The sequence below is a fragment of the Cricetulus griseus genome, chromosome 5 (assembly GCF_003668045.3).
Source record: "Cricetulus griseus strain 17A/GY chromosome 5, alternate assembly CriGri-PICRH-1.0, whole genome shotgun sequence".
Classification (NCBI taxonomy): domain Eukaryota; kingdom Metazoa; phylum Chordata; class Mammalia; order Rodentia; family Cricetidae; genus Cricetulus; species Cricetulus griseus.
The window spans coordinates 32,589,510-32,877,867 of record NC_048598.1 but is presented as its reverse complement, the minus strand read 5'-3'; the positions used below and the strand labels follow the sequence as shown (position 1 = coordinate 32,877,867).

Genomic DNA, 288,358 nt, shown 5'->3' with positions numbered 1-288,358 from the left:
TTGAGAAGTCCTGGGTTAGATGCCCAGCACCTACACAGCAGCTTGCAGTCCTCTGTATTTCCGGTTCTAGGGACTCTGACAGTTCTCTACAAAAACCAAGAATGCTTGCATTGCACAGCTATACGTGCAGATGAAGCACCTGAGGACATAAAATAAAGATTTTTTTTTTAAAGGGAAGACACTTTTTTTTTTCTCGAGGCAAGATTTCTCTGTGTAGCAGTTTTAGCTCACTTTTGTAGACCAGGCTTACTGACCTCTAACTCACAGAGATCCTCATGACTCTGCTTCCTGAGTGCTGGGATTAAAGGCTTGTTCCATCCTGGCCTTGCTGTCAATTTAAAATTTTAGTCTGTACTCTAAAATCTTTTCACTGAAAAAAATCCCAGCCCACATGCTTTACAGATAGATTGTATGTTTTCTTGGACCACCAGCCCCCCAGATCATGATACAGACACTTACTATTAGTTATGAATGCTCAGCCTTATCTTATGGTTGTTCCTCTTTTAAATTAATTTAACCTGTTTTTCTTCATTAATGTTTTGCCTCAGTGCTTTCAATCTTTCTTTCATTTTGTATGTCCTACTTTCGTGCTTCCTCCATGTCTGGCTGGTTGGCTGGCCCTGGGCATCTCCCAGTCTTCCTCCCTCATTTTCTTCTCTTGAGCCTAGATTCTTTCTTCTACTTATTCTCTCTGCCTACCAGCCTCACTTATCCCTCTACTGCCTAGCTATTAGCCATTTAGCCTTTTATTAGACCAATCACATGCCTTAGGCAGGCAAGGTGAAACAAATGTAACACATCTTTTGCATAGTTAAAGCAATATTCCACAACAATAAATCCCATCAAACATTTAAGAAAAAGATAAGACTAATTTTATACAAACTCCTTCAGGAACACTAACTTTATACAGACGCCTCCAGGAAACAGAAAGATATTCTTATTTTATTGAATGAGGCCCAGTTTACCCTGATCCTGCATATAATAAAAACCTCTTTGAGAAGATAAATTATATACAAACGTCCATTGAGAGCACACATGCACAAACATTAATCAAATTGAATCTCACAAAATAAAAAGAGCATCACATGACCCCAAACACAAGGTTGACTTAGGGTTTGAAAAACAATCAACGTAACTGAACATGCTAACAAACTAACAGAAAAACTGTGTGTAATTTCAAGAGGCAGAAAAGGTCTCTGATGGAATTCAAAAACTGTTCTAGATAAAATGATCGATAAATGAGAAACAGAAGGAACTTCCTTCAAAATGAGAGTATGTATCCGAAAACCCAAGGCCACCATACTGCTCCAGAGTGAGAGAATGAAGGCATTCTCCCTTAAAATTAGGAAGGAAGCAAGTGTGTGGATTCACACTAACTGAACAAAAAAAGAAAAAGAAAAGAAAAGAAGAAAAAGAAATGAAAAGGAAAGGAAAGGAAAGGAAAGGAAAGGAAAGGAAAGGAAAGGAAAGGAAAGGAAAGGAAAGGAAAGGAAAGGAAAGGACATGGTGTAGTGGGGGAGAAAGTTTATTGTAGATGTGTGGGAGAGTATAGTCAGAGGCGAGGCCATCACAGAGAATCCAGAGTGGACATGAGCAGGCTGAGCTGGGCCATGTGGGGAGAGGGGAAAGGGAAGAAAGAAGGGAGACAGGGGAACCAGATGCAACATCCAGGAGGATAGGAGGCCAAAGGTGGGGGGTGGTGTAGTATAACCAAAAATGTCTGGGTTATATAGGAAGAGCCTCTGGGGGAAAGGCAGCTTAGTCCCTGGGCTGCAGAGTTCAGGGTAGAGGGCAGGGTATGCCGCCATCCATACCCTGTATCAGTAAGGTAGAAACTGAGGTTGCTGGGAGAACCTGGCTGCCAGGTCTGCTTTGATATGTTAAATAGGTACCTCAGCTCTTTGTCCAGGGTTTGAAACTTAACACTCACCGCTTAGTGCAACATTATATTAGAATTTCTGGACATTTCAATTAGACAAGAAAACAATAAAGCGTGTCCACATTAGAAAGGAAAAATGAAAAATGAATTTATTCCCCAATAATTATAATAAAATTCTAACTTTAAAAAATACATAGCAAAATAGATTCATGCAGTAGACTTGTAAAGCAAGTCGAAAAATGGAGAGATAAATCATAGTTTTCAGAATTAATTACATGGAAGAATGTTGTGGAATGGGGATATTCAGGACTTCTCTAAATATGTCTTATTTTATGGATTTAACTTTGGGATCATGCACATAGTTGCAAGAAATTTCAAAAGCTCATTTCCAAAAATGTTAAAAAGAAAATGAAATTAAAAACCTAAATATGTATCTAGCTAGTCACATAACCACACGGAGGGGAGGACCAAAGCAGCTTCAGAAATAGAATGCAAATCACACTGTTGGTGGAAAGGTTGGTGGAATGGTTCTGGCTGGCATGTCTGTGTTATGGGATAGAGCAAATGAGTAACTATGTGATAGCCAGTCATTCCTGGTTGCAATCTAAACACTCTCAGAAGTATTTAAAGAATTGAACTTCCTACAGCCACATAACTCGAGGGAATCCAATCATTGTCATTCAAATGTTAAAGAAATGCCAAGATTGGTTAGTCTGGAGAACTAGGGAACATTATGTTACATTTGGCTTCTAAGGAAATGTGAATTTAATATCTTTGGAGGTTTGTTTGTTTTTTGTTTTGTTTGGTTTTTTTTTTTGGAAATGGAATATTAGTTGAAATAAGAGATCACTTGTATACTCATTGAAAAGTTAAGTCCCATTTCTTTTGGCTGTATATAGCTTAACAATAGGAGACTAGCTGAAGTTAAAAATAGTGTGGTAGAGGGCCAGGAACACAAATCCTGTCCAAGCATTGGATCAGTTAAGTCTGACTGACCTGAGCACTACTGAATTGTGTAATCCCTAGGTTCTCTAGCAGTGTTCCAGCTCTGCCACAGTTCAAGTAAGGGTATAAGCTACCACCAATGAGCCACTCTTTTATTTCAGTGGTTTGATTAGTAAATAGACCAATGTATCTGCAAATTTCTGACTTCACTGGAAAGATGTATATAAGATAATACATATATTAATTAATTACATCCCTAAACTCTAGAACCAGACTACTACAGAACACTGGCACCAGTATGTTTATCTAGAAGAAAACATAATGGAGACTATATCATTAGAGAGAATAACTGCAATAAAAATCTCAGGCCTGGAATGCCTTAACAATACCAATTTACCACAAGAGTCCAACATTGAAGACCATGCTTGCCAGGCATAGAATTCCTGAAAGGATTATCTTTGACAATGAGCCGCAGTGGTGCTCAAAAGAATTTCCTCATTTTGCCAAAAACATGAAATGTTTGAATACTGCATAGTCAGTCCATGTTACCACAGAGCCAGACCCTAGCAAAGGAACAGTGGAGAGAAGCAGAAGAATGAAACTCTCAAACACATTGGACCAAACTGAGACTAATGATAAAGGCCCCTGCCTCAGCCTCAGACTATTTGGAGCAAGGAATGCTTTGTGGGCAGCTTTCAGTTCTCTCTCCCAGTTATTACAGCCTCAGCATCTCCCCCAGCACTATTGTCTATCCATGGAATGTAGAGGCTCACAGCAGGGAGTCTCCCCTCACACAAATACTGGAAAACTGAACAGAAACAGGAACAATAAGGAATGCACACAACCAGGCCCTGGCCTGGTCTGCATTGATTCTGTGCTTGACACCAAACATTGAACAGAAATCATTCCTGATGGTGTTCATTTATTTTTAAGGTAAATACCATCCATATTTTCTTAAGAATTCCCTAGAAAAAAATTTTAATTAGTTCAACCATAACTGAGACTCTAATATGAATCTAGATTTGTGTTGATGAGGCAACATCCTGCCTCAGTCAAGGCTTTTCCAGGGGCAAGAAACAGAAATCACCTGGATCTCTTAAAGAACAAAAATGATAATTTATTGCATATATTATAAGAGCATATCACGGAAGCTGGAGGCCAGCAATACATTTGACTCTCACAATTAGGTTCTGGAAAGATATCAAGTAATCAAGGCATATTGTTAACTCATCTCTAAGTTTCTGTAGACCCTATTCCTTCCCTCTACCTGACTCATAGTGTCCATGCTATGACTTGAACCACTGGAGACACTACACAGCAAGAAACAGATGGAGGCCTCCAAGCAACCACTGGTGAGGAACCGAAGTCCTCGGTTCAGAAGCCCATGAAGAACCGAATCTGTCAACAAGGGCAGTCAGCTTGAGAATGGATCATGCCTCAACCAAGCTTTCTGATGAGATGAGGCACTGGCCAAAAATGTGTTGGCAGGCTTGAGGGAGACCTTGAAACAGAGATAGCTAACTAAGCAACACTGAGATTCTGTACCCACAAAAATTATGGTAGTGTTTGTTATTAAAAAATCATTAAGTGCTGGGATAATTTTATGTGTAGATAACTAATACAGCTAACTATAATAAATACCTAGGACATGAGAATGGCTTTGGAACCGGGCAGTGAAAAGAGATCAAAAGAGTTCAGAAGACTATGAGAGAAAGCCTAAATTGTTCTAAGTATTTTTAAGGGAAATCTGGATTTGGATAAACCTCCTGGTGAAGACTTAAAAAAGGAAGTTAGGAACAGCGGGTTATCTTTAAAACCAATGTGTTTTCTTACTTGAGCTGAGGAAAGTGTGTTAGAAGAAAGGGCTGTTAAGCGTCAAGGTCTCTGTACCATAGAACTCTTTGATTTAACATTGGCAAGTCAATAGTACCTCATTCTCCTTGATAGTTTTCTGACTAGTAAACAGTACAACGAGAACAATGGCACTAGTGAGTGACATATGTAAAGGGAAATAGCAAGGTGATGGCAGACCATGCAGAGCTGTGGAAAAAAAAAAGAAGAAAAGAAAAGAGAAAAAAGGTGATAAAAACTGGAGATGTTTTAGAAGAAACTTTGTTCACAAAGAACTAGATAGGTCTGTTGAGATGGTTCAGTGGCCAACAGCATTTGTAGTGCAAACCTGAGGACTTACCTGATCTTGATTTCCAGAACTTACATAAAAAGCCAGATGCAGTGGTGGACAGCTGTAATCCCTGTCCCCCTGCAACAAGATGGGAGAACAGGACAGTAGGCCAGAAGCTTGCAGGTCAGACAGCCTGGAGCGAGCAACACAGAAACAAGTAAAACCCAGCCTCAACAAGATGGAAGGAGAGAAGCAACTCCCCCAAATTTTCTTGACCTCCACACATACAATGCCTTCATTAAAGCACAGTAAATAAATGAATAAGATAATCTGATTACTTGTAGCACTCATTTATACCTGGGTTTTTGAGAATGAGATTTAAAAACCAGAGAGACCTTCGAAGAATAGTGCTTACAGACAGTCACCAATGTAAGGTTCAGGCATTATGCTGGCCTGCCCCTGTTACCTGGTGGAATCCACTCAGGCAATACCCTGGTCAGCCCAAGGTTCCATGGGAACTAAGTCTGCACGCAGGTGCAGAGGACCCCTTTAAAAGATAGGCCCCTGCCCATTTACGCTCTCTGTTCACGTTCTCTGTCCCGCTCTCTGTCCCGCTCTCTGTGCTACTCTGTCCCCCACCTATGCTCTCGCTCTGTCTCTCTATGGCGACCGGCCGTGGCGGTCAGCCATTTACCCTGTTCCTCTTCTTAGTCTCCCCATTCTGCCGGGCCTTATAATAAACTTATAGTCTTATCAGTATTTCTCTTTTCTTCTTTTTAAACAAAAGAATAACAACCGATGCAAACTAAAAGTCTCCTGAGGCTATCCTGGTTTTGTGACACCACAGCAGACCAAAGCTGAATAGCTGTACATACTTCATATATTAGCTGCATAACCCTGTTCAACATTGAAACATGTCACTAAAGCATTTCTCACCCAATGCTTTGCTGTAGCCCTATTTTCTCACCCTCCTGGGTACCCCAAAGAAATAGTATAACCCTCTAGTAAAAGCAACACCAGCAATAGTTATTGCTTATTGTATGCTAGTGAAGGCCTGGTCAAGGCTCAAGGACTGAGATATGCACCATTGGTACATGACATCACTTAACTCTCACAATCATCATATAGCATGGATGCTATTAATCTCTTTAACTTGCAGATGAAGAAATTCATTTGAGTCTGAGAAATATTTACAAAGAAACACAGCTAGAAGATGAAAGCAATGTACTTTCAGCAAATTTCAAAGTCTATGGTCATATTATAAGAAAGACTTTGATGGAATTTCTTTTGCTAATAGCTGATACCACTATACAAATAGCTTTACTACATTATCTCATTAGATTGCCAGGACAGTCCTTAAGGTAGGTTCCACTTTGAAAAGGAAATCTGATTGAATGCAGTCATTGTTATGCCCAGATCACTACAGGAACCCCCTCAAAGACCCCCATGGAGACTGAATTCATATGCAAAAGCAAGGAGTCTTTATTCAAGCTTGGGCTCTCTGTCTGACACAGCAGTGAGAGCAGAGAGCATGGAACTTAGTTGGGGTAGGTTTTTTTTCAATCATAGCAGAGGTTGGGGGAGGGGATTTCCAAGATTCAGGAACCCTAAATTGCTGACATTTGGCTAGGGGTATCTTGGTAAAAGGCAATAGGTATGTGCTGGGCTAGGGGCATCTGGCAATCTTATCTAATCTTATCTAATGGTTGGAATGTTTGGAATGTCAGGTACTTTCCCTTAGATGCTGGCCTGTACCTGGGTAGTGTCAGCTTATGGCTTTGCCTGGAACCAGTTAATTGAAACTCAGGCCTATTCTCTTGGCTTGTTTTTATGAAGCCTTTCATGGCAACATTGTGACCAAGCTGTTCTGAGCCCCACATTCCCCCCTTTTACAAGTACCAATGACAGGACCTAGTCATGAACCCTGCATGCCTAGGGACTCAAGGGGATGGTATTGGGGCCTCAGTACTATTAGCTTTTAGGGCAGTAACATTTATGTCTACTGCCATTCTTAAGGCCCTGTAGTTCTGATGTTTGAGTACAACCAGATTATAATCCTGAATAATTTATATAGAAATAATAATTTATTAAGGCCATATAATATCTCTTTGATTCTGCATAAAAAAGGCCAAGTGTCTTATTGCAGAACTATTTTAGTTAATAAATACATTAATTCACAAAACTTAAGTCCAAATCGATCAAAGACCTCAACATAAATCCAGCCACACTGAACCTCTTAGAAGAGAAAGTGGGAGGTACCTTAGAATGAATTGGTACAGGAGACTGATTCCTGAACATAGCACCAGTAGCACAGACACTGAGATCAACAATTAATAAATGGGACCTCCTGAAACTGAGAAGCTTCTGTAAGGCAAAGGACACAGTCAACATGACAAAAAGGCAGCCCACAGAATGGGAATAGATCTTCACCAACCCCACATCTGACAGAGGGCTGATCTCCAAAATATACAATGAACTCAAGAAGCTAGTCTCCAAAACACCAAACAATCCAATTAAAAAATAGGGTACAGAACTAAATAGAGAATTCTTGTTAGACCCTCAAAAAGCTGAGGCTTCCAGGATCTTAGCCCAGAACCGCCACCACCCCAATCACAGAATGGAGGCGAAAGCTTGATGCAAATTCCATGAGGCTTTATTGTAATTTAACGAGCTAACCCCATGTTAGCTCGGGTCTTTCACCCACCCGCCATGGCGGATGGCTCGCAAAGACATCTCCTAGGGCCTCCCAAGAGATCTTATAGGGCAGCATAAGGGGAGTGTCTAGGGGTACGCACAGGCTCACTATTGGTGTGCCTCCAGACTTGGAGGGCTTGCCCTGTGTTGATTGGTCAACTGGTTGTTATGGCCCATAGGCCCTCTCAGGTGGTTGCTATGCTTTGTGCGTCATTGCTGTGAGCTTGTCCATAAAGCACACCCAGGGTCGTAAAGCATAGCACCACCAGCTAACTTCTGATTGGTTCCTTGTCACGAGGCAGGCATCTGACTTTCTAGTGACTAAATAACTTCTGATGGGTTCCTTGTCACAAGGCAGGCATCTGACCTCTAAGTGACCAAGACAAGTTTATGGCAAGCACATGTTCGGCTGTTATGGCTGCTGAAAGGGGAGCTGGTCCCTTCATTCTCAATAGAGGAATCTAAAATGGCTGAGAGACACTTAAGAAAGTGCTCAGCATCCTTAGCCAGCAGAGAAATGCAAATCAAAACAACTCTGAGATACCATCTTACATAGGCCAGAATGGATAAAATCAAAAACACCAATGACAGTCTATGCTGGAGAGGATGTGGAAAAAGGATCATTCCTCCGTTGCTGGTGGTGTAAGACCCCCGGAAGCTCAGGCCTCCAGGACTGAGGTCACCCCAATCACCAGGCAGATTCAAAAGCTTGACGAAAACTGCATGAGGCTTTATTGTTGTTTAACGAGCTAACCCCATGTTAGCTCGGGTCTTTCATCCATCCACCATGGCGGATGACTAGGAAAGACATTGCGAAGCATCTGCATAGAGATCTTATAGGGTGGCGTAAGGGGAGTGTCTATGGGTATGCACAGGCTCAGGATTGGTGTGCCTCCAGGCTTGGAGGGTTTGCCCTGTGTTGATTGGTCAACTGGTTGTTATGACCCATAGGCCCTCGCAGGGTGGTTGCTATGCTCTGCGAGTCATTGCTGTGCACTTGTCCATAAAGCACACCCAGAGCCGTAAAGCATAGCACCACCAGCTAACTTCTGATTGGTTCCTTGCCATGAGGCAGGCATCTGACCTCTTAGTGAGTAAGACAAGGTCAGACAAGCACTTGTTCGGCTGTTATGGCTGCCGAAATGGGGAGCTAGTCCCTTCATAGGGAGTGCAAACTTGTACAACCACTTTGGAAATCGGTATGGCAGTTTCTCAGGAAAATGAGAATCAGTCTACTTCAAGATCCAGCAATTTATACCCAAAGAATGCACATTCATACAGTAAGGACATATGTTCAATGGTGTTCATAGCAGAATTGTTTTTAATAGCCAGAACCTAGAAGCAACCTAGATGCCCCTCAACCAAACAATGGATGGAAAAAATGTGGTACATTTACACAATGGAGTATTACTAAGTGGGGAAGAAATTAAATCTTGAAATTCACAGACAAATGGATGGAACTGCAAGAAATCATCCTGAGCCAGGTAACCCAATCACAGAAAGACAAGCATGGTATGTACTCACTCATATATGGATATTAGACACAGAGCAAATGATTACCAGCATATAATCCACACCACTAGAGAAACTAGGAAACAAGGAGGACCCCAAAGGAAAAACACATGATCCTCTAAAGCAGGGGAAAGGGACAAGAATCCCTGAGCAAATTGTGAGGATGGGGGTGGGGAGAGGAGGGAGGTAGGAAAAAGAGAAGGGGAAAAGAGTTGGGGAGAGAACAAGAAGGATCAGGAAAACTGAGACAGGGTAGGAATAGAGGAGAGCAGGGTAGGAATAGGAGAGAGGGAGCCAGTATATGTTTAGAGAGAGGTCTGACACTAGGGAAATGTTTAGGGATCTACAGGGATGACCTCAACTAAGAATCTAGGTAGTAGTGGAAAGGCTACCTTTGATGCCCTTCCCCTATAATGAGATGGATGACTACCTTGGTTGCCATCCTAGAGCCTTCATCCAGTAGCTGATCGAAGCAGAAGCAGGTATCCACAGCTAAACACTGAACCATACTCCTGGAATCCATTTGTGAAGAGGGAGGAGGGATGAGCAAAGGAGCCAAGACCGTGCTAGAGAAACCCACAGAAACAGTTGACCTGACCTAGTGAGGGAAAGCTGGGGAACCAGCATTGAACCAAGCCCTCTGAATGTGGTGCTAGGTGGGAGGCCTGGGCAGTCTATAGGATCTCTAAAAGAGGAACCAGTGTTTATCCCTAGTGCACAAATGGACATTGGGAGCCCTATAGAGGGATACTCTTTCAGCCCATATACATGGAGGAGGGCCTAGGCCCTCCCCCAAATGATGTGACAGACTTTGATGATTCCCCCATGGAAGGCCTCATCCTTCCACGTGGGTGGAGGGTGGTGGTGGTGGGCAGCAGGGGAGTATGGGAGGGTGAGAGAATGGGGGGATTGATATGTAAAATAAGATTGTTTCTAACATAAAAAAATAGACGTAACAGAAAAAAATAAAAATAAATAAATCCATCAATTGACAACTCTGGGCCCTTTTGTTTGGTATGTCAACGGGCATTATAGGCAGCCATTTTTACCTATGCCAGGGAGTTTCCCTTTGACTCAGCATTTCAACCTATTACAGGCAGGGAGCACAAGACAACCTATTCTCTTCTGTAACTACTTCCATCTGACACTGGGGCATTGTTGTCAGAGTCCAAGAAGGTTGAAAGGTTGGCCAATGGGGAATTTGTCAGAAGGATGTGGTTATCTGACCCAGCTGTAGAGACGGAATAATCACATTGGCTGGACTGGTCCACATCAGCTTTGAGAAAGTCCAGAGCTGTTCGTTGTTTGGAACAGGTTGTAGTCAGCAACTGATGCTTGGATGTGTCTTTCAGTCAAATGGAAACCTGTTGAGACAAGCTTAACCTAGGAACAGAAGTTAAAATTTATGAACTTACGTGGAACTTTCAGGCCCATAGTCCTAGTAAATAGGAAGGGGAGGAGTCCCAAGACCAGGGAAAGGTATCCTCAGGAACTGACAGGTGGGGAAAACTTAGGCTGTGCTTATCTGTGGTCCTTTTGACCTGTGTGAAGTGAATCCAAGTTTTATGACTTTTTCAATCCTCTGAAGCTTATATGAATAAGCATTGTTGGGACACAGCATCACTTAATCCTCACAGTCACCATATAACATGCGCACTATTAATCTCTTTAGCCTGCAGAAGAGGAAATTCATTTGAGGCTGAGAAATATTTACAAAACTTGCCCAAGGAAGCATAGCTGGAAGATGAAAGCAATGGACTTTCAGCTAACTTCAAAGTCCATGACCACACTGTGAGAAAGACTTTGATGGGATTTCTTTTGTTAAGAACTGATACCACTACACTAATGGCTTTGTTTACATTATCTCATTAGATTGCCAGGACAGTCCCTAAGGTAGGTTTCTATTTTGTAAAGGAATTTGATTGAATGCAGTGATCACTAGGCTATTGTGTCCATTTACCCTGCAGCTGAAATCAAGCACTATTTAAGTCATCAACATGTGCAGAATGAATGCTTAATAAGAACAAGCTTTGTAGACAATGTGTCTTATGATGACCATAATTGGTAAACAATGTACAAATATCATACAGGGTATCCCTGTTTTTGCAAATACTGAACTGGTGGTAAGTTTGTTTCTTCCTCCTTCTCCTTCTTCTCCTATTCTTCCTCCTCCTCCTCCTCCTCCTCTTCATCCTCCTCCCTCTTCTCTCCATTCTCTTTGCACAGCCACTAGAGAAGTCAATATGTGATTCAGACAAGAACAGGGCAGAGATGTGGCTGCCTGGATATAGTAGAAGGTGGAAACTAGCATACAGACTATTGTGTTTATGTTTTTCTATGTTGACATCTGAGGTGATTATTCTTGTCTGTGTTTACATGTTCCATTCATCTGCTTCAACTAGACAGACTTTTATTAATATTATTGATGGTCGTCATAACAACAAGCATGTAAATACACTTTGACTATTAAATTATGACAACTATTTGGTTGATCACAGTCCGTAAATTGCATCAGTGGGATGATCCCCAGGAGTGAAAGGAAATGGAACAGGACATCACCAAGGGGTACTTGCTTTGATCTCATTAGGGAAATTTACATGGCAATTACTCCTGAAAAAGTTCCTTTCTCAGGGCTTCCTCTGGAATTTGGGAGCTGTTTGACATTTGGAGAAAAGCCAGGAACCAGAAGACTTCTCCTAAAGTATAATTAGCATTTTGAGCTCACATCTTATATCTCCATTGTGCTTTTCCTCCTGGCCTTGCTCTCTGTAACCCTCATGATGTTAATGAAACAAAGTTAAATACCACAAGCTAGGTAAACTTTCTCTACTGCTTCCAAACATGGCTTTTTAATTGACATTCTTTTGAATGGAAGATATATGTTAAACTTTATCCTGGATATTATAATGAAGAAAAGAAACAAGATGGTAAGTATGAAAGAGACATGGTGAAATCTTTGCCTGTGTTCCTGTTTAAAGTATATGGTGTCTGAAGGGACCCTCAAGAGCTGGGATTCTTAATTTGAAACCTAGGACAGCCCACGACAAACGACTTCATGATATGAATATGGGAAATCCACTTATCTAAATATACTTCATTTCTCCCAACTATAAAATAATTTATTAAGAGTCTTAACTCTCTTGCTTTAGTCCATAATCAATAGGATATGCAAAAGTCTTTTTTCAAAAACCACAGAGATGTCAATGGTGTCTGACCTTAGAACAGACTCTTGAGAGACAGGAAATGTAAGCCCCTTTGGCTAAACACCTGAACATTCATGACCTCAACTGCTTAGCTTCTGCCTAGAGGCCCCTGTTTCTTCAAGGCAAAGACATGCCATTTAACAAATTGGTTCCCTAAATGTGTCTAAGTGATTCCCAGGACATAGCTTACACACTGGAAATAGCTTCAATCCATACTGAACAAGCAATTTTACAACTCCCAGTAGACAGCTACATGTTTAGGACAAGACATGATCAGTAAAACACTTTTATTATGAGGATTGCAGTCTCAACACAGTGAAGACACCATCCAATGTATCAATTGAGAAGGGAGTGAGGAAAGTCAAGAAAGGACACCATAGTTATAATTATTCATGCAGTCATTCCTCTTCCAGTAACAGATGAGCAGTCACTGGGTTTTAAGTCATCCATTATTTATTCTCTCTCAAGAGAAAGAAATATATGTGGAGTGCTAGAAGAATTACAGATTAGTGCAGGGTGGAGAGAGGGGCTTTACTCAAACCCTTCCCCCACATTAAATAAAAATGGAAGAAAGAGGCAGCAATCATCTCCTCCTTCAAAGTAGCAAAGGCAGTACTTGTTACACAGTTCAGTTCAGCCCAGCTGCCAAAGCCAAAGACACTCCACCCAAGGTGCTGCTGGAGTATATGATCTTCATGCACAGGAGGCCAAGAGAACAGCTGCGAGGTGATGAGACTGTAGATAACCCATCACATTGTTTCCTGGGTTCAGGAAGGCATGTGACTCAAGTTGAATTGTGTCCCCAATAAAATATGTTATGTTTTAACCCCCAGGACCTGATGACCTCACTAGAAAATAGTACCTTCATAGATGTAACCAAATTAAGATGAAGACATTCTGGATTAACGTGGGCCCTGATCCAGTAACTGCTGTCCTTATAAGAAGAGGGAATTTAGACAGAGTCACGCAAGAACACTGTGTGATGACAAACACTGAGATTAGAATGATGCATCTGAAAGCCAAGGAATGCCAAGAATTACTGGCAACCAGAGGAGCTGGGAGACTGACTTGGAACACATACTCTTTCGAGAAGAACCAATCTGTCCAACACCTTGACTTCCAGCTTTTGGCCTCCAAACCTGTTAGGTTGTTAAAACCACTGGTTACAGCAATCTGTTCCAGCTACCCCAGGGACAGAGAGCAAAGGTCTGTCCTTGACAGAAAAATGAAGGGGTGCTGCTGGACTTCTGGAACCTCAATACTGTCTCCTTACTGCTCTCACCTCATTCTATATTGCTTACATACCTATCATTCTCCACACCTCGACCAAAGATTTAAGCTACAACTCTGGTGCCCCAATGGCTGTCCATAGTTTGTTCAAGCTGGAAGCAGACCTCTGAAGCATTGCCAGCTGTGGACACACACTGATCTTTACAACTTCCTCTCCTATAACACTCGCTGTACTTACTGCCTCTTAAAACTACTTTTTAAAAAAGTTCATTGGTGATTTCCCAAAACAATGTGATCGTGGTCAATGTAGAACCTCCACCTAAATACCCACATCCATAAGAAGCCTTCTTTCCCCTACATTATAAGGGAAATGTTGTCAGGTTTTGGACTTCTGACAAGAAAGCCTTTGTTATGCTAATGATAGGATTCATAGTTGGTCTCTACTTGATGAGGAAGGCCAGCAGAAAGGAGTTGGTGCTTTTAATCACTGGGATTTAAAGAGGGGAGCAGAACTGGGGCTCAAGGTTAGTCATATCACCAATGATTTCTTGAATAATGTCTACAAAATCTCATTAAAAAAAACCAACAAACTATTGGCTACTGATAGAATCTGAGAGATGGATAGTCATTGTCTTCAGTTGTGACCCAATCAAGCTCCAGCATAGATTCATGAAAATGCAAATAGTCATTGTTAAACTCAGTGAATCAAAAGCAAACAAAACAAAACAAAACAAAAAAAACGGACATGAATTTGAAGAAAAATTATAAGGAGGAGGGGGGACATAAGAGGAGTGAGAAGGAGATAAGGCGAGATGGGGATAAAAGAGGGTGAATGGTGAAAATAATTAGAGTGAATGGTATACAATAAAAGAATTGCCAAAGAGCAAATGAACTAAAACAAAACAACAACAACAAAAACACTGGACACAGATGTTCATAGAGCTCCTGGTTACTGCATACATTAAAGTACTATAGTTGTCTAATTGCTGAAACAAAGTATTTAACAAAAACAACTTAAGGAAGGAAAGCTTCATTTTGGCTCACAGTTCTAAAGGATAAAATCAATCCTGGTAGGAAAATTACCAGAGCAGGAGAAGGAGGCTCATAGTCACACTGTATCCATGGCCAAAAACCAGAGATCAGTCAATGCTTGTGCTCAGCTTGCTTTCTTCTTTTAATTCAGCCTGGGATCCTGCCCATGGAATGATGCTTCCCAAATTTAGGATAGGGTTTTCCTATCTCAATTAACCTAGCCTTGCTTATCCTGCAAAGACACTGCCAGAAATGTGCTCTAGAGTTATTCTAGATCTCTTCATGTTGGCAATCAAGATTACCATCACAATGTTCCAGAAGGGTAATATACACCAAGTCCACCAGAAACAGATATCAAAGCCCTGTACCCAATGTTCACCCCAAGCCACCCTTTATGTAGTTTTCTAAATAAAGTACTTTGATAAATTCTGCAAGTGGTTTCAGTAAAATCAAACTCAATGGATTGTAGAGACCCCAAAATTTATAGATAGTTGGATGGATGTACAGATGACCTGGGGACCCACAGAATACAGCTAAATCTGAGGAAAGAACAATTTCATAGGAGATTAATCTTTGCTGGAAAACTTCCAGGCCCAAGGGTAAACCTAGTACTCATTTTACTACGTGGACATAGTATCAAACTGCCCTCTAAATTCACATCTGACTACTAATAAATTGGTGCAGCTCTCAGACTTCATCCGAGGAGTTTCTTTGTGCAGTGGACGGCAGTTAACATAACTCTCATGACTAAATGACAGAGAATAAGTGCCAGTGGAGTGCTTATCCACAAATGGGACATCTATATAATACCCCTCCCCAAGACTTAGAGAAGAGACAACAACAACAACAAAACAAACAAAACAAAACAAAAAGTAAGAATCAAAAGTCTAAGAGGACTGGGGCAAAGCAGTGTCTTCTGGACATAACAGAAACACTTCACTCATGAACATACAGCAGCTCTAGTTACCTGCATAAGACCTGCACAAGATCCAGCCAGTCAACATTACAGTATGGAGTGGGAAAGGGTTCATGAGTCCCAACCCCTAATGCAGGCACTATTGACAGTTGATAGTTTCTGGTGAAGGGAGTCAGGTTTCTTTAAAGGAGTGCCTCCTGATAGTTGACTGTACTCTGACCATACTCCAGGAGATGGACTCACACCTAAATTATATGGACAGCACAAATTCATACTAGTGAGTTGTCTTTTTACAGGCATGAGGTTGGGAAGGGTAAGAGACGAGATATGGGGGTCTGTGAGGATCTGAGGGTCAATACAATCAAAATGCATTGCATGAAATTCTCTAAGAATGAATAAAATTATTTTTCCAAAGATTAATCATTTACTTTATGAGTCCCATCACTAGATGGACTTCAAAATAAAATAGCCCCTGGCTCCTGCTCTCTACCTCTCCTACAGCTGGTATAAAATTCTCTGTTATTTTTGCCACAAGCAACCTCCTCAACAATTAGCCAATGCTATGTAGGTGTAACTAACCTTTTCTTTCCCTCAACTACAAAGTTAGCATTTGACCCCCTCCTGGCCATCTCTAGTCTATCTCCTCTAGTAGCTTTAGGATTAGGCAAATGATTCCAGTCAATCCGATGAGACCAGTTGACAAAATGAACAAACAACACTTTTATATTAGGGTTGTTAAACTGACAAGGTAAAAATCACAGGAGCTTGATTTTGCCTTTCAACTATGTTAAAGATAGGCCATCAACACCAAGGAAGAAGAGCTGAAAAGTATCACTCCATTGAGAACCTTGTTGAAACTCTAAATACTGCTCTGCTTAAAAACCAGAAATGGAGCCGGGAGTTGGTGGTGCATGCCTTTAATCCCAGCACTCGGGAGGCAGAGGCAGGTGGATCTCTGTGAGTTCAAGGCCAATCTGGTCTCCAGAGTGAGTGCCAGGATAGGCTCCAAAGCACACAGAGAAACCCTGTCTCGAAAAACCAAACCAAACCAAACCAGACTTCTAAACTGAGTCATACTGATCAGTAAATCCTCCTCTCTTATAAGTGACATGGTTTGAGTTTGTTTGAAATCAAGGGAATCCTGACAGTAGTAAACCTTTCTCCTTAACTATTCCATGGCTCTCATTTCTACCATCACACTCTAATTGTTGATTTGTTGTTACAACCTCTAGACTGTGAGCTTAGAATATGTGTCATGAACATGCAATGTCTATCATGGGTGCATGTTGGTCCCCAGCTACTGGTGCTATTTTAGGAAGTGGAAATTTTTTTGATGTGGGGCCTAGTTAGAAGAAGTAGGTCATTTAGGGTTATGTCACTGAAACTGTATCTTGTTCTGGCTCTTTTGTGTATTTCTCTTTCTCCCCCTCCTCTGCTTCCTGTCCTTCATGAGTTGAGTGCCTTCCACCTCTCCGTAGACTCATTTCCATGATGTTCTTCCCAAACACATAAGGTCAAGCAACTAAACTTGTGAAGCTATGAACACAAATAAATCCTTTCTCCTTTAAGTTATGTGAATTTTAATGTCACTGTGCTGCCCAATCTTATGTAAACTTGATACACAAACCAGAGTTATTTGAAAGGAGGGAACCTCAACTGAGAAAACACCTCCATAAGATCGAGCCATAAGGCATTTTCTTAATTATTGATTGTTAGGGAGGACCCATCCTATTATGAGTGGTTCCATCCCTGGGCTGTGGCACTGGATTCTATAAGAAAGCAGGCTGAGAAAGTGAGAAGGAACAAGCCAGTAAGCAGCACTCCTCCATGGCCTCTGCATCAGTTCCTGCCTCCAGGTTCCTGCCCTGCTTGAGTTCTAGTTCTGACTTCCTTTGGTGGTGAACAGCAATATGGAAGTGTAAGCCAAATAAATCCTTTCCTCTCCAAGTTGCTTTGGTCATGGTGTTCACCACAGAAATAGAAACCCTAACTAAGACAGTCTCTAATATGATGATGACCACCTTTCTATATGTCTCCAGCTCTTTTTTCTCCTCCAGAAACTCTTTATTTTAGAACACTTTGATAATACTGTCTTAGTTTCTAAACACTGGTCAATATGAGCTAATTTAATCACAAGGTGAATGAGGTCCTGTCCTTTGTGGAAATAACTTTGGTAATAGAAGAAAGCCAGGAAAGAAGGCACAAAACAAGTGAGAGTGTGGTAATGAATGAACATGTTAAGCAAAAGAAAAGTTAGGCTAATAAATGTGAAAAAAAACAACCTATGATCTATCAAGGTGAAATATATATACACATATATGTCACACACACACACACACACACACACACACACACACACATCCAAGAATCATTTCTGGGCAACCCTTAAAGTTTATGAAAGACAGCTTTCATTAAAAATCACAGGAAATCCTTCTTCTACCTCCAAACTTCAGAGAGACCTTGTTTCTGAGCTGTTTGGACCTCTTTCTTTCTTCCTACATCCAGTATAAACTGAGATTATTTCAGATCTACCTCTCTGACGCAGCTATGTGGAGCTATGTCGTCACCGTGCTTTGCAGACGTTAGTCTAAGACAGCCCAGCTTTGCCAGTGCTGCCTTCCTGCCTCAGAGAAAAGAATCTCCGGAAAGACACCCTTCAGCTGCAACTTCACTGGGGGAAAAGGATTATCAGATTTCTCTTGAGGTGAGAGCACCCTCTGGTGGTAGATGTATGCACTGGGCTCTCACAGCTCCATCTCAAATTAGATTCCGTTCCCCAAGCCTCCCAGATGGAACCTTTTTCAGGATCTTTCTTGGTAGCAAAAGGATCACTGAACTCCAATTTATAAGGCCTGAGGTCAAAGCTTTGTTCTGCTATTAACTAATGAGTGAATTTGACCTAATTACCTTTCTGAACCATTTTTACTATTTAAAATAGGAAAACAAGGCCAAATTTGGGATCAAATGACTATCTGCTATTGAGTAAAGGAATATATATATATTAAAGGAAGATTTTCCATTGTGGTTTGCCAGTCACATATACATATCTCAGATCCAAGGACAAATTTCATATATATATATATTATATATTATATATAATATATATATATATATATTATACTGTGTTGATTATATTCCTGTCAGCCTGTTAATATTCACTTTAAAATCTATAACAAAAACTTTGGGGCAGATGTCTGCCTTTGAACCTCATATAGTCATCTATGACTCCATGTCCATGTTATCTACCACAGCTCTCTGCCTGTGATCTCTTTCCCAAAACCATCTTCCAGAGACTTTTGTTCACACAGCCTTTTCCCAGCTTTGAACTCAAGGACAACTTCTCATGACCTTGAGTGGGAATCTACAAAACCCAAAGGAGACATGAACAAGCATGTCTTCCACAGAATAGCCAGAGTCTACCTGGTTTCCTTCCATGTCTTTCATGCTGGTAAACTAGATGTACTTGGCTTTGTACATCATGTCATCTCCTTCATGTATGAAGTAATACTTGCGCAGAGATACAGCTCTTCATCATCTGGTCCTTGTCTATCTTTTCTACTTAATCCTATACTACATATCCAATATGTTGATTGCATTTGCACAAAGCAAACTTATGGCTCCTTCTTAGACTCAAATATATGGTCAGGATATTTCTTCCTATGAATCTATATGGCTGTGATTATCATAAAATTTATTGCATTATATTCTAAATGCTTTTTACTTGTATCTCTTCTTCCTTTGCTTAACGTAATACTTGGCATTTAATCAAAACTAAGTATAACTTGGTGAATAAATACTGACTTCCATCACCAAGGTCACCTTTTGGTCTAATCTTTCTTGATTTCTCAGTAGCACTAGTCAGCTTTTACCTTCTGTTCACCTGGTTTTCATAATACTACACGCATGTGACTTTTCTCTCAATTTGGTCTCCTCTGCCAGAATTCTATATACTTCAGTGCCCAGGGTGTCGAGTTTAAGCTCTCTTTAGTCTTGTGGATTTAAATGTCACCAATATGTTAATGATTCTCCTCTGTGTATCTCTAGTTCTTATTTTTCCCCATATCTTAGACTTACATAATAGACAGTTACATAACTGAAATATGGTTTTACATATTGTTATTGTCTAAATGTTACTGTCCAGCTAAAATTCATGTATTGGAACCTAATGCCCAAAGTGATAGTATGAAGAATTTGGTCTTCTGCAAAGTGATGAAGTCATAAGGGCTCTGCTCTCATGAAGGACATTAGTGCCCTTAAAAAAAAAGGAGGATCATAAATTCAAGGTCAGCCTGAGCTACACAGTGAGAACCAGTTGAAAAAACAGGTGGGGGGAGGGTAAAGAAAGATAGATATGATGGAGAATGGTAGAGAGAAAGAAGAAAAATAAGGAAGAGGGAGAGAGGAGGAAAAGGAAGAGAGGGTGAGGAGGAATGAAAAGGAGGAGGAGGAATGAGAAGGAAGAGAAGGAGGAAGAAAAAGAAAGGAAAGAGGAGAAAAGATAAAAAGACCCGAGCCAGAGTAAAAATGAAAAAGAACAAACTAAAAACAGCGATGGTAAGTCCAACCAGTGAGTAGCCCTGCCAGGTACCCTAGAAGACATAGAGTCAAGCAGACCTTGTCTTTGAAAGCAAAGACACACTTATATTCAGAGAAGTTAAAAATTCCTGGTAACATGGGGCCTTCTGTAGTAGATCAGACTTATCCCTAGCATAGGTATGGACTCTGGGAGCCCATTTCACATAGAGGGATACTCCCTGAGCCAAGATACATGGGGGTGGGCCTAGGCCCTATCCCAAAGGACATGACAGACTCTGAAGACCCCCTATGGAAGGCCTCACCCTCCTTGTGGAGCAGAAAGGGTATTCGATAGGTAGGGTTTTAGTTGGGGTGGGGTGGTGGCAGGGAAGGAGTGGAAGGAGAAGGAACTGGGATTGATATGTAAAACAATCTTGTTTCTAATTCAAATTAAAAAATGGAGAAAAAAATTCCTGGTAACAAAACCATAACCCATTAAAGATAACAAGAACTTAGTTATCAGACATGGCTGCTTTTATCCTCCTAGTGAGAGGAATGAGTGATCATTCTTGGTAGTTCTATAAATTATGTAAAGTCTAAAGGAACTACAGACAATTAGAAGGGTGTTTTTCTGATGACAGCTTATGCTGGGGAGGATATCAAGTAAGGGGAACACTCCTCCACTGCTGGTGGAAGTGAAAACTTGTACAGCCATTGTGGAAATCAGTATGGTGGTTTCTCAGAAAACTAGGGATCAATCTATCTCAAGACCCAGAAATACCACTCTTGGGCCTATGCCCAAAGGATTCACATTCAAATCACAAGAACATTTGCTTAACTGTATTCATAGCAACATTATTCATAACAGCCAGAATCTGGAAACAACCTAGCTGTCCCTCAACTGAGAAATCGATAAAAGAAAATGTGGTACATTTGCACAATGGAGCAGTGGTGAAAAACAGAAAACAATGACATCTTGAAATTTGCAGGCAAATGGATAAACTAGAAAAAAAAAAAATCCTGCGTGAGGGGGTTACCCAAACCCAGAAAGACAAACAAGTTATGTGGATATTAGATGTAAAGAAAAGGATAACCAGGCTACAATCCACAATCTGAGAAGCTAGGTAATAAAGAGGACCCTAAGAGAGACATGCATGGGTGTCCCTTGGAAGGGGAAATAGATAAGATCCTCTGAGTAAATTGAGAGTTGGGGTGGGTGAAGGAGTTCTAGAAGGGAGGAGAACATGAGGGAATGGGATGGTTGAGTTGGGGGAGGGACAGAGAGGCAGAGCAAGGAAAGAGAAATCTTGATAGAGGGATTCATTTTGGGGTTAGGGAGAATTCTGGTGCTAGGGAAACTGCCAGGAATCCACAAGGATGACCCCAGCTAAGATTCCCAGCAATAGTGGAGAGGGTGCCTGAACTGGCTTTTCCTATAATTAGATTGATGACCATCCTAAGATCATAGACCCTTCATCTAGTGACTGATGGAAGTAGATGCTGAGATCCACAGTTAAACACTGCTAAGCACTGGGCCAAGCTCCAGGAGTACAGTCAAAGAGAAGGAAGAGGAACTATATGAGCAAAGAGGTCAAGACCATGATGGGGAACCCACCTATACAGCTGACTGGGGGGAGTGGATCTCACTGACTCTGGACTGATAGCTGGGGAACCTAGATAGGACTGATCTAGACCCTCTGAATGTGGATAACAGTTCTGTGGCTTGGATAGACTGTGTGGCCACTGGCAGTGGGACCAGAATTTATCCCTAGTGCATCCCTGGAGCCCATTCCCTATGGGGGGATAACTTTCTCAGCCTCAATACAGAGGGGGAGGAGTTTGTCCTGCCACAACTTGACTTGCCAGACTTTGCTGACTCCCTATAGGAGGACTTACCCTTACTAAGGAGTGAATGGGGGATTGGGTGGGGAGAACTGTGGGGGAGGGTGAGAGGAGGGGAGGGAGGGATAACTCTGGTCAGCTGTATTGGTGGGTTCTCCATCATGGTCTTGTGTTATTAGTGGAAATACGGCATGCATGAAGCAAAGATAAAGTTCAGCCATTCTGCAACTTTGAGACCCTGGCATTCCAGAATCCTTGCAAACAGCTGGGGTACCCATGACTCCAATTTGAGGAACACTGCATCTATTGAAATTATTGTGTTAATCCAAAAGCTGCTATCCAACACACTTCAGAAAAGCTGGTCTTTGCTTTATTTTTGAACTGTCTGCATGATTTCCAAAGGACCTAGTGGAGAGTTCTGCAACACTGCACAGTACTAACAACTACGAACTAGTTCCTAAGTTTCAGGAGAAAGTTATGATCTATTGATACTCATTTGTGTCTATCTCTTTCTTCATTCAGATGTAGGGTTGCAGTATTGATGTAAAGCACTACCAGTTTCTAAAGTATAAATATTCCCACTATGATGAGTTTCAAGATATTATTATAAAGTGTCCAGAGTGTCAGTTTTTGTAAGTTGGTGCAAGCAATCTCCAGTCATGGCCACCCCACCATCTTTTATAAACTGATCATTGTTCTTGACCTTTTTGTGCAAAATATGCACTACAAAATTGCTAGTGTATGCTAAGAATCACAATCAAGTTTATTTCTGTTTGCTTTTAGACAGAAGATAGAGGGCATATAGCTCCTCTTCCTATTTTATAATTTGTCTCTATGTATAAAAAATCTTTGTATTGTATAATATAATCTTTGCTGATTAACAAAGATGGTCTCTTTCCCAGATGACAAAACTGCTTTTGCAAGGGTAGTTGGCATTCTACCCCCTTTACACTATGTGTATCATGTCCATTAATATCATATGCCAGATCCTTAAACATTCTTTTATGTCATGCTCTATAATTTTAGAAAACAGCATGTTTCATAGTTTTAGATGTGATAGATTAATAGGTAATTTAAGATTTCTCAAGAGTTGCTTTTAGCAATTATTCTTCTTAGAATTAGCACTTTAAAATTATGTATATGTGTGTGTATTATATTTATTTTACTTTATCGATGAAAAGGCCAGGCATTCATGTGCAATAAAAGCATCTGCATGTGTGCACATTCATATGTGTGTGTGTGTGTGTACATATATGCTAGAATGGTCTAAGTAAATTCCTAAAGAAAATGTTCTTAAACCTAGAATACAACAGAATCATAAGCAATCTAATATATGAGTATCCCTGACTTTTGTAATACTTTACAACTTCTAAAGATCTTTTAAATGTTTTTTGTCTTCTTGTAGTCTTTTGCCAGTATGTCTTTGAATTCTTAGGTGAAATGCCCTCTGCTTCCATAGTCCACAATCTTGGCAAAAAATCATCCAACACCAAGAAAATACTAAGAACTTAAAATGAATGGAAAAATGGAGGAAAAAATGACTCAGGTAACTATTCATTTTAAACATGACTTTAATGCCATGGGATCAATCATATTTAAGGAGGAGATCTTAAATGAATATTTAAATTTGTCTAAAATAACATGAAGTGCTTCATCATACACAAAACAATGACCTAACTGGGCGGTGCACATAGTTTGCTGTCATAGCAAAATGAAGACAACAATTTGGGAATATGACATAGACTCCTAGAATATGCTCATATTATGGTTGTGTTGGCATTATCAACTTGACCAAATCTAGAATCACCTGGGATATTGGCTTCTGGGCATCCATGTCAGGGATGGTCTTGATTACATTAATTGGAGTAACAATATTTGCCTACTATGGATGACAATGTTCCCTAGACAGACCATATAAGAGTGGGTAAAGTGAACTGTGTGTTCATTGGTCTCTTCTTACTATGTACGCAGCGGGATTAGATGTTTCAAGTTCCTGCCACTGTCATTTCCCTGTCATGATAGACTAACCTAGAACTGTGAGCTAAATAAACTTCTCCTTTAAGTTGCCTTTTTTTTTTTTGAGGAACTGCATGATTACAGAAATAGGAAAGTAACTAAGACAGTGGAATAAACAAGAGTACATGTCTAACTCGGAGGTACACCAATGCACACTAATCTCTAAGCTGTCTGGTGGCAGAAGTAGAGGGTCATGGACAAGGGAAACAGATAGATGTGACTCTACCTCAAACTACAGAGGCAAAAAAGCTGGTGTCTAGAATTCTCTGAGGTGGAGTCATGACTAGCAAAAACTGCAGCTAGTTTTTTAAAGCCAGGTTTACCACACAGCATTCTGACTAACCAATAGCACTTTAGCATCTGCCTCTTCGAAAGTTGCCTCAGATGAATGGTAGTTTTAAATCAAATGTTCTCAGAGAATCTGGTGCAGGTAAAATGATTCAGAGAGGCACACAAGCTTTCCTTGCTTTCCGTGATAATAAGGTACTGTTTCGAAGATAATTTCATTTTTAAAATAATGAGCCATAATAGGACCTAAATGGAGCTTCAGAAAAGGCAAGTCAGTTCTGACAGTGTTAAGAAGACAAAAGTAGATCTGAATCTTGAAGGAAAGCCAGCCTTAGCTGGACAGGATGTGGTGGGGTCAAGGACACAGAGGCAAATAAGGAGCAACTGAGTAAGGCAGAAGTAGAATTGGACAGCAGACACTTCAGGGAGCTTTAAGTCAACCACAGAGTAGGCAATAGAATTATTTTTTTCAACGAATGGTAAGAACATAGATAGCAGAAAAGTTGTTAAAGGGACACCACTTTTTCTGCCTTCTTCAGCATAAAATCTGTGGTCTTATCTTCATGGAAAAGAGAATAATGGCTAAAAATAAAAACAAACTATGGAAAAGATAAAAATGTGTCTAGCTATTTCTGATAAGCATTATAGAAAGGAGGAGAGAATATTGGAAACTGCATTCCATTTGACAGGCCAGTTAAGAAAAGAGAGCCCTGAGAGGAAAGAGAGGTCAAAGAGGAATGGTTATGACATCAACGGCAAGCATCTATCATGTCTACAATATTCCAGGAATTGTGTCTTATCTGCATTATTTCATTTTACCATAACAGAAACTTCAAGCTATTTATTATTTGACAGAACCATTGGTAACAAATACAACAAAACCAACTCAAAATAGCTTAGCAACAAAGAGAATTGTGTCACAAAACTGAAAGGCCCTGGAGTAGATATTCCTGGCTTCAGAAAAGGCTCAATCCATGGGAACAAATGATATTACCAGGATGCTGTCATTGTTTTCATTTCTCAGCTCTATTTTGCTCTAGCTGTTGGCTGCATTCAGACCGTCACTCTTGGCATAGGTAGGGAACTTGAACTACTGGAGGCTTCCCATGATAGTTCGAATGCAACATTCTCCACTGTTCTTTTGTCCCTGCTTGCTTTTCTTGTTCTTCCTCTTGACTTTTCCCAATTACAGAAGGGTTCTTAGTGGACCTACTATGTTCTAAACAGCCCAGTCAGGCAAGAGACTCTGAGGGCCAGGCATGAGTATTGATTCATTCCTTCTCACCATAGGTAGGTAGGTAGGGGACTGGCAGACTTGCAGGCAGCATAGGTGTTCTCAGTAGAGAGCAAGCTGCCAGGGAATATCTATTCCAGGGAAATATCAACATCATTCTTATTTAGCAGGGAGAAAATTAAAACCTGATAGGATAGATCTGAAAACAAATTTTGAAAGAGAATTGTCCTTTGTTAAGCTAATGTGCTACGTTGAGAGCTGAGAAAGATGTAGGCTTGAGCTTCACTGAAACAGTTCGGAATCTAGGGAACAAGGTGTGGGAAACATATTCTTAATATCCTTAGGTAATTCTTGCCAGTCTTTTGAAACCTTTTCCTTAAGGACCAGGATCCTGTTAATAACCTCAGATGACATAAAGTCTTGCCAGACTCTTACCCTCCAGGTCATAATGCTGAAGTGATCACTTCATTTGCATGCCTCCTTAACTCATCTTGTTGGCTGCAGTCCTCGGTGTATCACTTGACACAATAAACATCCAATGCATATTAGTTAAACTTAATTGGTATTTCTCTCTGGGTCTTTTAACACAGCCCTTGGGAGGATAAAAGGCTTATAGGGAAAAACAACGAAACTGTCTTCTTATAGTATTGTAGCAGAGACACTGCTATGGAGACAAGAGGAGGTTGGATAGCTCTCCACTGTTCACATTTTTAAATAATAATAATAATAATAATAATAATAATAATAATAATAATAATAATAATAATAACACAAAGAAATGGGGGAGGGGGCTCAGGAGGTAAGATTACCATGCAGCATAAATGACTTTTCCAATTAACATAACCCTTCAAGCCAGCTCTTCCGCTCCTATTCTGCCAAGTTCCTTAATTATGACATCCCTATTCCCCAATTAAAAGCTAATTAAGCTTGTCAGCATCTTTCCAGAATATTAACTATTTTATTCTTTAAGAAGTGAAGCTTTATTAAATCGAAGTCCTTTGTGAAAAAAGGAGTATATTTTAAGGACTTCTTGATCTCATTTCATTTCACTACATTACACAAAATAATACCTTTAATCTGAACAAAAGTTGTCTACCTTTATGTCACCCAAAGAACTGTGATTAAAAGCTTCCAGGAAGACTGCATCGACGTGGTAGCTATTGGTTCTGCATGCTTTAGGTAATTCCTGTTCTCTCCTACAAAATAGGTGATGTTCTCAGGCATTAATACCTCTCCTGACCCCACATGCTTCATCTCCATTTGAATATGGAGGTAGGTAAAGGGTAACTAAGTTTTCCCATTTAGGTGGCTCCTTCTCATAGAAAATGTCTATTTTCAGCTACCCTGGAATTCCCTTTACATTACACCTTTCCTGACACTAAACCCCATCCTGGCATGAGTCAGGCTTGTGAATGTTTATGAGCCAGCCAGCTACAGTTCACTGGCGCAAACCCAGAGCATCTGTTGTTTCTATGACCTCCTCCTGACATTCAGTGCCCACTCCATGCTGGACGTGGGCAAGGGTTTCCAGGCATTCTGAGTCTGAAAAATCACCTCATCTACAGTCTGCCAGGGAGTTTGTTTCCAGAAAAAACAGCTGGGCACTAAAGTGTGTTGCAGCAGCTCAGCTGGCCTGATAGACTAAGGAAACATTCACTAAAATGGTCCTTTCTGTGAACTCCAAAGGCCGTTTAGCACTTACATTCCTTTTTTTATATTATACATTTTTTCTTCCAGAGTTATTGTTCATTGATGTTTTCAGAAACCATTGAAGAAAATGCAAAAATCTAATTAGAATTTGGAAGCACCTTTCTCCTGACCCAGGAGGAAATTTTTCCCTAGAGAATGTGATGCTCAACTTCTTGAGGGGATGTGTTGACTTCCCCTCTCAGTACTGGGGCCCCATCTGGTGCAAACTCCGTATAGAACCTGTAAAGTTGCCACAGTCTCTGTGAGTTCATATGTGCATCAGTCACGCTATGTTTAAGAAGGTTTATTTCTTTTGTGTCCTCCATCCCCTCTGACTGTTACACTCTTCTGCAGAATTCCCTGAGACATACTGAGGTGGGGTGGGGATTTGATAGTGACGTCCCATTTAGGACTGAGTGATCCAAGGTCTTTCAATCTCTGCATGTTGTCTGTGGGTCTCTATATTTGTTACTGTCTGATGCAGGAGGAAATTTTTCTGGTGATGGCTGAGCAAGGCACTGATCTATGAGTATAACAGAATGCCATTGGAGTCATTTTATTCTGATGTTCCTTTAGCATTTGGGTTTCCCCTAAACCTCTGGCCTACCTCATTTAGGTTCTTGGCCACTCAGTGTTGGGTATGGCTTCATTTCATGGAGACCCTAGATAGGCACCAGCTTGACTTTTCTGTGTTCAATGAGTTATATAGGTATTGTTGTGAGCAATAGGGCCTTAACATCAGTTTGTGGAGAGCAAACAATAGCCTTGGAAATAGTGTAGGTTGTTTAGGAGTTCCCATTGGGACCCCTTTGATCACCAAGTTAATTAGATGTAACCCACTTCTGGTTCCAGAAGTTTCATGTGGCTAGTTGATTACTTTAACATAGTATATTGATTTTCAGAATCTTATGTATCATGATTTTATTCCTTCATTCATGTCATTTTAAGCATATGCACAAATGCACATATATATATATATATATATATATATATATATATGATTGTCCTCATTCGATAGGCTTATTAATTGATATGCTGTTATAATAAATAGTTTCTCTAGTGTTTTACAATTTTGCAGTGTGAGATTTCATCTTGATCTATGAGAATCTTTTATGTCGTGTGTAGAAGTTTTGCATTTTCTTCTTGAGTTGTAAGACTTTATATCACTTGCACACTATCTTCTCACTCTAATATTTCCCAACTATTATTTATTTTGATAACATTTGTGTCCTTTTCAAAGGATTGGCCTCTCTTTTCCACAATTAAACACTGTTCAACAAAGATGCTCTTTCCCTTTCAAAATCAGTCTATAAAAACTACACAGCAGCAACTGTTTCTTCTTGCAGACAACTGATAAATTCTATGGGAACATGAAGAATCAAAAGAAAATACAGTCAAAGGAAACAAATTAATTTCTATTAACCATACAAAAGGAAATAGAAATCTTTAAATTGTCTGAAAATAATCTGCCTTAATCATCACAAATGAAAGAAGTGGCATTACAATTGACACCATAAAAATACAAGAAATTTAAGAGGCTATTATAAATAATTGTACACCAACAAACTGAATAACATAAAGGGAATAGATAAATTCTAGATACCTATATCATATCAAGACTGAGTCATGAAGAAATAGAAATTATATACAGATCAATATAAAATGTCTTCCATCCAGGATCAGATGACTTCACTGTGGAATTCTAAAATGACTACTAATTAAAAATTAGAAAACTACTACTAATCCTTCTAAAACTCACCCAAGAAACTAAGGAAGAGAAAATACTTCTAAATTCACTTTACCAGGCCAGCATTACAAAAATGCTAAAGCCAGACACAGACACTTTAAAAATATTTTTAAGCACAGATATCATTCCTGTTGCATAGATGAAGAAGTCTTCAATAAAATACTAGCAAACCAGACTCAACAACACATTGAAAAGGTCAACTGAGATTTCTCCTAGGAAGGCAGGATGGCTCAATATAAACAAATCTAAAACTTTGATAAACCACATTAGCAGGATGAAGGACAGAGATTTGACCATCTCATAGCACATGGCAACATTCTACACATTCTTATGATAAAATTTCTAAACAAATTTATCATTGAAGGAATGCATCACAATACAATAAAAGCCCTATATGACACACCCACAGCTAACACTGTACTCAGTTATGAAAAGTTGAAAGCTTTTTTTCTGTAAGACCAAAACAAAAATGCCCACCCACCCCACTTTTATTAATCATAAGACTAGAAGAACAATTAGGTAAGAACATTAAAATTGAAAGCATCCAAATGGGATACAAGGTAAACTGTCCTGTTTGCAGACAATAGGGAAATCCTAACGCTCCATCACAAATTCTAGAATGAATAAATGAAATTAATAAAGGTCTAGGATACAAAAATCAAAATGAAAAGAAAGCAATATTTCTATACACTAACAAGCCTCCAAAAGGGAAACCATGAAGACAACCTACTTGCAAAACCTACAATAATTAAGTCTTAGAAATAAGAAAATTAACAAAAACAAAAAGAGGTGAAGGACCTATGTGCTAGAAACCATAAACACTGAGGAAATAAATTGAAAAGAACATAAATAAAGGGAAAAAATTCTAAAAATAACTACTACTACTAAAATTCCATGTTATTCACAATGATCTGCTTCAATTATCTCTCACTTGTTCCTGGGTTTCCCTTTGCTCTTACAAACATAATTTTGATTTGTCTCCCTCAAATTTCTTAGTGACTAAAAACAGATGCTAGAACTTTAGAAACATAGAATTAGATCTTAATGTTTTCACTTTGACAGCAAGAATACATTCAGTAACACATAGATGAAAAGCAAATAAAAGTGGCTTCAGTGTTAAGAGTATTTATTCTTTCCCACAGAAGTCCTGAGATAAATGACTAATTCAGTGAAGTCTTCCCCTCTGTCTATTCTCCCGTCGTTGGAGGGTCACCTCTGTTCATTGCTTGTCTCTTTCCCTTTTGCCTGGTGTCTTTCCCTGTTCCACACAGCACAGCTTCACAATACAACAGCCTGAAACAAGAGAAGAAAAAGTGTTGTCTTCAGACATTTCCCTAGTAACAGTAAGGAAGATGGTGGATTAGGAATCTCATGACTCCAAGAAAGAACACAGACAGGATAAAACTTTAATGAGCTCTTCTGCTGCTAGAGACAAGGAAAGGAAATTAGTAAACTCTGGGAATATCTACAAGAGAGCAGGCAGGAGAGCCCAGCATCCAAGCCCCAGCTGCAAGCCCTCTGGAATCAGCTCTACATGGCCAAACCAAGTTGTTCAGACTACAAAAAGAGTGCTGCTCCTCCCAGACACTGGGCCCCTGAGAAGGGGAAGGAGGGGTGGTGATGTATCATAAATACATCTGACATGAAAGTAAAGAGGAGAAGTACTGAGGATTGCAGGGTGAAGTGGCATGGGGTCTGGGGAAAAAGTGAGTAAAGCGCCAATTGACTAAAATTAAAGATACATGAAAAAGCTTTGTAGAAACCACTACTCTGTAAGCTAATGGAGGGAGGAGTCCTGCAAGTGAATTTTAAAACAAACAAACAAAAAACCAAAACAAGAATAAGCTTTCAAGCCAGGCCTGGCAATACTAGTCTTTAGTCTTTGCAACTCAAATGGCAGAGATAGAAAGATCACAAGTTCAAGGCCAACCTGGGCAACTTAGCAAGACCCTGTCTCAAAAAGTGCAAACAAATAGCCATTCTGTGTCTCAGGGCACACAACCAATTACTTGGCAAAAGCACAGATAGCACCAAGTTTTAATCAGTCAAACTAGAAGCCACCCCCTCTTACAGGAAGAAAACTTGATCCCCCAATAATAGAGAACTGTAGGGTCTTCTTGGGGGCAGAAAAGTTAACTGTTAGATTGTTGAACATTGTCTTATAGCTCCAGCTGTGAGAGCTCAAAGAGATGACTCTCTTTCAACAGTTTCTTTATCTAATACATACAGATAATTACAGTTGAGCCACATAGATTTGTGAGCATAAATAGGATCATTCCCTAACAACATTTGCCATAATAACATTTGCCATAATACGTTGCCCCCAAATTAGCAATTACCTTGCCATCTAATTTTCAACGAATATTATATACAGGTATACTTTCTGTATCTCCTCAAACTCACACATTCATACAGCTAAACCATCTTAGAACATCTTTGCATGATTGGGAGCTTTTTTTTTTTTTCTCAAGGGAATGAATTAGATGTTCCCTTATCTGCAGTTCTTTAGCCATTTAACCAACTTACTTGAGGAAATTTACAGAAATAAGCTCAATGCTATCTTAAGAGACTGACAAATACTAAAAAATAGTAGGAAAATTACTGTAATTTCGCTGGAAATTATCCTGCTCCATTTGAAATTGCAAACATAATATTTGTTTTTCCTATAATCTATTATAAACTCACATTTGGCAAGTTCACCATGGCCTTTACTTCTTGCTACTTCTAGCAAGCCATGCCTCTTCCAATTCTTTTTTCATCATTCCTTTATCTTCTGGTGGTTGGTCTGGAATAAATGTTTACATTGTACCCCATAGAAGTAAAAGATATCTTTCAAATACCCACCTAATGTGGCTCTGAGTAGTATGAACATCTTAATATAAATTTTAGCTACTTTGACTAATAATACTATCTTTGTGTTTATGTATCAGTCACAGAAATAACACAATAAGCACTACTAAATTATGTATGCATAATTTTACATCATTTAAGATGTTGCTTATATATCTTCAAACAATGTAAAACATATATGTCATTTAAGAATTTCAGAGGTTTATGTTCTTTTGGTATTTTGTAGCTATTTCTTTGAACAGTTGCTCAGGGAAATTCAATTACTGTCACCTGTGTAAACAGAGTTATGCTGGACATTGTAAAGAACCTAGTCTGAGAATCAAGTGATCAAAGTTCCAGCCTGCAAACTGCTGATGGACTGAGCTGCCTCAGGCAGTTCTTGTGTTGTATCTGAACCTCTGTGTTTTCATTTCCAAAGCAACCCTTGAAGCTCCAATATGCTAAGCATGGATGGCACTCCTGATCTCAACTGCATTCTGGGATTTTAAAGTACTGTCACTATGTCGTGCTTACATGGTCTCCAGTCCACTGAAGTACCTGCAGTGCTTCTTACACACACAGGCAAGCTCCTTCCTGGGACAGACACCTGGACAGGGCCCAGGTTGTGACCATGTTGAACTGTGATAGTGCGGTCTGCTCTTTATGTGTCAAAAGAACACTGTGGAAATGACAACAACACCTGTTTGGAAATAAATGTTGGAAGGTATAACAGCATTTCTAATCATCAAACAATACAGGATCTAAAGCCTCATTTAGAAATCCTCTCCACATACCCATCAGTTTTCGGGTTAGAAAACATTGCTACAGCAGGCTGAAGACAGATGAGATGGGGTCAGGTGTGAGACAAAAAAAAAAATTGTAAAAGCATGCTATACTATCCAAACATACCACAGTGTCAGCATCAGGGGTTCAACAGTCATATAAATGAAAATATAAAGTAACAACCATATGTCCACAAGTGCTAGGGTCTACAAACAATTTATATCCCTGTTATTTCTGAGCCTCACAACACAGAAACCTGACACTTGGAAGGACTAAGTGGCTTGCTCAGTGTCAGTGAGGTTGTAAAAGAGCCATCCCTAATCACCAGTTTCACTGACTTCTGGACTCAGTTCTGCCTCCCATTAAAGAGTCTAATTACCAAGAAATGAAGCAGAGAAGTGTGTCTTCTCACAGCATGTGATAATCAGTATGGAAAGGGTTAATCCAGTTGGCAATGTCCTCCCAGCTAACCACATAGCCACATGTTCTAATCTAATATTAACACAATAACTACGTTTATTTTTAGGAAATTCCTAAACAAGAAATCAGCCACCAAAATGATCTCTCTCTCTCTCTCTCTCTCTCTCTCTCTCTCTCTCTCTCTCTCTCTCTCTCTCTCTTTCTCTCTCCCTCCCACTCCTCTCCTTCTGAACCCCATTACACCTCCATTTTCTGCAGCCACAAAGGGATAACAAAGATTATAAAAATGCAAAAAGAAAGACATTTGCTTTGGCTAGAGGTGAAAGTCCAGAGGCTGGAAGTCTAAGCTTAAGTGGCCACTTGGATGGCAATTCAGAAGATGAGAGAAAGGGGCAAGGGCACATGGGCTCATGCAGAAGAGGCAAAACATAAGGTCCCTTAGGAACAAGAGGAACAAGAGGTCTCTGTCTCTCACTCTTTCTCTCTTCTCTCTCCCCTCACTCCCCTCCCTTCTCCCAATAAACTCCCTTCCTATGTTAAAAAAAAAGAAGAAGATGAATCCTTCATAAAGCCCCAACCAGCTCTTACAGTTCTGATTGCCTCTGGATACTGTTTCAGTGGGGACTAACATTCCAACATATGAATTCCTGGAGACATAAATACTTAACCATATCAACTACACATATAATATTAATACAAAGTTATATGAATGGGTGGTTCACACAGATACATCACTAGATGAGCCTTTTTTTTGGGGGGGGTTGGAGAAGTATCGGGGTCTTTCTATATAACTCTGGCTTGCTAGAACTTGCAGACCAAGCAGACCTCAAACTCACAGAGATCCTAGGGTTTTTTTGTTTGTTTGTTTTTTTGTCTAAGTGCTGGATTAAAACAATGCACCACTATACCCAGCCTATGAGCCATTTTTGATAAAACATTTTCAACCAAATAACACTATCTTCTTATACTGACAGTAAAGAATTGTAGTTTAGTGGCTAATGAACTAAGTTTGCTCAATGGTGGTATTACAAGTTCAAATCAGGTTCCATTTAATCGCTGTGTAACCACCACACATAGTCCTCATTTATATAATCTAGATAAAGTTGTATCACTATATGTCAAAAGGTTAGGAGAATTAGAGTTAAATGTTGTTATAATGATAAGGGGCTTAAAATTGTACCCAGCCTAGAGAAAGCGGACAGTACCAGTAGGAGTTACTAGTTGTACCATGAATATCACATTGCCGTCTTTTTACACATGAGAAACAGAGATTCCTGGAGGTCAGTGATTCTCCAGAAACCCAAAGGCTTTAAGCTTTATGTCTATTGAAATCAATTAAAGAGTACATGGTATCAGGCTGAGATTAAAAGCAAGAAGCAGGGACAGGAGGGAGTAAAGAAGGCTAGCTGGCTAGGAAGGACTTCTGAAGAGCATACAGCACTAGGTTGAATGCTGCAGCTTTACATGTTCACAGTATTTACTAAGGGAGCCCTCTGCTACAACCTGCTTACCTCCAGTGGCTTGGCTCTACCCTAAAGTGAACACAGAGAGGGATCAATTAAATGGAAAAACATACTTTAGGTACTTTATTAAGGCAGCTTAAGCTTAAGTCCTGTTATACCTTTATCTCTACCACTTGAAAGCATGACAATCATATGGACATGATTTTCCTGAGAGGCATGGTGGTCCATGCCTTTAATCCCAGCACTCAGGATGCAGAGGCAGGTGGATCTTGAAGGAGATCCTTTATTAAGAGATCCTTTATCAAAGGGGGAAGAAAAGTTAAAGTGGCTACTTTCTGACTCAGGCAGAAAGATAGTAGGAAATGACTTTGCAGGTATTGTTTTTAAGAAGAGAAAAATGTGAGGTCTTTGTTAGAATGGGGTAAGATGTGGTGGTATATTTTGATTGGGCATATCAATTAGGGAAACCAAAGGGGCTTTTGATTGCTGAACTTTAGTAGGCAGCCTCAGGAATGAGTTTAGCATAAGAAAGTGTCCAAATGTGGTGGCTATCTTTGGAGATGAAATCTGTGGTTTACAAGGGAAAGAGAAGGGGGAAGAGCAAGACCTGTCAGTGCCATATTTGCCAGGCCCAGGTCTGCTAGGGTCCCTCAGATCTCTGTGAGTTCAAGGCCAGCCTGGTGTACATAGCAAGCTCCAGGACAGCCAGAGTACATAGAGATACCATGTATCAAAAATCAAACAAACAAATAAATAAACAAAAAAGAAAAAGGAAAGATGGAAGGAAGGAAGGAAGGAAGAAAGGGAGGGAGAGAGAGAGAAAGAAGGAAGGAAGGAAAGAAAGAAAGAAAGAAAGAAAGAAAGAAAGAAAGAAAGAAAGAAAGAAAGGAAGGAAGGAAGGAAGGAAGGAAGGAAGGAAAGGAAAAGAAAATTACCCTAACTGGTCATAAGAAAACATTAAACTCACATATAATAAAGGAGCAGTTGATATTGTTGTCACTGCTATCTTCATTTCCAATCCATTCTGTAAAGAAAGGTTCCCTTATTCATTGATAGAAGTCACTAAACCCTCACTTAGGCTTTCTCATGTAAGTTGCTATGAGAGTGTCTATTTTTTTCTTTTTTATATATTTGAATTACAAACAAGATTGAATTACATGACAATCCCAGTTCCCTTCTCCCTCCCTTCCTCCTCTACCACCCGCCCCCAACTAAAATCCTTCCTGTCATATGTCCCTTTTTCTAATCTATACCTCATTCAAAATTTCTGCTTCCTCATGACTTCTGCATCCTTCCTTTTCTTCCCTTCTCACTCTCGTAGCTTCCTCCCCCCCTCTTCCCATGTTCTCAATTTGTTCAGGGGATGGTGACCCTTTCCCCTTCTCCAGGGGACAAAGTTTGTCTCTTTTAGGGTCTGCCTTGTTTACTAGTATCTCTGGCAGTGTGGATTGTAGTATGGTAATCCCTTACTCTATGTCTAAAATCCACATATGAGTGAGTACATATCATGTTTGTCTTTTTGTGATTGGGTTACCTCGCTCAGAATGGTTTCTTCGAGTTCCATCCATTTTCCTGCAAATTTCAAGATTCAATTGTTTTTTTCTGCTGAGTAGTACTCCATTGTGTAAATGTACCACATTTTCTCCATCCATTCTTCAGTTGAGGGGCATCAAGGCTGCTTCCAGTTTCTGGCTATTACAAATAATGCTGCTATGAACATGGTTGAACAGATGTCCTAGTTGTAGGAATGTGCTTCTTTTGGTATATACCTAGGAGTGGAATTGCTGGATCTTGTGGTAGACTCATTCCCATTTTCTTGAGGAGTCGCCATACTGATTTCCAAAGTGGCTGTACAAGTTGGCACTCCCACCAGCAGTGGAGAAGTGTTCCCCTTTCTCCACATCCTCTCCAGTATGAACTATCATTGGTGTTTTTGATTTTGGCCATTCTGACAGGAGTAAGATGGTATCTCAGAGTTGTTTTGATTTGCATTTCCCTGATGGCTAAGGATGTTGAACACTTTCTTATGTGTCTTTCAGCCATTTTAGATTCCTCTATTGAGAATTGTCTATTTAGTTCTGTACCCCACTTTTTAATTGGATTGTTTGGTGTTTTGGAGACTAGCTTCTTGAGTTCTTTGTATATTTTGGAGATTCAGCCCTCTGTCAGATGTGGGGTTAGTGAATATCTTTTCCCAGTCTGTGGGCTGTCGTTTTGTCTTGCTGAGTATGTCCTTTGCCTTACAGAAGCTTCTCAGTTTCAGGAGGTCCCATTTATTAATTATTGATCTCAGTGTCTGTGCTACTGGTGTTATGCTCAGGAAGCAGTCTCCTGTATCAATTAATTCAAGGGTATTTCCCACTTTGTCTTCTAATAGGTTCAGTGTGGCTGTGTTTATGTTGAGGTCTTTTATCCACTTTGACTTAAGTTTTGTGCAGGGCAAAGGCTTGGGTCTATCTGAAGTCTTCTACATGTTTGCATCCAGTTATGGCAGCACCATTTGTTGAAGATGTTCTCTTTGTTCCATCGTATATATTTGGATTGTTTGTCAAAAGTCCAGTGTTCTGATTCCCTTTTCTAATTGCTTCAACGCACTGTGGATGATTAGCACATACTTTCTTGAGTTTGTTTTTGTTTTAACAAGACTGGTATAAATACAGGCACATTAATTTACTTCACAGAATCCCAGATGCAGCTGTAAGATTAATATGAGGTCCAATTGGTTATCAAAGATCAAGACTATTTTTTATTGCTCCACTGTACCGTCTACAAGGTATCTGTTTCTATCCTTAGCTTGTAATCTCCTAGCCAGATGTCCCCTAACCCAGAAACCACTTCTTTATTAAGCATTATCCAAGGCAGGAGGAGGAGGGAGAAGGGACTTTTCCCTCTCATGGTTCTGTTTGCATTCAGTGAGGGCTGCATTGTCTTGAGCTTTGCCAGAGACCTCCAAATTCAATTATAGCCAGATCACGTGCTTGTCCTTGCACCAAAAACACAGAGCAGAACAGGATTGCTCTGGCTGCATGAATGAGGCCAAGAGCATGGCCACCTGGAAAAGCAAAGGCTTTCTCAAGGGAGGGTAAGTGCTGGTTATTGAATAAAAGAAGTGTTTACTACAAAAGTTCTGACCATATGACAAGAGGCTTAAGAAGTTTGTGCTCAGAAAGAATGTGGCATTCTTCCACGACAATAAAGATTACCCTCAAATTTTTGATATGATATATATTTCTTATCGACCAGAAATTTTTGGAATCCACATGCCACCAAAAGTCAAATGACTCATCCATTACTCCTTAGTATTTTTTTAACTTTATAAATCTTCTATAAAATGTGCTCTTCCCAGAGCATACCAATCAGCTGTCTGACACCAAATGGTCAGCCCTAAAAACACATACAAGTAACATTATACAGACTGAGCAGGTCATATTTAGGAACATAAATGTATATACCTGGACTTACATGTATGTGACAATTAATAAAAAAAGATGCCATGAATTTGAAAGAGAGCAAAGAGGGGTATATGGGAGAGTTTGGAGGGAGGAAAGGGAAGGGGATTGATGAAATTATATTATAATCTCAAAAACAAATGGATTTAAATATTGTAGCAAAGTTTTTAAAAATGAGACTTTCTTGTGAGTGTTTTATGGGGATTTAAAAAACTATATTTCTTTGTCCTTTAGGTATTTCATACATGCATATAATATATATTAATCATGATTATTGTGAGGATTTTTTGCAGCCAAAGCATTACAATTCAATTTGGGCAAGTAACAAACTTCAGACTTTATCTTATTGTTATTGCTAAATGGTCATGGGGACTGATTTGAGTTCTGTGCAGCACAGGACCACTGCTAGAAAACCATGAAGTTCTGAGAACTCAAAGATGCCTAGGAAAGACTCTGGGATTTGTTTCACATAAATATACAGCAAGGAAAGAATGAACTTGTAGAGCAAAATGTCATAGACTTTTCATGGAAGTTCTAAGAAAAGAATCAAAGCTACTTCAGAGCTCAGGAATTCCCAAAAGTAGTGGAAAGTCTCAAGCCCTCCAGTCTTGATCCCCAAATTCTCTTTGGGGGGACCATCTGAAGAAACTTTGATAAGCTCTCAAGGAATGTGATCTGTCACAGAGGTGATGCTGAGCTGTCTGCCTGCCAAAGAGCTATTCTAGGAAGCAAAAGACTAGAGTGACCCAGAAGACCTTCAAAGAACTGTTGACAGGAGCAACAGGGTGTTACTACAGCCATGAAAACACTGCAGTGAGTCATCACACACAAAAATATAGAGAAAATGCTTACCAGAAGCTGGGGTTACCAGTGTCCCCCATACCAAAACAAGTTGTTGTTCTTCTTCCTATTCCTCTTCTTTCTCCTCCTCATCTTCCCCCACCCCCACCTGTAAGCACTCTACCACTGGGCTTATATCCCAAGCCCTGATGCCAGAACTTCTAGAAGGCAGTGCCAAGAACTTCCTATGGAACTGATATTGGTTTACTATTCAATGCTTCAAATCCTATAGCTTCACTGGCTAAGTTCATTACTCAGAAGTATATCCTTCTTTATCATTAATTCAGAGCATCAAAACGCCAGTCACTGAAAATGACACTGTCAAGAACAGAACCACACGAGTTTGCAGTAGAGGACTTAGATTTTAGCTATGGATTTTAATGCTATGACTAGAGTGATGTTTTCAATTCTTTGGGATTTGGATGATTTAATGAGTTAACATGTGGAAAAATTTTATACCATATAAAACACTAGAGAAATTAAAAATGATGTCATCATGTCTTTCTAGCCATCCCTCCATAAATAGAAGTATTAATTAATTTTCACAAGGAAAACAGATGGGAATATAGTCCCCCAAAATCTGGATGTGAACACAAGCCAGTCTGGGAAATATTTAAAAGAAGAATTGATGGTGGACGTCCTTCTGTGTATGTTTATCTTATTGGTTGATGAATAAAGCACTATTTGGCCAATAGGGAAGCTAGTTAGGCAGGACTAGGAGTCAAGGAGGATTCTGGGAAATGTGGTAAAGAGATCCAGGCAGGAAGTGACATAGCAAGCAGACTCAGAATATAATAAGCAGAGACAAGAAGGAAATTATCCTCTTGCTCTTCCTCTTCCTCCTGCTCTCTGCTCTGGAGCCACCATGTGATTCCAGGGAGACAGGATACATTCCACTGGCATCCTCCATAAGATAAGTCTTATGATTATGGTTGATAATTAAGACTGAGCTAGGAGATAAGAAATCTTATTCTTTGGTCAATAGCCTTGTACCTAATATAAGTCTCTGTGTGTTATTTGGGGCCCTAATGCAACAGGAGGAACACCGGTGGCTTGGTGGAAAGTACCCACGTGGCCGTAGGGCTTGGGAGGCTTTGGCAGAAAGACTTACTGTTACAGAGAATAAATGCTTGGTTAACACACAGAATAACACTCAAACTTGAGATGGGAAACCCCAGGGCATCCACATAAATGTGAAGCTTCATCAGTGGGATATGCTGAAATCCCGTTTTGTTTCAGACAAACACCTGAAATGGATTTTCAGAGGAAAATCTAAGCATAAAATGCCTATGCTTTCTATCCGACAGACATATTTCCTTCTCAAATTCTTCCAGAAAATCAGAAGGCAGTAGGATTTCAGCAGCAGGGAGAGGACACATTACAAGATGAAGTCACAGCTGTGTTGAGTTGGGACACCCTTCTGATACACACAGATTGATGCTTGCCAGGCAGCCATGCCCCTCTGGCCATCACCACCAGTCTCCTGGATTTCCTGTACACAGCCCAGCCGAGGAAACATCTCTTTGCCTCCCTTGCCTTGGGCACTGTCTCCTGTTTTGGCTACTCACAGTGCTTCTGACAGGCTCCATATGACTCTCCACTTTAACTTGTCATTGCTCTGACATCTGGGATTCCCAATCAATCAGTGTACTGTCAACAGAGTCTTCCTTTAAAGAGAGGCAGCGAGTCAAAAAGTGAAAGAAACCAAATCCTATCTATAAGGAAATAGAGAAACGGGCTTGTTTTTTAAACAGAGCTCTCCATGCCCGTGTGTTGATGCTATAATTAGAACGTGTGCTGTAGAGAGGGCGTTACAATCACCCTCTAAGAATCTTGTTTTTGTAATTCTGAATATAACATATGATATTAATTTGGGGAAAGCAGAAAACAGGAAGGCAGCTACAGCACACAGAGCTCTGCAGTAGGGTGCTATGGGGCTTTAGAAGCAAGAAGAATAGCTTAAAAAAAAAGTCTGTGAATGTTTTCAAGCATGAAAGTGATGAAATTGTTTAGCTCAAGTGCACATTAACTCTTGCCTAGCCAATTGCAATGGACTGAATTGATTCTTCAGCTTCCCTGAGTTTCCCTCCTCTGAGCCAGTCTCCAGAACAACTGCTCACACTCATATGTAGTCTGATCATGCCTTTTCCCTGATCAAAACTCAGTCCTGCCCTTGATATCCAGAACTCATTCAATCAATTTTGCAGATGACACTTCCTCCCAGAAAGTGTGAGAAAATGTTGAAGGCCAGTTCTTAGTGATCCCTGTAACAAAGAGCAATTCTGGCTTTTAAAAGGCTGAAGTCAGGAAATGTATGGACCAAAATCCACCCACCCAAAGTATCAGTAGCCTTCCAATTGGGAAACAGCTTATATTTTCCACTTGGGTTTGTATTCCTTCTTCTCCCATGCAACACACCAGCTACTTTAGCTAGTCTCATTTCTAACCCCCAGCCTAAACTCTGAGCGAAAATGACTTTCCCAAATCACCAATCCCTTCTGCCCTCAATCTCTCAAAACAGAATAAAAATACCTGTCCTGTCAATATTAATTTCTCCCAACTCTGCATTCTCAAGTCACCTTTAGTCTTCATCTCTAATACTTACAACTTAATTATCCTATTATTCTTTACTATCTAACAATGTGGTATTTAAGCGTAGCTTTAGGTATCTGCGGTGGTTTGAATACAAATGGCCCCCATAGACTCATATTTGAATGTAAAGAAAGTGGCATTAGGAGGCATGGCCTTATTGCAGCAGGTGTGGCCTTGGAGGAAGCGTGCCACTCATTGTGGGTGGACTTTGAGGTTTCAGAAGCTAAAGTCAGGCCCACTGTCTCACTGTCTTCCTGCTGCCTGTTGCTCCAAATGTGGAAATCTCAGCTCCTTCTATAGCACCAAGTCTGCCTGCATGCCACCACGATTCCTGCCATGATCTGCCATGATGATAAAGGACTAAACCTCTGAGCTGTAAGCCAGTCCCAATGAAATGTTTTCCTTTATAAGCGCTGCTGCGGCCAGGATGTCTCTTTACAGCAATAGAAACCCTAAGGCAATATCTCAACATGTACCTCTCTTTTAATGCTTTGCATTCTATAGATTTGTAAATGATTTAATTATCCTTTTTGTTGTTCTATTGAGACAGAGGCTTGCCTCAAACTCCCCCTCCACCTGCTTCAGCTTATCAACTTCTAGGATTGGAGATGTGCACTATCGTGCCCAACCTAAACTCTTATCTGTAAAACGATTGTTTTTTCTGTTACACATAAGTCATGTATCCCAATTTTAAAGAAGACTTAGTGAATTCACATATAAAGGCATATATTTTGTGTTATTCATAGGCAAAATTTTGTGTGAATCAATGATTTTTAAAATCCTCGCAGGGCCAAACCTATTCAAGAGAAAGAGCCAAAAATGATTAGTTTTCCACAAGTCAAAAAAAGATGGGAAAATGTAATTTTTTGGTGTTACCTAGTGAGGTCTTTGTGTGTATGTAATTTCCCAAGTGACTAAACTTTACAAATGACACTTGAATTTAATTCAACTTTCAAAAAAAAAAACTCTTTTTAAGTCACCTTTGGACTGGGATGAAACATGGAAAATTTCAGCTCAAAGTAAGTTTTTTTTTTTTTTTTCTAGGAAGTTGAGAACAAATGAAAACAAGTATTGGCGGGAGCATTTTGCCACCTCTGCAGTAGGATGGGTCACTGCCAGCCATACTTGTTGATGAGATAGTTGGCAAGAAGCCTGTTTGTAGAAATACAGTCTGTGACTTTACTTTGCTGGAGATTTCATCTGTAAAGATTTTCTTTTCCAGTTACAAAGTTCTCCCAAGAGGGACATTGCTGCCTTTTGGAAACCTGTGAAATATTGGCAAGTCTTGCCCTGTTTACCATGGAAACTTGTGCTTGGATAGAATTACAGTGTATGACCGGGTACAAGCATAGATGGATGTTTGATGCCTGCTATTTTCTCTTCACATTGATTTGGAAATTATAAATCACAGGACCAGATGAAATAACATCGATCTTGCCAGTTCATTTGTTCATCGTGGCACAAGGTCACCTGCACAGACTTGAAAATACACTGGCAGATGACAGGACATATGCCGTGATTAAGATTTATGTATTCAGTTCTGATTAATCTACATAAGTTTCCTGGAAAAGGGAGAAGACTTACTTTCAGCATGGAGGACTGGGTGTCTGCTTAACTGTTGTTTTCTTGTTAAAGAGATCTAAAATATCACATGGCTTTGAGAGAGCATCAACAGGTTTGTTTGTGTTTTGTTTTTATAAAAGAAATCAAATAGCTCTGCCTCCATGCAGATATTAACTGCTCTCTTGGAAATAACTCATAGAGCATCTGGCTCAAGATTGTGTTTGAGATTTGCTTTTACGTCTTTGAGAAATAGTTAATAGTCCAGTTCACAACCTCGTCACTGCTTGCCCGGTTTACTGTAATAGTTTCTAACTATGCTGAGCCACAATTCTCACATCACATCCTCAGTACATTTACTACTTTCCTACTGGCACTGTCATTTAAAACAAGATGTGATCATGCCAATCCGCTGGCTAAATCCCCTCAAAAGTATTACAAGAGATATTAGGGAAAGGTGTCAAATTATAATGTTATTCTAAGTTAGTTCTCTTTTAGCCATACCTCTTGCCTCATACAACACTCACTCTTTCCCAGCTTCACTATAATGTGCATCCCTCTTCGAGATATTGACGGTCTGCCTTGAATTATCTGCTCCTGTGCATGCAGTGATCTTTAGAATTTTCTGTTTCAACTTAAGAACCTTCAGCTCCTGGGTTATTCTCTCCAGAAACAAATCTATCAGGCCACATCTAGGAAAGGTGATCTCTCTAAGTGTTCTAGAAACACAGCTAGTAGCCATCACATATAAACTTCTTTCTGCTGTCATAAGGGTTCCAAAAGACATCTTTTTAAAACTACTTTTCCTGTCCTGACAAAAAGAAAATAAGAAAGAAAGAGTTTATTTTGGCTGCAGTTTGAGGTGCATTCCATAGTGGCAGGGGAGTCAAGGAAGCAGGCGCTCACAGTAGTTGGTCACATTGCATCTGCAGTCAGAAACAAGAGTGATGACTACTTCTGCAGTTTTCTTCCTCGTTTTTATGTAGTCCAAGATTCTAGCCCAGAGAATGATGCCCTGCTGTGGAACAATCTTTTTCTATACTATGAATATGTATTATTCTCATTTGGTAATAAAAAGCTGATTAACCAATGGCTGGGCCAGACTAGGAGAATTATGGGAAGAGGAAGGGCCAAGTCAGAGAGTTGCCAGCAGACACTGAGAGAGAGAAAGATGGGCACACCATACTGAGAAAAGGTAACAAGCCACGTGGTAAAGCATAAATAGAAATATGGGTTAATTTTAATGTAAGAGTTAGCTAGTAACAAGCCTGAACTATCAATGGAGCATTTGTAAGTAATAGTAAGCCTGAATGATTATTTGAAAGCAGCTATGGGACAGGGAGAGACAGAGAAACCTCAGGTTACAGTGCCATCCACAGTGGGCAGATCCTCTCACTTCAGTTAACCTTATTAAGAAAATCTACCACAGACATGCCCAAAGGTCTGACAATTCTACATCAAATCAAATTAACAACTGAGATCCACCATCATGACTATTTTATCTAGAGCTGCTCTCTCTCTCTCTCTCTCTCTCTCTCTCTCTCTCTCTCTCTCTCTCTCTCTCTCTCTCTCTCTCTGTGTGTGTGTGTGTGTGTGTGTGTGTGTGTGTGTGTGTGTGTGTTGTGCATGTGTAGGCAAGAAGTCAACCTGGTTATCCTTCAAACACCATTCACCTTTGGATTTTGTTTGGTTGGTTAACTGATTGATTTGAGACAGACAGGATCTCACTATGTAACTTTGGCTGACCTGGAAATTGCTATATAGACCAGGCTGGCCTCAAATTCAGAGATCCATCTGCCTCTACCTGCCAAGTTCTGAGATTAAAGACATGTTTTAGCAAGTCATCAATTTGTGTATTTTTTTAAAGCTGGGTCTCTCACTGCCTTAAGGCATACCCATTTAGACTAAGCTGGTTGGCCAGAAAGCCCCAGAGATCCACCTGTGTCTCCCACAGTCCTGGAATAACAAACACACACCACCATGCCTTGGTTTATACATATGTTGTAAGGAATGAACTCAAGTCCTCATGCTTACACAGGCAACCACTTTATCAATGGATTGTTTCCCCAGCTCCCCTTTCTGGGGCTTAAAAATACCCTCTCAGTAGAAAATATTCAATAAAATTTGATTAAATGAAAGGATGCCAATGACTCAGAATCATTTTTTCCTTTCAATAATTTTTGGACAGAAAAGTGGATTTCAGAACCAAGTTGAATTCAAAGAAATCTTTAGACAAACTAGGCAGAATTGAAGAATGATGCAAACCATGTAGAACTTAGTATTAATTGACCCTGGAAGTCATTTTCAACTGGTTGTATAACCCTTTGCACTCTATACATTTACTTAATAACCCACAGCATCCAAAATAAAAATGCCAGCCTTAGCTTGCAGCTAATAAACCTGCCTCCAGTTGTCTCACAGACTGGTGATTTTGAGAGTAAAATAATTTTAACCCAATTTAACACAAAACAATTAACAAATTTGTTTTGTCAAATAGTTGCTAACTTGAATTAGGCATGGATTTGCATGCTCAGTTACAAAAGAAACTGAATACAGAGTTTGAAAATTGTCACTATGGGCAGATGTTGTGAAATATTAGTTAAAGATGTGCTGCATTTGTTTATGCTGTGAAATATTTGTTTAATGATGCAAAGTGTGTTGCATTATTTTATGTTGTATTTGTTTAACTCAGTGAAGCTCTGTTACTTTGCCTGTCTAAAAGATCTGATTGGTCTAATAAAGAGCTGAATGGCCAATACCAAGGTAGGAAAAGGAATAGGCCGGGCTGGTAGGCAGAGAGAATAAATAGGAGGAGAAATCTGGGAGGAGAGGATGAAGGAACAAGAAAAGAAGGAGGAAAGGAGGACATCAGGGGCCAGCCACACAGACACACAGCAAGCCACAGGGTAAGAAGTAAGAAAGGTATATAGAATAGAGAAAGAAAAAAGCCCAGAGCCAAAAGGTAGATGAGAGAATTTAAGAAAAGCTGGCTAGAAACAAACCAAGCTAAGGCCAAGCATTCATAAGTAAGAATAAGCCTCAGTGTGATTTATTCAGGAGCTGGGTGGTAGGCCCCCAAAGAGTAAAATAAGAGCAAAACATCAACCAAATACAGAGTTTAAGAGTCGTCACTGTTTCTTCTCTCCTTGCTTCTGCAATAGCACTTCAAAGACCCCATTCTTTCATTCTGATGGCAGAAACCCTGGCTTGGGTTTGATATTATCTGACATCTTCCACGTAAGCTTCAATAGATGGAGTCAGTGTTTGAAATCAGAATTCTGTGTAGAAACAAACTCAGTAAAGTATAATAGACTATACAGACACAGACTCCACCCCTCCTTATACCAGCATGTGTGTCCATGTCCAATCAGCATCAAACTGCCTTAACCAACAGGAGACACTAGAGAATAAGCAGGTGACACTGAAGAGGTTACCCACTGACAAAAATTCACACTGATAATGTACTTCTCTTTTTGTCAGGGTTAGTTTAATGTTCAATTGCAGTAAAATTTTTCTACTTTTTGCTTCAAAGAGAAACTGGATCCCCTTTTCTGCATTTTATGAGATTAAATTTCATTTCCTCTCAGCATTTATATTTAAGGTCTTAATTCCCAATGTGGTTGTACCAGAAGATATGGTACTCTAAGGATGAAATTAATGAGATAGTAAGGATGATGCTATAGATGCTGGCCCAATCATTATAAAGGATACAGTGAGATACAACAGAGTAACAAGCACACACACATACATACATGCATGCACATATGCACAACCCAAGGAAAGAAAACATGAGCCAAGATGTAGTCCTCTGTAATCCAGGAGGCGCTGAGAATTTGAGTTCCTGCCTTGATTTCCCTCAGTGATGGATTTTGATAGTGAAATATAAACAAAATGAATCCTTCCTTCCCTAAGTTACTTTTGCTCAAGACATTTTATTACAGCAACAAAAATCCTAAAACACCTTGGTCTGTGCTCCACTGTGCTTATCACTACCTGAACTTATATAATTGGCCTGTTTACCATTTGTCCTTTGCCTCTCAGAGTGTAGGTCCCATAAGAACAAACTTTTTTTTTCTTTTTATAATGTAGAGCTCCAGGATCTAGCACAGTGTTTGTCAAATACCAGGTGTTTCATAAATATTTATAAAATAAATGAACTCTTTCACATAAATTGCTGAGCTTTATTGCCTCTATGGGATGGTCTTTGAAGTTTCCCCTACTTAAAATACCTCCACTCTCTCCAACTACGCATCTTCATGGTCCAGCTACAATATTGCACCATTAAGGCCTTAGTTGAGTTATCAGTACAACACTTAGGTTCCCCTCATACACAGGAAGATCCTTAAGGACAGACTCACCAGTTAGTGTGTTGACATACATACATACATACATACATACATACATACAGACAGACAGACAGACAGACAGACACACACACACACACACACACACACACACACACACACACACCACTTAATGAATATCTATTACTTTCATAAATGAGACTGATGCACCATTCAAGTTCGATAAGCAATTTTATCCTATCTATAGGAGTCATTTAAATTTACAGAAACATGAAGTGGAAGGCACACAAATGGGGAAATCTTGCTAATCCAAGAGGTTGCTGCCAAAACAACCGGCAGGACCTGGCAGGTCCTGTGCTGTCCATCAGCACAGACTGCTTTAACCAGCTAAGAATGGTACCTGAACTGTTACTTGAAGAAGTCATTCCATGACCCCAACTTAGGAAGCCACCAGAAATAATCTAGAAAAAGTTATACATCATAGTAGACAGATCAAATTCCTAGAAGCCTAGTAAATACTGGGTTTCCTTCAGTTGTATTTAAGAGGCAGCTAAACATGCATTTCCCAGGGGAAAGGCAGTGGCAAGCAAGTAGGAAGATGTGAAACAAAAGGCATTGCAATTAGACATCACTGAACTAATGTTGCAGCAATTGCAGAAGTGCCAGAGGTGTTCTGAAGAAAGCCTTGTTCATTCAAAGCCATTCATCTCTTAAGAATAATGCCTATATTCATGGCCAGCATAAAACCCCTCAGACATTATAAGGTGCTATAATGAGTAAATAGCAGAGCGGATCTCTACCACTAAACCTTTTCTTCAGTAATTCTCCTTCTCACTGCAACCCTTCAATGCAGTTTTTCATGTTGTAGTGACTCCCAACCATAAATTATTTCATAACTACTTCATATCTGTAATTTTGCTACTGTTATGAATCATAATGTAAATATCTGATATGCAGGATATTTGATATGTGACTCCTGGGACAGCGTTATTAAATTCCCAAAGGGATCTCAACCCACAGGTTAAGAGCCACTGTTTTTCTTTCCTTTTTTATTGAGTTATTTCCTTTTTATTCATTTTTCCTTCCTTTTCCCCACTGTAGCAATGTATGTGATAATAATGGACAGTATATAAAACAGTGTTGTATTAGGCAGCCATGACCTAGATTAGTGAATCCCACCCTATGTTGCTATTCACTTAGGAGAATCAGCCAACATTATGGAGATTTCAAGGAGCCAATTCTAAGAGATTATGACTTGAAAACCAATGCTTTGAGCTTAAAAAGGCCACAAAAGTGAATATTATTAAGTAAATAAATTTCAGCTATTTCAGCAACAGAAAAGGTCACAGCTGTCACTATAATTTTCATTGAAAATAATTAATGACAAATACGAAGTAAAAAATGCTTATGTTAACAATCAAGATAATAAATGAAAGGAACTGCTGGCCTTATATAAATTTAACACTAAAATCAATGAGATAATCACATGAAATGCACATTTCTCATCTTTTCAGTTACTTGGGATTTCACATAAGTGATATATAGCCTTAATCCAAAGCCTTGTTTTTCATATTAGAACCATAATTTCATCAGGACTGATTTATTTTAGAAAAGGAAAAAGAATCCAGGATTAAAAACTGAATAAAGCCTGCAAATGAGCCCCAAAATATAAGCACACATTGAATCATCTTGAAGCAATATTAGGATGTTTTAATTGGCGATATGTAAAATATTTAACCACATCTTCAAATAACTCCATCAATGACACATGAATTATTAACAAAAATTACATTCAAGCCTTTTTTATTTTTTAACATTTGTAGCCTTAAAGCTTCACCAATAGTGCATTAGCACTATTATCATGCTTGCTCTGTATTATATAAACTAATACAATTATAAAAATAATCAAATAAAATAATGTACTATCATATATTTGTTTATGAAATTATTTTTAAGTGATAACAATGGTGAGTTATATGATGTTTCAAATAAGACAGCATATATATATCTGAAATTACTTGAATTAAATGTGTGATGGCATAAAATCTTTTGGAGAATACAAATATATTTCATTCACACAATCCTTTGTCCACTCAATAAACATTTATTATTTATAACTGCATCATCTGTTATGATGCCAACTTTTTTAATGTTTTAAAAGTGACTTTAAAATAAAAACACTCCAACTAAGTATGACAATGGCTTAGAACATTACAGAACTTGAGCTTACATTTTTTTGTTTTCTTTTTAGCAATTCTATATGATGCCAACTTTTAGCAAGTATTAGTATATTAGTTGTTTTTTAAACTTTATAAACATTATTATTAGAAAACTTGCAAATAAATAAAAACATCACACCACAAAATTACAAAATTAACCAGACCCAAAGTCTATACAACCCCATAAACTTCTTTACAGTTAGAACAGACATGATGGCTATTCTTGACTACATCTGGAATTAACTAAAATACAAAAACAGAGGGCCCACCTGTGAGGATTTTTGCGTAATTTGAAGTAGACCCACTTCTAATCTAGATATTTGAGGTAGGAAGACACAAGCTTTTAATTTGGGCCATAGCTTCTGCTGGACCCCTTATATTACGACATAGAAGAAGGAAGCCTTTGCTCTTTGCCTGCTTGTTCTTACCTTGTCAGCAAGTCCATTCCTTCACTGGCATTAGAGCCTCCTTTGGGATTCTTGTGTGTATTGTAGACCAGCTAAGATATCCAGCCTCGTGGACTGAGCAGCTAATGGATTTTTGGACTTTCTGTTCACAGCCAGCCATTGTTGGATTAGCTAGATTGCAGCCTTTAAGTCATTCTAATAAATTCCCTTTCTATATATGAGAGATTTATTCTCTAAATTATGTTACTCTAGAAACTCCTGACTAGTGTAACAGGCATTGACATTGTTTATCATAATCATGATAAACATAAACATGGTTAGCTTTCGTGTCTGTGTGTTAAATGAAAAAATACCATAGAGATTTCATTCAAAATATTGTCCTTGGAATTTATCTTTATTTACAGCATTGATTATCGAAGAGGAAGTGTGCTGCACTTGTACTTTTCCTTTAAGCATAACATTTCTGTTTTAAATGAGATTTGAAAATGGGACATAAAGGAGCCTGAAAATTGCATCCTTTGAGACTTTTGAAGAGTTCCACTAATGAATTTGGCCCAAGGCGCTTAAGCTTTCTTGCTTTGTCTTCTACATGATGCACCCTTTCCATCTCAGGACTTGCAGCTGCTGCTCTGTCCACAGGAGTGCCTTGCCCTGAATACGTGTCTAAATTTGCTCCTCTCTAACTTGAGGCTCTGTTCCGATATCATTTCCCCTGGCAGTGCAGCCCTCTATCACTCTCCAGTCTTCTCTGCTCCAGCAGACTATTGTGTGACTTTCCTTAAGGCCACCATGCTTGAAATAACAAATACATTCCTAGGCAATCAGTTCAGCATCAAGATGCCTCCATGACACAGATCCTGAAGGAAATTGTAGCATTACTCATCCTTGCACATCAATAAAGATTCTATTTCCAGACACAATGACATTTACTGGCTTAGAAACTATTTTCATCTTCATTTTAAAGAATATTATTTTCGTTAAAAATCTCTTGGAAATCTGATGACATTTGTCAATTCTGTTTGAAAGTCAAGTACGATGAGCTGTTGCTTCCTCTCAGCACAGTGTAAGTGGGATTTAAAGTCATACAGACCTGATTTCTGATTTCAGGTCTGTAACCAGCTAGCAGTTCAAGTAAGCTGAAGCCATTCTCATTAGATACACCAAACGCCTCTATACAATCTAATGGACACATGCTAGTTACGCTCCTTGACCACTCGGTCATTTGATGTTGATGACAAACTTCTATTTCCCCTATGCATTTTGTCTACAGACAAGAACATTGTGTTGAAAAGAGCAGGCAAAAGCACCTTGCCCTAAGTACTGTCATTTTTACTCCAGACTCCATTTTACCTATAGGGTGAAGCAAAGTTCAGGTTCCCAAGTCCTAGGGGAGCTGAGCACTTTCCAACAGCTGACCTAACCCCACCTTAGACAATAGAAAGCCTGTTACATCCCTCAGTTCTATAAGACATTATGGCTATTCCTAACAACAGAAAGAATAAATGAATCTGAAAGGCTTACATTGTGTCAATTGACAATGAAGGAACACACAAGGAAAAATCCCAATATTTGACTCCTGATTGGTGAAAAAGGTAACTGTAACTTGACAACAAATGTTTGTGATATTTGTGCTTAGAAACCCCACTTCTGCCCCTACTCAGGGCTGTCAGAATGAACAAAGCTCCTGAGTCCTTGTCCTGGAGCCCCCATCAATCAGTGATATACTTATGTGGTGATTTAATGAAAGTTTTGGAACCTATGAAGTGTTGTCTCTCTTCTTCCTTGTAGTGCACAATAAACTAGGTTTAACAGTACATGAATGTTTAGAAAACACAATTAATACTAGCCAATGAATGTGGAAATCATCTAAGTGTCCATAAATGGATAAAGAAAATGTGGTAAGGGCTGGAGAGAAGGCTCAGTGATTAAAAGGGCATATCACTCTTCCAGCAGGTCTGAGATCAGTTCTCAGCACCAATGTTGGGCAGCTTACAACCACTTGTAACCCCAGCTCCAGAGAGAACCAGCACCCCTAGATTCTGCAGGCCCCTGCAGTCACACAGACATACCCCTCACAACACACACACATACACACACATACACACATAATTAAAATAATTTTTTAAAAAATGTGATAAAGCTATATAATTGAATATTATGCAGCCATAAAATGGAATGAATTACTAATACATGCTATGATACATATTAAATTTGAAAATATGTTAAGTAAAGGAAATCAAGTACCAAATATCACACACCATATTATTTTATCCATAAACATGTACAAACTATATACAATAATAGAATGTATTAGAGAATAGACTTCATGTCTTCTTTTTTAAACCTATTGAGTCCATTCAAAGTTGCCAGTAAATGAATGGGTGTTAGGCCATCTGCTGGAGCACAGGCACCTGAAAAAAAATTGACTCTTCCCCAGCAGCCATCAATTGTTAATAGCTCCTCAACTAAGGGTGTGATCTCATGAGACCTCCCACATTAATACTGACATTTTGGCTATGCAGTCTTGTTCATTCAGTCACAACCACTGTGAGTTCATATGTGCAATAACCTTGTCATAGAGAAACACTGCTTCCCAGCAGTCCTCGATTGCCTCTGGCTCTTGAAATCACCCTCTTCTTCTGTGATGCTCCCTGATCCTTGGGAGAAAAGAAGTGATACAGATGTCCCATTAGACTGGAGCTAGACTCTTAATCTCTGCACTTGGGCTAGTTTATTAATTAGTGTCTACTGCAAAAAGAAGATTCTCTGATGATGGTTGAGAAATACACTTAGTTATGGGCCCAATAAAATTACATAGGGAGTAATGTAACACTATGTCTGTTTGGCCAAATAGTAGTGGTAGGTTCTCTCCTAAGACTTAGGACCTACCAAGCCATAGGTTCTTGGCCAAGTTAACAATATCAGGTGTGAGTTTCATCTTGTGGAGCAGGCCTTAAATTCAGTCAGAATGCAGTTAGTTACCCCTAATACATTCTTGCCTCCATCACACCTATGATTATATCATGTCAGGCAAGAAGTTATTTTATCTCAAAGAGTTCATAGCTTGATAAGACTTCTGATTATGTCTCTCTAAAAACAGTCATATACAGAAGCTTCCAGCACTATTAAAGCTAGCCATTAGGAAAGAAGAATGCAGATTAATATAAGCTTGATTTAGCAATTGTCTTATGACTCAAACATGTAGTGTCTTCAGGAGTATGATCTTATGGTCGAGTTCTAGGGGATAAGCAAGAGCAATGGTGTTAGCCTGTTTTTTTGGGGGGGCCCATTGGACTCCACTGCTCAATAACTCAAAGTAATGTAACCCATAGTTTGGTATGATTAATATTTCAAAAATGGCCACCCTATCAAAAGCAACCTACAGATGCACTGCAATTTCTGAAAATTCCAACACAAGTCTTCACAGAAATTGAAAAACAGAATCTTAAAATTCATATGGAAGCACAAAAGACCCAGGATAGCCAAAACAATACTAAACAATGAAAATATCACTGGATGAATCATCATCCCTTATGTCAAGTTATACTACTGAGCCACAGCATAGTTCTGGCACAAAGACAGACAGTGGTAAATTGAATAGAATTAAAGCTCCATATATAATCCTACAATCCTATAGCCACCTGGTTTTTGACAAAGAGGCCAAATATCTAAATTGGAGAAAAAGAAAGCATCTTCAACAAATGTTCTCTGAAAACTGGATATCTACATGTAAAGGAAACTAGATCCTTATCTCTCACTCCACACAAAATTCTACTCCAAATGAATTAATGTAACCCTGAATCTTCCTGAGAAGAAAGTAGGGAGTATACTTCAACTTATAGATACAGGTAAAGACATTTATCTTTCATTGAGAACATCATGTGTCAGAGACAGTGGTAAATGCCCAAGAAACATTATCATTATCATTATTGTCCACATTACCATTTGAAGTCAGTGTCCTCAGCCAAGGGCAGTTGAGCATCTTTCCCATGCTCACACCATCAGTTTACTTGCAGACCTGAGAATCAAATCCAGATCTTCCTAACTTTAAAACCCACATATGCAGTATATAAGAAGGAACATCTCTTTGTTCTTTGCTTTCAAACTCAATCAGTAAAATGTCACCAGACCCCAAGAGATTTTTAATAAAAGTAATATTTTTTAATATAAGGAGAAAATAGTTTCCAAACCAGTAAACATAATTATATCTGGAAATAGACTCTTTATTGATGTTTAAGGATGACTAATGCTACAATTTGTCTCAAGATCTGTGTCATGGAGTCATTTTAAAGCTGCATTTGTTACACATAGATTTCCTTTTCTGTAATTTCAAATGCAATCATCTGAAACAGATTCATGCCAAGTTAATTTTCTAAAAATGAAAAGTGAAACACCAAATGTATTTTTAAAATGTTTAAATCTATCCATTTATTATTTTAATAATATGTAACATCTCTGACTGATTCATTTTTAAGCCCTACTTTCTTACTAAACACAGATTCATTGAATCTCTTTAGCCCTTAGATTATAATTTTAAGCATAAGTTTTAAAGTTTCATTAATGTGGATGCCTTGGGATTATTCTTTTTAAGAGTTCAATGGCTAGATTCTTCAGCCCTGCTCGGGGGATACCTGATGCCAGGGGTCTGCTCACTGGATCCCAACTCGGTGGCGGGATCCAACACACCCAGACACTGCCAAGGCCCCGATAACAGTGCCACTTTCATCCACGAGAAGAGGACAGACATCAGAGTATTGGAACTGTTTGCATCTACCAGAAGGGTCCCCTACCCACCAGGAGAGGAAGAAGATAGAAGAAAGGATGAGAAGAGGACAATGTAAAAACACATTCAACAACAGAAAACACAATATGAAACCACCGGAGACTTAGGAACCACACACCAGCAAAACCTGAACATCACAATGCAGATGTAGAAGAAGAGAAAGACCTTAAAAACATCTTCATGAAAATGATAGAGGACCTCAAAGAGGACATGAGAAAATCCCTTTAAAAATGGAAGAAAACACAAACCAAAAAATATAAGATATCAACAAATCTCTCAAGGAAACAGTTCAAGACCTAAAAACTGAAATAGAGATGATAACAAAAGCACAATCTGAGGGAATGCTGGAAATAGAAAATCTGGATAAATGATCAGGAACTACAGATGTAAGCATAAGCAACAGAATACAAGAGATGGAAGAGAGAATCTCAGGAGTTGAAGATACAGTAGGAGAAATAGACTCATCAACCAAAGAAAATCTTAAGTCCAACAAATCCCTAACACAAAATATCCAGGAAATATGGGATACTGTGAAAAGACCAAACCTAAGAATAATAGGTATAGAAGAAGGTGAAGAAATCCAACTCAAAGGCACAGAAAACATATTCAACAAAATCATAGAAGAAAACTTTCCCAACCTAAAGAAAGACATGCCAATGAAAGTACAAGAAGCCTACAGAACACCAAATAGACTGAATCAAAAAAATTTCTCCTCACCACATAATAATCAAAACACCAAACATACAGAATAAAGAGAAAATATTAAGAGCAGCAAAGGAAAAAGGTCAAGTAACATATAAAGACAAACCTATCAGAATTACACCTGACTTTTCCATGGAAATTCTGAAAGCCAGAAGGTCCTGGATAGATATTCTACCTACACTAAGAGACTATGGATGCCAGCCCAGACTACTATACCCAGCAAAGCTTTCAATCAATATAGATGGAGAAAACAAGATATTCCATGATGAAACCAGATTCAAACAATACATATCCACCAATACAGTCCTACAGAAAGGTTTGGAAGGAAAACTGCAACCCAAGGAAGTTACCTACAACCAGGAAAATATAGGCAATAGATAATCCCACTTTACCAACAGCCAAAAGGAAAAAGGGATAGAATCCCTCACCTAATTTTGCCACCATCACCAAATCCAAAACAAACAAGAATGAACAATCAATGGTCATTAATATCCCTCAACATTAATGATCTTAACTAGCCTGTAAAAAGACAAAGATTAGCAGAATGGATAAGAAGACCGAATCCATCCTTCTGCTGCATACAAGAATCACACCACAACTTCAAAGACAGATAGTACCTGAGAATTAAAGGTTTGGAAAAGATTTTCCAATCAAATGGACCCAAGAAACAAGCAGAGGTAGCAATCCTAATACCCAACAAATTGGACTTTAAACTAAAACCAATCAAAAGAGATGAAGGAGGTCACTTCCTATTCATCATAGGAGAAATCCATCAGGATGAAGTCTCAATTCTGAACATTTATGCCCCAAATACAAAGGCATCCACGTTTGTAAAAGAAACATTACTAAAACACAAATCACATATAAAACCACACACACTTATAGTGGGAGACTTCAACAACCCACTCTCACCACTGGACAGGAACACCAGACAGAAACTTAACAAAGAAACAAAGGAACTAATAGAAGTTATGGCGCAATTGGACTTAACAGATATCTATAGAACATTCCATCCAAATACAAAACAATTTACCTTCTTCTCAGCACCACTTGGAACCCTCTCTAAAATCGACCACATAATTGGCAACCTAGCAAACCTCAACAGGTACAAAAAATTGAAAAAAAAAAAACCCTGTATCTTATCAGACCACCATGCTTTAAAGTTGGAATTCAACAACAACAAGAATTACAGAAAACCTACAAACTCATGGAAATTAAGTAACACCCAATTGCACAATTCCTAGGTCGAGGAAGAAATAAAAAAGGAAATTAGATTTCCTAGAATTCAATGAGAATTCGGACACAACATACCCAAACATATGGGACACTTTGAAAGCAGTGCTAAGAGGAAAGTTCACAGCACTAAATGCCCACATGAAGAAACAGGAGAATAATCACACTAAAGAATTAACAGCACAACTGAAAGCTTTAGAACACAAAGAAGCCAGTACACCCCGGAGGAGCAGATACCAGGAAATAATCAAATTGAGGGCTGAAATCAATAAATGGAAACTAGGAGAACAATACAAAGAATCAATATAATGAAGAGTTGGTTCTTCTAGAAAATCAGCAAGATAGACAAACCTTTATCCAAATTTACCAAACAGCAGAGAGTGAACATCAAATTAATAAAATCAGGAATGAAAAGGGGAACATAACAACAGACACACAGGAAATCCAGAGAATCATCAGGTCATACTTCGAAAACCTATAATCCTCAAAATTTGAAAATCTAAAGGAAATGGACAATTTTCCTGGACAGATTTCACTTACCAAAATTAAATCAAGAACAGATAAGCAACTTAAGTAGACCTATAACCCCTAATGAAATAGAAGCAGTCATCAGAAGTCACCCAACAACAACAACAACAAGAAATCCAGGGCCAGATGGCTTCACTGCAGAATTCTACCAGAAATTCAAGGAATACCAGTTCTCCACAAAGTATTCCACACAATAGAAGCAGAAGGGTCATTGGCAAACTCTCTTTATGAGGCTTCAATAACCTTGATAACCAAGCCACACAAAGACACAACTAAGAAAGAGAACTACAGACCAATATCCCTCTTGAACAGTGATGCAAACATTCTCAATAAAATACTGGCAAATCGAATCCAAGAACACATCTGAGAAATCATCCACCATGATCAAGTTGGCTTCATCCCAGGGATGCAAGGATGGCTCAACATATGAAAATCCATCAATGTAATCCGACATATAAACAGACTGAGGAAAAAAAAAAACCACATGTTCATCTCACTAGATTCCAAAAAAGCCTTTGACAAAATCCAACACCCCTTCATGATAAAGGTGTTGGAGAAATCAGGGATAACAGGAACATACCTCAACATAATAAAAGCAATATACAGCAAGCTGACAGGCAACATCAAATTAAATGGAGAGAAACTCAATGCAATTCCTCTAAATTTGGGGACAAGACAAGGCTGTCCACTCTCTCCATATCTCTTCAATATTATCCTTGAAGGTCTAGCTAGAGCAATAAGACAACAAAAGGAGATCAAGGGGATACAAATCAGAAAGGAAGAAGTCAAACTCTCATTATTTGCAGATGATATGACAGTCTACATAAGTGACCTGAAAAAAATCTACCAGGGAACTCCTACAGCTGATAAACACCTTCACTAAAGTGGCAAGATACAAGATTAACTCAAAAAAAATCTGTAGCCCTACCAATGACCCATTGTAGGAGAAAGAAATCAGAGGAACATCACTCTTTATATTTGCCACAAACAACATAAAATATCTTGGGGTAACACTAACCAAAAAAGTGAAAGACCTATACCATAGGTCTTTTGAGTCTCTAAAGAAAGAAATTAAAGAAGATACCAGAAAATGTAAAGATCTCCTATGCTCTTGGATAGGTAGGATCAACATACTAAAAATGGCAATCTTGCCAAAAGCAATCTACATATCCAATACAATCCCCATCAAAATCCCAACACAATTCTTCAAGAACTTGAAAGAACAATTCTCAACTTTATATTGAGAAACAAAAGGCCCAGGAGAGCCAAAACAACCCTGTACAATAGAGGAACTTCTGGAGGCATCACCGTCCCTCACTTCAAGCTCTATTACAGAGCTATAGTCCTGAAAACAGCTTGGTATTGGCACAAAAATAGACAGGTAGACCAATGGAATAGAGTTGAAAACCCTGATATTAACCCACACATCTATGAGCACCTGATTTTTGACAAACAATCCAAATTTATACGATGGAACAAAGCGAACACCTTCAACAAATGGTGCTGGCATAACTGGATTCGGACATGCAATAGATAGATCCAAGCCTATCGCCATGCACAAAACTTAAGTCAAAATGGATCAAAGACCTTAACATAAATCCAGCCACACTGATCCTATTAGAAGACAAAGTGGGAAATACCCTTGAATTAATTGGTACAGGAGACCACTTCCTGAACATTACACCAGTAGCACAGACACTGAGATCAACAATAAATAAATGAGACCTCCTGAAACTGAGAAGCTTTTGTAAGGCAAAGGACACAGTCAGCAAGACAAAACGGCAGCACACAGACTGGGAAAAGATATTCACCAACCCCACATCTGACAGAGGGCTGAATCTCCAAAATATACAAAGAACTCAAGAAGCTAGTCTCCAAAACACCAAATAATCCAATTAAAAAATGGGGTACAAAACTAAATAGAGGTACAAATTCTCAATAGAGGAATCTAAAATGGCTGAAAGACACATAAGAAAGTGTTCAACATCCTTAGCCATCAGGGAAATGCAAATCAAAACAACTCTGAGATAACATCTTACTCCTGTCAGAATGGGTAAAATCAAAAGCAAGAATGACAGTTTATGCTGGAGAAGATGTGGAGAAAGGGGAATACTCCTCCACTGCTAGTGGGAGTGCCAACTTGTACAGCCACTTTGGAAATCAGTATGGCGACCCCTCAAGAAAATGGGCATGAGTCTACCACAAGATCCAGCAATCCCACTCTTTGACATATACCCAAAGAACCACATTCAAACATCAAGGACATCTGTTTAATGATGTTCATAGCAGCACTATTTGTAATAGCCAGAAACTGGAAGCAGCCTAGATGCCCATCAACTGAAGAATGGATGGAGAAAATGTGGCACATTTACACAATGGAGTACTACTCAGCAGAAAAAAAACAATGGATTCTTGAAAATTTGCAGGAAAATGGTTGGAACTAGAAGAAACCATTCTGAGTGAGGTAACCCAATCACAAAAAGACAAACATGGTATGTACTCACTCATTTGTGGATTTTAGACATAGAGTAAAGGATTATCAGCCTACAATCCACACTGCCAGAGAAACTAGTAAACAAGGTGGACCCTAAGAGACATACATGATCCCCTGGAGATGGGGAAAGGGTCAAGATCCCCTGAGCAAATTGGGAGCACGGGAGGAGGGGGCAGCTTATTGTTTCCGCTAGCAGCCTTGGTTCATTCATTTCAGGAAGTGATAAATGTGTTAGGACTTTCTGGATGCTATAGCATGAAGAATGTTGGAAAGCACCAGTGTTTTGGAATATTAGTTTAAGATGTGTTACATTCATTTATGCTGTAGAACATTTGTTTGATGATGTGATGATGTGTTACATCTGCTTATCTCTGTAAAGCTGTGTTACTCTGCCTGCCTAAAATACCTGCTTGGTCTAATCAAGAGCTGAACAGCCAATAGCTAGGCAGGAGAGAGAAATAGGTGGAGTTGGTGGGCAGAGAGAATAAACAGGAGAAATCTAGGGAAGAGAGCAAGGAGCAAGAAAAATAGGAGAAGACAATGCCAAGGGCCAGCCGCCCAGCCACCCAGCCACATAGCCATCAATAGAGTAAGACGGAAAGAAAGATATATAGAATAAAGAAAGGTAAAAAGCCCTGAGGCAAAAAGTAGTTAAAGAGAAATGGAATAATTTAACTTAGAAAAAACTGTCTCAAAACAAGCCAGGATAAGGCCAGGCATTCGTAAGTAAGATTATTTATTTGGAAGCTGGGTGGCTGACCCTCAAAGAGAAAAGAACCAAGTACACCAGTATTTGTCCAAAGGTGTAGGATTAAGGCACCTCTAATCAAAAGGCTATCTGGATTCAAATCGAATGTGTAACCTGGTGAATTATCAACTCTATTTTCCTTTGTTTTCAAAGGAATTGAAGCATGCTGCTGTTACTAGTTTACTTAATGTTGCTTTCTCGTGGATAAATAGATCAAGTGGCCTTTTCAGCAGCTACAATGATATCTCCTGTTTCCAAACCTTTAGATTATTATTGATTAAACCAGTAGATTTCTTAATATTTAACCATTCGAACATTACTGATAGGTACTTTAGATTACTAATAGCTGCTGTTAACTAATCACTTAACAGCTTCACATTGAAACTCACAAGTCACACTTGCCAATGATTTTCACATTCCAAATTACATTTAATATGCTGTAGGAGAGTTGCTTTTTGGCAGCAGAGAGAGCATTTAAAAGCTTTTATTCACTGTGAACTCTTAACACTTGAGATAGCACTGGGATTCTTCTCTGGAGGGTTGAGTGGTGCCAGCTGTAAATACCCCTGAGCTTGGTATTTCTTGTTTCTTAATTGTGTGTAATGTGCTGTGTCTGCCCTGTGCTACGTATGTGTGTTGTATGTACTTGTTAGTCTGGGTGTGTGCACATGTGTGGATGGGAAAGCACTGTTGTGTAGCAGTTTCTTCCAAGATTAAAAAAAAAAAAAAAACCTTCTGTTTTGAAGAGAAACTTCTTAGGACATAGGATGTGCAAAGAGAGGCGAAACAACAGGATATTCTAAAAAGAGGTGAAAGACTCCACCCACAAGGAAAGCTTTTTAAGACAGGAAGGAAGCAATTCAAAATAGCTTCAGGAACTCCCTGAAAGTGACAAGAATCACTAGGCCTCTGCCTACAGAAGAGTGAACAGTAAAGACTGCTGAGAGTCACTCTCAGACAAGAGCACCTGCAAGAAGAAGCAGAGACCAGCCAAGCTGCCAAGAAAACTCTCAGATAAGCTCAGTTCCCTGGAAAAGGCACAGACCAACAGAATCACCTGGAAAGGTCACTGTCCAACCTATTGAGCTGCTTGTAGGCTGTGCTGTGTAGTCCAGGTTTTCAGCTTTTGTGATCTGTCATTCATGCTTTGAGACATTTCTGCTCCTGTGCATAAACCCTTACCCATATTTCTTCAAGAAACCCCAATAAAACTGATTAGTTGACCCTAGTAAGACTTGTTCTATTCATCAAGTTGGGATTTGGTGATATCCATACTTTGGTTCGTCATCAGTTCCTTATCTTAGGTGAGTAGATATTTATTCACATCTCCCCAGGAATAGTGTCACACAACAAGCATAGACTGTGTATGCATATGGAAACCTACCATCCATGCTGTGTATCTTTCCTCCATGGGCTTGACATTTGTTCTTTCTTTTAAAATGTGCTCCTCCTGTACATATGTCTGTGCAACACTTGCATGCCTGGTGTCTAAGGAGACACCAGGAGGGCAAGGGATCCCCTAGACCTAGAGTTTAAAATGGACATTTGAAAACCACCCTGTGGGTTCTGGGAATTGAACCCAGGTACTCTGGAAGAGGAACCAGTGCTTGTAACTGCTGATCCATCTCTTCAGCCCCCAGGCTTGATATTTCTTGCTAAATAATCTTTGGACAACTTTCTTATAATAAATAGTGTCTGTTTACATTTGACATGTTTTTGTCATCACTTTTGATCATTAATATTTTCCTACAGAGCCATCAATTTCATCTTTACTTTTGATTGGATCTCTTCAGAGTTGACTAGTCTATGATAATTATTTTAATTTCCTTTGTGGCCATGGTGATAGTTTTGTTCTTGTGGACAGTGAAGTTGCATGTGCAGTTATATAAATTTTAATCTAATATTAGAGTCTCCAAAAAATCTATTAGCACCTGTTGGTGGACAAAGACTCAACATTATTATTGAATGAAACCAACCAAGCAAAACTCCAGAAGTTTTCTCTGCATTCCCTTTTGTCTCCCATGATTTGTCAGTATTTTAGTCGACAAATATTTCTTGAATATTTAGAAAATAATGTTTTGAATGAAACAATATAGTGAAGGACAGATTTTGTTGTGCTTTGAATATGCAGAACATCCCAAATGATTGATATGTTAAAGCCTATTTTTTAAAGAAATTGTCAGTGATAGGGCATTTGGTAAATTGTTACATCAGAAGAGCAGTGATCTAGTTAATGAATGGATCCAACAATGAAATCATAATAAACTGGACTACTTATTGGTTTGTAGAATCTGTAAAAGGTTGATCTAACTGGAGAAAATTAGTGAGTAGGGTCATGCCTTTGAAAGTACATCTTTGCTCTGGACTCTTCTCTTTGTCTCTTTCCTGGCAACCATGAGATAAGAAGAATTCTCTATAAGCTGCCACTGCTGAGATGCTCTGCCTCACCACAGATCTACTGATATGAACTTGGACAGCCATGAACTGAGATCTCTAAAGCCAGGAGCCAAAATAAATCTTTCCTCCTTTAAAAATAGATTCCCAAGTATTTTACATCATGATGATGAATAACTAATATCTGAATATGAGAAACGTACCTAAAATAGTAAAAATCAGTCTCAGATATAAGCATAGATACAGACAAGATGTATATTTACTGTAGGATATTCATTGAAACAAGTTTACCGTAAGTCAAAAGAGACAGTCAGTTCTGGATGTAGCTTGAGGTTACACTGTGATATCCCTTTATATCCCAAAGATACACGACCTGAAAAACACCAAACTTACTAAGTCTAAATCACATCTCTTGATTTCTTCAGTCATTTTTCTCTACCTGGTATGTAAAATAAAAATGATATTTTCTTAAACAAGAACACATGTAATTTTGTGGAATTCTTCGGAATTTAGAGAATTTAATTCAAAAGACTAAACATAAATAACACACTATATAACTAGTTGATGAAAGACTACCCTTATATGTTCCATGGTCCTGAGCATCCCTTTACACTTTATTTTCTGTTCCATTTGTTGCCATGTTCAATAACACTAATAGTAAATACATTATGCTTAGCTCCTATTCCAGCTGTTAACTAATTGCCTTTACACACAAAATCCACCTCCATTGCATGTTCTGTGATAAAGAAGTCAAATCATATACATATAATTTTCTGTTGTCAACTGGCATAATGTCAATGGAGGGCACTAGAGAGACACTAAAAGAGAAAGGAATTTCTCTTTCTCTGCTGCTGTAGGTGGACTCCATCACACATGCAATTCTGCAGTGTCCTGACCCAGAAGTGCACATGGTTTCTACAGCACTAGGTTTCTGGTAACCAGAGTACAGACAGACTCCCTTGTACTAGAAACACATGGAATCTCCCCAAGTGATGCCTCCCTAGAGTGTTCTTGTGTAGCTCAGCATCTCCTCCTAGACAGCTTCATAGTCTTAACTAATTTTGCCTTCCAGTAAGCCACATTCATTCTTTCTAGAATGTCTGAATTATGGACACAAGGAGGGGTATGTGAGTCAGTTTTGCATCATTGTAATGAAATATTGGACATAGGCTACTTATGAAGTAAAAAAAGATTTTTATATTGGCTCATGGTTCTGAAGTGTCAAGTCCAAGATCAAGTCTATCTGTTGATTTGGGCTACTGTCCAGGCCACTTATTAGGCCAAATGACCTTGTCTGAAATCAGAAAGAAAAAAGACTGAGTCACTAAAGTCATGTAATTCCTTTCCAGGGCTAGGCGCCAATGACTTGAGTACCTCTCACTCAGTGCCTCTTCAGGATCTACCAAAAATCTAAATAGCACCACTGTGGGCATTAACTCTTCACTTACATGGGCTTTAAGGGAATTTTCTGCACCCAGACTATTGCAAAAGAGAAGGGGGGTTTCCCAAGGCTTGGGTAATCTGTGTCCTTTAGTCATCAACCTGATATCTAGTAGTGGTTATCTACCTAAACTACTATTTTTGTAATTTGAGTCCTTTTTATTCCTTACTAGCTATTAAGAGCTGAATTTTGTCCTCTCCAAAGTCACATTTTGAAGTCCCAACCCTAAGTATTTCAGAAGGTTACAATTTGGGGGAAGTGGGATGTTTGAAAATTTAAATAAAACATTAATGTGCTTCCTTGTTCTTAAAAGAATAAATTGGAATATAAACACAGATAAAAGGAAAATCATATGAAGACACAGAAGGAAAACAATACAGAAACACCAAAGGGAAGACAGGCAGGAGCCAAGGAGAAGGGCCTCAGAAGAATGTAGTACTGCCAACACCCTGGTCTTGACCTTATAGCTTCCAGAATTGTGAAAAAAATAATTTTATTTCATGCAAATACTCCAATTGTAGAACCTTATGATGTAGCACAACTAGAAAACTAGTATGTTGTAAAATCCTCGATAGATCTAATTAATTACTAAAGTCAAAAACCTTTAAATGTCCTTAGATCAAACTACTGTCTAGTTTATGTCTCATGATTGGACTCTGACCAACTCTGACCTGCCTTGTACACATATTGTTTTCTTTAACAATTTCTATCTCTGTTTTTCACTAACTTTAAAGTTATATCCTGTTATGCAATTTTCCCTCAAAGTTGTCTTCTATAGACCCCATTGTTTTTCCTGCTACTTACAGTCTTGAAACATTTTTTCTTTCCATTTCTTTTCTACATGTTTCCAGTTCACTTTTTACCTCTTTATATTTTCTTAAATTATTTTAAGCCTGGCATTTTTTCAGGTTTTCTTACTTTACTATGTGAAATTTTATAGACACCATGGCTGTGTTTATGTGAAATGCTAAACGATTGCTTAGTATAACTTCTGACGAGTACCCATTGGCAGTCTTAGTACTTGTTGTATTAAGCTATAGCCTTGGTCATTTCTAAATAAGTTTTTACAGGGCTTTAATTTACTGAAAAGGGTCTCAAAGTACATGGAAAAAACAAGCAATTTCCATGACCAAAGGTTTGTTATCTAAGAAAACACCCACCTGGGAACTCTACAAAGTATCTCTACGTTGTAGAGTGGTATGTTCCATGTAAATGCGATGCTATTCATATAGCCAAGCCATCTGTTAATTCAGCTCAATGACCAGCAATAAAAAGTGAAACGCCACTTGCTATCACTCCTTTACCAGGCCATAGTACACCCCCTTCTTCATGAAATGGTGGCTTTGTTTTCAAATCCTTTCTTTCACCTTGCCTCCTCTGCAATTTTATGAAAATAGGATAAAGTTTCATTTCCTTCATAAGTCTGTCTATTTTTCATAACTTTGTAATTTCAGTTAAGAATATTATTTGAGCTGGCCATAATTGTGAACACCGGTATTCCCCAATACTCAAGAAGCTGAAGCAGGAAGAGTGTAAATTCAAGGCCACCCTAGACTACATGGTAAGACCCCACGTCAAAAAAAAAAGTATGTTAAAGTCCTTCAAATATGAGCTGTGTAGTTTGAAAAACTTAAATTTTGTTCACTTTCTCGCTAACATTACACACACACACACACACACACACACACACACACACACACACACACACAATAGAGCAATTCTTAGAATATATTTTCTAGTATTTTAAGCTTTATGTTCAAATTGATTTCAGCCATGAGAAAGGGGTAAAATTACTTTTACCATCTTTAACCGAGTTGACTTGTCTCTGACACTTCACATGGTCTAGCTATAACTAAGCATGATAAGAATTCAAGTGTACTGTCTCCTCAATGCCATGGACTGCTTCTGATCAACTGTTCAGCACAGGAACTAGATTTAGTCTCAAAATCTTCTTCCCCCCAGTTTTTCAGACACCATTACCAATCAATCAAAGCTGAGCCATGGCAAGAAAATTATTTGCCATACTGTGTCTCCATCTATGATTCTTGCATAAATAAGTAATTTACTTGTGAGATCCCTCATAACTTCAAACAGAGTCACTCCGAAAGTTGATTTTAGGGAGCTCTTCCCAGTGACAATCATCTCTGCTAATGTTTATACTTTCCAAAGTGAAACTTGGTTGATAACCTGGATTTCCAACATGATCCATAGTGGGACAAATTTCAAAATTGTCACTGCTAAAGCACAGATATGACTCAGTGAAATTCAAGAGAGGAACACTACTGATGGTGGCCTCCAGGCACCAACTTTTGCAAATCCTTCATAGATATTTAAGGTTCTAGCTAGAATTTACAATCTGCAGATGATGGAAAAACTCTCAGGCTTCATATTTATTTGGTACTGCCTAAAATTAGCTAAACTCTGGCTTTGGATTTATAGCCTGGTTTTCTGAAAAAAAAATCCTATGTTTTGCAACACTACCAATGAAAACAATCAACAAATTTTGTATCTATTCTCTTTTCACAGATAATTTTAAAACAAGTGCAGTAGAAAATATATCTGGGGCCTGTTGAGAAGGCTCAGTGATTGAAAGCAATTCCTGTTCTTCTAGAGGTCCCTGATTCAGATCTCAGCATCCACATTGCAGTTTACAACCTAACCTAACCTCTAACTCCAGTTTCAGGGCATCCAGTGCTATCTTCTGGCCTCCTGAAGCACAGCACACACAAGGAACACATGAATATACCAAAGCTCACTCAATATATATATAAAGTAACATTAAAATCAATATTTAAAAAGGTTAAATCTGAGATTTATTTTTCCAACTTGTTTTATTTATGAGAGGTATTTTTGTTTGTTTTTATCTTCAACAGACACCCCAAAGTCTTAGAACATACCACAGAGGTTATAGGCACACATTGAAGCAAAGGGCTACATAGTTCTTCCATTCATTCTTACATACCTGTGGAGCGACTCCCGTGTGTCAGGCATTCTTCTAAAACCACATGTAATGTACACATGCATAGCATAACAGTAACCTCCACACACAAAAAAATCACTTTCTCTATTGCTGTTTTCTTTCTAATGGACAACTGAAGACACTGGGAACTCGGCTCTCCAGTCATTCCTAAGACATAGACAAAAATATACACTGAAGTGCAGGAGCTGCCATTTTTATTGAAGACTGTTCTAAGTTCATTCACTAACACATGATATGGGAGGGAAGCTTCCCTCTTACCTCAAGCAATTACAGAACTCTTGAAAGCTAGTGTGCATTCTCTGGGCTTTGTGAGGAATAGAGTTACTCCTCACTGAATAACAAAGCAAGGAAAGTGTAGCTTGATCTGCCTAGAGAACAAAAAGTGTTTATCAGAAGTAAATTTAACATGTGGAAAGCAAAGTCTCTCTTCCAGGGATCAGACACTAGGCCTGTGGAATGGTGAAGGGTGCTGAGTGAGTTGGTTCATTGGTCATTGGTTACACCAAAAGCCCCTGCCACAAATGAAGTCCTCTCAATCCCCAGAGGTTGGAGGCTATAGATAACCAAGTAGAGTAGAAGGGTGCCACCTGGAAGCAGCAGGCCTCAGTCAGAAACTGCAGGTCAAGTTCTCAGGGAGACAGTTTCTACACTGAAGAATTTTACACTGAGCCTTGGAGACCTCTATAGCCATGCAGCACCATCCTTGCTTTAAACAACAAAGTCCAGATAGGTTTACCTTTGGCTGTTTCCCTCTTGTGAGTTAATATTAAAGGGCCTGTGGCAGTAACTATTCAGTTGAAAATGAAATAAGCCAGAAAATTTCACATCTGCAGACATCCTCCGTACTTCACCTCCCAACTCTCCTGAGCCTAAGGGGAAAAATTTAAACTGAACAAAATGTTAGACTTTTGATTTATGTCTACACTGTCTTTTTAATTATTTAATAGGCCAAAAAAATCCTTGGAACATGGCTGAAGTCTCATCACAGGGGCTAGAAAGAACAAGAAATAAGTTGTGGCCTGTGGAGATAGCTCTGTGGTAGATTATTTCTTAGTATGCTTGAAGGTCTGGGTGCAATCCGCCTAACACACACACACACACACACACACACACACACACACACACACACACACACACACACACCACAAAAGTTACAGTGCTTCCTGCTTTTCCTAGATTCATTCAGTAAACCTCTTAAGTAAATCCAGCTTGTGAAAAAGGAGAAAGAAACACACAGGAAGGCTCCGAGTTAGAACAAAGTGTCAAAACTGAAATTTTTCAATATAAAATGTGAAATTATACTTCTTAGCCAATTTCTAAAGAATTCATGGAATAAAAGATTAGAAGTACATAGAAAAAAGTATATATTCACTCTTAGCAGGCCTTATTTCTAGGATTTTTAAATAGTTCTAGTTATGCCTACCATCTAGTCTCAGAATGAGAAGGCTGTAAGCAGAAAAGACAAAGATCTCAGATGAATAATTCTTTTCACTTTTTTTCTACAGCTGAGTTTGAAGAGGAAGCCCATATAAAGGTTCAACAGTGATCAAATGAGGTTTCTACCACCTGTGCACTCGGATTCCAAGTTCATGAAAATTAAGAGATAAGTGAACCACACATTAAATATAATTGGTGTTTTATATCAGTATGCCCCTACAGCACAGACTCAGATATTTAAGACAGGTCTTGCACTTATCATAGAGACAAACTTTCTGAACTCATGAAGGACAGCTATGACATGGACAGGCCCTACCTTTCAAAAGGAAAATGAAGGCATAACTTCAAAATGATAGCTGGGTCATCTTAACAAACATGTTCATAGTTTCATTAGCAGTCCAGTGCATGAAAAGTCAGTGGTGCTTTGTTTAGGATTAGTAGGTCAGACATGTGTAAGACATTCCATGACAGCCTGCCAGACATTCTTGATGCAAAGGGAAGAAACCAGACTTTAATCCTAGCCTTGAAGGACACACTCAGCTCATAAATAAAGCGGGCAAATATCTTCAAGTGTCACTGTGTGAATTCTCCACTTAGGAGAAAGCAAACAAAAGCATTTATTCTCCACTTCCTTTCCTGGAGGATGAGTCCTAAACATATGGAAACAGTAACAAAAGAAAAGGATGAGAAGGAGAAGGCATCTTCTATCGAACTGTTGAAAAATGGGAGGATACAATTCATTCTGCAAGTGAAGAAAGCATACTACAAATGGCTTTGTAAGTGGACTTAAATCAATAAAAAGCTTGGGGTGTGGCTCCAGGGAAAAATTAGAAAAGCTCAGAGGAATAAAAACAAAAGCAAACTAATTAGGCAAAAGTATAACTGGGTGGACAAAAATAGAATTCATGGGACACAAGTCATTTTTTCATACAAAGACAACAGATTTAATCCCTGTAGCTGGACTCACAAGAGAACAGGAATGGAGTACAGGATCCCAGTGACTCTAAAACTGTTTTGACCTGGGGACAAAGGGGAAGCACAGGAACCTAAGGGGTCTCAAGGGGATTACACAAGAGAGAGACAGGCTGTCTTATAGAGTTTCAAAACTTTCCACAAATGTTCTCCTAACTAAAACATGTCTTCACTGTGATAATACAACCATCCCATGATCCTCTCCACAACTGGAAGTCGGTCTTTTTCCTTAAGTAATTGGGCAATAGGAAGAGATGAAATTGTGAATGTTCTTTGTTCCAAATTTCCATCAATAACTCATGACAGCCTTTTACCACACTTATTGCCAATACTTAACTGGCCATGCTACTATTTCTGATGCCTGCAGCCCATGGACTAATCTTTCTATTGGCTTTAACTCCTAGCTAGTCACTCAACTGAATACTTGTGTGTAGAACCCCTCAATCCCAGTGACAATTACTATTTCATCTTACACATTAACACAGCTTCACAGCTGGGATTTATTATAGAACATTGTCTTACCTACAAATTAACTAAATCTGTGCATCTATACAACATTTTTTATTGCTGCACTGTACTGATTTATTTTTTAAACTTCTTTGTGATCTCTGATCATTGGATACTAAACAAGAACAAGTTTAAATACAAACTTAATATATGACCTTATATTAATTGTTCTACAAACCTTAGGAGTTTTATATGTGTGAATGTTTTGTCTGCATATATGTATGCACACCACATGCATGCCTGGTGGTTGTTGCAGAGGCCAGAAGAGAGTGTCTGATCCCTTAATTCTGGAGCTACAGGCAGTTGTTATGAGCTGCCATGTGGGTATTGGGAATCAAACCCAGATCCTTTGGAGGAGTAGCCAGTGCTCTTTACAACAGAGCTTACCCAACCCTCCAGCCCCAGGATGTTTTGAGGATGTTTGTATGACAACATAACAGCTTTGTCTGCTGTTACTCTTCACACTCAACTCTATTAAAACTCCACACCCACACAGAAACAAGAGAAAGACAAACACTTAAAACAATACTGTAAGCTACCAATGAGAACAAATTGCAAGTCAGAGGGGAACTCCAGCTTAGCTACAGTGTCAGTCAACATGGATGAGGAAACATTTTTGGACTATAAATCACATCTTTCACAATATGATTAAAACGCCATAAAAAAGCCCTGCCTCCAAAGGGGAGGAAAAGCCCTTGACATGTCCTCAATATGTGTCTCCAACTCTTGAGATAGGAACTACAATAATCAGTCAGTCAAGTGACTGTTTTCCAACTATATCAGCTGAAGCCAAAAACATAACCAGCAGTGTTTTGATTTTTTTACTTCGTTGTTCCTTTTCTACCTGTGTCTTGGGTCCTTGTGGTTCCCCCTTGACCCCAGATCAAGACAGTTTTAGAGTCAGTGCGATCCAGTACTCCCTTTCTGTCTCTTTTGAGTCTAGCTACAGAAATTAAATCACATTCTGTTGTATTCATATGAAGAAATTTACTTGGGTCCCATGAATTTTACTTTCTCCACCCTGTCCTAGGTTTATGAACCTAGAAAGCAGACATTATAATGAGAGACAGTGCATCCAGTCATTCATAGCTGCTTGAGGATGCCCAGGTGAAAAAAAAAACAGTGAGAAATAGAAAAGAGAAAAAGTACAGAGTTAGCACATAAGAGGGTACAAGTGTTCATATCACACCATACCAATACCAAAACCAAACCAAACCAAAAATATCCAGTGTTCTAGTTAATCAGCAACCCCCCCAAAAAAAAACTCACAACAATCCAGCAAACCAGCATACAATAAACATATTCCAATGAAATGGTAGCAGACTCTTTGTAATAAATAAAGCTCTCTTTTAGAAGAGTGAACTGACTACTTACATTCCAAGGCAAAGTAGATGATGGAGCCTCTATAAAGCAGATGAAATCACAAGGAGAAAGTGTAAGAAATTCCCAAATGCAAATCATTACTTATGATAGTGATTAAAAGGACAGAGACTAAAGAAAACTGAAATTTAATCTAAGAATATTTTTTTTTAAAAAAAAAGCCAGATGCAGTGGTACACACCTTTAATCCCATCACTTGGGAGGCAAAGGCAGGCAGATCTCTGTGAGTTTGAGGCCAACCTGGTCTACAAAGAGTGTTCCAGGACAGCCAGGACTATTACACAGAGAAACTCTGTCTTGAAAAACCAAAACCAACCAACAAACAAACAAAACATAAAATTTACCAACTCAATGGGGGGGTTCATCTTGAAAATTCAAAATTATTCCAATATTCAAATAATACTTTAATCATCCTATTAGTAGACAAAATAAGAAATAATGACCATCTCACTAGAAACACTAAAAACATTTAGTAAAGCCCAACATTTGGTGGCTGGCAAGATGGCTTAATGGGTAGCTGCCAAACTTGATGACCTAAGTTTCATCCATGGGATCCAAGTGGTAGAAAAAGGAAAGAACTAACTCTTGAAAGTTGACCTCTGACTTCCACACATATGTGCCATGACATGTATATATGTGAACATGTGCACATGTGCACACACACACACACACACACACACACACACACACACACGCACACGCACACGCACACGCACACGCACACGCACACTCAAAAAACAAACAAAATTAATTTAAAAACAAAACACTCTGAATCACTGGATAAAGTACTTGTCGTGTACCAGATCCAGAACTCAGGTCTCCAGAGTCCACATAAAATCCAGGTAATGGCAGCCACAAAAAATCCCAGAACTCAGGAGCCAGAGATGGCGGTGGGAGCAGGGTTGGGATAGTGTTCCAAGGGGAAACTGGCTAGGTAACCAGCCTGAATCAACAGGTTCTGAGTTCAGTGAGAGACCCTGTTTCAGTAAAGTGGAGAGTGATCCAGGAAGACACCAACATCAACTTCTAGCTTCCTCATGCATTTGCATGTATGTATATCCACAGCTACACACAAATACGAGCTCATACTGTGAGAACACATGTGTATACATATATGTACACACACACACACACACACACACACACACACACACAAATAATATTTATTCATGAAAAAACCTGTGGGAAAATAAAAAATAAATGTCAAAGTTTTTAACATAATAGAGTATTCCTGCTTAACTTTCTCCCTGACCCCTCCATCACTAACTACTCATAATAAAACTATACTGGATAATTTTATGATGGACTGAATGTTTACATGGAGAATGTTTTTGACTAGTGTAAGGTGGCAAAAGAAATTTAAGGTATACAAATTGAAAAGAAAGAAATACAACTATTTGCCCATAACATTTTTCATGTTTATTTATAGTGTGTGTGTACACACACATTTCTATGACCATGAGTCATGCCACATACATGCAGTTCTTAGGACAAATTTGCCAAAGTTGGCTCTGTCTTTCTACCATGTGATTCCCAGTGGCTGAATTCAGGTTATCAAGCTTGATGGTAAGCACCTTTACCCAGTAAGCTTTCACATGACATTCTGAAGTAAGCAGAATATCATAAATAATTGATAAAATATCTCTACATAAAGTTTTCAGGGATGCCAGATCCAATGTGAATATTCAAAAGTCAATCATATTCCTATATATTCACAATAGTATTTGATATTTGAAGTAAACCAAACAAATGCTAACTACCATATAACAAAAAGTCAGAATTGATGATGCACATCTATAATCCAGAATTTGAGAGGGGGATATAGACACCAAGGCCAGAAAGGCCTATGTAGTGAATTTGAAACAAAGTTGTGTGACTTTGCTTCAAATTAAAAACTAAATGCTTATCTTTAAAAATTAATGTAAGAAAATCTAACAAAATATGAACACATCTGTAGGCTGAAAACAATTCAACAATAAAAGAAATTAAAGAAGATTTAAATAAATAGGAAGGTATGCTACAGCTACAAAATAGAATACTTTGTTGTCAGAATATCAACTCCCAATTTCAACTAAGAGCACAACAGTCTCAGCAGATGTCCAAGCAAGATTTTTGTAGACCTACAAAAATTTATATGAAATGGTAATAGAACTGCCAAGAAAATTCTGAATACAAGGAAGTTTTAAAAACCTCCAGTTTATAATTGAAAACAAAAAATAAAAAAATAAAAATGAGAGGAAATGACCAATCCTAGGTATGGTTGAGGAGAAAGTTTATTATAGATAAAAGGGAGAGCATAGGTAGAGGCAGGGACATCTAGGAGAGTCCAGAGTGAGCTGAGCTATGTGGGAGGGGGGAGAGGGAGAGGGAGATGAGAAAGGAGAAGGGAGAGAGGACAGCCAGGTGCAGCTGCCAGGAGGGCAAAAGATTAAAAAAAAAAGTGGGGCAGGTAACTGAAATGCCTTATTATATAGGGAAGACCCTCTTGGGGGAGGGCAGCCAAGCCCCTGAGCTGGAGAATTTAGGGTAGGGTGGAGTATGCCAGCCATACCCTGTAACAGGTAGGGATGTAGGGATTGCTGGTAGAACCTGGAGATCAGATCTGTTTTGATATGTTAAATAGGCACCTCAGCATTTTGTCCCAGGTTTGAAACTTAACAGCAATAAGTCAGAAGACTTTGATATTAGCAAAAGGAGCATAGTTGCCATGTGAAGATCATAACACCTGAAGGATACTAGAATCAGAAAATCATCCTAGTTTCTACATAACCTCAGACACAGGAGCGAAGCCATTAGGACATTTTGCCTTCCCATCCATCCCACCACAGCCACAGATAAGCCCAGAAAAGGACAGCAGAGGCAGCAGGTAGAAAAGGCCAGCAACATCGCCCACCCACAGAACTCTGAAGAGTTGATATTGTTATTTTAGTAATTTACCCAACAATAGAGAATTGACTTAACAGTAAATTTTGAGCTCTCTCTCTGTCTCTCTCTCTGTCTCTCTCTCTTTCTCTCTCTCTCTCTCTCTCTCTCTCTCTCTCTCTCTCTCTCTAGGTTTTTATACAGTGACTCATAACTTAGGCTAGCTTCAAACTCCCTATGTCATCCAGGATAATCTTGGACTCCCGATCTTTTTGCCTTCACCATCACCCAGTGCTGTGATTATATGTGTGCAGGACCACATCTGGTAAAGCAGAATCTCTCTAGTGACCCAAATGTCCTTAAAATCACTCTGCTACTCAGCCTGGGCTCTAATTCATGGATTATTCTGCCTTAGCTGATAATATAGCTTGGATTATAGGAATACATCACTGTACCAGGTTAGTACTATTGTAATTCTAACATCAAATGAGAGCAGTGGAAATATACCAGGGAAGCCAGATTGAGATACTGGTGATCTTATCCAGTAGTGTTCAAATTGCTTACTCTTGCAAATTAAAAAAAAAAGTATGCTCATGAGAACACATTGTCCAGGGCCTTTGAAGGCATATGTAATAAGATGGAATCTGAAGTTTCAGTCAAGGTCTGTTAGACAAGTGTCTCTGTTAGACATCACAATTAATGTTGAAACACTAACAATTTACTATTTTTAAATCATATGAAATAAAAGAACTGCTACATTCATAGTAACATTGCTCTAAACATCTTGCTTAGCAGCTTAGTGATAATATTTTAATGCTTATTAGATATCATAAGGTACACTAAGTATTTCAAATAGTTATTTAATAAATTACATCATTAACCTATTTGCAGTCATCGAGACACAGAAAACATGTGATCACAGAATTTGCTAATGAAAGGGTAGGATTCAATTGTCTCCTGGGCAGTGAGAGAGACCTAAGGAAAATTTCTTCTCTTATGCAATATTTGCTCCAGGAAGTATTGTCCGAAGTGACCTAAAGCCAGAGACATGGCTCTATATGTTGACCCTCTAGAGCTGTCTGGCTTTGCCTTTAGTAACAGGTTCGCTGCTGGCCCTAAGCTAGACACCTGTATAGCAATTCCCCTTTTCTGCCCCAAATTATTTAGAGACCACAGCACAATGGCCCTGTGATGAACATGTGGAGCCTAGTGTCATCTTCCCTACTATGATACCTTCCTTTTGTGAGAAAAACAGAAAAACTTCAAGAAGTGGTGATAAAGAGTGCTGGGTACCATATGTGACATTCACTTCTTCATGTCCAGAAGTCTGGGACCCTAAAAGAAACTATTTATCTTCAAATACAGTGAGAAAGACATCTTAGAGAAAACCATTGCGGCATCCATGTATACATATGAGGTAGCACGAATAACTAAGGCAAAGAGTCCACAAAAATCCAACATCATGTTATCTTAGATCTCAGGGCAAGTAGATCTGGGAGACGCTATGTGGAGGATCTAGCTCCAGAAGTAAAGCCATGGCTACTTACTTTATATGAGGCTACAAGGGTGTGTGGTAGATAATTCTTCTATGCAGTCATTGTCTTCCAAGGAATCTCAATAACACAAATTCATCTATATCATCAAATTGAATCTAAATTTACCCTGCTGTCTAATACAGAAAATCAGGAGCCTTAGAAACACTAAGAATCAGGGTCAAACACTATTAGAATGGCCAATGTGTTTGCCAGTTCCCTACCAACCCTACAGATGAGGGTGATCAACCATAGGACTACCCCCAGCAGAGTCTGTGGCCTCTTCCTGTACCCACAGAATCATCAATAGAAGGACATCCTCAGATGAAGTCCACTGTCCCCAGGGTATGTCTGTAAAAGGAGTCTTTTCCACATCAGACAGCCCATGTGACTCCTGTCTATTTCTATAGCAAAATCTAGAGCTTGTAAGAACATACCAAGTGTCTAGTCAGATTTACCTCAGGACAACTTTGTGTCACACTAACCAGAAAAAAAATGGACACACAACTCAGAACATAGTGGAACTTATCAAACATCCTGTGTGGGGAGCAGACTCAAGAATACAAAACAAGAGTGTGGAAAGGTCAAGCCACACTCCATACATTTTACATGGAAGAAAAAGGTCCCGTACGCCATTTAGTCCTACAAATGAATGGTACAGAAGATGACATGTATGGAAGGTAACCTGGTGGAAGACACAACAACTTAGCTGGCACCTGAGCAGCAAGAATGTGCCACTGTGTATGTGTCACACACCCAGCCCAGAGAATACTATGTAGAGTGAGATGAAGTTTTGCAAACTGTTATGGTGCTCTCTGCATGGATTTCAATTCAAAGGATTATCCAGAACCTCCATGTCATAGAATAGCCTTATAGATAAAATAGCTGGTAGGCTTAGTATAACATATAGACTGAGGACATCTAGGGGAGCAGAGGTGAAACCAATAAGCCACAGCTGGAGACTCTACTCCCAGGTGTAAATGACAAAACATTAGAGTTTTTTGGGAGGGAGCTTTCTTCTGCCTGCCCTTTCTCTTTTCCCTCCATATTGGTAGGAAAGGGAGTGCTTTTTGGAAATCACTCATGTTTTTCCCCCATTTTGCTGTAAAATAGATGATAGAGACAGATATTCCATATTTTGATATTTTCCATCCTCTACAAATAGAATTAGGGCTGCACCTGCTTCAGTCTGAGAAATACGTAGTAATGTGATATTTGAAGTTAATCTGAGCTTCCACAGAGCATCCTAAGAAGTCTAAGAACAGCCATGCCCAAGGGCTTGCCTCATGCCTGCATTAATGGGCAAACATTGTAAAGTGGGTGAAAAGAGGTAGGGAAGAGTGTGCCAAACTCAAGGAAGGCCTGCATAAGCACGGCAGGCTGTGAGAGGCATTGCACATGCTGTTCTGTGAGAGAAATATCATACTCTGGCACAATATAGTATTGTATAGAAATAAAAGCCACATTTACAGTATGAATGTGACTGTCCTTGCTATGCTTTAGACCCCTCATGCAGTAGAAGGGTGGGGATGGCTAGGCTCCAGTAGACACCATAGAATATTTCTTGTTTTCTTACTTTTATGTGAAACCAGCTATTTTCCAGGTGGTCTGCCATTTTATATTCTTAACATTGGTGAAATGAGGGACCTGGTTTTTACACAGCCTCCACAACAGTGGGTTCTGTCACTATTTAATATTGTAGTTTTTCAGGCAGATACACAGGATAACTTTTGTATAGTTTGTAGATACTTGACGCAAACTAAAGTCATGGATGAGTAGGGAAACTTGATTAAGAAAATGCCTCCACAATATCAGGCTGTAGGCAAACCTATAAAGGCATTTTCTTAATTAGTGATCAATGGGAGAGTACCCAACCCATTGTGGATGGTGCCATCCCTGTGCTGATGGCCCTAGTTTCCATAAGAAAGCAAGGTGAGCAAGCAGGAAGGAGCAAGTCAGTAAGCAGCACTTACCTCTCCATGGCCTCTGCATCAGCTTTTGCCTCCAGGTTCCTTGCCTGTTTGAGTTCCTGTCCTGACTTCCTTCAATAATGAGCAGTGATGTGGAAGTGTTAGCCAAATAAACCATTTCTTTCACAAATTGCTTTGGTCATAGTGTTTCATCACAGCATTAATAAGCCTAACTAAGACACCTTTGTTAGTTAAATTAAATTAAATTCACCATCTTTGATAGCTAAAAGTTTTGAATGTGTTTTCATGGGGCTATGGGAGTAATTATGGCTATTCACATGCTTTGTTCATCTGAAGACACAGAATTTGCTTCACAGCCTCATTGTTTTTGTTTTTCTGGTTGCTTATTGAGTTCCTCTGTTTTAAATGCTACATTGCAAAAGAAGCATACAGCTTTCAGGAAGGGTGAATTCCATTGTAAACAGACATCATTGTCAGAAAATAATTAAATTCTGCAAAATTTCAAGGCAGTCTGTCTAAAAGTAAAAAAATAAAGCCACATTTTCATCAAAGGTGTCAAAGTTTACAACGGATAAAAAGGACAATCTCTTCAATGAGTAGTGCTGGGAAAAGTTGATGTCCACCTGTAGAAGAATAAAACTAGACCCATATCAGAGGGCCTAGGACTCTATCTTTAAAAAGAAGACAGAATGAAAGAAAAAGAAATCAGGGAATATTTAGGGAGAGGAAAATTAGGGGCATGAGGGATAGAGGAGGACTTATGAAACATATATATATATGAAAATACCATAACAAAATCCATTACTCTGTGTACTAACTTTAAAAAATAATTAATAATATACCTATTGATAAAGACAATGTGGCACACATGTTAGTACTTGAAGATGTTACCTTATGATGCTCAAGTCCAGGCATGAGAAACCATGCCTCAGTAGATGACAGTATATAATGTTTAAGGACCATAAAAATAGGGAGACAACTACATCATACATTAGTTCCCAACACTGATCATCGCAGAAGCAACCCAGCAGCTAGTCCTCAGCTAACAAGTGATTGGTCACTTTTCTCCTTGCTGTGACAAAATGCCTGACAAAAAAATTAATAAAAAATGTGTTTGTTCTGGTTCAAAGTTTGTAGACACATTGCATTATTATGGGGAAAATGAGACAGAAGGACTGTGAGGCATCATCAGGTCACACTGTGTCCATAGGAAGCAGAGAGAAACAATTCGATCCAAGACCCTAGTACCTGGAAAGGTGCTGTCCATATTTAGGGTTTGCCATTCTGCTTTATCTGACGCAATCCGCACATGCCCAGAGGTTAGTCTCATATAGGTGCTTCTAGATGGTGCCAAGCTGACAATCAAACATTAACCATTACACCAAGGGATAGGAACAGAAAAGGAAGAGAGGAAATAAACACTACACATTTATCCCAAGGAAACTGGATGGAGAAGTAGGTTTTTTTTTTTTTTTCTGGGATGACTAGTACCCTTAAAAATATGTCTTCAAGTTATTTTTACTAGTAGGAGGAAGTAAGGAATTTTAAGCTAGTTGAACTACATTATAGAAAGCTATATTTTCGTGCATGAGTCATGTATGAATTTCAAACCTTCTGAAAATGCAAATCATGTTATATCACTTCCTCACTGAAAGCCAGTGGTCTCCCACTCCTTTAACCTCAAAGTCCTTATGCAATTCAATTCAGGGGATCTGTTTTTTCTTATAAATTTAGTATTTGTATTTATTTTATTTTTATTAATATTTTTGTTAACGTACAAAGTGAGTGGTTTTACTATATTTTATACACACATAATTATAATTCATTCTGATTAACTGCTCTTACTACCCTCCTCGATCCCTCTTCCTGCCTCCTTTTATTCTCTCAAATTTCCTCTTGCAATTTTATGACATATACATTCTATGACCCTCCCTTGTTCTCTCCTCCCTTCTCTACTTAAACCCCTCTCTTCCCTTTCATAGTCTTCTTTCTATTTTGATATGATCTATCTATCTGTCTGTCTGTCTGTCTGTCTGTCTGTCTATCTATCTGTCTAGACTATGCATAAGAAAAACAGCATGATATTTGTCTTCCCAAGTCTGCTTTTTCATTGAACATAAATTTTCAGTTCCATCTGTTATTCTTCTTACAGTTGAATAAAATTTTATTTTTACATGTGTCACATTATTTTTATCAATAGGTATATTCTTAATATATTTTTTGAAGTTAGTACACAGAGTAATTGATTTCACCATGGTGTTTTCATATGTATATGTTACATATATCATTGCTCCCATGAGCACTGGTATATTACTATTAAATAAACTTGCAAACGATACTTGGATTTTCACTAGTTTCTCAACTAATATACTTTTTCTGTTCCAGAATGCAACCCAAGATACCACATTGCATTTGAGCTATCACATTCTAAAAATCACACACACACACACACACACACACACACACACACACACACACACACACACCTCTTTAGAATAAGAAGAATAAGGGCAGAAGATGGAGGCATGGCTCAGTAGTTAAGAACACTTGCTGCCTTTGCAGAAGACCTGAGCTCAATTCCCACCACCCACATAGTAGCTCAAAATTATCTATAACTAACATTAGTTCCACAAAATCTGCTGCCCTGTTCTAACCTCCACAGGCATCAGACCTGCACATGGTGTGTATACATGCATGCATGCAAATATTCATACAAGTAAAGATAAATCCTAAAAAGAGGAAGATGGGCAGTGGTCACTCACACTTTTAATCCCAGTACTTGGGAGGCAGTGTCAGGCAGATATCTGAGTTCCAGTCCAGCCTGGTTTACAGAGTGAGTTCTAGGACAGCCAAGGCTACATAGTGAAACCCTGTCTGGAAAAAACAAACAAAAAATATACAAGAGGGGAGAGGAGAAGGAACAGAAAGAGAAGAGAGAAGAAGGGGAGAAGGAAGAAAAAGAGGAGGAGACAGAGAGACTTTATAATGGTAAATGGATCTGTTTATAAAGAAGGCATAGTAATTGTAAAGTTTAGGAACCTAATACTGAGCTTTAAAACTGATAAAGAAAATTTTGTGTTAAAGAGATAAGTAGGCAAATCTACAATCAGAAGTAGATTCATTTTATTTTATTAAATTGACAAAAATCTGTAAGCATATAGACTATCTGAAAAAAATATCAAAAACCTTCACCTAATGGGTGTTTAAACAATTTGGAACTGTACTGTCCTAGTGATAAAAGCAAAAACAAAGTAAAACCTGCTGATTTCAAAAGAACACAAAGCCATAGCAAAGCTGTCCCTCAGAGCTGCAAGATAGATAAAGGCAGGTTCAAACAAATGCATAGGATGCATAACCACCAAACTTGTTCTACACGAAATATTGAGGAATATCCTTCAAATGGAAGGAGATATTTAAAAGGAAGACTGGGATGTATAATAATTATCAGAAAGACTATACAGGCAGGCATGGTACTGGAGAAGGGGCTGAGAGTTAATATATCTACATGAGAATTAATACATAGTACATTGAGTGGTCTGAGACACTGGACATAACTTAAGCATATATGAGACCTCAAAGCCTGCCTGCACAGTGACACTCTCCCTCCAACAAGGCCATACCTACACCAAAGCCGCAACTCCTAATAGTGCCACTCCCTATGAGTTTATGGTGGTCAATTATATTAAAACTATCACAATAACAAAGATAGAAAAGAAAATATTTGAAATGATACCACAGATTATAAAAAATCTGTATGCAAACAAATTTGACAGCCTTGAGGATATAGACAAGTCCTTGAACACATATAACTTTACCAATATTGAATCACAAAGAAATATAAAACTCAAGCACCTCACTAATAAGAAATTATACTGAATCAGAAAACAAAACAATCAACAAACAACCAAAGATAACCCAGTGCCTTCCATCAAAGAAAAGACAAGAACTCGGTGTAGTTGTTGCTGCCTTCTATCAAACATTTAGAATAAAATGAGCAGGGATGTTTCTCAAAAATATTAAGACAAGGGAATTATCCTAAGCTTGTTCTATGAGGTTACATAAATATCAAAACCAAGGATATTTAGGTACAAAAATGTGTGCACGTGCATGCTCTCTCTCTCTCTCTCTCTCTCTCTCTCTCTCTCTCTCTCTCTCACACACACACACACACACACACACACACACACAGAGAGAGAGAGAGAGAGAGAGAGGCTACAGACTAATATTTCTGATGAACAAAGGCACAAATTTTCTCAACAAAACATTGAAAATATATTATAAAAGCACCTTAAAATATTATCAACATGATTAAACAGGTTTCATTCAGGGATTCAAGAATGGTCCAACATGTACAAATATATGTTATTTACCTTATCATCAGAATTTAGGACAAAACAACATGAAGACCTCAGCAGATGCAGAAAATATATTCCATACAACTCGACATACTTTCTGTAGCAGGGCCCCAGACCTTAGTAGGCCCAGAGACCTTAGCACAACTGACTCCACAATGGCAGCACCATTCAGGCTGTAAAATTCAGCACATAGCACCACCTGCCAAAAGCTAAAACAAAGGACTAATCCATCAAAGTCCACAGTTCTAGGAAAGTCTCAAAGTTTACTAACTTAGCTTTTTAGCATCTGTAGTTCTGCTTCTGGCTAACTGTTCATATTAACTGAAGAATGTCAACCCAGGATATGGGCTTTTGTGCTTAAAAGCTCACACCCAGAAAGAATCAGCATTACTTTGGGATTTTGAATGCACACTATAGTCACTGGCTGGCTAATAAAGACTTTCTGTTGGCTAAAACCCATGTCTAAGTAGTCTTCTCTGGTGGATACCAGCACTGGCTGTTTTTGTGTGTCAAAGTGATATAAGCTAGAGTCATCAGAGAGGAAGGAGCCTCTATTGAGGAGATGCCTCAGTGAGATCCAACTGTAAGGCATTTTCTCATTTAGTGATCAATGGAGAAGGGCACAGCCCATGTTAGTGGTGCTATACCTGGGCTGCTGGCCAGGGTTCTATAAGAAAGAAGGTTAAGAAAGCCATGGGAAGGAAGCCAGTAAGCAGCTGCCCTCCTTGGCCTCTGCATCAGCTTCTGCCTCCAGGATCCTGCCCGATTTGAGTTCCTGTCCTGACTTCCTTCAGGGATGAACAGCAATGCTGAGGTAGAAGCCAAATAAACCCTTTCCTGTAGGCTGAAGTTTCTGTCCCACCAGCATCTCCCAAATAAACATAATAAGGCTTATATTAATCATAAATGCTTGGCCAATAGCTCAGGCTTGTTACTAGCTAATTCCTACATTTAAATTAACCCAATATTTCTTATCTATGCTATGTGGTGTGGCTTGGTACCTTTTCTCAGTACAGCATGCCCATCTTGCTTCTCTCTGCATCTGCTGGTAACTCACCAGCTCTGCCCTTCTTCTTCTTCCCGTCATTCTCAGTTTAGCTCTCCCACCTAACTTTATCCTGTTCAGCTATCGACCAGTCACCTTCTTTATTAAACCAATCACAGCAACATATGTTCACATAGTGTAAAGGAATATTCCATACTTTCCTCCCCAACTTGCTTTTTGTTCATGGTGTTTAGTCAAAGCAATAAAAATCCTAGCTAAGACAATACCCCAGAACAACTTCAATACAACTCTGCACAACATAACAAGTACCATCTCCTGTCAGCCCATGTCTAACATCAAACTAAAGAAAAAGCTGAAAGCTTTCTAAGTTCTGGAAAAGGGCAAGCATGCCCTCTTTCCCTTTCCCCCCACCCCTTTTTTAGATTTCTCTATGTAACAGCCCTGGCTGACCTGGAAGTCTCTTTGTAGAACAGTCTCGCCTGGAACTCACAGAGATTCACCTGCCTCTACCTCCCAAGTGCTGGGATTAAAGGTGTGCACCCCCATTACCACACAGTCTCACCACTTGTTTTCTTTTGTCAGTAGAGCATCAAAAATTGTAGCCAAAACAAGCATACAAAGAAAGAAGTAAAGGCAGTCTAAAAGAGAAAGAAGGATGTAAGTAGGACACATGTCAACATATAGAAACCCCAGAGAAACCTCTGAAGGACTCAGAAGTATTTCTGTACATTCATACCAGTTATCCAAAAAAGAAACCAGAAACCAAGTAAGTAACTGTACTTAAAATAATTATAAAAACAAAACATAACTCCAATGAGATGGTTCAGTAACTAAAGACACTGGCTGCATGAACCTGATGATTGGAGCTCTAACCACTTATTTTAAACAATTCCCAAGAGCCTAGACTGCTCTTTAAGAATTTAACTTGTTTTATGAAACTGTCTATGAGGTCAGTGTTTGATAACTTTGAGCTCTGGAAGACTTCTCTTCGGTGTTTTTAACCCCCTAGCTTTATTACAAGTCAACTAGATTATAATCCAGTCTATATTTTCATCAAATGCATGGCTCTCTTTCCTATTTTCCTTCTCCCTTATGTTCTTAGAGTTAGCGTTAGAAAGTCAGTTCCTTGGGATGAGATTAGGCATTGCCTGTTATGGAGGGCTCTTCTCCCCCAGGCAAAAATATCTGAACCAAGGGTTTGGAATGGGGTTGAGGACAGTGGCAAGATTGACTCCTGCTCTGAGAACTGTGAGCTTGATTAAGTGGGATGGGGCATCAGCCATCAGGTCTCTCTCAAGGGCTTTGGGGGTCAAGGTATCATCAGTGCATTGTGATCAAGGCCTCAATTGTGCTTAACTCACATTATTGTCCTCATTCCTATGGTAGTAGTCATTTAAGTCATTAGCACATCTTTGGCATAGCAGTACCACGGACACCCACATGTGTTCCTTTGGTATTATTAGAACATTTCAGTTCATTTTCTCCTCCACCTACTGCATCACGATGTCCACATTTATACATTATTCCTTTCTAGCAACCAAAAATTCCCCAGTTCCTGTCTGCAAATCAATGAAGCTGACGTTCCTGCTCTCTTTCCTCTGAAAACCATGAAATAATCTTCATGCTTCTTGATTAAATGAATATATAAAATATAGTTTATTCTGAACCAAATATGAACATCCATAGCCCAGCCACATGGATTTGGGTTGTCAAAAATAACACATTATCACGTTATATCATGGAAGAATTTTTATAATTGTAGAACAACAAAAAATGCCAGAAGTCCATGAATTTATTAAATATGGTTAGGACCTCAGGCAGGAAGGGTTGGTAGCCTTTGTATTGATAAAAGCTAAATTAATGTATCCTAAAAGTTTTACCAAAGAGCTACAAATGTGTTAGTTTGGTCAAATCTCAGAGATATTAATATATGCCTACTAAAGAGACTGAAGGGCCAGTGAGATGGCCTAGCAGGCCAAAGAATTGATTTTGATCCCTGGATCCCACATGTAGGAAATAGAGAATGGATTCCCACTTGTCCTCTGACCTATATACATGCACTGTGACATACATACACATAAGTAAAGGTAATAAACTTTTAAAAGAGGACTGAAGACGATCTAAGATAATTTTGGCTCTTCATCTCTAGCATTCCAGTTCTCTGTGATGGCCCACACTTAGAAGCCCTGTGCTTAAGAGGCAGAGGCAATAGGATTGGGCTACATAATGATGTCCTATTTCAAAATACAAACAAGAAAAACCTCCCTCTTAAAAAAAACTGGGAAAAACTATTAGTAGTAACAAAAAGCCAAAAGGGAATACAATATTTTTTCAAAGAAATAATATCTACCAAGAAGAAATCATAATAATGGAGCAGTGTATAAATCAAATCATATAGGCTTTGAGATAAGAAAAATCAGAATCAACAACAGAAAGAATTTAGGCAAAATTTAGATTCTAGAAGCTGATACTTCAAGCCTGTAAAATTTCAATAAGACTATGTAGAAGCATTAAAAATACAATGCTAACAACTTGCACAATATTACATTTAATGCAGAGAGCATTGAAGAAAATGGCTTTCAACTAGGATACAAAGGATATCTAATGATTCAAAAAAAATCGATGTACACAAGAAAAATTCTGTAATTGTTATGTAATAATTTGAAATTAAAAATAAGAAGATGGGGAAACAAAAGAGACCCACAACCAGACAAATTGCACAGAGTGAGAGACCTTGAAATACTCAATCCTAAATGAGATGACTCTATCAAATCCCTTCCCTCAGGACTCAAGGAAGCCTGAAGAAGAGGAAAGAGAAAGAGGGTAAGAGTCATAGGGATTGGAGGACAAGTAAACAAGGAAAAAGGAGAAGAAAATTCATGGACAGTAACCGCATAAATGGAAATTAGAAGAGGAAACAGCTGTTTAGAATACATAAATTATCATTAGTTACTGAATATATTTGTCAAAATAACCCACTGAGAAAAATTGAGTTTTAAAAAATTCTTTGGCAATACTTAGTTATTTTTGTATTACTATGAAGAGACACCATAACCAAGGCAACTTATAAAAGAATGTATTTAGTTGGGCATTGGTTATAGTTATAGAGGGTGAGTCCATGACCATCATGGTGGGATGTATGGCAGCAAGCAGACAGGCAGGCAGGTATGGTGCTGGAGCAGTAGCTGAGTATTTACACTGATCCAAAAGCAGGAGGCAGAGAGAAAAGAGACTGATCCTGCCTTGGGCTTTTGAAACCTCTAAGCCTACTCCTGGTGACACACCCCCTTCAAAAAAGTCACACCCCCTAATCCTTCTAAAATAGTCCACCAACTAGGAACCAAGCATTCAAATATATTAGCCTATGGGGACAATTCACATTTACACCACTATGTGGAGAAGAGTTTTATGGCCCCAAATTGCCTTTTATTAATTGCCCTGTTTGTTCTTTTAAATGAAATTCATTATTTTATCAATGTTATCAAACATTGTAGGTAAAATAACCATTATAGTATTAAAATATTTGTGAAAATCATTAAGTAGAGAATTAGTGGAGGTTTAAGAAAACATAAGCAATACCCCACCACACAACTCCAACATAAGCCCCTGCTCTACCAGAGGCTACACTGTTATCCAGAACCCTAGAGACCAAGCTGCTACACAGAACCACAGAACCCCCTGCTCTATCAGAGGTCATGCCAATACCAAGAACCACCGAAGCTATGCCAGCTCCAAGAACCCCAGAGCCCAGAGGCAACATTGGCTCCCAAAACCCCAGAGGCCAACAAAGCCCCCAAGAAGATACCCTGATGGACCTGAGGATTCAGAAGTCCCAGAACCATTGGACACTCAGGCCAGAAGACCAGAAAGGAAACAGAAACCAAGTTTAAAAAATCCATCTAACAAAGATAGACTCATAAATTGGCACCCAAACCTATAACTACCCAAAACCCAGATGCCTAGAGGCCAGCATAAGAACATAATCAACAACAGCCAGAGCAACATGGCACCACCAGAGGCCAGCTATCCTACTACGGCAAGCCCTGGATATTCTAACACAGCTGAAGCACAAGAAAATGACCTTAAAATGACCAATTTTATGAAGACTATAGGGACCCTTAAAGAGGAAATGACTAAATTTCTTTTTTAAAGCTAAGAAAAAACCAAGTGAAGTAAATAAAACTGTCCAGGACCTCAAAATGGAAATGGAAGCAATAAAAAAATATAAACCAAGAGAATCCTGGAGATGGAAAATCTAGGTAAGTGAATAGGAACTACAGATGCAAGCATCACCAACAGGAGATAGAAGAGAAAATTTTCGGCATAGAAGATATGATAAAATAAATGGATACTTCAGTCAGAGAAAGCACTAAATATAAAAATTCCTGACACAAAACATCCAGGAAATTTGGGCCACTATGAAAAGACCAAACCTAAGAATAACAGGAATAGAAGAATAATCCCAGCTCAAAGGCACAGAAAATATTTTTTAACAAAATCACAGAAGAAAATATCCCTTAAGAAGGCCATGCCTGTAGTACAAGAAACTTATATGACATGTAAAATATTAGACAAGCTCCCTGCCACATAATATGAAAACACTAAATATACAGACCAAAGAAAGAATATTAAAAGCTGCAAGGGGAAAAGTCCAAGTAATACATGAAGGCAGACCTATTAGAAATACCACAGACATCTCAATGGAGACAGTAAAAGCCAGAATTGCCTGGATAGATATTTTGCAGACTCTAGGAGACGACAAATGCAAGCCTACAAGTCTATTCCCAGCAAAACTTTCAATCACCATTGATGAAGAAAACAAAATATAGCATAACAAAGTTAAATTTAAATATATCTATGCATAATTCCAGTTCTACAGAAGGTACTAGAAGGAAAACTCCAAACCATGGAGGTTAACTACACCTAAGAAAACCCAGGAAATAAACAAGTTAACACCAGAAAAACCAAAAGAAGGGAAGCTTGTATGTCTGTACACACACACACACACACATACACACACACACACACACACACCACCACCACCACCACCACCACCACCTCCACCACCACCACCACCACCACCAACAACAACAACAAAATAACAGGAATTAACAATTATTGGTTGTTAATACCTCTCAGTATCAATGGACTCTGTCTCCCAATAAAAAGATACAGGCTAACAGAATGGATTCAAAAACAGGACCCATCCTTTTGCTACATTACAAGAAACACACCTCAATATCAAAGATAGGCATTACCACAGAGTAAAGGATTGGAAACAGATTTTCCAAGCAGCCAGTTTATGTAACCATTCTAATATCTAAAAAAATAGATTTCCAATAAAAATAATCAAAAGATATAGGGAATGACATTTCATATTCATCAATGAAAAAAATCTACCAAGGATGACTTTTCGTTTAAGAATATCTAGACCCCAAATGCCAGGGCACCCACATTTGTAAAGGAATCATTACTTTAGCTTAAATGATACATCAAACTCTACCCATTAATAGAAGGATAGTTAAATATCTAACTCTCATCAACAGACAGATCATCCAGACAAAAACTAAATAGAGCTAACAGACATTATGACTCAAACAAACCTAACATATCTACGAATCATTTCACCCAAAGTCAAACATTATAAACAACCCCAAAAATTCTACCAGGGAACTCCTCAGCTGATAAACCCCTTCATTGAAGTGGCTGGATACAAGATTAACTCAAAAAAAAATCAGTGGCCCTCCTATGTACAAACAACAAACAGGCTGAGAAAGAAATCAGGTTAACAACGCCCTTCACAATAGCCACAAATAATATAAAATACCTTGGAGTAACTCTAATCAAGGAAGTGAAGGACCTGAATGAAAAGAACTTCAAGTCTTTGAAGAAGATATCAGAAGATGGAAAGATCTCCCATCCTCATGGATGGGTAGGATTAACATAGCAAAAATGGCCATCTTACCAAAAGCAACCTACAGATTTAATGCAATCCCCATCAAAATTCCAACACAATTCTTTCTTTCCTTTTTTTTCTTTTTTCTTTTGTTTTTTCAAGACAGGGTTTCTCTGTGTAGCTTTGGAGCCTATCCTGCCACTCACTCTGGAGACCAGGCTGACTTCTAACTCACAGAGATCTGCCTGCCATTGCCTCCCAAGTGCTGAGATTAAAGGTGTGCACCACCAACACCCAGCGCAACACAATTCTTTATAGACCTTGAAAGAGCACTAACCAACTTTATATGAAAACAAACAAAAATGAAACAAAACAAAACAAGAAAATACAGAATCGCTAAAATAATCATGTGCAATAGAATAACTTCTGGAGTTATCACCATCTCTGATTTCAAGTTCTACTATAGAGCCATAGTAATAAAAACACATGGCATTGGTATTAAAACAGACAGGTTAACCAGTGGAATTGAATTGAAGATGGAGATGTAAATCCACAAGTCTATGGACATCTAATTTTTTATAAAGAAGTTGGAATCATACATTGGAAAAAAGAAGGCATATTCAACAAATGGTGCTGGTCTAACTGGATGTCGGCATGTAGATGACAAATAGATCCACATCTGTCACCCTGCACAAAACTCAAGTCTGAGTGGATCAAAGACCTCAATATAAAACTAGTTACACTGAACCTGATGGAAGAGAAAGTAGGAAATAGCCTTGAATGCATTGGCACAGGAGACAACTTCCTGTGCAGAATACCAATAGTGCAGGCACTAAGTTGACAATTAATAAATGGGACCTCATAAAACCAAAAAACTTCTATAAGGTAAACTGCAGCCTACAGAATGGGAAAAGACTTTTCACCAACTCCACATATGTTAAAGGGCTAATTTCCAAAATATATAAAGAACTCAAGAAACCAAATGAGCCAATTTCAAAATGGAGTACAGATCCAAACGAAATTCTCAACAGAGGAATTTCAGAGAGCTGAGAAGCACTTAAAGAAATATTCAACATCCTTAGCCATCAGGGAAATAACAAATCCAAACAACTCTGAGATTCCATCTTACACCTATCAGAATGGCTAAGATCAAAACCACAAGTGACAGCTGATGCTTGCTAGGATGTGGAGCATGGGGAATACTCTTGTATTGCTAGTGTGAGTGCAAACTTGTACAGCTACCCTGGGCATATACCCAAAGGATGCTCCATCCTACTACAAGGACACTTGCTCAACTATATTCACAGCAGCTTTATTTGAAACAGCCAGAAACTGGAAACAACCTACATGTTCCTCAGCCAAAGAATGGATAAAGAAAATGTGGTACATTTACGTAATGGAGTATTACTCAGCTGTTAAGAAAAATAACATCATGAAATTTGCAGACAAATGGATAGAACTAGAAAAAAAATCATCCTGAGTGATGACCCAGACCTAGAAAGACAAATATGGTATGTTATCACTTATAAGTAGATATTAGCTGTAAAGTAAAGGGTAATCATGTTACAATTTACAGACCCAGAGAGGCTAAGTAACAAGGAGATCTCAAAGGGTAGGGGCATGCACGAATCTCCCTGGGAAGGGGAAGTAGAATGGATATCTTAGGTGAAGTGGAGGCAAGTGGGGATGGGAACAGAAGGTCTCATGGGGGTGAGGGGAGGATAGAGGGAGAGAGTACTGGGAGAGATGACTGCAATCAGGGTCGGGGGCATTTTGGGGATGAGATAGAAACCCTAATGCACTGGAAACTCCCAGGAATCTATGAAGGTGACCCTAGTTAAGACTCCTAGTAATGGGGCACATGGAGCCCAAACTGGGCATCTCCTACAACCTGGCAAGACTTCCAATGAAGGGATTGGGACAACAACCCAGCCCAATTTCTCCTGCCTGTAAGATGTGCTGGGGGTAAAAATATTGCAGAAATTAAGGTAGTAGCCAACCAATGACTGGTCTAGCTTGAGACTCATGCCACAAGAGGGAAACTACCTCTGACACTGCCTGGAGGGCCTGGAATCAGAGGCTGGATATCCCTGAGACCTAAGATAGAGTCAAGCATGACCAGCAAAACAAATAGATAAATAAATAAATAAATAAATAAATAAATAAATAAATAAAGTCAATGGAATGATTCCTAAAGATACTCTGCTATCTTTGGAAACAGGAGCTTAGCATAATCATTATCACAGAGGCTTCATCCAACAAGTGATGGAAACAGATACAGAGACCCACAGCCAAATATTAGGCAGAGCTTCCACAATCCTGTGGAAGAGGGGAGGGACTAGGAGTGGAAGAGAAAGGGAAACCTGTGGTCAGGATGCAATATGTGAGAGAAGAATAAATAAAAATTTAAAAATTAAGAAATAACAACATAAGCAAATTCATGAAAACAAATAATAAAATTTAAAAATAGGCATAATCATTTTCAAGGTTCCAGAGACAAGTGTGGAAGAAAGGAGTTATTCAACTAATTTTACAAAGCTAATAAAAGCTAGATCTATAAACTGATCAGGAAAAGCACAAGAGTAGAAAACTATGACCCACTTCACTTGCAAATATAGGTACCAAAGTCATAAAATAAAAGAAATTGAGTTATTAGCATGCTTCAGATATTATAATGACCAGGAAGAATTTTTTATGTGGGAAAATGACATTACCAAATTATTATAAATGGCATATGATCAACTATATCCAGAAGAATCACTTGACACAGTGGAATTCCTATCTCCATAGACTCTTCAGCAGCTGGGAAATATGGGAAATCCTTAATTTATTAAAAAATTTATGCAAACAATAACAAAAAGCATGTGCAGTATAAGGAAAGAAACATCAGAAGTGCCTTCCCTGAAGTTAGTAGTGGCAATGTTATGGAGTGAAGTGATTTTCAATTCACATAGACCTGTTTCCCCCATACTTAAGGGAAAAGTATAATTACATACGTTTGGTTCTCTAATGAGAACGAACTCTTCATAAGGCTAGCAACTATCCTGATTACTTCTCTCCCCCAAGACGTAAGACATAACATACCAAAATTGTTTCTGTTCTAGCCAAGGTGACCACAGACCAGGTATCCACCAACCAATTAGCCCAGCTGCTGAGTGCAGGTACTTAAGAATGTCCAAAATTTGAAGGATCTCTAAGCTAAGCTCAGTAGAAACAGCCGGACTGAACAGTCTTGAACCAAATAAGATGCTGTTTAAGTCTGTAGACCCAACATAGTTTGTCAGATAGCAATAAACCAATGAGTCACAAGCTTAGACCATGAGTTATGGAGAGAATTGACAGATGAACAAGTAACATTAACCTGAAGAAGGCACGAAAGGCTTCCAAGGAGAAAGACAAATAAGGATCTATGGGAGGATTCCAAATCAGAGTGCTACTAGGTCTGGTCCGAGGTGATAGACAGGATGTGAACAGATAAGTGGAAAATATATCTTTTGGGTAGATTTTTGTGGAGGTGTTACAGAGTGTATTAAATGTCATCATCCACCAAAAATATAAGTCATGATATTTAGAGGATAATATGAGTTCTCTGAGTCATGTATTCACTTTATACGTACAGTATAATTGTGAAGTTGTAAAGATATAAATACACAGACAGTTGTTTAGTCTCTAAAACACTTAAATAGGAAAATTAACTTAGCATCCATTCAGGAAGCATATGTTGACAATATGAGTCAGGTACTTTACCAGATACTGGGAATAGAGCTGAAAAGACAGTCATTACATTCGTGAGTCTGACAGCCTAGTTGAAAAAATACTGGCAATTACAATGCTAAGTACAAGGATTGCAGTAAAGGCATTTACTACCTACATAACTATAGCTTTTAGGCTAATGCTGTTATCAGGCCTGGCTAACTTCAGAGCTAACATTATGTAGTCAGAATTTCATGTCCAGTCATTCCTTAACTGCTTTATCTACGCAGGCTTATTCTTAGGTTCGAATGGTAGCTGGATGATTGATACAATGGTGCTGGCAGCACCAGCTTCAGTCCCTATCTGATACTTCATGCTTCTGAGTCAGTGGCGAAACCAGACTTCCTTTCTTAGCTCTTCCAGCAGAAGCTTCCCTTTCTTGAGCCGTTTTCCCATCTTTGAACCATTTTTTGGCAGAAGTACTCAGAATGAAATACATTGAAGACTGGGTTGTAGATGAAACTTCCCAGGTGTCTTAGTTGGGGTTTCTATTGCTGACAAAATGCCATGACCATAGAGTAACTTGGGGATGGAAGGATTTTATTGGCTTATATTTCCTCAGCACTGTTACTTGAAGGAAGTCGGGACAAGAACTCAAACATAGCAGGAACCTGGAGGCAAGAACTAATGCAGAAGCCATGGAAGAAAACTGGTTTATCGGCTTGCTTCACATGATTTGCTCAGCCTGCTTTTTATACAACCCAGGACCACCAGCCCATGGATGGCACCACTCAAATGAGATGGCCCTTTTCCCATTGATCACTAATTGAGAAAATGCCTTACAGCAGGATCTTATGGAGCATTTCCTCAACTGAGGCTCCTTCTTCTCTTATGACTATAGTTTGTGTCAAGGTGACACAAATCCTTCCACTAAGCTTTTGAGAGTTTGGCTTAATCTAGTATAGCTGGACTGAAAAATAAAAAAGGCTTCAGTTCCTTAATATCACCAGAAGTAGAATGAATGGATGATAGGATTCAGGTCCCAGACTCCATGACTAAATAAGACTTTAGGTTTGTTCTTCTCCATCAGTCCAAAGTCTTATGCAGAGATGAAGCCTCTTTGCAATGGCCTTTGTGTTGTGGGGTATTTGTATACTGTGTGAAGGTGTATTGCTGTGATTGGTGTAATAACAAGCTGAATGGCCAAGAGCTAGGCAGGAAGTATAGGTGGGATTTCTGGGGATAGAAAGGAAGAGGAGGAGGAGTGTAGGCAAGCAGGAGAAGCCAGTAGACAGGGAGAGGGAACAGGAAGTGCAAGATGGAAGAGAGCTAATATCATGCGATAGAATGTAGATTAATATAAATGGGTTAACTTAAGTTATGAGAGATAGTTAGGAACAAGCCTAAGCTACAAGCTGAGCTTTCATAATTAATAAGAAGTCTCCATATCATTATTTGGGAGCTCCCGGAAAGGACAGAAGAAGACTCATTACACCTTGGTCTCTCATATGTGGGAGTTTTATTCTTATAGTTTTTCATGTTGCTTACTATGCCTTATTTTTCTTAATAATTATTTCAGGGCCTTCAGCTAAATTCCTCATAATCATCTCCATGCCATTGATTATTATTTCTCCTTTCATGGGGAAAAAACTGATTTGTTGTCCTCAGCAAACCCCACCAAGTTTTCTATCTTTATAAGAAAGAAACATTTTACATTAGTAATGCAAATGGAACACATGATTCCAGCTTCTGTGAATAAAGATCTCTGTTCAGTGGCTCCTGCTTATCTATATTAGTTGGCAAGGCTACCATAACAAAAACACAACTGCCTTCATGAACAAAAGACATTTTCTTAGTACCTGAAGCTAGTCAAAGATCGAAGTATTAACAGATTTACTTTTCCTTGTGGTTGCTCTTCTTAGCTTGCAGGTGACAGCTTTCCCTTTGTGACCACATGGTCATTTTGTGTTCATATACCCATGGTATTTTTTGTATGGCCAAATTCTTCCTTAACAGACATCAGTTTAAGTTGGTTAGGATCCACCTCAATAGTTTCATTATAATTTACTTATCATTTATACATCCTATATAAATTACTTCTTGTTTGTTGTGACCAACCCTTTCTCTTTAAGTTGCTTCTTGTAAGGTAGTTGGTAACAGCAAACAAAAAGTTGTCTTAGCACCTCAGGTTATAGGCATGCACCATCAGGCCTGGTTCTCAATTTATCACTTTAATCCTATGTCTTCTTCACAAGACCAATGCATGTCAATTATACCACATCATCGCAAGATATCATCTGGAAGCTATTGTTCCCTGAGAGACCTGATCAGACAGTCAGGTCCAGGGCAATCAGGCTCTGGATCTTTTAGGTGAGTCTGGCAGATGAAGCTTTGTGAAGAACTTCTGGATATAGAGGCTGTTTGCAAAGGACAGAGCCTGCAGCAGATTGAAACCAGCAATCTTGTCTCATTAAAATGGTGTATTTGGTATTTTATCTCAGGAACAGATCCAGAAAGTTCCAATCTCTTGTCAATCATTCCATTCTACCTTCGTTCCTTTTGCTAGATTTTGGATTTTGTCTTTACTATGTATTTTTTGTTTTTACACTTCATGGGCTAAATACATTTAACATTATGGTATTGTATTATTTGGGTTTAGTATGTTTAGTTTTTAAACTATTCGTTGTTTCTCCTGCGTTGTCTTGCTTCCTTGTGTTATGTGCATACACGCATTTGTGTGCACTATGCTTCCTCTTTTCTGCTTTCCTAACAGATCTTGCCAACAGAAGTTACTGTGCACTTCTACTTATTTATCTAGTATGAAGGGAAATTGCATCATATTTTGCTCAGCTTCCTTTTGTAACTTCGTATTTTACTGAAGATAGGTTTCAAGTTCTCTTGATTTGTGTCTAGGAGACATGCTGTATTGTATCACCCCTCCCCCTGGGAATATACCCCTGAAAGAGATTACTTCACTTTTCTTGCATTCCCTACATTATTAACCAGAGTTTTACATTTCTTTTTATTTTTTGTTTTGTTTTCAGATTCTCATCATGTAGCCCAAAGTTACTCTTAATGCACAATGTTAGTTACCTGCATTAGCTCACTTGGATATTGGGGAATGCATAGTTACAGGCTCTAAACCAGGCTTATAGAGTCAAAATATGATAGAATCCAGGAATCTATAGTTTTAAAATTAGCTTTATGGATGTTTCTTCTCTACACAAATGTTTGAGAATCATGGTCATAGCAAATGTTCTAACTATGGCTTTAGTATGGTTTGAATGATTTTACAAAACAGAGACTGGTCCCAGGTTGTGCTGGGGTGACAGAACCTTTAAGAGGGAGGCGATAGTGGAAGACATGCAGGTCACGAAGGTACTGGCTGGACAGGGATCAATGGTGGTCTTAGGGAGAACAGCCCATCCTCTCAAGAGCAGAGCAGATTGTTACAAAGCAAGCCCACCACATATTTGTTGGGCTCCTTTGCATCAGACTATTTCCCTCTAGGATTTTGGCCAGATTGTGACACAGCCACTAGAAGTGAGCCAGATATTGCTACCCAATCTTGGAATTTCAGTCTCTCAAACTATGAATAAATCTTTTTGACAAGCAACGCACATTGGATATTTGGTTATAACAATATAACATAAAAGTTTATCAAGCAATGGGTCTTTAGAACTACTTAGGATTGGTGTAGTATCCTCTTACTAATTTCCAAAGATTTCTCATTTGTTGATCTTCAGTCATTTCATGGTTATGCTTACTTGAATGTTTTCTTATCCTACACTCAACACAGTCCCCTCACACTAAGTTTGGGGCCAATAATGGAATCCTTGTATCCTGGTTCAGTTATTGAATGAGACATTCGGTTTCGGTTGTGCTTGAAAGAATGGCTGGACAACTGTATGAATAGCTTCGATGAGAGGCAAGTTTGACCCAGGAAGTTATCTGCTTTCTTGATTTTTGCTTCTACTGCTGTTTTGTCTCATCTCCCCAAAAGGTTAACTTCATTGATTAAAATTCTGTCATTAAAATTTTCTCAGGATTCTGCTGGCAGGTAACTCCTTCTGAATGCTGTTAAAAACGTCTCCCTGCCATGTGATAGTCCCTGGGACCTGGGCCAAGAGATTTTGGCCCTCCCAGGTGCCTGAGACCCATAGGTTGAGAATTGCCGACTTAGGGGTAGGGTGTCATCCTTTTCTAGTCTGTTTCTTTCTCTGCTTCAAATCTTTATAACTGGAGGACCCAGACCCACCTTTTTCTGATAAGCCTGTCCATGCCACCTGGAAAGATTGCCAGCAACTCCAACTCTTTTTACTTCCGATGAAAGGGAAGATATTAGGGCAGAGGCAAGGAAGGTCTTTTTGGCCTTGCTTTAGTGGCAGCTTTCTCCAAGCACCCTGACTGGGACCCCAATGTGTACACACATTTACAGGCCCTAAACATTTTTACCTGTACCTTAGTACTGGAATTTGGGGTGCAGCTCAAACTCACTAATTTGTGTAAGACCATGGACGTTTTTCAGGGTCCAAAAGCCCCGGGGCATTTTTTGAGAGATTACAAAAGAAAAAAGTTTCACAACTTACACCCTCTTTTGACCCAATGACTTTGGAAAAATGTTTGGGCATTAAATTTTATTTTGCTACTCAGCACTGTACATTCACAAAACTCTCCAAAACTTCAAAAGCTAGAGGGATTTGCAGGGCTGATGACCTCTCAACTCAACGAGGTGGCCCAAAGGTTTACAATAATCGCTACATTGAAAGGCAAAGACAATGTCTGTACCCATCTGGTGACTTATTTGTTGTAGGCCCATTTCTCCTAGAATTAGGGCTGTAGAACTCAAGACAGCAGTCCCTAATGTGAGGAAAAATGGGCTTACAACAAATAAGTCATCGGACAGATGCAACATTAAATACCGTGAGTTCTCCCTCCAATATGTCCATGTCCAGAAGGCGTCTCTGGCAGAAGTCCCCCCCCCCAAACCTGCAAGGCTTAGGCTTAGTTTGAAATCTCTAGGAAGGACTTAGTTCGAAACTAGGTTTGTGGCTTCTATGAAAACAAACCAGGAGTTATCAAAGAGACTTTACCAAATATCATTGAAAATTTAGGTAAGTGACAAGTCAAATAATTTCTGGTACCCTAAAATGTTTGAAACCCATGGCTCATAACCTTTTTCCACTGCCCTTACTGGCCCCCTATTTCTTGTTATAGGACTTCTGAAGCTAAACAAAAGCAGAAATACAAATTACTCCTTCCACACCACTGGGCAACAACTGGAAGCCTCAGGAGATACCGAGGAGCGATCTCACTAGTTCCCAGTCTGGATCCGCATGCGCGCCCGCGCGCACGCATGCGCAGACACCACTGCACCGCACCGCCCGCCTCAGGTTTAACAGAGCAATCCGCCAGCGTCCGCTCAGCTCAGGGGACGCGTAAGCCGCTGCTTTCCGAGAGTCTCTGGTCCTTCAGACCAAGCCGGCTACTTCTCCCTTCCCTTCACTCCCTTCCACCCTTTGACTCTACTAAGACGGCCATCCCTCTGCTGCGTCAGGAAGGGACTCAGCTTTCCACACGCTGAACCCGACGCCGGGCCTCTGGGCACAGCGCAGCTCCGGTCCCTGCGTGCGCAGCCGCCCCGGGTGCCCCGCCCCTTCCGCCGCTCGTGCGCAAGCACGGCCGCCTCGGCGCGCCCGGGTTGGCTACCCGGGCGGCTTCCTCGGCAGTCATGGCTTCTCTGATGTGATAGTTTCCCCCGCCCCCTCGCGTAGGACGCGGCGGCGGGGCGGCGGTGGAGAGCCCAACTTTATTGTTCCCCCGGCCCACCTCCCGGCGCGTCCTCAGGATGCTCGGGGGCTGAGCGCCGGGGGCGGCGGAGGGTCGCGGTGCGTCCGGGCCCTCGCCTCAGAGCGCAGGGCCGAGGGAGAGAGGCAGGGAGGGAGGGAGGGAGGCACGATGTCAGGTAGCCGCCAGGCCGGCTCGGGTTCCGCTGGGACGAGCCCCGGTTCCTCGGCGGCCTCTTCGGTGACTTCCGCCTCCTCGTCCTTATCCTCGTCTCCGTCGCCGCCGTCCGCGGCGGCCTCGGCGGCGACCCTGGTGTCTGGCGGGGCGGCTCCGGCCGCGGGCTCGGGCGGCCTCGGCGGCCCGGGGCGGCCTGTGCTAGTGGCGGCCGCGGTGTCCGCGGCAGCGGCAGCGCGAGCGGCGGCGGGGCGGTGTCCGCGGGCCTGTCCCGGCTGAGCTGCGCGGCCAGGCCCAGCGCCGGTGTTGGAGGGAGCAGCTCCAGCCTGGGCAGCAGCAGCAGCAGCAGTAGGAAGCGACCTCTGCTTGCCCCGCTCTGCAACGGGATCCACAACTCCTACGAGGACAAAAGCAACGACTTCGTCTGGTGGGTTCGCAGAGCTGTCCCTGGGCGCTCGACCACGAGTGTGCGATGCTGAAGCTGACAGGGTCCGGTGGGGAGCCCAGCTTGGTGGTGCTTGGGTTCGAGCCGGGTTGAGTGTGGTTGGGAGGTGGAGGTGGACTTGGATCCAGAGACAAAGTGACAAAATGGGGTTATACTGATGTGGGTGCTGGTGTCCGGGAACTGAAGGCATGTAAGGGACTGCCTAAGGATAGAGGTGGAGGTCCAGTAAGTGATTATGTAGAATAGGAAATATTTGGTCCAGGTCTTGAATGGTTTTTTTTGGTCATTTAGTGGATTAGGCATCAGTCTGGAGTAGTTCATGTGAATTAGATTTTCAGAGGGAGAAGACTACTGCCTGAGATTCTGAGGGATGGAATTGCTGGTCAGCTCTGTATTGTAAATACAGTAGATGGTGCTCGAAATATGGTTGGGGATGTTTTACAGAGTGATCTTTTTAAGTACCCATTGGGTGTGGGAATGTGAAATGTCTCCTCTTTGAATGAGTAGGACACTTGTAATTCTATTGTTGGTAATAATGCAGTCAAAATTTGTTCACCACCAATTCCACGTTTCAACTATCGTAATGAGGGAAACACATTATTAAATAGTGTTCAGTGTTGCACGACACTATTATAGTGCTGTGTATATATACTGGAACTTCTGAGTTTAAAAACGCTTGTATAGTCATTGCATCACATCTGGCATCTTGAATGACACAGTAGAATTCAGTTATTTGGCATCTAAAAGAGGGGCTTTAAGCAAAAGATGAATCTGATTGTCTTGAATTCTTTCGGTTTTAATTGGGTTTTAAATACTAGTTGTAGGATAAAGAGAGCTTAATTCACCTTTTCTGCTCAAAAACTAGTAGAATCCTGGCTGGGCCTTTCCTGTGAAGGGACTTGTTGATTGACTTAATATTTATGACATAGAAAACTGGCTTGAACACTATTCTTGGGGAAGTTGGTTCACTTTAGAGTTGGTCTTGTATGGTATTATTAAATATGATAGGGCTAGAGATTGTAACCATTGAGACAGATTGGATATGCTTTCTTGCTTCTTCAGAAATACAATTTGTATTTCTACTTTTGTTTAGATTCAAAGGTAACACTTGTTGAATGGTTGTGGGTATTTGTATACAATTTAAACAGTATATGGTTGGATCTAAGAGATGTTTGCATTCTTGTTTGCTTGTTTGTTTGTTTTTGAGACAGGGTTTTCTGTGTATCCCTGGCTGTTTTGGAACTAACTTTGTAGATCAAGCTGGCCTTGAACTCAGAGATCTGCTTGCCTGTGCCTCCCAAGTGATGGGATTAAAGCTGTGTGCTACCTATCACTCCCTGCCCGGCTGAGGTGTTTGCATTCTTGTCCAGTCAGTACTGTCACACGATAAGGTAGAAGCTAGTAAAACAAATAGGCAGCTTGTGGAATTTAATTTTTAGCCATTACTTGTGTTTCCATTTTCAAAAAGAAGAAAACAAATATACCAGCGTCCTTAGGTCATTTAAAAGGTGTAAAAAGTGAGAAGTCAATATTATTCAGTTATTAGCATATAATTTAGACATTGACTGTTGAACCCTTTTAGAATAATACATGCTATGGTATAGGGAACTGGAGGTGAATTGGAGCAGCTGGCACTTGCTTTTGTTATTAGGTGTGTCCTGGTTTCATTTTTGTTGCTGTGACAAATACCTTGACTACAAGCAGCTTAGTGAAGAAAAGGTTTATTTGGCTAATAGTTTCAGTTACAGTTCATTATTGTGGAGAGATCAATGCAGGAGCTTAAAAGAGTCTCATCCACAGTCAAGCAGAGAGAGAGGAATGTTCCATGCTGCTAGTTTTCTTGCCTATGACTCAGCTGGCTTTCTCCACTCCTTTACAGTTCAGGACTCCAAACCCTATGCTGCTGCCCACAGTGTGCTTGGGTCATCTTAACACTAGTTAAGAATGGAGAAAACCTCCTACAGGCATGCCTATGGTCAACCTGATCTAGTCAGGCAGTCCCTTGGTTGACACTTTCCATGGGGTTCTAGGTTGTGTTGACAGTTAAAACTAACCAGCTAAGGAGTGAGACTAAATGATTATTAATTCATCACTTGGCTGTATAAAAAGGTCATTAAGCCTAGGGGTTTGATCCAGGCGTTGGTGGTTCATGACTTTAATCCCAGCACTCAGGAGGCAGAGGCAGTCGGATCTCTTTGAGTTTGAGGCCAGCCTGGTCAATAGAGTGAGTTCCAGGACAGGCTTCAAAACAATACAGAGAAACCTGTTTGGAAAAACAACAACAACATTCCCCAAAAACCAAAACAAAAAGCCTAGGGGCTTGAGAGGAGACTTGTTCTCCCAGAAGGCTGGGGTCTGATTCCCAGTACCCACATGGCAATTCACAAATGTCTGTAACTCCATTTCCAAGGGATCTAATCCCTTCTCTAGGCCCCATAGGCACCAGGCATGTAGGTGGTACATAGACATACTTGTTGGCAAAGTACCCATACAAACCCATAGAATACATAAAAAGAATTCAGCCTACTCTCTGATCCTATATTGTATAGGTATTATATTTTATGTTCTAGAGAGAAAATATCCAATGGATATTTGTAGTTAAAATTGCTAATATTTCACTAAGAATCTCAATTCATTATTTTTCTTTCTGGTGAGATTGACTATTCAAAGAGTTAACCAGTGAGTCTATTTTGTACTTCTTAAACTATGTTTAGTTTTGATCAGACTCTTGGAATTGGTTGTGTATTAGGTAGTCTTAGCAACCCCTTTTATTCCTAATTGGTCTCTGGGTGTTTTTATCTTTTTCTATACTATGTCAGACTGTGAACCAATTCAAATTACTGTAATCTTTTATATCAAAATGAGGTTTAAGTCCAAATAATATTGTACTCATTGATAACACCCTTTTAAAGATATTTCACATCTCATTTTATCCTTAGAGTGGTTGAAAGGAGATATATTTTATTATAACACCAGTACAATGATTTTTACCTGCTGTTTAAGAGGGATAGCTAAGGGACAAAATGAGAAATTAGATCTGGAATCTCATGTCAGTACTTCCCTTTATGTGGTTAGAAAGCTTGAGCTCTAGCATACTATTCAGTGGTTCTTAAATGGGCTTGATTAGAGGTAAGAAGTTGTTTTCCTTCTTAACTACTTGTCCCCCTGCTGTGCCTGTTCTAAGACAAATCATAATGGGAGGCTGGGATGTGAGGCAGTAGATGAGGACATGCCCCCTCCACAAACATTTCTTGAGAACAGTTATTTAAAGTCACACACTCAATTTCAGGAACACTGTTAGCTTTATCATATTTGAAAATAAGTTTACATTTAATTGTAGGATTGATTGACATTTTAGATATTTATGGCTTGTAGCCTTATATATCTTACAAAAGATTGACAGTATTAAGTGGTGGGTAACTTTCACAGGCTAAAATGGCAGGGAAAATTAAGGTGACATGAGAAGTCCCATTAACCCTTAATCTAGTATGCCTTTCTTGCTGACTGAGAACCAAGAAACTTCAACAACTTATAGTGTCAAAAGTCCTAGAAAGATAGTGTGTTTTCCTACAGACATCTCATACAAGGATGTTAAACACTGTAAATGAACTGTTTTTTTCTTGCAGCCTAGGGTTTTACCATATCAACTCTAATCTATACCTAAATGATGATCTAATAAAACCAAAGTGGAATTCTTTAGAAGTGTATAAAGAAATATAAAGTAGTTCATGTTTTTCTTAATTTTTAAACTTAAAATTTAAGTCTTACCTAACCTTTAAAACTTATAAATAAATTACGTCCTTTGAAGAATGTAACTTAGAAAGCTATAGGATCACATACATAGCTGCTGTAATGGCATGCTGAAGCAGAATTCTCTGGAAAAGCCTGCACCCATGTTACAGGATTGTATAGTGTTCTTTTCCTCTATGACTCTCTAAGCAATTATTTAGTAAACTCATTAACCCTAGCTCTTCTTGAAGTTTTTGTAGCTGCAGAGCCAAGGATCAGCCTTTATCTAAGTGGAGGTCCTGAGGGTGGAATGTTGACTGCTAGTGGCAATATTGTGTTATGGTTCCCTGTAGTCATTGGCAGTTTTAGTAATACTTATTCAGACATTCCTTTGTAATCAATTTCTCTTCTTTATTGACTATTTTTCCTCCTGTTCATAGGTTATATTTTCATTTGAGTGCCTAGCATGCATATACGCGCGCTCGCGCGCGCGCGCGCACACACACACACACACACACACACACACACACACAGACACACACACACACTTTGGTGGCAGACATCGTTAACTTGAAGACCAGTTTGCTCTTTCTGATTTTTTTGTAATTAAAATTAAGCAGCACTTTGAAGGCAAGTTTCAAGAACTAATTCTTTACTAAAACCTGGTAGGCTGTACTCCTACTAACCCTTCTAGGATCTCTATTGAATGCCTAGGGTTTGAAAAATAGCTCCCTCATCATTTTATTCCTGATCTTGTGCAGTTGGACTGTGGGAAGTTAAATCAATAAAGTTAAATACTAAAACATAAGAATTTTAAGAGTCCCTGACTTGATTTTTAGGTATAACTCACATTCATGATGTAGGGCAAGATTTGTGTAAGTCTAGAGAGTCTATGGCTGGGGACATATCCAAAATTAGTGTGGATGGAATATAACAATTGAATATATATATGTTTTCCTTAGGGACCTTTCTAAAGGTAGGTGTGTGTGTGTGTGTGTGTGTGTGTGTGTGTGTGTGTGTGTGTGTGTTTTCACAAGTGCATGTATGAACAGGAGCACACCAGAGAACTGAATATCCTCTTTAGGATTGCTGTTCATCTTATTTGAAGCAGTCTTCTTGCTGGGACTTCACCAATTAGACTAAACCAGACATCCATTCTGTTTCTGCCTTCCTGGCTCTGAATTACAAATCACACACTTTTACATGGGTTTGAGAATGGAACTCAGGTCCTCTTGCTTGTAAAGCAAATGTTTTGCCAACTGAGCCACCCCAACACCCTTTATTTTTTATTTTAGTTGACGCATACTTATTTTGTATACTTAGAGTGCAGCTTTTCAGTACAAGTGTGTATGTAATGACAATTTGGTGTGTCTGTCACTTCCGGCATTTATCATTTCTTTGTGGTAGGAACATTGAAAATATTCTGTCCTAGCCAATTAAAAATGTTTAGTTTGTTAACTATACTTATCTTGTTAAATATAGACCATGCAAGTTACTTGTTTTACCTATAACCCTATATCCATTAATCATATTCTTTATGACCAATCTTAACTGCAAAGAATGCTGGGATTTTGAGTATTATTTTGATCCCTTATAGGAAGAGGAGAATAGGAATCAAAATTTAACTCACATCAGGACATCATATATGGGCTAGGTTAATATTTGAATAATATAAGTGTATTCATGGCACTTATTTTAGAATTTATTGCTCTCTGGGTCAGCTTGAATATTTTACTTTCACTAATAGTCCTGTAAATTTCTGATGAGAAATTAGACTACTTAACTCCTTGCCATATACTAAATTTGATTTGATTGACTTTGTCACTAGCCCTCTCCAATGTGTAGTACTTTGCCTTAACAAACATTTATTGGTGATTGGTTTTTCTCTTTTCTTTGTAGCCCCATCTGCTTTGATATGATTGAGGAGGCGTACATGACAAAATGTGGCCACAGCTTTTGGTAAGATGATCTTCATTCAATATAAGTGCAATTGACAACAAGTTATGTCCTTTAAACTAATTTCAGATTGTTTCTTCAACTGATAGCTCTTTACATTTTTGACAGTTCAAGATATAAAATTTGTTTAGTAGATGACATCTATGAAATATAGGCTTGAAAATATTGTGTTTATTATGCTAGCAGAAATGATGATATTTTAGAAAATCAATGTGGGTAATCAGTTATTAAACATGAGATACTAGTTACTCACTTGGGACTATGGTGGGGAAGCCCATAAAACAAGTGGACACAACAGGAAAAGAATGGAGTGGATTAAAAAGTCCTATGCCCTCTTTGTTAACACCTCACAGATTGTCTTTAGACTATATTATGCTACATTGATATATTTAAAATTTTAATTGTAAAATAACATAGAATTACAGTCTTACCCATCTTGATAATAAAGTTACGTTGTGCTATCTATGTTCATTGTTGTGTAGTCTCTAGGACTTGTTCTTTTGGCAAAACTGAAACTGCATACTCTTTAAAGTAATGCTTCACTTTCCGTCTCTGCAGTTCCCAAGAGCCACTATTCTACTTTCTGTTTGTGTGGGTTTGCCAGTTCTAGATACCCCATATACTTAGATCATGTTTCAGTTGGGGTTTTTATTGCTGTGAACAGACACCATGACCATGGCAACTCTTATATAGGAAAAACATTTAATTGGGGTGACCGGCTTACAGTTTTAGAAGTTCAATCAATTATCTTCAGGGTGGGAACATGGTAGACTGTAGCTGAGAGCCCTATGTCTTGCAGGCAACAGGAAGTCAACTGAGATACTAGGCTGTATCCTGAGCATAGGAAACTTCAAAGCCCATCACTACAGTGACACACTTCCTCTAACAAGGCTGTACCCACTCCAATAAGGCCACACCTCCTAATAGTGCCACTCCCTTTGGGGACCATTTTCTTTTAAATCACCACAAATCATATGTGTCTTTCTATGTGTGAATTACTTCACATAAAGTCCTTTGCATTCTTCTGTGTTCTATTGTGACACAATTACCTTTTTAAGTTTGAATAATATCCTGTTGTATGTACAGGTGACATTTTGTTTATCCATTCAGCCATCTATGAGGATTAGGTTGATTCAGCCTCCTGGTTCCTGGGAATAATGCTGCTATGATGTGTGTATTAATTACTTTTCTGTTGCTGTGATAAAACACCATGACCAGAAGCAGCTTATAGATGGAAAAGTCAAGAGTTTCCCAATCCAGAGGGATGGGAGTACATTGTATTGGGGAGGCATGACAGCAAGCAGCAGACATGGTGGCAGAATCAAGAAACTGAGAGCTCATATCTTCAAATGCAGATTCAAAGCAGAGAGAGGGAACAGCAAGTAGGGAGAGACTATGAACACTAAAAGCCTTCCACCAATCATACATTTCTCTTGCCAAAGATGGACCTTGCCCGAACAATGCCAAATATATGAACCTGAACCTATGAGAACTCTGATTCACATTGTTACAGTATGTGTATAAAAATACTTCTGCAGGATCTGCTTTCAATTCTTTTTAGTATTCATCTTTTTTGGTTGTTGTTTTACTTTCTGCTGATTTACTACAAAGGGTATCTTAAAGGCTAGAAATGAAGAACCAGGTCTAGATTGTCACAGACTAAGGTAGGTGGGGAAGGACATGGAGCTGCCTACTCTTTCCAGGCATGCCACTCTTCTAGAACCTCCACATGTTCAACAACATGCACATCTCTGCACCAGACATCATTTTGGTTTCTTACAGAGACTTAAGTTGCAGGAACTGATTCAATCAATGGTCATTGGGTACCAACTCACTCTTCATTTCCTCTCATCTGCCTGTTGATGAAGGTGGGCTTGAAGTTCCAAACTTTTACAAAGTAGTTAGCCCCCTGAGCAACCTGACATCAGACACCTTTTTGTTTGTTTGTTTGTTTGTTTGTTTTTTTCCATTAGAAGTAGCATATTCTACTTCGGATCAACCATCTTCATAAATTATTTGTGGATCCTGTTAGCATGTAAGATTAACCTTAATATTTCTTTAGTCCATATTGGAAGTTGTGCCTGTAATTTTATGTTGAAAATGAGTGGGCATGACATTTGGCAGGTAGATATCCTTGAGTTACTGATGGGTGAGGCCTTTGATCTGGAGGCTGATGTTTCAGGGTTAGTTGAGTTTAGATTAAACTAGCTTTCTTAATTTGTATTATTTATGTCCTCCACTAAAATGAAATTATAGCACTATATAGTCTTGACTTAGAATAGCAACTTTTATTATAGAATGATGTGCTATAGACTGTAAATATTGCTCTTAGTCGTTTTTTTCTTCATTGTTCTATGTTTTCAGTGTTAAGAAAAGGATTTTTTTTTCAGAATTCTTTGCCATGTTGTTTTTCTTTTTGTATTTATTCTTTCACAATTCATACATAAATAATGTACTTTAATCATAATACCCTCCTTATTATACACTCTTATCTCCTTCCTTCCCTCCAGATCTCTTCTACCAGAAAGTCCTCCTCCTACTTGCATGTCTTATTTTTCATTTTATGTTGATTAATTTGGTTATTTGAAAATTTTATATGTGTATATATTATGATTACACTCTCCTTTTACCTCCCTCCTGTCCTCAGCAACCCTCCTCTTCCCTACTAGTCCTTTTCTTAGCTCACATCTTTGTTTTGTGGCCCCACTGCATTTAATAAGGGGTGCCTGAATGAACATGGGCAGACAGTTATTAACTTAAGCAAGGGCAGCTTACTAGTGGTTACAACATTGATGAATATTATCTGTATGTACCTCCTATTCTGGTAACCATTAATCGCCTATAATTCCTGGAAAAAAGCTTAGCAAGTTTTGTGTCCCTCCCCCATCTGTGATGGTCTATTCATGGGCCCAGTCTTTTGGAGGTCTTGTGTAGGTAGCCACTGCTGTTGTAAGACCTTGGGTACAAAGTAGTGTCATTTCCAAAAGACAGCATTTCACAGTACTCTTTCTTTCCTGTCGCAGTCTCTTTCCATGTTCCTTAAGATTGGGGTGGGGAGGATTAAACGTGTCCTTTTTATGGCTGACCATTTAAAATTTACTTATTTTTAGCACTCTAACCAGTTACAAGTCTTTGGTTAACTGTAACCCACTACAAAGAGAAGCTTCTTTGACCAAAGCTGAGAGAAGCACTATTACATGGGCATAAACAATTATTCAGAAATCATTTTGACATCATGTCCATATAGCAGAACCACAATAGTAGGTTTCCTCCTAGGTCCAGTAACACCCCTAGGTATGGTCTTTTGACCAGATTTATAGTGCCCGGCATGAATTCATACTTACTGTGCAGCAGGCCTAAAACCCAACCAGAAAATAATTACCCCCATAGCAGATATGCTACTATTGGCACATGTGGGCACATCTTGCCTAGGAGGTTGTTATTGTAGCTTGAAAGGTTCACAGCTGGGTAAGAGAGTCTTGGTTACTTTTCTACCCCAGGAATCTGCATAATGCCTTCCACTACTATAAATGCTAGTTAGAAGGGAGAAAACTTCTATCACAATTCCAGCTTGATTTCTCTGTCCTTTGATTTAAGTAGGGTCTTATCTAGTCTGGTAGACAGTGAAGAGCAGTGGTGTCAGCCTGCATTGTCTTGTGCCTTTCGGACCTTTCTGACTAATTACTCACATAGAGGTGGCAGTCAGATTTTTGTTTAATAACTTATGGCTTCTGAGAGCAGCATTGTGTTACTTTATCTTAAGCACAGTGGCTGCTATTTCAGCAATTGCAGCTCTGCAGTTACTGGCCTGCTTCTCTGGCAGCATTGCCAGGCCTGGCAGAATTTTGTTCCTACACGCACTGGCTCTGTCCTTTCTACTAAAGGTAGCTTTAACTTATTCTATATATAAACAAGACTTGAGATTTAAAGGCTGGGGTGAAAACCTGCTAGCTTAGAGAGGTCAAGTAGCGACTAGCTAACCTTCTATCCTTGCTAGTGTCTCCCAGAAAGCACATTGTTCCACTCCTTCAAAACAGAAAAAGCTGCGCCACTCAAAATCCTTCCCTACTACTTCTGTGCCCCTCTCCAACTCTTCCAGATGCCCTCTGATGCTCTATGATTACTTTCTGTCAACTAGTTGCTAACTCAGCCTCCTGACCCAAGGTTAATTTTATTTAATTAATGCAAATGCTAACTTGGGGTTCACAGTGTGATCAAGTATCCCCCAACAGCATTATTCATTCATGTGGGCTGTTGGCTTCAGATTTTTAAAAATTAAAGTGTGATTTTTATTAGCTTGCATATTAGTAGATTTCCATATGACTTTTAATAGATGATGTTTTTATATTGCATGAAAAGCAGCGTAATGTATGTAACATTCTTTGTTACATCTGTTCCTTCATGCATGCTGTATTTATTGATTTCTAACTCAGGATATCATACTAGACTGTAAAGGAATTTGCCTTTAATGAATTAGAGAAAGAGGGTTGATCGTCACCTACAGTTAAGCTTTATATAGTTGTATGTAAGTTGCTGCACCTTAACTTTTTTAGTATAGATTGATAGTTTCAAGTCCAGTATGAGAAGTCAGTTGCACTTTTATTAGCAAGGACAATTCTTTTTGGCTCATCCCAGTGCTTTTTTTCTTTTTTCTTTTTTCTTTCTATCTTGAAGGGAAAGTATGGAAATCAGCTTATTTATATGGAATATAGTGGATGTTACAGAAATTGATGTTTTTAAGTAGATAATATAATATATTTGAATATATTGACAAGATTCTGATTTTACAACTTGTTCTGTTTCACTTATATTTTTATTTATTTTTGTGTTGTTGGAATTTGATCACCAGGGCCTTTTGAGTGTTACATAAACATTCTACTCTTGTTACACAAACATTCCACTATTAGCTATGTCATCAGCCTCTGGAGCATTGGTTTTCAACCTTCCTAATGCTGCAACCCTTTTAATACAGTACCTCGTGTTGTGACTGCCAACCATATAATGATTTCACTGCTACTTCATAATAAATCGTAAATCTCTGATTTGTGACCCTGGGGGTCATGGCCCCTAAGTTGATAACTACTGCTCTAGGCTTTTGTTGCATTATTGGTTCATTTTTCTTAACTGGAAGCTTATTGTTAACATCTAAAGTATTCTCATTTTCTCTGTCAATATCTCTCATCTTTATACTCTCCCCCAGGTTCCTCCTTCATAACTGGCTTTATTTAAATTTATTGATAAAAGCCTAACTTTTCTTACGTTTATTTCCTGATAACAATCATTCATTTCCTTTTTCCCTAAGACAACCTTTTCCACATTGAACTTTTTGTCTGTTGTATTTGTGTACCTCATCATATGTCTTTAATGAAAATAAAAACATTTAATTGTTATTTCTTTTATCTATATGTCCATATAGGAAGTGTCTATTTAGATTTGGAGCATATCTGGTGGTAATAAGCTAATCATAGCCTTGCTGTTGCTGCAAGATAGAGTTTTTAGAACAGTGTTCATATCATTTGTTTAGTACATACTAGAGTTTGTATTTATTATGGGTAGACAATTACTCTAACTTTAGGCCACTGCGCTGTGCCAAAGAGAGTTCCTGTTCTTGCTTGTTTTGAAAGTAACACATGTGAAATGAAGGTAGTAGAAAAGTAGAGCAGTGAAACATCATGAATGGAAGGTAGCTAGATAAAAAAATCAGCTTCATTTTAAAGGTGAAGTAAATATCTAGTAATCTGGACAGAAAAGGTGTGTTAGAAATGATTTTTAATTAAGTACCTTTCTAATTTCTTAGAAATTAATTCCTTTCTGATTGTCAAACTAATACACACTTACTATAGAAATTTGAGTTAACATCTACAAAGAAAGTATTTCTTACTTACAGACAGAAACACTGTTAACTAACATTGTAAATGTGTTTTTAGTTTATTTAAAGTTTTTAGTTTATTTAAAGTGTGTGTATATGATATATATATATGTATATATATATATATTCTCTCTATATATATATACATACACACACACACACACACACAGTGATGTTTGTCCCCATGTCAGTTTGATATTTTTTTGGTAAGGTTGAACAGTACTTAGAGTATTTATTTATTTTTGCAAGGTAATGCATAGTTACAAAAGGTCCATCATTTGAACAGCAAGATGGTTCAGTGTGCAAATTGTTTTTGTTATGTAAACTATCAATCTTACTTTGATCTTGAAAAGCCATGTAAAGGTGGAAGGAATGAATCTACTCCACATAGTTGTCCTCTGATCCATTGCATACGCCTCCCACTGTCACATACATAGAGTACTAATAAAATTAGCATTTTTTAAAAGTAGTGTACTACAAAAATATAAGAAAGAACATTTCCTATAGTATATATGAGTCAGTACATTTTATAATAACTTATTCATAAATAAAATATATATACACAGGTAAAATAAGATTTTCATTGCCAGTATACCATTGTACTGAATTGATAATTACAGATTTAGTCAATTTGTATGTGTAGTTTAGGTTGTTCCTCTTACAGTTTGCTCTTATGATGCTGTTAGATAACTCTGCATTGGGTAGCATATATTTTTCCCTATGATAAACTCCTATAAGTAAAATTTACCATATTAAAAGGAATATAAAGCCTTAAGATTTTTCTTGCATATACCTTTTAAGAAAGTTGTACTGGTTGCATTTCTGTCAGCTATTTACAATTATGTCTTCTGGAGCATAACAATATTTTATTTTTCCATTCCTGTTAGTAAAAATTAACACATAGTTTTTGAATCATTATAGTAAAGGTGATGATTTTCTCATTCTCTTTGACTTGATTTTTGTCTTTCCTTGACTAGAGTTTTTGTTTGTTTGAACTGTGTGTGTAATATAAGGATATTAGTACTCCCAAGATTAGTTAGACCATAGCCATTTGCTTCCCTAGGAAATAAAATAAATTCATAACCTAAAACTTACTTAGTCCTCATTTACATTTTATGCTACATGTACATGTAGAATTTTTTGAGTTTATTTTGAAATAGTTCATATATTGTTCACTCAATAAATGCTGAAATAGTTAAAATATTGTTCAGTCAATACATGCTGAAATAGTTTACATATTGTTCATTCATTAGGTACTTTGTATTTCATTTGTTATACAAAGATATAAGTGGGAATAAATTGGCTATATTAGTTATGTTGAAAGTGAGAACACTAATAGACAGTGTTTTGTGACCAGTTTGTTAATTTCTTCATTGTTTTAATTAAGTTTGTGTTTTTTTCCCCCCCATGCTAATAGCTACAAGTGTATTCATCAGAGTTTGGAGGACAATAATAATAGATGTCCCAAGTGTAATTATGTTGTGGACAATATTGACCATCTCTATCCTAATTTCTTGGGTGAGTCTTTGAAATTATTTTTATTATACTCTTTCCACAAAATATATGCTAACAATAGTTTATTCAGAAATCCCAACTCAGAAGTAAGCAAGTTTTTCTCTGTTACTCACCAGGGTGCTTTCATCTTCTTGGGCTATGGCATAGACTCTATACATGGTTAGTACCATTTCTTGTTATTTTTCAGTTTCATAAAAACAAAACCCAACATGCTCTTCAGAGTTTTTTGCACATGTTTAGACAGAATGTAAGGTTTCAAAAGGTTGTCTGAGGTCTAGAAGCCCTTTATGTTTTTGTATGTAGAATTTATTACATGTTTCTATGTTTCTTCTGACATGTTAGCAGTGAAAAGTAACAAAGGAAAGGTTTGATGGGGAGGGAAAACATATGCTTGGTCAGTGTTGACTGATTGGAGAAGAAAAAAATTGAATATGGGATTTCCTGGATAATGAGTGTATGAACTGGAAAGGTCTCCCAGTTGGAGGAAGAGGATATAAATACAGGATTTGATATGGAAATGTGAGAACTGTAGTAAAACTTTAGCTGTAAATGGTAAAATCTTGGAACTAATGTAATCAGGTGCTAATTGTGAATTTAAAGATGAATGGTTTTAGTTAGATATGTTCTATGCAACACTTGGGAGGCTAACACAGAAAGATCCTGTGTGATTCAGGCATCCCTGTCTTAAAATAAGTTATTATTAGTTTTACACATTGAATTTCTTAACATAAAATTAGAAATTAACGGAATAGGACTATTAGACATGATAGAAATAGTAAGACTAATCTTATCTGCCCAAAATATATATAAATTTCATGATGATGATTAGTTCCAAGTAGAATATTCTACTTCCTATGAAAAACAAGTAGTAAAACGGGTGTCTGATTGTCTGGGAGATTCCAGGTTGCTCAGGGGGCTAACTACTTTGTAGAAGTTTGGAACTTCAAGCCCACCTTCAACAGACAGATGAGAGGAACTGAAGGGTGAGTTGGTACCCAATGACCATTGATTGAATCAGTTCCTGCAACTTAATGAAGTCTCTGTAAGAAACCAAAATGATGTCTGGTGCAGAGATGTGCATGTTGCTGAACATGTGGAGGTTCTAGAAGAGTGGTATCCCTGGAAAGAGTAGGCAGCTCCATGTCCTTCCCCACCTACCTTAGTCTGTGACAATCTAGACCTGGTTCTTCATTTCTAGCCTTTAAGATACCCTTTGTAGTAAATCAGCACAAGTAAAACAACAGCCTAAAGAATAAGAAAAAGAGAACTCAAAAAACACAGATAATATACTCGTTAAGGTGGCTGCTAGTAAGGATTGCAAAGATATGGAAATGCTGTGTATAGTGTTTGTAGTGGAATATAGTATGGTGTTTTCTGAAAACAACAAAATTTTCATGATCCAACAATTTCCTATAAGTAGATACCAGGAAGAATTGGAAGCAGAGTTCTGCAGAAGTATTTGCATATGCACATTCATAGTATCAGATTCACAGGAGCCAGGAGATGGAACCATGGAAGGCTAAGTGGACAAAATACAAAGTAGAAATATTACTCAGACTTGAAAAGGAAGGAAATTCTAACAAAACCTAAAACACCCCCAGTACACCCAGAGTTCCTTTTTTTTCCCTCCCCTAAGTCATCAGGTACAATCTCCAGTTTCAGGGCTTAGTCTTTACTTTATCCCTATTTTCCACCCTGCCCACCTCACCCCATGTATGTGCATTTCTATGTTTATAAAGTTTATAATTTAACTTTTCTTAGTTTTGTTATGAATCTACCTCTTATTTGCAAACTTGAAATCTATCTTTAGACTTTTATGGTGCTGAACACCTGTAATCTCCCAGCATTTCAGAGGATGAAGTAGGGGGATTTTTAGTTTGGTTCTAAACTGCACAGGGAGACTCTGCAACTCTCTCTCTCTCTTTATCTTTCTCTCCTCTTCCTTCCTTCCCTCCCTCCCTGCTCCTCATTCTCTCCTTCCCTCTGTTCCTACCCCCTCCACCTCTTCCCATTTATCTATTGCATCTCTCCCATATATACATTCATACTTAGGCAGTCAGAATGCCTGTTAGGTACTCTATTATATACTTTATGGATATGGCTTAATTTAAAGAACCTGATCTGACCTAAGGTACTCAGTGTCATCATCTAAAGAATAATCGTAATACTGTAGCTCAAGAGTACCTTAGGTAAAGTAATACAGACTTTTTAAAGTGAAAACTAAATATTTTTTAAGAAATGCTATAAGAAGTAAAGTATACATAAGAAAAAAGGAAAAAAGATCAGTTCTTTTATTTCATAGCCAAACTGCTATTTATTTAAAGGTATAATTTAAAAGAGAATTTTTATTAATTCTTTGAAAATTTCATACACTGTATTTTGACCATATTCACCCTTTTCCCAGTTCATTTCAAATCTACCCCCCCCCCCAATTTCCCTGTCAACCTGGCCTTGTGTCCTCTTTCTTTTATACCTGTCTAGTCCAGTTTGTGCTGCCCATATATTTCTAGATGTATGGCCTTCTACTAGTTGACAATTAAGTTTAATACTGTGCCCATTTAGGAGAATAATAGTAAATTTTCCCCTAGGGCTTATGATCTGTCCAGTCACAGGTTTAGGCCTGACAGTGGTGCTAGATATGGTTTCCTTCTGTAGATTGGGCATTAAATCCAATCAGAAAGTGTCTGGTTTCACTGTTGTACCAGTGAGGTATGTCTTGCCAGACAGGCTGTTAATATACATCATATGGGTCACAGTGGTATAAGATTGATGGTTGCTTTTCTGCACCAGTATTGTGCATAGTACCCTCTTTACCCTATGAAGTATAAGGGTAAAATAATCAGTGTTTTCAGTATCTTTACAAAAATTCTGAGCTGATTGGATGGTTCAGTGTTTAAGAGCACTTGACTTCTCTTCCAAAGGTCCTAAGTTCAGTTCCTTCATGGTGGCTCAGAACCATCTATAATGGAATCTGATGCCTTCTTCTGGTGTGCAGGTATGCATGCAGAGTACTCATAAACAAAAATTCTGAGTCAGTGTTTAAAGATTATTTTGCCTAACTACATTATTTCCTTACCAAAAATGTTTGAGACACGGCTTCTCTGTACAGTTCAATTTGCCCTTGAACTTGTAATTTTACCATGCAATACACTCAAATGTTACTGTGTTTATAAACCTGTGCCACCGTGCCTGTTTTTCCTTTTTTTTCTTGAAATATAATTTTTCTATAATATTATATGCTATACTACTTCATACCAATTATTGTATTTTCATTTTCTATAACTATTTTGCAATTTTTAACCTTCAAAAATCTTGACATAATGGTGTTGGTAAGAATCAAAGATGTAATAGCATGCAATATTGTAACTGTCAAGTCAAAGTTCTTACTCAAATGCCAATATAACTGAAACATTATACTCTGGCTTATTCTTTTTAAAAGATTGACTTTTTATTGTATGCATATGACCTTTTTTGTTTGCATATGTTTATGTGTACCAAGTACATGCCGAGGAGGCCAGACAAAGGCGTAGGTGGTCCTAAGTTGCTACGTGAATGCTAGGGACTGAAGCTGGTCTTCTGTAAGGCAAAGTCTATTAATCACCAGTGCCTCCAGACCCACTCTAGTGTACTTTAATTTTCTTCATTCTTTATTGTGTTAGTTCAAATTCTCAATCTCTTTTGTAGATTGTAATAATTTTGTGAGGTTCTTGTCTACTTTTTAGAATCAGACTGATGTATTAATATTCTGCTTCTAATTCTTAACTCTGTTAACCTTCATAAAACCATACTCTGATGTTTCATGAATTGGTCACACACATACACAATACACACTTTTATCTGTATTTTTTAATTTATCTTTCTGTCTAGAGAGTCTGTGCTTATTTTGGCTCTGTTCTTATTTGAACTTCATATGGCCTGTGTACTTTGTAAGTCTATGTCAATGATAGTATTTATTGGTTATCCCATTTTATTATAACGACCACATCATATGTATATCTTTTCTAGTTTGAGTTATTTGAAGCTATGGATCATTTCATTCACTGTTGAAGCTTCAAACCTAAGGTGGATTTGGTATCTATTTTGATTTATTTGTGTAGTGGACTGTATTCAGCATTTCATCTTGGATACCAACTCTGTCATGTTCCATTTGTCACCCAAATAATTTCTAGCACCATTTCTCTGCTCTTTTGTTATCATTATTTTTGTAAGAGAGAGAAAAATAAAAAACACCTCCAAATATAAATTAAAAGTCCCAGTTGTTTAAATTGCATTTGTTTCCAGAGAATTTCCAGAGCTAATAATTCAGCACTTCATTGATAATGTCACTTTTTTTTTTTTTTTCTTTCATGAGGATATGACGTGCATAGCCACCACAGAACTTCAAATTGACTTTAAGAAGGTTCAGGTACCATGTCCTTCTGGAGACGGGGAGAGAATTTTTTTTTCTCCCATCTGAAAGAGAGCACATCTCTCATTGATCAGCCGTATGTGTGTCTCCAGGCTGTGGGTGGCATCTCTATAAACCTGGCTGAGGTAGGAGCGTCAGGAATCCCAGTCAGGCTTGATATATACTAAGATCTTTTTTCAAAATCCAAAAGCAGCCATACATTGGCGGCACATGCCTTTAGTCCCAGCAATTGGGAAATAGAGGCAGGCTCTGTGAGTTTGAGGCCAGTCTGGTCTACAGAGTGAGTTCCAAGACAGGCTCCAAAGCAATACAGAGAAACCCTGTCTCAAAAAAAAAAAAAAAAAGCCAAAATCAAACTGTGATTTGGCTAGTTTGGCTTAGAATAGTGACAGCATGGTTGAGAAGAGATTTGGCATCTCTGAAAGTTATATGGCAGTCTGAGATTTGGAAAAATAATCATGTTATAAGAAGGAGGAAATGATTTTAAATATGTAATTATCAGCATCTTCCAAGGTGTTCCAAAGTTACAACAAAGCAAAAATCTTGAATGTTTGTCTCATAGAATGCACTTAAGTGTTATAACACAGTGAAAAAATAATCTCTCTCCAGATACTAATAGTATTATTATTAAGAAACATAAAAATGGGGTATATAACATAATGAATTTCCTGTAGCAGTAGAATTACTTATAATGAATTTCCTAAAACAAGTACAGAAGAAAAATTCCTAATTCAAATTAGAATAGAAAGCTAACAAAGTTAGCTTCATATTTCTTTAAAATTGGGACTCTGCAAAGATAAAATCTACGTGAACAGAACAAGTCGAAGATACATATAACAAGAATACAAATTTTGTGTGCTTTTTTATTTTTGTTTTCAGTGAATGAGCTCATTCTCAAACAGAAGCAAAGATTTGAGGAAAAGAGGTTCAAATTGGACCACTCAGTGAGTAGCACCGTATGTTTCAGCTCTTATTACTATTTCTATTTTTGTTCGTTTGTTTTTTAATAGTGGTGATTGGGCCCAGGACTTTGTATGTAGTAGAAAAGTGCCCTATGAACTAGGCAATATTCTTACCCCCCCTTACTCCTATTTCTACTAAATTCATTTTATTTGATAGTAGATATTAATACCTAGTAAAGAATTGACTGTTCTTAAAGCAAGCTTGTTTAACAGTACCTTACTCAAATAAGTAAATAATAACTTTTGTAGCTGTATTGTCTGTGGTACTTTACTAGACTGGCCATTACTTGAAGGAACTGGTGATATCACTTTAGATAGGGTTTACTTGTATCTAACTTGTGATGGGTCATATATCAAGGTATTTTGAATAAGCTGCTCATTATTGAGACAGCTGTGCTGAAGCTAATATTTTACCAAGTGCAAGCCTGAAAATCCAGGTGTTTTGATATATTATACTTGGAGATATATATTAATATTTATATAAATTAATATTTATCTTTCATGTGCCTTCTATACTTGTTAGCTTTATTTATTCAAAGTAGAGATAGTACTTAAATTGTAGCTCCGCTAATTGTGGAGAAGTTAGTTAGAATGGAAGTGCAATCTACTTTTGATGTAACAAAACACTTGAGAAAGTACTTCTTAAATGTTTGTTTTAGAATCTAAAGCAGTGTTGTTAAGATGCCATGTTCTTTTTAATTTTAGAATGGGCATAGGTGGCAAATATTTCAAGATTTGCTAGGAACTGATCAGGATAACCTTGATTTGGCCAATGTCAACCTTATGTTGGAATTACTAGTGCAGAAGAAGAAACAACTGGAAGCAGTAAGTGCACCCTAAATTTAAAAGATACTAAAGATATACTGTGTTTTAAACCATGATCTATAATATAATGATAAATACCTAGAAACGTTTGGAAATAATAGGGCATTGTCAATAACTGATTTTGTTTTTCCGACTAAACACATGTGAAAAGTTATTTCTCCAGCCCCTGTTTTGTAAGTTCTAAAGCAGATGAATATTGGGCAATTGATTTTCAAATTTGACAAAAATGTTCACTGAACCAACAGTGATGTAAAGCTGAACTTACACTGTATGTATTGTGAGGCAGGGGCTCTGGGATTGGGAGTATCAGGTGTCAGGGTTAATATGGGCTGGGCATAAGATTAATATACTGTTTATGAAGCAGGTGGAGGATTGGCAAGATAGCTCAGAGAATAAAAGCCCATGCCTTGCAAACCCGATGACCTGAATTCTATCTCTGGATCCCATAGTGGAAGGAGAGAATTGACTGTAAAAAATTGTCCTTTGACCTCCACACATGCAAGCATACAATACACACCCACATGCACATGAACACACTAGTAATTATTAAGATAAAGAAGCAGGTGGAGTTAGTGATTCCTTCCTACTTAGCTCAGCTGGATCTTTCTTCTCTGCCTCAGGAAAAAATTAGGTCTCCCTCCTCCCTCCTGTAGCAGTATCTCAGTTTCATTATCTAGGTCTTTGTTTTTTCTTTCTTTGGTTTTGTTCTTTTTTAAAAATATATTTTCATAAGTTCCTACATACACGTGTGTGTGTGTGTGTGTGTGTGTGTGTGTGTGTGTGTGTGTGTGTGTGTGTGTGTGTAATGTACTTTGATCATTTTCTACCCCAATATCCTCTCTTATTTTCTTTCTCCTACCAAACCCCACCTTCCTAATAAATCCCCTCTTGCTTTGATGTCTTTTTGTGTGTGTGTTTGAAAGGGGTCCACAGCATTTAAATTGGAGTATAGGGGTGAGGGAATATTTCCTTGAGCAAGGGAATTTACCAGGGTCTACTCCACTGTGAAATATGAATCTCCCTCTAGCAACCTTTGTCTCACCAAGAAGGTGGTGCCCCATGAGTTCCACCCCTACCTATGATGATTGCTGATTGGCCCCCTCCTCAGGAGGTCTTGTCTGGTAGCCACCACTGCTGTGAGTTTATTGTGTAGCATCTGTGTTTTATCCTGAAGAGGATGGTGTTTTATGGTGAGCTCTCTTTTTCTCAGAAATTTTGTAAAAAGCAGTACCAGAATGTTTAGGTCTGATCAAGAGTCTTCAGATTTCCTGGCAGTGGTGGTGCACTCCTTTAATATAGGAATGAATACTTTGTATTGGTAAAGATTTTTATTTATTGATACAACTTTAAGGTCAATTTTGTGATATGTATATGTCTCCTCTTGTTTAGGTATTGTGTTTATACAGATCTTTTACCTATAATAGTCAGAACTTATAATTAGGTTAGTTAGGTTTTCTAGATATAGAGATGTATTTGAGATGGTTAGGTGTTCTTCAAACCTTTCAAAGACCTACAGAAATATGGCATTTAAATGGTTTAGGGTTTTTCTTGGCAGTGAGACACAACTGCTGCTGGCACACCAATTATGTCAGAAAGGAGGATGGGCATCGAAGAAACTCGTTATGGAGTTTGCTTTCAACATGGCAAGACTAGCCATTTGGGCAAGAAACTGCTCTTGCCTGGACTGTTTGTTGCTGTATAAATTGGACATGCAGGACCCACAAGAAAATGACTACTAAATTTACAAAACTAAAGGGTTCCTGTTAAAATGGAGGAGTGTGCTAGACATACTGTGGCCTATAGGCTAAAGATGGATGCCCCAACATTTACAGAGAAACTTTGGGTGACTGTCCAGGTAGCAAGATGTCCTGTCAATTCAAGAGTTTATATATTATCCTTCTGTGGTCTTTGATAGAGTTAAAGACAGATAGTTATGGTTATAGTTTTCTTCAGTTATTATAAAAAATAAGATACCCTTTTTATTTAGACAGAAAAGAGGAGATGATGGGGGAAATACTTCTGCGTATGTTTATAAATAAAGTACTTGCTTGGCCAATGAGACAGCAGGTTAGGCTGGACTAGGAGTCAAAGAGGATTCTGGAAAATGTAGTAGAGAAATGGTGTTCCAGACAGGAAGTGACATAGCAAGGAGACTCATATTTAAGAAGAGGAAAAAGGAAGTGTCGCTCTCTTTCCCCTCGGCTCCTGCTCCAGCGGCACGATGTGATCCACCAGCTAGGAGGGACGCCAATAAGGCGTCCGATAAGATAAGTCTTATAAAATATATAGATGTATGATAATTGATACTGAGCTAACAGATGAGAATCCTAGTCATTGGCCAAGCAGCATTGTAACTAATACAAGTCTCTCTGTGTATTCATTTGGGCCTAACTTGGGCAGGTGGCTGGCGTAAAGCTTACACGTGGCAGTGGGGCTCAGCGGCGTTTGGCAAAAAGATTTATTGTAACATTTATCGTAACAGGAGGCAGAGGCAGGCAAATCTCTATAGTTCAAGGCCAGCCTGGTCTACAAAGTGAGTTCCAGGACATGTTTCAAAGCTACAGAGAAACCCTGTCTCCAAAACAAACCAAAACAAAAGGTTCAAATAATTCTATTGATTAGTAAGATAAAGATTTTGTTAATCATTTTCCTATAAGAAAATGTTAGAATTGTATTTGTTTATAAACGATCTCTTAGTATTCTGTTTCTAGGTCTTAACATGTATTCTACTCAACTGGAACTCCTTAGTTCATTTTTGTGGATTTTAGAATACCCATCAAATGTCATGGTCATAATGATCATTTTTTCAATACAATTTTCATTTCATTTACTGGTTTGGGATACTTGCTATTGTCCTTTATATTTTTTTTATTTTTATGTGTGTGTGTGTGTGTGTGTGTGTGTGTGTGTGTGTGTGTTTCAAGGGTTTGATTTATCTTTTATGGAACTTTGCCAAACTATATTTATATTAATTCACATGTCTGTTTGAGTAGGTGCTGCATGACTTTTCCTGGCCAGCCCAAATAGAGGGCAGTTTCATATCAAAGAAAACAAGGGTTACTTAGAGGGATTCTCAAGGGCAGCCTCTCTACTGACAGAGCCTCTTCTTCATGACAGGACAGAGGCTTCATACCCCCCCCCCCCCCCCCCACACACACATACACCTGTGAATGGTAGTAAGCCTAATCCTTTTGATAGGCTATATTTCTGAAAGGTATAAATAGCTTCCTATTTATTATTGCTTATCATAGTAAATGAGATTATCAGGAGTCATTTTCATGTTTAGTAACTATATTAGGTCCATTGTTACTTTTGTCTTGATGCTTACTTTGAGGAAAAGAAGCCATTATGTACACATGATTTTTGTTTTTTTTAAAACATGCAGAGCACCAGTTTTTTTGTTATTTTTATTATGAAAAGTAGCTTGGTTTTTGAAATTGCAGTTAGATGGGAAAACTGATTGGATAGAAGTAGTAAGCTAGCTTAAGTAAATCTGTAATAATGGTTATACAGTTTGTTAATGAATACTGTGAACTTGTTATGGAAAATTAAAACTTTATATTCTAGGAATCACATGCAGCTCAGCTTCAGATCCTTATGGAATTCCTCAAGGTTGCAAGGAGAAATAAGAGAGAGGTATGCTATTTCATGTTTACTTTATGTTTGGTTTCTGTTATTCCTTGTTCCTGTTATAGAAGCATTTTAGGCTGAAACATGTTTAAATAATTTAAAAGTATGTAATTTGGGGGGAAGTTTTCTTTAGCTTTGTTATTTAAAAAAAAAAAAAAAACCTTACAATTTCTTTTTTTGTTGCTGTATTGTTTTGTTTTGTTTTGGCAAGGTCTCAGTATGCAGCCCTGGCAGGTCTGGAGTCTAGACCAGACTGGCCTTGGACCCATAGATATCTGCTTGCCTTAGTGTCCTGAGTGCTGGAATTAAAGGTGTATACCACCATGTCCAGCACAATTCAGTATTTTCTTCAAGACCCTTTTTGGAGGTATGCTACACAGATTTCAGTGGATCTTACTTTTATGGCTAGGAATATAGTTTAGTAGTACAGTTTTTGCCTGCTATACAAAATATAAGGTGAAACTCCAGCTTACAGCACTGCCAACTTACCATAATGATTCATCTCAAAGTTCTAAAAAGTAGAAAATAGAACCATTATGAATTTTCATCAGAAAACAGGGAATTTTAAATAAAACTTGAAAAGTTGTAGGTTTTTGCTGTGGAAAAAAAAAATCCATGTGGAAAAATAATTTAAACCTATTGGTAATGTCTTAAGTCATGAAGGATACCTAAAAGACAATTTTTTATTCACTGATTTATAACCAGAATATTCTATAATTTAGTGCACACATTTCCTCAGCCATTTCACAAACATAGATAATATGTAAATTCTGTGCTCTTGGCAGCATATATAAAATTAACTCACATGTTTGTTTTTCAAATTTCTAACACTTTTACATTTAAGAGCTGTCTTAAAAAGATACCTTTACTTATTGAAATATGTAATGTACTAAATACTATGTTCTAGGCTATTAACTTGAAAATAAAAATGATTAGTAATATTTTTATTGTGCTAAAACAATATAATTCCAGAACTTTATATTATCTTAGAAGTTTCTATTTTGGCTATTCATCTTGTTACTAACTCCTGGCATTGCTAAGATTTGGAATATGCTGGTTTGATAGCTAAATGCTCTTTATATAGTTTGTGACTATACTTTTTTTATCCTGACTTTTCTGGAATTTTGTATGGTATCAGAAACAGTATCTTTATTGCATGTTTAAGATTCACTTGTCTATTTGTGGGAGAGAAGGTAATGGTCAGTTATTCATTTGTTTAAATTATTTTATAGCACAGTGCTTCTTTACAGTTGAAGTTTTTGTTTTATTTGTGTTTGCCTGCATGTATGTGTATGTGAGTGTGCCACTAGTGTGCCTGGTGCCTGAGGAGGATGAGTCTTACTGAAACTAAATTCACAGATAGTTGTGAGCCACTTAGGTGCTAGAAACTGAACCCAGGTCTTCTGAAAGAGGAGCAAGTGCTCTTAACAGCCATCTCTGTAGCACCCTACTCAGTACTTAAGCTATTGAGTTCATGGAATCACCTTAGGAGCTTGTCAAAATGCAGTCTTTGTTTTTCTTTTTTAAACTAAAGATAGTCTTTGGAGCCTCACAATGCATTTCCAGCAAGTCCCAGATGATGTTGATGCCCCATCCTTGGATCACTACAAGTAACAAAACTGAAAGTGTTTACTATATGGATTTTTAAAATACAGTGTGTATACTGTGAGCCCCCATATCCCCTGTTCCTCTATAAAACTGATTAATTTTCATATTTTATACCTACCTTACTTATTAAACAGAATGCATGAAATTATGTTGCAGTCATTTTATATATTTTTGTCTTAGACTTACAACTTCTTGTAAGTGATATTTGGTTCATTGTAAAGTAGTTGATACTTGTAAAGTACTTGATGAATAAATTCATCAATACAGTGAATAACCCAGCCATTAGGATAAGAGTTAAATGAGATATATGATAATTTTCTATATATTGAAATATTTAAGGTTTTCATTCTTTAATTAAGTTCCTTTTTTTGTATAGTTTCAAGTATTAACAATTAAAGCTTTTATGACTGTAAAACTCAGAAAGGTCTAAGACTTTTACCCTCACTAGCAAATGAATAAGTTAGCACCACCACAGTTTAATAGATGCTGGCCAAAGACTTGAGACTAGTGGGTTGAGATGAAAGCCGTCATTACTATTACTTCATCTTTGAATGAGTCTGCTCTGACTCTCAGACCCCATAAGGGCTGTGTGAAGGTGGGCCCACTTAGAATGGTACATCTAATGGATTTGTGTTACAGCTAAGGGATCCTAAGCTCAGGAAATCTCAATCTATCTAGTCTTTGTTCTGTAGAGAGACATTGTTTTGATCATAATAGTCAGAAAATGTATCTGACCTTGTTCATGGAGCAGTTTTAGTTAGGTTGTTCACTGTATGAATATTCGTCTACAAAAAATTTTGAACAGAAACTGTCATAAGTGTAAAAATTGTGATGATGAGTGGAAAGGAGGATTGTTTCCCAACATTAACTCTTCTAATGAGTCTAATAGGTCTTATCTCTGGTAGCCTGTATTTTCTAGTAATAATATCTCTGATATTTCATTGAATCATGCAGCTTTGTACTGGTTTTCTATTTTTGGCATTAAACTTCTTGGGGAATTTTGCTGGGGCCCTTTTAGCTTGAGTATAATATCCTTGAGATTGATGTCCTCTTGTACTATATATTTTATAGGTAGGTTAGTTTAAAAAAATACTAATTTCAAGTACTTCTGGATATTGGAGCCTATAGTAAGCAATATGTATACAGTCATTAGTACATTTTTTAAGTGTATCTGTGATTGATTGATTTGGTTATTTTAGTTTTAGTTATTATAAATGATGGAAGAGCTAATTAAAGTCTAAAAAATTACTATATTTTTATTTATTTTGTGCAGCTGCATTAAGAAGGGTTGGCTTACACAGGTCAGAAGATAGCATGAGGGAATGTTTTGTGCTACTTTGTGTTCTAGATATCAAACTGAGATCATCAACTCTATGTCTGTACCTTTACCCCTTGAGCCATCCATCTCACAGGTCTGATACTTCATTTTTATATCACCAGAGGCAGAGGCAAGTGGATCTCTGTGAGTTCGAGGCCAGCCTGATCTGCAGAGCGAGTTCCGGGATAGGCTCCATAGCTACACAGAGAAACCCTGTCTAAACAAAACAAAACAACAAACACAAAAAAACATTGTTCTGTTCTAAAGTTAAGAGAGAATTCCCTATATAGATGTGAATATTGAGAGGCGAGAATCTTTAGCAGCCATTTTAGAGCCTGCCTATCATAGCATTTAATACCTGTATTTAGATGACTATGTTAGTCTTTTTCATAGTTAGAGCGGTAGAAGAATTTTGAGTTCCAGGTAAAGCAGGTGTAGCCATTCAAGTCTGTACCTGTATTTGAGTCATTGTTTAATATGTCACTTGATTTATTTTTGAGGTAGACTTTCTGGCAGTTTTTGGACCCTCTTTATTAAATAGTTTATTTCAGTTGGAATTTAAATTAATTGAATTTTAACCATATTATATGAAATGAAACATAGAAAACTGTATCAGTCAAGTTTTTGCTTTAGAATAGAATAGCATGTACACAACTCTCTTGATTACACAACGAAGCATAGAAGCATTGCTGGGATTTCAGAAGCTTCCTGCCTACCTTTTCAGATTGCTTTCTCGTTTTCCTGCTTGCTAACATCTTGATATTTATGGTAGTAACTTCTCTTGCCTTTCTTGAATGTTTTTGCTACTTAAGCATTTATAGGTCTCTATTTTTGAGCTTTATGTAAATGTGTTTGTACAGTATGGAATCTGCTCCTGCCTTCTATGGCTCAATGTTAAGATTCACCTATATGAATATAGATGGCTAGTTGACTGTCTGAATTAGTTTCTATTGCTCGTGATAAAAAAATACTGTGATCAAAAGCAACTAGTGTAGGAAAGTGTTTATTCAGTTAACAAGTCTCCAGTCACCTTCTATCATTAAGGGGTGTCAGGGCAGGAACTCATGACAGGAACTGAAGCAGAGGCTATGGAGGAGTGCTCTTACTGGCTTGTTCCCCATGGTTTTCTCAGCCTGCTCTTTTATATGACTCAGGACCACCTGCCCAGGGGTAGCACTGTGAGCTGGGCCCTGCCATAACCATCATTAATCAAGAAAATACCCCTATAGGCTAATCTGGTGGGGAAATTTTCACAATTGAGAGTCCCTCTTCCCAAATGATTGTAGCTTGTCTGGTTGACAACAAACTAACCAGGACATTAACTGATTTTATTTCATAGTGTTTTTTGAATAAGTATATAGTGTTTTCATAAAAATAAATGTTGGTGGACATTTGTGTCTTTTCACTTGAGACTGTTCATAAATAGTGCTAGTATTGTACATAGTGTTTATTAGAATACTTACTTGTATGAGATAAATGTATGAAAGAAATCAGTAAGTCATAGGGTATGTATATCTTCACATTAAAGAGACAATGCTAAAGTTTTCCAAGCGGTACTCCTTGGATTGCATATTCCTTTAATGGTGTTTATATTGTATGTTATTCTTGCCAGAAGTTGTCAATGACTTCCTAGTTTAGAAACTAAAACCTTGTCCTCTGGGTATGCATTCTATCTCCTTGGGATTTGAATTTGCATTTCCCTTGATGACTAACAGATTGAGCACATGGTATTATGTTTACTGGTTTTGTGGATTATTTTTTATATGTGTCTGAAGTATTGCTTACATAAGATTTGTTGTAACTTTTCCATTATTTTTGTGGCTTAATACTTATACATTGTTTTGATATAAAATCTTTGTCTTATTAATCTGTCTAATACAAAGCTCATGTTTCCTTCTATTTGGGATGCTTTTTTTCTGTTGTCTGTTGTTTTTCTCTTTTGTCTTTTTGAGGGACACACCACACAGCTCCCAAATAAACCACCCATGAAGGCTTATTATTACTTACTATTACTTACCCAGCCTTAGCTTGGCTTATTTCAGCCAGCTTTCCTTACCTATAATTATCCCGTCTACCTTTTGTCTCTGGTCTTTTTCCTTTTCTTATTTCTGTATATCTTACTTTCACTCTTATTCCTTGGGTGGCTGGATGCTGGGTGGCTGGCCCCGATGTCCTCCTTCCGTGTTCTCTCTTTGTTCCTCCTATTTATACTCTCTGCTGCCAGCCCTACCTATCCTTGCTCCTACATTGCTATTACCAGGTATTTTAGACAGGCAAAGAATCACAGCTTCACTGAGTTAAACAAAAGACAAACACCTTAAGATAATATCCTATCACAGTTGTCATATTTGTGCAGAGTACATCCTTTCCCCCATTACTTTTATGTTAGTCACCTTCATTTATTTTGTGTTCATATATACATATATATGCCTCTGGGCTCCCTTTTCTGCCCCATACTTGACTTGTCTGTGCTTTGGGAAATACCATAATATATACTAGAACCTTAAATGACTGCTTTTCTTCAAAAAACTCTTGTGTATTTATAGCTCTCCATTTCCTTACACATGTTTGAATCAGCTAATACATATCCATGTTAAGCCTGCTGAGATTTTTTTATGGGGATTACATTGATTTTATAGACAATTGGGAAGAATATATCTGTATAGCATTGTGCCTTTGAAACCATGAACGTGGTATTTCTACATACTTTAGGTTTTAAACCATTTTTAAAATTTTTGATATATTCAAAAGCTACCAGTCTTTCATTTCTTGCTTAGATTTTATGATTTCAGTGCAAATATAGATGTCTTTAATTTTATTTTCTTATTATTGCTGATACATAGAAAGTCAGCTGCCTTACATATTCTTAGTCCCCAGAAACCTTGTTAGACTTTCATTCATTAATTCTTATTCGTAGATTCTTTTATGTTTTCTGTGTACACACCATAATCTGAAATTAACAATTCAATGTCTTTCTCTATGATCCTTATGTCTTTATTTATTTTTCTTGTCTTACTCTGCTGGCTAGGACATCCGGTACAGTGATGAATAGAAGTGGTGATAGCTGAGCATCCTAGTCTTGATGCTGATCTCAAAGTGAAATCACTCGACGTGTCACCATTAGGTATGGAGTTTTCTGTAGGTTTTTTCCCCCCTTAGGGTTTTGCTTTGCTTTTAATCATCCAACGAAATAAATTTCTATTCCCCTGAGTAAGAGGATTTTCTTTTCTTCAGTTATGAATGGGATTGAGTATACTTTAGGAATTTTGTACATCTGAGATAATTTTAGGATTTATCTTTTTGCATTCTGTTAATCTGGATAAATAATAGGTTTAACATTGGAAAGTCAGTGAGCTATGTACCTGTAGTGACCAGCCATCAAGATTGTCTCAGTGTCATAAAGAATATTTTGCATTCTAGGATACTCCACCACTTAGTTTATCCCTTTACTTGAATTCAACTCTTTGTGTAAAGCAAACTGTATGCTTTTGTGTACTCTTATGTGTGGTTTGGATTGTTAGTGTTTTGTTTATAAAGTCTTAGTGGTCGTTGTTCATTGGTGAGATAGTAGTAACGTTTTGTTTTTGTTACACAGATCTTGTGCAGCTTTGCTGTAAAGATTGTTAACTTTAACAGATGACTTGTGAGGTATACACTCGTGTGGTTTTCTTTTGTTTTGAGGGGAGCAGAAGTAATGCAGTCTATGATGCATGTCTTTTTTTCCGTGTTTAGAATCTAGAAAAGTCATCTAGATCTGATTTGTTTTGAATAGTTTTAGATTATTGATTTGGTTAAACATTTACGTGCTGATCAGATGTTTGTTGGTTGCTTTTAATATGTTCTACTTTTCTGAGTTCTCTACCATGAACTTTCATGTAAGTTTGTTCTCAATTTTTTTAAAATCTTGTCAAAACTTAATGACCTTTCATTTCTGATATCACTCATAGCATTATTCTTCTTTTCTCCTTGATTGGTTGTTCCCAGGAATATATCAATTTTATTCTAAGAATTGACTTTTGACTTTGGTTATACTGTGTTCCGTTTTATTTCTATTCTTTATTATCACTTCCTTGCTGCTTGCCCATTTGTTTGTTATATATTCCTCTGTGTGTGCTAATTATATAGACTTTGTTTTCAGGAGCTTGTGGTTGTACTTTTTTCTTTTTTTTTACCTACATCAAATGTTATGTGTGGACTATTTTTAATACCTAGACATAAGCATTACTTGAATATGAAGATTTTCAGGTTTTTCTCCATTTGATGGTTTAATTTTACCAAAACAAAAACACTCTGACTTCTTAATGTTTAATTTTAATTCTTTCTTTTTTGAGAGAGGGTCTTGCTGTATAGCCCTGGCTGGCCTCAAGCTGGACTAGGTAGCTTGGGCTGGCCTTGAATTATCAATTTTTCTGCCTGAGTCTTTAGAATACTGGGATCTCAGGTTTATACTGTATACTGTGTTTGCATACACTAATTGCACAAAATAATAAGGTTTCTGTTTTTCTTGTCTTTTTTTTTTTTTTTTTCTTTTTTGTTTTTTGTTTTTCGAGACAGGGTTTCTGTTGTGTAACTTTGGAGCCTATCCTGACACCAGTCTGGCCTTGAACTCACAGCGATTTGACTGCCTCTGCCTCCCAAGTGCTGGGATTAAAGGCGTTCACCAGCAAAGATTTATTGTGACATCTTCAATATGCATGTAATATACTTTGATTGTGTTTATGTTCCATTACCCTTCTGTTTGGGATAGCTCCTTAACGGTCTTCAAAGATTTCTTTTTTGGTACTGAAGATTAAACATGGGGACTTAATGCATGCCTGGCAGGAAAGAGGTCTAATACTGATACTACTGAGAGCTAAGTATCCATGGCTGGCTAGCTTTCTTTCTTTCTTTCTTTTTCCCTTTTTCCTTTCCTTTTCTTTGTGAGAAGTTTTCACTAATTTACCAGGTTGCCTTAGAAGTCACTCTGTAGCCTTAGGCATGTCTTTAAATTGTGCAGTTTTTTAATTTGGTTCATTTTGGAACACTATTCCAAAAGTCCTTGTCTGTGCTAGTTCTTTATGCTTTTTTTACTTTTTCAGATTTTTTTTTTTTTCCTGGAAGGGGGGGTTATTGATAAAGGGTTTCTCTGTAGTTTTGGAGCCTGTCCTAGAACTCTCACAGTTGACCAGGCTGGCCTTGAACTCATAGAGATCAGTTTAATCTCTAACTCCTGAGTGCTGGGATTAAAGGTGTGTACCACTACCACCTGGCAATTTCAGGTCTTAAAGTAAGGTATTTGAATTGGGTTTTGTTTGTTTGTTTTGAAATAGTGGGCAAGTGGTGGAAAACTATTTTCATTCTTTTACTTGTGGGTGTCCAGTTTTCATGCCATCATTTTCCAGAGAGACTGTTTTTCCCAAGATGTGTTTTGTACCCATGGTTAAGGGTTCTGTGGATGTATTTACTTGAGAGTTTTTTGGATCCTCTATTCTAGTCTTGCCTTCTTTTGTGGTAGCCATTTTGTTTTCTTCATTGTTGCACTATTGTATAATTTGAAATTATGTATTACAGTATTTCTAACTTGTTTCTTTAGGTCAGGATTGTATTAGTTATTTGAGGTCTTTGTTTTTTTCTGAGTTTTAGGATTTCATTTTTCTATTTCTGTAAAAGTATCATTGGAAGTTTGTTGGAGATTACATTGAATCTGTAAATTTTGTTAATGATACTATCATGTTTACAATATTAATTTTGCTGATCCCTGAACATGGGAGAGATGCTTCTACCTTCCTTAGTGTCTTCTTTAGTTTCTTTCTTTCTTTCATAGCTTTTCTTACAGATGTTTTTACTTCCTTTTTTATGATTTAATTTCTTTGCATATAATATTTGTCATCTGATAGTAAGTTCTGACCTTATCAAATATAGTGCAGTGTAAACTTGTTAACTTTTTTACTGAATCTTTGTCATCCTGTCATTGATTCTAGAATCGTTATATTTGAAGTGGTTTTTATCTCTGACTGTATATAGCTGCAGTATGCTTTCATGTACATGCAGTACATGTTTGTACATGTGTCTGGAAGCCAGATGACAACCTCACTGACCTAGAACCTGCCAAATAGACTAAGCTAGCTGGCCAGGCTGCCTCAGCTTCCCCAGTGCTGGGATTATAATCATGAGCCACCACACCCAGCTTTTAAACATAAATTCTAGGGTTTAAACACAGGTCCTTGTGCTGTTACTAAAGTATACATTTGCCAACGAATCCCCAGTTTTAAAAATATACTTTGTCTTTCTCTATTGTATTTAGACCTAGTGTGGATCTATTTTAAACACCAATTAGCCTTATTACTTTTTTGTTTTGTGCTTATTCTTTCTAAAAATTTTTATTCTATTAAAAAAACAGTTCTTCCTATACAGTTTGTGTGTGTGTGTGTGTGTGTGTGTGTGTGTGTGTGTGTATGTGTGTGTGTATGTGTGTGTGTATGTGTGTGTGTACACACACAAGGATGTCACATGACTACTTTTGTGGGTGTGAAGGTCAGAGGACAACTTTCAGGAGTGTGTTCTCTCTTCTTCTACTTTGGGTTCCAGAGATTGAACTCAGCTCCTTTAATGAGTATTTTTTCCCACTGGACCATCTCATTGTCCTGTTAATATATTTTTCTCCACATGATTTTTCAAAATTTCTCTTTTGATTTGTCTGTTTTCTTTTGGGGGAAGTGAGGTTTTTTTTTTTTTTTTTTTTAAAGCTGTATGTGGTTTAGGCTGGCCTTCAACAAGCCAAGGATGACCTTAAACTCCTGATTCTCTAGCTTCTGTCTTCTAAGTGCTGGGATTATAGGCATGCACTCAACCATTTGAATGTTTGTTTGTTTTTAGTACATCTGTTTTTATAGATCTCCCTTACTCCTGTGGTTGCACTAATTTATAATAATTTATGTCTTTTGGAGTATGCAAATACAAACCAGTTTGTGGGTTGTTGACGTGTGTGTGCGTGTGCATGTGTGTGTGTGTTTTATTGTCAAGTGTTTTCCTGGGTTGTTTGCATTCTATGAGGTAGGATCTCTAAGGTAGGATCTCTAACGTGAAACTGAAGTCACTAATTCAGCTCATCTGTCTAGCCAGCTTGCTCGGGGCTTCCTCTGGATTTGTCTTCAACTCCTGGGATTATAGGCAACCTGCCATATCTGCCCTTCATTGTAGTAGGTTCTAGGATTCTGACCTCATGGCAAGCTATTACTTTACCTACTGAGCCACTTCTCCAGCCCCTAACAATTTCTATCTTACTGTTGTGTACTGGTGTTGCCATTCATTTACATTTTCTTTTAAATAAGCCATCTTGTTTCCCCTAGTTTGTTCATTTACTTATTATTTGTTTTGTTTGTTTCTTGGTTTTAAAAAAAAAAACTTGTGTGGGAGGGCAGAATGAAGTATTAATGTTAAGCCTGCTATTAGATATAAAGTATGTTTATTTATTATTATGGAACAATAGGGTTTTGGCTTTCTTTACACTTTGGTTAAATGTTTTGCTCTTGGCAGTTTCTCTTTTAGAATTAGTATACACTGAGCTTTGCTATTTTCTTTTGATTACCGTCCTTTTCTCTAATAGTATATTCTTTTGTTTTAGATTACTTATGTGTAATTTATTCTAAGTAATATTGCTATATAATTGAATTCACATAATGAGCTTAGTATTCACTTTATCAAACCAGTAGTGAAAGTTCAATGAAATGAGTACAAAAGATTCTTGTCTGTTCCAAAACTATTGTCAGTATTAGTCTTCAATTTCAAACTTTTTTTGTTTTGTTTTTGGAGACGGTTTCTCTGTGTAACAGTCCTAGCTGTCCTGAAACTCACTCTGTATACCAGGCTAGCCTCAAACTCACAGAGATCTGCCTGCCTCTACCTCCCAGTTGCTGGAACCAAAGGCGTGTGCCACCACTGCCCAGCAAACTCTTTTTATAATGACATTTTTTTTAAGTGTTTAAGTATTTCAGCTTTGATTTTTCACACTGTTCAGAAAGTACTTGCTTAGGAACTTGTGTTAGGAACATATTCTGAATTACCATTGTCATTTACTATTTTAGTAGCTCCATATTCTGCATTTGTATTAAGTCAAATTTGATTGAATTTATCCTTTTCAAGTTTTGACTAATTTTCATTTGCAGGAATATCACTTTCATGGATTTATACAAATTTGGACTTCTGTCTGTCTTATTCTAGGAGTTATGATGCCTTTATGCTAAATTTAGCATAGTTCCTATTTCAGATGTTTATTCTTTGTCTTCTGTGTACTAGTACTAAAATATCTTGTGTCAGTATCTTGAGATGGAAATGCCCTGAATCTAATTTGTACTTTCTAAGCATTTTATTTCCTTCCATTTTAATTTCTCGACTGACATCTAAAATAACTTTTAACACCATTTTTATAGACAGTAGGATAGCACTTTACCTTGGTTAGTTGTTTATTTCAAATAGATCTATGTGAAATACTTGAGTTTTTGTTTTTGGAGAGAGGGTTTCTCTGTGTAACAGCCCTGGCTGTCCTGGAACTCCCTCTGTAGACCAGGCTGGCTTCAAACTCAAAGAGATCTGCAGCCTCAGCCTCTGCCTCCTAAGTACTGGTATTAAAGGCCTGCACCACCATGCACAGTGATTTATTTATTTTATTTTCATGGATGTTTTGACTGTGTGTATGTGTGTACCACACACATGTCTGGTACTTGTGGAGGCCAGAAGAAGGCAAGGGGTCCTCTGGGACTGAAGTTAACAGATGGTTGTAAACTGCTATGTGGGTGCTAGTAATCCAATCAAGGTACTCTGAAGAGCAGCAAGTGCTTTTGCTACTGAGCCATCTCTAGCCCTGAAATCTTGATTTTAAAAGTATAAATTATTTGATATTGGTCATTTTGTATACTTTATCTTAAATATATAGCAGCTTCTATGTATTAAAATAGGTATATTAGGACACTAGAAAGATGAGACAGAAACAAGAATTGACGATTGTGGCATTTCAGGTGACATTAGCATTTTCTCTCATATTTCAAGTTTTAATAATATAATAATTACTGATTTTATCCTTGCTATATTAATCACCAGAATAATGTAGATTATCTATGTTTTTTATTTTAACTGTTTTAGCATTCATTTTAATAAGAACCCTCAGAATAAAATAATTTTTAATAAAGATATTTAGGAGTGATGTATTTCAAAATAGCTAAATTAGAATAAGAGGTGACCATGAGAATGCTTGATGATTTAGAAGCCAGAACCATTGGGATTTTAAATGTCTGTAAAACAAAACACGTCAGCATTGATGAGGAATAACTGGGATGTTTATAGACGGCTAAAGTAGGATGATAGCTATTTAACTGTGTGGCTCTCCTGTGAGCTGAGCTAGAGTACTTTTTCTGTCAGAGTAGAGGGCAGATTGTTGGAAATAGCAATGGAATGAATGTAGAGGAAGTTGTGGGTCTGTGTGTACTCTATGAATCTGGGGCATTAAAAAAAAAATGGCTACTTGAGCAGCCTTTATTTGAAGAATTCCAAGTTGTCAGTTACTGTCTTAGGGTTTTAATTGATAGAAATGCAGTGAATGAGTAAGGTTTTCTTAAAGGTGATGAAATATTTAGTTAAAAATATTTTATAATACTAATCACTGTTTTGTAACCATTGATTTCTCTGATGAGTTTATCTTCTCCCTTGATTTGGTGGCTAAATTTGGCTTTTTTTTTTCTCCTTCCATTTAATATATGTCTTCCTTTGCCTGCCTCTTTAATGTTAGCTTTCTCTGCTGTCCAGTTCTTGACTTGTCTTTTTTGATTAGATTGATATTGGGCAAATACATTCATTACCATGAGCTCCTTTTATTATTTCCTTTCTTCATATCCTTAGCATTTATTATTATATTTTCTTTCTATTTTACCTATTGCAAAATTTTTGTAATTAAGTCTTTTAAGGCTCCATCTTTGTTTTAAGATGTAATTTCACTGGATTCTGCATGTGAACATTGCCTCCATTGTATAATTCTTCACACTTAGCAGAGTGCTAAGGTGACAAACATTTGAATCAATAAGTTTATCACTTAGATAGTTCTCACTGTGCTTATTTTGCTACAGTAGATGATACTCATACTAACAGACCATTAAAATGCTTTTGTACCAGCATTAAGGAATAAGCTATTAAGTGCTGTTGTCTGAGAAAGTGTTGCTGTGGTTGATAGCTTACTTTCTAGAGCAAGAAAGCTGCTTTGATTCTAATTTCAGTTCTTCTTCTCACCACTGAATGGTCTTCAACAAATTACCTAGCCTTTCTGTGTCTCATTTTCCTAATAGATGTAGTATCTGCTTCAAATTTGGCAATCAGTATTATGTAATTATCTGTTACTGTTTCATAATTTTAAATGGTTGAATATATTTAAGTTAAAGTAGAGAAGCCAGTTATGCCTACTCGGGGTAGAATAGAGTTTCTGGAAAGCAGCTTGGTGTATAATGAAAATTTTATAGCTATTTCTATTGATTAATTTGCATTTTAATCATCTCTTAATAAAATAAAAAATAATCTTATATACAATGAAAATGATAATATTTAAGACACTTGTATGTTCTAAGTTTATGATAGTTGCAAAGTCTTAAATCTCTGGTAAGAAAGGAATGTTTCAATAAAAAATTGAAAATTATCCTGTGATTGTAATGCTTACATTTTAATGACATGCAAATGGTTATGATGCAATGGGAACAATATGAAAAACAAAATACTTAAATGTTTTTAAAAGTCATGAAATGTAAATTTCAATGTAAAACTACAGTGCTTAAAATTACAGTGGTTCAACCTAATAATAAAGTGGGTTACAACATGTGACTTAAAAAAAGTCAACTAAATGAGGAAATGTGAACGATTTTTGGATATCTATAATTTTAAGTCACTATTGGTATTGTTCATTTTCATATTTTTATTGTAAAATAAGTCACTGTTGTGGTAAATAAGCATAACTTTTTGTTGCCACATAGACAAGTGTCTTTATTTGAATGTTAACATTCGGATTTACTTCTGATTTCTTTTCTTTCAGTTCCCTTATTTTTACTCTTAGTGGTCAGTTTAGTATCCTTTTGTTTTCTCTTAACCAAATTTAAGGCTCATTTTTTGTCATGGTGCTGAAAATGTGATTTAGATTAGAATCTTTTTCTTCCTTTCTTTAATCTGCAGCAATTGGAACAGATCCAGAAGGAACTAAATGTTTTGGAAGAGGATATTAAAAGAGTGGAAGTAAGAAATCAAATTCTCACATTTTTCATAGTTTTACCTTAATCTTAATTGACAGTTCAGCTGGTGCAGGGGTACAAAGTCTGAATACTTTTTTGAAGATAAGTTGTAATCTAAGTTTATATTGACTTTTTTTGTTATAATTCTTGAATAAATGGAACAAATTTGCTTAAGTTTCTGTTTGCAGTCAAGTTAATTTAAATCGTTTTCTACTAAACCTTCATTATTTTCTTAAAATTACTTATTTCATTCTTTTATTGTCTACTACTTGTATTACTTACTGAATATGATATTAGTTAAAAGTGATGTAAATTCATTGGCAGTATGTTGGAGTTCAGAATAAAATACAAGTTTCTTATAGAAATTCATTGGGAGATTCATAGGCTATTGTGAGTTGAAGTCACTACATTTGGCTACATTTAAACTTCGTGTGTGCTTTAATTATTCATACATATGACTTTCTTTTGCTGACATAAAAACATTTCAAAGGATAATGAGCATTGTAGTATTTAATGGAAACTCAGTATCCTTATAATATTTCAAATTTGTAGTATTTATATTACCTGTTTAGCTATCTTTGAGCTAAGCCAGAAATAATTTTACCTGATTATGTGTCTATAGTTGTATTTTCAAATTCGCTATTTTTCCTTGAGTCAAAATATTGCATATCAATAAAAAGGGAGGCCAGTCAGTGAGATACAGAGATGTGATTTATGTGATTATCTGTGGCCAGCCCCTTTCCTATGGGTTGATAATAAACAAAAATTTTAATCTGTGTCATTGTTGAACAAAGTCAGTATTTGATTCAAGAAGTGTTACTTTTATTATTCGTAGATTACTCTTAGAGAATGGCAGATATAGTCCAGTTTCTTTCATTTACTTTGAACATTTGAATATTATAATCCAGTCAACCATGCTGTTTTATTTATCCTAATGTATATTACTAGAGCATCAACTGCATGAATGATCAGCTCACTGCGTACAAAATATGCTGTATGTTCTTTTTGGTATACTTCCTTTTGACTTTTTCTGCATTTGTTGCTTTCGAACAGTATTTAATAGCTTTATAATCCTTTAACACTAGGAAAAGCTTCTTTCTTAATTTCAGATTAACTTTGCTTTTTTACTCTATTGAAAGGAGTCCTTGATAAGATTGGGTTTGAAGACAGAAAGGGACTGATGAGAACTTGGGGCTAGAACAGAATATAAATGCATATGCTTTTTTTGATTTATATACATGTCATATTTGGAGTGTGTATGATAACTTAAATAATTACAATTTTAGGAAATGAGTGGTTTGTACTCTCCTGTCAGTGAAGATAGCACAGTGCCTCAGTTTGAAGCTCCTTCTCCATCACACAGGTACAAAGCTTCACATTAGTAATTGTTTAGGACTTTGCATTATGTGTTCATGGTACTCTAGTTCTCAGGAGCCTTTTTAATACATACTTATGGATCCATTGAGAAATGAAATGCAGATAGCCAGTCAGTTTTTCTTGATCCTTTGGATTAAGCTAGTGGGTAGATGTTAACAGTATTTTACATTTTGAGATGGATAAATAGTTTGAATTTTTTGATGTCTTGTAAATTAATTAATATCATGTTGCAAATCAAAATTTGGAAACATAATATGATAAAAAAAAATTGCTCTGGCACATGTCTTTTAATCTTTTAATACCGAGGAAGCAAAGGTAGGAAGTTCTCTGTGAGTTTGAGGCCAGGCCAATCTACATAGCAAGTTCCAGGCTAGCTAGGGATACAAAGTAAGAACTTGTCTTGAAATGGTAATGATAATGAAATAAAATTTTAAATCTTTTTCTTTTCTTCCTACTCACTATATTTTGGGGCATTGGTTACTCTCCCCAGTTTTAAAATGAGGGCATTAGAAAGATGTGTTAGTTTAAGTCTTCCTCTTTTTTGTTTTTTTGTTTGTTTTTATGATTCTCATTATATATCATGGGCTGGCTTTGAACTCAGAATCTTTCTATTATGGCTCAACTTGCTTCCCAAGTGTTACAGTGCTAGGATTACAAGGGTATACCTCCATACTTGGCCTACCTTTTTCTTGGTGGTATGGGTAAGTGTGTTGGTAGTTAGTTTCAGATTCACAGTCCTTTCATCTCAGCATCCAAAGTAGCTGGGATTTTGGACACTTAATTACCATGTCTGTCCTTGTATTTTTATTCTTGTTAGCATGGGAGATGGAAGCTTGAGGATTAGGAGTTCAAAAATACCCCTGGTTTCATAGGTAATTCAAGGCCAACCTAAGTTACATGAGGCCATCCTTCAAAAAACAAAAATAATTAAACTCCATTTTACAAATTATTAAATCTTACCATCTATATGATTTATTACATCATGGATTATATGTAATTATGTATCTCTTGCCCCAACTCCCTAGATTTTGGAATAACATTTAGCTTTATTTGACTCTTTGTAGTATAAAGCAAATGAATGTGATACCTTTTAGCTCTAAAATTTATTTCATGAAATATTTGCTATCTAAATTTTGGACTTCGGAGTTTTATGTTTAAAATGTTCAAATAAGAGCAATGGCCACTTTGTAATTCACCTTTTTCCAACCAGTTTTTAAAAATTTCTTTACAACAATCCTAATGACTAGGTCTGTGGGATATTGTTATCATTAAGCCTGTCATTCACTTTCTGATATATGATGTCTTTGATAACAGGCTGTTTTTCTTGCATGCATGAGAGAGAGAGAGAGAGAGAGAGAGAGAGAGAGAGAGAGAGAGAGAGAGAGAGAGAGAGAGAGAGAAAGAGAGAGTGTGTAACTGAATATAGGGAATCAATAGCCATCCATACCACAGGCATTTCAGTAATAAATTGGCAGTTCATTCTCATTTTTATGTCACTCAATTAGACAGAAAGCATTTCTTAACTATTAATATTCAGTCTATTAGATTTTGTGAATCTGAAAATTACATTTGTTATTTGTTGAATGCCCCTAAAATAGGTCAACCATTTTTTTTCGTGTGTGTGTATGTTGAATTTTGCTGACAAAGTCCGTGCCTTTATGGAGCTTATCTTTTGGGATGTGTATATGGAGCCTAGGAGAGATACTACACAGGCAAATGTAGAACAATCTTAGGAGCACATAATATAAATATGGTGCCTTCAGAGGATCATTTTAGCAGGGTATATGTTTGCATGAATACTCTGTTTTAGGTAGTTGGATTTCTCCAAAGAGATGACAACTAAATGCAGTGAGGCCTAAACAGGCTGGAAAAATCAGTTTTTTGTTTAGATTTTAAAATGTTACCAATTTCCATGTGGAAGAGAGAGAGGACACCTTATGTCATTCCTGATTTCATACCATTGGAAACATGGAGAAAAGCTAGAAAACTTATAAAAGATGAGTGAGGGCATGGGTTATGATTTTATTTGTGAAGGTGAGAAAGGCAGGTGCATAAGGTAGTCACTGTGATAAACAATTTACTCCTGGTACCGAGGAAGCAGAGACAGGTGGATCTCTATGAGCTCAATGCTAGCTGGGGCTACATATTGAGACTCTCTCTCTCAAAAACAACAAAACTCCAAAACAACACCAACAGAATAAACAAGTAAACAACAACAAAATAGAGTGAACTAGCAGAGTTTGAACAACAGCAACAAAATCTCAGAAATACCTGGGGATATTATAGTGAGCACTAGAGGTGACTTGCTTTACTTTATGCCTTACAGAAGTTGAATTTGTTGTCATAGGCATGAGAAGACATTAAATTTTAAATGAGTATAGAGAGTACTTTTTAATTACCTGTTTATCACTCATTAATAACATTGATAGGTAATCAAATGCAAGTTACTGAAATCATTCTTAAAACTTTAATTTCCTTCAATTAGAATACTTAAAGAGTTTAAGTCATTTATTTCAAATTTGGACTGTATCAGACAGGCATAAAACACTGTGTGAAGATACTGTGATAAAATTGTAACTATGCCAGACCCTCAAAACTCACTCCCATGATTATGCTGTCTTAGTATGGGAAATAATTTGTCTAGTAAATTAATCTTCTGCTTAAAGTACAGAATGAGTAGAATTTTTGATGCCAAGAATTTAAATCCATCAAAACTCATTTACCTATGAAATGATAATGAATATTTTTTATTTATAGTCATTTCAGAAGTGTATGTGTGATATACATATATGTGCATGGATGTGAGTGCCTTGCATGGAAGCCAGAGGAGGACATTGGGTGGCCTGTTCAATCATGTTGAACCTAATCTCAGGAGATATCACCTTTCACTGAATCCAGAGCGTACCACCATTTACCTGCATCCTTCTCAGCACTGGGAGTGTAGATGTATGTGGCCACACCTAACTTTTTTTATGTGGGTTCTGGGAATCCAAACACATCCTTGTACTTGAACAGCAAGAGCTCCTACTCTTTATTGAACAGTTGTCTTCCTGGCTTTATAAAAAAACTTTTTAATTTTTTTTTTTATGAATGCTGTCACTGTCCATTAAAATTCTGAAATCTGGAGTCGTGAAGAGAGTCCTTATTTTAGTCCTTGTTTAGTGACATGCAAGACCCATGTTTGAAATACAAGATTTTTGAGCCCCTATTGTCTATTACAGTTTATCATCTGAAAGAGATCCTAAAGACTAAAAAACATGTATTATTTAAATGACTATACATGTCTGGATTGCAGATTTGTTTAAAAGTAGCTCTCAGATACCCAATGTTGAAGTTTTTATAGTGTCTTCAGCATATTTCATTATTTAATTAATATCCTCAATGGCTTGATTTTATTAGGGTAAAAATAATACAATCATTATAGAAATAGAGACAGCATGTGAATAGCTATTTATAGTTTTTAATTGCTAGTAGTTGTATTTCTGATTGTATATTTTTAATTTTTAATCTCTTATTATTGCTATTGTTTTGAAGAAAGGCCTTTCTTAAGCCAGCCTGGCCTCATACTCATTATGAATCTGCTTCAGCTTTCACTGTTCTGGGACTATATTTATGAGATGTAGTGCTTTAGTGCCTTTGAATTGTTGATAGTTTTATAAGCTAATTTTGTCTAAAGATGGTAGAGAGACAATAGTGATAAAATAGATAAAGAAAGTAAGAGTTTCTGAATGGTAGAGTTAAATAGAAGGTATAACCAAATGAAAAACAACATAGAAAGCAGACTGTATTTCACCAGGGCAGAGGAAACTAGTATCATATGGGTTTGAATTATAAGAGAAGACTTTTGTCATTTTATATTTGTTCTATCCCTTTGATAGTTTTCCTTTACAAGGTTTTGTCACACCACCTGGGGACTTATCTAGAGATAGATAGTCCTCATTCACCTCATTTGGTAATGAGGAAACTGAGTGATTGTAAGGTAATTGTCCAAGAGCACATAGCTACTGAGTGCCATAATAGGTTCTGTTAACTGTAGCCCATCAAGTGCATGCTAATGATTTCCCCAGTATTGTAAATCCTCTTGTCCTTAAAATTCCAAACCTTACTAACCTACTTAGAAATGGAAATAAATCTGTTTGCACACCAGCCCTAGGATTATTCCCATTTGATAACCTTTCTTGATAAATATGTTTGAAGAGCTGGAAGAATTTATGTTTATGGGCCCATTGATATCTAATTAGATGATTGGCAATACATGTTTAAAATTATAAATATTAGGTTTACAAATGGTACATTTTAGATCAGCTTTTCCTGTTACTAAAATAATGTAATTACTGAAGTTATATTCTTCTTTCTTCATTTTCCAGTAGTATTATTGATTCTACAGAATACAGCCAACCTTCAGGTTTCAGTGGGACTTCTCAGGTAAGTTATACATTTAGCAGTATGTTTTGGTGGTTGCTATGAGTGGAATCATCTAAACATTGTAAAAAAAAAAAAAACAATAGGTTAGTTTTCTAAAATATTCTTTGACAATGACATACTCTTTTTAGTAGGCTTAACTTGTTTTTTATTTATAACAGAATCATTGTTTATTTGCTTTTCAATGTTAATTTTTAAAACGTGTTTTTAACATAATGATTAATATCAGACCTTAAGAGGAAGAAAATATTGCCAGGTATTGTTTGTCTCAGAGATATAAAAGGTATATTTATTGATTCATTGCATATCATTATGTTAAAGCATTAAGTAAGATTGTTCAAAAGTCTGAAGTATCTCCTGATCTCTGATCTGATCTCTTCAACTGTGACCCCTTGTAAAATCAAAACAAAACCCACAAATTTTATTCATTCTACATACAATGGCACAGAGTGTACATTCCCGTTGCATTAGGGAAGAATAAGGACATAGAAAGAATGGAACAAAGCACGACTGAAACCCAACAGGGCAAATACAAGATCTTACAATTTCATGTCAGTATCTGGTGCTTTGGTTTCAAAAGGCTTAGATGGCTCTAACCCTACAGCTTTGCTGTCATCAGTCTGTTCCTGCAAATGATTTAAAAGGAGGGAAAAAAAATTAAAAAGAGATGCCTAATTTCTGAATTTCAGTCGGTGGAGTAAATAGATGCTCAAAAATTCTGCACTTCCCAGTAAAATCCATCCTGTTAGAAGGCAGGACACAATTGGATAATAAATCCTACTAGAGTTTCATAGACTGGAGTTAATGAATTCTCAATTCTCAAGTTTCACTCTGTTGTTATTGGTGTTTGAGGCATGATCTTTCATGGATCTCATCTGTTTTCACACTTGGAATCATTTTCGCTCAGCCTTCTGAGTGCTGGGATTACAGGTATGAACCACTTGTGGCCTTTCTCTTCAGTTATAACATTATATGAGACAAAATGAAAATAAATTGATACAAAAGCATCAAAAATCATAGATGAGCATAAGCTTGGCAAAAATGAGTTAAAGAGTATAGCCAAAACAAAGTACAGATGAAAGTAGAGCTCAAGGAGAAATCTACTTGATAGATACCATTTTCACATTTATAAAAGGTGTTTTCCCCAGAATGGCAGTGTAGTCAGTAATCCCAGGCTTCCCATGCATATACTTTCTTCCTGTGCTAGCAAAAATCTGAATACCCAAGTCCCCTTTCTAAAGTGGTATAATATGTGTTTATATCTATGTATATCACCCCATCTACTTTGGACCATCTTTAGATTACTTGTAATAGTTATACAATGTAAAAATGTTATTAGTTACTGTAGTATATTGTTTAGGGAATAATCCATTTTTAAAGAAAAAATGGTCTGTACATGTTCAGTACAGATTTCCTTTTTTTTTTTTTTCCAAGATTTTTTTTTTTTTTTTTTATCTCTAGGTGCAGAACTTACTAATGTGAAGGGCCGGTGGGTACCTTGTGCAGTGCTATAAAGAATTAGAATGTATGTGAGGGGGAAAAGCTGTTAGAAACTAAAGGAAATAATTAGGTAGGATTTATTTTCTAATTACTTTTCACAGCTACTTCCCAGCTATAAATACTGTAACTTAAAATACTACCTTGTATTTTTTAAGAAGGAAACTGGTACATAGAACATCTAAAGAGATTGACCAAGAAAATGTAGCTAGTAAGAGGAGAGAGCTGAGATTTTAAACCAAGCATATGACTCAGACCATGCATAGTTAAAGAATCACTCATTCAATCATTGTTTTTTGTTTGTTTGTATTTTAAGTACATCGTATTTACAGAGCCCTATTATAGGATCTGAAGACATATCATTGAACAAAATCAAAACACAAACATTTCTATATTAAGTAATCCTGTAATCTAGTTGGAAAGACAATAGTAAAATAAACAAAGATGACTTCTTTGTGAAAAGTGAGAGAGTGAGTTATCTGATTATATTTGGGTAAGCTCTAACTATAGGAACAGCAAATAAATAAGCCTTTTGATAGAACCATGATTGGAGGAGAGTGAACAAAAGAGAGAAAAGTGGAGAATGAAGTCAGGAGTATGTGTAGCACAGAGTACTGTGGACATGGTTTCCTCTGGTTTTATAAGTGTAAAGGCTTTGAGTACTTCATTGAAAGGATATTTTATTTTATCATTGGGAAGCTTAGCAAAATGAATTGATTCTAAAACAGGATATATTGTGCCATCTACACTCTATGATTAGAATCTTAGATAGAATATACTATTGTAATTTGGAAGACAAACTAGGTTTCTGTGAATGCTCTGAATCACTAAATAGTTTCAGATATACATGCCAAAAAGCAGTCGATGTTTTTATTGATAGGTTAAAAAAAGCTTTTATTGAAGGAATCTACAATATATATATAATTATATAAATACGAAAACCAGATTTTCATAGAAGGACACACAAATGACAAATTGAAGTTAGTTATCAACACGATATAGGATAAATTAAGTTAGTACAGATTAATAATAGCAGTTGTAAATGTATAATTTTAAAAATACATATAATAAAATAAAGCAATCACAAGGCAATTTAGATAGACTAATGGCTCAATTATTAATTTAATTGATTCCTGCTAACAAATTTCCACTAGTAGTTTTGTAAGTATACAGAGAATGCGATCAAGTGACTTAAAAATTTTTTGATGAAATGCATGATTTGGAGGTTAATATGAAGAGAGTACTTACCCAATCAACATAAAAGAATACTGTCACTAAAGGTGCAAAATACAAATTAACAATCTGATGAAAATATCATTTATAACCTGTACTAAAGGGGTTTATAAAGTAGTGCAAAGAAAGATTATATGTTGGTGTGATAACTAGGAAAACATTTGATAGAAATGTGTCTTGTATTTTCTTGTATGTACTTGCTAAAAGAGTCCAGATCAAATACATAATTGATTAAATAGAAGTGATGAAATTTGTCAACATACTTATTAAGGGCCACAAAAAATAATCTAGAACTATGCTGGGAAGCATCTTTAGTATATATCTTACTTGCTATAAAATGTTAAGAAAGAAAAGAAACAACTGTAATACTGATAACTTTTTTAATGCAAACTCTACATAGGGTTAAACATGTTGCTAAAAGACATGGTTAAAGAGAGAAAAATGCTCATGTTCATGTCATCTGACATGATTTCTGAATTTCCTAGTAAGAGACTAATACATGGTACCAATGAAGTCCTCTGGTGGTTCTTAATGGCATCAGAGAACTCAGAATGAGAAACCTAATCAGGACTCATTTAAGATGAGGGTACATTCTGAGAATAACATCACTAGTTGATTGTTTCTGTATGAGCTATCATAGCATGTACGTACACAAGCTTCAGTGTTATAGGTCAGTCACTACACTTTAACAAATGCAGCTGATTGGCAATAAAGACTGGGTGGATGAGTGTGCTTTCCAGCAAACCATTTTATAGTAAATTTAGTGTATGCAAGTAAGAATGCATTCCAAACTATCAAAAATATGTGGTAACAAAGTACATGATCTAGGAGCAGAGTTGTTTAATGCCATCATCATGAAACTATTGTTATTATCGTCATAATCATCAATTTGTTTTGAGACAGTCTCTCTATACAGCTCCTGCTGTATAGACCAAGCCGACTCAAAACTCACAAAGACCCTCTTGCCTCTGCCTTCCAAGTGCTGGGATTAAAGGCATGAGTCACCATGCATGCCTAATTATGAGACAATTCTTAAAGCAGAAGGAATAGGGGAATTTATTCTGTGCCATATATGAATGATCATGCCCTGTGGACAAAGATGTTCCTCTGAGGAAACACTTACACAAGCCTTTTATGTCACAGAACAAAAGAATGTCATAAACCAATGTATGTACTAAATAACATAAATAGGGACATTAGATCAGTTATGGTACCAAATCTAGAAAACCTCTGCTAGTAGCTTTCAGATGCTGTGTGGTGACATTCTTAGCGTTGAGCTTAGGGAAAGCTAGCCATCTGCTAAGTTTATGCATTCTAAAGGTATGCCTGATGATGGAAAGTGTTCTAAGCAAGATACAGTAGATGAGCACTAAATAAGCAAGATACAGTAGGTGGCTATTAAAGGGACTAGATAAAAATAGTCCAAGATAATTTTGACTCCAAATTTACCAAATTTCAGCTTTTACTGTCACAGGATTAAATAAGTGTGGCTTTCCCCCTAGAAATGCTATTTTATACTATCATTATTTAATGTTATTTACTGTACACAATTACCTGGTATACACTTACACCACTGGCAACACAAGAGGTTTGTTAATAGTCATCAGTGCTGGAACATGGGAGTTGTATGTTACAGTATTATGACAGTAGAAGCTCTTCTGCTGCTAGCATTATGGAACCAGTCTATTATTGATCAAAACATTCTTAAATATCACATGACTGTGCTCTTATTTTTGCATGGCTGCATTTGTGCTCCTATTCATGCATGTATGTGTGTGTAGGAGAAATAGAAAAGAAAACGGAGTTTAGTTGGTAGTCTTCTATATACATGTGGCAATTGCTAGAAACATTTGATTTAATAATTATACACATGGGAATCCTTTCTAAGAAATGGTTTGAAGTACTACATAAAGATGATACCCTAGGGTCATAGAGATGGCTCAGCAATTAGAAACACTTGCTGCTTGCCCTTCCAGAGGGCCTGATTTCAGTTCCCAGCATGTGTCAGGTGGCTCACAGCTACTTGTCACTCCAGGTATACAGATTGCAGTGCCATTCTCAGGCCTTCATAGACAGTGGCACACATGTAGCATATGCTCTCACAGGCACATATATAATAAAAAAATAAACTTTTTCAAAAGGGGTTGTAGTCTAGTAAGTTCTGGTAAACATGCCCAGCCATAGTAAAAATAATTAAAAATGTTCTCCTGCAGTTATAAACAAATTAATAGGTGAAATAGAATTTTAAAATGCTAACAACATGATTAACAAAAGCCAGAAATGTATGACCTTTATATAGTATAGGTATTTTATTCTGTGTCTGTTGTTTTTGCTTTAGAGTTTTTGTATAGCTTCTGTATTATGAGCAAATTAATAAATTACCATTAAAAATCAGAGGGACTTATATTTTTAAAAATTTCAATAGCCATTTTCTTAATACTGGTGTGTGTGTGTGTGTGTGTTTGTGTGTGTGTCTGTGTGTGTGTGTGTGTGTCTGTGTGTGTGTCTGTGTGTCTGTGTGTGTGTCTGTGTGTCTGTCTGTCTTAGAACTGTTATTCAGTTGTCTGTCTGTCTTAGAACTGTTGTTATTCATACTGTCCTGAAACTCCCTGGCATAGCTCATTCTGGCCTCAGATTCAGAGTAGTTCTCCAGCTTCAGCTTCCTAAGTGCTGGGATTACAAGCATGAGCCACCATTCCTGGTAATAATGACCTTTATAAGAAATGGAAAAACAAAAACAAAAACAAACAAAAAAAAAACTACCTAATGATCCAAGATGGGCTTAGAATCACTGTTAAGATGTGTAAGTTGTGCTTACTGTGTATCTTTCCATTTCCTGTGAACTGTTACAGCTTCTCTTGACACTGGCCTTTTGAAAAGTGTAATTTATTTCTTAGGGTATCTTTTTAAGGTAAGTTTTAATGTCTCATAGGCTATACTCCAGCTCCCTCCTGGTTCTCTACCATAGTACTCTTTGTTCTTCAGTCTTTTGTGAAGTTTTCCAAGTCATTTTAGCCAGTGACCTTTATAGTATCACCCTATTTAGCTGCATAAAGAAGCCTTGAGGGGGAGTATGAGATATTGTTTAATATTACAGTCTCTGCTTGAGACCCTGGATTTGATCCTTGGCTGCTCATGAGTGCTTCATACATATTCCCTGCTTCATCACAGAATAGGAAAATAGTGTGTATCCAGAATCAATAAAGGTTAGTTTTTATGTTCTTCTTGAGGGCCAGAGAGGAGAATCCAGAAAGCTTTGGTATAGAAGAGTAGATTCATAGAAGAAATAATTATTTCTGGATATGTTGCAGATGTGATGCTTAGAAAATCACTATAGGGATTTGAATTAAATGTTTTTGAAGCATGTTGAGGGGAAGAAAAGTATTTAATCCTTTTTACATTATTGCTCATTTAACAAACATTGTTTTTTCTTGTCTCTCTCTGTTTTTTAGCATTTTGGAGACAAGGTCTCCTGTAGCCCAGGCTGATCCTTAGACTTTCTATGTAGCCAAGGTTAATTCGGAACTACTGCTTCTCCTGTCTTTGCCTTCTCTCTCAGTACTGAATTTATAGGCTTCATGCCACCACTTTCAGTTTTATATAGTACTTACTGAGAGTGGAATCCAGGGCTTTGTGCATGTCAGGCAAGCACTCTTAAACTAGCCTGCATCACCTTTACATCACTGTTTTAAAAAGAGTGTTTCATTTTAATCATTCTGTGAGAGGATTTTTTCCCCTGTATTTGCTTGAAAAGAAAAATTATAAGAGTGATCTGAGAATTACAGCTTTTCACCATTTGTGGTCACTTTAATAAATGCACATTTGAAAGTCCATAAATAAGCATTTAGCTATTCTATGTAAGAATGTAGATTGTATGGAGTTGTAAGTGTCTTTTCTTATCACCTTAGACAAAGAAACAACCTTGGTATAACAGCACATTAGCATCCAGACGAAAGCGACTCACTGCTCATTTTGAAGACTTAGAGCAGTGTTATTTTTCTACAAGGATGTCTCGTATCTCAGGTACATGTTCAGGATTTCTTTTAAAATGTCTGAAAATCATCCTTCAGATGTATTTCGAGGCTCAAATGCTAGATTTATGGAAAGTTCTAATGGCAAAGCAAATTATGATGTTTTTCTACTGGTAATCTCTATTTCTCATTCAGGAATGTTTAATCTGTCTAGAGCAAACTATATAAAGTTTGAAAAAAATAACCATGAAAAAACATCTTCTATTTAATTAGCTCCTATTCCACATTAGTAAGTTTTAAGCACTATTGTTTGTGCTGAGGACAAAAAAATTGAAAGAATTGGTTATATTTACCATAAAGTGGGATGTTATAAATCTGTAGGCAAAAGCAACAGGTAGCTAATAATTGCATGTGTACAATGTGCTGTAAATGTGCAGTGTCCATTGATACAACCGAGTGGGAAGAATCTAAGCTAAAGTGAAAATGAAAAGACATAGGTGAATGTTCTAAGTGGGGACTTAGAGAGATTGTGTTTAGGTCAGGCTAGCATAAATTAAGTAAAAAAGTAATTAGCAACATTCAAAATATACAAAATAACATCAGACCATATGGACATGACAACATAAGATATTTTTAATTTTAGGTGAGTAATAAGACTGTTCTTCAACCTTTCAGTAGACTGCTTGTAACTTCAACGTCACAGGATCTTACTCCTTCTAGTGTCTTTCTTTTGGGTACCAACACACTCACATGCACTCCCCCCCCTCCGTTACCCCCCCACTCTCTCTCTCCATAAGCACACATACACATATAAATAAAAATAAATAATAATAGTTATAGGCAAGTTGTACAGAACAGAGTCCTTAATACAGGTTAGGTGTCCAACTAATTGATTCCATTAATGGTATGCCTGTGGTAAATGAAAACATCAAGGGGAAAATTATCTGGTACTTTATTGGTTATTGAAAACTGAGTCTTGATTTCCTCCTGAATGAATGAACACATATATTATAATATTTTATATGAACAGTTTATACTCTTTGGATCTTTTTGATAACTTTGTCTTATAATTGGTGATGTAGAAAAGATATTAATTCATGTAGACTGAGTTTGTGGCTCAGTTGGTAGAATGCTTACCTGGAATGTAGGAGATCCTGAATTTGATCCCCTATATTTAAAAAGTACTATATTTAAAAAGTAAAAATAAGCATGGTATGCTTGCCTGTAGTCCTAGTTTGAGAGTTAGAGCCAGTCCAGCCTACACACATACATAAATGCACACATACACACATTTAGGAAAATGCTAAAATTTCTCTTTAAGCATATTTGATTTGAGATTAATGGTGAACCTTTTTATGGATAGAAATGTTTCGTTCACTGCCAAGGGATGAAGTCCTATATTCAGCAAGTATCAATAATGGTTTATGAATATATAATATTTACTACAATAAGAAGTGGTTAGAATTTATAGTCTAATACCTATATCTTTCTGGGCAGGGAATTCCTGTTGATTCTTTAAACATTATTTGCTATTTTGATGCTGAGGATGGTAGACCATAGGGTAGATACTGAGATAATTTCTTTGAAGTGAAGATGACAAAGAGCTTGATACAGAATTTTGTTTAAGTCACTGGCAACACAGATATGCTTGCTAGGAATAGTAAAAATGATAACTAGGTATTTTGTTCTGGACAACAGTAGATTTATAGGAGAGGAAACTAAGTTCACACCAGAAGGCAAACTTAGATAGATTTTTATTAATGTCTGTATCATACTTAAAGTATGTTGTCTATGGTTTTTAGAAATCTTAAAGTTATGCTGGATTTGCACATTGACTACCCTTAACTGTACTAAAAATGAGGTTTATTTGACAGTAAGGAGGAAACCTTCACGTGTACCCAATGGAGTTCATAAAATGTTGATTGAACTCTATTTCTACCTCTATCTTTTTTACAGTTCTGAAATGGCAGGTAATTATTAGATTATTAATAATCTTGACCTCTTAATTATACTTGAAAAAGGATGTAAATGGAAAGTCATCATGAGGAAGTGTGACATTAAAAGCACTTCTCTAAGCTAAGTAGGATGGAGAGGTGACATGCTGACATGTGTATATCTGCTGATGTTGATCATAAAACAGCCAACCAGTCAAAATCCAAACTTTATAACCAGATATGTGAAAAAGAATTGGTATATGCTTAGATACTTTAATAACAACTTCTTTTTTGTAGATTTGTTTTGTTTTACATATGTGAATGTTTTGACTGAATGTATGTCTGTATACCACTTGTGTGCCTTCAGATCCTCTTTTACTGGAATGATAAAATGGTTGTAAACCACCATGTGGATGCTACTAACCAAATCCAGGTCATGTCCAACAAGTGCTTTTAATACTGAGCCATCGCTCTAGACCCCCTTTTTCTTATAAAATATTGTATGTTTATATTTATTAGGCTGAGTAATAGCTAGGAGTACATGTACACTAGAAACAAATTGTGGTCTTCAACAGAGGATACTTTCTTGAATGCCTGTGATTATGTACTTGGTAGGAATTGAAGGCAAAATGTGAAAGAGGATGAACATTAAATTTTTTTCTAAATGAATAAAGAACTTGTCTTGCCAGTACTTAGCTCACAATAATAGGGTTACAAATTAAAATAGTGTTATCATATCCATAACATTCTATAGTAGTTTATTTTGGTGGCTGCCTGCTTTGTAATCCATGTTTTCTTTATTTTCTGTTGAACTTTGCCACTGTAATTTTTATGGAATAGCATTTTTATCTGAGTTGTAATGTCACATGCTAGTAATTAGGTCATTCTTGTACTGTTTTTAGAATAAAAACCCTTTTAGTCTAGATTGTTTTTACTGACTGCCTAAACATTTAGCATTTATGAAACATTAGTGATGGAGTTTAATTTCTTCAAATCACTTTGTTTTTAAGTATTAGATAAATGTTATCATATGGTGTAAGTTTTTAAGATAATTTTTTTTATTTTTCCATCATTTTATTTATGTGTTGGATTAGACTTAACTGATTTTTTTTTATTTATTTAAATTAGAAACAAGCTTGTTTTACATGAAAATCCCAGTTCCCTCTTCCTCCCCTGGCCCCCACTGAATCCCTATTCCATCCCCTTTCTGTTCCCCAGGGAGGGTGAGGCCTTCCATGAAGGGATCTTCAAAGTTGTTATATAAAGATAATTTTCTAAAACATTGTTTTTTTGTGTAGTACTTTTTGCATCTTAATTTCATTATACTTACTGTTACTTGAGATAGTATGTAATAAGTGGAATCATGAAGTTTATGTTGAAAATGCTCTGTCCGTGTATGTGGATGAGAAAAAAGGAAGTTTTGAGAACATAGCATTAAAATAATTCATCTCAAATTTTGGTGTTTAGGGAGCTAATAATGTAATAATCATGTGTTGTAATTTTTGTTTTGTTTTGTGTTTTCAGTTTTTTTTGGGAAAGTTTATAAATACAGATTTCCAACAGCCTTGGAAAACTGAGTATCTGTGTTTTACTGCAAACATACCTTTATATTAGAGAATAGATAAGTTGCGGGGCTATTTTGTAAGTTATGTTCAGATTTAAATCTCAAATGGCTTAGCTTTGAATAGATTGCCTAGAGGGGATTTTGTCTGGTGTTCTAATGTATGTCTTTACTGATATCTTTGAGAATCGGTAATTTATACATTGCCCTTCTGTACTTCTGAGAATAGGACTTAAAACACTTCAGTTATCTCAGCACATTTGTTAATTTCACATCTTTTCCTAATACGTATTAATAATTTTGCTTTGTCTATAAATGTGGGATAAATGTACAAGCCTATAAACAATTTTTTAAACTAACAAATACCTATTCTCGTGTAGATCTTCTTTCAGCCTTTACTCTCAGCATTGATAATAGGAATTTTATTTTAATGAGTGATTTCATTTCTGTTCACTAGAAAGTCTTAAAAATCAGTGCTAAAACTAAAGTAGCAGGGATTGCCTTTACATTCTTAGTGGCATAGAAAGCCATTTTAGTGACTCTCTAGACCACTTTTATTAAAGTTGTAAGATCACCTAGTTAATTTGAACTTGTAGGTCTTTAGAATCTTCAAAAATATTTGTTATTTAAAAGGTAATTTTAATATGAGGATATTGTTCTTTACTTCTTTTATAGTGTCATTCATTTACTTAATATCTTTTTTTTTTTTGATACAGATGACAGTAGAACTGCAAGCCAGTTAGATGAATTTCAGGAATGTCTGTCCAAGTTTACTCGGTACAACTCTGTAAGACCATTGGCCACATTGTCATATGCTAGTGATCTCTATAATGGTTCCAGCATAGTTTCTAGGTAAGTGTTTGACCCACTCTTTACTGTGTTCTTTTATTCAAATATAAGAAAACTTAATAATTTGAGAAGCAGCTATAACATCTCTGAAATTTGGAATTTGTGAGCTAGATTGCCTTCCAATTACTAGGATTTAGCAAATTGGAATGCTCAGTAGTACCCATTTGACAGAAAGCTTCTCTTCATGTAGTTGTCTGGGTGTAATGACGGAAGGTACTCCTTATGTCCTCCCTTTGGTTTTGAAAGTCTGGATAGAACTGGCATATTTCTTTCCTGAATACTATGTTTGATTCTCCAGTGAAGCTTCCATGGAAGATAAGAATATGATCAAACTAAATTGTATAGTTTGTGCAATGTGGGAACTTGAGAGATAACTTTAGACAGTCTAAATATACAAAGCACAAACTGACAGAGTGTATTTTTAAAATATATTCTGGGGCTAATGATGTAACACAGCCAATGATTGCCTCAAAAGCAAAAGAACCCTGTGAAATGAAGGCCAGGCATAGTAGTGCATGCTTATTATATCAGTGCTATTGAGTCAGATCTGAAGCTTACTGCCATGCTGGCAAGTTCTAGGTGGACAGTTTCTGACTAATGGCATCCAAAATTGTCCTATGACTTTCACATGCACATAGTTCACCAACACGCATGCATTTGCTTACGATCACACACAAATTTTACTACTATATACAGTTTTCCATTTCTTAAAACAATGTGCATTGAAAAGCCACCAGGTTGTATAACAGTTAGGCTATTTTCAGTAATTCCTTAGCATCTACACATTGTTGTCTATGTTCAAACTTACTAGAATAAATAGACTTTAAAGACATTTTTAAACAGATGAACAATTTGACACATTGACTTATTGTTGTTGCTGATCCTACCATTTAGGTACTCTTCTACCCCAGTCAAATTTCAACTTGTGTGAATATTACTAAAACTTTACATGCTTTTTATGTACTAGAGCTTTTATTTACATATATGAAGATTAATCCTAAGCTCTGAGCCATTAACAACACAATTGCAAGAAGTCTTCCAGAATTTTCTGGCTGCTTGTAAATAAGGGAAAAAAATCCATACATTGATTTGTTTTGGAAATTTTAGTTTTTCTTGAGTGAGTAGAATTTGAAGCTGCAGTGGAATTTGAATTTCATTTAATTGCATAGTTCATCTAACAAAATTTCATTGGTTACTTGGTATCATTTAACTAAATGTATACTCATGAAGAGGCTATGTATTGATGGTTATGTTCAAGAGACCTCACAATCTTACTTTTATGTCTTTATGATATAATGAGGTGGCTTATTAAACTATATATCCTATATAGTAACAGGTTAACGTTATCACATAAATTCTTAACTACTGATAAGAATTATGACATAGGCTGCTAAATGCTTCAGAAATGTAGTTCAAGCGCAAAATTGAAAACTATGAAAGGAGGGCCTGGTGTCCTGGCACATTCTGGAGGCAGAGACAGGCAGATCTGTATGAGTTTGAGGCTAACTTGTTCTGTAGAGAGAATTTCAGCCCAGCCCCTCTCCTTCTCTGTCTAAAAAAAAAATAAAAAAAAGAATTTGTAAATACTGACTCAATATGACTATATACAAGCTATTAATTGGGCCCTGTTGTGATTCTAGTTAATGTCCCTTACCATTGTTAATTTATCCTGTATGGTATTTTCCTTTTCAGTTAAAAACAAGATCAAAATTTCTTTTAAACAGCACATTGCAAATCTCTTAATTGAGGGATATAAGACTTATAGTCAGTCCATTTCAAGAGGAATATATCCTTAACATTTTTAAAACTTAATTTTGTTCAACTTAATATATTCCAGAATTTAACAAAAGTAGTTATATAATTTTACCATATCAAGACATTCATATCAAAGTATTTTATATTCTAAAACAGAAGTAGCTTAAAAGTAGGCATAATTTCAAACTAGTCATCCTAGACATTCAAAGTGAAGTCAGGTACATTTACATATTTGAAATTAGAATATTGTAAATTTAAGTAGATGTGATGGTCAATTTGGCAAAAAAAATTCCAAATTTGGAAGTTTGTTATGCAAACGGACAGATGAAAAATAATATAAGCAAGAAAGGATGATGAAGTCCAAAATGAAGGTGATTTGAAACTCATAATTTTGGTGACGTTTTTTGCTCTTATGATACTGAAACATCTTGGTAATACATTCATTCAAAGGTTTTATTCCTTTTAATTAGTAAAGTTAATGAATTTCAGGAAGAGCGTAAAAAACCATGAAAACAGTGTTAGCTAGAACAAATTGTTGTTCTTATCAATATTGTGTAATATCTGTGTCATACTGATCACCTTATTGCACTGATACCTGTCTGAGAAGAAAAGCACTAAACCAGATCCTCCTCTTCCTTTGCTTGTTTGCTTTAGTCCATTAGTCCACAAGGTGGCAGCATTTGTTTACACTATCTCTGCTGTTACATAATTAAGTTAGAAATTGTTTGCTTACACAGGTTCATTATCCTGTTTATTATGTGGTCCTGAATTAATAACAACAAATGGTGGAAAAAAATGCTTTCTACTTTTTCTTTAAATATAGCAGTTATTTAATTTTACATTTTGTTTTCTATGACCACCATAGAGGATGGGCTTGAAATTGTATCTTTTAAAAATAATTCAGCATGCAGTAGTAGTGCTAGTTGCATCATGAATTGCTGGTTTGAATTTCAGATTCCTATAGTACAGAGGTTCTCAAACTTTTAATGCTGTGATCCTTTCATACTATACTGTTCCTTATGTTGTGGTGACCCCAAACATAAAATTATTTTCACTGCTATTTTTAACTGTAATTTTGCCTCTGTTATGAAATTTTAATATCTGTGCTTTCTGATGGTCTTAGGCTACCTCGGTGAAAGGGTCCGTCTACCCCCCTCCCCAAAAGGATTGTGACATACAGGTTAAGAACCACAACTAGCGTATACATGAAACTATTAACTACTTTACATCATTTAATTGGTTTTAGCTTATGTTTGCTGAAGTTAAAAATGTGTTGTATTCAGCACTTTTGAACTCTTGAGAAGTAAATGGTTATATTTGTGTGAATAATTGATGTAAAATTAGTCACTTGTAAATTAGTCATTTGCTGGTTTTAATTACTACAAGTAATTAAACACTACAGTGTTTTTAGACAATTGTATCTACTTTACTTGAACTTTTAACTCACCCCTTTAGAGTAAGCTTCTGTGTTTTATAGGAAGGAAGCTGAAGTTGGGAAAAATGTGACTTGCTCAGGATCAACACAATGTAGTATGTTTATACTGTTGTGTTCCAGTGGTCACTAAAACTACTGGAATTAAATTTTGTTGTACAGTAGATGTTTGCAAATATTGTTTTTGCTAAACATCAATTTATGATGACAGCTAGTGTTGATCTAGAGTTAGGGTAAATTTTAATGTGCTGCTTATAGAATTCATGTGTGTATTAATTTTACTTAGTAGATCTCCACAAATCTTTTCCGAAGAAGAGATAAATTTTAAGGAGTTACTACCAATGTTCTTTCTGTTTTGACCAGAGTACATTTCTGTTATTAAGAGATTCATTAGCTTGTAGGTTGGGTAGAATGAGATGAGTAGGAATGCAGAGGACAGCATTTCCTTTAAGAATCTTTCCTAGGGCCAAAGTGAAGGCAGTGCATTAAACTGTGTTTTATGCCGAAAGCTTTATTAGAAAGGACTCTTATCTATCTGATTTCCTGCTATATTCCTAGCTCTGGCCCATGTTAGGTACTTAGTTGCAAGTATTTGCTGAGTGAATGGCTGACTACAGAAAATCACTGAAAGAGAGCTCTTTTGGTTATTGGTAACTTGGCTGCTTCCTTCTGTGGCTTTTAAGCTTTGCTCTGAAAGAAAGCTCTCTGAGTCTGCTTTGAGTTTGGGTCAGCCTGGCTCTAAAGTGAAACTTAAAAACAGAACAGCGAAAGCAAGAGAAAAAAAATCCCACTAAGTCAAAAAGTAATTTCCTAAAAAAAAAAAAAAAAAAAAAAAAAAAAAAAAGCTCTCTCTGGATAAAAACATGGAAGAGAAATAAAGTTAAAAAAAAAAAACATATTTACCTATATTCCATTGTGCATATGGTCTCTATAGGAGAAGGGTTTTATAAATGCTTCAAGTGTAACTCCTAATCTGAGATGGGAATATAAGGAAGACCACTTTGAATGAATAACCTTTTCCTGTCATTGAGGGTTTTGCTTGTTTTGTTTGTTTTTGGTAAGGCACTTTCTCCTAATTGTCTGGCCTAACAAGAAATAAATTCAGTTATTCTTATTTAATTGAGATGAAATGAGATCTTGAAATTATTCTAGCATTTTTGTCTCATCAATACTAAGTTGCTAATTAACTGTTAATAGTATTCTATCTTTTCAGAAGAAATACAGCCCTTAGAACAGTGATTGATTGTCTGCTAAAGGGCTTATAAAACCCATTCCTATACCCATTTCTTTTTCCCCCCACTTTTTACTTAAATTAGAAACAAGATCATTTTACATGTCAATCCCAGTTTCCTTTCCCTTCCCTCCTCCCCTGTCCCCCACTAACACCCCACCTATCCCATACCCTTTCTGCTTCCCAGGGAAGGTGAGGCCTTCCATGGGGGATCTTCAGAGTCTGTCCTAGACCCATTTTCAGAGTGGTTGCTTAGGGGATCATGGACCACTTACTGCATTCCACAACAGAGTTTTTTTTTTTTTTAATATATAAACACAGAGAGTTTATAATGACATCTGGGTCCCTAGGATGAAACTGTTTTATTCTGCCAGAAGACACATTGTGTGATAAAGCCTTGAGTTGTATCTTTATACCACCAAAATAAAATTTCTAAAATTAAATTTACTTAACTCATATTTCTGAGCATTTGCTGTTTCTTAGAGGAGTACACAGGTCCTGAAAATGCTACTGTAAAATAGTAGCAAAAAAATTTTTAGAATATATACCTGTTACAGTAAATGAAATATGAAAATAGTTATAACTTAAATCACTGAGAATTGTTAGTTTTCATAAAATGCATTGTTTTAATTTATATTAATAAATTTGAGTGGTCAAAGTATTGACATTTTGCCTAATACAGGAATCAGCACCTATTTCCCATATATATATATATATATATATATATATATATATATATATCCTTGTTTTGTTTTGTTTTTGAGGTAGGGTCTCACTGTGTAGCCCTCAGTTGCCTAGAACTCACTCTAGACCAGGCTAACCTTGAGTTTACAGAGTGCCATTGTCCTGTACTTGAATTAAAGGCTTACACCACCACACCAAGCCCTAAGACCATCACTTAATTTTGAGTAGTCTTGCTTAAGAACGATTTCACATTTAATTGGTTGAAAAAAATTGAAATACTGTCATGATATAGTAATGTATGGCTTATATAATAGCATTAAAATCTTAGGAGATTCAGGTTTCCATGTCCTTACATCACTAATTACTTAGAAGTAATAATCTATCACTTGGCCTCTTGTATGCTAGGTGTCTCATCATTGATTGAAAGTTACCTATATATCATATATTCATAACAAACAAATTTTAGGTAGTTGAGAAGAGTTTTTTTTTTGTTTGTTTGTTTGTATCCTTTTCTGCTTGACAAGTAAAACTAAAGCATGCTCTTACATTGGACAAAAAGTTGAGTTAGGTGATTTATCTATCTTTATATCACCAGTGAACTTCAGTTGTAAGGGAAATTGCCCTTTTCAAACAGTGTATTACTATCATCCAAGACTTTTTATTGTCTTAATAGTGTCTTTCAGAGAATACAGGTACTTAATTTTGATGAATTCTGATTCATCAATTAAAATTTTTCTTATATAAATGGTACCTGTTAGAGTTATGAACATTTTATCTATGTTTTTTTTTCTGGTTTCAATTAATTTATCGTTTTCAATGTCTGTTTAGGGTGATGGTGGAGGAGGAAAAGAAGGTGCAGGGTGGTGGTGGTAGTCTGAGATGGTTTCTTTGTAAACCAGGTTGGCCTTGAATTTCCTGACTAAGCTGTCTTCTTGAGTACTGAGTACATGTATATCCCAATATATATACTAGTACATGTATCTCCCCCCCCACATGCTCAGCTAGTTTTTACTTTTTACACATAGGACTAAGTTGATTTTTACTTAGATGCTGAGGTCCATGTTTTCCTCTCAGTATGGATGTCTATTTCAAGTGTCTTTTGTTCAAAATCAACCAGCTGTTGTAGACATCTTAACTCTTTTGTTATATAAGCCTAGTTGTACTATCCTCAATGATCTGAAAAAGACATTCCATTCTTGGATAAGAGCCATGGAGTTTATTTACATAAGCTAAGAAGACTGATGTTGTTAGTCTTTATAATCAAAAGGTACTGTAGTCCATTATTGACCCAGGGATTTTATGGGTCCTATGACTTTGTTCATAGGCCAGTATGCTCTGTCCTGGTTACTATAATTTAGAAAGAGAAGCATAAGTCAGGTAATAGAAGTCTTAAATGTTTTAGTCACTTTTTATTCTGGTGCTGTGGATAGAACCTAAAACATTGTGCATGGTAGTCAGTTATATGGCACTGAGCTTTAGCCCCACCCTCTGTCATATTTAAAAATCCCCTTTGCCTTTCTATTTACGTTTTAGAATAAGAGCCATTTTCATTTAAATTTCCTCCCATTGATTATATAAGAGGATGTAGCTGACAAGTCTATTTTTCTTACGTTTTTCTTTAGTGCATTATCTCCTTCTCCTAATGGGTAATATGAAATGGGCTTATTGTTTCTCTGTGTGCAGAGTGTGTGTGTGTGTGTGTGTGTGTGTGTGTGTGTGTGTGTGTGTGTGTGTGTGTGTGTTGAGGCCTCATGCATATACACAAGAACGTCATAGCTAACTCCCCTACCCAGCATATTGTTACACCTGCCTTATTAACTAATATTACGGGGACACACTTTTTAATATTCATGAAGAAATATTTCTAGGAGATAATTATATGCTTTAGATTTAGTCATCAGTTGTATGAAAGATTCTTTATATCATAGTTGTATTATTTTGTGTGAAGCATTGTAGCAATGACGTTTGTATTTAATATTTGTCAATACTACTTTAGAACACTACTGAGAAATAGTTTCTACTTCAGTTTCAGAAGTATAGAATTGAAATTTTTGCTCTCATCATTGCTCTCTATTTAATCCTAATCTTACTAAATATACAGTTCCAGTAGGATAAAAGGTCATAGTATTTGGGGGGGACAAAATATATTTTGGCTTTTTTCTGCTTTGTTAGATTTTATTAACTTTTAATTTCAGAAATTATTGTCATTTTATGAAAGATTTCTGGTATATAGCACCCACACATTTTACTGTGCATAGAAGATGTAGTTTAGGACGAGTGAGTTTATCACTCACTTGATTTAAATCAGTGGTTCTTTACCATCCTAATGCTGTGACTCTTTAGTACAGTTCCTCAAGTTGAGGTGACCAGCAACCACATGATTATTTTTGTTGCTATTTCATAAATGTAAGCTTGCTACTGTTATAAATCTTAATGTAAATAGCTGTCTTTTCTGGTGGTCTCAGGCAACTCCTCTGATAGGGTCGTTCTACCCTCAAAGGAGTCTTGAGAACCACTGATTTAAATGAATATAGTTTATGACTTCATATAAGTTTTGCCAAATTAGAGTTGATTATCACTGCATTGATCTTTAAGGTTTTCAGGTTGCAGCTGGAGTTTTAATTGCCACAAGGAGAAAGAAATTTTACCACACTAAGTACTTGACATTCATAGTAGTGTTTCATTATAGTCTGTCAGGTCATGTATTTGTTCCAGCAATTTGCTGATAGCCAGAGGGAATGCCAGAGTAACTGTTGTAGAAAGTAATTGTTTTTAAAAAAGAAAAAAAAAAAGATTTTGTGATTTGTGGAGCTAAAGGCAAAATGAACCAACTGATAAAATAATCAGATAAAAATATATGGGGACTTTTAAATGGAGCTTCAATTTAGTACTTCTCCAATGTAATGAGTATGCCTATTAGGCCAGAGTAATGGTCAGCAAATACCTGCTAGACAGTTCCAACCCATTTCCTGATCTTAAGTAGTCCACAAGCAGAAATAGTTTTTATGCTTAAAAATAAGAGGAGTACTATTTTGTGGTGTGAAATTTATATGAAATTCCAATTTCAGTTTTCATAAATGTTCATCATGGGCTTTTTATTGTTTTGAGATAAGGTAGGCTTTCAAACTTGCTGTGTGGCCAAGGATGACCTTTTGACTTCGGACCTTCAAGCCTCCATTTTGAGTGCTAGAATTACAGGCATGCACTACCCATTTTTGTGCATTGCTGGGATGGAACCCAGGACTTCCTGCCTGCCTAGGAAGGCACTGTGCTAACTGAGCTGTTTACCTAGGTCCGCATCAGTAAAGTCCTACCACAAACAACACCAAAGCTGCTGAAATAAAATGAATACATATTACAAACCCCGCAAACACACTTAATAGCAATTATAGTGTGTTACAATAAGTCTTTACTCCATCCGCCTTAGTTCTGCTGCCACGTGGGAGCTTTCTGCCAGGCCACCAGAGTTCCACCTGCCACCACGTTAAGGTCCCAAGTAACACACAGAGACTTATGTTAGGTACAAATGCTGCTTGGCCAATGACTAGGATTTCTCATCTGCTAGCTCAGTCTTAATTATCGTAAATCTATATATTTATAAGACTTATCTTATAGAGATGCCTTCCACTGGCGCCCTCTCTTGCCAGCAGATCACATGGCGACTCCAGAGCAGAGACCAGGAGGAAGAGAAAAGGGATCGAGTTCCTTCCTGCCCTTGCTTATATATGAGACTGCCTGCGATGTCACTTCCTGCCTGTATCATAAGACTTCCTTTTACTATATTTCCCAGAATCCTCCTTGACTCCTAGTCCCACCTAACCTGCTTCTTCATTGGCCAACAGTACTTTATTCAACAACCAATAAGATAAACATATACACAGAAGGACTTCCCCCATCAATAGCGACCTAATTTAGATATATTATGATCACATGGCTTATCACCACATGAAAGAAAAATATTTTTCTCAAGTTTATGATAAAAAGGTAGAATCTGCTGGGCATTGGTGGTGAACGCCTTTATTCCCAGCACTTGAGAGGCAGAGATAGGTGGATCCCAGTGCATCTCTGTGTGTTCCAAAGCAATATGAATGTTGTGGGAAATGCACTTTAAAGAGATGAAGCAAGTGACCATCTAGTGAATGCTTCTCGAAATTGCAAAAATCTGGAGCAGGCCTCTGTGAAAAGTAGTCTGCTTAAATAAAGCAATCTGATGTATTCCTTAGAATGGTCAAAACAGCAAAGATCCATGAGTACATGTAAAGTCCCCTTAAGTACAAAGGCAGTGCCTGTTTTATTTAGTACATTAGGATTCAAGGATCCACAGTCTACAGTAGCCTGAGCTGTTATTCTTTGTAGAAAGAAGCAGCTAGCAAAATGAACCCTGCCATAGCTTATGCTCTTGCTATGTCTGTCATAGTCTTAGGTTTATAAGCATTTGAATTCCAAAAATTGATGTTACTAAAAGTCATGTGTGGGGTTTGATAAGAAGCGATGCCATGTTCCTGAGAGGTTGGACATTAGCTCTAAGTTCTTTTTTTGTTGTTTTTTTTTTTTGTTTTGTTTTTCAAGACAGGGTTTCTCTGTGTAGCTTTGGAGCCTATCCTGGCACTCACTCTGGAGACCAGGCTGGCCTCGAACTCACAGAGAGCCGCCTGCCTCTGCCTTCCGAGTGCTGGGATTAAAGGCGTGTATCACCAACGCCCGGCTAGCTCTAAGTTCTTATGTATGAGGCTTGTTATTTGTCCCATTTAAAAGGGGAATCAAATATACTTAAGTTCAAAATGTTCTGTATTGGAAATGCTAGACTAGTTTGTCTTCAAGTGTCAGGTTTGTTCTGTGCTCAGATCTTTGTTTATAGCTTTTCACTCGCACAAGATGGAAAGAACTATAAATAATGTATGGAAGTATAAAGTACAAGAGTTGTGATCAATAGAGGTCAAAGAGGAAAGTGTCTAAATAAAAATAACTATACCATGCTCAGAATAAAGAATATTTTTGGTTACTAGAAAGAAACATTCTCATTTCTGAGAATAATGAAAGAGATGAGGTTGCCAAAGATCTTGTTTGTTTAAAATGTAGTTTCAACAATATATATCACAAAATGACAGATGTAAAAGAAAACAACTATGATAATCATAAATTGGTGAAACCTAAAGGAAAGTATTTTCATAATATATCGAAACAAATCTGAGTATGTGGCTTTTTAAAACTTACAACTTTAAAAACTGTAAATAAAAGTTTATTTCAACCTGAAAAACACTCAGTCACTCATGTTACCCTCCAACCCCCCCCCCCCCCACACACACACACATCACAAAGGTGTAGTCCATAGTGAGTGTGGTGGTTTGAATGAGATATCCTCCATAGTCTTGGGTAGTTGAATGCTTGGTCCCCAGTTTGTGGCACTGTTTGAGGGGTCTGAGGAGGTGTAGCCTTGCTAGGGGAAAGTTGTCACTGGAGGCAGGCTTTGAAATTTCAAAACTTTGTGTCATCCCCAGCTCATTCTCTTCTACTTCCTCTTGAGACTCAAAGTGTAAGCTGTCCACGTCTAGCCACAGCAGCAAGCTTGCTGTGCTCTTCTTTCTACCCAGGAAGACTCTTAGACCTTTGGAACTGTAAGGTGAATGTGTGCTTTCCTAAGTTGCCTTGGTCATGGCCTTTCATCACAGCAATAGAAAAGTAGCTGATAGACGGGGGTTTTAGTTTTAAAGTTTTTTATTCATAAAAAGCTGTAAGAAAAAATAAAAATAATAAACATCTAACTGTTTGAGACACAGAATCGGGCCAGTTTCTAGTCTCTGACAAAGTTCAACAAAATTAAACTATATCAGACCTAGCATTTAGGAGCTATAGCAGAAAGATCAAGAGTTCAAAGTCTCCTCACTTACATAGGCCAGAAAGTGTTACATGAGACCCCCTTCTCAAACAATGACAAAAGAATACAGTAACAAAAAACTCTAACTTAAATTACTTTTTGTGATACGAAATACATTCTTACAATGGAATTTTGTACAACCACCACAATGAAATAAGATGGCTCTACAATATACAGATGCAGAATGGTTGCCAAGAAATACTACTAGATACCATGGTATAAATTAGCATGATCTCATCTCATGTCCTTGATTTTAAAGAGTACAAATTCTTACATATTTATGTTTAGGAAACCTCAGATAGTATACATACAAATTGAACCTACCAATTGCTCATAGTAGGGCAGTTGATTACATATTTGGCAAGACTGAAATGGAAACCTGTTTGGTTTTGTTCCCCCCACTTTTGTGTACGTTGGGGGGTATTTTTAAGAAATCATTTACAAAATTAAATTTTAAGAGAACATTCAAGCTACATTGTAATGGTCTTATAGTATTAAAATTGGGACTTTGTACAATAGTAAACGAGTATGTCACCAATATGGTTTTAGAAATTTATTCTAATTCTTTTTTTTTTTAATGGATTAGAGGAACTAAAGACATGGTTCAGTTGTTAAGAGCACTTGCTACTTGTACAGAGGTCCTGGGTTCAGTTTCTGTCACCTATATCTGGTGGCTCCTAGCTACCTGTAACTAGTTCCAGAGAGCAAATGCTTTCTTTGTACATCTGAATGCACGTGCTACACATGCATCACACATACATAGACACCACACACATATGCACACCATATATATATATATATATATATATATATATATATAATTAGAAAAGATAAAAATAGGATTACATTTGATAAGGAGCTATTATAGTAGCCTGAGTTAGCATTAGTGCACATCCGGTACTTATTTCTGTAGTTTTCTGAAACATTGTGTCTAGATTTTCTATCAGCTAGCAGAAAACAGGCCATTTAGATATTTGATAGCTGGGAATATTAATGCATCATTCTGCTTTGCTGGTGAGCCTGAGTTATCATTGACTTCTGAATTACTGTGTCTGTCTGTCTTATATTTGTCATTCACTTATACTGTGTAATCTTTCCTATTAATTGAAATTCTTGTAAGGCTATCTCATCCTCCCCCCATTTATTTTCTAAGTTTACTCTTTTTATTATTATATATATACTAGTATAGGTTGTTATTCTGTGGTATTTTTCACCTAAGGATATGTGTTTTGAAAAACAGACCATTTATTCTCATTAGAAGGTTAGTTTTGAGTATAGACTGAAATTGGGCCTCTTGAATTTTAATTACTTGATATAACCTTCACCAAATGACTTAATATCTACATAGAAGACATTTGGAGTTTAACTGTAGTGTTTAATGCTTAACACTCAGTATAATAAGTATTATAGGGGGCTTTCACTTACTGCTTTAGGAGAAGTTCATTGAATGATACCATTTTTTATTGATTTTTGCCTGTGTTTGTTCTCTCTAAAGATCTAGCAATGTCTTTATCATTATAATAATCACTTTCTAAGTCTGTGATCTGTTTCTTTGAAATTATAGCTCCCTCTGACTCTTGAGGCACACTATTCTGGTAAATGAGATTTTTAAAAACTGTTCTTACTGTGTTTTCTTCTGATAAATTGGGTGTTTGGGGATATTAATTTATCTTGTTTGTTAATGCTTGTTTTATAATTGCATAAAGATATAACAGACTGTGAGACTCTGACAGAATTAACTGCTTGGGCACATACAACTTTGCATTGCTTTTGCCACATTGTACTGGAAAGATACATTAATCAGCTGTGCTTTATGCTCTGTTGCCTTGCTACTTAATCACTTGACTTATGGTCCTCTTGACAAAGAATATGTCAGTTTCTTATAATGTAATTATAGTTTTCAGCTATTGAAATAAATCACATTTTTAAACAATTGAAAACTAGAAAATATGAAAGAAAATGCGATTTATTTCCATGTTTTAAATACATCTCCAGTAATACTATTTTTCAAAGGAAAAAAAGGTATGTTTGGAAATAAATAACAAATCTGTTGAAACTGAGGTTTTTTTTTTATTAATGACAGTTTCATTCATACATATAATTTTTTTTTTGTCAGATCCACCTTCCATCCCCTCCCCCTGAAATCCCTCCCCTGTTCCTTCTCACCACTTTCCCTTCCAAAATTTGTGGGTTTTTTTTTTTTTTTTAAACAAACCCACTGTGTCCACTTGGTGCTATATATATGTGCATGGTTGTACAGCTATCCACTGAAGCATAGGTAGTCTCTCAGGTGTTAGATCCCTGAAAGAAAGAAGGAAAAAGAAAAAAAAAAAAAAACAGTTCTTCTCAGTAGTTGCCTTGATCTTGTGTAGATATTATGCACTCAGTCACCACTGCTGTATGTGTGTGTTGGGTCTGGCAAATGCTGTTTTGCTGTAGATATCCCCTGGCTCTTACAGTGTTTCTGACCCTTGTCCATGCTGATCCCTGAGCCCTGTAGAGCAGGAATTCTGATATGGATGTCCCATTTAGAGGTCAAAAATCCACAGTCTCATGTTCTTCAGGTTGACCTATTGTGAGTCTTGTATTTACTACCATTTATTGGGGGCAGAAGAGTGACTAAACAAATTTTGATGAGGGTTGAGAGATATGCTTTTAGTATTGGGTTTTCCCTTCAGATCTGTGACCTAGGCCATCACAGGTTTGGGGCTTTAAATATACTGAGAAAGTTATTGGCAACTCATAATGTATGTACCACTATTGCCTCCAGTGAGGATATTCTTGTCAGGCCAATCATCATTGAAGTTGGCCAAGTTCACAGCTGAATAAGATTGTTGATTCCTTGTTCCCCTTCCAATACTGTGGTAGCTAGCCATAGAGGTGAAGCATCAGTGTCTGGTTTGCTTTCTCCATGTCCATTTACTTCAGGATGTGGTATCTTCAGTATTTACCAGTGGAAATTTACAAGTTCTAGAAGGTAACCAAGAGCATTTGAAATAGCTTGTGATATTTTGGGATGAGGGTTGTTCTGTAGGACCCGAGTGACCAAAAAGTTGAAAAGAGGTAATCCATACTTGACACTGGGGTTATTATTTGAATCTGTGGTGTCTGGGAACAGCATTTTTTCTACCTCTTCTTAACAAAGTAATTTTAATTAAATTTTTATAATGTGTGTGTGTAGGTTGGTTTCCACATGGTTTTTTCAACTGTTTTCAGTGTTAGTCATTATATTTTAGTTACTTTTCTTTTGCTGTGGTAAAGTACTATAACCATGGCAACTTACAAAAAGAAGAATTTATATTGGCTTACACTTCCAGAACGATAAGAATCTGTCATGGTTAGGGGAGACATACAGCAGCAACAGAAAGCTCCAAGCAAGAAGCACAGAGAGCAAGCTAGCTGGAAGTAGAGAAAGGCTATGAAAATTTGAAACCTGTCCCCAGTGATGTATTTCCTTAAGCAAGGTGCTGTCTTCTAAATTTTTCATAGCACCACTAATTGGAGACGAGGTGTTGAAATACCTGATCCTACTGAGGGGGTACATTCTCCCTTTAAACCACCACGGTTCTCTCTCCCATAATCCATCCTCTACCCTGACCTCCTATCCCACATCATTTAACATTTTCTGTTTCATTAATCTTTCCCCCATCATACCATCTGCATTTTATTCCACTTCATTTGAATCCTCCCTTCCTGATCCCTTAGTAGTTTCTTCACTTTTGTGGGTATTCCAATTTAAATGTATATAAAGATTCAAAGCTAGCATCTACATAAGAGACAACATGTGACATTTGTCTTTTTGGATCCAAATGTCGTCATTCAGAATGATTATTTCTAGATTGTTTTCTTACTGTGTATGAAGTAACTCCTTATCTCTTCAGACTATTTTGTTAGATACTAGTCTAATTAACACCTATTTGTTTCTTAGTTCCATTTTCTTGCTGTTTTAGTTTGCTTTCTGTTGCTGTGATAGATGCCACAACAACAGCAATATGGGGAGAAAGGGTTTTCAAATAAGTCAAAGCATATACATTGTCATCACAGTCCTTCATTGAGGGAAGGATGCCAGGGCAGGAGGAGCTTAAGCAGAATAGGAACTGGAGCAGGACCTTAGGGGAGTGCTGCTCACTGGCTTGCTCAGCCTGCTTTCTTGATTAACATGGGACTACCCAACCATGGGTGGCACCACCAACCTCAGCCTGAGCTCCCCACCCAACTGCACACAAGATGTTTCACAGGCTTGCCATTGCAACAGTCTGATGAAGATATTATATAGATTGAGAGTCCCTCTTTCCATGTGACTCTGGCTTGTGTTAAGATCTATTGAAAGATGTGTGTAGATTCTTGTCATTTTGTTGTTTTGTGGGTTTTCTGACCTCTTTTCATTAACTGCTCTGGAGTTGCTTGTTCTTTGTGATCTCTTCTGTTTGACCCTTTCTTCAGAATGAAGTATCTACCCCCTTCCATAATCACCTGATAAGAGTTCTATTAGTGCTCATAAGTTCTTTAGTTTGTTTTTATCATGGAAAGATTTTTTTTTTCCTTTTTTAATAGGTGGTTTTTGTTAGGTATAATATTCTAGGTTGACAGTAATTATCTTTCAGAACTTATAATACATCTTTCCAGGTCTACTGATTTTAAATTTTTCAGTTGAATATTCAAATGTTATTCTGATGGTCTTGACTTTTTAAGTGACTTGACCCTTCTTTCTTAGAACATTTTTTTTTCTTTTTATGTTTTTAATGTTTATGTTGGGGTATGGGGATTTTTTTTTTTCTGGTTCTGACTATTTAGAGTCCTGTAAGCTTCTTTAACCTGGGTGGGCCTCTCTCTGTTTTGGGGAAATTTTCTGTGATTTTACTGAAAATATTCTCTATGCTTTACTATATTGTTGTTCTCCTGTCCTCGTAATTCAAAGGTTAGATCTTTTCATGTTGTCTCATTACTGTCTTATTTTATTCAGTTTTTTAAAAAAATTATCATTGACCTTTACTGATCAATTTCTTTACCTTGTTTTGTAGGCCTGATTTCTGTGTTGTATGAACATTTTATTAATGAGATTTTTCACTTGGCTTATTAGGTTTTCATCCTCAGTATTATTTCATTTTGGAGTTTCTCTAGCACTTCTTTCTCAAGTTCTATTTTCATGTCTCAGATTGACTTCTCTTTGATTTTGTGCTCTTGAACTATATTCATGTCTTCTATGTTAGAAGATGCTTGTAGTTTTGCAATTCTTTGTATTGAAATTCTAGGACAATTTCAGTAGGCGCCTTACTATTGAATTAATAATTTTTGTATACGTCTGGATTTTTTTTCATTTTGTTTCTCTTTTGAGACTTGCACATTTGTTGGTTCAGTTTGTTTGATGCTAGTTGCCTCCTTGCAGCATGTACAGTGTTCAGGAGAGGACTAAGTTACAGTGTTATGGAGATAACTGTCTTCCTCTGAGTGCCTGGTTCAGGGAAGTTTTATACTGGAGTACTTGGGCTTTAGCAGAAGAAGGAGAGTAGGCGGCCCTGTAGGTTAGCTTCCTGAAACAAAATTCCTGGGAATTGTAGGTGGGCCTGGTGAAAAGGAAGTTGGCTCCAGCTCACTTGTAACATATACAGACCTTAGCTGGGGAAGATGGGAACAAGAATGAATGCTGTTTGATGGCCTGCTTTCCGTGGTTTCCTCAGTTGGAATTCTTAGTGCACTTAGGATCCACAGTCCAGGATAGAACTATCCAGAGTGGTTTATGGTTTCCCACTTCAGTCACTAAGGAAGCTACTTCTTTTGAAACTATAATTTAGAAAAGTAACTTAGTTACTCTGCATGTGTATTGCACAGGTAATTCATTAAAATATACTAAATACCCTCCACATAATATAAGTATTTGTATTTATACACATATATCATGTAGTTGTATTTATATGCATTTAATGAGTGCCTAGTATATTCATCATGATACTTATTAGTGCTAAGACATATGTAGGTACAGAAAACACATAACAAATTTATTAGAGTTTGTGTCTTGAACCTTTATACTTTATAGTTTGACTTGCATATAAGAGGTTTGATTTGGTATTTAGCCTAGTAATTAGTAGCCTCAACTCTGCAGTTGGATCACCTGATAACTGAATGTCATCTGAAACCACTTAAAAGCCAGCTTACTTTGAGCAGATTACTTCACTCTTATCCTCAGTATTCTAAAATGGCGATAATAGTAATGTATTACTCATATAATTGTTAGAAGAATTAGTAATTATAGATCACTGAGAAATCTTCTGTATTCTCTGGAATTACAGCTACACCTCTAGGAGAGACACTTAAGTCATATTGAGAAGTATTGAATTTGATGGTTCATTTCAACTTTTACCTGCATCAGGGCAAATTAGATTCCTAGCTTGTATGAGAGGAGTGAATAAGATCTTGTATTTTGCATTGAAGTAGTTTATTTTGGAATTTGTATTTAGGAGAAGTTACAAGAGAGGAGTGTGGATTCCCTAAGTCCTCTAAAAGGAACAGAGCATTTTTTTTTCTTTTTAGAGTTTTTTTTTTTTTTTTTTTTTGTGCAATAAGGAATGTGCATTGACATTTTGTAATTCATAGAGATAGTATTTGTTTTGGGAATAAGGAATGGACTTGGGAGAAGTAATGCTAATTTAGTTACTCTATTTTTATTAATATTCTGTTCGATTTTTCACCACACAATTGTTTCAGTAATTCTGTTTGTACAGATTTATTTGTTAAAATATCATATGTCCTGACAGAGAAATAACAAGAATTTAAGGGAAAAAAACTAATTGGTAATTTTCTTTTGACAATTGTAGTATTTCAAACCATTAAAGGTTTCCATACTAAGATGTAATATGGTTATTAATGGTAAACTGGAAAATATGCCAGATGTCTACGAACAAAAGGTCATCTTGATGGTTACATATCTATACAGTTCCCCAAGTCTTCTAATTTGATGTCCTGATGACTTATTCTGGACATGTGGCCTACTGAAACTTGAAGCTATTTCAAGAAACTGTCTTACCTATGGAAATAGAGTTCTTAGAAATAGAAGATGCTAGCTGAGGATGTAGCTCAGTGGCATTGTGCTTGCCTACTATGCATATATGCCTTGTCTAGTATGCATTTATGCCCTGAGTTCAAGCCCCAGCACTGGGCAAATTTAAAAAAAAAGAAAACAAAAAAAATTAAAATCCTGAAATGTTGCTACATTTAACATCACAAGGTTGGCTATATGGTCTCACAGATGAGCTGTTTTCCCCTCCCCTTTAGTATTGAATTTGACCGGGATTGTGACTATTTTGCAATTGCTGGGGTTACAAAGAAGATTAAAGTCTATGAATATGGCACAGTCATCCAGGATGCAGTGGATATTCATTACCCTGAGAATGAAATGACCTGCAATTCCAAAATCAGGTATTATCTTTTTTTGTTTCCACAAAGTAGTATTATATAGCTGCTGTCCATAATAGTGATAAGTATGAAATATTTTACTTTTCCCATATGACTGCTTACTCATTCAGAGTGCATGCTATGATTGTATCTATAGAAATGGTTTGTTTTAAAGCAGAATAATGTCTTTCCAGTAGGTATTTGCTTTCTTTTTGTGGGAATTATCATTTACTTTTGCTTATGAACAGTATCTGAACATCAGAAATAATCCCCATAATATGTACATATCTCTAAATACTATAGTTGTTTCTAGTTTTAAGATTTTTTTCACATAACTATTTGCTTTTCTTTGAAAGAATAGTATTTAAATTTAATTTAGTATAAAGAGTATAATTCATAGCAGCGTTGAACTGACATGTTTTCTAGAAATGTGAGGAATTCCAGAACCAGCACCAGCTTTTTCTTTTCTTTTCTTGCCCTTTTTTCTTTTATTTTTCCTCTTCCCTACTATCATAGAAGAAATAGATTTCCCTAGCAGTTTTTTTTCCAAGAAATTATTTTTTTATTAGTTCAAATTAGAAACAAGCCTGCTTCACATGCCAATCCCTTCTCCCTCTCCCTCTCCCTCTCCCTCTCCCTCCCCTCCCCTCCTCCCCAATCCCATCACTCCTCTGCTCCCTAGGGAGGGTAAGGCCCTCCATGGCGGATCCCCAAAGTCTGACATATCCTGAGCAGGGCCTAGGCCCTCCCCCATGTGTCCAGGCTGAGAGAGCATCCCTCACTGACATCCACATTCAGGGATCTGGATCAGACCCCTGCTGGCCTCCCAGACATCAGTCTGGGGTCCATGCACTCCCCCTTGTTCAGGTCAGCTATTTCTATGGGTTTCATTAGCCGGGTCTTGACTTCTTTGCTCATCACTCCTCCCTCTCTGCAACTGGGTTCTAGGGTTCAGTTCTGTGTTCAGTAGCTCGTCTGACCCCCTGGCAGTTCTTAAGAGCACCCAGTTAACAGTGTAGACTGGAAAAGAAATCAGTCACCCTTGTGCCTTTCTTACCTTAATGAGTACGTACACACCATTTTAAGTATCCTTTATCTGAAATGTTTGGGACCAGAATGTTTCATCCAGTTTTTCATCCATGTACATTGTGAGACATCTTGGAGATAAGATGTGAACCTAAGCACAGACTTCACTTACCCTGGATGTGTGTCTTCACATACATTCATATGAAACAGGGTTTGTGTATAATTAGCCAGTAGATTTGGTACTCTAAGTTTTGGATTCTGGGACATTTTAGGTTAAAGATGTTGGATCCAAAGTATATGTGCTTATATGTGCATTTTAATGATGTTAGTAATAAACTAGTATTATGTTCTTTTTGTTTCCAAATTCATCCACAACAGTTTGTGAACCTGCCCATTTATCAGTGGCACCCATACTTGAGTGTCTATTATAGTCTGTCTAAGTAAAAAATATATTGCAAAAATGAAGTTATTAAATGCACTTGTGCTAGGCATTGCCTTGAGTGCTTTAACAGTTGTTTTGAGATGGTTACCATTATTGCTCCTTTATACCTGAAGAGTGCTAAAACCAAAGGTAAATAGCTTTCCTAGAATGATCTAGCTAATATGTAGAGAGGTGCAGATTGAGGGAGTATTAATTCTAGAGTCTATGCTTGTAACCCCTTTATACTTTTTTATAGCATGTGGCCATTATAGTAATATCACTTGTATAAAATTGTACTTTAAAACATCACAGTAATAAACTCAGCAGAATACTTGGCTCATGACAAATATTCATAGTCATTGTTCCCTTGAGGAAAACATAATTAGAGTTTAAGTGTGCTCCTCTGTCATGGCACATATGCAAATGCATATGTCATATTACAGTAAATAGCTGAAATTGATCAAGACCAGAATAGGGAGCTGAAAGGACCAGTACCTAAGCACAACTAACAGAGTTGTCCAATTTGTTTTTACCAGTTATGAAATACACTAAGATAACCAGAGCTGCAGCTATTAAATGGCAGATCTGGAATTAGAGTACGGGTCTTTCTGAATCTGTAATGGAAACAGTATATTTTAAAATGAAAATGATCTCCTCCCAACCCCTAAAAATTGCCATAAATACAACAGAGAACAAAATACATTCTTGGATGTTACCTGTTTTTTCTTAATACCTTGTTCAGTAATATACACATTTTATTGTCCAATTTAAACATGTATATGTCTCAACAATAGCTTACTACTTTAAATGCAAGCTTTTAGAGAATAATTAAAATCATGAATGTTAAAACTTTGAATCTATTGGGTGGTTTTAATTGGAATTTCAAACATGAGTTTTATTGCTTAAGACCTTTTGAATGTAAATCCAGAAATCCAATTCAAACTCATGTATTTATTTAGCTTAATATGGTTTGGCTCAACAATCTTTCTTACCTGTCATTCTGCTATAACATTATCTGAGCCACTTAGGCATTTGTCATTGTCTTTTTCGAGACAGGGTTTCTCTGTGTAGCTTTGGATCCTATCCTGGCACTCGCTCTGGAGACCAGGCTGGCCTCGAACTCACAGAGATCCGCCTGCTTCTGCCTCCCGAGTGCTGGGATTAAAGGCGTGCGCCACCAATGCCCGGCCTATCATTGTCATTTATAGCTATGCTTGTCACATGTAGCAGAGGTGATCAGTAGGAGCTCTTGGCTCATATGTGTCAAACACTTTGTGATTAGAGTAAAAAGTAGGAAATTTCAGCATTGGATTGTAGGGGAAGCTGTAGCCACGCCTACTTAAGGGCTGGCTACAGGTGTGCCTGACCACGCCCTCACAAGCTTGCGAGGGCGTGGTCAGGGGACGTAGGGTGACTGCGTTTTCGCTTTCGTGTTTTTTTGGGGGGTTTGCATACAGACTGCTGCCATGCCGGCTGGCTAGGTCACTCTATAAGTAAGGCTTTTTCCTATTAAATACCCTTATATTTCTACCTGACTCCATATTGGTAATTTCCCACTATATTGGATAGTTCACTGTCAATTAGAAAATGTGGGTATTACTAACATCTCTCTCTGAATGATTGTGAAGTGATGTAAACCATTTCAAAGAGTGTTCATCTTCCTGAACACACTGGAATTCATTATGCTCCATTGTTACTTATTTACATCTTAAAGTTTTATCTTTTTCTTTCATTCAGCTGTATCAGTTGGAGTAGTTACCATAAGAACCTGCTAGCCAGCAGTGATTATGAAGGCACTGTTATACTATGGGATGGATTCACAGGACAGAGATCAAAGGTCTATCAGGTAAATATGGAAACTGACTGTATGTTAAGACAATTTTTTTTGTTTTTATAACAAAGATATTCATGTGCTTTATAATTTAAAAATTTCAACCATTATTTAAAATTTTCCTAATTGCATAATAACTCTGGTAGTACCAAATGCTTTTCTAAGAGATACTTTGTACTTTATTTTTTTTAGAAAGTATCAAATAAATTTACCAAAGCATTAATTTTAGTAAGTGAGGCTTTCCACCAGTGTCTTTGCTTTTCATTTGACTGCAGTCTGTGCTACTAGCCTATATCAATAAATTAATTTTTTTCTCTTTCTTCTATATCAAGGAACATGAAAAGAGATGTTGGAGTGTTGACTTTAATTTGATGGATCCTAAACTTTTGGCCTCAGGTTCTGATGATGCAAAAGGTACTAATTCCTATTTTCCCTCAGAAGTCCCCACTCTCCAAAACTCTTTTTGGGCATAGCTGTGTAAATTATTTATTGAAACTCAGTTCTTTGTCAATCCAAAATAATTTGAGGGAGATATCAGTTTTTTTTTTTCCTTCTGAGTGAAGGAAAAATGAATGAATGCACTACATTTTCATAATAATGTTTTTGTATTTGTGCCAGACATCTGAATTGCTGGCAACTTCCTAAATATACTTATTTTCTTTATGTGTATATTTGTAGGTGCTTGAATCAAAACTCCACTTTTCATGATTATATAGCAAGTGCTGTTAACACTGAGTCATGTGACCAACCGCTACTGTCATCTTTTAACCAAGTTTTTTACATATACCATCTAGTAAATTTTATTCCTTGACGCATTTAGAAATTTCTACATTCAAAATTATATTAAATGTTCAATATATTCTAAAGCCTCAAGGTGTTGTAATATTTCCAAGGCCAGTTTGTATCTATCTCTTTTGCTAGCTTAATTGGCCTTTTCTGCTTTTCTTCTTTGTCTGTCTTTACTATTTGTTCCTCTCTGCTACAGAGATGTGAACAGATTAGCTTACTTTTAAATTGAGTGTACAATACCAGTAAACTCAGCTTTGTACACCTTAAAGGTGTACTTAAAAGGGGCCATGTCCTGAAAAAAATCAGATGGAAATAAAAATTAATTACTATGAAAATTGTTTGGGTTTTTTTTTTTTCCTTTTCTTTGTTTCTTTTTTTTTTTTTTTTTGAGTACTTTGTTTAGCTATGGACCATCATGAAATGTGTTTTAAATTTTTCAGACTTAAGGTACAAAATATTTTATAACTTTAATTCCTTTAAATTTGTTTTAATTCACTTTGTGGTCCAGTTTATGAACTACCTTGGTAAATATTTCAAAGGCATTGAGAAGAATCTCTACTCTGGCTCCTGTAGAGAGAGTTCAGTAAGTGTCATTTAGGGAACACATGATGTTTATTTCTGTGCTCTATTTAATAGTTTTCATTTCTTCTTGCAAGCCATAGGCTTTTTATTTATATGAGTAAAAATATAAAAATAAATCTTTGAAGTGACAGGCATGGTTTCTGGAGATGGCTCAGAGGTTAAGTGGACATTTCCAAAGGCTCCAACAACTTTGGCCTCAATCGGAACAAAAAAGTAGTTAGTTGAAAATAAAAACGTGTCCCATTTTATTATTCAAAGAAGTAACTACAATTGTTACATGATTTTTTTTCTTTCTACTCAGTAATAAGTCAATAAATTGTTTGTAATAAAAAATAAAAATAGCTTCAATTTTCATTGTGTCAAATAATCTCTTTTTGAAGTCTCACATATGCCAGTAGAACCTGCAGTAATTGGCCAGGAGGATATCATGCCAGTGACTCTTTCTGTAAGAGACTACAAAGCAATCTTGATGTACACACTTTGTTAATCCCTGTACATGCTAGGGCAGAAGACGGGGAAATCAAGAGTATGTGGGGTTATTTGAAAACAAAAACTCAAGTTATATTCAGAGACAGTATTAAAACATAATTGGACTAGAGAGATGACTCAATAAGTAAGAGTATTTGCCTCTCTTGCACAAGGCTGTGTTTGGTTCTCAGCACCCATGTGACAACTCAGAACCATCTGTTATTTCAGTCCCAGGGGACAGGACATTCCCTTCTAGTCGCCAAGGCTGCTTCATGCATTCTGTGTACTTATATTCACCCAGGCCCATGTGTATACCTACACATAATTTAATAAAGTAAACCTTAAAAAAAACAAATTGAGTCCTGCCTGACACATACAGTAGAGGTGTATGCCTTCATTTACTTCTCTTACCATAAAGGCATAAGCCAATTGAAGGTTGGCACATGCTGGTGAATGACCCCTTTATTAATACATAGTACCATTATTTAAGCCTCTTAGTTGTCTTCTGAGAACTACACCATTAAATATTCATGAATCAGAAGTCTCTTCTTTATAACTATTTGTATTAATGTTTTACCTTTCCATTTTCTTTTATGAGCCTTATACAGTATTTTCTTTCTTGTATTTTTATTCAGATTGAGTAATTCCTATTTTATTTTGAGTTCGCTGACTCCCTTGTTTAGCTCCATTTTTTTCTAAAATCTTTCATAGATTCTTTTGTTAATCAAATTTTTTTTATTTTGCTCTATAAACATGTATCACTTAGGGAAATAAAACATGCCTGTGAATTAATGGGACCTTTGTGACCCTCATCTGTGTTCCTCTTAGTTTGACAATACCCTGTCATTGATTTAACTTTTCTCCTCTGTGAAAGTCCACTTAGTGAATATTCTAAGCTATATACACTCCCTTTGCACTGCAGTGCAAAGCCAGCTGTGGAAAATACAAATCAAGAGCATGAGCCTGTCCTAGTAATGTTTTCTAAAAACAGTGTTCACAGACTCCATGGATTATTTTAAAAATAATGCCTATGTCTCTTATAAGAACTTAGGTTTTATGGTAGTTTTGGTAAATAGCGTCGGTTTTATTCATGAGTATTTCTTCTGTTTTACTATATAAATACAATGTGCATTCTGTTACGGAATTGACTAGCTCAAATATTACAGATTACTAGATAATTAACTTCGTTTTGTAGGGTAATTGGATTTTTAAATTTTTATTAATTTTGATTGAGCTGAATAATCAGATGATACTAAAGGAAAGCCATTCCTTTACCTATAACACAAAAGAAATAAAACGTGTATAGAACACCTAATGTTATATAACAGATTTGTTTCCCAGTGCCAACTAAATTCATAATGAATTTGTTTTTGATCTCCTTCATTGCTATATGATTTTCTCAGCAGTCATTTTTATATTCTTTATTAGAACCAAAGGAGAACATATGTAAATTAATACATGTTTTGATTTAATGGCTTTGGATGTTGTTGTTTTTTTAAGTTAATTTTTACTTTTTTTGAGAATTTCATGAGTTTGTTATATTCACCACATTCTTTTACTTTTTCCAGATATACCTCCATTGACTTACCCATCCAACTTTGTGTCCTCTTTTTCTTTTTTCAACAAATCTCAACTTGTGCTATCTGTACATGGATATCTGACCTTCCACTGGAGCTTAGTTTACCTACCAGTGGCAACATGCAAAGAAGACTGACTCTCTCTCAATTGCCACTAGCTCTTTCTCTAAGGGTGGGATATCATGTCCAGTCCCCCTCTCCATGGTGGGATTGCATGGGCTTTTGTAGGGTCATAACTGCTATGAAATCATAAGGGAGCTTCTTGATTGTGTCTGGAGGACACTGTTTCCTTGCATAGTCTTTCTGCCTCCTCTTCTTTAAGCCTTTTGAGGAGAGGATGCAGTATCAGTGTTCCATTTAGGGCTGAGTATTCTGGTGACTCTTATTCTCTGCACCTCGGCTAGTGTGGGTCACTTTGTTAATCAAAATCTTTGTAGCCAATAGAAGCTTCTTAAATGAGAATTGAAAAGATGCATTCATCTGCATCATTGCCAAGTGGACAGGCTAGAGTATCTGATGAACAAATAGCTTACTTCTATATCTTGACCATTATAAATAGTGTCACAATAAATATGTGAGTGCAGGTGTCTCAGTAAACACATTTTACTTTTTTTGGATATGTACCTAGGATTGGGGTTATTGGATCATGGTAGTCCCTTTCTCCACTGCCCAGCCAACATTTGTTACCTTCTATCCTTTTTATGATAGTCATTCTTACTGAAGCTAATTACAAATTGTGGTTTCTGTTTGAATTTTTCTGATTAGTACTGTTAATCGTGTGTGTGTGTGTGTGTGTGTGTGTGTGTGTGTGTGTGTCTCGCACCAGGCTGGCCTTCAACTCACAGAGATTCACCTGCCTCTGCCTCCTGAGTACTGGGGTTAAAGGCTTGCACCACTACCACCTGGGTTGCCTATTGAAGGAAGGAAAGAAGCCAGCCAGCCTACTGTTGACTCAAACCCACCTCCTAGAAGAACAGCAAGTGCTCTTAGTCACTGAGCAAGTTCTCTTACCTGTAATTCAGAAATTTTGTTAAAGTTTCAGGATATGAAATGAGAATACAGAAGTCAGTAGTGTTGTTATGTAGTGTTAGCAAATTATCTGAAATGGAAAGCCAAGATAATTTGGCTAACTAATAACATAATAACTGTAAAGAGTTTATATGTGCTGAGTGAACATGTCTACTGACTGAAGTAGCACCTTCTAATTAGAAAAGAACATAAAACAAAATGACTGTGTTTAAAATCCTTATTTACTATGGTGTGTTTTTCAAGGCTTACTAATTTTGGTATAAGTTGTTATATTTACTGAGACATTTCATGTGTAAGTTGTAAAAGTCATCTTCATGGAAGTCCTCTTTATGGGGACCACTTTTAGTTACTCCTTTTGACAGGTAACTTTGTCAGTAGTCTTCAAAGATTCTAAAGTTTTCTATGCTTAAAACCCCAAATACATGTTGGAATCACTTGGGGAGTTTTGTTTGAAATAAAAGTAAAAACAAAATATCCGATGGTACCTGGGTACCATCTGAGAAATGTTCCTGGAACGGACATTGGAACAGATCAAAAGATGGATAGTAAAACTTTCCCTCTACTTTCAATGCTTGTTATTTATGGTGCCTTAATATTCCATTTTGTGACTTATATTTATTCTCATATATTTTCATTGTTTAAAAATCACATTTGCTTTGGTACTCTTGTAAGATAATAGCTCCATTTTCTGCTTAAGATCAGCTCTGCTCTAGTTTGATTCCAAATGAATCATAAATTCTAGTTAATTCCACTAGAATAGACTGTATCATATATCAAGAAATAACTTTAAAATAAAGCCATGGTTTTCATTTCCTATTATTTATGTCTCCTTAAACCACAGAAACTAAAATTTACATAAATTTTAAATAATCATGAAACTGTTTATTGGAAGCTACTACTTTATAAATATCCTTAATTTTTCTTAATTAAAAGTTTTTCATACATGTACGTAATGAATATATCCCTTCCCCCATTTCTCCCTTTCAACTACCAACAAATACCCAACAACACTCCCTCCTGGCTTCATTATCTGTTGTTATTTGGGAGGGAGGGAGAGGGGGGGGGGGGGGGGGGGGGCGAGTGTGTGTGTGTGTGTGTGTGTGTGTGTGTGTGTGTGTGTGTGTGTGTGTGTGTGTACACGAAAGTCTCATTGTAGCCTTCGGTGGCCTGAAACGATGAAAATAGGCTGGACTTGAACTCACAGAGATCTGCCTGCCTATGCCTCCCAGGCACTGTGGTTAAAGGATGAGCCACCATATCCCTCCTTTTTTGATAACCTACTAAGTCTAGTTGCATGCATGTTCATGTATATGAGGCTATATACTGGAGCATGGGAGACCTACCAGTACCAATAAAGAATGATTCTTCCTCTCCCTGCAACTATCCACTCCCTGATGCTCCTCAGTATGGGCCAAATCATAGAGATCATCCATACTAGAAATTTGGCTAGTTCAGGCTTTGTGTGGGTAAACACATGGTTGTGCTACCATGCCATGGCCAGAAGAAGTTGCTTCTCTGACAGAGATTGACAGCAGCCCAGATCTATCTACATTGGAAGTTCTCAAGTGTTTTAGGAGATGCTTTTATCTTAACATATCTCATTCATGTGAAAATGTTTGATTTTTGTCAAAATGTGTGTTCTTACCTTCACTATAGAATAATGAAATTAATTCATATACAATGGATCCACCATCTAGCTCCAGAATGCTTTTTTTGTTACCTATCTTTGTGAAATCACTGCTCATATCTGTTGATTTTTAACGTTGAAAGTAAGCTCTCAGATTTAAGAATTGTTCTGTTACATGATTATTCAGCTCAAAATTTTTTTAATAAAATGTTTCATGTTGAAACAAACGTTATTGGTAATACTTGTCAAGTTACAGAAACATTTGCTCATTGTATTGTTTCTTTTTATTTTCATCATTATTACCTTAGTGAAGCTGTGGTCTACCAATTTAGACAATTCCGTGGCAAGCATTGAGGCAAAGGCTAATGTATGCTGTGTGAAATTCAGCCCCTCCTCCAGATACCATTTGGCTTTTGGCTGTGCAGGTAAGAAATAAAAGTAGATTTATCTTCTTTCAGTTTTTATCTTGTACCTAGAAGTACATTTGAAAATGAATTAAGTACCTTTGTAATCTTAAATTTTCTTTTTTATGGTTAGGTTTTAATGAGCGGTGTAGCATTACTACTCATTTATAATTACAAATATTTGATAGTTTTGGGGCATTGTTATTGATATTGTATACTTCCCCATACAATTCCATGCAGTGTATTTACTTTGATTTGGATTGATTTTTATGAGTGAAATTTTATAGTTTGTTGACTATAGGGTCTGGAATTTTTCTGGTCAGCTTTTTTTTCTATATATAATTTTGTTTTGATTTTAAGTAAAATAGTAGTTCCGTTCTCTCTTGTACTACTTTTTAAAAAATATGGACAGAAACTGTTGCTATTTGCCTTGCCAATAGACATATTTATTTTTCTTTCTAAATGTAGTAGCTTTTTTTTTTTTTTCAGTTTACATTAGCCAAAAATGTTAGGTGTACTCACTTTTGCAGTGATTCATTGCATTCTCTACCTCAGTACAAAACCAAGGACAGTGCTGTGATTACTAGTCACTGTGGTAACTGTCTATTTCATTTAGTTGAGTGGGCTTTAGTTGTTTTGGTACTTAGAGCATATATTTTTATATATTTATCTATTGAAATCAAATACTTTAATTTTACTGCTGTTTGCTTCAATACACATCCAATATTTTATTAAGTGTCTTTCAGAATTAGTTCCCTGGATCTGTTAGCATCATGAGTTATGCTTACTCATTTTCTCATTCAGAATTGGTTGTCTTTCTTGAACAGCCTTGGCTTGAGCATAATAGATAGAATTCTTCCAGCGAAACCTGATTTTTTTCCTAGTATTGCAGTCATATCCTTAAGCTGTATTTCTTTAATATTGTTCCTCTCCTTTTAACTATTTGCAATGCTTACTATCTCCTTAATATTTTAAAGTTTTAAATGTAAGTTATTTTTTTTGTCCTCCTGTGAATATAACTTTTATGTTTGGGTGTTTGTACTGTTAGTATATAGAAATGCAGATAAATTTCAAAAATCATTTTACATTCGTCCCTTCTAATTTCCATAATTGTAGTTTTATTGCATATTTCTTGGGATATATATTTGTATAGGATTGTATATTATACAAACTAAAACAAATTATGAATTCCTTTTTTTGCATTGTTTAATTCGCTAGAAGATAAAGTATAGTGTTGAATAGATTCATAATAGGAAATAGAAAAAATGATCACTTTCCATGTGACCAGCATCATTCATGTACAATTTGGTATAATGCTTACGATTGAAAGCAAAAACTTTGATGCCGACAAAAATATGTCCAGGAAAAGGTAAAAATTAATAGCTGTCTTAGCATCAGCAAGTATATGAGACCAAGAAATCAGTAGAATCACCATAAGAATAAGTACCTAAAAGTTAGGAAAAGTATGTTATCCCAGAATTACTTAGTCAAAAATACTTTCTATAAATGAAAACACACACACACATACTCTCTCTCTCTCTCTCTCTCTCTCTCTCTCTCTCTCTCTCTCTCTCTCTCTCTCTCTCAAAGGAAAAAGAAAGTGTGTATCTCCAAAGCCCAGTAAGAGTTACCGTGGTCCTGGCACACACATTGAGTTTGCCCCAATACCAAGTTTCAATATAGTTGCAGTTTTGTGGCATTTTTATAAACGTAGAACAAAAGAAAAAATCATATATTAAGGCATTTTTCAACTACATTGGTGAAAACATCAGGCCAGGAAAGTTACAGACAAATGGGGAAATAGCTGCTATTGGGTTCAGATGCTATCTGATGACATTTTGGTCTTTAGGATTGGTGGGATATATATAGTGGTCTGCTAAGTTAATACAGCCCAGGATATTTTACTTTGATAGTTCAGGTTTGTTTGTTCAGATCCAAGTGAGCAGGAATTGGCTATTGAGGGGGCTAAAAATAGCCCAAGAAAATTTGTCTATATATTTACAACATTCAAACTCTGCCTTTGGTCAGAGTTCATTATCACAGCAACACTAATAAAGAAGCCTTAAATAATCGAAATGTATGCTATATTAATGAATAGTGATACTTAAAGTGCCAGAGATATTAATTCTCTGAAGACTGATCTGTGTGTGTTTATCACAAGTTCAGTAAAAGAATTAGATTCTTTATAGATGTTATATAATTTGATTGTTAACTTTTGTAGTAAAAATCAGTTTTGAGGAAAAAAAAAAAAGTCCACCTTCCTCCCTTGACAGTCTTACTATGGAGATACAGTGAATTAATAAGACATCATGGTATTGGAATTACAAACACAAAATCAGTCGAACAGAGACACTTAAGGAAGCTTTATTCCTTGTAGCCCAAGATGGGAAACAACACAAATGACTCCTGGAGATAGATCGAGTCATACATCATTCTAGTTTGGGGTGGTAAAAGTTGGTGGGAGAAGGACAGAGCAACTGGCAATTTTTTTCCATGTCATGATAAAATACTCTTGTCAAAAGCAACTTAATGAGGGATGTATATATTCTGATTCACAGTATAGCTTACCATATGAGTGTTGAAGAAAAGATCATACATCAATTCTTGGAACTAGTTACCAGCAGGCTAGAGAGATGGCTCAGCACAAAAGAGTACTGACTGTTCTTCCAAAGAACCTGGGTTTGATTCCCTGCACCCACATGGCAGCTTTGAACTATTTGTAACTCCAGTTCTTGGGGTCCTGACACTCCCACACAAACTTACATCCAGGCAGGCAAAACACTTATGCATACAAAGTAAAATAAATGTATATATATAAAGAACTAGTTACCTGAACTTGTTATTAGGTCATATTTTGGTTGCATAACCCCTATTCATCTTTTTAGACAGAACCTAGTATCCTAGCTTAGTCTTGGAACTTGCTATGTCGATGAAAATTCCAATAATTTCTTGCTTTTATTGTCCAAATGATGTGATCACAGGCATGTGCTACTACACCAAATCCAGTTCAGTTGTTGTGCCTTCCTTTTCTTCATTTACTACATTTATCTCTTTGTTTTGTTTTAGATCACTGTGTTCACTACTATGATCTCCGTAACACTAAGCAGCCAATAATGGTATTCAAGGGACACAGAAAAGCAGTCTCTTATGCCAAGTTTGTTAGTGGTGAAGAAATTGTCTCTGCGTGAGTATTACTCCCCTTGGAGGGTGAGTTTAGTAGAGGTCTCATCATTGATGTTGTAGGTATATGTAAAGGATGACCTCAATTATATTTTCTTTCTGAAATAACAGATTTCTGTATCTTCCATTAAAATGCTTGTATCTTACCTTCGTTGTTCATTTTTATGTTGTGAATAAAATGTATTACGTTCTGATAGGTCCTCTTAAAAGTGATATTTTTAATTTAAGTAACATTTGAGCTTCAAATTTTATTTCTGTTACTTCTTCTCCCAAAAAGGTAACCAGTATGGTTGATGAAATAGAAAGAATGATTAAAGTCAATCAGTATGTATTACTTAAATATGACAGCTTTCAACATAGTAGTAGAAGGATTTTTAATTTTAAGTAATTGGTTGATATTATACTAACCTATATCAGTTTCACAGTAAAATCTGTTTTAAAAATAACTTTTTAAGTGTGTCTGTTTATAACAAGCAAATGTCCTTTGTAAAATCTTTTAGTTACTTTTTTGAAGGAAATAAAATCTCAGTCATATAAACTCCATGGTGAAACTATAGAACTTTTCTAATAACATGGGTACTTCCATGTTTTGGTTATCCATCTCATAGTTTTCTTATTATGTAGCAAATATTCATTCTTAATTTCTACACACACATGCACGAATGTGTCTCTTCCCAAACTTAATGGTTTCTTGCTTTCTTCTCTTTTTACTTAGTTCTTTGTCTTTCTTAGAAGAATACTTATTCCAGTGCCTTGAATTTTGTATCTCACTTTCACAGTGGTGGCTCTAAATAAGAATTTGGTGATTTGGCAAGATGATTTTAGTTCAGTTTCAAAAGAGGACAAAAAAATTCATAACTGAGATTTCCAAGGGAGTTATTTGGGTAATGAATTGACAAGCTTAATTTAAGTGGTAGCTAAAAAGTATTACATCTTTAGGGTAGCCATAATAGGCGGTAAATGACTTAAATGAAGTATATTTTATACCGAAACATAAAAGGACAGTCATTGCTATATTTTGGAATAAAATAGATCAAAGCATATTTCTGAAAGAACTCAAATCAAACAGTTTGGATCTTGGCTATATATAGTTGTAACCTTCTGAATCTTAATTTTTTCATTTCTAAATGGGGCTAATAGCAGAACTAAGTTATTTTAAATCTTTAAACAAAATAATATATGAAAAATCTGTATCATAGTGTCCTCCTCATTAAGTATAAATATAAACACAGCCCCTTAACAGTTTGCAAAATAGTATCTGTCCTAAAATTGTCTATTAAAACATTACCAGTGGGTTTTATATTTAAAAAAAAAAAAAGTTTTGGGTAAGAAATGAGATCCATGTATTCTTTCAGCAAAATGCGTTGTGTACTTTCCAACCATATCTCTTACATGTAGGAATGGCATGAAAATAGTTCATATCTAGTATGCCAGTAACAAGAAGAATGAGTATCTCCTCAAAATGAAACATCTCTCAGTACAAAAACTCATTATTTATTGATAATGCGACAGTGCTGTTGATGCTGTTAATGCTTATACTTCCTATATCCCCAAGCATTATTGAAAAAATGTTAAGTGAATTTGGTTTGTACAGTGTTAGGTCCATTTAAATCTATACAATAGATCATCATGTATCATATTTAACTGTTGAAACATTGAAGCCAGTGAGAAAACAAGACTCAGACCCTCAGGTACCAGAGTCTGCATTCTTAACCACAAAACTGGATTGCTTTTTAATCACTTTTGGTGATGAGTTTCATACCAAGAAATCTAAAATTTACTCCTCTTTGTGTTTATCCCAGCTCAACAGACAGCCAACTAAAACTGTGGAATGTGGGGAAACCATATTGTTTGCGTTCCTTCAAGGGTCATATTAATGAAAAAAACTTCGTAGGACTTGCTTCCAATGGAGATTATATAGCTTGTGGTAAGTGAAATTATATTCTTAAAGAAACTTTGCAAAGACATGTCATGGTAGTTTCCAGTTGATTTGTGCTCTCAGAAGGTAGCATCACTTGATGCTTAGGACTGAATTCTTTCTTCCAGTCATGCTGGAGAGGATGAGTTTTTCTGTTCTGCATACAAGCACTGTATTCATAGTAATGCCAAAGATTTTTAACTGTTTTCTAGTAATTCTAAACATGCCATAATTTCTGTAGGTATTATATAGACTATAGAAACTATTAATTTCTGCTACTATTATTTCATAAGACATCTTTTCAGAAACGTGATATTCATTCCACCCTGCCTAGTATCCTTTTCATTAAGCAGTTTGTTTGGGTTGGATGAATATGTTATTCTAGATTTTTATATATATGATATATGAAATTTTATAGCAGAAGTGGAAAAATTCAATATACTATTATTCAAATGTTCTAATAGAGTTAATGAACTTTTGTTAACACTTTTAAATGACATGGCTCTTATTTATTAAATTGTATTTCCTCCTAATGTATGAACTTGAATACCACCAAAGTAGGTAAGCTGCTCAGTTATCCTTGGAAGGCTCCTGAAATGTGTCGGTTTGACCTCTCATCTGATAGGGTAATGCTGTTTGGGGAATGGAGAATTAAGTTGTTGAGGCTATTCAAATTGGCCTTTGTTAAATACCAAATCTTCTGTTTTCCTTTCTACATTTTAATCTTTCCAAATGCTGTTTAAGACTCTTGTTTATAACAGCTTTTTGAATGTACAGACTTCTGCTATGAGTGTTTTTTTTTTAATTTAAAACATTTTAGTTTAGAACTATAAACACTGTTATATCATTTAGCAATAGTTTTTGTCCAAGAATCCCTTCTCACATAGTTCCCAATTAATTGGTCTTGTGATCTTGTCTTTCAGATTTGAATGTAAAAGATAATTGGTCTCTTTGCTAAAACTTGGATTAATAATTACTATCTGAATGTTGTGTTCTGGAACTAGAGCTAGAAATGTAGTTCATTATAGCCAAAGGCCTTAGATTCAATTTGTAGCACAGAGTATAGGGTCATAGAAAGAATGGTATTCTAGCTGGCTGTGGTATCATATACTTATGATCCCAGCATTTGAGAGGCAGAGAAAGACAGTTGTGAGCTTAAGGACAATTGGGGATATATAGCAAGACTTTCCCAAATGAATGAGTGAGTGAGTATGTATGTATGTATGTATGTATGTATGTATGTATGTATGTATGTATGTATTCTAATTTCAGATTCTCCCATTCTAAAAAGTGCATTTACTTTTTCTTTTCAGGAAGTGAGAACAACTCCCTCTACCTGTACTATAAAGGACTTTCTAAGACTTTGCTGACTTTTAAGTTTGATACAGTTAAGAGCGTTCTGGACAAAGACCGGAAAGAAGATGATACAAATGAATTTGTCAGTGCAGTGTGTTGGCGGGCACTATCAGACGGGGTAAGTTTTCATGTATATTTTTAACCATGGCACTTCATAATGTTTATAAATACATAGCATTGATTGTTTTATTGTTTTCGTTTTAGATTTTAAGGTATAGCTAGGTAAATGGTAGGTGTTTCTTCCTTTTTTTGGTCTGGCATTTTATCAACAGAGAAAATGGGTGTTTTAGATACTAATTGAAACATTGCCAGCTTAAGCTTAGCTGTCCTGAAACTCAGATCTGTAGACCAGCCTGGCCTCAAAGGCAGAGATCTGCCCACCCTCTGCCTTTCTGAGTGCTGGTGTTAAAAGCCAGGTTGTTTTTTAATTTCTTTGTACAGATTGGAAGTTTAGCAGGGTGGGATCTTGCCTTGAGGTCACCATTCCCTTTATTCCACTCCTTAACCTGTTTATCTCCTTGACAGAGGATTTAGCTCCATTTCCCTTTCTAATGCCCCTTTTCTCCTTAATCTGTACATTTTGCATTTTTTACTTGCTCAGCTTGCTCCTTTTCATTATAGAAGAGTGAACACTAAAACCACACGACAAAATCTATACTAGGCTGTTTTGAGATTTCCTCTGCCAGTGCAATTAATCCAAAACTCTTCAATTAAGCCTCAGGCACATTTTTTGGACACTGGCAGAAAGCAGCCACATTCTTCACCAAAATGTCATAAGAATAATCTGTAGGCCACATACTGACATTCTTCTTTGAAACACATTGAGCCAGGCCCCTACGGTTCAAATCCACCCTCAGCACCACTGCCTTCAATGTTTGTACTGTGGTATCCCATTAAGCCTTGCTTAAAGCCTTCACCGGCTGTTCTAATCCAAAGTCCACATTCCTCCAAACTAAATTATGGTCAGGCTTATCACAGCAATACCTCAGTCCATGGTACCAACTTCTGTATCAGTATTGTTTTGTTCTTAGTGGGTTGGTTTTTGTTTTGTTTTATTTTTTAGTGTTTGTAGATATGGTCTAGCTTTGTAGTATAGGCTTTCCTGGAACTCTTCAATCCTTCACCTTTCATCTACCAAATTCTGAGATCATAGACAAGCATCACAATGTCGGTGGGGGTGGGGTGTTTATAGTTAGTGTGACCTAAGTGTATAGTTTTTATAAACTTAACATCAGTAGACTGTATGTTCTAGCCCTTCACATTAATATGACGTACTGCCTCATTCAAAGCAGCTTTCAGTCTTGCAGGTTCTTTGATTGTCATTGCCAGATATATACACCATGTTGTATATCTTCTGGACAGATTTTGAGCATAGCAATTTATGACTGTTTAGATACTCAAATGCTTAACACCAAGTATACATATATCACCAATCTCCTATAGTATTTAATATTAATACAGTAAATACAGTACAAGTTATAACTTAAGAGCAATAGATTCTATATACAACTTGGGGAGGTAGTGGGCTGGACCATCTAGCTTTTTGTCAGTATATGCTGTGATGTTCCCACAACAACAAAATCATCATTAAAAAAAAAAAAAAAAAAAAACATGTTTCTAAGCATATTCATACCTACCTTGAACGAGGACAGAAGAATTACCAGACTAGGAATCAACTACACTCAGAGCAGATTGTTAAGGGCAGAGAAATTGGAATCTAGTGTTCCTAAGCTACATCATATGAGTGACTCATCGTGTTTTAGAACAAAAAGAATTATAATCTAGGGTGATGAGTGACTCATGGTGTTTTAGAACAAAAAAGAATTATAATCTAGGCTGAAATGGTGGAAGATAAACTGTGATATTGAAAATCAGCTTCAAATCAGACCAGTTCTTGAAATTTAATTGAGGGGGGTCCTAGATTACTGGTATCCACAGAACATAAACCTAAATTATCTATAAAAGATTTACATGTTTTTCTGCTTTTGGGAATATAATAAGTAGGGCATAGTAGCAACTAAAAAGGCATAGGAAAATACAACACAATAGAAATAAAAATTCAGCATAGTAACACACAATAGAAACAGAATCACAGCAGCTCTGGATTATCTCACCTGGCTTATAAGTAAGTATCCATGCTTACAAAATTAAAGACAAGATTGACAATTTCACTTGGGAATTGGAAATAAGTTTCACAATAAAAACACACGATGAATTCATTGCATGAGTTAAATGAAAGCAGCTGCTGCTGCTGCTGATGAGCCAGTGGATAAGTTAGGAGGAAATATACAGAGGAATTCATAGAGGGACATGGGATATGGCTCAGTTAGTAAAATCTGTGTCCAAGCATGAAGAACTAAGTTAGATCCCTAGTACTTACATGAAAAGCTAAGTACAATGTACCATCCTTATAATCCCAGTACTGTGGGGGCAGAATAGTAGGATCCCTGGAGTTTTCTTGCCACTGAGTCTCAGAAAAATAAGGTGAAACGATTGAAGAAGACACTGGATGTTAGACCTTGTCTTCCATATACAGGGGTGCAAAAATGATGGGAAAATAAAAAGAAGAAAAGTACTATAGTACTATATTCAAGAATAGATTTTAAAATGTGAGAAGACAAATAATTTTACATGAGCAAGAATTAGAAGGGATATTTTTGAGAAACTTAGGAATTTGGTAAAAGATATCAAGGTAAAGATTTGTTGAGTCTTGGAAGTTCAGAGAATGGAGATGTGAATGAATATCCCAGGACCTTCTCACAGTACTGTTTCACTGGAACACATTAAGACAAATATAAAACATTGTATGCTAGTTTCAAATCAACTCTTAAATTATATTATAAAACACTATCATTGGGCAGGGAGACCCATGAATTGGCATACTGCCCTTACCTCCATGTATATTGAACAGTGAAAGAGTCATTGAAATTAAACCATGTCAATTGTATTGAGGTAAACCATATGAGTCTCAGTTGTCTCTGGTTGATTATATATATGCTTAGTGAAAGTCAAGGTAGAAGTCTGTGATCCCTATGAAAGCCTATGAATGGTTTAAAGGTTTATGGGGGCTGATCCTTATGCTATATCCTTCTGTATAGTTTTACTGATTTTTGCTAGTTAAAAACCAGTTGTCTCATCTTCTAATCCTTGCTAATGGTGAGGTTTTTACTATTTGACACAATGTAGTGAATGAATGCTTCTAAATTCTTGCTGATTATTGGGATTGTTTCGAAATATCTCAAAATTGGAAACAAAACAATTCCAGTTTTAGATTCCTAATACATAATTCAGGAAGAAAAGAACATAGGTAGAGATCTGTATTCTGCAAAGTTCCCCAAGGCTTCATGGGAAATGATATATGAATAGTCAAGCTTGGAAACAAGAAATCATACTAACTCTGAGAAAGTACCATGTTACACAGGTCTGCCAAGATACCTCAGTGATTCTCAAGCACTTGTTAGAGGGGATCATTATGACCATGAATATCTAATGTCTTAGATTTTGCTACTCCTTCACTTAGTTTAGAGAGAAGCAAAACAAGTATGATATTTTTTCTTCAATTAAAAAAATTTAAATACCATCTTAGAAATATATTCACTAGGCTTGGTAACATCTTTAATTCCAGCACTGAGGTATCAGGATTAAGATACATAAATTTAAGCACAGCATAAATTTAAGGGGGGGTATCTCAAGGATACACAGACCATATGTGTCTATATGCCTATAAATCTTATATATAATCACATGACAGAAGACTTCCCACACACTGCTTTTTCAAAATTCTTCAGTGAATATATAATAGAGGAGCTTCTCTTCCCCACTTTTTTCAGCTGTTTCTCTTCATCCTTTTGTCTTCCTTTTTTTTTCCTTTAGCTGGATGATTGTAACGCTTTAAAAAATTGTGCTGACAGGAAGAGGGGCAATCTGAATAAGTTCTTTGTGTTGAGAGTGGAAAAAGATTCTGACTTCCAGGAATGTGCTTCCATCTCCTAAATTTTTTCTTCTCCAGTATCCATAATATAGAAAGGCAGAAACATTCAAAACAGAGACAGAAAACTAAGGCAATGAATGCTGTTAGTTTTTTCTCAGAGTAAATTGTTTGAGATATAGATTTTCCTTAGTTTACTGGCCGGTATTATATGGACCAACTCAACGAAAACATTTGTTGCTTTAGATTTTGTAGTGAATGTGGTAAGGAAATCAACAAACTTTATGGAGTCTATTGCTTGACATTTAAAGTATTTCATTATTGACATTTTATATTTACTGTAATAGAATTTGACATAATAAAATAACTCAATTTTTTTGTTTTATATATGCCAATTTTAACTAATAGAATTAACATAGATCTTTAAATGTTGCTTTGTTGGTTTGAAGTTTGCTTTTTTCTAAGGAAAAATAAATATTATTTAAGAAGGCATTATGAATAACCTTGACCTAACATGAATTTTTACTAAATAATATTATTTTTATTCTTTGAGAATAAAATAATATACACTCATATATCTTGATCACAATCAATCCCTCCCCTTCCACCTAATTGCTCCTAGACCCCTGACCATCATCCTGTGGTCTCTAAATTTGATGTCCTTATTAAAAAAATACTTCTCCACTCTAGTTTGTGTTAGCCATATGCTTGTGGGTGTGTGATCATCCATTTAGAGAGTTGACCTACCAAGGTCTGCACATGTACTGAAAACTGGTTCTCCCTCCTCCAGAAGTCATCAGCTAATGCCCACCCCACTGTACTCCTGTGCTGGATGTTGATGGTAGATCTTATGCACAGCTTCCACTATACTTAAAGGTGTCCAAAATACTCTGAGGTAAATTCTGAATGTTTATCTGTCATACCAAGTTTCCTTATTTCTAGTGAAAGGAGGAAAATTGAATAATGGATGCCACTTCCTTTTACTTAAAAGTTTAATGAATGCTACTTACAGGTACTGAAGTGTACATAATGGAAAAACATATTTTCTAGTTGAATAAAAATGCATTTAGTAAATACTTAATGTAGAACCAGCCAAGCCCCTCACCCTCCCCCCTCCCCCAAAAAGAGAAGGGATTGCTTGCAATATGGGTAACAACTCTAGGAGACTTATTTCCTGCTTATTTTAACCTTTATTCTATTTGGGGAAAATAAAGGAATTTTCCATTTACTGTCTCATGTAAAACCCCTGCATTCCTGGCACTGCAGTATCAATGTGATGTCAATTTGAGATGTTATGAGTAAAAGTATTGGGTCAGATATAAATAAATCTTAGGATGACAGCTTCCTCATCCCGGTAGTACTGTATTTCTTATTGATAAACAGCATTTTTAAAATAAACATGAGATTTTGATTGGTTGTATTAATATTTGCATTTTAATTACAGAGTTTCCGGTCTTATGCCAGTTAAAGTATATGTTATAAAATAATGACAAACATAATTCTAATCATATTGTATTTTATAAAGCTGTGCCTAGCCAAACAGAAATTTTATAGTCAGAATTTGAACACTATAAATGCAGCTAACTTAATCAAGAGACGATTCCTTTTTCCTACATCATTTGTGTTTTGGAATGTTCAGTTTTCTTTTAGTAATAGAGAACTTTCAGAAAATAAAGAATAAAGAAAAATATGTGTAATTCTATTACTTGAACAGAAAGAACAGTTAATTTTTGCTGTTCTAGTCTTTATTTTTTATATTAAAAAGAAAACAATGTTTGCGGCATCTTTTCCACCTAGCTTTTCACATTTTACTTTGGGATCTTTTTTCACTTCATAATATAGATACCAAATACTTAAATGTATGATGGTTTGACTTACAATTCTTAAACTGTAGTGTGTGCCAAAAACTAATCCTGACCTTTGTAGTTAGTGTCTATTAGCGTGTTAGATTTTTCTCAGTGTATTAAAACCTTTGACTGGTCTTCAGTCTTTCCTTTGTACTGCTTCCCCCAAAGAATTTTTTTCTTTGAAGGAGTCCTGAAGTATAGCCTCTTTCTGTGCTTTATCCTCTATGCTGGTGTATGCCACAGGGGAAGGAGAGGAGGAAGAAGAGCATTCGTCTATTATGACTCTTAGTGTAAGTCAAGTTCTGTGAGCCTAGCTATTGGGGGTATCAGTGTTACAGAGCTAGGCCTAATTTTCCTGACAGAGAGTGTATCAATCACCAAAATGTTTTCATGAGGCAACCAAGCATGAGGAGATAGGGATGTTCTGACTCAACTCTGCCTCACTAAGGGTGATAGGCCTTGTGTGTTCAAGAAGTAGGTATGTGTCTTGAGGAAAAACATGAATTGGAGATTGTCATTGGTTGATTGCTTGGATTTTTCAAGTGAAGCAATCCATAGTCTACGTATATATAGTTAAATGGCCTGCCTTTTCCTTAGACACACGTTCAAGAAATGGCTTTGTTAGCATGATCTGAAGGCAGAGTTTTCAGTGTTCTGGTGTCAAAAGGTCTCCCACTAGACATTTCCCTAGACCCAAGTGAAGGGGGAATAGTTTCACTCAGTTTGTAAGAGAAAGTGACCTCTTTGTTTTTAAACAACTATGAAGTATAAGTGTTCCATTTTCAAAGGTGGTTCCTGTAGCAGAGCTACTAGGAACATGTGTCCTAACTGGTTTAAAAACACAACTAAGTAAGCAAAGATAGAGGATTTGATGTACTTAGACCAGTTTTCTGGACATCTCAACTGTTGATGCCTTTCTTCAAAATGTAGTGCTGAGCCAACTGTCACATATGCATGCCATGAAGCCAAAATAAATTTCCCAGCTGCATGATGTTTGCATCAGTGCCTTCAGACTACAGTTTTTACACTCTACCAACTCTTTCTCTATAGACTGTTCTTTCTATTCTGTAAGAGAATTGGGGAAAGAATGCCTGAATGTCTTTTTAGCAGTGTTTGTCTTCCCCCAAAAAACAGCACATAAAAGCTTTCTCATTCTTCTTCCCATTGTCCCTGATGTAAGGGTCATAAAAGAAAGTGGACAAGAGAATACAGCCCTGTCTCTTTAATGTCTGCAGCTCCCGGGCCAGTTCAAGTTGGCCCACATACTACCATTAATATTTCCTTAAACATACTGTCATTTTCAGCTGTTTCCATGCTAGTAAGCAAATGCTTTGAATCTGTCCTCACAGGCACCCAGCTCTCCAGTTTTGCCTGTGAATTCTGTTCTCTAAAGTGCTTACAGAAACACTTACATAATGTCATGAATTTACAGCTATCTGCAGCTTCTTTTTTTTGCTATAAAATAGGAGCATGGCCTTTCTAGCTGTCTTGATCTCTTTGCACAGCCTTCTAATTTTTAACATTCATTTTCTACAAATTGACTATTAAGAGCTTTAAGGCACTCTTTGTACTCTTTATGCTAAAATACATATCAGAAAAATTGATGATGTCCTTAGATGTTTCTGCCTATTAACTGGGTCTTAAACCCTGTCTCCTGATGCCACTTCCTAATTTTGCTATTTGTATTCTACCCCTCAATTCCATGTGTAATCGTTTAATGACAAAAGTATCTTCATTCACAGAGGATTAATTTAGCCTCTTAATTCATCTATTTAGTTTCATATGGAATTGAATTTCTAGTGAAAGTTTTAGTACAAGCTTAGCCAGAGGCAGAGATTTTAAAATAAACATTTTTACCCAGGTACAGCAGGTAAAAACATGGCTCTTGAAGAGGGCAGGGTTCAGTTTCCAGTATCTACATAGCAGCTTACAACTGCCTGTACATCCTGTTCCAGGGGAACCAACATGTTCTTCTGGCCTCTGCAGGCACATGGTGCACATAAACACACTCAGGCAAAATACACATGCATATAAATAAATTGATCATTTTTTAAAGAAAGAAAGTGCTGTTCTTCTCTCAGAAGTTTTTAATATTCATCAGTAGTACAGAATCATTTTCCTTGTCATAAATATTATTGTGAATGCAGTGTTTTCAAGCTTATTCAGGATATTGTCAAGTATGAGATTTTGGCATGTAATGAACTTGAAGGTGTCTATAGATATCTTAAGTAGCAAAGATAATTAAGTGATGTGGGCTATTTAACATTGGAATGGCTGAGGTGGGTGAGTGTATGTGTCTGTGTGTCTCCATCCTCCTTGCCTGCTTGTACTTTTAAGAGCTTTTCTCCCTGATTAGAAATCACTTTGCCTCCGTTTGTTAAATATGCCTTTTTAATGGTTCTTTTCTATTATGGAGATCCTGTTTTTTTTTTTTTTTTTTTCATTTAGGTTGTTTCAGTGTATTAAAGGTATATCTAAATGAGAAAGCAGTTAGAAATTGAAATAATATAAAAGTACATAAAGAAAATTAGACTATAAAGACTGTATCACAAAAGTTATATTAATAATAAAACGCACTAAAAGTGGAAGCTGCAGAGTCATTCATGTAGACAAATGAGAGAATGTCTTTTGTCTGCAGAAGGCAGCAGTCCTACATGAACATGGAGGTCTCTCTCTGACTTAGGACAGCTGGCTAAGTCTGATCGTTCCCCTCCATACAACTTTCTAAACTACCACTATCAGTATTGTTTTCCTTACCATTTTATTCAATATCTCTGCTGTTGGGACCAAGAGTGTGCAAAAATGGGGACAGACCACCATAGTCTGTGAAGCCAGAAGCAAGCTTTACTCCAAAAACAAAATTAAAAGAAAATCACCCAGGGGCACAAAAGCTTACCACTTGGGACCACAGTCAGAGCTCAGACTTCTGAAACTGGCAATCAGTCAGGGTGGTTTCTGAGCTTCTCTTTTATAGTAAGAAATGAGCATGAGGCATGGACAAAAGAATTTTTACAATCTCTAGGTAAAGCTTAGATACAAATTGCTGTTTACAATTCCCACTGACAAGGTTTGTGGCTAAATTAGTGTTTGTATTAGTCTGCTGCTGCTTCCTTGCATTTCTAATGGTGTTCACAGAAATTCTGCACTTTCCTGGTACTGCCAGTTTCCAATAGCTGAGAATACTGAACAATGCAAAACCAAAATTCACTTACAAACTGTTATTAAAAGTTAACTTAGTTCATTGTGATTGTGGGTAGGGTGGGAGTGTGTGAAACTAACCTTTGGTCGTAGACAGAGCTGTCAGTCAAAGAAATGCACTGTTAAAAGTTAATCCCTGTTTGCTGACAGGGCTGGTGACTGTCAGCTCCCATTTCCTTTAGGCTTACAAATTTGTATTTCTATATTCCTATTTTTGGAACCTACATTTGTATGTTCTATTTCTGGACCCTTCAGCTGATTGAGTGTACTAGATTATAGAGGCAAACAAAAAAGACAACCAAGTAAATTTAGTTCAACCATTTTGGAGCACTTTATGAAATTTGTTTGGACATTGCCCCCCCCCCCCCGCTTTAATTCTCTTTGAAACAAGGTCTCTTGTCACTCACCCTAGCCTTGAACTCCTGCCTCTATTACTCAAGTACAGGGATTACAGGTTAGTTGATGGTTTTTGAAAATAGATGTTACAGTTGGCTTATTTATTTGAAGAACCTACAAATCGGATGTACAATGTATGTGGAATTGCTATTTTTCTAGGGGTTGGGTTGGATTAATTAATCCAAAGTTATCAGTTAATCAACATTTTATATGCAAAGGAGGTATTGAAAGTAGCATTCATGAATTTCTTTTTATTAAAAATTGGTTTCTTGCTACACATGATGAATCAGTAATCCAAGCATTTGAGAAGCCAAGGCAGAATTGCCATTAGTCCAAGGCCAGCCTGGCTGGGCTAGAGTGAATCCCTGTGTTGAATAAAAAAAAAAGCAAAATATAGTTTTGTACTTTTTGAGTCTATAAACTGACAATTTCCAAAGAAAGTTGTTTCTTAGTCCTGATTTTGAAGTCTTGGTTGTTTGATTCTGTTTTGGGGAGAAGGGCAGGAGGAAAAGATCCCAGTAGAAATTGAGTGGCCCATAGCATCGGAGTGTTCTGTGAGCAACCCCAGCTGGTCTTATTTGTAATTAATTGTGGAAAGATCCTTGTTTGTGGTTCTGAACTTCCCATATTTGTTTCTTTGAGCAAAGTTTGCATGAGGCATTTGTTGAAACAGTTTGCTGATTTTTCTAAGCCCATTAGGAATCCATAGTCTGACAGGGATGTCCTTCTGAATGCTGTGAATATATGTTTCCATTATTGGTTGATGAATAAATGCTGATTGGCCAGTAGCCAGATAGGAAGAATAGACAGGGCTACCAGACTAGTAGAATTCTGGGAAGGGAGGAGCTGTCAGATGCCATGTAGCTGCCAAAGGAGTAACATGCTGGAGCATTACGGGTAAGCCACAGCCTTGTGGCAATACATAGTTTAATAGAAATGGGTTAATAATTAAGAGACAACTAGCCAGTAAGAAGCCTGAGCCATTGGTCAAAACAATTTATATAAGCCTCTGTGTATTTATTTGGGACTAAACAGCTTCAGGACTGGGCAGAAGAGAAACTCCATCTTCAAGAGTCTAGTTTGTTCTTCATTTCAGTGAGCAGTATTGAAGTTTTCTAGTCAATTTATTTTCCTCGAGTTTTTTTAGCATAATAAATTCTGATCTAGATCCAAAATCCTTTTTTATAGTGACCTGATTAAATCAGTGACAAATATTATATAGGTAAAAGTCAAAGAAAAAGGCATATGGTTTGTAACCAACTATCTTAATTTATGTTTACAAAAATATATCAGAGATATGATTCAAACAAGACCAAGACATTTATTTTTCCTTTGTTATTTAAATCCTTTAGAGTGCCCTTTTGGGGGTATCTCCTTGCTGCTTGTCATCAGTTTATGTTTGTGTGTAACTGGATATCTTTACACTTTTTGACATGATATATGCCTGTCTTGATTTTCTCATCCACAAACTTCTCTAAAAGCTATTAGATAAAATCTGTCTAACCAGATGGATAATTATAAAAACCAACCAATCTTCACGTTAATAATAATTCTGTACATTGTGCCAATATCATTAATTACACAACCTGTCTATATTGTTATCCTTTAAGATTGGATGTAACTACTTTGGTGGCCAAGGAATAACAACATGCTAAACCTGGAGATAATAATGTGTAATATGTAGGTTTTTTTAATATTAAATTGGGAACGTGTCTTTTAAACTTTTTACTGTTCACCACTGAGGACAGCTTATTAGTAACACTCTTATTTTGAACATAAGGACCTTTGAGGACCCAAAGGTTAAATCTTAAAGGGGTAAATGGAGGACAGGAAGGAAAGGAGAGAGAATCTGTTGATTCCAGTTAAGGTAGGTTCCTGCTTTTGGATAGATCTTTCTTTCTCTGAGAGTTTATGTTTATATTCATCTGACTGCATACATAAGTTTACCTAGCAAACACAAGGCCCTGAGTTCAATTCCCAGGACAGAGGCAGGGAAATGTACTAAAATAAGTCATGCAAGTTTTGGCAATTTTGAACTGATTGAATATGTTTTTGAAAAAGAAGTTTTTTTTTTCAGAATGTTAAAACATCTTAGAAGTCCTATAAAAATATAAAATATTCCTAGACCAACCTCTGTGTGTTAAATGACAATTTTCCCAGTGACAACCACTCATACCAGTTTTTAATGCTGATTTCCATACATATTTAATAGAGATATATATCAGTGGCTAATCTATTCCTGTTGTTTTATGTATTTATTTACAACTGCATTAGAATAACCTCAAGATTTGAGGTCCAGATTCATACATAATTTTCATCTAAGTAATTTCTACATTTTCTTATATCTTCCAATAAAGTTACTAAAAATATCTAGCACTTATAATGACATTTATGTACAGAAAAAGATGTCTTATCTTAGAATGATTATTTTAAAAAAAGAAAGAAAAAACAAGATGGAGAGGTGATTGAGCAGGTAAGAATACTGGCTGCTCTTTAGATGACGCAGCTTTGATTCCCAGCACTTACATGGTGATTTCCAAACATCTGTTAACTTCAGTTCTAGGACATTCAGTGCCTTTTTCAGCCCTCCTTGGGCACTGCACGCAATGGTGCACAGACAAACAGGCCAAGAAACTATACAGAGAAAAGAAAAAGAAAAATTATCACTATTAATTATCTTCATTGCTGATTCAGAGAAGTCTCAGTTGAGCTAAAGAGATGACTCACTAAGTGAAGTGTTTTCTACACAAGCATGAGTAACCAAGTTTGGCACATAGTTAGAGGTACTCTTTGTATCACACACACAGCTTTTGTTTCAGCATTTTAACTGTTTTCTGAAGCAGATATAGAAATTCTGCCTACTCTGATCTTTCTAAATTGAGATCAGTGAAAGAGATAATCCCATTTGCTTCCTGGTCCTTTCACTTCAAATACTCTCTCAGTGTGAGATCATAGATACTGTATTAAAATCCCAGTGTGTAATCACCCAAAGAAAATATCTGAACTAATTCTCAGTCAGTCTTCATTCTCTGTCTTACCATTGCAAGAAAAACACCCAACTAGCAAAAGATTATCAGTGCCCTTCTCACATCTCCTTCCTCTAGATACAAGTATGATCTTGGATGCTATCTCCATTGATGGCATTGAAGGCTATTCTAATCCCTCTGAAAATTCTGTGACAATAGAACAAATTATTTATTTGCTCATATAAAAGTAGTAACAAAGCCGGGCAGTGGTGGCATATGCCTTTAATCCCAGCACTTGGGAGGCAGAGGCAGGTGGATCTCTGTGAATTCAGGGCTAGCCTGATCTACAGAGCTAGTTCCAGGACAGACTCCAAAGCTACACAGAGAAACCCTATCTTTAAAAACAAAACAAAACAAAAAAAGGTAGTAACAAAATGAGTAGTTTTCAGACCTAAAAATAAGAGAAAATTTAAAAAAGAAATACATATTTGTAAGACACAAATTCCTTATGTCATTTCAAGAAAACTAAAGTTTATCACTCAGAGACTGTCTTGGCCTCCTAGCTGGCACCCACATTCAGAGGGCTTGGTTCGGTCCAATGCTGTTTCCCCAGTTTTATGACTAGGGTCTCCATGCTCTCAGTAGGTAGGACAACTGTTTCTGCTATTGCAGCAAGGAGGGCCTAGGCCCTCCCCCAAATGATATTATGGTCTTTGTAGGTCCCCCGTGGAGAGCCACACTATCCCTGGGGAGAAGTTGAGGGAGGGGGTGGTGGGGTTGGTGGGGAACATGGGAGGATGGGGGGGGGATGGATATGTAAATATGAATAGTAATTAAAGAATTTAAATAAAAAAAAAGAAAACCTGTACTCCACAAAATTGGAAAATTTAAAGGAAATGGAAAATTTTCTGGATAGATACCACTTACCAAAATTAAATCAAGAACAGATAAGCAATAAACAATTTAAATAGGCTTATAACCCCTAACAAAATAGAAGCAGTATTTTAAAAAGTCCAGCTTTCAGCACAGAATTCTACCAGAAATTCAAAGAAGAGCTAATACCAATACTCTTCAAATTTTCCACACAATAGAAACAGAAGGATCATTGCCAAACTCTTTTTAAGTACTCTTTTTAATTACCTTGTTACCCAAACCACACAAAGACACAACTAAGAATGAGAACTACAGACCAGTGTCCCTCATGAACATTGATGCAAAAATACTCAATAAAATACTGGCAAATTCAACAAAAAAAAAAGTTTTGTGACATTCTTACACAGATTAAGTTTATTTCTACTTATACTTTGGTCATGAAGCCTTAAGTAAAGGATAATCAGGTAGATCCCAGTCTTCATTAAAGCATGGCCATTTTATCTGTTTTCTCATAACTGTCATTTAGATTTTGTCTATTAGCTATATGGTTTGTATTAGAGTCTTAAGTGTGTTCACCTCTTAGCTGTCTGTCCTTGTGAACAAGACTTCCATGCATCTCTGCGTTCCAGAGCTCCATGCTCTCTGGAGATCTGTCTGACCCCTGAAATTGTTTTTCTTCCTACCCTTTTCTGCTTCCCAAACAAAATGCCTCCCCATAGCTTAAAACATGAAAGTACTTTGTGACATAAATTCTCACTGAGGCTATTATTATAAGACTGTTACTAATACACAGGTTGACAAGTGAACTGTTTTACTGGAAGAAAATGAAATGAGCTTTCCTTCTGTAAAATGAATATTCCTATGTCCTTAATTTCCTGGTGTAGATATCTATCAATGGATATTTGTACTATATTGACATGTCAGTTCTTTGTATTTTATGGTAAAGACTCAATAATAGAGACTGTTCTAGAAAAACAAGATTCTTACTTTTTCTCAGGTTACCTTTACATATGCTAAAAGCACTTTAATTCCCTTGCTGTCTTAGGGTGAAATAGAAGAAGGGTGAAGAAGAAATTATTCTCTTCAACTGCCCTCCAGAAATTCCTCCTCTGTTTCTAAAGCTCTTGGTTTTGTTTTGTTTTGTTTTTCCCCCTAGGAGTCCAATGTGCTGATTGCTGCTAACAGCCAGGGTACAATTAAGGTAAGCCATTTTATACATCCCCATTTTAAACTCAGATCCATTTTTTAAACTGCAGCAGGCTTTTGGAAATTGGAGCCTTCATGATCATTTCAAATTAGGGATCTCAGTCCTCAGAAATGACTTAATTGACATTGAAAGAAATAGGTAGCTTGCAGTTATGGAGACGATCATGGTTGTTTGGAGCTGAGGGCTGGATGGGTTGATAAATGGTCAGATTGGACCAGCATTCAGTAGACAGTCAATCTGTGGCAGGCCATGAGTGCTTATGTATTTGCTGCCTTCACATCTACTTTGTTCTTCCTCATGTTTCTGTTTCTTCTCTTTGATAAACAAAGTTTTTTATCCCTCCATTCTAAGGTTGTAGTCAGGATAGAGAAGAAATTTTAGTGTTCTGTAATCTGAAAATCTATGTGAACCCGAGAGCATAGTCTGAGTCACAGACTTACAGTTTACCGAGTGCTTTCATTTTTAGTTAATGGCTCAAGGAAATCAAACTTTCAGTAATAATAACTTAGCATTTAGCCCTTGGGCATAATTTTTTTCTTATGTAAATAATTGCTGAGTTAAGCAGTGGACTTTTTCTAAACAAGACCTTGTTTAGATGGAGGTTTTTAAGTACGTGTGTTTGGCTCACAAGTACTGTTGAGAGAACATCCTCCTTCTATATAATCTTCTGGAAATTTCAGAAAGCATTTTTTTATGATTTCTCCATATTGGCAGTTATTTTGCCACAACTTCCTTTAATTCATAAAAGTACAGTTGCCTGAAGCATCAAAGGAGAAAATCCAAACTAAGTACATCCCGTGGAGATGAAACAAACTCAAAGCAGAATTACATCAGTACCTAGCCAGGCTGATTCATATGACAGTTGCCTTTTTCAGGTAGGTAGTAAGTTTGTATTAATTTTCTAAAGAGGGACCACAACTTTAATGAAAACTAGGCCTTTGCACTGATCAACATTAGTTCTTTTCTGGAGGCCTCAAGCAAGATGTTAAGTCTTGGAATTTGATTGAAGTAGCTAGTCTCTCAGTTTCACATTCTCTTGACAAGGTGAAAGACACCCCCCCCCCCCCCCGGAGGCTCAGGTCCCCGGGATCTCAGCCCAGAATCTCGGTGACCCCAGTCACTAGGTGAAGTCAAAAGCTTGAAGCAAACAGCAAGAGGCTTTATTGCAGTTTTTTTAACAAGGTAACCCCATTAGCTCGGGCCTTTCATCCATCCACCATGCTGGATGGCTGAGAAAAGACTCCGAGAAGCCACAGAACAGAGATCTTATAGGGCAGCCTAAAGAAGTGTCTAGGGAAACGCACAGGCTCAGGATTGGTGTGCCTCCAGGCTTGGAGGACTTGCCCTTTGTTGATTGGTCAACTGGTTGTTATCGCCCATAGGCTCTCCCATGGAGGTTGTTATGCTCTGCATGTCATTGCTGTGCACCTGTCCGTAAAGCACACCCAGAGCTGTAAGGCATAGCACCATCAGCTACCTTCTGATTGGTTCCTTGCCACGAGGCAGGCATCTGATCTCCTAGTGACCAAGGCAAGGTCAGGCAAGCATGCATTAGCTGTTATGGCTGCCAAAATGGGGAGCTGGTCCCTTCAAAGGCATGGATTGAAAATGGAACACCTTAATCAACAGCCCAGACATTTGGACCAAATAGAAATATCAACATCCCTATAGTAACCCCAAGGCTGCAGTGGGAATCCCATAGACTATGAGAACCAAACAAGACTTTTCAGCATTGGCCTGTCATGTCTAGAGGACCCTACCTAGTGTACTACAGTGTACATACAAAAAGCATTGTGAAGTTCAGGCAGAAAGTGAAGGGTTACATCTTTCTGGCCTTTATCACCTAAAATTAAAGTGTCCATGGAACAGTCCTTGACAGTCTCACAGCCACCTTCTTGTTCTCTGTCCTTTCTTAGCCATTTCCTTCCTTGTTTCCTGAAGCTTAATTTTAACACTATCACAGCTTACTTTTATGGCATGACAATAACTTAACACTAAAATTCTAGCCAAGTATTTTGATACCAGATGGTTAGCTTTGAAGTTGAAAGAAACAACAACATTGGTATTCTCTAAAATCTTGATCACTAGTGTTGCCTTAGTGTTGTCAACCTAGTACTTATTAAAAGAAAGATATTAAAATCCTTAACAATAATTTTTTCTTTAAGAATGTTTTAAGATACCATCAGACACTCCAAAGATATACTGCGCATGCTTCACCTCAGTCCATTTGTATCTTATCCATCAGTTTCTTACCCGAAAGGCTCCCTAATTGATACAATAACTAATTTAAAATTTTTCATACAGTGCTTGAATTGAAAGAAGGAATGAGCATCTGGTTCCTTCAGTTCTTTGGCATTATACCAGTTAGTAGGTATTTTTATTTGGTTTTTCCAGTAGTGCATACAGTAAAGTGTCATTAAACTCTTTATGTTTTAAAACTGCTCTTAAAACTCTTCTTGTTTTTCGCCCATTAGGTGCTAGAATTGGTGTAAAGGGTTTCCTGAAGTCAAATCGTGTTTGCTCCTCCTGAAAACCACCTAGAGCTGATGAGAAAAGAAAGGAAATGGCAAGTGATGTCTTTCCAGAGTCATCCTGGGTTTTGGATTTGTTCTGAGTACCTTTTCCTCCTTTTATGCCATTGGGACATTGGGAATACCCAGAGAATTCTCCGCCATCAGTGTATCTATGAACTTTGCTGTTGGCTGTGTGGCTAATTTTTGTGATAGGGAAACAAATTCTTTTAAATAAAAATAAATAAAAAATAATAAAAGTTTATTGAGCCACAACTGAGCTGGGAATGCCTTTGTCAGGCGTGGTGAGAGTCTTTTGAAGAAGTAGCACATGTGGGCTTTAGAGAATGTTCTGGCTGGGTTATGAAAGAGGCTCAGTGAACAAGAGCACTGGCTGCTCCTACAAAGGATCAGTTTCCAGCACCTTGCAGCTACCTGTAACTCCAGTGGGAGATCTGACGTCCTCTTCTTGCCTCCTGGAGCACCAGGTATGCATGTGGTACACACACATCTGGGCAAAACATTCACACATTAAAATGAAAATAAATCTTATAATGAAAGAAAAAAATGTACTGGTAATTTTAAAGTTGTTTTTTTCCCCAACCCCTTCGGAATTGCACATATCATCATGAACAAAAGATAAAATATATGGATTCCTTCTAGTGAACTTAATGTTTGCATTTAAAAAAGACTAAGAATTCCTTTCTATACACCCTGATGAGATTATCTTCATCAGATCTTTTGGGTCCCTTCATATCTTGTCAGAGATCTAAGATTTTGATTTACTGAGATCTAATAAGAAGGGAAGTCCTTATAACTGCTAGTTCTTTTTGTCACCAGTAAGCCTAAGATAAAGCCAAGTCAGCTTTTGTTTTAACTAGACATGTTAGATTATACTGACCAAGACTGATCAGTGACTTGGAGAAAGGTCAGCTGATCTTTTCTGTAAAGGGACAGACAGGAAATACTTTCAGCTTTGCTGGGCATGTGGTCTCTGTTATAAATACTGAGCTCCACCAGTGCATCAGGAAAGTAGCCACAGATGTGTGGACAAATGAGCATGGCTGGAAAATAGGTGGGGTTCCAGTGTCTGTCTGAAGCTAATTATCTGCAAGCCCCTGACTTAGAATTAAACTTTTATACTCTGGTACCCCAGATTCCAAGCCATGTGACCTCTTACATTGTCTAGTTAGTTTGTAAATCATTTTCACATCTCAGAGCATTGGGTCAAGCAAAAGTAACATGGAGAACTATTTAAAGTCTGGATACTTTTCAGCAAAAATGGTTCAAGCAAATTTGTCCACACATTTCATAAAACACTTATAGAAAGGCTTGTTGGATATAAATGTGCATGAAGAATACACTATCCCAATAGATCCCTCAGCTAAAGGTTACTGAGACCTAAGCAAGCTTACATTTTTTTCTCTGAAATTACAGAAGTCAAGTGCCTCTTAGAATTAGAATCTTTTGAGTATCAGAAAATTCGCAGGACACATGTAATTACATTACACAGCAACACCAACAGAACTAAAGCAGTATTCCATGGTCCACCACAGTTCCGCAGCAAAGCATGCACGTTCACATTATACAAGATTGGTTAGTAAAGAGGAAAAAGAATCTTACAGTAGTTTAGGCAAGGCTTTATCTTCAAATGACTTTTCCTCAAACAGGTGAAATTTACTAGTTTTCACAGCTTTGAGAGAATTACATCTTACATGATTTCTAAAATTTAAAACCTGCTAAATGTTTAATTCCACCTTTGATAGAAAAGGCTTCTGCTGTCTGGGGGCTAGAGAGATGGCTCAGTAGCCTAGAGCAGTATTCTTGTAGAAGACTCAAATTTGATTCCAAGAAACCACAGGTCAGCTCACAACTGCTAATTACCCCAGTTCCAGGGAATATGACATGGTGCACAGACATACATGCTAGTGAAACACCCATACACGCGAATAAGTCTTTAAAAATTCAAGTTACCATCTGCCACCAATAAATGTTAAGATTAATGAATGGCAGTTTGTGAAAATGTAGGGAGAATGTTTTAATAGAGATCTTGTACTAGTGCTACATGTCCTGAAAGTCTTTACAATAGGAAGTAGTTAATGCCACCTTGAATTCCTTTAAATGAAAGTGATGCTTTTGTTGTCCATTTGTATTGTTTTTACATGCCCACATTTTTAATTGTTTACCTCAAGCTCTATATAATACAGTTAGTCATGTTCATTTCCATGTTTAGAGGATACAGTATCCCATTTGGTTATCAAAAGGACTTGCTTTTTTTTTTTTTAATTACTTTAAGGTAGTGCTTCCTTTTTCTTTTTTTCCTAAAGATAAGTTACGATGTAGCCTAGACCAAACAATTCCACTGGGTAGTAACCTTGAGTTTCTGATCATCCCACCTCCCCTCTGGGTGCTGGGATATAATCATACGCCATCCCTCCTAGGGATGCTGGGGAATAAAATCTAGGGCTTTATTCATTTATCAATTCCACTACATCTCTAGCCCCTTCATTTATATTTTTCTTTTTCTTGAAAATCATAAAGCTTTCTAAATTTGAGTTCACTTCTGTAGGACATCAAGATCAAAATAATAATTCCGTGTAAAAATACAATACTTAAAGTATGATTAGAGAACATATTTTTTAAAAATCTTAAGAATAAATTGCCAAGATATGTTTAACTTTATTATTTATTTCAGAGGTTTTCCACAAAGCTTGTCTTTATTCCCAAGCATACATTTCTGTGCATAAGTTCATGCACAGGAAACATTAAGATTTTAATTATTTTATAAAGTCTTGTTAAAAGATTGGCTTACTAGTATCAAAAATATTAAATGACTGATGCCAAATATGGTAGCACACTCCTGTCATCTTAGCATTTGGGAGGTGGAGGCAGGAAGGTTAGGAATTCAAGATCATCCTTAGCATCATAGCAAATTCCAGGCCAGCCTGGACTACCTGAAATGAAGTCCTATCTCAAGAAACTGGGTGGAGAAAATTATGGGACTCAGCTACAACTTTTAGAAAGATTTGTCTTTCTGGACTGTTACTAAGCAAGGAAGAGAGAATACAGGATGAGTTTGAACAGAGTTGCCCAACATAGTGGCTTTTTTAGGAAGTGTTTGAGTTTTTTTATTTTGTTATAAAGCAGATAATAAAAATGGTGTGACCAGCCTAGGCCTGGCCCAGGATGATATGGTAAACTTTGGGGAGCCCCTTTTGAGGGTCTTATCCTGCCTGGGGAGTGGAGGGGGGATGGCTGGGGGCAGGTGGGATGTTGGGGGGGAGAGGAGGGAGAAGGGATTGACATGTGAAGCAAGCTTGTTCCTAATTTGAACTAATAAAAAAAAAATGGTGTGAACCAATTTATAGTGAATGAATCAGTGGAGGCAAAAAACTCAGGAATATAGTTGAAAGTTAACAGGAGCTTGGATTAGAGATAAAATTAGCTACCTCAAAATCAGCTATTGGAGTTCATCTTAACTAAAAGAACTTTCCCTAGTGAGTCTATTTCTTCAGGGGACTGACTGTGTTATACCAAGCCAGCAGTGAGTCACTTGGAAGCATCATGGTCACAATGCTCATGAACTTTTAGCTAAGCAAATCTAGAAGACATCTAGCCCTGGTTCTAAATATAAGGGTAATTGGCCATTACCCTTAATGTAATTATGCCGATGTAGCAGGGGTTGGATGCTTCCCCTAAGCTTGCTGTGTTACTTGGCTTGTAGTAGCAGTGTCTTGCACTTCCTCACAAAACAGTTTGCTTGACAGCATTTATGCAACTTATATTGGATGTTATATAATTGTGGACTCATTTCCAGAGATACCTGTTGAGCTTCTGTTTTCCGTGAAAACTGCCCTATGTTCCAGGATAATTATAAATATCTTTGTGTAGCATATTGTCCAATGAGAGAGACAGATAGTTACTCAGGCAGAAAATATGACAGAAATGAGCTTTGTATGTTCATTGGGAAAACATACAACCTAACATGGTAGGATATGAAGGGTTGAGGAGAGGTAGTTGTCAGGAATTTTTATCTTGAGATAAAAATCCCAGCTGAATTTTAAAAAGCAAGTAAACGTCATAAGAATTTAAGGGCAATGAATTTTATGAAAATGTAACTCTCTGGGCCAAAACTGGAACAAGTGAACAACAGAGTAAACATTGAGATGCAATCAGATGTATAGAATAAATGAAGTCATAATAATAGAAGAGGCAGGATTCCACTTTGTTAATATACTCCCTCAAGATACCGTTTGAGGCACACCTCTACTTTTAAGTATGATTTCCTCCCCAGAAGTATATTGTGGTTAAGGGGATAAAAGTTACTACAATGGAGACTCTCACAGGACTACTTTAATCATCTAATCGAGTCCAATATCAAAGATATCTTGTTGATAGTATATGCTGTTGAAAGGATGTAAATGAAATGGTGCTTTTACTCTGTAGTCATAGTGTGAATGAGAAAGACATCAGATAAACCCTTCTTGAGTCATATCTTACTAAATAACTGACAGGCATTCTCAAACTGTCAGAACCATCAAAAGCAGAGCCAGAGAAACTGTCACATCTACAAGGTGAATAAAGAGACTGAGTAAATGTTCTATACTGTTCTGGATAGTATTCTGAAACTGAAAGGAACATTACATAAAAATACAGGAAAATTCAAATTTGTAACAGGTCTTCCTGTGGGTTGTTAACTCTCAAATAATGACACAGAAAATTATTAATTATAAAAGTTTGGCCTTAGCCTAGTCTTGTTACCAACTAGCTCTTAAAACTTAAATTAACCTGTTTGTATCATACATTCTGTTATGTAGCTTGTTACCTCTCCTCAGTACCATGTCAGCCTACTGCCATGACTGTCTGGTGAATCCCCTGCCTCTCAGATTCTTCTCAGAGTTCCTGTCTCTGCCCAGAAGTCCCACCTAGCCTCTCCTGTCTAGATGTTGGTCATTTAATTCTTTATTAAACCCATCAGAAGGTGCCTTACATACGAGGGTAAGGTAAAACAATAACACATCTTCACACAGTGTCATCAAATATCCCACAACACAAATCAAGTATGGACTTTATTTGGTATAAATAGTTCTATACTGGTGTACTGAGTTATAACAAATTGCCAAGATAATATGAGATGTAAATAGGCTATACTGGATATGTGATATAAAGGGTTCTAGTATCTTGCCACATTAAACTTGATTTTTTGAGGTTTTTTTTAAATCAATGTTTAGAGTTTTAGGTTGGGGGATTGGCCTGTTAGGAAAAAAAAAATACGATTACCTCACAACTGTGAGAACCAATAGAGACTTCCTGCTGAAGCTTGGTAGGCAGTGAGGTATTTTATTAGGCAGGTATACTTTGAAGGCTATGCCCACTAACAGACCTCTTGAGTTCAAGGACTAAGATGATATTCACTAATGGGTTCGTACATAAGGTGAGGCACGTGTTGAATGTATGGAAGTGGGATATTTTTCAAGGCTGACTTCCTACCCCACCCCCTTTTTCTTTTACTTTAGTATTGAAATTCCTTTTCTGAGCATAAAATGTTTCTTAAGCTCTTTGCACTTTACAAAGACTTGGAACCTAATGTTTCCTTGCTATGACTGAACCTTATCAATGATTAACACACATTTATGGCAGTGTTTAAAATGCTGCATAATTTTACTCAGTTAAATTTTGAATCAACAAAACTTAAATTTCCATATTAGATTAGCCCACTTTTCCCTATATTTTTCATACGGGGAATCAAGACTTTGATGAACATGTATTTTTTTTCTAAAATCATCACTAGCACTTCCTAATTCTGCATGGGTCAGTCCCAGGAGAGGCCTCAGAGCTCTGTGGCTCCCTGGAAAAAGGCAGCTTTCTATTCTTAGCACAAACTGTGCTGCTTGTGTGCTATTGAACTTTAGCATTTTTCTGTGCAGTCTGTAATGTATCTTTTCTGGGAAGGCTTCTGGCAGTTTTGAAAATTGAAAAGCACTCCATGAACACTGGGCAGCATTAGCACTTGTGTATCAATACTTTAACCACTTCAGTTTGTTCTTATGAAGCATAAAGTATAAAGCTACTTTTTAAAAGTGGAGAGTCAAAAGTTAGTGCAGCTATTCCAGAAGTTTGAACCAGTCTATGAAATGCCCTGATTCATTGTGTCTTAGTTAAGACTTCTATTGCTGTGATAAAACACCATGACCAAGAGCAACATGGAGAGCAAAGGATTCATTTCACCTCACAGCTTGATATCCGTCATCCAGGGAATGAGGGCAGGAGCTCAAGGCAGGAACCCGGAGGCAGGAGCTGATGCAGAGACCATGGAGGAGAGTTACTTACTGCCTTGCTCTCATGGCTTGCTCAGATTGCTTTCTTACAGAACCCAGGACACCATCCATATTGGGCAAGACACTCCCATGTTGCCAATCAAGAAAATGTACCCCTGTCTTGTTTATAGGCCTATATATTACCCTGTAATTTTAAAATACTTTCAGTAAAGAAAAAAGACACAAATTTGCCTAAGATATTGGAGAAATAGACATGTTTATTATCCTATCAAGTACAGTATTAACTAACCCTTCAACAGTCTGACCCAGGTATAGCCATCTGAGGTTAGAGTCAGTCTTCTACTTTTTAATCCTGTCCCTCTAGTAGCTGAGTCTGAATTTTATTTGCTTTTACTTATGAAAGAGGTCAATGTTTGTAGGAAAGAACTTGAGTTTCCAGATGTCTACTACTTTCTCTAGTCATTTATAGGAAATTTGTTCCACCAGAGGGATGTATGGTCATACAATATGAATGGCAATTTACTGAGAGTCTCAGATACAAAAAAATTGGTGTTCTGGCCTTGTTACGATTCCTTGTTTTGCTCGGTCGTAAAGCCTCATGAGACAAATTGCAGTATTGCCAAGCTGAAATAAAATATTAGGGTATCTACTGTTATCTGGAGGCTATAAAATGCTGCAATCCAGAAGTCAGCTGATTTTTCACATAAAATGGCCAACTAAAGCAAGCAAACAAACCTTATAACCCAGGCAATTGGGGATTAGATGGTATTAAACAACAATCTGAACTGTTGCCCAGTGTGCAGAACCTGGGGTGATCTCTGACAAGCTACTATGTAACTTTGCAGACCTTCTGTGCCTTTCCTTAGGATCTGATAGAATTAAACAGCTTCTCCTTCAGGTGTGGGCATTCTGAAAGCCTTTCCATTTGTTTTGTCATGAAAACAAAGGTGCTGCAAATGGCATGTTGACTTGAAAATTGGCACTGGATTACAGATCAGTGGTTGGTTTTTCAGCTCTATATACCACAGTGCTGAGTGCTGGGAATGCCACTGTCCAGCACTGTGGTCCAGAGATGGCATGCCCTATCATCTTATCAAAAAGCCCCTACTCTCACTTTCAGACACTTATGACATGCTCCACCTATAGTGCCAGCAGTGTGACAATTACATAACCCACTGTGTCTCAGTGCAGTGTTGAGCTAAATATCAACACATATTGTTATCAAATCGTAATATCCTACTTAGAGGTACAAGTTCCCAAGCCTCATTATACAGATGACCGTGGTTGTACAATGGTAATAGAAGATACTGGGTTCCCACCTGATGAGTTATGCATCTAAGATAGCAGAGGCCAACTGAAGGATTCCTCTGATATGATGACTTCTGAAATTGTATAGACAATTTAACCAGAATTAAATTGGCACAAATAGTTGAGTTAACACTTGTTCCTAGAGATGTGATTCCTCATTCTGAACTATGTATATGGATTGCAAATTTGTGTTTGGTGTTTGTCATACAACAGAGCAATTTTTTTTTTTAATTTGAAAAAGGGCTGGTAGACAAGAATTCTAAAACTTCCTATTAAGTTGATAGCTGCCTTGTTTGAGTCCTTTAGGGTACCTGAACTACCTGGTCAGACACCACTAGTATATTTCGCTGGCATTGCTACAAAAGCTGCCACAAAAATTCAGCAGTCTCCAAACTTGAAAGCTCTATTTTGCAAAAAATAGTAGTGCATACCTGTGACTCCAGCACTTGAGAGATAGAGGGAAGGAGGGAGAGAGGGAGGGAAGGAGGGAGGGAGACTGAATAATTATAAAATGATCTAAAAGAAATTTGACTAGACTATGGAAATTATTTGGCAAAAGAACCCCTATGCACTTTCTTGATTAGTATTGTGTCACTGACAGAATTACCTAAATAAAAAGGGGCTTTTAAAGACATTAAACTCTTGTTATAGTTACCAAACAGATAAGATTATTTAAGAAATAACAGCAGATGGAGTCTTTTAGCAGAATCCTCTGCAGGCTACTTCAAGGTCAGGCTAGGAAGCTCTCTCTAATAGCCTGCCAGAGACCTGTGACATTTGGTTTCAAAGAAGGAAGAAAAGTGAGGACTGTATGTGTGTGACATCTGTGCAACTGAAAGATGTTCCCTTTCAGGAGCTGGAGCTCAGCAATAGAGAATGTTTTCACCCTGTACACAGTTCCCACAGGGCACACTGAATCAATGGACATTATTTTATTTCTGCCATTGTCCAGAATTTCTGAAAATATTGGCACACAAGCTCAATCTTTTGAACAAGTAGAACAAATGAATCAAAATGGAGAAAGTGAATAATGTAAACAAACAAACATAAACTAGTCAAGACTGTGGTTCTCACAAAAGACCCAAAACTTAAATTTCCAAAGTGACTAATTGGCATCAAACCAAACTGTTTATGTGCTTAAACAGTATACTTATTAAAAATTGAGAATGAAAGCCAGGTTGGTGGCACAAGCCTTTTTAATTCCAGCACTCAGGAGGTAGAGGCAGGCAGATCTCTGTGAGTTCGAGGCCAGCCTGGTCTACAGAGTGAGGTCCAGGATAACCTCCAAAGCAATACAGAGAAACCCTGTCTCGAAAAAACAAAAAACAAACAAAAAAATTAAGAATGAGGACTAGGGATGAATCAGGGCTTAAAGTGTTTGCCTCGTGCCTGGGTTTGATCCTTGGTACTGAAGTAAGTAAGTAAGTAAGTAAAATTAGAATGAACCCTGCAAGCACCTGGGCTCTTTGGAACTTATATTTGGCAGGCCTATGAATTTGGATGCAACCATAGCTTTCGTCAGACATAACTAAATCTTCTCATAATTTTGTTTAGTAGTTGACAGGCTTTTTTCCAATAGGAACACTGAGTCTTTTTTTTTTTTTTTTTTTTTTCTCGAGACAGGGTTTCTCTGTGGCTTTGGAGGCTGTCCTGGAACTAGCTCTTGTAGACCAGGCTGGTCTCGAACTCACAGAGATCCACCTGCCTCTGCCTCCCAAGTGCTGGGATCAAAGGCGTTTGCCACCAATGCCCTGCTAGGAACACTGAGTCTTAAATCCATACTTTATAAAGATCTGAGAGGATGGTCATAGGAAGCCAGCCATACCTGGCCATAGGGAGACTTTGCCTACCGAGAAGAGAGAGCTGTCACCTTGCTGAGAGGGACCCTTTCAAGTGCTACAGGTGACCTTCATGGCTATCAGAGACAAAGACAGGTAACTGGAGTCATGGTTTCCATGCCAAGCCAACACCACAGGAGGACTAGACTATGGTTCTCACAAAGGACCCAAAACTTAAATTTCCCAAGTGACTAATTGGCATCAAACCAAACTAGAAAGAGACAGAAGTGTGTCATTGTTCTTGTGGCTGCTTGGTCCATCCTACCACAGCAGTATTTATGCCGGTTATCTTAAGGATCATGTAGGGAGGAAACTGGTCTGGTACACTTCTCTTTCTTTCTGTTACCCCTTCCCTGTGATGGTTCCCACAGCCACATAGCTCGAGATGGCCCTGACAATATGGGCTCTATCTGGACCTACAAGGCCAACAGTTTGATTTCAGTAGAGTTCAAATGAGACCTTCTATACTAATACATTTGATGGCAACAAAATAAAAGTAACTTGTGTCTAGGTACTCAAGCTATAAATTTTTTAAAGTAAATTTTATTGAAAATGGCTTCTTCTCTCTTACACTACATCCCAACCACAGTTTTTCATCCTCCCAGAACTCCCTACCTCTCTTTCCCCCAGATCCACTCCCTGTCCATTTACCTTCATAAAGGAGCAGGTCTCCAAGAGACAACAAGCAAACACAACAAAACAAAATACAGTAAGACAAGACAAAAGACCTCATATCAAGTCTGGACAAGACAATCCAATAGGAGGAAAAGAGTCTCAAGAGCAGGCAAAGGAGTCAGAAGTACACTGCTCCCATTGTTAGGAGTCCCACACCAAGCTAACAGCCATAGCATATATACAGAGGACCTGGTGCAGACCCATGCAGGCTTATACTTACTGCTTCACTTTCTATGAGCCCATATGCACCCTGCTCAGTTGATTCAGTAGGTTATGTTCTACTGGTGTCCTCCATCCCTTCTAACTCCCACACTTTCCTCCCCCTCTCCCATGGGGTTCTCCAAGTTCTGAGGGGAGGAACCTGATAGAGACCTCCAGTTTAGACTATCGTCTTCACACAATGTCTGACTGTGGGTTTCTGCACCATCAAGCTATAAAATTGACACACAAAATGATTGAATAGAAAGATGGTATAGCAGAGAAACAGATTTAATTAATAGGCAAACTGAAGCTGCAGAAGACAGGTCTATGCCACTAGATTTACAATGAGACAGGAGGTCTCTCTCAGTCTAGTATCAACGGATAAACAAAAGCAAGTGTCTATTATGTTTAAAGGTTAGTATTCCAAGGTAAGTATTGCTAGTGAAATTTTGAATTAATCAAATCAATTTTGGTCCTGGCAATTACTTTGTATTCGTCTTAGTCACTGTTCTATTACTGTGAATAGACACAATGACCAAGGCAACTCTTATAAAACAAAGCATTTAATTGAAGCTTGCTTACAGTTTCTGAAGCTTAGTCCATTATTGTCATGATATGGAGCAAGATGGAACATATGCCAACATGGTGCTGAAGAAGTAGGTGAGAACTATATCCTTACCTGCGGGCAGCAGGGAGAGAGACTGGGCCTGGCATAGGCTTTTGAAACTTCAAAGCCCACCCCCAGTGAGACACTTCCTACAACAAGTCCATACCTCATAATCCTAATCCTTTCAAAGAGTTCTACTCCCTGATAACTAAGCATTCAAGACTGTAATGTTACTTAATAGTGGCATAGAGACCATGAGGGCAAACATAAATTAAAAATAAGAGGTTTAACTTCTCTGTGTAGAAAACAAAGGGAAAGACTTCCCTTCTTTTCATGATTTCTTGATATTTTCTAATGTATATAAATCTTTATAATGATGAAATAATCTTCTTGCCTGTCTTTCAACTCAGCCAAATTTTCTTCAAGACACACACCATCCCCTGCCTTATTCTTTATTCATTCTTTCTTTTTTGGTTTTATGAAACATGGTTTCTCTGTGTAGCTTTGGAATCTCTCCTGGCACTTGTTCTATAAACCAGGCTGGCCTAGAACTCACAAAGATCTGTCTGCCTCTGAGTCCCAAGTGCTGAGATTAAATGCGAATGTCATCACTACCTGATTATTTATTTTTGATATTATAATATAATTATATCATTTCCCTTTTCTTTTCTCCCTGCAAACTCTCCAATATATGCCTCCTGTTCTCTTTCAAATATATGACCTCTTTTTTCATTAATTTTTGTTGCATGCATGTGTGTATATTTTGTTGGAATATATATATATATATTCCTAAATGCAAGAGGCTCAGTCTATATACTGTTACTTGTATCTATGTTTAAGGCTGAATATATCGTACCAGATAAAGAATTAGTGTGTTTTTCCCTGAGAAAGATGATTTTTCTCTGGCTCTCAGCATTCCCTAGTTGCCTGTAGTTCTTCCCATCTATTTCTGTGTGCCTGTTGTTGCCCTTGTTCAATTCATATGTTTGGGTGCCTTATTCATAAATTAAAATGTCTTCAGGTCCTCTGGAGAGCTAAGAGACTATTTTGGCTTGAATCTGAAATGCATATGTTAAAGGCTTGGTTGTGAGCTGATGGGCTTGTGAGAAGTGGTTGGATGCTCATGGTTCTGACCGATTGATAGATTGATCGATTCGTGGATTTACAGTATGGTGGAAATATTGGGAATTGGTATAAAGAAGGAAGTGGGATCTAGTTGGAGGAAGTAGTTCCCTGGGATGTTTCCCTGAAATATGATAACACATTCAGTTGCTCTCTGCTTTCTGGATATGAGATGATGAGCCTCCCCCACTACACCCTCTTGTTGCCATGTTATTCTGCCTTGCTTTGGGTCCAAAGCAAGGAATCCAGCCACCTTGGATTACAACCACTAAAACTGTGAGCCAAAATAAACCTTCAGACCTTTTCCCCCTCTAGAATATTTATCACAGCGGAAAAAAAATCAAACTAACAAAAGAGGCCAACAACAAAAACCAGCCTACCTTCAGTGGGAACCCTGCTCACAAACACAATTCCCACCACAAAAAATTGTAGGAAGCTTCCTCATCCTCTGAAGAAAGCCAAAGCATGTGTCCTCAGCCACCAGAATCAGTTAGGACAAGCTCTGTGCTTATAGGTGGCCAAGCATTCACCCTTGAGGACTAGAGCTGGTTTACTTGAGAACATTAATGTAATGGGATTACATATGCTTGGCTACATGAAAGGCAGGATATCCTTATGTCCTGGCAATCCTCTAGTAAACTGTCTGACATGTGTGACACATTTTGGTGAAATTATTTAACCAACCATCAAAGTCTTGCTTTCTTACTACTTTTGTGGAGATAATTTCTCTATTGGGGAAGGTTTTGTGTTTAATTCCATTCTCCCAGTGGTCTTCCAAGGCATTAACCACTCTGTTCTCATGTCACTGTGTCTTAACATTTTTCCATGAAAATATTGTGAATCCTTTAGACAGCAGATAGGGTATTATCAAAATCAGTCAATCAAACCTCATTTAGCAGACTGCCTACCTCTTGTCCTACTCTTCCCAATGCGGTTTTCTTGTTTACTTTCTGTTGCTGTAATAAGATACCTTGACAAAAGTGGCATATAGGAAAAAAGGATGATTTGTGCAGTCCACCATGATAGGGAAGGTACAGACAGCTTCAGGATTTGAGGCAGCTGGTCACATTGCATTCACACTCATGAAGCAGAGAAGCACTGATGCTGTGTTTCGATCATTTTTTTCCTTTTTATATAGTCCATAATCTTAACCCAGGAAATAGTGATACCCAACATGGTGGTCTTGCTATCTCAATTAACCTAATCAAGTTATTCTTTATCCTACAAGCATGTCCATAAGCTCAATGGCTCAGTTTTAGCCACTTGGTGAGCTTCAGCCTTAGTGCTTTCAAGTTGCTAGAGTGCAGGGAAGTTCTGGGTAGTTCATGAACCCTTCTGGGTCATGTACAAGTGTGCAGCTGCTGATATCGGTCTAGCCTGAACACCTTTAGGAGTCTAGACACATGCTGCCTCCCATAGATAAGCATCAAGTGCTTTCCATGGCCACAGTTTAATCCATTGCAGAATAAGAGAGCACTGGTAGGCTGATTGCTCTCTTCAGTAGTGGCAGGGCCTTGAGGCTTGAAGAACAAACAGCTACTTGCAGAGATCTTTAAAGAACATTTGCTCTGATTCAGACCAGTAAACACTACCAGGCCTCTTCTCCTGTTTAGGCATTCTAAAACTAGAGAGGAGAATAGCAGACTAGCTATAAGGTATGGACCTAGGCCTATGCCCTATACTTCAGACAGAGGACAAGGGTTTTACATTTACATAACATTAATATTCATTGAGATTAGCTACATGCTAAGCATGTGTTGAATATTTTGCATACATTGTTTTTCTTTAATTCCCCAAAACAGCCGCAACCAAAAACCATGGATGAATCAGATGTGTTCAGAATGTGAGGCCTAATTAACTTGCGCAATGTGTAACTGGATCATGTTCAATTCTTGATGTGCATATTACACTGTAATTCAAAGGCTCTGTAAAGCATGTGCTCTCATCTCCTTAAAGAGGAACTAAGTCAGTTTTATCCCTGAGTCCAGACTCATAACCAGTCTGTACTGTGAAGTGTCTCTAACTATTCTTCCTAAACACAGCTGCCTAGAAGGACTGTTAGTACCACAAGTCACCTTTGTCACACACCATGTGAAACAAACCCACAACCACTGTGTGATTACTTCCTTATGGAAATTCCAGAAAATGAGCTAAATAATTTGTTGTTTCCAGGGTAACTTTTTCCTTTTGAGAATTTCAAGTTGTCACCTATCCCAGCATGTAGTAGTTTGCCCCTGTCTCATCCTGTCATGTCTTCTCAGTTTAATGAGCCCCCAGTCCTTGCCAAAACCGATACCATGATGGACGTACCAATAAGGCCTTGAAACTCAGCTTGTAGATAGCAACACCTACCAAAATGAGAACAAAGACCTAATCCATCAGAGTCCATAGTTCTGGATGCTTCCTAAATGTACTGACCTTGCTTTTTGGCTTCTGTAGTTCCACTCCTGAGGTATATAAATATAAGATGTAGTTTTTGGCTTAAAAACTCAAAGACAGGCTTGGGACTACACTTGGGGCCCAAACACCCAATATAGTCTCCAGACTAATAAAGACTTTCTATTGGCTTAAAGTCATGTCCAAGTGATCTTCTCTGGTGGCTACTTCACAATGTTGGGAGGTCAGAGTTGAACTCAGTTTCCACAAAAATAGATGGGAAAGCATTGACTGAGGGATCATGAGAACAAGAAGTAGAAATTGTCTAAGCATCTTAGGATAAAAGACCTCAAAGAAAAGTAACCAGTTTTTGTTTGGTTTTTATTATTGTTGTTTGCTTGTTTGTTTTCTTTTTAATGTCTAAAGCCAAAAATGTCTTTGGGCCTGTTCGAAGTCTTGCCTTTGCCAGAGCTGGGGATGCCAGACGTGCTTGATAGCTCTGATCCCTGATGTTGCCCTTAAATGATTTTAGGGTTCTCTCTTCATAAGAGGGAAAAGGAAAAACAATTTTTATTCAAGAGAAGAGAATCTCTGGCTGTGTGTGACTTAATAACCTTGTGATTATTGAGTAAATCCTTTGGAATATATAAATCTGCCCCTTATACTCACCAGCCCAGTGGCTAAGAATGCCATTATAGAACATTTAAGGCCTATATAGAGCAGAGACTTCTCTACTTTGATGTTCCCCACCTACCTGATGTTTAAAGTGCCTTGACTTCTGGTTTCCTTTGTTCTGTTACCACAAAAACTTCATGGAACTGAAGCAAAGGCCATGAAGGAATGCTGCTCATTGGTTTGTTTCTAGTAGCTTGCTCAGCCTGCTGTCTTCCACACCCCAAGACTACTTGTCCAGGGATAGCACCACCCACAGTAGGCCCCACATTAGTCAACTCCATGGGGTTATAGAATGATCTGGCAACAGTAAACAGTTTCTGACTGTACAAAGACCAAAAATTAAATCAAAGTCAGATTCATAATGAATCTGAGGTGTTTCAGGCAGTGATCACCCATGTTGCATCACACAACTTCACTGAAGTCTCCATACTGAACACAATATGAGGGATTTGCACTGTGCATATGCACCATGCAATGTAATGAATCCAGGCTGAAACACCTCAGACCACACACAAGAATATGGTGTGTTATGAGTCCTGGTAGTTTTTAACTATACACAAACTTATAGAAACATAGTTATTTAATTATAAAAAGTAGTTTATTTTTGCTACCATCATGCCTTACCATGCAGATGTCCAGCTAGTCAATCTTTACATTGTACAGTGTTAGAATGTTTGACTTCAGAATCCACTGAGTTTGCCTATCATCTCAGCACTTGGGAAGCTGAAGCAGGAGGATCACAGTAGGTTTAAGGTCAGTTTAGGCTACTTAGAGAGTTCCAGGACAGCCTGGACTATGGAGCAAGATGCTGTTTCAAAATTTAAAAAATGCTGACTTTATTTATTTTATAAAAACTCATTAAATAGTTTTGGTTTGGGCCTATGACAAAATTTCTGAAATGACTGTAAACATATTTCTGCCCTTTTGCACTGTGTTTATACCAAGTACATTTTCTGCACCAATGATTAATTCTTTGTCAAAATAATCACACACATTCATCTCATTGGTAAAAAAAAAATTGCTTTTATCTTTAATAAGGATGAAAAGACATATATACCAAAGAACTGTTTTAGAATCTTTTTATTGCTTATTGAGAGTAAGCATTTGGTTTGTATCTATGTATCCAAACATTTATATACCCAAGATCACACAAGGATTTCTTGGGTGGAAAAGAGTCACAGATATAGAAAGTGTAAGAAGCCCTGCCCTAGATCACCTTCCCAAAGGTGGAGTCAGAGCACAGAAAACTTCAGCAGAGCTTTACTCCAGTGATGCAGACACAGCTATAGAGTCAAGGCTCCCACACTGGAGAAAACCAAGAAGTGGGTGTCCCACACCTTTATCCCTTAAGACTTTATTGAGGTGGGTGTGAAAACAGTATTCTTCCCTGTGTGACCTGATCCTTCGGTGTGGAATTGTACTCCATCCCCCCAGGCCAACCAGGGAGAAAACATCAACTGCATTTGTTCCATTTGCTTGCTTAGTTACACTTTTTCTCTTTAAAAAAATATTTGTAGTTATTACTTGAAAATTTCATCTGTGTATTCAATGTATCATCATCATATGTCCCCCATTCTCCTTCCTTCAACTCCTAGATCCAATCCATCACATCTCTCGTCTAAGTTCAGGTCTTCTGTATTTACTTTTTAAATATTTTATTTTACTTCATGTGCATGAGTGTTTGATTGCATTCATGTCTATGCACCACATACATGCCTGGTGCCATGGAAGTCAGAAGAGGGCATCAGATCCCCTGGAAGTGGAGTTACAGGTGGTTGTGAGCTGCCCTGTGGGTGCTGAGAATTTAGCCCTTCTCTTTCTGTAAGAGAAGCCAGGGCTCTTAACACTGAGTGATCTCTCCAACCCCCTTATTTACTATTAATTTTTAATCTATAGAATTAGTGGTGCCCATATATACATGGGTGTGTGGCCATCCACTGGGGGGTGTGGAACTGAACAGTGTTCCCTCTCCCAAAGAAAGATGATTCTCCCTCCATCCAGAAGACATCAACTGACCCAGCTAGGAGTGGGGCCTCAGGATCCTTTCACTCCTTCATTCTGGAATTAAAATTTATTCATGTGTTTGAGTATTTGTCTGCATGCATGTCCGTGTACTACTTGTATACCTGACACTAGCAGAAGTCAGAAGGGGGGGGCACCAGATGTTCCTGGGACTGGAGTTACAGATGATTATGAGTCACCATGAGTTCTGGGACTTGAACCCAGGTCCTCTGGAAGAACAGAGAATGTTCTTAACTGCTGAATCATCTCTCCAGCCTCCATGCTAGAACTTTAATTGTCTTGATCTTGTGGACGTCTTGTATAAGACTTCCAGCTGCTGTGGTTCATGTCTACCATGTCCCGAGGACAGTATTCACAACACCCCTTCCCATCTTCCAGCTCTTACATTCTTTCCACCCCCCCCCTTGATGTTCCTTGAGCCTTGGCAGGGGACAGAGATGCCATAACCTTACACTTATGTCTGAGGAGTCACAGTAACTCATTCTCAGCACCTTAAACACTGCACTAACCATTACCAGCTACACTAAGAAGCCTCACTGCCCAAGGTTGGGAGAAGCACAAATCTATGGATATTAACACAAATATTTAGAAGACTGTTTGATAAACATGACAGTTATGAAAAATAACAGCAATGATCCTCCCCTAGGGCCTATGACTTCCCTATCCTGGAATTTTGAGCATGTTTGCTGTACCAGGAATGCATTGCAGCCTGTGGAACAGGCCTCAGATCCAATCAAGGGAGTAGTTGTTCACTCCATAATCATGTGTCACTATGGCACCAGTGAGCACTTCTCACTTGGCAGGTCAGTATTGTAGTATGCAGGGTCCAATGCTGGATAAGACCACTGATGCCTTTGCTCCCTCAGCAGCCTGTACAGCTTCTTTTGGCTCTATGAAAGCTAGCCAGCAGGGAGAATATTCTGGCCAATCCAAGACTGACTTCTCTGTGTCCTGCAACCAGTGTATAACATCTTCAAGAGTAAGACCTCACCTTCTAGTTATGGCGAGCAACCAAGACCAGTGCAACAGGCTGTATTGTTTTTTGGTTCCTCTGGATGCTGTCTGACTAATAACTCATAGGGAGATAGCCTGTGCCTGGCACTGAGATTTTCATTTAATAACCTATGTCTTCTGGGAGCAGTGTTGTTCACTAATGTGGAGTACTTCTCTTCAAACTCCCTTTTAAAAATTATATTTTTAATTAGCTTTAAAACCAGTGCGATTTCATAATGTTCTTTCCATACTCTTTGTTTTGTTTAACCCACTTTCCTCTCCTCTCCCTCTCCTACTCCTGTCCCCACCCCACCTAAACCTGCAGTTCCTACTAGTCTCTCCCATTCTTTCTATCACTTGTGCGCTACTGTCCCTTCTTGCTAATATATTTTTGCTCAAACTGCAAGATCATGGATTCCTAAGTAGGTTTCATTATGGCATTTTTCTAAACAAAACTTGTTTTATTGATTCTCTGCTCTGCTTCTCCCCAGGTCTTTTCCCACCCCTGATGTGCCTTTCTCCCTTCAGCAGTTTCTGTCCACCTTCCCACACACATGGGCTTTTGCAGGTTCACTTCCTCTGAAAAGGGTTGTTAATTACAGTTAGTGCTATCAGTTTACCATTAAGTTTTGCAAGGAGTTCAAGGACCCTGGCTACTCTTGAGGTTTGTTTTTAACTAAGCACTTTGAAGGGTGCTGGCTGAGAGCTTAAATTGCCTCTTGGGGATTAATTTTCCTATCCCATTCCCCTAATCCTGGCCCATCTCAACAAAACAACACTTCAAAGAGTGATTTGGTTTGGTGGCTACAGCCAGAGGGCACTTGGGGAGCAGCAGTGTCCATAGAGGCTTCCTCTGGACTTACTGATCTGCCTGAAGTCAGACCCTCCTCCAAGTGGAGCTCAAGGGCATGCAGCCACTCCCTGGAGTACTCAGCCCATGGAAGAAAATCCATCATAGGAGCAAAGGTTGGAGGTAGACATGCTCCGAGGGACTTTGTCACAGACTGTCACCTCTTCTAAAGGCTGGTTTATGCTGATCAGAAGTCATTTTCTGTTCCCTTTGGCTCACATTCTCCTCTGCTCTCCAGAGGAGTCCGTAGACCTGCCTGGATTGTGAATATTCGCTTCTCCTTCCTGGGTGGCCCTGTGCACACAGGATGGCTCCCATCAGTCTTACACTCAGGTTTATTTCATAGGCTTAGTCTTCAAATCACAGAGGGCACGAGGAAAGTGTTCACTCTCCAGTCCTGCCTGCAAAGAGCTCATGCCTAGACCAAGAAAAAGACAATGCATGCATCTTGGAAATCCAGAATTGTGATCCAAGAAGTAGTTTGATTTTCAGCCTTCAAGAACTCTTTGGCGATTTGTTATTCTACAGTTCTAGCAATGCTTAACTTCAATTGTGCACTGTGGGAGAGGAGACATCCCTCACTGAACTTTCACACATTCACTGGTAAATTCTCCATTCCCCAAGGCGGCACTATTTATTCTTTGTGTCACCAACACCTAGTGTTTGAATGTTTATTTTAAAATATCTTAATGTAGCCCCACTGCATCCTGTTTGTCCCCAGGATACAGAAATTCTTTACAACTTTCTCAAGCACTCTAGGAGGTATTAAGTTTGTGAACTATGTCACAAATGAGCACCTACTAAAAACAGCTCAAGCAACACTTTTTAAAAATTGTGAATTATTTCCGACATGCCCATATCTGTTTTAGAGGAAGCCAGAAGATCCCTCAGGCTAATCTACATAACAGATCACTCTTACTGCTGGTAATCTGCTATGCTTCCTAATGAGCTAGACAGGCATGCAGGGGACTGGGGCAGAAGGCTGAATGCTCTTCTATGTCTGGGGCCTCCAATGGGACCTTCTAGTCTTAGAAGCATGGGAAGTAGGTTGGAGACCAGAAAAGGTGCTGCTTGGGCAATGCCAGGCTAAGAAGTGGAAGGCAGGTCCAGGTGGTCCTCAGAGCCTGTGCAGGGACTCTGGTTGCAAAGCTAGGAGTGAAGCAGCCAGAGCCCCTTCAGAAAACCCAGGAGAGGTGGGCATTCATCTATCTAGGCTGGAATGAGAACATACCATATTATTTTTCTTTAAAATATTAAAATGAAAATATAATTACAACATTTCCCCCATTCCCTGTCTTCCCATCAACTCCTCCACAACTCCCCTCCCCCGGTTTGTTCCCTTAAAAAAAAAAAAAAAAAATATATTATATATATATATATACATATACATATACATATACATATACATTATATATATATATATATATATATATATATATATATATATATATATATCCAGTATTTTAGACTAGAAGGGCAGCATCGGAGCTCCACAATGGGGAAGCTCCATCAAGGACTCTCTTCCGGGTTGCAGTCAGTTTTTTATTTTGACTCCAAATGACAGAATCAGCAAGCTGGCTCACTGCTGGTGGTGGTGGTAGTATTTTTAACGCATCTGCAAAGGCTCCACTCTCCTGGGCTATTTAGCTCCTAATGACCCCACCCATAAACCATCACATCAGATGAAGCCTGTAATATATGGATAAGGATACATTCAGTTCTTGCAAATGGAGCTCTCCAGCTTGCTTCTCTGCTGCTCATCCACATCCCTGGAGAGCAGGCTATGTTGCTCTGTTCTTGTAGAAACTATCTGTATTTGTGGGTAAATGTCCACTGATGACATTTTACAGATGACTATCCATTGTCATCTGTAAAATGGATTGGCTGATCTTCAAGATACTACTGATCATGTAATTTAGTGAATGATTTTCTGAAACAAGTGCCTGCGTGTGTGTGTGTGTGTGTGTGTGTGTGTGTGTGTGTGTGTGTGTGTCTACGTGCGTGCACGCACATGGGCATGCTTTCCTGCCTCTGTGTGTGCACAAATGGGAGAAGGAACCTGGTGGTTTTGTGATAAGAAATTTCCCTCGTGGCCCCTGCCACGCTGTGCTGGGGTCCACAGAACAGAGAGCGTGTGAGAATCCAGAACTGCAGTCATCTGGCATTATGCTTCTCATCCTTTGATGCGAGAGGACACATGCTCTCATTCCAAAAACTTTGTTGGCTATCTTCTGAGTGTCAAGTACAGTAATGGGTACTGGGGAAGAAAAGAAAGCCATGAGAACATGGGGCTTCCACCTAAGAGAACACAGCTCTGGTATGTGAACTCTGGTTAGGAATGAGAATGGATGCAGGAAATCTATTGATTGTAATTTCCCCAAACTGTTGTATAGTGTAATCCCATGAGCAGTTAAACAAACAATATTTTCCTGTTGTGTGTTTTAAGACCATATATGTGGCCAAAATTGATAATCTGTTTTTACTGTCAAGGCCATAGAGGGTGGGCTCTTAGGGTGTCACCTAATCTTAGGAAGAGCCTCCAACTCTCTCTATCTTCCCCTGTATCAATCGTTACATCTATGTGAAGATAAATCAAAAGCTTTGCTTGGATGTAGCTTCACTTGGAAATACAGATAAAGTTCTTCCTGTATGGTAACCCTCTTCTTTGTAAACTAGATATTGAGTCTATCTAATGTGGTCTCTATGACTTCTCAAAACAAGAGGACAGGTGACTTGCCACAGGCTTAGGGCAGACATTTTGATAGATGATCCATAATCACCTGGGACCTAGATGACCTTGGAGGGCAAGTGCTGTAGAATATTAGCTTAAGATGTATAGCATGAGCTTATGCTGTGGAACATTTGTTTAATGATGCAAAGCTGTGTTGCATTCTTCTGTGTTGCATTTGTTTAACTCTGTGAAGCTCTGTTACTTTGCCTGTCTAAAACACCTGATTGGGCAAATAAAGAGCTGAACAGCCAATAGCTAATAGGTGGGGCTGTCAGGCAGAGAGAATAAATAGAAAAAGAAGAGGGAGGTGCAATAAAAGGAGAAGTTGAGAAAAGTTGGCTAGAAATAAGCCAAGCTAAGGAGGGGCATTCATAAGTAAGAATAAGTCTCTGTGTATTTATTTGGGAGCTGGGTGGTGGACTCCCAAAGACCAAAAAGGGGAAAAAAAAAACATCTACAGGCAAGGGGCAAAATATTGTCCCTTTAATCCCTTTGACCAAATTAGTATAGATTATAAGTATGCTTATTGATCCCCCAGGAAGTCAGTTACACCAGTCTGGGGGTATAAGGCTTGGAAAATACCCAAACATTTATTATATGTACGTGGGTGTGCATGTCACAGGGTAAGTCAGAGGACAACTCATGAGTCATTTCTCTCCTTTCACTATGAGTAGCCTAGAGATGGAAGTCAGGTTGTCAGGCTTGTCTGCAAGGACACTTAACTGCTGGGCCACCTTCTCAGTACCTTTGTAGAATGTTCAGCACAGCTGTAGGTACATTTAGGGAACTACTTAAGTCTCTTGGTGTTCCCTGGGGAATTGTGACCATGTTGGATCTCTGGTGGGAGAGGAGGAATTCTAAATTCTCAAGAGAGACATACAAGACTTGAAATAAAGCTGGCCTCCAAATTAATGCAAACATTTTTCTTCCTCCAGCTATATGGGCCTAACAAGTCTTGCAAGAACTCTGTGCAAGCTGCATCCCCAAATGCTCAGGGACAGTTTGGCACTTTGGGGGTGTCCCTCCTATGTCTCTGGCCTAACTTTTCTGAGGACTTCTAAAGCCATAGCTGGGTCTACCTGGGTCTGCTTGGGTGTGATTCTAGAAGACTGGTACTCAGAATACAGCAGGTCTGGGAAGCAAGCTGGTGTTGACAGCCATGTGGCTCCAATCAGGCCCTGCAGCCACTCAGGGTCCCACCTCCCAGGTCCAGGTCCTCTCCAGCCTTCTTTTGGGCACTTCCCTCTTCACTGGACTGTGAGAGAAGAATGAGAGAAGGAAGAAGGTACCTCCAGTCCTTTTCTTAAAAGCTGCCCACAGTTCTTAAGGCAAGTTGGAAAAATGAGAGTTAAACATTAGCTTTGATGTTTGACTACTTACTAAGCCAAGTCTAGCCTCTGTATATGCTGTGTGACTTAGGGCAGTTTACCTAACTTTTATGTACCTCAACCCTCATCTGTACAAAGAATGTAGACCTGAAGTCTTGAAGAACACCATACACACACACACACACACACACACACACACACACACACACACACACACACACACACACACGATACAGTACAGCATCCAGGCCCTCTCACAGGAAGTTGGAGGTGGTGAGGAACTGTGTCGGGGGGGGGGGGTGACTTTACCTTCTCCTCATGACCCTTGAAGTCTGAATCCCATTTCCTCACAGCTTCCTAGAAAGAAGTTCAGGCTGCCTGGCCCTCAGGGACTGCAGGGTGAGTATGGCAGACTCCACAGGCAGGTTGAAGCTGTGGGCCCTGCAGCTGGCAGAGGGAGAGACAAAAATCTGAGAAACTGAGCAAGCAGCAACATTCTTAAAGTTCCATCATGGAACCTCTAATTCTAGAAGAGGAAAAACCCTAGAGAACACATTTCAGAAAAGCCCCAGACTTGTTCTCAAATGATCCACATATCTCAGAGCTTCCTATCCCTCCTGGCTTCCTCCCTCCCACCCTCTCTCCTTCCCTCCTCCCTCAGGATTCTTTCAGTATTTAATTGTTTCCAAATGCCCCTTACCTAAACAAACAAAATCAATAACCAGCCACCTCATTGAGTCTCTGCTCTATTTTCCTTCCCTTCATGGCCAATGCCGGTGTGTGTGTGTGTGTGTGTGTGTGTGTGTGTGTGTGTGTGTGTGTGTGCTGTAACTCTAAGCCTCGTTCTTGCTAAGCAAGGGCTCTAGTACAGAGCTATAGCCCTAACTCTTGGCCAAACTACTACTACTTTTTTCTTCTTTGAGATTTTTTCAATTGAAAACATTTTTTCATACAATAAATTCTGTTTATGGTTTCCCCTCCCCTAATTCACTCATGTCCTCCTCACTTTTTCTTCCATCCAAATCGACATGCTTTCTTTCTCTTACTAGAAAACAAACAGGCATCTAAAAATAACAATAAAATAAAATAAGGTAAAACAAACCAGAAGAGAGAGAAGAAACTAACAAGAGAAAAAGAGCCAAAGAAAAATGTCAAGAACATATATAGACACAGAAACACACAGACATTTGCACACATGTAAATCCCATAAAAACACAACACTGGAAACCATAATATATACACAAATGACCTGTAAGATTTAAAACAAAATGCCCTGATAAAACAAAGAATCTTCCCAAATACCACTGAGTTCATTTTGTGTTATCCATATACTGCTGGGCCAACACTTAAGTGCCATATACTGCCCTTAAGAATGATTTGCAAACCCTGTGAGGCTCCATTGGCAAAAACTATTTTTTCTTTGCCAGCAGTTATCAGTTGGAGATAGCTTTTAGGTAAAGGATGGGGGTTTGTGTCCATTTCACTTTCCAGTACTGGGACTCAGTCTCAGGCTCTGTGCATGCTGCTTCAGTCTTTGTGCATTCCTTTCAGCCCTGTTGTATCTAGGAGGCTTTGTTTCCTTGGCATCTTCTATCCCCACTTCTTCCACAGGGTTCTCTGGAGCCTGAGGAAAGGGATTTGATGGAGACATCTCATTTAGGATCGAATGTTCCAAGGTCTCTCACCCTCTACACATTGTGCAGTTGTGGGTCTCTGTATTTGTTACCATCTACCACAGGAGGAAGCTTCTCTGATTATGACTGAGCAAGACACTGATCTATGAGTAGAACAGAATGTTATTTTAGGAGTCATTTTATTGCTGTGTTCCTTTAGCAGAATGGTAGTATTTGGTTTTCACTTAGACCCCTGTCAATGTAGTCTCAGGTTCTTGGCCACCTGAGCAGTGTCTGCTATGAGTTCCATTTCACGAAGTTGATCTTAAATCCAATCAGATATTGGTTACTCCCATAAGCTTTGTACCACTATTGCACCAACACATCTGGCAGGCAGATTACCATTGTAGATCAAAGGGTTTGTAGCTACGTTAGTGTTGATGTTTCTCCTTTGGTAGTGTGCAGAGTCCCTTCTAGTACCATGAATATTAGTTCGTAGGCTCCAGATAGGCACCAGTTTGACTTCTCTGTGTTTAATGAGTTTTGTAGGTGTTATCTTCAATAGAGCCTTACCATCAATTTGTGGAGGGCAACCAATAGCCTCGGGAATAGTCTGGGTTGTTTGGGTGGTTCCCATTCTCCCTTTTTTGACAAACTTCTTCATAGTGCCACCCTACTCATGTTTCCATCACTTACATTTTACCCCTTCTGCTGGGCAACAGGACACCGTGGGTCTATTTGCCTCCACTCCTGCAATGGAAATTTGCCCTGACCCTCCTTGCACTGCCTCTCATCCATATTCTACATCTCCTTCTGCACTCAGGGTTCCTATTAGAGTGATCTCTCTCTCTCTCTCTCTCTCTCTCTCTCTCTCTCTCTCTCTCTCACCTTTTGGGTTTGGGTTTTCATTTCTCTGTGTGTTTATATATGTGCTCTGATGTGTCATCCTCAGAAACATTGTCTACCTCCTTCAAGGTAGGATTTCATTGGTCTGGATATCACTCACTAATCAGGCTAGACTGGATGGCCAGTGAGTCCAGAGGATCCACCTCTCTCTACTTCCCCAGTCCTGGGATTACTAATTTATTACCATGCCTAGTTTGCTACATGGGTTGTGAGGATCAAACTCAGGTCCTCTTGTTTACAAGGTAAGCACTTTACCAGCTGGGTTATTTTTCCAAACCCTCTGAAACATGGACTTATATAGCTCAGACTGGCCTCAAACTTGCTACATAGCCGAGGATGACCTTGCACTTCTGAACTTCCTGTCTCTACTTTCCCAGTGCTAGAATTTCAGGCATGTGCCATGGCATCTGGATGTATCCCTCTTTAGTTGTCTCTCAGGCCTGCTTCCAGTTTCATTGGGATGGAGACATGTATTGGGAGGCCCAGCTTTGCTTCTTTCTATATAGTTAAACCCTGAAAGAAAGGTTATTCAGTGAATTGATAAGAGGGCATTTCTGCCTCAGAGATTAGTCTTTATCCAGAGAGACATGCTGGGACAGCTGGCTGCAGAGGTGTGTAGGGAGGGTTCACATCTCACTGAGGGCCAGGGGAGGACCAGGCTTCACAGAGCACAGCTTGGCTCAGTCCAGAACAAATCCTTTTCCACATAAATCTGCCTGATGATGGCTGCACACCAGACGTTCCTGCAACAGACAGTGCTGGCAGCTGGCTAATGTGTGACCGGTGCTTTGGATGTAAATGTATTTGTCTTTGTATGAATCAACGCACAATTCACAGTTGTATATGACACTAGAGAGGGAAAATGGCCTGATGGCACAGCCCATCTGGCAGCCCCAACACTGACATGTGCACTGTGCCATCTTCCTCCAGCAGGGCTCCAGCCCTGCTTATCAGCAATAGGGGTCAGGCCATGGACTAGCTAGGGAGCTGTTATCAGGTCACAGGGCTGCCCGGCTCTGACCTTCTCAGACCTATGCCTTGGGTCCCTCATGTGCAGACTGGCATGTGATAACATTGGCCTTGTTTTATTACAGAGGTTTAAATGTGTTAATATGTGGAAACAGGTCAGCACATAGGACACTGCCTGGACCATAGAAGGGCCTAGAAAGCACCAGATGTTAGCTGAGTTTGTACTCTGACTATTGTTGTTGTGATGGGGGGGGGGGCGGCGTTTTCTGTCTTCTATGAACCATATCCTCTCTTGAGTATGTACAAACGAATACTCTACAAAACTGGGAAAAAGCAGGTGACAGGTTTTTTGGGGGGGCTGTGTGGTGGGTGGGAGGGATGGTGGTAGCATTAATTAGGAATGGGTTACTGGGGGAGATGAGGTTTTTAGATATAGCAAAGAAAAATAAGCTCACCCCATTAAACTTCAAATTCTGATAAATAAGTGATAAATAGGGTATTGTGGTTTTTTGTTTTTGTTTTTTGTATATGCAATGCGGAGAACACACTCAATGCACACTGGAAGTTACTAAATTGGAATGTACCCGACATCCTGTATTTACTCTTATCCTTGTTCATTTTCTAGCTGCCCAGGCTTCATGAGGTCCTTCTTCTGCCCCTTGATGCAGATCATCTGGCCTCAGTACGGACAGATCAGCAATAGCACAGATAACTGAGTGCTCTGGGCTTGACATTGTCTCACATGCCTCAGGATCTTATTTCATTGGGTCCTTCCAGAGGTTGTGTTTTTGTTTTTGTCTCCCCAGGAGAAAGTGGAGGAGGCCTGAAGAAGGCCTCCTTTGAAGGCTCCGAGTCAGAGGCCCCTACTTGATGTATACTTTTCCTTCAAGTTGGAGCAGATGGAGACCAGAATTCGAATTCAAGTAAATTTAAAGAAAAGAGAAGGAATATAGCATTTAGTTTGCCAGCCAAAAGGCAAACTCCTTGGTAACATTCATTGTAGATGTTTATTCTTTCTTCTCTACTCTGCCCCGGGGGACCTGGCTGAGGCCAAGTGTGACTCAGCAGGAAGCTCAGGCTTCTCATTGCTCCATTCACCTTCATAGCAGCGCAAGGGAGGCTGGATTTGGGAGAAGATGGCAAGGTTTCATAAGAAAGCACCAAGAAAATCCCAGCTCTCCAAGCAGCCAGCCTTCACGCAGTACCTCCGATGGACACTAGGGGCAATGTCAGACTGCGAGTTTCCAAGGCCCACCTAAACATCAGAACAGAGCAGATGCTGCCACAGATGGGGGAGGTTCCAATTCAGTGGGTCTGCCGCAGCAGAGTGCCTCCAGTACAGAATACACACAAAACGTCTATAAGAAGCCAAGCTGTTCCAGGCCCCATTCTCCCAGTTAAGCCTTCCTGACATCCCTTACCAGTGCCAGCTCCCAGCCCCAGCCCATCACTGTAGCTCATGCATCCTCAGCTTGTCTTTTATTTTATTTTTGCTTTTTTGGGATAGGGTTTCTCTGTATTGCTTTGGAGCCTGGCCTGGAACTTGCTCTGTAGACCAAACTGGCCTGGAACTCACAGAGATCTGCCTGCCTCTATCTCCCGAGTGTTGGTATTAAAGACGTGCACCACCAACGCCAAGCTCTCAGTTTGTCTTCTTATAGATGTGCTGTGGGTGTTCTAAGCCCTCCAAAGTTTGTTCTCCTGATCCAAAGGTAGCTCTCCACTGCTATCCTTTGGATCACATAATCTCCCAAAGGAAGCCACGAGCCCACCTTCCCCAGCACCCTACACCACGAGTCCCCTCTTACATGCAGCCTAGTCCCCAACCTGAGATACAGAGCTCACCAACACTCTATGCACTTGTTCCTGGACATAGTTGCTCATATACACAAAGTTGAGTTTGCCTCTCCCAGAGGCTAAGGGTCCTCCTATAGGCACTGCCTACTTAAACACTGTTTATTTAGTTCTGAAATCTAATGCTAACACAGTTAAGCAATAACAGATTTCTTATAGCCTAGCTGCACAATTGCTCTTGCATTAAAACATTACCTTCACTTAGATATTCAATCACTTCCACATTATATACTGCCTCCCCCCCCTTTAAAAAGGAAACAGGCTTTTGCACCTAGGTTTTCTCATCCGCCTTGAGATGGCTACCCTAAAGTACAGCCTGTGGCCTTGGTCCAGCCCCACCAGCAGTTTTCAGATACCTCTCATGCCTCTGCTCCTCTCCAGGAGTAGATGACATTCCTGTATGCCTGGCCATATGTACGCTCTCTTGTAACTCCTGTACCCATAACATGCTATGTCCCTGTCATGTGGAGCATAGATAGGACATTTTACCCTTTATAACATCCCAGAGTCAGATACAGAGAAATGCTGAGACATCAGAGAGAAGAAGGAGCAAGCCAAAGCCACCTTTACCTCATTAGCTTCCCATCAGAAGAGGGCAAGCAAGTTCCTGTTTCTTCTCTCTTAGGTCCTCTCTCCACCCAGCCATCTCACTTCCTGTCTGTACAGACCTCCAGACCTCTATGGTAAGCTAGTGGTGAGCTCCATCCTCTGATCTTCAGACAAGCTTTATTTGTACAAGCAAGATACCACAGTGCACAGTCTTAGACTGTGAGCCCCAGGGATCCTCCTGCCTTTGCCTCCCTGGAATTGGGATTACAGGTGTGTGTCATCCACCACATCAGGCTTTTATATGGGTCCCAGTGATTGACCCTCAGACTTGAGGCACATTACCAACTGAACCATCTTCGCGGCCTAATAACATGCATTTGTATGGATCTGGGTTACCGTTGGCCAGTCCGAGGCAGGGAATTAGATATGAAGTTTGGAAGTCTATCCAAAGAGTTGTTCGTGTATAGTTCCATGCCACAGATAAGGAAACTAAGGCTCGGAAAGATTAAACAAATTAGTCAAGACCACACAGTAAGGGGTAAAGGCCGAGTGCTTTGGTGGTTAAGCCTCTGCTAACGCCACTGTCCTACATGTCAGGAAATGGGACCTGGCTAGGGTGTGTTCGAGCCCTTGTGAAAACAACCCCCAACATAACAGAGAAGCAGCAAAGCATGCTGGGTTTTTATGTCTCCTATTTCAACTCAGCAGGATGCTTTTCCTCTCAGGATGGGCGAGAGATCTACCCTCTTACCTACTGTGTAGAGTGAGCAGCGGATGCACAAAGGAGGCTAGTAGGCCAGAGGAGGCCTGGGGGATGAGAACTTGGATCCCACAGAGCTGGAGAGCAGGTGGAAGGCCAGGTGGGAGATGCCCATGGCAGGCAGGTCTGCCATTGTGGCTCCAGGGAGTTCCTGACACTAAGGAGAAAGCAAGCTTCTGTGCTGCGTCTCACACAACCTTTCAGCAGTACATCTAGAATAATACCTCACCCCAGCCAACTTTGCCTTCTCTGCAGGGCCAGGTCATTCAGCCTCCTCCTGGCCTCTCCTGACCATTCTCGTCTGAAGCGATCATGTGTTCCACTGAAATTACAATTTCAATAATTCATTTGGCAATTAATCATCTCCTGCCTTGTGACATCCCTTCTATTCTGTGTTGAGCTGTTATTTAGAAGTGCAATTGTTCAACTTCCCACAGCAGCATATGCTGCCTTGTCAATCTAACTGGGGGGTTTTGTTGTTCTCTGCTATACTCAGTCAGACTAGAGGAGCTGTGTGAGGCCCACACTGGAGGGGCCAGGGAGTGGGCAGTGACACTAACTCAGCAGGCAGGGAGAGAAGGATGCAGGAGCCTGTCACAGCCATTGAGGCAGCTAGGCAGCCCTTCCCACGCACACAGCCTCCTACTTTCAGATTCCCTGGTTATAAAACATTTCTGGATAGAAACTGTCTTAGGAATTTTCCATGCATTTGCACTGTCTCTTTGCCTCGATTCCATTTCCTGTGGGCAAGGACCATTTGTTTCACTTTCCCTAAGCTGTTTAACAGGATACAGAGAGCTCTGAAGTTACACAGAGAGGACCCAGACTTGGGCCTTGGCTCTGCACTTATGAACTGTAAACCTGGATGAGCCATTTCTCTGTTCTCAGTCTGTTCCCCCCTCTCTAACATGGGAAGTTGTTATAAGAGTCTTAAGGCCAGCATGTCAAACAACATCCCCCAAATCTTCACATTTGCTCTCACAGAAAGTATTCTTATTTCCATTTGCAGATGAAATTCAGGGGAGAGGAGCAGAGGGAATAGGAAGGAGATATTTTGCAGAATGCAGGGAAGGCATACCAAGGCAAAGGTGAAGGGCTGAGTTTCATGCCTGTGGGGTGTCTAGGCATGGGTGGGGTGGATGTCTGGAAGGAGAGTCAGGAGGAGTTCTGATCAGGGGAGTGGAGCCTGAAGGCTTGTAGGAGACTCCAGGCCTAAGATGTCCCTGGCATCACTGAGCTTAAAGTTTGCATGTTTGATTGAGATGAACTTGACCTAGAAGGTCAGAGACAGCCCCAAGGAAAGCCACAAAGGCCAGTGGAGAGAAAAATGAATGGCATATGGCTATAGAGTGCTTTCTCATTCCTGTTCTGTCCGGATCCTTAAAACCCAGGTCAAGAAGGAGTCATTTTCATAAGTCAAGCCCAGGAGGGGTTTGCAATATTTCTTTATGATAAGATGGGTATGTCCAAGCAAGAAGATGACATGAGACTTGGGCCAGCCTGAGACTCACTATTCCCAACCTCCTCCAGGGTCATTCTTAGGGCTGGATATGTCTGTTCTGTTCTCCATACATGCAGCAATCTGGATACTGATGTCACGTGTCTGGCTGGCTAGACAGGAAGGAAAAGGGAAGTATTAAAGAGGGGTACAGAGACGCAACTCACCTTGTAGAGAGCTTGCTTAGCACATGAAGCCTGGGATTTGCTCTCTAGCACCACATAAAGAGGGTATATGGCATAGACTTGTGATCCAGCACTTGGGAGGTTGAGACATGAGGATCAGAAGTTCAAAGCCATCTTGGCTACAATGTGAGTTCAAGGTTATACTGGGATACATGATAGCCTGAGCTAAAAGAAAAGGGCAAAGTGGGACTCAAGGAGAGGAGAGGTGCTTGGAATTGTCTCTTGACTGAGGACATAGGCAAGAAGCATGCTTAAGAATTCAAAACTAGGAGCTGGAGAGATGGTTCATGGTATAATGGATTTTGTGGGCACATCCTGTGTTCAGTTCCTGGAGCCCAAATGGTAGAAGGAGAAAATCAACTCTTACAAGTTTTGCTCTGACCTCCACACATATCTCCCTTCTGAACAAGGGGGAAGAAAAGGATTCAGGTTGTGGTGGTCTGGAGAGCAATCTGGCAGGCAAGGTGAGCTCTGCCTCACCCTGACTCATTCTTTTGTGGGCCGGTGGGATGTAATTAACCTTGTCTGGCTACTGAGCAGGGTGTGTGGCTTTCCTCATTGAATGGTGGTATAAGTATAAATAAAATGCACATCAGATCCAGATGACCCAGCACAAACAAAAGGGACAGAGTGTCCCTTTAGTAATTTTTTATTCTAAATACAAGTTTAAGATGTATTTAGGATATATTAGATTAAATAAAAATGTTATTAAACTTACTATGATCTGCTATAATTTTTTTTGTATTTACTATGAACTTTAAGGTGAGACGCAATATGGCTTATGTTGCATTTTCATTGAGCTGCATTGCCCAGACCCTGCAGAGCCCAGACAGCCGATTGGCTGAATGGAAAGGGTCCCCATGTTGATGTCCCGAGGAATTAAAGGGCCCTATAAGGCATGGCCTCCACTTACAGAGAAAGGACTGGGGTGGGAGAGAAGAGAGGAATATGAGGTTCTTGAATTTACCTGGTTGTTAACTGATGTCCAGAGACTATTCTAGAGCCTATAGAGATACATATATGAGGGAAATAGAAGTGCTTGTTTGTGGGACTCACTGTCACATAGGGGTGGGTGACACTGAGGCATCTTAATGAACATCTGGAAGAAAGGCATCAAGAGTACCATTATCCTAAGCTAGGCCTGGTGGCATGCCACTGCAATCCCCACAGTGAAGGTTGTGGTTGAGAATTCAAGGTCATCTCTGGCTACATAATGAGTTTGAAGTGACCTCAAGCTACATGAAACTATTTGAAAACTAAACCCAGCCCAATATGGTCCTTCAGGGGATAGGGCAATGTGGGGTGGATTGTGGGGAATGGTGACTAAGGAGCACCTTTCATGAAAGGAGGGGCCTGGAGAAAGTCAGGGTAAACGGGTGCAGAGAGAAGCTGAGATGGGTAATTTCATTCAGACCTTTGTCTGGTTTGACCTTTCATGGATAATGATGCTTTAGATGGTCACTTCCAGTTCAGAGGTGAGCAAAATGAAGGGTCAGACAACTGAAGTTACAACTTACTGACTCCTGGAAGACAGGCTATTTTCCTGTTCCGCTGCCTTCCAGCTGTGACCTTGAGAGGCTCACCAGACTTTCCTGAGCCTGTCTTCACATAGAAGGACCACATGGAGGGGTAAGGGGAGATGTTGAATGGGAAAGCTTTGTAAGTGGACATTGGACACTCCATCTCTGCTCACAGTAGATACCCAACATGCAAAATCATATTGGTTCCTACTTTCTGAGCACAGACCCTCCCCAACTCAGTAACCCCGCATGGCCTTCCACTGATCTCCCTACTCCTAACCTAACTTCTGTTTAGCCACCACACTCAAAAGCCAGACTGATCCTTTCCTACTATATAACAGGACATGAGCCACCTCCCACAACACAGTGACTCCTAACACACGAAGGAGCAGATAAAATCACTACAGTGGGCACAGGCCCATGGTATCTGGCTGCCATTCTTGTGTCATGGCTCCTACTGATACATCTTTTCTCTCAGCCACAGGCTCCATGCTGCCTTTAATGTGGTAGCCCACTGACTCCAGGCCCTTCGCACACGCTCCTTACCTTTTTTGAATTGTTTCTACCAGATGACTGCCTAGCAATAGTCTTTGCCTCTTTTACCACTCTCCTGCCTCAGGAATCCTCCTCCTTTTCCTGTTTCATTTTTTTTCTCCAGAGATATTAGTACTTCTAATATATTCTATACCCCATTTAACCCCACCCACCCCGCCTTCCATATCCCATTATGTTTAAGACATTTTACCCTAAGTTTTCACACAATATCTAGAACATAGGTGGCTCTTGAAAAATGTTTGCTGAATGAATGAATGAGGCAAGTTGGGCTTCCCTCGTCCACTACCCAAGTCCTATTAGGGGAGGCTAGGTGAAAACTCAGGCTGTTGTTTAATCCTGCATTCGTTAGCACAAAACCATAACTCCCCATTCCCAGCATAAGCAGCTTAAAGCCAGCAAGGTACCCTCCACCTTCAGTGGTGGCCCCATAGCTCTGTCAAGTCTCCTTGGAGACTGGGTGTGTCTGTGCCCCAATTGAAGCTGGGAGTCTGGGTCACTTGGAGCAGAGTGCTTGCCTTCATGTAAGGGCCCCCCCGGGGGTGGATGGGAAAAGGGGTGCAGAGGTTGTCCCTGCTTCGATCTTTTGCCCTGTGCAATGAGTACCAATGATGCTGCAGGGCTCTGATGACACTCAGGACATACTGAGGTCTGTGAGCAGAGATTAGGACAAAGGTACAGATGAATCTTTGCATTTTGATGAAATCCTAAAGAAGTTTCATTTCCCAGAGTTTCTTGGAAACCAAGGAAATGGGCTTGAAGAGTATGGAGTGAAGGGGTGTGGGCAGCTGGCCATCAGGGAGAGAGAGGCAGGAGACTGACCCTGACTCTCAGACTTTCCACAAAGCTCACTACTCTTGTCTCATGTTTTAGAACGGGAAGTCAGAGCTTAGGGTAGAGTTAATTTGCCTAAATTATGGAGCAGGGCTCAGTCTAAATCTCTAGGTCCTGGATTTGCTCCTGAATTGAACTGGAAGCTCACCAATGCACTTGGGCTTGTCTAGTCTCTTCTCTTCCATTCATTTGCTGTGTGTCCTGAGAGATATCACCTCATACCCTTGGGCTGTCATCCTTTCAGAGTAAAATGCAGAGGTGGAGTACAGGACACCAGAAGTTAGGATTTACAGTGGCTTATGCTATGCTATCCTCAGGGGAAGATCACACCTCCTCTTCCATGTCAACACTTCTTGTTTGCCCAATTAAATGGGCGTGTAAGTGACCAAGTGACCTGACCTAGGTCCAAACAGAAGCTTTAAGAGCCATTGCATGGCTCTCTTATTGCTTCTGTCTCCACCAGAGGGCACACTTCGATCCTGTAACGAAACCGATGTGGCGTTCAGCTCTGCATCAACCAGGATTTTCGTCAGCTCAGTCTTGGAAGGTGCAAAGTCGCCTGTAACAACTGCTGACCTAAGCCCAAGGTGCGTGAGATGGTGACAGCATGCGCGAAGGAGGAGAGCATGGATGCCAAGGACCCCGAGGAAAAACTGCTTTGGGGGCTCCCTGGTACACCGTGGAGTCCCTGAGATATAAGGGTAGTATAGGCTATGGAGTCACTTGAACCGGACTGTTCATCCAAAGTACAATTGCAAGGCAGACTGGACATGGAGCAGGGAGGGGCACGCACTTTCAAAAGAACCACCTGGCAAGCGATTCCTCACAGCAGGAACTACAAGAGGAGCATGGAACAGAGATGTTCACATGACAATGCTACAGGGCATTACTCTTGCTTCCGCAGGAGAACAGTCTTTATAGATTGAGAGAGCCCCACGGAGCTGGCTTGGGAGCCCCTCCTTACCTGACAGTAAGATCGGGGCTCTGTGATAACCAGTGCCGCATGGAAGGTCGCACTGCAGGCCAGTGATTGAGTTGAGACATACGTTCAGGCCTGATGAATGACATCTTCTCTATTTGATTTTTGAGTCAAAGTCTCACTGGCCTCAAACCTTCTGACTATGGAGACTTCAGATCTGTGTGCCTATTCCTGAACACAGACTTTGGTGTCTCATCAGTGATTAATAACCAGCTTTTCAAAGAAAAGGTGTGTTGTTTGGCTTGAAGGAGAGTAAACAGGTAGAGCTAGGGCTTGGGACCTTTCCCCATCCTTCTGGAAAAAGACTGTAGACCATGGACCATTAACAGTTGGAAAAAGGTCCACGGACACATGGTCAGCTCTGTGGGCAGGGGAGTGTTTAGTGAAGAATCTGGCTTCCTGGTAGAGCAAGGGAAAGACTCTCACACATCAATGTTACCATCTTGTGTTGAGGGCCTGGTGAGCACAGGCCTGTTTTATACATTTACCTTCTCAGGTGTCATCCTTGCCCTATGACCTGATTCCCAATTCATAGAAGACTCAGCTGAGGTGCAGGAAAATTTGTCAAGAACTTGCAACTTTTAGGTGGCAGAGTATGGACTTGAACCTATGTCAGTGTGGCTCTAGAGTTCCTGCTAAGGGAAGATTTTCTCCAGAAGATAGGAGCAGAGAGAAAGCCAGAGAAGTGTTGCTTTTATTTAGACTGCCTGAGCCCCAACAGCCTTGGCACTGAACAGCTGTCGGAGCCCACAGTTGGTGGTTTCTGGCCAGTGCCTTCCTAGAGCTCATCATACCTGACAGTCAGTCACCTGATCAGTCCCCTTTGTCACATTAGACTGTGCCTGGAATCTACCCAGAGGCCCCCACATACCCTGGCACCACCCAAGGAAAGAGCTAAAGTCACCATGTGCTCTTGAATGACTGGAGCATCCCATAGGGATTCCAGCAGGTCCTATGCTAATGGTTCTCAACCTGTGCATCATGACTCTTTTGGCATCAATGACCCTTTCACAGGGGTCATGTATCAGATACCCTGCACATCAGATATTTGCATTACAATGGATAAAATAGCAAAATTACAGTTATGAAGTAGCAACGGAAATTTTACGGTTGGGGGCCACCACAACCTGAGCAACTGTTAAAAGATGGCAGTGTTAGGATGGTTGAGAACCACTGTCCTATACCACTGACTCATGGCAGATGGAAGATCCACCGGGATGGGATTCTAGAGAGGAGAGACTGGACTAAAGGAAGCTTCTCAGGACCAGGATCTGGCTCAAATTCACACTTGTGCCAGGCATTTATTTCCAGTTAATAAACCGACAATCATTATTTTTCTCTAACCAAATGGTAGCTGGCCTTGGAGCTCCCAGTGAGAGAGTGGTAATGATGGGTAATTGACAGACAGGGAGAGCTTAATGAGCCCCAAACCACCAAGGATTTTGGATGAGGGCTTTGCTATTGAAGATCAGAGCCCCTCCTCCCTGTCTGGAGGCCTGTCCTCTAGGATCTCCTGGGGGTAGAATCCAAGTGCTCTCATACAACTTCATGTACTGTGGGGAAGGCTTATCCCACACACTCAGATTCCTAGGGGAAGGAATATATTTGTAATGGTGAGAAGCAAAATAGACTAGTGAAAGTACATGGTGGCAGCAACAAAACGGGTATATAAGTCATGCTTCTATTTTACTTCTGTGGCAGAGCAAAAATAGCGGATTTTCATCAAGACAGGAAGCAAGTGCCACAGAGCCTCCTTCTGCTATCCGTACCCCTTCAGGGACAGAACAGTCTGAAGGAGAGTCTGGGTGTTGTGCTTGGGCTCAGGGACCTTGGAGACCTGTGTACCAGGTGTTGAGTGAAGAAGGAGGGACGTGTGTAGTGTAGTAGGTCTTTTTGAGGGGCCACCAACCAGCTCCAAAATTATGACACAAAGACTTACTATTAGCTATGAATGCTCAACATTATTTTATGCTTGTCCCACTAGCTCTTGCAACTTAATTTAATCTGTTTCTCTTCATCTACATTTTGCCTCAGAGCTTTTTACTTTTCTTTCATTCTGGATGTCCTACTGGTCCTGTTTTCTTCTTTGTCTATCTGGCAGTTGCCTGACTGGCCTGCCCCAGGCATCTCCCTCTCTTTCCCCCTCATTCTTTTCCCCTCTCTCTTTTCTTGAGCCTAATTCCTCCTCCTACTTATTCTCTGTGCCCACCAGCCCCGCCTATCACTCTGCTGCCCAGCTATCGTCTGTTCAACTTTTTATTAGCCCAATCACATCTTAGGCAGGCAAAGCCACACATCTTTATATCATTAAACAAATGCAGAACAAACAAATCTAACACACCTTTACATCGTTAAACAAATGCAGCACAAACAAATCTAACACACCTTTACATCGTTAAACAAATGCAGCACAAACAAATCTAACACACCTTTACATGGTTAAGGTAATACTACACAACACATGTGGACCATTCTTCTGCACTGCACAGCCCAAACTTGGAAGGGCATGGATAAAGGGAACAAGCTGCCAGCCTTTAGGATCCAGGTGCACAGTTTAGCATTAGTCGTGAAACTATAGGCAAAATAATGTTTGTAATCCATGGGCTTTATGGGATTTTCAGAGCTCCCCGTACAACTGAAGTATCAGGATCTAGTCTGCCCCTTCTCCATACCCATGGGCGTGGAGGTGTCCCCTAGCATTTATTGGCACAACTGTGGGAAATACCTGCACTCTGACTGCACCCCCTCCTACTTTTGGCTTCCAGTGTCAGTGATCATGTTCCATGCCATTCTGGAATATGGATGCTCCTTAGAGCCTCACCCCACTGATCCAGATGGCCCAGAGCATCTATCTCTCTACCTTTAGAGTGTGGAAGGGCTACTTGACCTTTCAAGAGCAGTTCCCCGCTGTCCACACAGTTCACTTAGGTCGTTCAGGAAACCCTGGGATTCCCTCACTAGACTTGCAGGGACTTGGCAAGCTGAGAGTAGAGATTCCTGGCTGAGGAAAGGCTTCATGATCTGGTGAAGCTGGGGCTTCTAGAGTCTCCATTCAGGCTGTGGTGATGGAATCTGAAGGTGGGCTTCATTATAGCCTTTGGAGTCTTCAAAGGGGTGCCCCCAGAATGGTTGGAGAGCTGGGACATAGCCTTAAGCTTGATAACAAAGGGGGGGGGTAAAGATGGGACACTAAGGATTTTCTAACAGGTAGAGGGGCCATTGGCAGGTGTCGTCTCTGTCGGGAAATCCTGGGTGTGACAGTGAAGTTGGGAAGCTAGAGACTGTTGGGTGTTTGCTTCCACACAGGGGCCAGTGAGGTGAATCACCATCTCCCCTTGAAGACCACTTTTACCAGGTGAGGGCACTTGTGCTCCAGTAATCCAGTTGCACTTGGGTGGAGAACTCGGCACAGCCATCCAGGACATCTGCCAGCCTGGAATCAGAAGCTCCCTACTGGGCTGAGGGCCAGACGGTGGCTGTATGAGGGGGTCCCCAGTGACAAATAATGAGGGCTTCCTCCCTTCTATCCCCTTCCTGTATGGCAGCTGCAAGGCCAGGAAAGTCAGGGCAAACCCAACAGGAACACCCTGTAGACAACTATCAGCTGTTCGAGCCAGTGAATGGAGAAGCTGGAGGTTTTGTCCAAGGCCTTCCTGGACAGCAGGAGGAAGTGGTGACATGAATCTCACTTAGGAAGCACAGAAGTCTAAGTGTCACTTAGCTGCACTCCTCCATGGTTCTATGCCTGGCTTACTACTCTTTCCTGGGCCTTAGCTTTTTAACTAAAAAAGGGAGGTGCTAGGTGACTGAGGGTACTGTAAAGCCTCCAGCATAGTCTCTTACCTAGAAAATGCTATGTAAAGGACACAGTGAGGCTGAGGTCAGAGCTTGAACTCTTCCATCCAGCCCTTTCAAGCCTTAACAGTACCCAGTGTAGAGCCTGAGTCCAAAGAAAGGTGAAAGCAATGGGCAGGTAGGAAGTAGATTGGCTGAGCCACAGGGTGCACAGGACAGGACAGCAAGGCTGGACAGGCAGGCAGGGCCCATCTGACATTAACTCTCAACTTCTATTTGAGGAGATTTGTTGCCCATTACTTCAACATCTGAGTGATTAGAATAAAATATAGCAAGGACCTTACTTTCATCATAAGCTGGGATTATTTTTTTCCTGGCTATTAGAAATGCTTGTTCTATTTAGAACTAGCTTGCTATACTCTGTTAGAAAACGTTGACTTTTGTTTTTTGAGAGAGGGTCTTATGTTGCCGAGGCTGGCCCTGAACTTGCAGTCTTCTGCTTCAGTCTTCCATGTACTGGGGTTTCACACATACACTACTGCACCTGTGTAGAAAGTCCTGACTTTTTTTTACATTGTTGTTTATATTACTACCATTTGACACAAGGCCACTCATATACCAGGCCCTGGTTAGGTGAGGTCTCCATGGTGAGTTCTCCATAGCTTCCCTAATATGACACCTGTTCCTTGAAGACCACTTCATGGTATTGGCCTTGGTGTTCTTCATGAATCACTCTTCTGTTTGGAGAAACAGGGCATGCTTCATGACTGTTAGTGTGTCTTTGGTTCCTGAAGATGAGTGACATACATGGATATATTTCTTTCCTATGGTTATAGACTCTTTTGACTTTGACCGTTTTGATCTGGCTGGGCTTCAGTTTTAGGGAGAGAGAGGGTTTTCCTTCTTGCTTTTAGTTTTGTGTCCAATGAAAGCAGACTTAGGGGTTGATGATAAGGTGTAGTAGCCTCATCAAGACTTAGCCCTCAGTGGTGAGTGAGATGATAGGTCTTCTTGGTAGCCTGGCATGAGTGGAAAAGGGGAGACCACATAGTATTCCCCTAACTCTGCCTGACACACAAGGGAAGGAAGGCAGCTATAGCAGAAGTTGCCATTTCCTGGGTCTTTTTGTGAGGAGGCAGCATCCTCAAAGATGAAGGGTGCCTCCCCCATGGCAGTCTCTGGGTACAAAACTAGACTACAATTCATTGCTAATAGAGGTCAGAGTGGGTAAGAAAGTGCCAGCTCATGTGAACCTTTAGGGCCTGCAGTTACGTGTGGGTGAGACTTTAGGAAGAAGAGGATCCATGTAGTTGTAATCACAGATGGAACCTGAGCCAGCAAAGCCCAAATGAGCACAAGGGATGGGCTCCACTGGAACACAGCCTAGCTAGAGTGATGCCCAGAGAGCAGAAAGGGCAGTTTACTCTAGACTTCTCTCTTCACACTTAATGACCTAATTCCAGGGGGAGAAATACATTTATGATTTTTTGATTCATTCCTGCAGTGTCTAATATCAGTTGCCAATTAAACAGGAACTAGAATCATCCAGCAGACAAACTTTTGGGCAAGTCTCTAAGAGGATTTCTAGATTGGGTTAATTGAGGTGTGAAAAGACCCTCCCAAAATGTGGGTGACACCATTCTATGGACTGGAGAGCTGGTCTGACCAAAAAGGAGAAAGTGGGGGCTGGAGAGATTGATCAGTGGTTAAGAGTATTTGATGCTCCTGCAGTAGACCCAGGTTTTGTTCCCAGAACCCATGTGGTGGCTTGCAACTCCAGATCTAGTCTCCATTCCTGGCCTCTGAGGGCACCAGACACTCATGCAGTACACATACATACATATAGGCACGCAAAAATGTTCATACACACAAAGTAAAAATAACTAAAGCTTCTATTTTTAAATGAGAAAGTGAGCTGAGCACCAACATTCATTGCTCTCTGCTTTCTCAGTGTGGACAAAATATGATCTACTGCTCTATGATCCTGTTACCATGCTTCACTGCAGCAATAAACTGCAGCCACAAACTGAGCCAAAATAAATCCTTTCTTCCAGAAGTTGCTTTCCTTGTGGATTTTGTCACAGTAAGGAGAGAAGTATCTACCACTGTTGCAGGCAAATACACTAACTGGTCAATTGCTTTCTTTTTAGGTTGCACTTCAATCTTAGCCTTTGTGATCATTAGGAGATTATAAAGGTGCTTGAACTTCATGACTGGCCATTGATACCAGGGATCTCTGATACCACTTAACTCTGTAGATTCTTAGGAGGTAGACCAGCAGGCCTATACCTGCCTATACCCGGCCTTTTGCTTGCCTTGTCACCTCTGCATTCTTATCCAACCCCCTTCCCTTTTTTTGTTCAAGCTGCCCCAGAACCATGCTTTGCTCCACAGTGGCTTTCTGGTTAGACGTCCTCCACTTCCTCCTTGTTAACCTTTATGTAACCTGAGGTCTAACATAGCATTCAAGAAACTGACAGAATACCCAGAATATCTTGGCTTTATCTCCTATGCTGATGCCCATTTCCAGTCCAGGTTCTTAGCCTTGATTTCCCAGTTCTACTTGAGCTCCTGGGCAGGCAACATGACCTCATGTTTACCAGGTCTCCCTAACAGAGGATGATAGGTTGTCAGGGAACTACCAATGGGCTCTGGAAACAATTGAGGTCTCACCAGGCACCGAGGTATTGCTACTGGATATTTCATTTTGGGAACTTGAGAACAAACAGAAGGACATTTGACACATTTCTGATCCTCTTTTCCTGCTGTGAAAACAGGCACATGCACATGGTGACTGTGTCACAGGAAGAAGGCAGCCTGGTAGATGAGAGAGGATCTTGCTCTTTCTAGTAGCAAATGGAGCATCCAGATGCTTATAAGTCAAGTCAGGAAGAGAGGAAAGAGCTGTGACCAAATCTAACCAGCTTAACATTTGCAGCGTGTCTCTCTTTGCGGTTATTGTCTTATCAAAGATTTATATCTGTCTCCTAAGTACCTTTAAATCCTTGGTCTCTTGCGAGGCTTAAAGCCAAGAATTGACATTTCTTCAATGTAAATAGAAAATATTACAAAATGAGTTGAGGTTTTTTTTTTTTTTAAATTGCTTTCTTGGCTTTTAACCCTGCAGTCTTGCTGAGTGTTTTACTCCCCCTGCAGAAGTTCAGAACAAGACTGTGATTTCTTCAACTTTGGGCTGAAAAGGCCTCTGTACTCCCAAATAACACATAGAGGTTGTTGATGTCAAATCACAAAGCTTACCCAGTTTACAGGGCTCAGACAAGATAGTCCTAGGGGTATCCCAGAGGTGTGGACAGGGACCACAGTTCCCACCCATGTTAGCATCCCAGTCATGGTTCTCTGGCCAGTCAGGAGCCGGCCCTTCCCAAAGAACAATGGTATCTTTGATGTGGCTACACACGACACTCAAATCTTCCGACCAATTCTACAGTGACTACCCACCACCCTTGACCCACACTTGTGCTCTGGCCCTGGAACACATGACTCAGCATTAGGGTGAAGCACAAGGAGGGGCCAGGATTTGCTAAGGTTGCAGAGCTGTACAGACAGCCATGTGCAACTGCAGCTCTCTCAGAGTGTGGCTATGGGAACAAGGCATGGCCCATATACTGGTCTTTACAGCCATGGTGTGGAGCTCAGTTCTAATATGTGGAACATGGGGTGGGGTACATGTATATGTGCAGAAAGGTAGGGACTCTGGGTTCCAGCAGGCTGAGAGAGAGAGAGAGAGAGAGAGAGAGAGAGAGAGAGAGAGAGAGAGAGAGAGAGAGAGAGATGACAACACATGGGGCAGAAGAAGGCCATTTTTTTTGCTGTCTCTTCTTTTACTTTTTAAAATTTCTTTTTGTTTTTCTTTTTAACTTGATACAGGTTTTTACTTTGTATCCTAGGATGCCCTGGAACTATGTATTCTCAGCTGGCCTCAAACTCAAAGCAATCCTCCTGCCTTAACCTCCTGAGTACTAGAATTACAATCATGTGCTACCATACCTAGAATTCATGCCTTTTCTGTCCCCGCTTAAGTCTTTACTTATCCTCATGTCACTTTATCTCTGCCCCCCCCACCTTGCCTTATTTCCGTCCCTACCACTTATTTACCACAGTTGATGAGCAGGAATGGGGAGGTGGTTCTCAGGGGTTGAGTGGCCACAAGACACACCCTCCCCAGTGCAAGCTTACGGGGGCAGAGACAACTTAGAATGTGATGACTGGAGTTGGTGAGCTTTTTTTCAGCTCATGAACTATGTCTCTCTGTGTGGTGTATTGTGTATATGTATGGTATGTGTGTGTTTATGTGGCGCGCGCGCGTGTGTGTGTGTGTGTGTGTGTGTGTGTGTGTGTGTGTCATTGCATAGTGTATGCATGTGGTATGGGATGTGTGTGTGTGGTATGGTATCTGTGTAGTGTGGTGGTGGGGTGTGTGTGTGTGTGTGATATGTATATAGTCTGTGGTATGGTGACTGTGTGGTGCATGTTTGTAAGGCATATATTGTATAGTGTGTGTGTGTGTGTGTGTGTGTGTGTGTGTGTGTGAGAGAGAGAGAGAGAGAGAGAGAGAGAGAGAGAGAGAGAGAGAGAGATGGTGTACATATCTGTGGTATATGTGTGATATGGTGAATCTGCATGCAATATGTATGTGTGGCGTGGTGGTGTGGTGTGTGTGTTGCGATGAGTATTTGGTGTGTACTTGGTTGTATGTAGGGAATATGTATTCAGCTTCATTACAGATAACTTCCCCTCAGGTCACTTTAAATACATAGCCCTCCTGGTGCATTGGAGCATTGTCATTCAAGCAGCAGAATTCACTCTACACCCCAATGTACAGAGACCCCTCAAAGTAAGCAGCATCTACATACAAGAGAACTGAGGGAATGAAGTCATTCTTGGCCTTTCCCTTTGTCTGCAGGTCTTCAGCTCCCACCCCCCCAATTATTTGTCATTCACATTTCTGAGCTTCATTGTACAAGACTTACCTGTAAGCTCATTAGACCCAAGCCCCGCCCCAAGGGTGTGGCTGTATCTGTCTTCACTACTGTCTTCAGTGCTTGGGCCTGGCTCAGAGCAGGATCTCTGAAGATGGCTGCTGGAAGAACGAATGATGCCTTATTCTTCCCACCATGTCCTGCCCTCTTGCCTCTCTCCTGTCCTCTGTCAGTATTCCACCATGCTCACTTTCAGCGTTTCATTTTTTCTCTGTAGCCTTTGAGCCCCATGTTCCCAGGTCCACAGCAAACTGGTGAAGCACATCATGGCCTTTGGGGGTACCGAGGTGGAGAAAGGAGGGCAGAGGAGAAGCCTTCACATCTGCCTTCCTTGGAGCTCTGCGCTGGAGCTTTTGGGAGCCACTGTTGGAGCCTCAGAGAAGAGAGGAGGGGCTATTTCTGGATCAGAGGAGAGCTGCTGAGGCCGGGTGGGAGGGTATTTATAGAGCCAACCTTGAGAGCAGAGATGCTTGCATCCCCAGAACCTTCGTTGGGTTAGAATTTCTAAAGATAGACCAGTGTGGCATCTGCTATGAAGCAAGGTACACTAATTCCACAAAGAATTTTTTCTAACAAACATTGGCTAGTTTCTCAGCATTTTTTGTCTTCTTCCTTACTATCCCACTTTGTCCCACCACTGGTTTTAGTGTGGGTAACAGCCATGGTACCAGGGACACTGAGGAGGCAGCCGCTTGCTCAGGGTTCCTGGCATCTCTGTGATGGCCCAGTCAAATGCTGGAATAAACAGCGGGTAGAAGAAGGGAGATGGTAATGGATCTTACTGTAAATCCGGTTGCACTGGCCTTGTGCTAGGATGCTTACGCATTCTGTATCAAATCCTTGTACCTTCTCTGTTTAGCAGGTATCATGACACCTGCGATACAGTCATCAAGGCCCAGTGAATTACACAAGTTAGCTCAACGTTGGACTACTGGAGATATTATTACCCAACTTGGCCTAATAGGATAGTTATACATTTGGTGGCACTGTGGTGGTTTGAAAGAAAATGATCCCCAAAGAGAGCGGCACTATTAGGAGGTGTTGGAGTAGGTGTGGCCTTGTTGGAGTAGGTGTGGACTTGGAGGAAGTGTGTCTCTGTGGAGGTAGGCTTTGAGGTCCCATATATGCTCAAGCCATTCCCAGTGAGACAGTTCACTTCCTGTTGCCTACAAGATGCAGAGATCTCAGCTACCTCTCCAGCACTATGTCTGCCTGCATGTTGTCATGTCCCACCATGTTGAGAATGGACTGAGCCTCTGGACTGTAAGCAAGCCACCAGAATTGTTTTCTCTATAAGAGCCGCCGTGGTCATGGCATCTCTTCACAGCAATGGAAACCCTAACAAAGACAGTCACTATGCCCTTAGGTGTCGGGTTAAAGTCACTACTGTCTGCCTGTCTCTTCCATCAGTTGTCCTGAAATTAGAGCAGTTCTTTCAGGGTTGCAAATCAGCCTGGCTGGGCACAGCTTTGAGGGCTGACAGATATCCTGCCTATCTATCCCAAATACCTTAGCAGAGCATCTACCCGCCTACTGTCTCTCACTTTGGCTGACTGAGGAAGGAAAATGAGTAGATGGTTATTTGCTGAGCACCTTCCCTGTGGGAGTCGCTGTCTTAATCTTATCTCATGAGATAGACACATTATTTTCTGTTTCATGGCAACCCTAAGAGATAAGTATTTCCTTTCCTGTTCACAGATAAAGGAATTTGGGGCTTAGAGAAGTCAAGTAACTTACTACATGTCCCCCTATATCAAGGGGGCTCAGATGAGACTGCCAGCTGCAGAGCTGGAGTGGGGTTGGCATTGATCCACACCCGGCTCAGCTGCATCTGGATGCAATGATTGACCCAGCAGAGCTCGTTTGCATGTTTTCCCCCCTCCCTGTATCTCAATCTAGCTGCTAGCAACACAGGATAATGGGGTCAGATGATTAAGGTGACCCAGCTCAGCCAAGGCTCAACCAACTCATCCCTACCTCAGAGCACACGCTTCCCAAGCACACCTCCTTGGTGTCACGTGTGAGCATGAACTTTAGTGACAAGAGCTGTCAGGAGCTACCTGAAGTCTTGACAATGAACCTCCATGTGCAAGCCTGAGCACTTTTCCTGGAAAGGCAGGAACGGGAGACCAGGGCCATGACAAGTGGAACTTGTGACTTACAGTATCTCAGCTGAGAGCGGGCCACCTGCCCTTTCTGGTCAGTTCAGTTCTACTGATCCCAGAGTGCCCGTCTGAGGCCCCTCCCTTCCAGAGAACTCCTCATGCCCCCATTTCTTCCTCCTGCCGGTACACGTGCTTTCCACATCTGTTAACTACAGAGTCCGTGAACCAACCTTAGCACATATGTTCCCACTTCTGACTCTGCTCACAGGCTTTCTCTACCAGCTCCACTGAGTCACTTCTGTGAGCATCTTCCCTTTGGAGACAGCCTATTCCTTGATGAGCTAGCTCTAATTATTCAAAAGTCCCTCCCCTCTTTAAGAAGAAACGTGCCTCTAGTAACTGTCCTCCAGTGTGCCCTGCCCTCTGAACCGGTCCTCTGTGGCCTTCAGATCTGCAAGAAAACTATTGAGCCCTTTAGGTATTGCCCCTTTCCACACTGGGCACAGAGACCTCAAGTGAGGTTACCCAACCTTTTGCCCCCAATAAACATGGCCTTTCTGAATCCCTGCGGGTTAGGGATGGGGAGAGGTGGCGTTGGCAGTAGTTTCCCCACACAGCATGTGGGGCATTCACATTGTACTGGGGCAGGAACATCACAAAGATGTCAATGACATCATTTTAGCAGTTGCTCACAGCACTCTGGAACAGTCTCCGTTACTCTTGATAATTACCAGGTCTCATTAAAATCAAGTTCCAACTAAGAAACACACAAATTCAGTAACAGTATTATTTTTTTTTAACTACCTTGCCGTGCTAATGGATTACATTACCAGAGGCTCTGCATTATGAGACCAGGTCTGAGCAGAATTGCGGACATCTATTCTTTACCTCAGGCTGTGATCTAAACGAAGAGCCTGCAAAGCTACCCAAGGGTCAGGCAGGCTTGGCAGGTGACATCTTGACTTCCAGAGATGAGCAGGTGTGGAAGTGGCGAGGGATCTGAGGACTGAGGGAGAGGAGAGCAGGGACCGGCTGGGGCTGCACACGGGTCCCTCTTACCCTGGTTTTCATTTTGTATTGCAGTCAACAACTAGCTGAAAATATTTATTAGATAGGATGCTCTAGAAATACACAACTGACAGGTGTTACATTTCCTATCGTTCTGTGTGGCCCTAGAGACTCTTACTTTGTCCCCCTCCATCTGGATGGGGCCACTCATTCCTTTTTCAGACGTTGCCACTTGATATGTGCTACCCACCATAAGTCACCATCTTGGTATCAGATCGGCTGTTAGGGTATTGGAGCCTCTGTGGTTGTGTATTGTGTGTGTGGTTGTGGTCCTTATTTCATTTGGTAATAGGCACAGAGTACAAGGCTTGTGAAGCTGGCAATGGAGACACGCAGAAGAGATGCTGTAAGTGGCTATAGAGGTGAATATTCTCCACTTAACAAGAAGAGACAAGAAGTCCTGTGCTGAGGTTGCTAAGGTTTACAGTAAGAACAAATGCTCAATCTGTGAAGTTGTGAAGAAGGAAAGAGAAATGCATGCTAGTTTTCGATCACACCTCGAGCCGCCGGAAGTTACAGTCACGGTGCATGCAAAGTGCTTAGTTAAGATTGGGAAGGAATTACACTGTGTATGTATAGGGAAAATGGTTGTGCACGTTTGGGCTTGGTACTATATTGTAATTCTAGGCTTGGGAATGCATCCACCACGGAAAAAGGGAGGGGACTGCATAACAATGAGCCCTCAGAGCAACGTGCTGAGGGAGTTATTGCCATCCCATGCTATGAATGAGAAAACGGAGGATTAAGGGACAGGGTACAGCTTTTGTTTGCTCTAGGTTTACATCCCTCCCCCTCACTACACTATTCTCTTACTTTCCATGTGCGACTATCACAGGTCTTCAGGAAATCACAGCTTTGGCCACTGCCACCCTAGCCACCCACCCCTTGAGCAAGGCATCCGTCCAGGAGTATGTGTTGACAAAGGAAGTCAGGAGCTCTGCCAGCCTAGGGCCCTTTCCACATCCCTTCCAGAACTCAGGGATAATCAAGATCTGCTATCAATTCAGTAAAGGAAGAATGACCCCTGCCACTACCCACTCGTCAGGAAGGGTGGGAAGAAGACCATAAAAGAAAGGTTCGGGGCACACTGACATCATTATTACAGTGGTTATTAAGACCGTAACAGTCACGGGAGCAGCTTCTAAATTTTATAGGCCCCACAGTCACTCTGGGTCTTGGCTCATTCTCATTGGGGCTTTTAGCTCTCTGCACATTCCTGTTCTCTTTGCTTGAGGAAGTGACCAAACTTGGCATTAGGAAGACTGGACAGTCAACTCTGTTTGCCTTTTTTGAGGCTTATTTTTTACCCCATCTTTAAATGTCAACACTAGGTCTGCCTCCTGTGTGTGTGTGTGTGTGTGTGTGTGTGTGTGTGTGTGTGTGTGTGTGTACATATAAACATATGTATTGTGAAATTTGGAGCCAAAAACAGGTGGCAGGGGAGAGCCCAGTGATTTTACATATGATCCCACAGAACATGAGGTAGATCCAGCCATTCAAGTGTCTTGTGTTCCAAAGGAACCTGTTTGGGAAGCTGTTAGGAATAAACCTTACTGCAAGTAAGACAAGAAGGACCCGGTCCTTGAATTTATGTGGTGGATTCAAGGGAGGCTCTGCCAGTGAAATCAACTCAAGCTCTTGAGTCTCCGATGGAAGCAACTGCAGACGTGGTCTTTGTTGTTCTGCCTTTCTAGTCCCCTTTGGCCCCCCCATTCGTGTGTTGTGTGTGGGCTTCCTGATTGCAAACTGCCTTCCAATGATTTTGCTGTCTCTGAGCCATACCTCACAGTTATTTACTTAACATATTTTAAATTAAGTCATACTTTTAAAATTTTACCATTGTTTTGATAAGAAAATTCTGTGCCAATTATATCTATTTCTTGGTACACAGCACAGAAATTCCCAGGCCTAGGCGCTAGCCAGGAGAGAAATCTTTTCACTTGATTGTGTGCATAGCCCTGTTGTGGGGAGGGATAGGTGGGCAGGCAGGGGCATCTTTCCCACTTAAGGGGGGTGAGAGCAAAAAGGGGAGACAGAGGGAAGGGCATATTTGGATGAGCCGGGTTAGGTTACTCTCTAGATTACAAGTCACACGTTGGGAAACACTGTTTGGTTCACACCAACCAGCCCGTGGTTTTGGAAGGAGCCACAACTGATCTACCCCTCTGAGCATCCTTGCTCTGCCTGGATACATGGCCCTTTTCCTCTGGGGATTACTCTTTTGGCTTCTTGCTGATGCCATCGTGGGTACCCCACATCATGTTATACTTGTTTCCAAGCTTTAATTCAAAGGCAAGCATGGGCACAGAGACTGATAAACGGATATCTGTGTACTCCTATTTGTTTTTTAATGAAATTTAAGTTTGGGGACTGGCAAGATGGGTAAAGGCATTCCTGCTAACTCTGACACCCGTGTTTGGCCCTCAGGATTCACATGTTGAAAGAAGACAAACAACTGGAGGTTGTTCCCCTGACCTTCATACAAGACCAGATGACTGGACGGTGCAGGCATGCATACCAGGCTCTGCACCTCGCTAGAATGGGATCAGATTGTGAGGATACAAGGCTGGCCTTGCTTTCAAGAGGCCAGTGCTCTAGAATAGAGGCTGGAGCACCAGACAGCCTTCTCACTTCCACTGTCTCACAGGTTCTAGGATTTCCTCAGAACCCTGAAGCAGACCATGTTACTATGAATTCACATACCTCCTCCCACCCCCACACAGGGCACCATGTATCCCATGGTTGTCTCAACCTTGCTTGTGTAGCCAATGCTAGCCTTGAATTCCTGATCTTCCTGCCTCTACCTCCTGAGTGCTGAGATCATACACATAGACACATACACTATTATGCACACAAATAAGTGAATGACTATACAAGCTTAAAAATATTAAAATACATATAAATACACACACACACACAGAGAGAGAGAGAGAGAGAGAGAGAGAGAGAGAGAGAGAGAGAGAGAGAGAGAGAATCTTCAAACAGGGTTCACATGCTAGATTCTGCACTAAGAGTTTTGCTTGTATCACCTGACAGAATCTTGTGTCAGCTTTGCCTGGCTCATCAGGTGAGGAAAATGAGATGTAGGGCATCAGCGCTTCCTTACAACTTAGAGAACAGATTCAGACACCCAGTTCTGCTGCAGCTTGCACAGCTCAGCTCTACACCATTTAGGAGAGGTCTCTGGGGGACAACACAGGATGCTTATCAAATATATGGCACTAGTCAATGAATGAGTGAGCAAAAGACATGACATGGAGTATTGCCCTCTACTATTATGGAAGTCCCATCTGAATGACTGGCTATATGCTGGCCCTCATTCGGTAGGTGGGAGGTGAGTATATGGTGTAGCCAGGGTGTAGCACTGGGCGTGGAGCTCAGTTGGTTGGGTGCTTACCTCACATGCACAAAGCTTGTAGTTTGGTTCCCAGCACCACATAAACCAACATGGTGGTGCACCACTGTAATCCCAGCACTCGGGAGGTATAGGCAGAAAGATCAGGAACTCAGAGCTAGCCTTGGATACCTACCAAATTTGAGAAAATCCTGGGATACATGAAGCCTTGGAGAGAGAGTGGCGGTGAAAGGGATGTAAATATATTGAGTAAGACCATGCCTGTGGTGCCTCAGCCTTCATTCAGAGCACTGGCCTCTTGAGAAGAAGGCCTACTTTGTGCTTTCACAGACTAAGACCATTCAAGCAAAGAACAGGAACCCAGTGAATGCCTACACAGTCTACTCACCAAGTCCGGGGTCAATTTTATTCCTTTGTCTATTCATCTATGGTAGGGCAAACCTCAGTCCCACAGTCTGCCTTTATACATGGTTCCCTGCTCTCTATGGTGAAGCAAGCATGCTGGTACTTCCCTTTCTGGACTCCCACTCCCTCTACTGTAAAAATCCCATTGTTGGATTAGATACTTGGATTTCTTTACCAACATGACATTCTCCAATCTAGAACTCAGTCAGAGGGGTGGGGCTTGTAGACCTGGCTTTTCCACAATGGCCCTGGGGCCATTAAACCCTGTTCTCTTGTCCTTTGGCTCTGGCAGGTGACTCCTAGCACAGCTGGGAGAGTAAGCCATTTCTTCTGCCCAGACAGCAGGCTTTGGAAATTATTCAGGAATAACAAACAGGCCAGAAACATTTGCATAAGGAATCACACAGAACAATACATGTTATTTAAACCATCCCTGGTTGGCAACAGAAGCAAAAAGCAGCTGAGATAAATCTGCATTGCAGATCAGCCTTATTTGGAGCAAGCAGGCTAGTGTAGGGGTGGGGGCACTGCTTGAGGCAGGGAGAGAAGAAGGCACCCTTGTCCGGACACCCCTTCTCAGACTTGCTCTCTTTGACTGCCTTTCTATTGCTCCCATGCATTTTTCTTATTTCTCCCCTTCCCTCCCTTCTTCCCAGATTAATGGAAACAATTTGTCTTCTAATGTGACTACAGCTTATGAATTCTTTGTCTCACTCTAATCCTTTAAATTATCCACATAATAAAATATGTATCCAGTGATTTCAGGTCATAATTTGATCTTCTAGGGCAAGTGGAGAGAGGAGGGAACTCCAGTTTCAGGGGATTCAGTACCCTCTTATGACATTCTCCTGGTTTGTTGCTCTCCATTTGTCTTTATTTGTCATCTTTTAATGCTTCACCGTTTCCCCCTTTCTTCCTTTTTGCTCCTGTGTACATCATACTTCCATGGTGGGCCTGGGTCCTAGGAAGTGGCACTGCAGGAGCCTGGAGCTGAGGGGATGTGCTTGAGGTCTATGAGATGAAGCCACCCTCAATCCCTCACCTGCTCTGGCATTGATGGTGATGTCCCTTCCAGTAGCAGCAACTAAGTTTCACGTTTGCAGAGTAACCAGGCTGAAGATTGCCGCTAACTACCGGATGTCTCAAGGGATCTGTAAACACTCAGGTCTCCCCGTCCTAGGCAGTAAGGAGGTGGACAATTCAGGGTTTACCAATGAAGGTTGACTCTCATCTGCATAAGCTCAAAGGACAGTTCTTTTCAAAGGATACACCCTTGCTTCCGGAGAGTCTTACCATCAGTACTCTAAGATCCCAGATGCTCACTGCTCCCAAACTCATTGAAGGCTGGACTTCCTGCCACCTGAACCCCTTGACTGCACCTACTTGGAGGGTGATGCTTTTTTCTTTACCCTTCAGTACTGGAACTTCGAAGATTCTGGATAAATGCTACACCACCAAGCTACATCCTTTGCCCTTTTTGCTAACTTTTGTTTGGAAATGTTGTCTCACTAAGTTTCCCAGGCAGATCTCTTGAACTTATGATTCTCCTGCTTCAGCCTCTTGTATAGCGAAGATAATAGCCTGTATTACCAAGCTTGGATAGGGAGGTTTTCTATAATCTTCATTAGACTTGTTGAGGCTGGAGAGATGGCTCTGTAGTTAATAACACCTGCTGCTCTTTCACTGGACCTGGGTTCAGTTCTCAGCACCCACATGGTGGCTCACAACCATCTGGAACTCCAGTTTCAGGGGACTCAGTACCCTCGTATGACCTCTACAGGCATCAGGCACACATATGTGTGTTGTGCCCAAATTCTGAACCCCCCAAATCACCAAGAGACCCATTCTGATACAAAAGCAAATAGTTTTATATTATTTAACAAGTTAACTGTATTAACTTGGGACCTCCATCCTTCCAACATGGCAGTTGGAGGGAGAAGGACCCAAAGGGGCCATGAGGCAGAGGATTTATTGGGTAGAACAAGGGGAGTGTCTAGGGCTACACAAAAGTCTTAGGACTGGTGCACTTCTGGGCTTGGATGGCTTGTCCTGAGTTGATTGGTTAACTGGTTGCTATGGCCTATAGGGCCTCCCAGGGTGGTTGCTATGTTCTGCACACCACTGTTCTGCCACTTTTACTGTAAAGCATGTCCAGAGCCTGCCAGCTAACTTCTGATTGGTTCCTTGCCACATGGAGGGTATCTGACCTCCTAGTGACTGGGGCAGGTCGGCAAAGTCAGACATGTGCTGAGTCAGAGGCCTACATCTTGCTGGGTCTTTTCTGTAGCCTGTCATGGCTGTTAAAGCACAGGGTTGGGTTAGGGTCTGGTCCCTTCAATGTGTACACATATATACATAAGAGCAAACATTCATATGCATAAAAATAAATAAATACGTAGAATCTATTTTATTTTTTATTTTTTTGTAGTTTGACTTTACATAGAATCTTTTAAAACCAACAACAAAAAGGCTTGGCTCTGTTCTTGTCAATATTCTGACATGTATTCTGACTCCCAAAGTGCCCTTGCCCTTCCTCTTGGTGACTTGGCATACCCTAGGAAGACACCCTCAGGCATACACATATGCGCGCGCGCACACACACACACACACACACACAGAGAGAGAGAGAGAGAGAGAGAGAGAGAGAGAGAGAGAGAGAGAGAGAGAAAGAGAGAGAGAGAGAGAGAGACAGACAGACAGACAGACAGACAGGCAGACAGACAGACACAAATACACACACTCCACTGACCAGTAGGCAAAGGCCAGGGAGAAATTCCAGAGACTGATCCCCACTCCCTACCACCTCCCTCCCCATAAGGCAAAGCATCTTCTTCTGTCTCCTATAGGGATTCTTCCTTCTCAGCTGACCCTGTCTATACCACATGTCTATACTGTGTGGTCTGTCTAAACCCTTCAGTGACTGCAGGGCTGGAGGATCCTGTCAAAGGAGGCCTGTTGGGGAGGAGGCAGTTAACCACTGGGTGACAGAGGACATGGATATAGACTGGTGGAGAGGTGGCAACCAGGAAGGGTGACTGGGGGAATTAGATGAATCCAGGAGTTACTGAGTCAGGCCCAGCCTCCCCTATCTGCAACACAACCAGCAAACAGAGTCTTTATGTAACTCATTCGGAGGCAAAACCTGCCCTGAGCTCTGGCTATTTATAGTGTTTTATTTATCCCGCTTGGCGTGAATATTCATGCCTTGCACTGCAGAGGCATTAATGTGCCTGATGGCAGGGAGTCTGCCCAGATGCTGCGGGGCAGTACACACAGAGGGGAAAAGTAACGTGCCATTGTCCCCAAACCTGGACCCTTATCAATTACCAAGCACACCAGGCCCCATAGGGTTGGGTGAGGATCAAGGGACTGTAACATGCATGAGCACCCAGCATGAGGATTGCCACAGGGGACAGAGGTGCAGGCAGAGAGGGGTCAGTTCACGATTGGATCTGGAAGTGGAGAGGGAAACAAGTGGGTGGGGCTTGGACTGAGAGCAAGCTTGGAATATGGTAAGTTTAGAGGTAGGAATTCTGTCAGAAACTGTATATTGAAGAAGACTGCTTTCTCTTCCCAGAGTAAGCAGGTTCGTATCACAGACGATGTTCAGCAGGACCCAGGGTAGGCTCCTGAGGACTGTCCACATAGGACATGTGGCTCACAGTAGCTGAGTTTACATCTTACTTCCATACCTGTAGTCTGTGACAGGGATGGCTCTTCTGAGAGGTTTCCAAGTATGTAGATCAGGAAGTAAGGACAGCTAAGCACTTCAGATCCATCCTGTGTCCTAGGTGACCACAGATGGGGACCACAGCCTGGAAAGGAGAAAGATCCGGAGTTTCTGAGCTTCAGGATCCCATGCAGGGAACCCAGAGCTGGAAAGTGAATACTGTGGGGACAAGGGGCAGGGGGGAGGAGTGGGAGAGTGCCAAAAGGAGGAGGGTATGAAGATAGTGCTGAGGGGACCTGGCTTCTGTCTGGGCTGCAGTCCTGGCTCCCTCACTGCCTGGCTCTGTGCTTTGGACAAGGTATTTTTCTGTGCCCCATCTTATAAAATAGAGATATGAAGACTACTCACCTTGTAGACCTATCAGTGAAGATGATGGGGTTTCCAAATGCAGATCAAGGAACCTGAAATGCACCATATACAACATAAATGAGTCCAGTCACCGGACGAGATGAGCTCTGACACATGCTGTGACTTGGATGAACAATGACAACATGCTCAATGTAGTAAAGCTAGACTGAAACCCCAAAAGAACAAAACAGAAATCAGTACTGTATGGTTCTACTGTAATAAATATCTGGAACATGCAAATTCATAGAGACAGAAGATAAAAATGTTAGAAGCTAGCAGGGCTGGGGGAGGGAGGACTGGGAGGTTGTGGCCTAGCGTGGGGGATGGTGAGAACGTGGATGTCCAATCCCGTGCTTGTCATTAGTGCCGCTGAAATGTATACCTAAAAGTGGTTAAAATGACAAATCTTATATTCCATCTATTTTCCACAGTTTAAAGAATTAATAATGTAGTAGACCCAAACCTTTTGAGTCGTGCACTTTAAGTGGGTGAATTACATGGCGTGTGAATAACAGCTCCAAACTCTGCTTGAGAAAGGCAGTGGAGGGAGGAGGGGCAGGTGTGGGGGTGGAGAGTCCTCTACAGTCCTGGCAGCTCAGCCTGGGGCCTGTGCTCTCTAGCTTTTTAAACTTATGGCCTTGAACTTGGCTTTTATTTGTTCTCACAGGGAGACACTGCTGACCCTGGTAGGTTTAGTGGCCCCATCTCCTTGGGGCTTTTCCAGTCACCACAGCACCCAGACTTGATCTGATGTCTTGAGCCTCAAGTCTTCTGCTCCCAGGTGGCTGATGCCTGGGACTCAGGTCTGCAAAGGGTCTCAGGCAGCACTTTGCCAAGACACGGCATGACAACTCTTCCCAAGAGCTTTTCTGCTCCCTCAGCCACTGGACTTTGTGGGCTGAGTTCTTATGTTAGCATCATCCCAGGTTGAAGGGACCTGTGAGGCCAGCCTGAGCTCTCTCATACTGGGAAAGACTCACGGCTGTGGTACACATGCTTGGCCCCTTCAGGGTATTGTGATGCCTCTGTCTTTCCTTCCCTCTCCACGATACCAGCCTCCTGCATCTTCCACTCTGGGATTGGTCTCTCCCAAGGACATGCCTTTCTGCAGGATTGGAAACTTTTGCTGCTAAAGAGTGTGCTCTGAGTTAAGCTGGAGAGCATCCAGGGCAGCCTCTCCTGACCAGCTTTTCGGAGGCAAAACAGGGCTGAGTTCCCCTTCCTTCTTTCCTGTTCACTTGCAGTGAGTCACTCCTGTCCTGCAGCCTTCCCTGCCTTCCTCTCGCTTCCCTCTCCTCATTCCCAGCAAAAAGGAAAATAATAATAATAATAAAAAAACAGAACTGAACAACACAACCTTCTTCCCTGGGACCCACACATTTAACATATTTGGAATCTATTGTCATGTCCACAGCACTGCTCAGGCCAGCAATCCAGCACTGTGTTTGGAGGCTTGCTTTCTTCCAGATGTGGGCCTTGCTGCAGCCTTCCTCCTTCTTCCCGGCCAAGGGTTGCTGTGAGAGAGAGGCTCACTCACTATGGACCCAGTCCTTCCAAAGTGGGCCAGTGCAGGAGGGTCTCTGAGGATGGAGAGGAGGTTCTCACAGGTGATAGACACCAGGAAGATCCTATTGGGACAGGACTGAACCTAAGCTCGGGGCACACCTGGACCCTGTCACCAAGTGTGGGCAATCTAGACCTTCCAGGAGCTTGGTATCATCACTGGGGAAGAATGATGAAAGTGGTTAATGCATCCAGATAAAAGGCAACAAGAATCTAGCTTTTTCCAGATTCTGGGCTAGCTATTCTATATCTGAGTCTGATTCCTCATCTGTAAAAGGGTAGTGAGCTCCACCTTATAGAGAAGTCAGACCCACAACCAACATCAATATCCTAACCCTGTGTACTCAAAGGGTTTTTGAACCCCGAAGCATGGCAGGCAACAAGATAGCCTAGAGGGACAAGAACTCGGGAAATTATTTGCAATCAAATGTCCATGAAAAATACAGTGTATGGTTTAGTTGTTTCTTTTTGGCAAGAATGAGTATTTAACTATAATTATTAGTTTATAAATATATTTGGTACTTATTTAATGCATGTTTTAATTTAGTTAACATGCAATAGTTTTCACTTAATTCCCATAAAAGTTATTATTGAGATTTCCATTCTATAGATTACAAAGCTGAGCTAAAAGAAGTTGATTCTATCAATGTAATCATACAGGCAAAACTAAGTCATCATTTAGACCAAGACTTCCCTTTCTAAAACCATGAAGGTATCGTACATTCTTGCCTACCAAGTTCATCAACTTGTAAAGATTTTATGCCTTCCAGAATCAGAATTAGAATGTGTTGTGGACATGGCCTTTGCCCTCTTGAGTTCTCAGCAACTGACCCATAGAATATTGAACCCACTAATATTTCATTGTAGAAGGAAGGGTGGTTCAAGAGGTCATGTGTCTCCCAGGGAGATAGAGGCCATTAGCAACTGCTGAGGTGGGAAGACATTTTCTTTGGTGGTGTAACTGCCAGTCAGATGCCTAAAATTCTGTAAGCAACATTGACTAAACACATTGGTTTACTACGTTAGACTTGGGGTGACATCGTTTCTTTCATTTGTCACTGTGCCCTATCTGGGGTTAATAGACATTGCTTTTATTCCTCCAGGAAAACTTCACACAACAGAATAGATGATTACATTTTAGATTGTGCATACAAGAACAATACAAATAAGTAAACTAGGATTACATATAGTAGCATGGCTGTGTTGAGGAAGATTGTATGTACAGTATAATTCTCTCAGATGGCTGCAAGAGGTGAATCAGCATAGTAAAAGCAAACAAACAGATCTATTCAAGCCTGGTGCTTACAACTGGGGCAGGAGGAAAGTGAATGAGTACCTTTTTAAAAAAATTTACATCATCCATTTGTGCATGCTTGTAGGTCAGAGTTGACCCTGGGTATCTTTCTTTAGCTTTCTACCTTATGTTTTCAGACAGAGCTTCTCACTGAACCCAGAGTTCACTGATTGGCTAGTCTGGCTGACCAGCAAACCCAGGGTTCTACCTGTCTCTACTCCACCCAGTGCTGGGGCTTCAGCCATGTTCTATGCCACATGGGTACTAGTGATCCAAACTCAGGTCCGTTGGTTGCATGATAAACACTTTACCACCGAGCTCCCCATTGTATAGTTTTATTATTCCTCTTAAAGTCAGGATCGTGTTGTAATTAACATAACAATACAATGTAAAAACAAAGCAAAAACTCTAGTGTAAGAAAGAGAAAGTAATGAGATTCAAACTTGGCTGTGAGCCTGTTCCATCTTGGGTTTTGTGTCAAGGTGTTCTGAGAGAGGCGATGATCCTTTGCTCTTTGGCAGATAACATGGAGAGAAGTTCAGGAGCTGTGAGGTTAACACAGGGGACTTGCACAGCTCAAGCCTGTCAGCCTCTGGGACAGTATGAGCCACTGGATAAAGTCCTAACTAAGCTTGCCATGTTACCCTAATTAGAACAGTTCAGGGGCCACTTCACTGGCTGACTCTGCAAAGGGCATTGGGAGCTAAACCTGTGGGGGACTGGAGGTGCCCACAGCAGGAAGCAGGCAGGGAGTGGGGAATGGGACAGAGAGCCCTAATTCAGGGAACTCTCAGCTGAGGCTTGCAGGCAGTCAACAAGGACCAGCTGTGCAAAGCCTGAGTAATGATGGAGTGTATCCCTAGAGTCCTGGGATTGGTGCAACGAGGTTTTGTTAGGCAACTGCAAGGATTCAGTGTCTGTGAAGTATCATTAGTGCACTGGGAACTGGGGCGGCCTTGAAAGCCAGGCTCTGTCCCTGGCTTGTGGGCTCACCTAGTAAATGACCAGGGGATTGCAACTCAATAACACTTAAATCAAAATAGCAGCAAAGGCAACAGCAGTCTTCAAGGTTTCTTGCTCAAGCTTGTCTGAGAATAAAAACCCATCAATACCCCAAGGCCTTTTTTCCTATCTAGCAGACTGTGGTGGTTTGAATAGGAATGGCCCCTTGCTATGATGAAATACCATGACCAAAAAACAAGTTGGGGAGGAAAGAGTTTATTAGGCTTACACTTTCATCACTGAAGGACATCAGGACAGGAACTCAAAAAAGGCAGGATCCTGCAGGCAGGAGCTGATGTAGAGACCATTGAGGGGTGCTGCTTACTGGCTTGATTCCCCTGGCTCAAGTCTACCTTCTTATAGAACCCAGGAGCAGTAACCCAGGATGGCACCACCCACCATGAACTGAGCCCTGCTACATTGATCACTAAATGAGAAAATGCCTTACAACTGGATCTCAAGGAGGCATTTCCTTAACTGAGGCTTCTTCCTCTTATGATTCTAGCTTGTGTCAAATTGACACACAAAACCACCCAGTATATCCCTATAGCCTCATAGATTTGAATTCTTGGTCACCAGGGAGTGGCACTATTAGGACTAGCCTTATTGGAGTAGGTTTGGGCTTATTGGAGGAAGTGTGTCACGGGGGGGTGGGCTTTAAGGCTTCAAATGCTCAAGTTAGGCCCAGTGTCTGTCTCTCTTCCGGCTGTCTGCCAATCCAGAGATATGGAATTCTCAGCCCCTTGTCCATCACCAGGTCAGCTTGTGTACTGCCACACTTCTCTCCATGATGAAAATGGATCAAACCTCTGAACCTGAAAGCTGCCCCAGTTAAATGTTTTCCTTTGAAAGAGTTGCCATGGCTTTGATGTCTCTTCACAGCAACAGAAACCCTAACTAAGACACAGACACACCAATGCAAGAAAGCCACAAAGCCCCAGGCTGGAGAGCCCAGGGGAAGGGACCAGGCAAATCGGTAGCATGCATTTTCTAAATCATCATCATCATCATCATCATCATCATCATCATCATCATAAAATAAAAAGTAGCCACTGGCTCTGAATAGTAGGGGAACCAAACTTCAGGTAAAATTTGAGATTGGGAGGAAATGAAACCCACTGACCTAAGCTTTGTCTGCACTGCTCTTGCTTCTCCACCAATGGGGTGACTTGAGGAGAAAGCAACTAGAAGAATTGGAAGGTATTAATATTGGTTTTAATGTCAACTTGCCATAAATTAGAAACACAAGGGAGCCTCGCCTGTAGAACGGGATAGGGTATATAATGTGCCCTGCTCAAATCCAGGAATTGTAGACATCACGATATGTGATGGAGCTAACAGGTACACAATCTGCATGGTTGTGTGTGGGTGGTTCAGGAAAGAGGGGCTCAAAGGTAGCAATGCATAGCTAGCATCTGTCAAACTGTGTCAGGCTCTGTGCAGAGGTTTGCTTGGATGCAATTTGATCATTATAGCCATTTACTAAGAAGAGATTTCATCGTTTGTAAAATGCAGGGAAGATTCAGATCTTTGCCTCCCATGCTATAGGGAACTGCTTTTCCTCAACTTCAAATGCATGTTTAAGTCAGGTTTTCATATTATTTATTTATTTATTCATTTATTTTGTGTGTATACACACACACATATATGTATATATATATTATACATAAATACATATATATATGTTATCTAGCTACGTAGCCCAGGCTGACCTTCTGAGCTCTGGAATCATAAATGTGTGCCACTGTGTCAGGTTTCAGCCAGTTCAGAGCATGTGTTCAGTCTGCTCTAAGTGGCATCTATGCTGGAATTCTGGCTGTTTCATTCATACATAACAGAGAAAGGTTGAACAAGGGGACAGGACAGGATAAGGTTGGGTGTGTCTATGGCATTGACTGTGGGAAACCTAAGTCCTTGTTCTCCTGAGACCTATGGCCCCTGTCAGCCCATCTTTCTGTGGCCTGAGTGTCCTGTCTCTTTATGCAAAAGCAGCAAGGTCCTGCCTAATATACGCCGTGTCTTGGGGCTATGGTGAGAAGATCATGGCTGTTTTTCCACATGCTTATCCACATTTAGGAACAGGAGTGTTCAGCTGGCCCAGGCTGTCCTTTCCCACAGCGGTCCTGGTAGGGACCATGAGTTGTGGACTATGAGGTTCCTTGGCCCAGGATTGTCCTGGTCTCGCTGGAATAGGGTTCTGGGACAACAGCTCTTCTGAAGATGACTCCCAGCTTGCAGATAAGTGACAAAGAAATTTAACAGTTTGCCGGAAATGTCCAGTTATACATGCCAGATAGCAGACCGAAGTCAGGGTGGCCTATCAACTCTGTGTGACACTAGACTTTCCAAAGCCCGTGGATGGCTGCAGTGCCTAGCAGGCACGTCAGATGTGCCTGCCTCATTGCTGTGTCCCAGGAGATATTCAGGGGCACCTCATGGACTCTCAATCCTGCCAATGGGAGCTATTCCTCACATTTACTGTGTGGTCTAATTCAGAATATGTAAGGGAGTGGGTGAGCTGAGTTGCAGATGTAGTATCTTCCAGAGCTCCACAGTGGCTTCTGTAGCATATTCCCAATCTTCTTTTACTTTCTTTCTTTTAAAAGACAGGGTCATGCTATGTGGTCCAGGTTGGCCGAAAACTTGAGGTGATACTTCTACACTCGGTCTAAGTGTAGAAACTACAGGTATGAATTACCGTGCTCTGCTCCAAATGTTCTTTGATCCACGTGGCAAGTGTGTAGGGAGGATTATGCTTATGAAGTAGATGTAGGCAGATGCCCATAAAAGCCACAGGCCCAAAGAAACTTTCCTCTAACAGTTGGACTATTTCAGGTGTCTGTTAGAGTGACAATTCTTCAGTACTCAACTCCTCAGCACTACCATTTGTCCCTTCGGTGACATGATTGGGCTTCGGTTCCACATAAATCTTTACCGAGGGATTTAGAGGCAGGATACTGGTTCCCATCGTGGTTTGGTGATTATCTCTCATCTCAGTGCATCAGAGCTTATCACAAAGAGGGAAACCTTTCTTAAAGAGTTCAAAATATATTGGGATGAAGGAGCCCTATATCTCCTCTCTAGTCTAGAGCACAGCAGGGAGGAGGAGAAGAGGGAGATTTCTGTTTCCCAACCTTGCCTGCCAAGGTGTTAGTTATTTGACTCCAGATACCTCGGTAATTAATAATGTAATAAGATGCAATTTGTAGGCACTCATGCCTGAAGGCCTCTCAGGTCCCAAGGCCCCTGGTAAAAGGGAAAATTAAAAGCATCCATAATCTCAAAGAGGACAGCCTGACCACAACTCACGAGGCTGAGGGTAACAAGGGGAGGCTGTCTGGGCTCCCACTCAAGGGACTGCTTAGGCTTTCAAGCTCCTGAAAGCCTCATACCCACAAGCTGCAGCTTCAGGAGTGAGGCAGGGCAGGGTGGTAGATAGAGGCCTAACAGTGGACTTCTGGCCTCCCTTCAACAGACTCCCAGAAGATCTCAGCGAAGCTTTCACTTGCGTTCTTATCCAAAGCCAGGGCAGATGTAAACTGGGATTCTGGCTTCGGCGGTCGTTAGTGGTACAGAAGCCTGTCTGTCCTTCAGTTTCCACTTCACAGGGCTGTTGTTGGGAGAATGAGAACATCTGCAAAGCCTAGCTGAGTTTACAATTATTTTCCCCACATGCATTATTTTCTGTAATTCTTTAACAACCTCAGAGGGTTTGCCACAGACACCACCTACGTATTATCTGCTCTCAACTCTTTTTCCTCTGTCATATTCCAAGTGACAAATTGCAAAGCAGAGACAGTCAGGGAGGTCAGTGTGACATAAGCAAGCATTGCTTAAGGGTGGAAGAGAGTCCCAGGAAAAACTCTTAAGGGTGCTGACTCAGTCATCAGTATTTCCTTTTATCTTTTCTTCCTAATGTCTACCATGAATTCAGACATGGTGGTTGGTGTTCTAGCAGCCTTCTTGACCTATGAGCTGTTTTTGAAGTTGGAAGCCATGTGACCAGGATGGTATGACAAAAATAGAGTTTCAAGTATCCAGTGACTAAGGAGTTGTCACAAAAGCTTTTTGGCATGGTTTGTGTAGATTATTCTTTCCTTTAAAATGATAATAAGGGTTTCCCTTGTTTAAGCCAATGTAACTAATCTTATGCAGGTATGGATAATTAATCTGTCTTTCCAATAGAAAATCAGCCCAGAAATATCAACAAATTTGTCTAAAATGACCCTTCAGAAAAATAAGAGGCTACAATCCCACTGGTACAGAGATCACTGGCTTTCCTTCCTCTTGCTAATGTGCTCTTTGATTACAAAGATATATTAAGAATCTGAGTGTGTGTTCATGTTCTTGGGAATTGAACCTTGGCCCTCATGCTTGCTAGGTGAGTGCTCTGCTACTGATCTGCAGTCCCAAGCCCCAGCTAGTGCTATTTTGCCAGAAGATCAAAGTGTCTCTCTGCCTTCAGGAGCTGCTTCTCCCTGGGGCCTCTTTAATCTTGCTGCTTTTTCAAATCGTCTCTCCCATCTTTTCACCATTGGCCTTTCCACTTTGCAGTGCTTCCTAAAGCCATCTGAACAATGGTATAAGTTGGATTCGGAGCTTCGAGTCTCAGGCCTACACACAGAACAGAGGACAAGGCTGCCCCTAACTGTGCCTTGTCCCTGGCAGCTCTAGTATCTAACAGCTGCTCCATGACTGGAGCGGCTTCTTTCTTTGATTTCCCAGCCCTTTTCCTGTCCTCCTGGCTCCAATTGAACTTCCCTTGCCCATTGGAATGATTGAGATGTAGGCAACTGTACATTCATGAAAACTTCTTGGGAGTGCATGAGAGGCTGACATTGGGATGCTCCAGCCTGCCATATCCATATGAGTGTGTCAGCCAGCCCTTCCATCAAGAGGGAAAAGCACGTGGCCCAGGTCCTGGAAAGACAGGCAACTTAAAAACATGTCTTCATGTGTCTGGAAAGAAAGCTCAGCAGTTAGGAGCACTGGCCACTCTTTTAGAGAAAGAATTGAGTTCTAGAGCCTACAGGGTCTCTCAAAACCATCCATAACTCTGGTCCCAGGGGATTCAATACTTCTTCTGGCCTTCTCAGGCATTGAATTATGCAATGCTCAGACATGCATGAAGTCAAGATACTCTTACTTATAAAATAAAGTGAAAAAGAAAAAACAAAACTAAAAACAAAATAAGAAAGAATAGCCAAGGTCTTCACAATGTCTTTGGAAGGATTGTGTAGTCTTTACCATCTTCTTATCTGTCCACTTGCTGGAAAATAGAAATATTGGCCTTTGCTCAGCAGGATATGCTCAAGAACACCCTTGAACTGAACTGAAATCCAGATGCAGAGAAGGAGGACTGATGAGCAAAGGGTCCATACCAGGCTAGTGAAACCCACAGAAACAGTTGACCTGAACAAGGGAAAACTCTTGGTCCCCAGACTGATAGCTGGGAAACCAGCATGGTACTGATCCAGACCCCCTGAATGTGGGTGTCAGTGAGGAGATCTTGGAAATCTATGGGGCCTCTTGTAGTGGATCACTACTTATTGCTACAATAGGAATGGACTTTGGGAGCCCATCCCACATGGAGGGATACTCACTGAGCCTAGATACAAGGGGGTTGTGTCAGTCTAGGCCCTATCCCAAAGGATATGGCAGACTCTGAAGACCCCCTATGGAAGGCCTCACCCCTCCCTGGGGAGCAGAATGGGTGTGGGATAGGTAGGGTGTTAGTTGGGAGAGGCAGGGGAGGAGGGGGGAGGGAGAGGGACATGGGATTGACATGTAAAATAATTTTCTAATTAAAAAAAAAAAGGAAAAAAAGAAAAAAGAAAGAAGAACACTCAGCCAGACAAGGGTGGTAGAAAATGGTCCTAGAGAGCTGAGCTGGCCATCAGCAGTACAAGAGGAGCAAGCTGACTTCTTGGCCTAGGAGAGAGAGAGTGTGTGTGTGTGTGTGTGTGTAATGTGCATGCACACTTGCCTGAGTACATGTAGAAACCAAAGGAAGATATTGGGTGTCCTGCCATTTCCTCTTAAGACAGACTCTATTACTGAACCTGGATCTAGTTTGGTAGCCAGCAAACCTCAGTGATCCATTAGTCTTCCCCTCATGCCCTTCCAGTTCTTATCATGTGTGACATCTGTATTTTTTTTAATATGAGTTTTGGAGGTTTGAACTCAGGTTCTCATGCCTGCATAGCAAGCATTCTTGCCCATTGAGCAATCTCCTTTACCCTGAACAGATTTTAATTACCAGGCATGCAGGAAGGAAGCAGTGTAACTTTCTCAAGAACTGGGGACTCAGAATGTGTTAAGTTTTTTCTTTTATATGAAAAATTATGAATGGAGACCAGAGGTTAACAGTGAGTTTTCCACTCTTCACCTGATCTAAACACAGAGGAGCCTGATGTGTGGGAACCAGCTACAGATCAACCATCAGCCATTGAAACAAGCCATCCTTAGAACAGTTAACACTCAAATACCATTCATTGTGCTGGGCAATGGGGTAAATGCTCCACAAATAGTGGCAGATTTAAGCCTTCAATGACAGAAAAGGAGAATGCTGTCATTGTGCATACTACAAAAACGACCAACAAAAAACAGAACAAAAATAAACCAACAAAACAATAACAAACAACAACTAAAACCCAAAACACCCCACTGAAAGCAGCTTATTCTCTTGCCCAACAGCAGTGGAGCCACAGAGTACATTGTGCTCTCAGCCACTAGAGTTCTGCTTTCCAAAAGAAGCCAGATTGTGGGTCTAGAGAAGCATGGAGACAGGATTCCTTTGGTTCAGCCATTGGCTCTTTTACTTCTAAACATTTTTTAAAAAATATCAGGATAATTAAAACATCAATCTACTTCTTCAAAGGTCTATTTGTAAAACCCATGACCCACCTACTCCATGATAACCATTCTTGTGGTATGCAAATTATTTTTTTCCAAACAGGCCTCACTTTCTATTCTGTGTGTTCATCTAAATCAATGTTTTAATCACTATCAGAGAAGAAACAAGGCCAGGTACCCAGTTTCTCCACCCTGTGAGAAGTCTCTGAGTGCCTCCCAGAGCATCTTGTTGCCTACCTTTTGCTTAGAAAATAGCCTTTAAATTTTATTTTTAATTGAGAAAAGTTGCACATATGCATGGTGTGCAGCATGTTATCTTGACATGTGTGTAAACCTTGTGCGCTGGATAAATTTTGTGTGACTAAACTTTTTCTGGAGAGATGTAGCACATGCCTCTACTCATATCAGATGGGGAGCCCATGACAGACTCACCAACGACTAACTTGGTGAACCATGAGTTTATGGAGGGTAATTACAGGAATATGCTGTGAGGTTACTTACAGGAGCAGAAATGACTCAAAGACAGGTGCATTATGAAAGCATGTATGACAGCTCACAAAAGTTTGGAACCTTGAGGACTCTGAGTAACCTAAAGGCAGAACAACAGGTTGTAGAGAGTTTCCTCCCAGTGACTCAGTTGTTTTAACTTCTTCCAGGCAGCTTGACTAGATTCTGCTTCTTCCAGGCATTTTGCCTGGTTTCAGAATATTTCTTTCATAGCTGGGTTGTTTACTCTGGCAGAGAGAGGCTTAGTGATTCTGGTCAGTTTCAGGGACTTCTTGAAGCTATTTGGGCTGTTTAAATTTCTACTTAAAAAGCTTCCTGGCAGGATGGAATGCTTTGATCTAGGAGGAAATTTACACAATACTAAATCAAGGAAATTTCACATTTACCACCTCATATTAACCATTTTTCTATGGTTAAGAACACTGAATATCATTCTACTCTACTTATGTGAGTTCAACTGTTTTGTATTTCACATATGAGATCGTTAGGTATAAATATCTTTTATGTGATTCAGGCAGTACAGAAGAATATTGAGTAGCTTTCCTCACTCTTCCTTTTGTGTGTATCCTTCTGGTCTTCTTTGTAAGCACGGAGCGTACATAACTATTTTCTATGTCATTTGTGTTACATTCAATGTTTACTTTATGTGTTTTATAATATGCTACTCTTTAGAGGTCAGTTTTTTATTTAATGGCATTATGCTATTCTACAACATAGGTATCTCATAGTATTTGTTATCAAAGCAACTTAAGGATTTTATTTTGACTTGAAATTTGAAGGCACAGTCCTTCTTGGTATGGAAGCCATGATGGTAAGAGTCACTCTAGTTGTGGCTGCAGGAAGCACAGAGCAATGAGTACTGGTCCTCAGTTCTCTTTCTTTCTCTTTTCTATTTGGGCCCTAAATCCATAGGATGGTGTTGTCCACATCCAGGCTGTGTTCTTGGCTAAATCTCTATAAATACCCTCACAAACATGCCAGTGTTATGTGTCCTAGGTGATTCTAAATTCATTCATGTTGACAATAATGCTTCACCATAATAATTCCCCCTCTGATCAACTTTATGTGCAGGCACATTATGCTAAATAATATTCTACCCCTGACCTTTGAAATGTCATTGCGTCATTCAAAATGTGCTTAGTCAGCATATTCTTTAATAGTCCCAACAGTGTTCCAAAGTTCAAATTGTCTTCTGAGACCCAGGACTATCTCTTAACTGACCCATGTAAAATCAAAAGATAGTTATATTCTTCTAATGTGCAATGTCATAAAATACACACTCCAGAAGAGAGAAATGAAGGCACAACAAGGGCAAATGCAACATAAGTCTATAATCCAATAGAGAAAACATCAAATCTTCCAGCTCCATGTCAGACAGCTGGAGCTCATGAATCCTTTTGGTTCCATAGAGATTGAGTCATCCATCACTCTCTCTTTGCTACCCTAATCACACATATCCTTTCTTGGTCTGGCTTTATTCTGCACTTTCAGCTTTCTGTAGATGATGTTCCATGATTCTGGTATCGCCAACATCCTGGGATCTTCATTGTTTTTTTGGCTTTACCTTCTCAGTTTCACACAATGGCCCCTCATGTCTCCTTGCAGGTCATCTGACCCTGCCACACTTTGCATGGCCTCAGTAGGTTTCTGAAACTTTGGTAGAAGCTCCAAGACCCTGTAACTCTTACATTTTGCATGTTGGCAAAGCCAGCACATGTGAACAATGGCTGTCTTATATAAGTTGTCTTAGTCATGGAGACTTATCATAGCAATTTAAAAGTAACCAAGACAGCAATGTTCCAGATTTGTAGATAAATATAAAGACTAATATAAAATCTTTATGATCTCACCACCAGCTTTATAAAACCTTAACGTGTTGCCATATCTAAATACTTTCACCATCTTATGCTTTTAAAGGGATTTTTTTTTTTTACCAATTTAAAAATCAATCAAAAAAGGTTTTGATGGTAAACTTCAATTGCATTGACTAAGATAGTTTGTAAATGACTGCTCACTATTGCTTCTTGTGGTCTATATCTTCCTATTCGTTTTATTTTCTTTTAAATGAAGTATATTAATCCTCCTCCCTCCATCTCTTTCTTCCTCCTCTTACTTTCATTTCCCTGTTCCCTTCCCCTCCTCCTCTTTTTCTTCTTTCTTTCTCTTCTTCATTCTCTTCTTTCCCTTCTTCCTCCTCTTCTGCCTCCTCCTTCTTGTCTTCCTCTTCTTTTTTCTCCTCCTCCTTCTTCCCATCTTACTGTGTAGACCTGGCTGGACCAGAACTCACTATGAGGAAAGGCTGAACTCAAACTAAGTGAGATTCACATGCCGCTTTCTTTTCAGTGCTTGTATTCTTAATAATTCTTTTACTGAATGTCTGTGGATGTGAAATTCTTTTAATATTTTTTAGTAACTAAAAAGTATTTTATTCCCTTAAATAATAGCTCTGGAAGACAGCTAACTGCCTATACCCATATCCTTGTTCTTAGAAGCAGAAACAGAATACTTAGTTTATTGAAAAAGTCTCATGTTCAGCAAAAAGTCTACATTTTCCAGCCTTTCATAGCCCTGACTTAAAGGAGATGCAAGCAAAGACCCCAGATGAAGTCAGCACTCAAGGCAGCTTAGTGACTTGGCTAATAGAGTCATATTTTTATCCCTTTCCTTCTCCCCTTGAATGTAGAATCTTTCAGCGGAGCTACATTTTGAGGAAGGGAGGATGGAATGGAGAGGATTGGCCCTCAATTGTGATGCTCCGCAGTAATTTTGACCTATCTCTTCTAAACCACGGTGTAGATGGATCTTTCTTTGGGCAACATTTCACAAAATATGAGACAGAGACTTATTATTTTTTATGAAAGCTCAGACTTAGCTTGGACTTGTTCCTAACTAGTTCTTTTTTGTTGTTTTGTTTTTCAAGATATGGTTTCTCTGTGTAATTTTGGAGCCTGTTCTGGAACTAACTCTTGTAGACCAGACTGGTCTCCAACTCACAGAGATCTGCCTGCCTCTGCCTCCCACGTGCTGGGATTAAAGTCAAGTGCCACCACCACCTGGCTTCCGAACTAGTTCTTACAACTTAATTAACCCATATCTTTTAATCTGTATTTGTTTATGTGGCTTGGTTACCTTTACTCTATACTGCCCATCCTGCTTCCTCTGTGTCTGGCTTGTGATTTTGCCTTTCTTCTTCCCAGAGCTCTCTCTGTCCAGAAGTCCTGCCTATACCTCCTGCTTAGCTATTGGAAGTTTAGCTTTTTATTAAACCAGTCACAGTAACACATCTTCACACAATTTAAAGGAATATTCCACAACACCACTGGCTATAAGAGAGTGACTCCTCTGCCTTTATCATCTTAGTTTCTGTTGTTAAGACAGTTACTAACCTTACTAACCATTGTTAAGATTGTGATGGAAGATTCTGGGTATTTATTTTTCTTTCACAGCTTGAGGTGATATTTTCTTGTCCCTTTGTTATTTGTAGATGAGAATCTGTTTGTTCTACCCTATAGGGGCATTCTCTAATATGAGTGCAAGTGGATTTGTTTTTAATTTATCTTGCTAGGGTATTTCCCACTTTGTCTTCTAATAAAACCATTCTGAGCGAGGTAACCCAATCACAAAAAGACAAACATGATATGTACTCACTCATATGTGGACCTGCTTTATGATACATAGTAGTGACCATGCTTTATCAGAGCTGTTTTTAATGATGTTGCTCAGAATGGTTTCCTCCCAGATGATGACTGAGAAACTAATTAAAAAAAAATGGTGCCAAGTACCACAAGAGTAACAGAACTGTGTTGTTTTCTGGGATTTTGTTTTTTACTTTTTTGTTGTTGTTGTGTTTTTGTTTTTGTTTGTTTTTTGTTTTTTTAAAATGGAGGGTGCTGGATGTCTGTACAATTTTGTTCAAAGGACTGCAGAACCTGGAAAAGCTGTTGCTGCTATTGATGCATAACATATTGCCATTATTGCTCTTTTTATATAAATATAAATATAAATAAATATAAATATAAATATAAATATAAATATAAATATAAATATATACTATATATATGCTAATTGAAACTCAAATATGTGATGAATCCAAGGTGTTTCAGTGAGTACTCACCTGTGCATGCAAATTTGATTTCATCTTTAGTAAGTAGTAAAGTTATATGCTTGCCAAAAAAAATAAGTGACACACTGGAAGACAAATGTCACACAATTTCAATTTTATGTGTAACCTAGAAATGATGAACTTATGGGAACAGAGAGCAGAATTGTGGCTATTAGGCTTCAATGTGGGACTTTTAGCAATGGGGAAACGATTGGTTTAAGGATATAAAACTGCAGTTGGACAAGAGGCATGGACTCTCTGAAGTCTGGAGGTCTACTGAGAGCATGATAAATATGGGTGATAACAATATGCTATATTTTAACAGTTGTGAGATAGTATACTTTAAGTGTTCTCAAAACAAAAATGATGAATATGTGATATAACATGTTAATTGGTTTAATTTAGCCATGCCATTGTGAACATACTGTATTCTGTATCATAATTGTGCCTGACTTTATTTATGAACTAAATAAATGAATGAAAAAAATTTATCTTGCTAGGCACTTAGAACCCATTTTATTTAAAGATATTTATGTCTCTACCTTATTTTAGAAATGGTTTAGCAATTTTCTCTTTAAATATTGATTCTCTGCCATTCTTTTAAATGCATTTTTTTCTGGAATTAAATAAATATTAAAACATTAGATTTTTCTCTTAAGTACATTTCTTTCTCTCCCTTTCTTTGGATAAATTCCTTAATTTCATTTTTCAGATTATGAAATCTTCTGTAACAGTCTCCATTCTCAGGGTAGCTAGCTCACTGTAGAGCCCTTGCCTTGTATCCACATGGCCTATAAAAATGTTTCAATCTTAAGTTTTTATTAAATATTGAATGTATAAAATTCAATGAGTTTTTTTTAATTTCTAGGATTTCTAATGGGTTCTCTTTGTTATCTTGATATCTATACTTAATTAATGTCTGATTAAATAACCGTCTTATTCTGTTTAATATGGAAATTGTGACTTCATTCTTTCTAAAGACATACCAAAAGCAATGTGCTTAAAAGTCTGTCCAACTGTCATATAAGTGAATATATTAAGTGATTTGCTGTCTGTATCAGCTCTTAGTTTCCTCACATAAGTTAGAATTTTGATTTGAAGTTTCACTATTTGGGGAGCTTTTGTTTCTTTGTCTTCCCCCTTTATCTCACTGTGTATTTGGTTCCCTTACTGACTAGAACTTCTAGAGAAAGTACACAGTGCCTCTAAATTTGAATATCAACTTAACTGTAAAATTTTAGGACAGGTGTGTCTCAAATATTGAATGAGATATTCCTATACTATAAAATGGTTTATTATTTATCTCTAGTTCAAATTTAACGATATCTGTATTTGTGTGTACATACATGCATGTGTATGTGTGTGTGTGTGTGTGTGTGTGTGTGTGTGTGTGTGTGTGCAAACGTGGATGGGTGGGTGTACTTGCCTGTTTATGGGCATGTGGTAGCCAGTGTCTCTCAGTGTCCTCCTCAATCAGGGCACACCTTATGTTTTGAGATGGAGTTTCTCAGTGAATTTGAAGCTCATCAATTTTACTCAAAACCCTGAGTACTGGGCCCTGGGGAGCCTTCTTCCTCCCATCACCTCACTCCTGAGTGCCTGGGCTGGGGTTACAGACGTGCACTGCTGAGTCTCGCTCTCAGTGAGTGCTGCAGAGCCAAACTCAGGTCTTCAAGCTTGCACAGTAAGCACTTTCCTCACTGAGCCATTTTCCAAGTCTTGATATTCTGCATTTTTATTTGCTGAGTCTAGACATCTGCTATTTGATTATCTAGAACTCCACCTAAATCTAGAACTTACAAAGATTTGGGTTATAGTCCACATTGATGTTCTAATTATCAACACTACCACAGCAGAGCAAAGCAAAACAGAGCTAAAAAATCTGACTATAAAGGGAGTTTTTATGGAAACAACAACAAAAATTATTAAGGACAATTGCTGTTCCTCAAGGGTTTAGAATTTCCTCATGTGGAGCAGGACCTTCTTTTCTTTTTACTTTTCTCAAAAAAAGTTAAGCCTTTCAGCTCTCCCTGAAGCCCCAGAAAAACATTTTCCCTGGAAATGTCACCATGCGTATCATTTGTAAGTCCATCCATCCCCCATCCCCTCCACCCACCCAGAAGGCACCGGATTTGTCATGTGCACAGGCCAACAGAGATGTGAAATCATGAGGCATTGCCTGTGCCCAAAGAGCTTTTAATCTAGTCTGAAGGCAGACAAACTTGGGCAGAAAGATGGAAGAGAGTTTACCGAACAGGAGCAATAGGACCAGGCAAGGAGATGGAGGCCAGTGTGAGCAAAGCAGTGATCCAGGACAGTGTCCCACAAAGGAGAAAGCCTGCTTACCCACCGGCTCCTCGGAGCAATCCAGGTGACCTCACTTAATTCTCAGTACAGTTTCACGAGGCAGAATTTATCATCCTGACTTTGTAGGGGAGGAAATTGAGGCCAGAATGATTAAGTACCTTGCCCTATATCACATGATTAATAAATAGAGCTTCTAACCCCACACTGTTTTCATAAACCCATGGGTCAGTGCTGGCAAGCTAAACTGGGAAATGTTGAGAATGAAGGTCAAGCAATATTGGGTGGGTTTTAAGACCTTACTATGCAATGTCAGGAAGAAGTCACAGCCCCTATCATTCCCCACCAGCTTGTTTGATGCTTTCCTAGAAAACGCCCTTGGGTGAATCAAAAGGAACTGAAATTGACCCAAGTTTTAACAGGAAAGATCTGTGACAGTCAGTGTTGTAGCTGTCTGTTTAGGTGACTATTCCCTGACTTCTTTGGGCCCTAGACTAATTCCAGAGGGTTTATAGTAATTTGAACCACCACACTAAATGCTGCTATGAAATAAACTGTGGTTGGGTTTTGATGGATTTGCTTAGAAAGTGAGTTATTATGCTCCAGAAGTGCAGGGCGCTGTAAAGTTTTATAGCCTTGAATTGGGAATGGCTGTGTTTCCTCAGAGTAGCAGAGAGCCAGTAACTTATTTCTGTCTTTGCAAATATATGTCAGTGAGGTTGATGGCATTGCACGCCATCAACTAGTACTTAAATACAGCTTCTCTCTGGCATCTTTTCTACCTTTCCTATGGAATCAGGATGCCAGGTGGAAACAGTATTTGCCATGAGTTGAGATTGTAGGCTGCCTTCAAGTGAGCTGGAAATTCCTCCATGCTGCCAATGTGGAAAAGAGAAACGTTTGTGGAGGTTATTCCGAATGCCAAACTGGGGGAAATAGTTAATTGTTCTGGGAACACCTTGGTCAATTGAACAGGTGAGTTTGTAGGTGTGCACTAAATGTAAAGGACAAGGTGGGAAGGCAAGTGGGCCTCCCTCTAAAATCCTTGAGAAAGGCAGTAGGGAGAATTGTGCCTGAAGAGGTGGACTTCAAATGGTCCAGCCTGCTACTCCCTAGTGGTGACATGGTGAGCCGGTGATTGAACATCTTCATAACAACACCTTGCGTTTTTGTGTGCATTGTAATTTTCTATTTCCATCCACTCATTCTTTTACATGTGCACTTATTCAGTGTTCGTTGAGAGCTGATTTTGTCTCTGGAAGGTTACAGATCTCATGATACTCTGAAGATACATTCCACCGGACAGGTGCTAGGAGTTGAGGGCATAGCAGCAAACAGCAAAGCCTGCCCATATGAAAGCTGTATTCTAATGCAGTAGATAAAATTTGAATAAATATGTCAAAATAAGTCAATGCAGGCTTTTCAGATAGCAACACGAACTGTGACTGAAAGCAGGGCTAGTGCTCTGGGCAGTGTGTGTGTGTGTGTGTGTGTGTGTGTGTGTGTGTGTGTGTGTGTGTGTGTGTGTGTGTGTGTTTAGAGTTTAAGTAGGACATCCCCTCAGCAGGGATGACCTTTGGTGGAGAATGAGAATTGCTGAGAATATTTTGCAAAGATTTTGGGAAAAAATAGTTCCAAGCTGAGAAAGCAGCATACACGAAGGGTCTGAAGCTGAGGGAACCGGAGCTGCCTGTGGAGGCAGACTGCTGTGTAGGTGCATGAGGGTCCTGAGCTGAGGCCATAAGAGGCCGCTCCACGAGCGCCAAAAGAGAAATGCAATCATTTCTTGGGCCAGTCTGGTGGTGAGGGAAGAGGTACAAGCTGGTGGTCTTTGGCCCTCCTCCGGAGAAGGATGATTTAGCCTTGTTAGGAGGTCAAGAAACTTTCCTGAGAAGGTTTCTTGGCGCTGAGATCTAAAGGCTGAACCCAAGCATAGGTGAAGACGCCAGAGCAGAAAAAATCCCAGTCCATAAATAAATGGACGTCTTGTAGCAGGTCAAGTTTGAAGCTTTAAAAGAGGATTGTGTGCCTGGGTAAAAACGAGGGATGAGGCTGGGAAGATGGACAGGGTAGAGACCTTGGGGAACCCTGTAAACCATGTTGGGGAGCTTGGGCTTCTTTGTATGTGATGGGGGTGGGGAATCACAAAAGGGCTCCCAGCAGAAGCAGCATAGTGGAATGTGTGTCTCAGAGAAGCCCCTGGATAGGAATGAAGAGACTCCCCATTCCTATTGGACACTCAGCCTCCAAGAGAGATTCTCTTGTCTCTAAGGACTGGGGGCAGGACATACCCCATGGCTGACTACTGGAGGCTATAGCCACAGTGCTCTGTGCTTTTTCTTCATTGCCCCGAGAGACAGCCCCAACTCTTTGAGTTGATGCAAAAACACAGCTCGATCTCACCTGAGAGGAAATAAGAAGAGAGTTTATTCTGGAGCCAAGTAGGAGTGGCCACAGCCCAGGAACATGGATTCCATTTGCCCCAAATACCATATTCCAAAGTAGTAATCATTTCATGAAGGTTTTATAGTAACAGTGAAAAAAATGTGATAAAGCAAGTCACTTTTATTTACACACTTATTTTTGTTTATGTATATGTGTGCACATTTGAACATGTATTCAGGTGCCTACAGAGGCCAGAGGGAATATCCAGTCTCCCAGAGATGGAGTTACAGGTAGGTGTGAGCCACCTGATGTGGGTGCTGGGATTTGAATTCTGGTCCTTTGCAAGAACCATGAATATTCTTAACCCACTGATCCATTCTTTCAGCCCTTTCCAGGTGCTTTTACAATGAATTGGTGGATCCATCAGGTAATGAGTGAGGCGTCTCTGTTACAGGCCTCAGATGCTATCTGATGACATTCTTAGCCTTTAGCTTGGTGGAAAGTAGGTATCTGTACACATTAAAAAATATTTACTGAATAGTCACGGGATGGAGTTTAGGTCAAATTCAGGGGTGTGTAATGAATGGCTGGCTACTAATGGGGCTAAAGACAGCCCAAGATAATTTGGATCCAGACTCCCAAAACATCCCAGCATGTTACAGCCATGGAAGTTCAAAGCAGTTGTCTTATATAATCTTTAAAATGCAGGCACACAGACTTTTTCAGTTCACACTAGAGTATATAGTAGTGACAATATGGTCATGTTGTACCGCAGCTCCTTAACCACATTGTAGGCTATTTATTGTCTCTCCTTTCCATATACTAGATTGCTGACTTTACCTTGTGTCTAAGTTACTGTTTCATTGCTGTAAGGAGATGCCATGACCAAGGCAACTTTAATTGGGGATTTGTTTATAATTTCAGAGGGTTAGTCCATGAACATCATGGCAAGAGCAATGGTGGCAGGTGGGCTGGCGTGGACGGTCTGGAGCATTAGCTCATATCTGATATGCAAGTTGCAGGCAGAGGGAGCTAACTAGGCCTGGCATGGGCTTTTGAAACCTCACAGCCACCCCAGTGACACACCTCTCCATCAAGGCCACACTTCAAATCCATTCCAAAAATAGTTCTGCCAACTAGGGACCAAGCATTCAGATATGTGAGCCTACTGTGGCCATTCTTATTCAAACCATCACATCTTGGGTTGGCAAGTTCCTAGGATGCATATATAGACTTCATTTCCTGTCCTAGTCAGCAGCATTTTTTAAATTTATTATCTGTTTTCATGGCTTATTTTTTTCTTTTTTTTTTTCTGGTTTTTCGAGACAGGGTTTCTCTGTGTAGCTTTGGAGCCTATCCTGGCAATCGCTCTGGAGACCAGGCTGGCCTCGAACTCACAGAGATCCACCTGCCTCTGCCTCTCGAGTGCTGGGATTAAAGGTATGAGCCACCAACGCCCGGCAAGGGTTATCGTCGTAACTAGTATCATTCATTCCTGTCAGAATCACTCATTCATCCATTTACCCATCTTCTATTCTCCTTCAGGAAAGTTCCATATAATTTTGGGAAAATAGATAAGGGAATAAGCTATGAATGTTTAAGTGGAGAGAGTATTTGAAGATCTTGCTGAGCTGAGCTGTCATTGCTTGCTAGAGACCCAGGCAGATAAGGGTTGGGAGGGAGGTGGGGATTTGGGTGTGGCAAGAAGGAGAAAGGTATAGGAAGGCTTCCCAATGGTGCTTGTAAATCAACTGCACTTAAACCCAGTAAGAGATGCTGTGTGAAAAATTCCTCTGCTTAGCTTTTTTTAAGGTGGGGAGATAGGTCAGTGGGCATAGTTCTTACTGTGAAAGCATAAAGATTTGAGCTCAGGGGTGGTGGGACTCTCATGTAACCCAACCACAGGAGGGTGAAGGAAGACAGGCTGGTCCCAAGGCTCTCTAGCCAGCCTGCCGAGAAGAAGCTAAACCCTAGGTTCATTGAGAGGCATTGACTCAAAAAAAGAAAGTGGAGAGCAATAACTTTCTTGTGCCCATAGAGGCTGTTGCCAGGGAAGCATTGGGAATGAGAAGTTCTTAGTAGTTATGGAACAAAAGGCCCCCACACTGGTGGCTTTGTGCATCTCCAAGCTACATAAAAACAGAGACCCTGACAGTAGGACCTGTAGAGGTTGGAGTCTTCTAAGCTACCTCTTGTCTTCCTACTCCTTTCCACTGGAGTTTCACCTAGTCTTTGGGAGTTAGCAAGATTGGTTATTCCCAATTATTATCAGTGGCTATGGTTTGTGTTTATATATTTACTTATTTGCTTTGCCAATCAAACTCAGGCTTATTGACAGGATTGAGCCTGCCTAGGGCTCCCTCACCAAGCCCACCACTGTGCACTGAGAGATAATGAGTTGCTGAAGTGTCAGAAACAGATGCGGAACTGACATCTTCCCCCTTACTAGTGTCAAATTCAGCACTTTTCTGCCTCCCAATAAATTACCAGCTATGTTTTCCCCTCTCTTCCCCCCTCTCTCTTTCCCTCACCCTCTCCCTCCTTCCTTTCACCTGCTGGGTCCTCTTAGGGATGCACAGGCTTCCACTCAGAACTCAGCCTCTGGCATGATCCCCCTCTGATGGACCAAGTGTAGGTGGAATGTAGCTTGGTTATCTTGTTCTGGTTTCATTCTCTTAACGAAGGCTCCAGCCCTCAGTTTCTGTGAGAACTGAAAGGGTGAGGAGCCCCAGGCAGGAGTAGGCTACTAATTGCTTCTTGCTGTGGCAGTGACCTTTGTCTGCACAGGGCATCCTGAAGCTGATTTTTTTTTTTTGTCAAATTCCACAGTCTGGAGCCTTTTCAAAAGCTCCCTTGTTTCCGAATAGTATATATTGAACTTACTGGCTCTAGAAAAGGCAGAGTGGGATCTTGGGATTGTATAAAAATATACAAGGTGAGTCTAGGCAGGCTAAGGAGAGCATTTCAAAATGTAGGTGTGATGGGCATTGTGGAGAAACAGGAAATTTGGGCTGAAATATAGGAATACATCAAAAGTGGCAGTACATTTTTTTATTCACTTGACTAACACAGGCAAAGCTCTTCTATAAGGCAGACATTTGTGTTAAGTCCTGGTCATGCTGGTATGAGCCACTCCAGGCCCCTGCTCTGGAGGAGTCTATAGCTGGCTTGGTATTATTGGGGGAGGGTCTAGTGATCATGCTAAGGAACCTGACTTTATCACAAGGATCCAGGGACCTTCTGAAAAAATTTAAGTAGGAGGGGGTGACTTGATATATTTTTCATTTTTGACAATCTGGAGGACAGTATAGATGTGAGTTGTAAGGTGAGGGACTCTTGTGACCTCATTTGGATGGTCTTATAGTCTGGCTAAGAAATGATGGGGCTCCATGAGTGGCTAAAGTAGGTATAGAGGGGACAGATTTAACGAGTACAGATAGTGACACTTGGAGTTTGGGGTTAATATGATTGCAAATCTCTTTATCCTATAGTCTAAAGATGTTAAAGTATATATGTTGGCAGAGTCTAAGTGTGACTTCTCTTTCTGACATCCTCCCCAGAGTTCCATCCATCACTTAGAAGCAGCTGCCTTGCCTTGTGGATGAAGGTCCTGAAGTTCTCTTACATGATCTCACGGAGTCTCAAGTTGGAAGTTTTCTCCATGACACTCTCCTTTAACATCATATGTGCTGCTGCTCCTTCTCTAGCCTCCCAACCAAGAATGTTTGGTTATGTTTCTGTATTTGAGGAAATTACCATCTCCTGTGGCTGTACACCCTGGTCTCGGAAGCCTTATTTCCAGAATTTTACTTAAACCTACCTCTGATATATTCTGATACATTCATAGTTCTACCCTAGGAAATCCCAAAGATAAAACCAAACAAAATACAGGGCAGCTTGGAAAGCTGTGGTGGATAATGAATTCTCATCCTAGAAGCGAGCTCTGCTTATGAGAAGAGTGTAAGTACCCATGTTTGTAAGTATCTGGCAGTGGGGGCTGGGCAGGGTGGACCACTTCTCACAGTGTTGAGTCACCTGAGCTGCTCCAGTCAAAGAGTGAGTGGGGAAAGACACTGAGAGTACTTTACTATCTAAAGCTTGAGTTTTAGATCTGGTCTCCTTTTCATCCATATCCTGCTCTTCTTGATACCCACAGTGACTCACCAAGACATTGTTTGTTTCTGATCATGTCTTGTCCCTTCCATCTGACATGAAGATAAAGAAGATTTAGACCCAGTGATCACACCTTTGTCCTATTTCTAAAACCTACGCAAACAGCCTAATTATCTGCTGTACCAGCTCGGAGGCAAACATTTAATTGGCTGTAAAGGAGTGTGAGGTCATGACCTCTTACTAAACTCTCCCCATTAAGCTCTCATGTTTACATAGCACCATAAATTTGACTCATCAGTCCTCCAGAAACTTCTCCATTTCCTGTCTCTTTCTGGGAAGCCAATTGCTTTTCCGTATTTGACTGGCAGGTGTGTGGGAAGAAGAGGCCTTTCCCTAGACTACAGGAACAAATCTGTGAGTTGCAACTCACTACAGGACAGATTTGCATTTCCAGGTCAATTAGCCCTCTCCTCCTCAGGTCACCTGTGATTGACTGCTTGGACCGTCCTCTACCAGGCAAAGGCACATCACAACATTGCTTGAAGGTCCCTGGGCCCCCTCTTTCTTACAACCTGAACGCATTAATAAAGATGTTTGCAGCAGGAGGGAAATCTGTAAAAAGCTCCAGGAAAATGTGCATAGTGACAAATGTGTATAGTGACAGATATGCATACAAGCCAGGTTTCAGAATATAGAGAAAACATCCCAGGAAAATAATAGTGAAATCAAGGTAAGGGTTAAAACAATAACACAAAACACAAACAGGTTGAGACTCTAACTGCATCACAGTTTGGCATGAAAAAAAAAAAGAATGCTATTAGAAATGAAGAAGATGAACCAATAGTGAAACAGCTCTTTGCTGCTACTTGCAATGAGCTGACAGATTAAACAAGAACAAAGAACAGGTTAAAGAAATATGTGATTATACATGAGAAAAAGTAACAAGATAAAGGAAATCTAATGAAAGAAGATCTTCTCTATGGAAGCATAGAAAACAGCTCAAAAATAACAGTCATACCAATAGGAAGTTTCCCAGTCATTTTTATTTTTTTGTAGAGATTTTAATTTGTACAGAAGCTTCTCTTTCAGGATTAACTACCAGAGGAAACAGTGTTGTAAAGGTTTAAAGACAACGGATATACCATGTAAATAAAAAGAAGAGAAACACAAGTTTAAACAGCTGAGACCTTACAGCCTAAACTATAGAGCAAGAGGATTAGAATGAAGCTTATGAGATTCTTAAATCCAATGTCACGTATTTACACCTCGAAGCTCCAATAAAGGAAAAGGAACATGTACTCCTGAGTGACAAGGCTGGGTACCGTGGGTGACAGTGTGCTGCCAGCTACCTCAGAGATGTTATCCTATTAAATCAGCAGCAAGAATACTGCATAGAATGAAAGGGAAGCTCCCGTGAATTTTAAGATACAGGATGAGAATAATCAGGAGAGCACTGTCTAGCCATTCATTCTGAAAACTCTGATGCATGTCTACACGGTTCCAGGCACTGCACTCTTTTGCTAGCAATTTATTCTAGCAAGGATTGTTTTGTCTCATAATGACATTTTTAAGATGGTACAGAACTGGCCTAATCACAAAATATAGGTCATTGGGAGATAACAAAGTTTCCATAAATAGACTCTGAAGAAAAACTATTTTTAATACACGACAGGTAGAGTATAAGTTACCTCAGCAGGGAAAAGGAATCATGTGCTTTCCTGGGATCATGAGAAGCAATGTGGAGATCACCCCAGACTTATAACTTAAAAGGTACAGCTTCATATGTGTAGATGGATCAGAGGTGGCATTATTAAATAATAAAAAGAAAACAGACTCTTACAGGACTTGGGGAGGAGTTCTTTTCTTCTTTGCTTGAACTAATATTTTCAGTAATAAGAGTGGCAGGTTAAGATCCACACAGACTTAAGATGCCATTGGACAGAAAAAACTCAGATGAAAAGGACATGGGTGGGACATGTATATCTTTAACAAGTCTGAGTTCAGAATGTACAAAGAGCCCAAATGCTGCTCAAAGAGATGAACCCACAAATCTATTGAACTTGTGGTGAGAGAGGATAAATGGACCATAAACATAACAGGAAGGTTACTGAGGAAGAAAACCACCTTGTTAGTAATTAAAGAAAGAAGGAAAAAAAAGAATAAAAAACTAATCCACATTGAGTATTTGTTAGTGAAAACAGCCAAAATAATGGACCCCAGTGCTGCCCCTTTGCAGGTATGAGGACTCTTTGTGAGGACCGCTGGTGTCAAAGAGATATCAGCTTTCTGGAGGGAAGCTATTAAGAATCTTCCAGTCAATCCTGCCTTTTTATAAAAATAAAGGAAATCCCTGCAACCAGAACACACAGGGCCATTGCTGATAATTGTGAAGACCAAATTCTCAAACATGTGGAGTGTTTATTTAGTACTTCAACTTCCTTATGAGTTCTAAGACTCATAATGCCAACAACCACAAGTTGGAAGTCATTCAGATACACAGAAAAAATACACACAGTATGTTCAAGTTGGGTATGGTGACTCATACCTGTGATCCTAGCAGTAGGGAGGTTGAGGCAGGGGAATTGTGAGTTTGAGGATAGCCTAAGTTACATGGTGAGAGCTTATCTTAAAAACCAAACCAAACATAGCATAAGGCCCATTAAGCATAAGCTATTTATTTTTTATGTGTAGGGTGTTTTGTCTGCATATGTATATTCATGCACCATGTATATGCCTGGTCCTTGGAGAGGCTAGAAGAGGTAGATCCTGTGTGACTGGAGTTACAGAAGGTTGTCTGCTACCATGTGAGTGCTGGGAATTAAACTCTGGTACCCTGAAAGAGCAGCCAATGCGCCTAACCACAGAGTCAACTCTCTAACCTATGTAACTAACTTTTTAATTAAAATGTGTTGATTATTACATGTGTAGGATGTGCATGAGTGGGAATGTAGGTACACATGTGCCATGACACACCCATGGAGATCAGAGGACAAAGTTTGGGAGTTGTTTCCTTTTTCCCACATGGATTCTGGGAACTAAACTCATCATCAGGCTTGTACAGTGCTTTTACAAGCTCAGCTGTCTCACTGGTCCTCATACAACTGACTGTGAACTATGTGTCTCATGGAAAATTACAGAAGTCTAGAACAAAATCCAGTTTTCACTAGACCTTTGTCCTTATCATTCTGTGTGCTATGACGTACTCTTTATGAGGTTGTCTCATTTAGGCCCCTCTACAGCATGAGAAGTAGGTGCCAACTCTTAAGAACACCAATGCACGTAGTTAAGTGTCTTGTCCAAGGCCATGCAGGCAGGGAAAGGGACTTGTATTCTGAGGTCCCAGTTATTATGAGATCTGCCTCCCATTTATTCCCTGAGTGTTTTTTTTTAGAGTGGCTCTGGACTGACTCATATTAGGAATCTGTAAGGAGGCCTAAAGATGCTGGCTGCATCCCACTTCAGGTTAAATATCTCTAGCCCAGTTTTAGGAATACACACTACAGCAAGGCTCTTTTCTATCCCCCACAGCTCTTAAGGTTCTGTCTAAGTGGAGTAACTTCTTGCTTCTCCCTCCTGTGATATTAACAGAAGGGGTCTACTTGCACCCCATGGGATTACATGTGTGTATTTTCCTGGGACAGCCTTTCCCAGTGAGGCCACTTCTCAGAGACTGAGCCCCATGCTGTTCTCTTCTAACCCACTCGTTTCTCTCACACACCTCCTTCCTTTCCCGATGAATATTTAGCACCTTAAATATACCTTAAAATGATTTGAAACCCATTATTTTGACATCAGGCTCTCTGTCTGAGCCAAATGTCTCCTTGAAGGGCTTTTGCCTCCCTGCCTTGCCTCCCACTTGCTTTAATCACATTCAAACATTCAGAATAGAAGCACTTCTGGGCATTTCTATGTGTTTTTTTTTTTTTTCTGGAATATTGCACTTGGGGTCATGTGGCAAGAGAAGGCTGGGCTGGGAGGGAATCTCTCTGGAGTGATTAGCAACCAACCCCTGCCCTTTGGGGAGTTGCTCTTGTGCATTTCAAGCTGTTCTAGGCCAAGTCCAAAGAGCTGTTGGGGTAGAATACTTGATCTCAAAGCCTGAGAACAAAAGTTGTGTAGTCTACACTTGTTTCTATGTGGTGAGCAAAGAGCTAAGAGTGTCTAACGTTTTTAATGGTTAGAAAGAATTATAAGGGATGGGATAGAGGGAAAGAGAGAAATACCTTTGTGAAATTCACACCTTTGTGTCCATAAATGTAGTTCTGTTGAGGCATATCCAACAGCCAGTTTCTTTGCAAGGAACAGATTGGTTAAGAATTTACAGCAGGAACTATGTGACCCATGCTGGTTATTTTTGTCAACTTGACATAATCTAGGATCACACAGAAAGAGGAAATCTCAACCTAGTTAACTGGCATTGGTGTGAGTGCTTGAAACCAGGGTCCAGTTACACACTTTCTCCAACAAGGCCATACTTTCTAACCCTTCCAAGACAGTTCCAAACACTGGGGTCAAAGTGCTCAAATATATAAGCCTATGGGAACCATTTTCTTTAAAACCACCACAACAATCCCCATGAGTTTGAGGCTAGCCTGGTTGGTCTATCAAATGGGTTTTTGGCCAGCCAGAACTACATAGTGAGATCTTGTTTCAATTTAAAAACAATCCAGTGTGCTTTACAGGGTAAATCAATTAATTATCTGAGGCTGAAAATCACCTGTAATTAATAAATGGCTAGCATCATTGATTTGAAATCTTTTGGAAAGTGTATCCTAAGGGTGAACATAAAGTGAC

General features: G+C 38.9%; 1 protein-coding gene and 1 non-coding gene across 2 annotated transcripts; both read left to right on the top strand.

The window, feature by feature from the left end:
- The first annotated feature begins 98,000 nt into the window (after positions 1-98,000).
- Positions 98,001-204,690, top strand: Cop1 (COP1 E3 ubiquitin ligase). The gene is given in 21 exon segments (XM_027417272.2): positions 98,001-98,790; positions 98,793-98,992; positions 104,639-104,698; positions 111,982-112,082; positions 117,367-117,443; positions 118,155-118,274; positions 121,842-121,910; positions 136,012-136,071; positions 137,354-137,430; positions 141,812-141,869; positions 148,505-148,619; positions 152,779-152,914; positions 171,158-171,301; positions 174,462-174,570; positions 174,888-174,969; positions 180,936-181,052; positions 184,098-184,215; positions 186,014-186,138; positions 187,443-187,603; positions 201,850-201,894; positions 204,375-204,690. Coding segments are annotated over 21 exon segments (2,220 nt in total). The 5' UTR covers positions 98,001-98,562; the 3' UTR covers positions 204,393-204,690.
- LOC113835962 lies at positions 195,842-195,981 on the top strand. Its single transcript, XR_003485862.1, has one exon.
- Positions 204,691-288,358: the final 83,668 nt, after the last annotated feature.